The sequence below is a fragment of the Taudactylus pleione genome, unplaced genomic scaffold (assembly GCF_031769625.1).
Source record: "Taudactylus pleione unplaced genomic scaffold, aTauple2 ptg000087l, whole genome shotgun sequence".
NCBI classification, from domain to species: domain Eukaryota; kingdom Metazoa; phylum Chordata; class Amphibia; order Anura; family Myobatrachidae; genus Taudactylus; species Taudactylus pleione.
The window spans coordinates 6,453,943-6,742,300 of record NW_028284489.1 but is presented as its reverse complement, the minus strand read 5'-3'; the positions used below and the strand labels follow the sequence as shown (position 1 = coordinate 6,742,300).

General features: G+C 44.8%; 3 protein-coding genes, 1 non-coding gene and 1 pseudogene across 4 annotated transcripts in view; 1 reads left to right on the top strand and 4 right to left on the bottom strand.

Moving 5' to 3' along the window:
- LOC148529061 (AP-1 complex subunit mu-1) overlaps positions 1-7,754 on the top strand; it is a 43,986-nt gene extending 36,232 nt beyond the window's left edge. The window contains exon 12 of the mRNA XM_088468954.1: positions 6,796-7,754. Within this exon, the coding sequence (XP_088325080.1) occupies positions 6,796-6,818 (23 nt within the window). The 3' untranslated portion in view covers positions 6,819-7,754. The remainder of the gene's footprint in view (positions 1-6,795) is intronic.
- A 70,168-nt stretch (positions 7,755-77,922) lies between these two features.
- Positions 77,923-228,704, bottom strand: UPF1 (UPF1 RNA helicase and ATPase). Its single transcript, XM_088468953.1, has 24 exons — positions 228,332-228,704; positions 196,213-196,355; positions 194,147-194,236; positions 184,092-184,259; positions 165,768-165,948; positions 154,563-154,724; positions 154,202-154,286; positions 127,450-127,548; positions 111,726-111,834; positions 111,451-111,610; positions 106,086-106,204; positions 105,091-105,255; positions 104,086-104,200; positions 103,772-103,915; positions 103,250-103,463; positions 103,011-103,128; positions 98,210-98,366; positions 97,948-98,090; positions 92,178-92,352; positions 86,186-86,267; positions 85,471-85,632; positions 84,829-85,049; positions 80,659-80,781; positions 77,923-80,060 (listed from the first exon to the last, which is right to left on the bottom strand). Exons 1-23 carry the CDS (start codon positions 228,500-228,502, stop codon positions 80,662-80,664), a joined length of 3,303 nt encoding a protein of 1,100 aa, XP_088325079.1. The 5' UTR covers positions 228,503-228,704; the 3' UTR covers positions 77,923-80,060; positions 80,659-80,661.
- On the bottom strand, positions 114,125-114,310 carry LOC148529060 (U2 spliceosomal RNA). The gene has a single exon (XR_015877994.1). It is a non-coding gene; the product is annotated as a U2 spliceosomal RNA (small nuclear RNA).
- Positions 116,847-116,965, bottom strand: LOC148529059 (5S ribosomal RNA; annotated as a pseudogene).
- A 29,192-nt stretch (positions 228,705-257,896) lies between the features above and the next one.
- On the bottom strand, positions 257,897-258,829 carry LOC148529057 (olfactory receptor 13G1-like). The gene has a single exon (XM_088468978.1). It carries the CDS (start codon positions 258,827-258,829, stop codon positions 257,897-257,899), a length of 933 nt encoding a protein of 310 aa, XP_088325104.1.
- Between the last annotated feature and the right edge of the window lie 29,529 nt (positions 258,830-288,358).

Here is a 288,358-nt window from a genome sequence, read left to right as displayed (position 1 = left end):
CATAGAGTTAAGCTTTTCAGCCTCCCAGGATGCACTCGGGTCCCCCTCCTATACCCCGCCCCCGAGCCAAGGCACCTCAGTTTAGTTTGGTGCCCGGCCGGCGTCGGGTGCACCTGTCGGAGTGGGGGGCTAGAAGAGCCCCTGAAGCTTTCTTCAGTGCAGCTGTGGCTGCACATCTGGATGTACAGCATGGACAGTCAGTCCTGATGTCCATGCTGTCTTCCCTACACCCCCGCCGGTACCAGAACGCCGGTACCGATCCGGGGATGCTGGTGAGCATCTGGGGTCATAGCTAGCTGTGATCCCAGATGTTCCGGACCATGGCCGGATCCAAGGGGGACAAAGGTAAGCAGCGGGGTCCCGTGGTGGGTCCCCGATGGTCACATGGTCCTAAGTCCCCAGGCAGGGGGCTCCCTGGGGACAGGCTGCAGCGTGGAGCCAGGCGACCAACCTGCGCTTTCCACTACCCCCTGGGACAGCGGACCGCAGCAGAGCGGTAGCGCTGCGGCGTCCCAGGGGTTAAATGCATGCCAGGGGAGCGCGCCTTCCCTGTCTCACAGCCGGCGCCTCCCCCGCTGCACACAGCCCTCTCTGCATGCTGCCGACTGGTCCTGTGGCAGCGCTCCTCCCCCAGGCCAGCCTCCTCTCTGCTCCTCGGCGGCCATCTTCTCCAGAACGCATGGTGAACGCTGCTGGAAGCGCTGGACGGAAGCATCGTGGTCTGGGTCCCCCCGCATACCTCTCCTCCGCTGTGGCTCAGGTCTGTGTATGCAGCGCTGTGTCCTACCAGGCCCTGTGTCTGTGTAGTTGAGTGATCAGCGCTGTTAGTGCAGGAATTGTTATTTCTCTGCATTGTATGTGACTGTGCTAGCGCTGCCTGTAACTTTTCTTCTACTAAACTGTCAGCTTTATTACTGTTCCTGTTCTTCTGCTAAAGCCCTTGCGGTGCGGTGCGGTGCTGCAGGTTGGTCTCTCGCCTATTTAATACTTAATTGGTGAGAGAGGTCACATACGTGGTGCCATCATGTCTGAAAGTGATTTTCCCCTCCGGCTACAGTGTACCACGTGCAAAGTACCGTTAGCGGAGGGGGAGGGTAGCGCGGAGGGCCTTTGCCGGCAGTGTTTGTCCATGGCGCGGCCTATTACGGTTACAGCACCGGTACAGGAGCCGCCCTGGGCTTGTTTCGCTCAGGCGTTAACAGCTTTAGTGGGCCAGTTAGCTCCGCAGCCCGCGTTTACTCCGATGGGTTTGTCCCAGCAGTCTGTGGTGTCGTCACCCATGCAGGGGTTCCCACGACAATTGGTGGTACCCCACAGTCTCCCTATTTCCCCGCTCCCGGGTTCTCAGGAGCCAGCGTGGGTTAACTCCCTGACGAGTTCTGTACAGCACTTGTCGGATGTGTTGCAAGGGGAGTCTGTGATGCAGCCTCATAAAAGGCCGGTGGCGTCTCTGTCCGCTCCTTATGAGGATGACGAAGGGACGTCTGATGATGGGGAGATTCTGGATCCTTACGATCAGGAACCTCTCCATACTAAGGACGCTGATGCTAAGTCCAAAGTATATATTCCTGGACTTATTCGGGCGGTCCGCACAGCCTTGGTGATTGAGGACGAAGTTCCCCCAGCGGCTAAATCTAAGTATGCCTTTTTCAAAGATGTGAAGGGCGATGCCACAGTCTTTCCTCTTTCGGGTCAGTTGGTGGACCATTTAGAGGAGGCATGGAAACAACCTGGCAAAAGATACCAGCCGCAGAGACGCCTGGCGGTGGCTTATCCGTTCGCGGATAATTATTTTGCTAAGTGGGAATCCCCTCCACAGGTGGATTCTCACGTGACCCGTCTTGTCCGTAGTGCCACATTGCCGATGCCATCCATGTCCTCCCTTAAGAATGCTACGGACCGCAAGGTAGAAATCTGCCTGAAGTCCGCTTATTCCCTTGCAGGGGGGGCAGCACGGCCGGCTATGGCCATTTGCTGGGTTGCCAGAGCGATGGAGCGCTGGGCGGATTCATTAGAGGCTTCTTTTGAAGCCGACTGTCCGGCCGAACAGGCGGAGTTGATTGGCAATCTCTGTGATTCGGCCACCTACATCAACGAGGCGGCTCTAGACATTAGTACTCTGGTGTCTAGAATTTCTTCAGCAGCGGTAGCTGCTCGTCGCACCTTGTGGCTGCGCTCCTGGAAGGCGGACGCAGGTTCCAAGAAAGGTCTGGAAGCGTTGCCGTTTACCGGAGAAGTTCTCTTCGGTCCGGATCTGGATAAGATTGTGGCCACGCTGGCGGCAGCCAAATCTGCTTGTCTCCCGTCGGCCGCTGCTCCTTCTGGTTCGGGACCAGCGTCCTTTCGGTCATCTAGGGCCCAGGGCAGGCCCAAACCACAGTCGTTTCCTCGACAGGCTGGCCCTAAGAAATCGGTCAAGCCCCGGAAGCAGGCATGGAGTACCAGACGTCCGGCCCCCAAGCCAGATGACAAGCCTGCGGCCTGACGGTCCGGGCCTCCCTTTGGGGGATCCCAGGGTGGGAGGCCGCCTGCTACAGTTCGCCCAGTGTTGGTCGACCACTACGACAGACACTTGGGTTCTGGAGGTGGTTTCCCACGGATACGCCCTCTCCTTCCGGCACAGACCCCCGGCTCGCTTCTTCACCACGGGTCTCCCATCAGACCGGAACAAGGCTACGGAGCTGCGGAAGGTATTGCACACTATGCTCCAGGCTGGAGTTATAGTGGCTGTTCCATTCTCCCAGAGGGGCCAGGGTTTCTATTCAAATCTATTTTTGGTACAGAAACCCAATGGGTCATATCGTCCGATTCTCAACCTCAAAGCACTCAACAAGTCTTTGCGGGTCCCGAAGTTTCGGATGGAGACCCTACGGTCCATCATTCTGGCGCTGGAACCTGGGGACTACTTGGTGTCATTGGACATACAGGACGCTTACCTGCATGTCCCTATTCTTTTGCGCCATCAACAGTTCCTCAGGTTTGCAATCCGCAGCGACCACTTCCAGTTTCAGGCGTTACCTTTTGGCCTGGCAACAGCACCACGTGTTTTCACCAAGGTGATGGCGGTCATGGCGGCTTCTCTGCGGCTGCAGGGAGTCCGCATGTTGCCGTATTTGGACGACCTGTTATTGGTGGCAGGATCTCCAGAGCTCCTGTTACGCCACTTGGACCTGACCATTGCACTGCTGCAACGGCACGGCTGGCTAATCAACTGGCAGAAGTCCACTCTAATCCCGTCTCGGAGGATTCTGCATCTTGGAGCCTTATTGGACTCGGGACAGCAAAGGATCTTCGTGACGGAGGACAAGATCTCTGCTTTACAGTCAAGGGTGCGCAGTTGCCTGCACAGCCGCCGGGTGTCCTTACACTCGGCGATGAGGTTACTGGGCTCCATGGTGTCGGTGTTCGACATGGTGGAATACGCCCAGTTTCACTCCAGACCTCTGCAGCACCTGATCCTGTCCAAGTGGAACGGGCTGCCTCAGTCTCTGAAGTCCCAGACGATTGTGCTCACCCAGGAGGTTCGCCTGTCCCTTGCGTGGTGGTTACAGACGACACACCTAAAAAAGGGACGTCCGTTCTGGGTTCCAAATTGGGTCCTGTTGACAACGGACGCCAGTCTTCGGGGCTGGGGAGCAGTTTCGGGTCCACACTTGTTCCAGGGCAGGTGGACGCCGACAGAAGCGGAGCTTCCAATAAATATCTTGGAACTCCGTGCGGTCTTCAATGCTCTCCAGCAGGCACAGCGGTTTCTCCAGGGTCGCCCGGTGCAGGTCCAGTCGGACAACGCTACCACCGTGGCCTACATAAACAGGCAAGGAGGAACTCGCAGTCGGGCGGCTCTCGTAGAGGTCTCTCGGATCCTGGTTTGGGCGGAGCGCAATCTTCCGGCCATATCAGCGGTCTTCATCCCGGGAGTGCTAAATTGGGAGGCGGACTTTCTAAGTCGCCAGGACGTTCATCCGGGGGAATGGTCCCTGCACCCGGACGTTTTTCAACTACTGGTGGACAGGTGGGGTCTTCCAGAAATCGACCTCATGGCGTCCCGGCACAACAACAAGTTGCCGGTGTACGGGTCTCGCACAAGAGACGAAGGGGCGTCTCTGGTGGATGCTCTGTCCGTCCGGTGGACGTTCCGGTTCGCATACCTGTTCCCTCCGGTCTCCCTTCTTCCACGGGTAATCCGGAAATTCAAACAGGAAGGAGGGACGCTCCTGTTGATAGCTCCCGCGTGGCCCAGACGGCACTGGTTCTCAGACCTTCAGGGTCTGTCCGTGGACAGTCCTCTGCGGTTGCCGCTACGACCGGGCCTTCTGTCTCAGGGTCCTTGCCTTCACCCGGACCTGACTCGGCTGTCTTTGACGGCGTGGCTGTTGAGACGGCCATGCTGAGGTCCCGGGGGTTTTCCAGCTCTGTGGTGCGTACCATGTTACGAGCTCGGAAACCGTCTTCCGCGAGGATATACCATCGCGTGTGGCATACGTTCTTCCAGTGGTGTCGACCGAGCGGTTATGCACCGCGGGAGTTTCGTCTGTCTCGGATTCTCGCCTTCCTGCAAGCGGGACTAGATCATGGGCTTCGCCTTGCTTCTTTGAAGGTACAGGTTTCGGCCCTATCTGTCTGGTTTCACCGTAGGATCGCTACAATCCCGGATGTGCGCACCTTTATGCAGGGTGTTCTCCGCATTCAGCCGCCCTTTGTTCCACCTGTGGCGCCTTGGGATTTGGCTGTGGTCCTGAGGGCTCTCCAAGGACCGCCGTTTGAACCACTGGGCTCAGTGGATCTTAAATGGCTAACAGCTAAGACTGTTTTCCTTCTGGCCATTGCTTCGGCCAGACGTGTTTCTGAGTTAGGGGCTCTTTCTTGTAGACCCCCTTTCTTGGTTTTTTATGGGAACAGGGCAGTGCTCCGCACTCGGCCCGAGTTTCTTCCCAAAGTTGTTTCCCAGTTTCATGTTAACGAGGAAATAGTTGTTCCGGCCTTTAACTCACCGGGTCTTTCCGTGGGTGAGGCCTCTTTGGATGTTGTGCGGGCCTTAAGGACTTATGTTGACCGCACTTCTTCGTTTAGGAAGTCGGACGCTTTGTTTGTCCTCTATGGCTTCCGTAAAAAGGGTTGGCCTGCTTCAAAGCAAACTTTGGCAGCCTGGATCCGTATGGCTATTTCTGAAGCTTATCTTCATGAAGGCCTACCGGTCCCTCCTTCTCTGAAGGCTCATTCCACTAGGTCTGTGGGTCCTTCGTGGGCAGCTCGACGTGGTGCCTCGGCAGTTCAGATCTGCAAGGCTGCTACGTGGTCCTCTGTCCATACCTTCGTGAGGTATTACAGGTTTGACACCTTCGCCTCTCAGGATGCTTCCTTCGGGCGGCGGATTCTCCTTTCTGCACAGGAGCGTCCCCACCCTTAAAGGATACTGCTTTGGGACATCCCCAAGGTATCCTGTGGATACCCTATGGACCCTGAAGTAGAAAATATGAGATATGGTAAGAACTTACCCTTGTTATCTCTATTTCTACGAAGTCCATAGGGTTCCACAGGACTCCCGCCCTGTCGCACCTGTGCTGCAGATGGGCTTTGCTCTGGTCACCGGTTTTCCGTCTCCCTCTGGTGAGAATGTGATTCTTGTATGTGTCCAGATCTTTTTTTCTCTCTCTTCCTTCTCCTCCTCCGGCCTATGGCTTGATAACTAACTGAGGTGCCTTGGCTCGGGGGCGGGGTATAGGAGGGGGACCCTAGTGCATCCTGGGAGGCTGAAAAGCTTAACTCTATGGTGCCCAGCGACTGACGTCACACCTATACCCCCCCCCCCAAGGTATCCTGTGGAACCCTATGGACTTCGTAGAAATAGAGATAACAAGGGTAAGTTCTTACCATATCTCATATTATCACCGTATTTAATTAGAAATCAGCTAAAACTGCACCCGGCGAAACGCAAACTTGCGAAAAGTGCTGTCAGATTTGGGGAAATCAGCCTGACGCCCCCCAAAAGATGCACTAACATTGGGGATCACTATAGATACCCCCGAATAGGCCTGCTGAAGTTATTTGGGGTATTTAAATGATCTCAATAGCTGCTAATTGGCATCTTTGCACAAATTATGAAGACTAGCATTTAGCAGTTTTATGGGTGAAAATAACTAGTCCCAGCAAATTTGGGGTACATGAAAATGGGTGCAAGCATGGTTAAAAATCGCAAAAGTGAGGTTTTGAAAAACACACCTTCAGCAAGCACCTGCAATCATTAAAAAAAAAAAAAACTTCCCCCATACTTGCAGACCCCACCCAAAGTCTCTTTCGTTTTTAAGTTTGTACTCCAACTTTGTACTTTTTCACCCCCTTTTTCAAAGTCCATTTTTGGGGTGTTCATTTTTTTCAGGAGGTTTTTAAATGCAGTTTACCTTTGGGGACCTGTCCTAAGGGTGCAGGGTAGCTTCCCCACCTTTGCACCCCAAAACCGCAAATCTGCACTTTTTTTTTTCGACCGCTATTCATAAGCGAAACTTTCCACCGGTTACATCGCATTGCGTTTCTGCACCGGTGAAAAGTCGCCACAATTTCATACGGGGATAAGTTTCCGCTGGCGCAATGTCACCGGCTCAATTTTTTCGCCGAAAACGGCTTTTCGGTGCTAATTGAATACGGCCCCAAGTTGTAATCCTTATTACTGAACTCATGCCAGGTATTTCATAGACTTGCCCTATAGTTTGTAATGTGCATGGTTAAAATCTGCCCACTGAACATGTAAATCTCAATGCACTTAAAGCAATTTATTTTTTCTCCCCATTTCTCTAATAGACTATCAACTACGAACACAGTAAAGAAGCCGCAATCTTTGCTCCACATTTATATTAAGTAGAAACTATAATTACATGGAAGTTTGGTTAGTTACATGCTTTGCGGAACATGGAAGGAATGTGCCGAATATGAAGGTCACAAGGAAAACTGTATAGAAGCTGCTGAGCGATATTTGTATTACAGGGGGGTTAATGGGCCGTTGATGTTACAGTTCCATTTCATACACTATTTGGCTTTGAGAAACCCTGCCGGAAATGCATTGTTTTTCTTGTGTGCATGGTCAGTCTTTCTTTTGTTTGGTGAATACACAAACTTGTAAGAGATTTGTTTAAGATGTATTTTGCAATACACGAGCCAATGATATATTTGCCATGTGCCTGTATCAAAGTGCCATTCTCCTGAATGCAGTTTGTGTGAAGATGGTTCAAGACTTGTGTTGCTTCAAAGGGCAAAACCAGCTAAGTTTTGCAGCTACACGCTACCGTGAGATGACCCCTTTCTAACTTTGGTTTACTGTTACAAAGAAAAGTGTAAAATCATAGCTCAGTACAGGCTGTTCTCCCAGCTTTTATAGAAATGACATCACTTCTGAGTTTGTCAGTTTTATATGCTATTATTTGACTTAAAAAAATGTTTCAGACTTAAGTCATGTTATCTTATACTGTCTCACCTTAATAGGTTAAAATACCTACTTTTTCATGTAATTAATATCTCCTATGGAATAGGGGACCAATGCATTGCGATTCACTCTGTAATATTTTGGGGTCAGAACCTGTACTAAAGAAAATCTGCAAAACTGTAGCATTTTAAATGACAGGTCATTTATATCAAATTTCTGGTGCAGAGTTGTTTGGTTGGCAGGGCTATGTAGTATGTTGTACTAAAATGCTGAATAAATAATATGCTGTTACATTTCAGTTCTTTGTATGTGATTAAAGGTATACACGCTTTCATTTTTATTTACTGCACCCTGGTCAATCTATAGATTTTCTATACTAAAATGACTAACCATCATTTCTTCTGTTAGTGCACAGGTTTTCAAACTCTGGGCCTGATTCAGACCCGGACGCTATTTGCGGACGCTCGTTCTTAAAAAGGGGCCGGATATTTAAATTGAGTGCTCACTCTTTGCGGTGTGTTGACGCCTCTGTCTGAGCGAACGTCCGAAAAATGCACTCGCTATTTTGTAAAGACGCCCATTTGCCGTTCGCATCACACGTCAACTCCGCTATTTATTAGATTAATCGGGAACATCGAAAGGCATCTGAACTGCTCGCAGTGCTTGTGGTAGGATTTACTTCCCGCTATCACTGCGAGCAGTTCAGGCTAAAAGACAACCAAGTGACGTGGTCGATGACACTCCTTTACTAATTATGCACACCCATTAAATGCCGTTTTGACTGTTAGGCACACCTGCGTTCGGCTCTCCACTCCCCCGTTTTCAAGCACCTTCCCCTGTTACCACCCACAAACGGTACATTCTATCAATCAAATTAGCAGCCCCTCGCTGTTTTACGAGCGCACGATTTCTGGCCGCAATGACTGGTTTGCGCATTGCGAACCATACGCATGCGCAGTTGTGCGAACATCGCTCAGAGCAAACGAGCGGCCGCTTATGAGCGGCTCTGAATCACGCCCTCTGTCCTCAGGATGCCAAACAGTGCAAGTTTTCCAAGTCCCCTCACAGAATCACAAGTGAAATAATTAGCTCCACCAGTGGAGCTTTTAAAATGTCAGTGAGTAATGAATACACCTGTGCACCTTCTGGGTGACCAGGAAAATGTGACCTGAGGACAGAGTTTGAGAACCACTGTTTTAGTGTAACCATATAAATGACTAGTGTAGAGGTTTCCAAACCTGGTCCATAAGGCACCCCAGGTTTTAAGGATATCCATGATTGCACACAAATGGTTAAATCAACAGACTGAGGTACTAATTAACGGCATGATTCACTACGGAACACAACTGCGAATGCAATAGTGATTACGCACGCAGTTCAACTGCGATATTATGCTAATATATTGCGATCGCAATGCCATACACAGCACTACATAAGGACGCCCACCTTACCTTGCACATCCGTAATGTTTACCAAGACTGCCAAAACCCTTGGTACAATCGAATACAATGGCAGCATCATGCACACTTGCACAAGCCCTGACCTTACTTAGAAATTGCTAGTGTGCGTGGAAGTTATCAGGCCTCAGGCTGCGTAGGCCATCGCAGTGGATAACTTATGCACGCTCCTGCAATGGCGTTCAAACGCACTGGCATGCCTGCGTTTGCCCAACTACCCCCGCCCACAAATGGCACTTCCTGTTAATCCTTCTGCGATGGGTCTGCTTAGTCACTGCGATCGCAGTCCTGAACGCAATGGCTAGTTTGCATTCACACACTGTGATGCACGCACAGTATGCAACAATAAGCCAATTACGCGCATAATCGTAGTAGAGTACGGTAGTAAATCAGGCCCTAAGGCACCTGTGCCCAAGTATGGTTATTTTTAAAACCTGGACAGAGTTTTAAACTTCTGGACTAACTTTATAATAATGCCTGGTTAAATAGCTGCTGTGAACAGGTGCAGTGTTTGGGTCATCCGAGCATCCATGCTCACAGCCGATTAGCTACACTGATGGTCATGAGGTTGTGTAGTACAAAGAACAGTGAGAGACACTGATAATTAAATTATAGGTGGTGGGGTTCAGCAGGGCACCGTACATGGCAGACTGTTAGCTGAATCTGCCCACAGTTCACACTACTCTGTGCCTGCCACAGTTGGACCATCCATCATAGAAACACCACACAATACAGTACGTTCAGAGTTGGACACAAACATAATCGTAGAATACGTCTTAAGCCTAAAAAATTTGATACTTCTTTAGAGTTAGTTGCATAAGCAATTCAGCACTGCAGCTCCATCATGTACTACGATCAGATGCTTTGGAATACAAATGAAGGTGTAACTTCACAGAGTACTAAAAATAGCCATAGTGCATATAATAAATACTGTAGTGACTTGGAACATTTAAAATACTAAGTGTAGAAGACACAAATGTATATATTTTTTTCTGAACACTAATAAGGGTTTCCGTACTCACAAGTCTGGTCCATCCAAGAAGATTGCGTCTTTTCAGTGGCCATTTTTTTTTTTTTTTACGAAATTGGCCTCAACATGCCCTAACTTTGGCCATATCAACACACCCATTCTAACCCACGTCCCAGCTTCAATGTGGATGTAATTAAGTAAATTATTATTTTTTTAATTATTGATTTTGAAGTTTTAAAATTTTCACCCACCTAAACAATATAATGAGAAGACATAACCAGCACATGTTACTACAAAGATTAACACACATGACACAAACATAGCAAAAATAAAATTAAGTGAACGGAACAACGGTAACAGACCTGGGGCAACTGTACAGCATTATTTCACATAATGCATTTAATCTATATATACTAAAACACTTACAGCAGGATTTCCCAAACTTTGTCATTACAGTCCAGGTTTTAAGGATATCCATGCTTAAGTCCTAGATGGTTAAATCAAATTTACTGAGGTACTAATTGTCACCTGTGCTCAAGCATGGATATTGTTAAAACCTGGACTGTAATAATGGAGTTTGGGAATCTCTGCCTTACAGTATAGTACTGTAGTGAAGCGGGCAGCCGCAGGTGCCATTCAGACCCACTCAACACGACACCAGGAGAATAGTGAGTATCCATGTAATGACTATGAACTAGGATGTGCAGCAACTTGACGTGGCATCGATTCCACAAGTGGATGGAAGACCTCTGGAGAAATGTTGACCCATGCTGTCTGGATAGCTTCCCACAGTGCTCTCATATTTTGTAGGTGCAGGATCTTGGGTGAGAATGGACCTCTTAACCACGTCATATAAATGCTCGATAATATGAGATATGGTAAGAACTTACCCTTGTTATCTCTATTTCTACGAAGTCCATAGGGTTCCACAGGATACCTTGGGGTATAGGTGTGACGTCAGTCGCAGGGCACCAAAGAGTTAAGCTTTCAGCCTCCCAGGATGCACTAGGTCCCCCTCCTATACCCCGCCCCCGGGCCAAGGCACCTCAGTTAGTTACCAAGCCATAGGCCGGAGGAGGAGAAGGAAGAGAGAGAACAAAGATCTGGACACATACAAGAATCACATTCTCACCAGAGGGAGACGGAAAACCGGTGACCAGAGCAAAGCCCATCTGCAGCACAGGTGCGACAGGGCGGGAGTCCTGTGGAACCCTATGGACTTCGTAGAAATAGAGATAACAAGGGTAAGTTCTTACCATATCTCATATTTTCTACTTCAGGGTCCATAGGGTATCCACAGGATACCTTGGGGATGTCCCAAAGCAGTATCCTTTAAGGGTGGGGACGCTCCTGTGCAGAAAGGAGAATCCGCCGCCCGAAGGAAGCATCCTGAGAGGCGAAGGTGTCAAACCTGTAATACCTCACGAAGGTATGGACAGAAGACCACGTAGCAGCCTTGCAGATCTGAACTGCCGAGGCACCACGTCGAGCTGCCCACGAAGGACCCACAGACCTAGTGGAATGAGCCTTCAGAGAAGGAGGGACCGGTAGGCCTTCATGAAGATAAGCTTCAGAAATAGCCATACGGATCCAGGCTGCCAAAGTTTGCTTTGAAGCAGGCCAACCCTTTTTACAGAAGCCATAGAGGACAAACAAAGCGTCCGACTTCCTAAACAAAGAAGTGCGGTCAACATAAGTCCTTAAGGCCCGCACAACATCCAAAGAGGCCTCACCCACGGAAAGACCCGGTGAGTTAAAGGCCGGAACAACTATTTCCTCGTTAACATGAAACTGGGAAACGACTTTGGGAAGAAACTCGGGCCGAGTGCGGAGCACTGCCCTGTTCCCATGAAAAACCAAGAAAGGGGGTCTACAAGAAAGAGCCCCTAACTCAGAAACACGTCTGGCTGAAGCAACGGCCAGAAGGAAAACAGTCTTAGCTGTTAGCCATTTAATATCCACTGAGCCCAGTGGTTCAAACGGCGGTCCTTGGAGAGCCCTCAGGACCACAGCCAAATCCCAAGGCGCCACAGGTGGAACAAAGGGCGGCTGAATACGGAGAACACCTTGCATAAAGGTGCGCACATCCGGGATTGTAGCGATCCTACGGTGAAACCAGACAGATAGGGCCGAAACCTGTACCTTCAAAGAAGCAGGGCGAAGCCCATGATCTAGTCCCGCTTGCAGGAAGGCGAGAATCCGAGACAGACTAAACTCCCGCGGTGCATAACCTCTCGGTCGACACCACTGGAAGAACGTATGCCACACGCGATGGTATATCCTCGCGGAAGACGGTTTCCGAGCTCGTAACATGGTACGCACCACAGAGCTGGCAAACCCCCAGGACCTCAGCATGGCCGTCTCAACAGCCACGCCGCCAAAGACAGCCGAGTCAGGTCCGGGTGAAGGCAAGGACCCTGAGACAGAAGGTCCGGTCGTAGCGGCAACCGCAGAGGACTGTCCACGGACAGACCCTGAAGGTCTGAGAACCAGTGCCGTCTGGGCCACGCGGGAGCTATCAACAGGAGCGTCCCTCCTTCCTGTTTGAATTTCCGGATTACCCGTGGAAGAAGGGAGACCGGAGGGAACAGGTATGCGAACCTGAACGTCCACCGGACGGACAGAGCATCCACCAGAGACGCCCCTTCGTCTCTTGTGCGAGACCCGTACACCGGCCACTTGTTGTGGTGCCGGGACGCCATGAGGTCGATTTCTGGAAGACCCCACCTGTCCACCAGTAGTTGAAAAACGTCCGGGTGCAGGGACCATTCCCCTGGATGAACGTCCTGGCGACTTAGAAAGTCCGCCTCCCAATTTAGCACTCCCGGGATGAAGACCGCTGATATGGCCGGAAGATTGCGCTCCGCCCAAACCAGGATCCGAGAGACCTCTACGAGAGCCGCCCGATTGCGAGTTCCTCCTTGCCTGTTTATGTAGGCCACGGTGGTAGCATTGTCCGACTGGACCTGCACCGGGTGACCCTGGAGAAACCGCTGTGCCTGCAGGAGAGCATTGAAGACCGCACGGAGTTCCAAGATATTTATTGGAAGCTCCGCTTCTGTCGGTGTCCACCTGCCCTGGAACAAGTGTGGACCCGAAACTGCTCCCCAGCCCCGAAGACTGGCGTCCGTTGTCAACAGGACCCAATTTGGAACCCAGGACGGACGTCCCTTGTTGAGGTGGGTCGTCTTTAACCACCACGCAAGGGACAGGCGAACCTCCGGGGTGAGCACAATCGTCTGGAACTTCAGAGACTGAGGCAGCCCGTTCCACTTGGACAGGATCAGGTGCTGCAGAGGTCTAGAGTGAAACTGGGCGTATTCCACCATGTCGAACACCGACACCATGGAGCCCAGTAACCTCATCGCCGAGTGTAAGGACACCCGGCGGCTGTGCAGACAACTGCGCACCCTTGACTGTAAAGCAGAGATCTTGTCCTCCGTCACGAAGATCCTTTGCTGTCCCGAGTCCAATAAGGCTCCAAGATGCAGAATCCTCCGAGACGGGATTAGAGTGGACTTCTGCCAGTTGATTAGCCAGCCGTGCCGTTGCAGCAGTGCAATGGTCAGGTCCAAGTGGTGTAACAGGAGCTCTGGAGATCCTGCCACCAATAACAGGTCGTCCAAGTACGGCAACATGCGGACTCCTTGCAGCCGCAGAGAAGCCGCCATGACCGCCATAGCGTCCTGTATGTCCAATGACACCATGTAGTCCCCAGGTTCCAGCGCCAGAATGATGGACCGTAGGGTCTCCATCCGAAACTTCGGGACCCGCAAAGACTTGTTGAGTGCTTTGAGGTTGAGAATCGGACGATATGACCCATTGGGTTTCTGTACCAAAAATAGATTTGAATAGAAACCCTGGCCCCTCTGGGAGAATGGAACAGGCACTATAACTCCAGCCTGGAGCATAGTGTGCAATACCTTCCGCAGCTCCGTAGCCTTGTTCCGGTCTGATGGTAGACCCGTGGTGAAGAATCGAGCCGGGGGTCTGTGCCGGAAGGAGAGGGCGTACCCGTGAGAGACCACCTCCAGAACCCAAGTGTCTGTCGTAGTGAACGACCAACACCGGGAGAACTGCAGCAGGCGGCCTCCCACCCTGGGATCCCCCAAGGGGAGACCCGGACCGTCCGGCCGCAGGCTTGTCATCTGGCTTGGGGGCCGGACGTCTGGTACTCCATGCCTGTTTCCGGGGCTTGACCGATTTCTTAGGGCCAACCTGTCGAGGAAACGACTGTGGTTTGGGCCTGCCCTGGGCCCTAGATGACCGAAAGGACGATGGTCCAGTACCAGAAGGAGCAGCGGCCGACGGGAGACAAGCAGATTTGGCTGCCGCCAGCGTGGCCACAATCTTATCCAGATCCGGACCGAAGAGAACTTCTCCGGTAAACGGCAACGCTTCCAGACCTTTCTTGGATCTGCGTCCACCTTCCAGGATCGCAGCCACAAGGTGCGACGAGCAGCTACCTCTGCTGAAGAAATTCTAGACACCAGAGTACTAATGTCTAGAGCCGCCTCGTTGATGTAGGTGGCCGAATCACGGAGATTGCCAATCAACTCCGCTTGTTCTGCCGGACAGTCGGATTCAAAAGAAGCCTCTAATGAATCCGCCCAGCGCTCCATCGCTCTGGCAACCCAGCAAATGGCCATAGCCGGCCGTGCTGCCCCCCCTGCAAGGGAATAAGCGGACTTCAGGCAGATTTCTACCTTGCGGTCCGTAGCATCCTTAAGGGAGGACATGGATGGCATCGGCAATGTGGCACTACGGACAAGACGGGTCACGTGAGAATCCACCTGTGGAGGGGATTCCCACTTAGCAAAATAATTATCCGCGAACGGATAAGCCACCGCCAGGCGTCTCTGCGGCTGGTATCTTTTGCCAGGTTGTTTCCACGCCTCCTCTAAATGGTCCACCAACTGACCCGAAAGAGGAAAGACTGTGGCATCGCCCTTCACATCTTTGAAAAAGGCATACTTAGATTTAGCCGCTGGGGGAACTTCGTCCTCAATCACCAAGGCTGTGCGGACCGCCCGAATAAGTCCAGGAATATATACTTTGGACTTAGCATCAGCGTCCTTAGTATGGAAAGGTTCCTGATCGTAAGGATCCAGAATCTCCCCATCATCAGACGTCCCTTCGTCATCCTCATAAGGAGCGGACAGAGACGCCACCGGCCTTTTATGAGGCCGCATCACAGACTCCCCTTGCAACACATCCGACAAGTGCTGTAAAGAACTCGTCAGGGAGTTAACCCACGCTGGCTCCTGAGAACCCGGAAGCGGGGAAATAGGGAGACTGTGGGGTACCATCAATTGTCGTGGGAACCCCTGCATGGGTGACGACACCACAGACTGCTGGGACAAACCCATCGGAGTAAACGCGGGCTGCGGAGCTAACTGGCCCACTAAAGCTGTTAACGCCTGAGCGAAACAAGCCCAGGGCGGCTCCTGTACCGGTGCTGTAACCGTAATAGGCCGCGCCATGGACAAACACTGCCGGCAAAGGCCCTCCGCGCTACCCTCCCCCTCCGCTAACGGTACTTTGCACGTGGTACACTGTAGCCGGAGGGGAAAATTACTTTCAGACATGATGGCACCACGTATGTGACCTCTCTCACCAATTAAGTATTAAATAGGCGAGAGACCACCCTGCAGCACCGCACCGCAAGGGCTTTAGCAGAAAGAACAGGGACAGTAATAAAGCTGACAGTTTAGAGAAGAAAAGTTACAGGCAGCGCTAGCACAGTCACATACAATGCAGAGAAATAACAATTCCTGCACTAACAGCGCTGATCACTCAACTACACAGACACAGGGCCTGGTAGGACACAGCGCTGCATACACAGACCTGAGCCACAGCGGAGGAGAGGTATGCGGGGGGACCCAGACCACGATGCTTCCTTCCAGACTTCCAGCAGCGTTCACCATGCGTTGCAGAGAAGATGGCCGCCGAGGAGCAGAGAGAAGCTGGCCTGGGGGAGGAGCGCTGACACAGGACCAGTCAGCACAGTGCAGAGAGGGCTGTGTGCAGCGGGGGAGGCGCCGGCTGTGAGACAGGGAAGGCGCGCTCCCCTGGCATGCATTTAACCTGGGACGCCGCAGCGCTACCGCTCTGCTGCGGTCCGCTGTCCCAGGGGGTAGTGGAAGCGCAGGTTGGTCGCCTGGCTCCACGCTGCAGCCAGTCCCCAGGGAGCCCCCTGCCTGGGGACTTAGGACCATGTGATCAGCGGGGACCCTGCGACTGACGTCACACCTATACCCCAAGGTATCCTGTGGATACCCTATGGACCCTGAAGTAGAAATGGTTCATGGTGGGCGAACATGGTGGCTACACCATTCATTGGAACTCTCCCAGCATGCTGCTTGAAGCAATTCTGGACAACTTTGAACCGATGACACGGTGCATTATTCTGCTGCCATTGTTGTGGGGGTACATGAAGTCCATGAGAGGCTGCAAATGGTAATCATGCAATGTAGCTTTTACCGGTCAATGACCTATTCAGGTGAATCAATGGATTCAACCCATGCCACATGAACACACCCCACACCATTATGGAACCACCACCAGCCTGCATGGTGCCTTGTTGACAACTTGGGTCTCTGGTGTCTGTGCCACATCCGAACCCTACCATCAGCCTGAAACAACTGGAAGCGTGACTCATCAGAGGACGACACATGTTGCCAGTCCTTCAGGATCTAATTAGTGATGTCATGGTGTTAATAGGGGCACTATGGTGGGTCTTCTACTCCTATATGCCATGGAATCTAAAGAACCCTGTAATGACCTGCTGAATATGCGTCTGGTACCTCCTGCATTGTTTATGGATGTGATTTGAGCCGGTGTCGCTTGTCTGTTACCACCGACAATTCTGGCTAGACTCTGTTGGTCACGATCATTAAGCAGCCGTGGTCGGCCACTGCTCTGTCCATGGTGAGTAATATTGCATTCCTTGAGGTATTCCCGCTATACACGCGACAATGTAGATTGAGGAATGTTGAACGTTCAGTCTGTCAGGCACTCCCTATCATGCCTAGTTCGAACTCCAATAATGCACTTCACCTTGCCACGAACAGCCCAGCTGCTGTTCAAACTGACTCACAAGATGTCAGATTACAACTGATGTAGGAAAGGGCATTTCCAAGATGTCACAGTACGGTGATGCCACCTACCATTATCTTCACATACTGCTATCCCTTGAGTTTTGGTACTTTAGTGTATATGTGTGTATATACATACACACACAATATAAATATATATAGATAAATATATACAAACACACGTACTCTCCCTCTAATACCCTTATTTCGTTCCAAGGTCAATACAAGCAGTACCTCAAAGCGGGACCCCTGTCAGCGGGCACCTAGCAGATATTCTAAAATAGATTGTTGTACCTGAGGGTGCTAAAGTACAGTGAGTTACAAATGATTTGAATAATGTGATAAAAATAAAATAGTAAACTAAAATTTAAAAAACCCTTGTGCTTGTTCCAATCTGAAATGGTTCAAAGCCATCCTGAACAGTAAAGCTGGGCATCCACAATCCAATTTTCTGTCAGATATCTGTCTGGTTGGAATGAAAACCTGGTAATGTATGGGAGCAAATTACAATCGTCCATATGCTCACAAACACTGGAAAATAGCCAAAAATGGTTGTTCAGACAAATTGATTAAGACACACAAATTTAACCAAAATTGTTTTGTCCTCTTTTTTTTTTTTTTTTTTTTTTCAGTGTTTAAAACCATATGATCGACTGTTATTTGCTCCCATACATTACCAGGTTTTCATTCCAATCAGCCAGATTGGACAGGTAATTGTATAGTGGATGCCCAGCGCAAGTCACTTTTTCTTCATAGGAATGAAGGAACTATTACAGTGAGTAGAATTGTCCTGTAAATATACCCTCAAACTGAAGTCACCCCAAAAAATGGCCAAATGGTCTGATATTAGTAACTGACACAATAATTTATTTATTTATTTTTTTAATAAAATAATTTAAACAAAGTTAAAAGGTTCTTACATCAAATAATATGGTTTTAAAATAGCCAACGTCTTAGTTAGGTAGAAGTTAACCACCCCAAAGGTTGTGAGCTCATAGGTGGAAACCTGACGTGGGACAGATGGAATATGGCACCAAACCCTACCAGTTTTGTCCCTTAAATAGGACTTCCTCAGGGGTGCAATCTTAAACAAGTAAAACATAAATGTCAGTAATGACAAGGGTCACAAATATACTGTACAATATAAAAAAATTATATACAAATGATCATAAAAATTCAGAGAATGAGAGTGACATATAGTGCAATTTACACATAATATGATTAACTGTGGGTTCGTAGAAGACTCAAAATACAACTATTTGCAAACTAATGGTCTGTCCAACCTATAGAAACTGCCAAAATCGTGTTAGAAATCGTCCCATGTATGGCCAGCCTTACTTGTAAACACCTAGGAACGTGATCCACAAACAGTCACTGCCTTCTGGCTGTGGTAATGAAAGCTGATTGCTGCTTCCCCATATTTAAGCCCGGCTGCTGATGACATCACTTCCTTCAATTAATCAATTGCACTATCCAATTAACTCCTCCACACAGTAAAACTGTTTATTTGTTCACCTTACTAGATCGGTAGTTAAGCAATACGTCCCCCGAGCTCACTAGAAGCCCATCAGTATCTCCTGCCTGCAGAGTGTGCGAGCACTAGCCGGAGTGCGAGACTGCACTTCCGGCTTGTGTTCCACACAGGCTGGTCACATGTTCCGGCTTGCGTTCCAGCCCGACCAATAGTTTCTGCCTGCTGATAATTATGCAGCAGGTCGGGGCGCGAAACCCCATTTCCGGCTTTGTGTTTCACCAATGCTAATCATGTGTCCCAGCTGGCGTTCCAATCAAACTAATCACGTATTCCAGCTGGCGTTCCAATCAAACTAATCATGTGTTCCAGCATCGTGTCACCTCCCCCATATGTTACAGGGCACCCTGGCGTTTACTAGGCAACTTGTCCACAATAAAGTTCAACAAGCTAGTGCTGTGGGGTAGAATCAAATATCCACCTTAGTTTATATATAAATATGAAACTAAAAATTCTAACCTCCTACATTTAACCAGAACCTTCAGAGACCCCTTAATTAAAAAAATAAAATAAAATTAATAAAAAAAGAAATAAAAATACCATAATAACATAAACATACAGTGTGAAACTAATTTTATGAACTATATTTTTATTTTTTATATTCCCCCTAAACATTAAAGTGACATACCCTTAGTTAAAGTGTCGTGGGATTCCCATAGTAATTCCATAAGTTAATCAAACTAAAAAAAAACTATATATAAAAGAGAAATACCCTAATAGGGTCTTATAGAAAAGAAACAATGTCTATACCTTCATTTAAACCTTTAGGGAAAAGGGTGTCAAGGGTGTAAATTCAGTATGGTTCCCTTTTGGGTAGTAGTAATTCCCTACTCCCCCCTCTAGGGTTAACCTTTACATGCTCTAAGATGGTAAAAGAGAGATCTTTAACCTCAGAGCCAAGAAATTCTGAAAAATGTTGAGGAAAGCTGTGCGTTTTAATACGATTTTTTTATATGACACAAATGTTCTTGAATGCAGATTTTAATAACTTTTTGTTTTTCCTACGTATGACAAACCACAACTACAGGTTATTCTATAGATCACAAAATCCGTATTGCATGTGACTACTTCTCTAATAGTATATTTCTTTTTATCTTGTTGCCAACTAAATGCTTCTGCATATATTTACAGCAAATGCATCGGTTGCACGGGAAACAAACAGTTCGTTTGATTAAAAAGTCTTTGCGTATAGCTCCTTTAGATTCTTTAATTGTCCTCAGTTTACTGGGAGCTAACAATCTTTTAAAATTTCCATGATCTTCTAAAGACTATAGGTGCATACAGTGCATCCGGAAAGTATTCACTACGCTTCACTTTTTCCACATTTTGTTATGTTACAGCCTTATTCCAAAATGGAATAAATTCATTTTTGTCCTCAAAACTCTACACACAATACCCCATAATGACAACGTGTAAAAAGTTTTTTTGAGGTTTTTGCAAATTTAATAAAAAAAGAAACACTAAGAAATCACATGCCATGAAGCTCAAAATTGATCTTAGGCGCATCCTGTTTCCACTGATCATCCTTGAGATGTTTCTACAGCTTAATTGGAGTCCATCTGTGATAAATTCAGTTGATTGGACATGATTTTGAAAGGCATACACCTGTCTATATAAGGTCCCACACTTGACAGTGCATGTCAGAGCACAAACCAAGCATGAAGTCCAAGGAATTGTCTGTAGACCTCTGATATAGGATTGTCTTGAGGCACAAATCTGGGGAATGGTACAGAAAAATATTTGGTGCTTTGAAGGTCCCAATGAGCACAGCGGCCTCCATCATTCGTAAATGGAAGAAGTTCAGAACCACCAGGACTCTTCCTAGTGTTGTCCGGCCATCTAAACTGAACGATTGGGATAGAAGGGCCCTAGTCAGGGAGGTGACCAAGAACCCGATAGTCACTCTGTCAGAGCTACAGCATTCCTCTGTGGGGAGAGGAGAACCTTCCAGAAGGACAACCATCTCTGCAGCAATCCACCAATTAGGCCTTAATGGTAGAGTGGCCAGATGGAAGCCACTCCTTAGTAAAAAGCTCATGGCAGCCCCCCTGGAGTCTGCCAAAATGCACCTGAAGGACTCTCAGACCATGATGAGACAAAGATTGAACTCTTTGACGTGAATGCCAGGCATTATGTTTGGAGGAAACAAGGCACCGCTCATTACCAGGCCAATACCATCCCTACAGTGAAGCATGATGGTGGCAGCATCATGCTGTGGGGATATTTTTCAGCGGCAGGAACTGGGAGACTAGTCAGGATAGAGGAATGAAGATGAATGCAGCAATGTACACAGACATCCTGGATGAAAACCTGCTCAAGAGCATTCTAGACTGGGGTGATGGTTCATCCTTCAGCAGGACAACGACCCTAAGCACACAGCTAAGATAGCAAAGGACAGGCTTCAGGACAACTCTGTGAATGTCCTTGAGTGGCCCAGCTAGAGCCCATACTTGAATACGATTGAACATCTCTGGAGAGATATGAAAATGGATGTGCACTGACGCTTCCCATCCAACCTGATGGAGCTTGAGAGGTGTTGCAAAGAGGAATGGGCAAAACTGCACAAAGATAGGTGTGCCAAGCTTGTGTAATCATATACAAAAATACTTGAGGCTGTAATTGCTGCCAAAGGTGCATCAACAAAGTATTGAGCAAAGGTTGTGAATACTTATGTACATGTGATTTATTTATTTATTTTTTATTAAATTTGCTCAAATTGCAAAAAAAAACTTTTTAACCCGTTGTTATTATGGGGTGTTGTATGTAGAATTTTGAGGACAAAAATTAATTTATTCAATTTTTTAATAAGGCTGTAACATAACAAAATGTGAAAAAAGAAACGTAGTGAATACTTTCTGGATGCACTGTACACACGTAACGATTTAGTTACCAACGATTTTCTGTCAGATTATCTGTAAGTGTAATGAACGATTTTTTGAACTACAAATGATTTTTGTAACTTCCCATAATGAAAATCATTCAGTTGGTCAGTCAGAATGAACTACAAACTGGAACGCGCATGAACGATAATCGTTCATCGTTCTAACACAGAAACTGAACGATCTCTTCAACGATTGAACGATAACAACGTCGTTATAGTTAAATCATTAAAAAAATAATTACGTGTGTATGCACCTTTACTCTGGTATACCAGGAAGGTGTGTTTACATTATTATGCCTTTTGGGGCAATGCTCAATGATTGCACACTGCTTATGATACCAGGTCCCAAAAGAATCACCCAGCAGAGAAAAGTTTAAAGCTTATTTTCTAAAAATTGGAAATTCTGTATTCTGGTATGTACATTTCTACCAAATTCGCATTTATATACATTCGGCGGAATTTCTATGCACTTTTTTGTATAGATCCCTTAGGCACAAGTAATCATATTATGTGTAAATTACACCATATGTCACTCTCATTCTCTGAATTTTTATGATCATTTGTATGTACATTTTTGATATTGTATATTTGTCAACTTATCATTACTGACAATTATGTTTTACTGTATTTTAGTACCCTCAGGTACAACAATCTATTTTGGAATATATATATATATATATATATATATATACACACACACACAGTCAGGTGCATAAATATTGGGACATTGACAGAATTTTCATATTTTTGCCTCTATTCACCACCACAATGGCTTTGAAATGAAACAAACAAGATGTGCTTTAACTGCAGACTTTCAGATTTAATTTGAAGGTAATTACATCCAAATCAGGTGAATGGTGTAGGAATTACAACGGTTTCTATATGTGCCTCCCACTTTTTAATGGGCAAAAAGTAATGGGACAAACTAAACAATCCTAAATCTAACTTTCACTTTTTAATACTTTGTTGCAAATCCCTTGCGGGCAATTACAGCCTGAAGTCTGGAACGCATAGACATCACCAGACGCTGGGTTTCATCCCTGGTGATGCTCTGCCAGGCCTCTACTGCAAATGTCTTCAGTTCCTGCTTGTTCTTGGGGCATTTTCCCTTCAGTTTTGTCTTCATCAAGTGAAATGCATGCTCAATCGGATTCAGGTCAGGGGATTGACTTGGCCATTGCATAACATTCCACTTTTTAGCCTTAAAAAACTCTTTGGTTGCTTTTGCAGTATGCTTCGGGTCATTGTCCATCTGCACTGTGAAGCGCCGTCCAATGAGTTCTGAAGCATTTGACTGAATATGAGCATATAATATTGCCCGAAACACTAGAGAATTCATTCTGCTGCTTTTGTCAGCAGTCACATCATCAATAAATACAAGGGAACCAGTTCCATTGGCAGCCATACATGCCCATGCCATGACACTACCACCACCATGCTTCACTGATGAGGTGTTATGTTTTGGATCATGAGCAGTTCCTTTCCTTCTCCATACTCTTCTCTTCCCATCACTCTGATACAAGTTGATATTTGTCTCATCTGTCCATAGGATGTTGTTCCAGAACTGTAATGGCTTTTTTAGATGTTGTTTGGCAAACTCTAATCTGGTCTTCCTGTTTTTGAGGCTCTCCAATGGTTTACATCTTGTGGTGAACCCTCTATATTCACTCTTGTGAACTATTCTCTTGATTGTTGACTTTGACACATATATACCTACCTCCTGGAGAGTGTTCTTGATTTGGCCGACTGTTGTGAAGGGGTTTTTCTTCACCAGGGAAATAATTCTTCTGTCATACCCCACAGTTGCTTTCCGTGGTCTTCCGGGTCTTTTGGTGTTGCTGAGCTCTCCGATGCATTCTTTCTTTTTAAGAATGTTCAAAACAGTTGATTTGGCCACACCTAATGTTTTTGCTATCTCTCTGATGGGTTTGTTTTGATTTTTCAGCCTAATGATGGCTTGCTTCACTAATAGTGACAGCTCTTTGGATCTCATATTATGAGTCGACAGCAACTGATTCCAAATGCAAATGTCACACCTAGAATCAACTCCTGACCTTTTACCTGCTTAATTGATAATGAAATAATGAGGGAATAGCCCACACCCGTCCATGAAATAGCTTTTGAGTTGATAGTTCCATTACTTTTAGCCCCCTTAAAAAGTGGGAGGCACATATAGAAACCATTGTAATTCCTACACCATTCACCTGATTTGGATGTAATTACCCTCAAATTAAATCTGAAAGTCTGCAGTTAAAGCACATCTTGTTTGTTTCATGTCAAAGCCATTGTGGTGGTGAATAGAGGCCAAAATATGAAAATTATGTCAATGTCCCATTATTTATGCACCTGTGTATATATATATATATATATATATATATATATATATTTATATATATATTAGAATAGAATAAATCCATTTATCCTTGAAAAAGGTTTTCAATAAAACCGAAATGTTGGAGTACAACCTTATGTGCTGAGAACAGGGGTGTAGCTACTGTGGGTGCAGTTGCTTTGGGGCCAGGAGAGCATACAGGGCCTGGCTCCACTGCACCTTGCTCACCTCACTGAGCATGTTGGGTGGCCATCTATAAAGAAGCTGTCACAGCACTGGCTTTACAAACTTACAGCAGTTGATGATGATCACAGATGTCTTGCTCTGAGCTCTGGTGACTTTCTTTCACCACCTGTAAGCACACACAGCCCATCTTCACCACTGGTACACACACACACACTGCCCCCTTTCACCACCTGTATGCACACACACAGCCCCTTCACCACCTGTACGCACACACAGAGCCCCTTCACCACCTGTACACACACAGCCCCTTCACCACCTGTATGCACACACACACAGCCCCTTCACCACCTGTATGCACACACACACAGCCCCTTCACCACCTGTATGCACACACACAGCCCCTTCACCACCTGTACGCACACACACACAGCCCCTTCACCACCTGTACGCACACACACACAGCCCCTTCACCACCTGTACGCACACACACACAGCCCCTTCACCACCTGTACGCACACACACACAGCCCCTTCACCACCTGTACGCACACACACACAGCCCCTTCACCACCTGTACGCACACACACACACAGCCCCTTCACCACCTGTATGCACACACACAGCCCCTTCACCACCTGTACGCACACACAGCCCCTTTACCACCTGTACGCACACACACACACAGCCCCTTTACCACCTGTACGCACACACACACAGCCCCTTCACCACCTGTACGCACACACAGCCCCTTCACCACCTGTACGCACACACACAGCCCCTTTACCACCTGTACGCACGCACAGCCCCTTCACCACCTGTATGCACACACACACAGCCCCTTCACCACCTGTACGCACACACACACAGCCCCTTCTCCACCTGTACGCACACACACACAGCCCCTTCACCACCTGTATGCACACACACAGCCCCTTCACCACCTGTACGCGCGCGCGCACACACACACACACACACACACACAGCCCCTTCGCCACCTGTATGCACACACACAGCCCCTTCACCACCTGTACGCACACACACACAGCCCCTTCACCACCTGTATGCACACACACAGCCCCTTCACCACCTGTACACACACACAGCCCCCCTTCACCATCTTTACAAAGTTACACACACAGCCCCCCTCCAGCACCTGTACACACACACTTACAGCCCCCCTTCACTATCTGTACACAGTAGCCCCCTCATCGGTATGTATACACACATAGGGCTTGATTCAGACCCGGTCGCAAGCGCTGAGCGCTCACAACCGGGTCGATGGTGGCCCAGAGCGCATGCACTCGACGGAGCCGGCTGCATCGTGCACATGTGCGAGACCCCGATAGCGACGGGCAAACCGTCGCTCCGGGTCTCGCACCAAAGGGGGCGTGCTGTCGATGTTGAGTGACAGCACGGCCCCCTTTGGTGGGCGGGCTGGGGGGGGAGGTGGCTGCCCAAACAGAGGCGTTCCCATGTGAACGCCTACCGTTTGGGGCCAGCCCCACTGACATCACAGGTGATGTCAGTGGAGAGATTTCTGGGGCTTGCGGCAACGAGACCCTACCACAAGGGTCTCGTCGCAAGCCCGATGGTCATCTTCCTGGCCGCTCGCTATAGCTGTGGGTGGTCACCCACGGCTATGCGAGCGGCCAGGAGGCCGTTCTAAAAAAAAAAAAAAAAAAAAAAAAAGACCGGCCCTGATTCAGAGCGAGTGCTCTGTCAGAGCGACCGGCTCTGAATCAGGGCCATAGTCCCACCTCTCACCACTCATTCAGCATGACAGCGCGCGGCACGATAGGCAACGCTGCCCTCCCATCCGGGTCCCTGGCAGTATTCTGAATATATGGTGCTGGCCATTGCGGACCGACAGCCAATTAGGGGTGGCTGCCGGTCCGCGAACGGTTATTGGCTCACGCGACCAGTGACAGCAGACACATTTAAAAAAAAAAAAGCTCTGGGAGACTGGGACAGTAATAGATGGTTGTAGCACCAGCTGCCAAAGTGCCCGCACGCAGAGATCACTCACCTCCTGTCACCCGGCTGGTCTGGCTGCAGTCCCTGCTGCTCTGCCTGCCACTGCTGTGGGACACGTGACTCGACTGAACCTCACGAGTCATGCTGGTCCCGTGGCCGGCCGGCCGCCAGCACTGCAGCAGCCACTACGCTGCGTTTCCACCAGTGCCCGGCTTCCATTTAGTCCACCGCTGCCCACCGGAATTGGAGCGCGGGCAGGGATGGCATGTGACATCACACCCACCTAGCCCAGCACTGCCCAATCTTGAAGCACCGTGGGAGTGTCCAAAAGCACCACACGGCTGCTGGGTGGGTGGGCATCCCAGCACACCTAACAGGCAGCACAGCCAGACAGTGACAGGGCCGGTGCTAGGGTGTTCGGCTCCCCACTGCAAATAAAAAAATTGTGCCCTCCCTCTCAGTTTTCTATTAAGGGACACCACGAAAATGGACGTGGTCTCACAAGAAAGTGGCATGGTCACGCAATAGTACCCTAAATTCAAATTATGCCACACAGTGGCACAATCTTATTCACATTCCACAGCACACAGTGTCCCGATGCACAATACACCACATAGTAGTGTCCCTTATTCACGCTACAATGCACAATGGTACTCCTTATACACAACGCCCACAGCAGTGCCCCTTATACAGATAATACCTACAATAGTAGTACCCCTTATGCAATGCCCACAGCAGTAGTGCCCCATACACATTATGCACACAGTAATAGTGCCCCTTACACACAATGCCCACTGTAGTAATTCCTCTTATGCAGTGCCCACAATAGTGCCCCTTATACAATGCTGACAGAAGTAGTGCCCCCTAACAATGCCCACAGTAGTGGCACCCCTTATGTAGTTCCCAAAGTAGTAGTGCCCCTTATACAATGCTGACAGAAGTAGTGTCCCCTAACAATGCCCCCAGTAGTGGTGCCCCTTATGTAGTGCCACTTGTACAATAACCACGTAGTAGATGAGGGAGTAGATCATTGTTCTGGCAGCATCCTGTGACAAGAATGGGTGTATTTCTTACTTACACAAGAAATTAAATGAAGCTCACATGGCTCATGTCATATTCAGTCTCTGGCAGCACCGCAGGACAGCACTCTGTGCAAGCACGCTTTACTGCAGCAGTTTTTTCCCTGATTGGTTGATAATACCAGTCATCCACCAATCAGTGTTAGATACTCTCATAACTGTGATTGGTGGATGGCCAGCACCATCCACCAATCCAACAATTCTAGCTCCCGGCAGTGGACAGGAGTCCGATATAGCTTGCGGCGTCGCTGCCTCTTGGTATTGTGCAGCAGCAGCCCTGTATGCCTATATAGCGGTCGCCCAGCCCGCCTCTGCCAGCAGGTCAGGCTCAGCGCATCGTGGTGGACCGGGAGGAAGGAGGGGACCCGGCCAGAAAGGGGAACCATAGGCAAAACTAGACATTTGGTAATGGGTGGTCCCAGTTACAAACATTCGCGAGTCCTGTTGCTATGGAGGTGGCATGACCAAGCACATTGGTGTTTTAAAACAATGATAGGGTGGGATAACTAGCGCCCCTTAACTGCAGCTCAACTCCATAAGGACACCAAACCTTATCAACATATAGACACAAAAAATGAAGTGGTTCACAAGGGTCCTTTACATAAATCGGATCCTAACAGTGCTTGTGAACCACTTCATTTTTTGTGTCTACAAGCACATTGGTGTGACCATGCCCACTTGGAAATAGATGCACTATGAAGATCTTTCAATGCAGCAGCGACAAGGAGGCAGTTCGTTTGCCTCCATAGCTGGCCTGGGTCCCCCCCAAACAGTAGCCCCCACAATTGACATCATGCCAAATAGTGCTCTTTGGCATAATAAGAACTACCTGTTTCATTATAAAAGACGTCTGTTTGTGTGTATATTTTAATATATCGATAAAAATGTATATTCTGAATTCTTTTATCGTGTTTTGTAGCACACCCCAACAGTATTTTTGTACCTTTTATTCTTATCCATTGTCAATTGGATACATGGGTTGTTTCTCCCAATTTTGTTAATTAATGGTGGATATATTTAATGATTTATCAGACTACTGCTGCAGATTAAAAGATTATTCACTCATTTGTAGATAAATACCTTTAAAGCAATGTTATTCTACAAATAAAGCTTGGAAGGCGAAGTTTATGCCAAAAAGTACTACCAGCATAGGCATTACACGATGGGCACGATTCAATTAAATGCGAAGTGAACAGCGTCGGGAATGAGCTCCCGGAGCTATTCAATTCTTCGCAAAGTTAGGTCAGGGAAGGCTCATTCTCGCCTCTTAAACAGGGTGTTTAGTCATGAGAACGGGCATTCTCCAACTAAACTTCCCGGTGCGATGCTGTTTCCCGGCGCTAAGGGCAGAAACCAGCATCGCGCCTGGACTTTTGTTAGATTTCTGCTCGCATCCCCGGAGGGATGCGTGAAGAAATCCTTAGTCGGGCTTAGCAGTGCAAATGAATTGAATAGCTCCAGGAGCTGATTCCTGGCACTATTCACTTCGCGTTGAATAGAATCGTCTCCAAAGGTAACAGTTTGTCTTTACAATCACATAGATGAATGGGACATAGAGGGGTTTTACAGCACATAAACTGCAGCAAGAAAAGTAAGCATTTATATACCCCATTCATACCTTTCCCTGATACACACAGCAGCAGCAGCACACACCCCGTCACACACAGCGGCAGCACACACCCCATCACACACAGCAGCACACACACCCTGTCACACACAGTGGCAGCACACACCCTGTCACATACAGCAGCACACTCCGTCTCACACACGGCGGCAGCACACACTGTCACACACAGTGCCAGCACACACTGTGTCACACACAGCACACACACAGAAGCAGCACACAGTGTCACACACAGCAGCACACAGCCTGCCACAAACAGCAGTACACACCCTGTCACACACACCAGCACAAACACAGGCTGTCACACACAACAGCACACACCTCTCTATGCTGTGTAGTACAAATAACTACTTCTTGCATCCAAGGAGTTAATCATACACAAGTCATTTTGCTGACCTGAACAGGACTCGGAGCAGTGAAGGGTGAGGAATGCAGGCTGCCATTGTCTCTGCCTCAGTCACAAGGTCACATACTGCACTTTTGAATTTGCCGACTTCAGTTCTCCCTGCAGTGAATTCTCGGACATCCCCTCAGGCACCGCACACACAAATCCAATTACTGTTTACAAAGAGCGGTGCCAGGGCTTTTAATCTGCCAGCGTGCCACCTCAAGCCTCAGAACACCCCTGTACCTTTCTGTCCTCACAGCTGCTGTCATCCTGAACTCCTTTCTGGCTGTATGTAGCATGTGCTGCTGTCACTCCGCCGGGGTTCTCTATTATGCACATTATGGACCACCCCTTTGAATGATGATGCCCAAGCACAGCCAATCAAACAGCGCCTATAGCATCGGAGGTCAAGTGCACCCCTTCCATGCTACACAGGTGCAGTGCATTCCCATAGCGGAGGTGGCTCAAGTGTCAATCAGGGAGTACTCTCCTGCTATCATGTCGGCCATGCTAAACAGAGACACAACGGACAGAGCAGCACTGCTCAAAATGGGAGAGCAGTGGTCCTGTCACCACCTCCCAGCAACATCAACTCAGAAGAATCTGCAGGGAAAGCGCCTCTCCAGCCTTGCGCCTCCCTGCAGTGCAGGATCTGCTGAGTGGGTTGTGCCGGAGGGCAAGGGTGAAATGGCTGCAGAAAATAGGCGCGCCCCCTGTAGGAGGAGCCCTTGTGCGGCCGCTCACCGCTCAGGTGGAACATTCCTAGAGCCGGCCCTGGCTGGAACCATCAGCTCTGCAGACACCCTGACTGACACACTGATATTGTCATAGTGTTCATCTAGTTTAGATGGGGCAGGGCCGAAACTAGGATTTTGTCACCAGGGGCAAGACAGTAATTTGGTGCCCCCTGGTGATTCCCCCATAGTAATGCCACCTGCAGCAGTGCCCCTATAGTAATGCCCCCTGAGGTAATGCCCATATAGCAATGCCCCTGTAGTAGTGCCCCTATAGTAATGCCCCTGTAGTAGTGCCCCTATAGTAATGACCCTATAGTAGTGCCCATATGGTAATGCCCTCATAGCAATGTCCTTGTAGTAGTGCCCATATAGTAATGTCCACAATACAGAAGTCACATATAATAATACAGCATAGCAATTACTTATTTCTACAAAGAGGCCGCCAGCTCCGAGGGGAAGAGCTCCCGCAGGAATCCCTCCAGCAACGTCCGGCTCTCCACCCGATCCCACAGTTCCCCGACCAGCAGGACCCGCTGTGGCCCTCTGAACTGCTCCAGCACCTCCCGGAAGCGGCTCTTCGTGCAATCCCGAGCCATAGCACTCACCGCGGGAACATGCCAGCAGCAGCGCTCCTATATATCTGTCCAGCACAGGCTCACGGAGTCGCACGCATACCCAGCGCCCATATATTGCGGCTGGGGGCAGCAATAAGCAGGAAGCGGCACCAACTACAGAGGCCGGTTCCTGTACTAATCACAGCCCCGGAGTGCTGGCCACCAAATCCCATAGGACATCCAAGAACACACCCATACCTCAGTCACCGTTACACCCCCGGCGTACACACACCCTTCTGTCACCTTCACCCAGGCAGCGCACACACCGCTCCCCGCATATATTGCTATAGCAGGAGCATGGGTCCTCCGTATCCTGATCTCACAGGCAGCTGGAGGACACTGGCGGTGGGTGCAACTGTGCACCCGGTGCACGTGCACCTCCAGCCCCCCCCTAGTTGCGGCCCTGAGATGGGGGTACGGAATTTATTTTCCCCTGGCCCCCTTGCATAGGAGGCTTCTCTTTAGAAACCTCACTCTACTGCTGGACGCGTTCTATTCACTTGTCCCCACCACCAACAACTCTCCTCCTTTATTCTCATGGCTTGCATGATACTATGTATCATAGTATCTTTCTCATGTGTGCCTCACCCCATATCCATCCTGTAGTTTGCCTCTTACCCCACTGACATACTGAGGCATTGACCCAGTTCACCATGTTTACCTCTGTCCTCCATTCCAAACTGTGCATCTGAATCCAGCCCCCCATGTGTTCCTCTGCACCCATTTCCCCATGAGTGGTCTGACCTCCCTTACTCAAGTGTTCCTCTGACCACAGTATGCCTCTGAGGTACCCTCCCCATCTCTTACTGTGCAACTAGTGCCATCTCCATCTGTGCCTTTGTCCCCTCCCCAAGTCTGGTAGCTGCAAATCATAAGTAATGTGGGCAAATGGAGACAAGACAGTGTAAGCACTATTTTTCTTCTATCTACCATTGGGGAGCCCTTCCAAAATTTTGCTTTGGGGGCCACCTCTGGCTCGGATTGGGATTTTCTATCACTGAGAAGTCTTATGAGTGCCACCAGTAGTGGATCTGTATCTAACTGCTTTGCTGGTGTGGAGGCTCCTGAGCAGTTGTACTGTGGATTAAGGAGTGCCGGTCACTGCTAATCTATTTAAAAGGAGATATACAGTAGATTACATATACATGTTTTAAAAACCCCAGGAGTATGGTTGTCATTTAAACAGCTTGCTGATTACTTTTGATCTTTGGTAAAAGCCAGTTAAGGGTTCCTGGGGCTGTGTATGGAGAGTGAGAACATGCTCCATTGATTAGGCCCATTTTGGGTTGATTGGTACTTGCACCTGCGTGAGTATGTGGAAAAGCTGTCAGGCTGGAAGTCCAGTCTCTCTCCTGGGTAAAAGGGACTGCAGAGTCTCGAAAAGCTGCTACTTGGTACAAGTGAGCTCTACTTTCTGAAACTTCCAATATTGTTGTAGTTGGCAGTCAGGAAAGATTTATGCTTAGTGTCGGACAGGCAAGGTTTTTATTTTGGAGGTTATTTTTATTTTTAATTTCTCAATTTAATAAAACTAACTGAGGTCAGTTGTACCTGAAACCTTGGTCTTGTGTGACCTTTTGGCTGCTGTCCACTACCATCTACCTCAGTACCTATCCCCCTAATTCTGTAATAATATGGGTGGGGAATGCTAGCATCTGATCTGCGCAGATTGAGAGGAGGAACAGCAGCAGCCTTGAGAAACCTGCAGGAATCAAGTCTGTGTGTGCTGGAATGAGGCAAGACTACAGAGACAGCCAAAAGTAAAGTTGCAGGAGTGATACGCTGTAAAGACTTTTCTTCTTCAGGGTCCATAGGAAGACTTTGGGGTGTAGGTGGGACCCGGAGGACCGGACACCAACAGCAAAGCTTTTCAATCTCGGGATGCTCCGGTCCTTCCCCCTATACCCAGTCCACAGCCTGAGGGCACTTCAGTTTAGATGGTGTCCGGCAGGAGCTGGACCACCATTATAACAGGAGGCTGCATTAAGCAGCCCAAGCTTTAATTTTATGATTTAATTTACTTTTTCTTTTTACCATGACAGGCAAGCAGCTCCGGACGTCTGTGCTGTCACCCCATCACCCCTCCGCGGCGCCATAACACCAAGCCTGTGCTAGGTACTCCCGGCAGGGCACTGAGACGGACTAGCTAACAGACTCCCCGGACTGCAGTTCAGGATCCAGGGGACAGGTAAGGCGGAACCCCGTTTTCAGGGACCTGCGTCTTGGTGCAGTATTGTCAAAAGACAGACCAGAGGCACTGATGTGGACACTGGTTCGCCCACGACTCCACTAGACCACAAGGCACAAATATACTGGCGCAGAGGCATATTATAACGGCCAGGGGACCCGATGGTTAATGCAGCCCCTCCCCCATCTCAGGGCGCCTTCCACTGCGGTCTTGGTATTCCCTGAGCTGCTTTTCCCTCACCCTCCGCCCCCTCAGAGATGCACGGCAGCCATTTTAGGCAAACAGATCTAAGGAAAACGCTGGGTCCAGTCTCCCTATATAGCTCTCCCACGGGCCAGGTTATACAGCGCTAAATCCTACCAGCCACTGCGGTCTGTGTAGTTAATTTTAGTGCCCATTGCAGACATGTATTTTTTTTTCTGCGTTTGTATCTGACTTGTGCTAATCTCTATTTTCTATACTGTCAGTTTATACATGTCCCTTTTTTCTACTATACCCTGACATACTAAGGTATATGGGGTTTTTTGTACCTCACATCTTCTATATATATATATATAATTGTGTGGGCTATCACATACTATACAGCGCGGTTGCAGACTGCTGTACAGACTGCTGTACATTGTATATTATACATACTGCAGGGTGTTCACTGCACTGTACCATACTGTGTATTCTATTATTCTTGTTGCTATGTCTGGCAGATGAAAGAATAACAAGCAGCCTGATGCTGCTGCCCCTACTCTGTTGTCCTGTAAGTCCTGCTCAACGGGCTAGCCCCAGAGGATCTCATTCAGGATGGTCTTTGTACTAATTATTGCTCAGGCCCCTCAGCCCCGGTGTCTATCTCTCAGGACCCACCCTGGGCGGCCTTTTCACAGATGTTGACAAAACTTGCAGACCACATAGAAGTCCCCGTGGTGGCTCCCCCTGTGGGATGGCCATAGCAGGTACTCCCTGCAAATCCTTTGCCTTTCCCCTGGATAGACGTACTGTCCACCTCAGTACAGAGTTTGGCTACTACCTCTACATTTCTTCAGCAAATGCTGCAAAAGGAAATTCCTTTACCTACTAAATGTACTCTGTTATCTTTGGCTATATCATCTGGGGAGGCAGAAGATGCAGATCTCTCTCACTCTGACTCCGTCTCAGGAGAAGAGTAGCCACCCTCTAAACTAAATATACCTGCTATTGAGAGAGCTGTAAAATCTACTTTACAAATAGAAGAGGATGAACCCGCTCCTAAGAAAAATAATGCATTTTAAATGACAAAAGGTAGTTTTACCAGAATTCCCTCAATCGGACTAGCTATCTGATCACATGAGTGAAGCATGAAATATGCCTGGTAAAAAGTTTCAAATTTTCAGTTACTTTTACCCTCTTCCAGCTACTGGTTTCACTAAATGGGAAGTTCCCCCACCAGTGGATTCTCATGTAACACGACTGGTTAAAAATGCCACCTTACCCATTCTTACTGCAACCTCCTTGAAGGAGACTACATATAGACGTATAGAAGCTTGTCATGAATCCATTTACTCTCTTACAAGAGCTATTACTCATCCTGCTAGGGCTATGGCCTGGGTGGCAAAAGCCATTGAGAGTTGGCCACGGGCCCGAGAAGAGACATTTCCCCCTGATGTTTAAAGGGAACAGCTGTCCTACATATCTCACATTAGGGATGCAGCCTCCTACTTAGGTGAAGCAACTATGGATACGGCTCTCCTGGCCTCCAGGATATTGTTCGGCTCCATTCCTGGAAAGCAGATACAAACTCAAAACAGGCTCTGGAGTCTCTGCCTTATGCGGGAGACATCCTATTTGGTCCAGAATTAGATAAAATTATGATTACATTGGCAGCTTCCAAGACGGCGTTCCTGACTTCTGCATATAATACGAAAACTAGGAAGTCATCCTTTCAGTCCTTTCGCCCTCAAGGCAAAGCCAAGGTTTAGTCATTTCCACAGCAGCATACATCAGCCAAGTCCTCCAAGCTTAGGGCCAAACAAGCCTGGGCTACTAGACGTCCACCTGCCAAGTCTGAGGACAAGCCGCAGCCTGACGGGACGGGCCTCTCCCTGGGTGTGAGGAGTCAGACTTCTTCATTTCGCTCAGGTTTGGCATCAAACCAAGTCAGTTGCCTGGTTAAGAGAAATGGTCTTCAACGGACACACCCTCTCCTTCCTAAGGCGACCCCCCTAAGAGTTATTTTGCACAGGACCTCCATCGAACTGAACCAAGGCCCTGCTGCTCCAAAAATCCATTCAGTCCTTTACTGAATTCAGAAGTATTAATTAATTTGGGTCGCCTCTTCACAACGGGACAAGGGCTATTATTCTACCATGTTCAGAAGCCCAATGGGTCTCATCGGCCTATCCTCAAATCTCTGAAATCTTATCAGGGTGCCCAGGTTTCGTACAGAAACCCTCTGTTCTATTATCCTAGCTATGGAGCCAGGAGATTTTATGGTATCCCTAGACATTCAGGACGCTTACCTACATGTACCTATACCTTCTCATCAACAATATCTCCGGTTTGCTACACTGCAGCACAATTACCAATTTCAGGCTCTGACGTTTGGCCTTACAACGGCCCCTCAGGGCTTCATCAAGATCATGGCAGCTATGGCGGCCTCTCTTCATCATCAAGGGATCAGCCTGCTCCCATACCTGGATGATATCTTGCTGTTGGCAAGCTCCCCAGAGACACTTCAAAGCCATCTACAGGTAACCATTGCCTTTCTACAAATGTATTGTCAAAGCCGGATAATTGGCTGAGACAGGATCGGTTTAAAATTAAATCTGCGCAACGCCATTTTGCGAATGGCAATGAAACGCCATTTTGCAACTGGCCGCCCAGCGCCATTTTAGTGAATCTCGCCCATTATAAGTACATACGGCGATGCTATTATTTAGCGCCATGCGATTCCCACGCAATAGAAAGAAGTTGAAAGTCCTCACCATATAAATACAGTCACTAAAACATACAAATGATTAACCCTGCAAAACACATACCATGGTGTACTCCACAAACACGTAGTCGCACAATGCTAACCAGCGTCTTTTCCCAAAAACCCCAATACTTACACACTGCGCACTTACATAAAAGGTTCCCTAGTATTAAAGTGTAATATTCAAGGTTTATTCAGTATTATTAATGTTGTGAAATAAATGTAATTTTATATCTAAGGTTTAGTACATGGTAAGCAGACCGTGTTTGGTGTTGTACTGATCCACTGTGTCTTTGCAGATTTCCGGTACCATCGGTGAGAAGATCGCAACATGTGTCTGCAAACTAAGGACTATAGAGAGTTAAACATTAAAATGTACTCTGTAATGTAACCAGCTTAGATATAGTATGCAGCGGGAAAAAGGAAACAAAGGGCTGTTGGAGGCTGGTTTGTGTCCATTCGAATTGATCTATGAACTGTACTGCAACAGAATAATCAGGAAGAAGAACCAATAGAATCATGCCAAACTGTTCTATTGTATTGCCTATCCCTGTAAAAGTATATATGTGGGCTCTCTAAACTTGGATGCCAGTCTTCTTGCCTTGCTGTTGACGGGGGTTTCTATATTGATGCCGATATCTGGTTCCAGAGCGCGTGCGTATGTAACAACTGTACCATGGGTCTGTATGATTTATTTGCGCTAATTGTATTTAGATCACAACATGTAACCATCTGTTTTTATATTGAATAATAACTTTTTGTGCTTTGGAACCACACTCAAAGTCTGAAAGCATTTATTTCTTATGCGACTCATTACGCTAAATAGCTACAATTTTAGAAGGTATAGATAGGTAGGAATCCATAGTATGGTTGGCTGTTCAACTGGAAAAAGTCTTCCCTGACACCCTCTCAAAGGATGGTACATTTGGGAGCCTTCCTGGACTCTCGAGTTCAGAGAATCATCCTAAAGGCAGACAAGATTTCAGCACTGGAGCACAGAAAACGCAGACTGCTTCACAGTCGCAGAGTCTCGATTCACTACGCAGTGCAGGCCTTGGGATCAATAGTGTCCACCTTCGACATGGTGTAGTTTGCCCAGTTTCACTCCAGGCTCCTACAACACCTGATCCTCTCCAGGTTGACCAGGCTACCCCATCTGCTCAAATCCCAGATGAAACCCCCAGAGGTTTGCCTGTCCCTAGCCTGGTGGCTACAGACTTCCCATTTGAACCAGGGTCGTCCCTTTTAAATCCCAGATTGGGTTCTCCTCACCATGGATACAAGCCTCTGAGGGTGGGGCGCAAAAACTGGCCAACATTCCTTCCAGGGCCGATGGTCCCCAGTGTTGCTAATCAACATCCTGGAAATTTGAGCCATCTACAGAACTCTCACTCTGGCTCAGAATATTCTGAAAAACAGGCCAGTACAAGTACAGTCTGACAACGCCATGGCTGTGGCCTACCTCAATCACCAAGAGGGCATACAAAGTCAGTCAGCAATGACAGAAGTGTCCCACATTCTCACATGGGCCGTACGCAATCTCCCAGCCATCTCCGTAGTGTTCATCCTGGGGATTCTCAATTGGGAAGTGGATTTCCTCCATTTTTCAGCTTCTGGTAGACAAATGGGGTCTTCCAGAATTGGATCTCATGACCTCAAGACACAACAACAAATTTCCAATTTATGGAGCCAGAACAAAGGACCCCGACACGGCCTTCATAGACGCCTTGTCGGTAAAATGGAAGTTATTGGGCATATCTCTTCCCTCCAATATCCCTGCTTCCTCAAATGCTTCAGAAATTTAGACAGGAGAGGGGGCACAGTCCTGTTGATAGCTCCGGCTTACCCAGACATCATTGGTACTCAGATCTTCTAAGGCTCTCCACAGACGTTCCTCTTCAACTTCCTCTATAGTAGACCTGTTGTCTCAGGGTCCATGTCTACATCCAGACCTAGCCCATCTGTCTTTAACGGCTTGGCTTTTGAGACATCCATACTAACGGCTAACGGTTGCTCCGGCTCTGTGGTCAAGACCATGCTCAGAGCACGTAAACCGGCCTCAGCCAGGATTTACCACAGAATATGGCATATGTATTTCCAGTGATGTATTCCTCGAAACTACGAAACTATGACCCTCAAGTCTTTAAAGTTTCTTGAATTCTTGCTTTTCTTCAGGCTGGACTGGATCTAGGCCTCCGCCTAGCATCTCTCAAAGTGCAGGTTTCTGCTTTGTCTATCTGGTTTCAGTGCAGAATTGCTCTTATACGGATGTTCACACCTTCATGCAAGGTGTTCTATGGATAAAACCTCCCTTTGTCCCTCCTGTGACTCCATGGGATTTGTTAGTGGTGCTCAAAGCACTACGGGAACCTCCATTGGAACACCTGGAATCGGTGGATGTCAAATGGCTCACTGCGAAGACTGTTTCCTCTGGCTATAACGTCTGCCCATAGCGTCTCGAATTTAGGGGCGCTTTCTTGCCACTCCCCCTTTTCGATATTTCATCAGGACAGGGCTGTTCTTCAAACACGCCCAGGCTTCCTTCCCAATGTGGTTTTTTGCTTCCACCTGAATGAGGAAATTGTGGTTCTGGCCTTTAATTCACCAGACCTCTCGGCAAGTGAGACCTCTTTGGATGAGGTCCATGCTCTAAAGATCTAGGTGGACCATACTAGTGCCATCAGAAAATCGGACACGTTCTTCATATTATATGGATTCCATAAGAGGGGATGGCCAGCTAACAAACAGACTCTGGCCAGATGGATTCGCATGACTATCTCACAGACTTACACATAGACTGGCCTATAGTCTCTGCTCATTCTACTTGCTCTGTGGGTCCTATGCAAGGCAGCCACCTGTTCTTCTGTCGACACATTTCTTAGGTTTAATGCCTTTGATACATTTGCCTCTCAGGATGCTTCCTTCGGGCATAGGGTTCTCCTATCAGCTCAGGAGCGTTCCAGCCCATGAACAACAGCTTTGGTACATCCTCAATGTCTCCCTGTGGAGCCCTATGGACCCTGAAGAAGAAAAGGAGAGTTATGGTAAAACTTACCTTCGTTAACTCTCTTTCTTCAAAGTTCATAGGGTCCACAGGACATCTGCCCTGATGCACCTGGCTTCTATGAGTTTCTTCTCATGGTCACTTGTTTCCTTCTCTGTGTGAGAGTGTGATTCCTCAGTGTACCAGTCTTCCTTCTCTCCTATCCTGCTCCTGCCATGGGCTTGTTAACAAAACTGAAGTGCCCTCATGCTGTGGGCAGGGTACAGAGGGAAGGACCGAAGCATCCTGGGATTGAAAAGCTTTGCTGTTGGTGTCTAGTCCTCTAGGTCCCACTTACACCTCAATGACTCCCTGTGGATCCTATGGACTTCGAAGAGAGAGAGTTAACAAAGGTAAATTTTACCAAAATTCTCCTTTTTACAGAGTGACATGGGCTGGGAGTTGCAGAACCACAAAGGCAAGGGTTTTCAGTCTGCATGGGTGTGAAAACTGTAACAGTTAAAAGGGCTAGGCCTTTTTTTTATTTTTATAAACATAGTTGATACATGTCCTGGGTAAAAGTGGCTACAAAGTGGACGGTTAAAAGCTTGATAGTATGGAGTAACTGCTCATGCAGGCCAATATAACCAGACTAAAGCTAATGAAAACTTTCAGGAAACCATCTGGGAACAGCGTGGAACATTGACTGAGGTTGCACAACAGCTAGTAGCGGTGGCTAAAATTGTGTCTTCCAGCTCCAGTTCCACATGAGCTAGTAATTTTCTTCAAAAAATTACTGACTGATGACATGAAGGTGTATCTGACCACCTTTGATAGAACTGCAAAGCGCAAGAGTTGGCTTAAAGAACAGTGGGCTGTCTGTTGGCACCTTTTATTACCAAAGAACCTCAAAAAGTTCACTTAGATTTAAGCCCTGCAGATGCTTAGGACTATGAAAAGCTACAAACTGAAATCCTGATTCGCCTGGGATTTACACTGCTGGTTTGAGCACAAGTGCACTGCTGGTTTACTCCATGGATTAATCTTCCCAGTGCCGGATTAATTCCTGTGGAGGCCCCTAGGCAGTCCAAATCTTAGAGTCCCATTCGCGAATTATATACTGTTCTCAAAGCTTCTACTCGCGAATATTTCACTAAGTTCTGGAGTCGGCGGAAACTTATGACACACTAACTCACAGAAAGCTTTGTTTCTCAAGGTTTCTCGTGCATGTGCTCTAGTGGGATAACATTGAACTAAGTAGTGTGCATATCAGCCGCTAGATGGAGATGACCATCACTACTGTACATTACACGTGCGTAGGTTGCACTGACATTTTTTACAAATTGACAGCTGACAGAAGATGAGCTTTTAATAGTCAAACTGTATTGTAAATCTGATGTCTTTGGTTTATGTACTTTAAGTTGTTAATGAGTAGATTACATTAATACAGTATTTTCTCTGTATAGTCTAATGTAAAGATTTTGTTTCTTTGAGATTCATTTGTTCTATCTTTTTGGAAACAATTTAAGAAAGCTTGATTGCAATTTTCTTTCAACATCAAATGAATATTATTTTGATCCGTGGGCGCGGGGCCCATAGGCCGGTGCCCACTCTGCCTATTTGGTAATTAGACACAGTGGGGAAAATTTACTAAGATTCGAGTTTGGTCGAGATTGCAATCTCGGTGAGTTTAGGCATATTTTTCATCTCGTAAATTTACCAAAGACAAACTCGTGTGAGCTTGGAAGAGAGTTTTAATTTTTCACTGAAAAACACAGATGAGATTGCAAACTCGAATCAACTCACAATCGGCCAAACTCTGAAGTACTTTTCATGAAAAGGATGCAACCGAATTTACCAAGAATCGAGATTAAAAACTCGGGTGAGAATGTAGCAAACTCGCAGAGAAATTGACTATTTATTTTACAGTGGGGTAACAGGTCCTGGCCGCCTGCTGGCACTTGTAGTTCCACAAGTGCCAAAGGGCAAGCATATTGGCACCTGTAGTTCCACTGTAAAATACAATAAAATTCTATGATTTAACACTTTATTACCCCCGTACCCACCGCTCCAGTGGTGTGGGGAAGAGCCCCGGGCTTCAGACCAAGCCTGGGCTTTCGGGAGAGGGGGGACCCCTTTTTTGGAGGGTACCCCATCTCCACTGAGATTCCCGGCTTGTGGTGAGAATGCTTTGGCCATGGAGACCCAGTAATAGGGCCTCCGGGCTGTGGCATTACACCCCGGTCGGTTTGGGTCTGGTGCTGGTTTGAAATATAGAGGGACTCCTACACAATTTTTTCCCCCTATATAAAAAAAAACAGCACTGGCTCTGCAGCCAGGTGCTGGTTCCTAAATTACGGTGGAACCCTACTCGTTTTGTTCCCCATAATTTTTGGAACCAGGACTGGCTAACCAGTCCGTGGCTGGTTATGCTTTTAGGGGGGGGGGGGACCTACATAATTTATAAAATAAACCTTCTTTTACAGGTATAACACAAGCAGCCTTCACATATCTCACTGATATGTGCAGGCTGCTTGCTCAGAAGAGTTTTGCAGAGAGAAAACACTGCAATCTCGGGTGAGTAATCTTATCTAAACTTGTTACTCGGGGGAGAAATCTCGATCTGCTTAACCATCGAAAAACTCACTTTCAGCTAAACTCACTTCTTTGTAAATTTGCAAGATGAAAATTGGGAAATTCACCCGAGATCCAGCGAGGTAAATTGAGATTAAAAGAAAAAAAAAAAAAAACTTGACCAAACTGGAATCTTAGTAAATTTACCCCATTGAGTCTTCCCACTCACAAATGCACGCTCTCATCCACTTGACCAACAAATGGTTACAGCCAGAGACTTTGACCGGTCAACAGATGGTTGAAAGAGTTAGCTGTATATTGGAGCAGACAGGCTATGGTTGTGGCATAAAGCACACTTATTTAGCACAGCATTGCTATTTATCTCTTACAGGACTACACTTGGGTAATCAGTTACAAGACATCCTTCAATTTCCAAGCAAGATACAGCTGCAACACTATAGCAGAAGTTGTCATCTGGAAGACCAGGGTCTGGCTGTTACAGGGACTGATTTGTACCTCATATTACTTTGAGGAATGTGCTGGGGCCTAAGGTCTCAATGCTTAAGGCAATTCCTTTCGTACAAATGAACAACTTTTATTATATTTATTTGGTTTGGGCACAGTTTTAGGACAGTTTTTTTTGTTGAATCAATGGTGAATGTTGTAGCAATGTATGCGTCGCTGAGTAATTATTTGCTGCTGCGCACGCTTGGACCAATTTGTGCTATGGCGTATGAATTTGCATCAGAGTTATTGCCCACCCCCATTAGAAAGTGACTCTGATCCATGGGCTTTTTAGGGTGGAGACTGAGAGGTGAAGTGATTGCAAAGAGAAGGTGGCATGGTGTGTTATGGGAGAGTCATATGCGTGTTTCAGCATACGGTTAGTTCTTTCACAGCACAGCTGCCACAATTACAAGAGAGGCTGTGCACCAGGCAGGGGCTGCTTGGGGAGCAGAAGTTGCGTTGATGGGGAGAGATCGGATCCTTCAGTGCAGTTGAGCAATAGAGAAGGATCGAGCGCTTGTGGTTAATCCGACATCCTGGTAGTTTCTGCTGTCGTAAATAGAGAGATTGTTGCAATGGATGTTACATTCACGGGATCCTTAATATTTGCGGGGACCCCCTGGAAACAGGGAATATTCCACAAATATTGTTTATTAAATATGCACCAATAAAAGCTAATATTTACATAAGTGACCTATTTATCAAAAAATATAAACACTAAACAGTATGTAAAAGCAATAAATGTGCTATAAACACTTTAATATTACGTAATAAATAAATGGCACATACATAAATTCTAATATGTGAAATCCTAAGAAAAATGCAAATTGACATCACTACAGTCCATAATTGCTAGAATTTTCTAAAGTTATGTTCTAATAATTGCAGGGATACAGGGATAGACTATTACATTTTTTTTACTTTAATGCAGTCACAATTCTCAGAGTGGGAAGTGTCTGTGGGCGAAATTCAATTGTTTTCAGCCCCCTTCGCGCCCGACGAAGCTATTCAATTGTTGCTCCCGGTGAGAGCGATCAGCTGCCAGCGCTCCATTTCAGCTCGCAGACCCAGAGGGGTGCGAACTGAGATGGGCAAAAAGTGACCTGTTTGGGCACCCAAACGGCACTTTTCGCGATCGCGCCCAGCACTTTGGTCAGGGGAAGCAGATTTATGTGGCTAAACTCGACTACTTTGGGCACGATCAGTGCGTAAAGCAGTAACAATTGAATAGCGGCCCGCGGTCTCCTGTCACTTTAGACAGGAGATCCGGACCGCGAAAACAATTGAATACCGCCCCGTGTCACACTCCAACATCTACACAGCATAAGTTCCTATAATCAACAATGGACTGTTGAACTGTACTAACCGCATATAATGTTTGCTTTATTCAGTCAAATTTCAAGAAGATCTTCTTCCTCTAAGTGTGCTGAACCCCCCCCCCCCAAATATCTCTTATTTCCAAATTCGACAACTGCAACCATATTTCTGTAGGAATGAATATATAACATTCATTCCAAATAAGAGCAAGAACAACTATCTATAGCCATTTTAGCAACGTAGAACTATTATATTAACATTATAGCGTCAGCATAATCCATGCATCACATTTAACAAATACACTTATATTACATGACTATGGGTTTTCACAGACAACCAAGCAGGTAAGAGCCTTGCTTACAATATGTCAAATACAAAAATATATACTGTATGTAGTTTTGATAATTCTACACCATGAGCCATACATCATGCGGCACATCTGCCGAATAACTAGACATGAATTCAATCTTACTTATCGTATCACTAACAATTATTGACCAGAAGTAATACTCTGGAGCCAGGGCCTGATTCAGAGATGGCCGCTACCGCAATCACAGCTGCAATTTTTCAAAGAACACAGCTGCAAAAATATACAAATTTGTCAAAGCTTACCCGAGCATAGTGATGCCCACTGCTGCCTTCTCCTATCCGTCCGAAGATGTACAACAGCGCAAACATTGGTAACAACAACGGAAATCAGGCAGCCAGAAGTGGCTATGAGGTAATACATTTTGTGAATAAATCACAACCTATGCCAGTGATTCCCAAACTGGTCGCCGTGGCACCCTGAGGTGCCTCAGGACACTTGCAGGGGTGCCTCAGGTTGGTGGTCCAGAACCAAATCAAATTTATGGTCAATGTAATGTAAATATGTAGACAAACAGAAGCTCAAACCTGTCCAACACCACATAACTGACCTGGATGACATTAAGCACAATTTATTACACTTTACTACATTTCTTTCTGAATTTCTTAATAACAAACGCTTGGCCTAGGGGTGCCATGAAAACAATGCTGTTACTCTAGGGCGCCCCGGATTAAAAAAAGTTTGGGAACCTCTGACCTATGCAATATATTTTACAGCTAAAAAACATTATAATTAATTGAACTGATAATTTGAGATATACTTAAGTGATCTCTGATAATGTCATTCATAAGTAGTATAAACATTCATTGTAATAGTTAGGTTCTGTTATGTTGGCTAATTTGTCTTATATGTTGTTTGAGCAGTCCATAGATTAAGCAATTTCTACTTTAAGTGTCTATAAAGACTAATTACTGTAAATGTAACAGATCGGTATCTGGATGGTAGATAGACAGTTAATAAATAGACACCAAAAGGTAGACAGTGACTAGGTCAACAGTGTTAGCCACCGGGGGAGAGTTAGGATTAGGGTTAAAATAAAATAAAAAAAACCTCATGTGTCCACATTGTATGCGTCAACCTTTTTACTGTGTCGACCTTTTGACACTGTTGCCCTAAGCCCATGTCAACCATTTACTGGTCGACCTTTTGTCCCTGTCAACCTATTGCCTGTCTACCTTCTGGTGTATATCTATTGACTGACTATCTTGATACTGTCTATCTATCATTGATGTGGTCATAATACAGACAGATGGGATGCCGGCGCTGGAAATTATCCTGACGCCTGTCAGAAATACGATTTTTACTTACCATAAAATCTCTTTGTTGCAGTCCATCTGGGGGATGCCTTACATTTAGGTTATATATAGTGATGGGTGTAGTCAGACACTAGCTAATTGAAAACTGGCTCCCACCCCCTATATAACTCCTCCCTTTCCACCGTAAGCTCAGTCTAATGTTTAACAAAGCCAGAGGACTGCCACGGAAAGGACTAAGAAACTAGAGACCAACAGGTATCCAGTATGAATAACCAAAATAAGGGAGGGTCCTTGGCATCCCCCAGATGGACTCTAAGGAAGAGATTTTATGGTAAGTAAAAATCGTATTTCCTTTTTCATCCATCTGGGGAATGCCTTACATCTGGGTGAAAGCTAATCAATTAAGGGGGGGGGGCAGTATCGAAACCGACCGCTCTAAGAATTTTCCACCCAACAAATCCCTTGCGTCAAATGTATGGAAATGGTAAAATCTTGTGAAAGTGTGTATGGGTGACCAGGTAGCTGCTTTGCAGAGTTGCTCAACTGAGGCACCATGCCATACAGCCCAAGAGGCTCCAACAGCACACGTCGAGTGAGCCCGAACTGAGGCCGGAACCATTGCATTTGAGGACCCTTTTGAGGCTGGCCAGCCTGTTTTTGGTCAATCAACACCAACAAGGAATTTTTGTGCCTTTAAAGACACAGCACAGTACAAATAAATACGTAACGCATGTACCACATCCAACAATGCTAAGGAAGAAGTTTCACTAGTCACTGAAACCTGGCAGAAAGCCGAAAGGACAATACCTTAGTTAATGTGGAAAGCTGATACCATCTTTGGCAGAAAGGAGGGTTTAGTGTGTAACAATACCCTCTCCTCATGAAAAATAATAAGCAGAGCTTTACAGGAAAGAGCCACTAATTCGGATACCCTTCTGGCCGAGGCAATGGCCAAAAGGAAAACAACCTTCAGAGTTCTATCGCAATTCTACAGACTCCAAAGGCTTAAATGGTGCCTTTTGGAGTGCCTCCAAAACTAAATTCAAATCCCAGATCCCAGTGAGGAACTGGAGGTATATAAGGAGGCTGTATGCGAAGAACCCCTTGTAAGAAGGTTTAAACTTCTGGAATGGTGGCCAATTTCTTTTGAAACTGAATAGACAGGGATGTAATTTGTCCCTTAAGAGAGGACAATCTCAGACCCTTACCCAAACCCTCTTGTAAAAAAAGACAAAAGGCGAGATACTTGAATATTTCAGGCCTGAACTTCTGTTATTCACCACAAGAAATATATATCTTCCATATCAGATGATAAATCTGGGAATTAACTGGACGTATCATGGTTTTCACCACAGACTCTGAAAACCCTTTGGCCCTCAGAGAATTTTGGATTCAAGAACCAAGCTGTCAAAGCCAAGCTATGCAAACTGGGGTGACGGTATGGACCCTGAAGCAACAGATCTGGACGCAGAGGCAAACGATACAGAACGTACCAATGGCGCGGCAAATTTGGAACCACCAGAATAACTGGCCGGCCTACCTGTCAAATCCGCTGAATTACCCTTGGTAACATTACCAGAGGAGGAAATATGTAACCCAGCTCGAACACCCAAGGTGCTGTCATGGCATCCACCAGAGATGTCTGAAGATCCTGGGACCGAGATCCGTACCTTGGAAGTTTCTTGTTCGAGACGCCATTAGATCTATTTCTGGAGATCCCCATCGGGCAACTATTTCTGCAAACACCTTCTGGTATAATTCCCATTCCCCTGGGTGCACACTGTGGCAACTTAAGAAGTATGCCTCCCAGTTGTTCTCACCTGTAATGTAAACGGCTGAAATAGCTGGAATGCAATTTCCTGCCCAATGAAGAATGTGAGAAACCTGCATGTGCCACCCTGCTTGTTTTTGTACACAACTGCTGTGGCATTGTCTGAATGGATTCATACTGGTAAAATCTTTAGATAGCATTGAGAATGAATCAATGTATATCGAATTGCCAGTATATTGATAGGAAGAGCAGTTTCCTGGACAGACCAAACACCCTGTAACTGTCTGTCCAGAACCACCGTCCCCCAGCCTTTTAGGCTGGCATCTGTGGTGACAATGGTCCAGTCTTTTACTGATAATTGACAACCCTTGTTCAGATTTGCATCCTGCAGCCACCACTGGAAAGACCGCCAGGCCTGTGGTGATAATCTGAACATCCAATTGTTTAATCAATGAAGCAACTGGTTTTGTAGAGGTTGGATGTGAAATCTGGCAAAACAAACAGCTTTGAATGAAGCTACCATTTTCCCCATTATCTGCATAGCCCTTAGAACCGAGATCTGAGACATCTGTAAAATGGTCCTTATTCTGGATTGAAGATTCTGAATCTTTGCCTGTGGCAGAAACACTTTGTGACACTGGGTGTCGAAGAGAAGACCCAAAAATACCATCCTCTGAGATGGAATTAAATTTGATTTGGGAAAGTTGATGATCCAGCCGAATCCCTGTAGCATGCCTAAAGTAATCTGAATATGTTGTTTCTCCTGAGTAGGAATATCATGTGTGCCATCACCTTTGTAAATACTCTGGGGGCGGTGACCAAACCAAAAAGCAGAGCCTGAAATTGAAAATGTCGATGCCCCAAATAACCACAAAAGATGCTCATGACCCCTCAATATAGGAATATGAAGGTAGGCAGCCAAGATATGGGATGTAGTTATGAGACCGGCGACCGCATTGCCGCCGGTCTCAATCAGACACTGGAAGCCCAACAAAGGACTTAAGATAGGCATCAAAATAATGATGCCTATCATAATTCTGATGCCGGAATCCAGGAGGATGACAGCCTGAATGAAGGTAAGATGCGGCGCCCTTAGTGTTAGCCGTGGGGGGATTAGCTTTAGGTAGCATAGCGGGGTTAGCATAAGATTTTTTTGGGGGGGTTAGGCACCCCTAGGGGGAGGGTTAGGGTCAGGTACTGAGGGAGGGGGGGGAAACTTAGGTTTAGGCACTAATGGGGAGAGGTAGGGTGCGGGGTGGGGAGGGTTAGGGTTAGACTACAAATATGGAGGATTAGGATGAAAAGGGGGAGCGTAAGTATACTTACCCTGTTGGGATACCAACCATCAGGATGCCACGGTCTGTATTTTGTCAGGATCCCGACAGCCGGCGTTACTTACCAATTCCCTTGATATCTATTGAAGCCAGAAAATCTTATTCCATTGAACAAATGACTGACCTTATTGACTCCATCTTGACTTGAATTTCTCCAAGTGAAGATACACATTTAACCCCCTGAGGTTGAGAATGGGTCGGAATGACCTGTCCGGTTTGTCTACTAAGAAAAGATTGGAGTAGAACCCCAGAATTTTCTGTAGTACTGGAACCGGAATAATTCCTCCGGATTCGGAAAGCGCAGAAATTTGCCTGCATGAGAGCCACCTTTCTGCAACCATCCACAGGGAGAGCAGTGGAAAAGAACCTTCTTGAAACAGGACCCTCCAAATCCAAAATGTAACCCCTGGGGATTATTCAATTTACCCAAAAATTCGAATTGGATTGAATCCAAGTTTCCTGGAATTTGAGTAAGTGACTTCCCACCAGAGGATGGGTCCCAGTCCCCTGACAGTCATGTGGATCTACCTGCTGGCTTAGCTGCAGGTAGACCGGTACCAGGACCACCCCGTCTGCTAAAGGTCCCTCTTCGGAGACCTCTAGGCGCACCTCTGAAAGCATGAAAGCTTCCCCTGCCATCATTCCAAAAGAAACAAAACCTAGGAGATTGTATTTTAGGTGTAATTACAGGAAGGTAAGGACCTTTTCCTCCTGTAACATGTGAAATAATTCATTAATTCTGGACCAAACAAAGATCTTCCTTCAAAAGGTAATGCCTCTAGAGCATGCTTTGATTCTATGTCTGCCTTCCATGTTTTAAGCCAAAGCGAACACCTGGCAGAAACAGCTAAGGCTGAAATATGAGACTATCTGAATAGTCTCTAATAAAGTGTCACCTATATAGGTTAAAGCTTCCGAAATCTAATCAGCTAAAGAATTAGCTTCAGATTCATCCCTGGATTGAAAACCAGTAATCACCTGATTTCATCCATGGACCGATATCCTTAATCACCCAGCGCTGTCCAGAATTGGCCGCAGCAAAACTGCTGAAAAGGTGAATAAAGAGTTTGGAACAGCCTCATTCTTACTATTCATAGGATCTTTCAAAGTTACAGATTGAGTAATGGGAATAATCATATTCCTGACCAACCAAGCAATAGGAGCATCTACCATGGGTGGTATTTCCCATTGGTTGGTATCCTCTTCTGAAAAAGGATAAAGTTCCTTAAATTTTTTTGGAATACGAAATTTTGAATCCGGTTTTAACCAGGCTTCTTTTAATATTTCCTCAAAATGAGAAAATTCTGGGTAAACCAAAACATGTTTCTTCTTATGTTTAAAGAAAGAAACTGCACTAGTCTCTGGCATTACTGCCTCCTGTAACTGCAGAGTTTCCCTGATTGCATCTATCAACATAGAAACTCCTGAATCTGTCTGGGAGTCATCCTCGTGGTTTGAGGTGTCATCCCAGTCATAATCTAATTAATTTCCACTTCTACCAGTTAAGTAGCAGCTAAAGCCTCTTCTCCAGGAAAATCTACAGAGGAATGTGACCGCTTTTGAATGACTGTGGCCCCTACAGACGGTGCCAATTTATTTAGAGACTTCACCACCTTAGCAAGACATCGTCCCATATTTTGGGCCCATCTGGGCCCTATTGAGGGATCATCCAAAGGAGGAGCTTGAGCACAGGATATTATATAATTCTCCTGAAAGTGACATAATTCACCTATGGCATCTGCCATAGACTTAGCCCAATCAGGCATCACCGACTGTTCAGCCGAACATCCTGTTGATGGATTTCCCTGTGAACCACCAGCACAGAGCAAACCTTGGTCAGTACCTTTTGGCAATTTTTTCTCACACTTTATACAAGTATAAACAATGATTTGTTTCTTAGAACCCTTGTCTGGCTTATCCATACTGAGAAAGAAAGACGTCTACTCCAAACAGATAGCTACCTAAATTCCCATGAATGAATAGAAAAGATAGAGGTAAATGTAGACTCCTATTCACCCGTTTGTTTAAATGCAAAAAAAAACCCTGGCCACAAAAGACCAAATTCTTTGCCAATAAACCAAAGGTAAAATAAATTGTCATACACACATACACCACTAGATTTACAAACAAAAAGATAATCGGTTTGAACAGATGCACTCAAGTCCTCAAATTACACTTATATAAAAACAATTGTTATTGGGTATACCTTAAAAAGACCAGTATCTTTTGTTCTAAATATAATAATATGAGTACTACTGTCTTACTCTATTTCCTTTATACAAGAGAATATTTTTTATAATTATATAAGAATTGTATGTCCTTAAATAAGGTCATTAAGCGAAATATAATATAAAATGTATTTTCTTTATCACCCTCTACTTCTAAAATATTTTTTTTTATATGTGAATAAAGAGATATTTAAAACCAAAGCTGTGTGCTGACTTGATTTATGAGTCTCTTATGGTTAAGTCACTGTGTGTGTTTCCAAGATGTATCTATTATTCAAATTTGATACATCTAATGCAGGGTATTTAGAGTTACAAATGTGTCAGAAAAACTGTCAGTCTGCCAGAAATGTAACTATTCAGTCCTGGCTGCGATTATTCAATCCAGGCTGCATGTTCGCACATTATGCTCTATATAAAGCATATAATAAAGGGTTTATAGTGATGATAATTTGTTATTCAATATAGTTTAATTATGTTACTATAAATATTTTTATTACATATTCAATCGTCACAATAATTATCCCTTATGAGTATAGTACATAGTTATAAGCACCTGAAATGAGATGGCCGGTGCCTTGGTCATGCATTATACTCCCATGCCCACCAATGTGCGCCACCCACCTATAAATGCATGACCCAGCCACTGCCCGCCGAAATGAGGTGGCCGGTGCCTGGGTCATGCATTATACTCCCATGCCCACCAATGTGCGCCACCCACCTATAAATCCATGACCCAGCCACCAGCTGCCAAAATGAGGTGGCCGGTGCCTGGGTCTTGCATTATACTCCCATGCTCACCAATGTGCACCAACCACCTACCTACTCACTGCCCACCAATGTCACAGCCCACCTAATACAAGTGCTAGAAATATGAAAACACAGCAAATATATTAAAACGCCATAAACAAATATAGTTCAACAACATAAACAAATAAATTTCAACAACATAAACAAATGTAATATATTTGTTTATGTTGCTGGAAAATATTTGTTTATGATGTTGTAATATAACACCATAACCAAATATATTGCAACAACATAAAGAAATATATTGCAACAACATAAACAAATATATTACATAAGCATAAATATATTAAAATCCTGTAAAAAAAAAAACCAAAACATATGAAAATAGCATTACAAACATATTAAAATCCTGGAAAAAAAACATTTTAAAATATCATTACAAACCTATTAAAAACCTGTAAAAATAAACATATTAAAACATTTATCATTAACAGCATTAAAAATCAGAAAACAATTTACAATTATAGCTAAAAATGTATGTGTCCATATTTTTCTTCCTCCTAGGAATATCTATGGATAGCAAGTGAGAGTTTGTGACTGGATTCCTGGAGATCCTGCAGTCCAAAGAATATCTATGGCAGATAAGTTGTAGACAATACCATAATAAGTCTCAAAAATTGGCAGCTTTGGAGGTGGTGTTGGAGTACACCAAAAAGTTTATTGCGGATGCTACCCTGAAAACAGTGCACCAGAAAATCCAGAACTTGCGTACGGTGTATGTCAAGGAAAAGACACAGGCATAAACGACGTGCCTCCTCCAACGCTGTGGTACTATAACTTGATAAGAGTCATCAGTGATCAGGAGCCACAATGCCAGTCTGTTGTCCTGATGGCCAAGCAGGAGGGAAAAGAGGCGGCAGAAGTGAGTGTACCATCTGAGGAAGTTTTGGTAAGTAGAGACACAGTTCATAAACCAAAACCTTTTCTTTAAAAAAAAAAAAAAACATTTTAGATCAATCCCAAATGTCCACTATAGTCAGTTATCTCACAGACAGTCCTCCTGCCATGGCACCGAACCTGGTCCATTGAAATAGGCCATATACTCCTCCCTCACTTCTATGGCACATGCGGTTGATGTTTTTGGAATTGAAAGTGCAGACACTGATGTAAACTGGATAATGTAGTTGTGACTGGTCCTCATTGTGTAGTTTTTCTTTGCAAAAAGTTACGCAGGACACAGCACGCCATCACGACCCAGTCTATCTTGTCCACATGTAGGTTTATGGTGGTGTGGAAAATGCAGAACTGGTTGCTCGGTATTCCAAACGCATTTTTCACTATGCGGGATAGATAGTAGATGATCTTCTCTCTGGTCAGGCCCCTCTGTGCAAATGGCTTCATCACATGTTCATGTGAAGCTAAAGCCTCACTTGCGCCGAAAACGTAATTTAGGCCATGCTTTGTCTCGTCCAGTGAGGGCAAGTTGAGGGTTTTGTTGGTGAGTCTCTGGTAGAATGCCGTCTGTTTGAAGGACCCACCATCCGAAGCGCGGCCATTCTTGCTAACTTCCACAAACAAAAATTTGTAGTTGGCATTCACCACTGCCATGAGAACGATGCTGAAGAAGCCTTTATAGTTGTAGTAATATGATCCAGTGTTGGCAGGTGAGTTGATGCATATATGTTTTCCATCGATGACTCCTCCGCAGTTAGGGAAATTCCAACGTTGTTCAAACTCTTCAGCGATGCTCTTCCACTCATCTACAGTGTTTGGAAAATAGTAAAAAATGGGTTAAAACATGATATAATATTTTTTTCTCCATTTTTTCCCTATATAGACTCCCACCCAAGAGCCTGATATGTCCTCAACACCGGACATCAGTGTGATCGGGGACAGCGAGGTGGCTACTTCAACCCCATTGCCAATGACCATTCAACCCCCCCCACCCCAACATCATCTTCTGTACCTCCCCAAAGGAAAAAGAAAAGGCAGGGGAAAAAACAGCAGCAGCAGTACACAGAGCAGGGGGACATATTCCTGCAACAAACGGACCGCTTCCTGCAAAAACAGCCAGACGACATTGATGATTTTACAGCTCATATCAATAGCACAATGCTTAAAGTGGATGGCGCAACTAAGAGGAATTTCCAGAGGCTGGTATATGAGCTCTTAATAAGGTCACTAAATTCAAATTTGCATGGGTCAACATAAATAGTAGACCCACTTCTGTATTCACCTGCTCCTGTGAGGCCCCCCAGCCCATTTGGAGGCTACTCCCCCACCCTGTACACCATCCACAAGCCAGACTATCTATACTGCTCTGCTGTAGGCAAATGATGCTTTGTCCCATTATTAGCAATTATAAAGTTATTATTGTTACCTGTACTATCACCAAATTTTATCACTCCCAATAGGTACTGTATGGTATATGGTGGTGATGAAGCCAATTGGACAAGGTCAGTACACACATGGCGCAAGTACAGATTGATGGAAGACGGGGCCACAATCTGTACTTGTGCCATGTGTATATTGGCCTGTTCAAACTGGCATCTGACCCACCGTATAACATACAGCAGCACCTATTGGGATGGGATTGCATGGCCGGCATTTCAAATCCCAACAGCGGAAGCCTGGCAGAGGTGGAGATCCCAACAGCAGCTAAGGTGAGTACAAACTAACCTAACCCACCCTAACCCTCTCTTAGGGGTGCCTAACCCCCCTCTAAGTGCCTAAACCTAACTCCCCCTTCCCCGCTGCCTAAACCTAAGTCTTCCAGGGGGGGTGCCTAACCCTAACTCCTCCTCCTCCTAGCCTAACCTTCCTGGGGGCTGCCTAACCCTAAGTATCAACAGGAAGCCTCTAACATAACCCTCCTTCCCCGTAGGTGTCCGTGCCCGGCTTACCTTCGATTGGGATGCCGGGCTCCCAGCTTAGGTAAAATGACAGGCATCAGGATTTCGATGTCTGTCATTAGACCCTTGCCGGGATGCCAACTGCATACCATTCAGATTGATAAAATTTGGTGATAATGCTGTTTACTACATTTTATATGCATAATTTAAAATTTATATATATATAAAAAAAATCACCAACATTTTTTATTTTACTGCAGTGCAGTGTTGTTGGCACAGTGTTGTTAATGCAGCCTTATTGGCTGACAACACAGTTATATAAAGAGTTAAAAAAAAAGACACAAAAAATTTAACTTTTTCTTTCACAAGAAACAAATGTGTAGTGTGTTTTTTTTTCTTACCTTGCAATACTGGTACTGCAGAACTTTAACGATAGCCTTGCAGGTCTCCGGGATGATGACGCCCAAGGACTGAGGGGAGATGAGGGTCCCAAACTTCCAGTAACCTTCCTGTAGCCAGGTACCTCAGAGTAGCCACCAGCCTCTCTTCAGCATGGATTGCCCTCCGCTGCCTTGTGTCCTGCCTCCGAATGTGGGGGGTCACCATACACAGCAACTCCTGGAAGGTGGCGTCATCCATGCGCAGGTATTTGCGATAGTGGTCTGGGTTGTTCTCTTTGATCTCCATCAGCAGGGACATGTGAGAGCGAGTATCCCTTTGCAGCAGCCACTTCTTGGTTCAGAATGCTCTCCTCCTTCGCTGGGCCCTCTCCTGAATCATCTTAACCCCAGCATGGGCGACCAACAATCTATACCGATAGGGATCCATCAGCACAGAATTCAGGAACAGGAAAGAATGCAGTTAGCACACACTTGCAGGTAGAACAGACTTTGTAAAAGGCAAGCCAAATACAAAGCAGAGAAGAGTAGCAATGTACAGGGTTCAGCAGGTATACACCTAGCCTCACTAGTAGCAGAGCAGAATGTGCACAGGGTTAAAATGGCACCTGCTTTTTATACCCCATAGCTATCCCCACCCATTATTTAAATTTCCAACCAAACATGAAGATCCTTGTGTGTTGTTTGGTAAGCTCACTATTTGGACTTCCGATACATTGCACGATAGATCATGAATCAAATTGACAGCTTTTTGACCTAATCATGCCCACAACTGCCGGGGAGCTCCCGGGGTGAGCTCAGGGGAAGTAGTACACGATGTTGGATCGTGAGCACATCACCAAGTGTGTAGGTACCTTAAGTCCCACAAAATCGTGTGCACATGTCTCCAGAGATAATTCCATTCTGGCTAATACATCGTTATGTTAGTACAAATATTAGGCTATCCCCATAGCCTCAGCGCTGGCTATCTCTGAATTGCAGTGTGCCAGTGTAATGTATCCTGCACGCTCTCACTGCATTATCTATTAAAGATTTGCTCTATATCACGAATGGCATTTCCGCAGAGAAGTGCTGTTTCTACACACACATACATGGACATTTATCAAAATACATATTTAGACAGTGCACAGCCAGACGCCGATGCACATTTCGCTTCAACAAGCTTTCTCAAGGGATTATGCTTTACAGTATATAGAGCATATTGTGCGAACATGCTGCCTGGATTGAAGAGTTACATTTCTGGCAGACAGTTTTTCTGACACATTTGTAACTCTAAATACCCTGCATTAGATGTATCAAATTTGAATAATAGATACATCTTGGAAACACACACAGTGACTTAACCATAAGAGACTCATAAATAAAGACAGCACACAGACTTGGTTTTAAATATCTCTTTATTCACTTAGAAAATGTATTTTCTTTATCACCCTATACTTCTAAAATAATTTTTTTTTATATTATATATTTTTTTACCTTATTTAAAGGACATACAATTCTTATATAATTATAAAAATATTCTCTCATATATAGGAAATAGAGTAGGACAGTAGTACTCGTATTAATATATTTAGAACAAAAGATACTGGTCTTTTTAAGGTATACCCAATAAAAATTGTTTTTTATATAAGTGTAATTGGAGGACTTGAGTGCACCTGTTCAAACTGATAATCTTTTTCTTTGTAAATCTTGGTCTGTATATCTTAATCAGTGGGTAACACCAACAATACATAAAGTAAATCGTTACTGTAAGCATATGTGGTATCCTCATTCTAATATTATTCTCTACTTAATAGCTTGGTGCGGGAGTATCCTTTCTTCCATACAACACATACACCCCTGTAAGTTACTGCCTGACTATCAGTGACAACAGTTCATTAACTATGCTTATATATAATAAGGCCAGAACAGCAGGTTAACTGCTTAGCTTGTCAGGCTTTCATCCCCCAGTGCCTGCTCCGACTTCCACCAGACCTCAGCTGCTGTGGCTTGGAAACAGCCTGTATTTTAATCAAAATAAATCCCTGGGGGAGTGGAGGCATGGCCAGCCGCCGACCCCTGCTAATTCAAGACACCTGTGAACACAGCCTCCGGCGTCCGTGGCTCGGCCTGATGATGCCACCGCAGCGGTTGCTTACTCACTCTTTGACACATAGCCTCTGGTGCTTGCCAATGATGTCACCTGCTGCACGCTCTTTCGCTCCAGCCACCTGTTTAATCTCTGGCTTGGAAACTGCTTGTGGCCTCACCTGATGACATCACCGCTGTGCGTCTGCAGGTGTCAGCGGTGTCCTGGAACCAGCAAAACCCCTCTCTCCTTTAAAGGCATGTTGTCGCTTCTCTAACCCTCAAATCGAATGGTTAGCGCTGAAGAGGCTCTACAGGATCCATGAGTACAACAAGCCCCTGCCAATCTGATCTAAAGCAGTGAGTCAGAAAACCTTTTTGCCTGCGGCCCCCTCAGATGTGTGTCTGGATTGGATAGAAACCCAGAGACATGTTAGTTTGGTGACTCTCTCAGGGGCCGTCTTTTAGAGTGGGATATAGGTTCACACAAACCCTCTAAATCTATATAACTCCCACTCTGTTGGTGCTTGTTGCCTGTCTCCAGGAACTAAGCATCCAAATCCAAAACATAAAACCTAATTAAAAGCTAGGACCTATTTTACTCCAAAGGCACTAAAAACAAGACTGAGCTTACGGTGGAAAGGGAGAGGTTATATAGGGGGTGGGAGCCAGTTTTCAAATAGATAGTGTCCGACTCCACCTATCACTATACATAACACAGATATAAGGCACCCCAGATAAATGAAAAAGGAATCCCAGCACTGGCATCCCGCCAGTAAGTTCTGGGGTTAGGCAATAGGGGGAGGGTTAGAGTTAGGTACTAAGGCAGGAGGGTTAGGTTTAGGCACTAAGGGGGAGGATTAGGTTTAGGCAGCGGGGAGGAAGGTGGAGTGTTAAAATACTGATCGACAGGCATCGGTATCCTAACCCTCTGTCAGGATGACGAGCACCAGCCTCCTGTACCCAACCCAGCTATTCAGTCCATACCCAACAGATCATCATATTAAGAAATACAAATCAAGCATTGGATGTTCTCTCTCTTTCTTGGGTCTATTTAGTAAACAAAATAATTTAGCAATTTTGTGGGAGAAAGCCTTAAATTTAATTTGTCACCATTTAGAAAACAAAGTACAGATAAACCACTGATTTCTCTACCTTTTCTTTAAAAACTGTGCTTTAATGGGGGCTGCAGCAAGGTTTTATATATATGTGCTTACAGGGAGGTAAACCGGACTGTTCTCTTCCTGCTCTCTACCATACTGCATTGTGCCACCCTGGCCCCTTCGGCAAGGAGACGCATTCACACAGAGCACATGCCATCTTCCGCAGAGGCAAAAGATGGCTTTGGGCTCGGTTATCTTTTGGCCGGGACACAGCTTGGTCTGTACCGGCACCCAAAAATATAAACATGGAGATAAAAGGAAAGTGAAAGTGGAGATATTTTAATTCCACGTTTCACTTTCCTTTTAAATGGTGCCCTTTGTCTCAGAATTACAGAATTATAATTACATCATAATGAGGTATCGGACTTTAAAATATGAAGCAGTATAAGTAAGTCGTGACATGGTTAACTATTTCGTTGCACTGGTTAAACAAATTTTAATTACTTACAAGAAGAAACAATGAGCGATTGACTCCCTCTTGCACACATACTAGCATTTAGACATGCAAAATCAGAGCAGCATATGTCCTTGCCCACCCAATCTTTGCCACGATCTGCCCAGTTTTAGGGTTTGATCCAATTAGGTGCAAAGGGGGCGAAACGCAGGCAACAGCATAGTAATTCGGTCCCCTTGCGGCCCGATCTCACCAGACTCGAACATTTGTATACACAGCCCTATGGGGCTGCGAACAGAAATATGCGAGTAGGAAAGTACCTCATACAGCTGCACTTACTCATGGGTGCGAGTATTTTCCACCTAATTGGAACAAGCCCTTTAGATTAAATGCCACACCATTGTAATGTAAGCCCTATCCACCTTTGAGGCTTGCAAATTAGGATTGTCCATCAGAATCAGGACAGTTGCAAGACATGCTCTTGATTGCAATGCTAATTAGTGATCTTCGTGCACAGTTTTGGAGGAGAGCTTGTTCTAGACACGGCCGGCTAGAGGCATGTTCGACCAGTGCGGTCGAACAGGGGTGTCACCCCATAGAGGGCGCACCCCTCCCAAACATTCCCGATTTCAGCGGGACAGTCACGTTTCTCGGGCACTGCCCCACTGTTCTACCCGCGGGGCGAAGTGTCCTGCAGGCGGTCAGGAGGCTGGGCACTGACGTAGTGCTGGGCTCACCCCAGCCAGATGTTACCGGGAGGCATGCCATACGGATACGCCCCAAAATGACATCATTTAGGGGCATGGCCTAAAGGTAATTATACCACATACCCATTTTTAGTCGCAAGTGGCTTCGCCGCGTGCAGGTAACGGGCTCCTAAGTCCTGCACAGGACGTGGCTCCCCCTGGAGCCTGCTCTGGTTTTAGATGTAGCAGAATTACAGGGGATATTAGAAGTCTTTGAAATCTTGGTACATACTTCCTTTGATTTGTGCTTCTCAATAACAAGTCAGATTTCTTTTGCTTGTTCTTAGTTTTTCATGATGAAGCTCTTGTCTGGAAAACTGTGGGGCCTCTCACAGACATAAATCATACACAGAAAGGCACCTTATACCCCTTTCAGATAAACAACTCGGGAAATTTCCTGCTCAGACCTGGGAATTTCTCCTGTGCAAATTCCCGGGTATTTGGTCGAGACCCCCCTTTCACACTACAGTGTCTACCTGGGAAATTCCCAGGTAGACCCCTTTCAGACAAGAGCAGGGTTTTTCTGCTTACCTGCCTCTTCTCTGCCATCTGCTCCTCCTTGCCTATCCCCTCTCTGGCTGATGATGATGATGTCATTGTTCATCAGCCAAAAGTCGGCCAATCGCAATGCAGTTTTTTTTTTTTTTATTATAATTTTTTTAACATTTATTTTAATTCCCTGGTGGTCCAGCGGGAGTGGGGGCGGCCCACTGTGGTACAGCCAGCCGGTGCTGGGGGTGGTGAGCAGCAGCGCTGAGCGTCCTATAGGACGCTCTGCGCTGTCAGCTCAAAGCAGCAGCTTTGAGCGTCCTATAGGACGCTCTGCGCTGTCAGCTCAAAGCAGCAGTGCTGAGCGTCCTATAGGACGCTCTGCACTGTCAGTTCAAAGGAGCGTTGAGCGTCCTATAGGACGCTCTGCACTGTCAGCTCAAAGCAGCAGCGCTGAGCGTCCTATAGGACGCTCTGCACTGTCAGCTCAAAGCAGCAGCGCTGAGCGTCCTATAGGACGCTCTGCGCTGTCAGCTCAAAGCAGCAGCGCTGAGCGTCCTATAGGACGCTCTGCACTGTCAGTTCAAAGGAGCGTTGAGCGTCCTATAGGACGCTCTGCACTGTCAGCTCAAAGCAGCAGCGCTGAGCGTCCTATAGGACGCTCTGCACTGTCAGCTCAAAGCAGCAGCGCTGAGCGTCCTATAGGATGCTCTGCGCTGTCAGCTACATGCAAAAGCTGCTTGGTGCTGCCCGGGAGTAATAAATTCCCGGGTAGCACCATTCAGACAGAAGCAGGGTAATTTCCCGGGACTTAAGTCCCGGGAAAAACCCTGGTCGATTGTAGGAGCGGCTACCCGGGAAAGTGTTCCAGGGTAGGTACATTTCACACAGACATGAGACCCGTGAATTTTGGCCGAGGCAGGACAAAATCCCGGGAATCTCAGTATGTCTGAAAGGGGTATTACTGATTCCATGGAGGTAGAAAACTCAAATCTGGGGCAAATACTTTTCTATAACTCTTGAAGAATCAAAGCACAAGTCAAACAATGAGTACTACTATATACATACATACTTATCATCCTGAACATTTCAAATTAGGGAAAGTAGATAACCCTCCCACATCCTGCCCACTGCTCCACTTCTGCAGTGAAGGCCAGATACATACAGTAGCTAAGTAGGAAGTGAAAATGTTTCAATTCATGACAAAAAAGAAACTTTTTAAATAACACAAAATAGATGCAAGTAAAAATTAAAATACATATGGTCTCATTTGATATAATGATTTTGAATTGTCACATTGGTTACCATGTGCTTATATAGCTTTTAGAAGACAGATTATATAAATAAAATTAAGGACAGTGAATATCTAACCTTACATAGATAAACTGTAACCAATTCAACCCATTATCAGTCAACAGTGGTTCTGATAGGACCTAATGGATAAAGTGCTGTATTGCATGTACATGGCAAACATATAGGGCCTGATTCCGAGTCGGCTAAAGGTGATGGTGCTGACAGATCTTGCAGACTTCAGCATACTGAGAATGCAGCAAAGAAAGAAATCGGTGCCTGCGCAGGTATACGCATAAGGATGGAGTTTGCAATAGCGGATAGATTGATGGAGCACACCTGCCGTAAAATGGACGTTTCCGGGCGCCGACCATGTGAGCGCAATGAACTGTTCTGTCTCATAGGAGTACCATGGGTGTGTGGGGTCATCTTCTGTGCTCTATTTTAGCATGCAGGCAGAAACTGTACACCCGTTTCAGACGAATGCTTTGCAAATCCAGATACTGACAGCTGCGGCTATAGGCAGCATAGGCTCCCTTATGCATGGATTTTTAGTCTGCAGGGGTAAATTCTTCATTAGCATAAGCAGGCAGCTGGTCAGTAAAGAGCAGCAGATGCGTATGACTCAGAATCAGTCCTATAGTGACCTGTAAGTGCAGGCTAAGAAACAGTACTAAGCATACAGTACAGTCCTGACATTTATTCGTGAAGCTTCAGCATACCCCATCACAGTTAATAATTGGCATCTAGGATTTAGACGGCCTGATTCAGTGGTGCACACAGATGCTGCTGCATCTTTATATAAATTCAGTAACTGATGAACTTCCTACTGAGATGCCCACAGGCAGTGGCACTAATACAACTTGTGTGTCTTTAGACATCGAATCTTGCAGGTGCAGTTACTCCATCTGAACATGGCGTCCTGCGTCTTTAGATGCAGTCACTGTCAGAGACACCCCTGTGTCTGGCTAGGCATCCCCATTACCTCCCAAGAATGTCCTAAAGGACCGAGTTTGAGAACCCCTGGCCTATATGATCTCGATTAGCACACAATCTTTGAGGCACATACTATCTGTACTCTGTGAAATCAAGACCCCATTAGAGCTTTATATGTAAGACCATGTGGGGAGAGAAAGCAATACAAGTTTAACATGCGCTACCTTACCAGATTCCGACATTAATCAAATTATATTAGATAATCTTGTTATGCAGACTAACTCAGCCCATTGACCTACACTTACCATATTACTGGATATTATTGTTATGTAAACTCCCATAACCCAGCAAGGATCATTTTCCCCTGGATGGGTGGAATTCAGCATTTAAAAAAACATGACTGATTAGGAGATAAATTAGAGTTATGGTAGACTGACAGATAACTCCTTTTCTTCGAGGTCCATAGGGATACTATGGGGATATTATGGTTGGAGAGACCAGGCACCAAACAGTTAAATTGTCAGCTCCAAGGATGCCTCGGGTTCTCCTCCATATATACCCCGCCCCTAGCCATAGGACTTCAGTTTAAATAAAAAAAAAGGAATTGATCACTTAAAGATGCTGCCTCCTTATAGTTCTAAGAATAGAGTATCACCATACCCAAATAAGTACAATATAAAACCAAAAGTTTAGAACAAAAGCTGGCGCTGGTTAATAACACAATAATACTTAGACTTACAGAATGATCCAAATATAGATGTTTTTGATGAAACAACTTCAAAGTCAGTTCCAGCTCATATAGAAGATAATTCACAACATGAAAAAGATAAAAAACCAATAAAATGGACGATAGTGAAAGAGTCCGTTTTCTTCTATAATCCAAAAGTAGGTTTTTACTTTAGATGTAAAGTGCCATGTATCAGAAGAAGTGGTTTATTTAAGTTAATACATAGAATCTAAAAACATCTGGTTGATACCGTAATAATTACACTGGAAAAGGTGGTTTAAATGCACACTAAAGCTATGTGGTAAATGAATACCGGACTTTCCTAGACTACCATTAGTGAAGTTCCCAGGATAAAAAAATTACAATGTATCAGTCCATACCATAGAAAAGGGTCCCTCCACTATGTATTAACTTAAATAAAACACTCCTTCTGATACAAGACCCATTCCCGCTTTTTGTTATATGATCCATTGCGTATGTGAGGGGATGAGGAATCAATGAAAAGTGGATAAAGTTATTTAAAGAAACCTTTACATGCATATAAAGGCCGGCTGAACTGTAGGTCTAGGTATGCTTTTCTTCAACATTCAAGTTTGAACTACACACTGGGTGAACATTGTATTGGAAAAAGAAACAGTTATAGGTCTTCACACCACCTGCTATATAGTGAGTGGGGTACGCTTTACATCTAAAGTAAAAACAAACTTCGATATTTGTGGATTATAGAAGAAAACAGACTAATAGACTTTCACAATCGTCCATTTTTTTGCGTTTTATCTTTTTCACGTTGTAAATTATCTTCTACATGAGCTGGAACTGACATTGAAGTTGTTTCATCAAAGACTTATGGATCATTCCATAAGTCTAAGTATTATTGTGTTATTAACCAGCGCCAGCTTTTGCTCTAAACTTTGGTTTTATATAGGAGTTTAGTTAACAAGCCTCAAGGCAGGAGAAAAAAAACAGAGAAGGAAGAGCAATCATACACCAAAAAATGAGGGAATCTGTGACCGAACTAAAAAATTACCCATGCAGCAAGGTGCTTCAGGGTGGGGGCCCTGTGGACCTCGAAGAAAAGGAGTTATCTAGGTAAGTCTACCATAACACTGATTTTCTTCTTCGGGGTCCATAGGTCTACCATGGGGATGTCCTAAAGCAGTTCCCCTAGGGTGGGGGACGATCCTGAGCAGAAAGGAGAACTCATCACCCAAAGGAAGCATCCCGAGGGGCAAAAGTATCAAAGGCATAGGACGTAAGAAAAGTGTGGACAGAATACTACGTGACTGCCTTGCACAATTGTTTCGCAGAGGTACCACAACTAAATGCCCACGATGGCCCTACAGAGTAGAATGTGCTGTCACCGTGCTTGGAACAGGGAGATCAGCCTGTGTGTACACCTGAGAGATAGTCATGCGTAGCCATCTCGTAGGAGTCTGCTTATTAGCTGGCCATCGTCATTTGAGAAAACCATATAATACAAAAAGAGCAGCTGATTTTCTAACAGAGTTTGTTCGCTCCACATAGATATGAAGAGCATGAACTACATCCAGGTTGGCTTCACCTACAGAAAGATCTGGAGCCTGAAAAACTGGAACAATTTCTTAATTTACATGAAAACGGGACACTACCTTAGGAAGGTAACCCTTCCTTGTACGAAGAACAGCTTTATTCTGGTGAAAAATCAAAAATGGGGAGCGACAAGATAGCGCTGCCAAATCGAGAGACTGCGTACAGAAAAGATAGCGAGAAGAAAAAAGTGTCTTTGCTGTCAACCACTTCAAATCTACAAAGTCTAAAGGTTCAAATGGAGGAGCTCTTTAAGAACCAAAGACAAAACCCACGGTGCTACCGGTGGAAAAAAAGGAGGCTGAACTCGTAGAACTCTTTGGAAAAAAAATTCTAACATCTGGTAATGAAGCAACCTTCTGGAACCAGACTGACCGTGCAGAAACCTGCACTCTCAACGTGGCCAGGCAGAGACCACTATCTAACCCCACCTGAAGAAAAGCCAGTTCCCTGGAAATCTTGAACACCTTAGGACAGGGGTTCCCAACCATGGTCCTCAATGCACACTAACAGTCCAGGTTTTAGGGATAGCCATACTTGAGCATAGGTGACTTAATTAGTACCACAGTTATTTTTATTTAACCATCTGTGCACAATCATGGATATCACTAAAACCAGGACTGTTAGCGTGCCTTGAGGACCGAGGTTGGGAATCACTGCCTTAGGATCATATTTCCTATGGGAACACCATTGACCAAAAGAATGCCAAACTCTGTAATAGATGCAGGTAGAGGCAGGTTTCCGTGCCCCAAGCATTGTTGAATTACAGAACTTGAAAAACCTTTCGCTCTTAGAATGGAAGATTCAAGAGCCACGAAGTCAAAGCCAGAGGAGGTAAATCCGCATGTCGGCAGGGACCCTGCGTTAACAGATCCTGCCAAAGAGGAAGCGGATACGGACTGTCTATGAACAGATTCTGTATGTCAATGAACCGACGTCACCAGTATTACTGTTCAGTCTTCCTGCTTGAATTTTCTGAGAACTCTTAGGAGGAGCGAAATTGGAGAAAAGAGATATGCCAGCTTGAAGTCCCATCTTACTGTCAATGCGTTCACAAAGGCTGCTGATGGGTCTCTGCTCCTGGACCCATACCTGGGAACCTTGTGGTTGTGGCTTGACGCCATGAGATCTCTCTGGTAGACCCCATTTGCTTGCCAGGAGCTGAAACACTCCTGGATGGAGAGACCACTCTCCGGCTTATATGTCCTGTCGACTTAGGAAGTCTGCTTCCCAACTGAGTACTCCCGGTATGAAAATTGCCGAGATGGCTGGAAGGGGATATTCCCTTCTTTCATGGCTACATAACTTTTCGTGCCTTCCTGATGATTGAGGTAGGCCACTGTAGTCCCGTTGTTGGACTGGACCGGCCTGCCCTGGAGCAGGTCCTGTGCCATGACAAGTTATTTATATACTGCTCGCAGTTCTAGAATGTTTATTAGCAGATGACTTTACTGATTTGTCCATCTTCCCTGAAAGGTGTGATGACCTGTCACTGTCCCCCATCCGAAAGACAGGTGTCCATGGTGAGAAGCACCCAATTTGTAATCCAAAACAGACACCCTTTGTTTAGATGGTCCTTTCTCAGCCACCACAGGAGGGAGTGACGAACCTCTGGAGTGAGAAGGACCCTCTGGGACCTTATTAGATGACGCTGTCCGTTCCACCTTGAGAGAATCAATTTTTACAGAGGCCTGGCATGGAACTGAACGTATACCATCATGTCAAAGGTGGATAAAATTTATCCCAGGACCTGCATCGCTAACAGAATGGATATTCTTCGCTTGCATAGCAGCTTGCGTATTCGCAATGATAGGCCCAAAATTTTGTCCTCTGGCAGAAACACCCTTTGTGCCCGAGAATCCAGAAATACTCCCAGATGTACAATCTGCTGTCTTAAAGAAAGTGATGATTTATTCCAATTGATTATCCAGCCGTGCCTTTGTAGGCAGGCTATATGGTCAGTTGAAGATGGTTTTGTAAAACAACCGAAGTCTGTCAATATCAAAAGACCGTCCAGATATGGCAGAATTCTGACTGCCTGACACCTGAGATAGGCCGTCATAACTGCCATTATTTTGGTAAATACCCGGGGAGCTGTAGATAGGCCAAATGGTAATGTTGAAATTGGTAATGTTGCTGAAGGACAGCAAACCTTAAAAATTGTTGGTGGGATGGTATAATAGGAACAAGCAGATATGAATGTCCAAGGAAACCATGTAATCTCCCGGCTCCTTTGCCAAAATAATTGACCCGAGAGTTTCCATACGAAAAGCCTGTTGAGGGTTTTTAGATTTAGATTTATTTTTGAACCAGAAACAGATTGGAATAACAACCCTTTCCCCGTTGCGACACAGGAACTGGGATTATTACCCTTGCCTGTAGAAGGGAGTAAATGGCTTCCTGAAGGGCCAAGGCCTTGACCGCATCTGATGGAGGATTTCTGCAAAAACTTTTGGGGAGGATGCCTCCTGAAAGTGAGGACATACCTCTGAGAGACCACTTCCCAGACCTAGGCATCTGTTGTTGTTTGATGCCAATATTCCGCAAGCTGAAGAAGTCGGCCTCCCATCCTGGGATCCCCCAGAAAGAGGCCCGCTCCACCACGCCAAGGGTTTGTTGTCCGGTTTAGAACCTGGACGTCTTGCTGGGCCAATCTTCTTAGTTTGTCGCCTTGTTGTTTTGCGAAAACAGTCAGTTTAGAGGAAGACTGCTCCCTTGCTCGTCCCGGAGGACAGAAGGACCAAAAAGAAACTTGATTAGACTTTATAGCCATGGATGGCAGACCTGCTGACTTTGAAGCTGCCAGAGTAGCTATTATCTTATCTAACTCTGCTCCAAAAAGTACCTTTCCATAGAAAGGCAAGACTCCCAGCGCCCTCTTTGATCCAATATCAGCTTTCCAGGATCTTAACCGAAGGGCCCTGTGTGCCAAAATTGAAACTGCTGAGGCTTTAGAAGCTAAAATTCCAGCATCTACTGCAGCTCCGCCCAGATAGGTAGCCGCTTCCCGTATGTGGGAGATATAAATCACCTGTTCTCTTGTAGCATCTGGTAGAGAATCTTCCAATGCCCACATCCATTCTTCAACAATTTTGGCTATCCAGGTTCCAGCCATAGCTGGACGAGTAACAGCTCCAGATGATGATAATATTGCCTTAACACAGTGATTCCCAAACTGTGTGCCGTGGCACCCTGGGGTGCCTTGGGACACTTGCAGGGGTGCCTCAGGTTGGTAGTCCAGCACCAGATCAAATTATTTATGGTCAATGTAATGTAAATATGTGAACAAGCAGAAGTGTAAACCTGTCCACCACTATATAACTGAACCTAAGGATGACAGCTAAGCACAATTTACTTCAGTTTACTATTTTATTAGATTTCTTTCTAAATTTCTCTATAACAAACTTCTGGCTTAGGGGCGCCGTGAAACCAATGCTGATACTCTAGGTTGCCGTGATTCAAAAAAGTTTGGAAACCACTGCCTTCAATCTTTCTATCTATCTGTGAAATCCTTCAGAGAAGATGCAGAGGGAATAGGTAATGTAGCATTTCTGATTAAATGCGTTACATGAGCATCCACAGTAGGAGGCACCTCCCTCTTAGTACATACAGAAGCTGAAAAATTATAAATTGATGTTTATTCTTTTATTCACATAGAATAGTTTGTCTGGGTTACCCCATGCCTTATCCATAAGCTCAGTGAACTGTTCAGATACAAAAGAACTCAGTTTTAGTCATCTTCCGGTGAGGATTAAACATTAGAGCATTCTTACTATGAGCTAGTTCATCATCCTGAATATCTAGGACTGATTTAACTGCCTTCACCAAAGGAGGAACATCCACTGTTGACTGATGATCCTCCTCCTCCGAGCGAGACTCTGGAGAGGGACCCTTCGCATCATCTGATTCCTCTGATGATGCGTCTGAATCCATATGTTGGGCAGACTGATGAAAAGATAACTTGCGCATAGGTGCCTTAGTCACTACCGGTCTAATATCAACATTAAATGGTGCCATACTCTTGACTAGAATGGCCATAAACATCCTTCCAGGAAGGATGCATAGGAGGTGCAAATATAGCATACTGTGGACACCCCTCCCAAGAAGGCATCATAGGTGCAGTCATACGATCCACAACCCGCTTCATTTCCTGGGACAAACAAAAATGGTAGCTGCTTAATTAATATAGCAGTACTAGTCAGGTGCATGAAAGGGAGGGGTCATACCAAGTAGAAAAAGGAGGGGGATTTAACCCCCTATTGTTCCGCAGCACACGGAATAGTACTTGCAACAATATATGAGGACTATATGGTCATAGAAATTCAGAGATATTAGTTGCATGCATTTGCAAATACATGGAAAGCTGCTAGGCCTCGTCACGGCTTCTCTGTCACTAGCAGTCCCTAACATTAGGAGGTTCACGTCTGGGGCGCAGTGCACCCCGAAAAATGTCCAGCCCAGGATCCCCCCAGGGCATCACACGAAAAATGGAAAAAGACTGACAGTGCAGTGTAAAGTATAGATGTGTAAGATTAATTAATGTGTTGAAAAAAGGGGTTAAAATGTATGTGAAATATTACAAGAAAAAAATACAAACATAATATGTGATGTAAAAAGCAACTACCGTATGTGTGTGTATTAAGTGGTGATGCCATAAGGGGGCCCAGCCAGACCAGCCCCTTGGGCCTTATGCCCAAATGCTCACCCCAAATGTAAAATATACCAATTATAAGGCCTCATGATAAAGGAACATATAGTAGTGCTAGTTATATTTTTTCATGTAATATTTCTCATACATTTTAACCCCTTTTTTTCAACTCATTAATTAGTCTTACACATCTATACTTTACACTGCACTGTCAGTCTTTTTCCATTTTTCGTGTGATGCCCTGGGGGGGTCCTGGGCTGGACGTTTTTCGGAATGCACTGCGCCCCAGACGTGAACCTCCTAAATGTTAGGGACTGCTAGTGACAGAGAAGCAGTGACGAGGCCTAGCAGCTTTCCATGTATTTGCAAATGCATGCAACTAATATCTCTGAATTTCTATGACCATATAGTCTTCATATATTGTTGCAAGTACTATTCAGTGTGCTGAGGAACAATAGGGGGTTAAATCCCCCTCCTTTTCTACAAAAGGAGACCCCAGGTGGCTCTTGTCCATAGACAGGTAAATTGGACTGGTGAGGTGGCTCTTTATAACTGACAACACACAAACCATCCTTTATGTCCTGAGGGGACACATAAGCCATACAATATTTACATAAAACTAGCACAGGGGCCTCCACCTCCTGTTTCCCTTTATCTTTTGACATGTTCAAAAAAGGAAATCATTGCAATATTATGTGACAGCCTTCACAAAATCTTAATGAATGTGAAGTACTCAGAGAAAAACTTCCATCCCAAGAGGATGGAGAGAAAAAACAGTGATAGTTATAATTGACAGACAGAAATAAAAGAGTGTCAATACAGCAGCTAGCAAAGAGTCACATACAATGCATATGTAATATAACTACAATTGTTCACTGTTGTTAATAAATCCCCAAAGTTTTATATTGGGATCATTTGCTATTTGAGCTCTCATTTTTGAGTGATTCATAAAAATTGTATTTGAGGAACTACACACATTTGAGAAAATCAACAAAACAATATTTTTTCCAGTTCACTTCATTTGAGAAATGCACGTTCCTCGCCAGGTGTGTTTGGGTGTGAGATTCTACAGACAGCGCCTGCTCCCGATTCTATGCATGCGCTCAAACTAAGTGGAAAGATACTCCATTTGAAAAGACACTTCAATTGTGTCTAATAGGCGTTCCTATTATATTTCCCTGGACCACTACAAGTAAGTCAGGGACAGGTTAAGTTTGGGTGGGTTTTAATTAGTGAAGAAAACACCCTTTGTCACTAATTTAAGCCCACCCAAACCTAACCTGTCCCTGGACCATTTGTGTCACATTTGAAAAAGTGGAGTGTTTAATTACAGTGGAGTATCAGATTGTGAGAATGTATCCTGGGAGCAGGGAGTAACAGCAACTTGGAGGGAGACATAACAGACTGGGAGTAACACTGTACTCACATATATGTGAACTGGTTGGATATGTCAGATATTTTCATGCTGCACGTTCGTGTATAATTGGCTCTACAGTGATGGGTAGAGGACATTGAGTGGTTTATGATATATTTTGGTTTTTGCTTACGCAAAAGCTACATATGTTCAGTAATGGTCATTTAACCTATGACATTCCGGATGTCTGAATCTCCCTATATATACTTCGTATTTGATACGCTTAATTGATGTCATATGTGTTCGTTATGTGCGGATTGTGTGAACAGTAGTTTCATATTAATATAAATCCATGTCACTTCTGTTCTCACTGCACTGACTGTATATATAATGATGGGGCTAATACTACTGGAGTACCTGTTGTAAATTTATGGGTGCTATTCATTTGCAATGTTGAAGTATCAATAAGGATACAAGACTTTCCCTTATAGTGACATGTGATCCTTCTATTTTAACTTTTCTCTTTGTCAACAATAAATCACACTTTATGTGCATGATTATGCAAATGAGATTTCACTTACAGGATTTAAAGTATATATGTATAACTGCAGATATTTCCGCAAATAGAGGGTATGAGTGATATTCTTGCATCACTTGATTAATTCCTCATGTACATTCCCATGTGAGCGAACCTTAGCATACTTGCTGTCTTTTCAGGTGGTACGATACTGACCCTGTAACCCTCCCCGTTACTGTCCAATACCATTTTGCAAGGCGATCATAGGTGGAGATTTGGGCCTATGTAGCGAACCACCTTCTACATTTATGTATAATTTCCATGGGATTACTGTACATGGGAGATCTCTCACTTCTCCTCTGTATATTCACATGAGAAGCAGCAGAGCCTTTGCTTCACAATCTTTATCCGACTTTTTCCTATATTTCTTTAGGGACGACTGTTTTTTTTTATACTAATCTTGTTCCCGGGGACCCACATACCGATCCTATAATCCTCTCATTGGTCATCCAATGCAAACTGCACAATAACCAACAGCAGAGATTGGGTTTGATGTACTGGTTCACTGTTGACTTTTTTCAAGGGATGCTTGCACTAGCAGTTCTCTCATTTTCTCTCCTCTACACTGTATGAGAGAGGACAGTAGAGCCTAGTTGCAGATTTGGATACATCCAACTTACTTTTACTTTTCTTTTTTGACTTTTATTATCCTTCCAATACATGCACATATAATAGTGACGGTGATCTTCGTATGTCCCATTAGAGGACTAATTATTTTACTTTACTGAACCTCATGTTTCTTACATTGTCTATATAGACTTTTACGATACATTTTGCATTCTTGTAATTTAGTCAACAATATTTCACCTTGCATGTACATAATACAACTGAAGTGATTTACTTATACTTCAGTTTCCAGATCTGTATATAATTATACAGTAATTGCGTTGTATGTCTGTGAGTCTTATTATTTCAGGCCTAAATACCCATTAAAGGTTAAGTTTTATATAGGTGAGGTACTGCTCATTTGTGTGCTCTCATTATAGGTGGTTGGCTAGACCTTTCACAACTTTTTCTTTTCAATGATATTTACTCTGAGAAGCACCTCCACAACCGATTATACACCCTGATAGGTATGATGCTTTAGACAGTGGTTATAGCAACGCACCTTCACCTATTACTACCGATTGGTCTACACATAAGGTGCCACTTTTAAACCTGTGCGGCGATACTCCATCTTTCCCCTTCCCTTTTCTCATATAAGATTGTAATGTGCTCCTCCAATCAGAGTCTAGAACATGCTCCCCTCAGCAGAGTCGTATTGGAGATTTTTCCAGTAGTGTGTTGGACCCCACCAACCCTCGCACCACCTGCAGCCCCAACAGTCAAAGCAGCCTTGATGACTGACCTGGCAAGTAGCTGCACTGCACCCTACTCTCTTATTAAGCGACCAGTCGCCATAGTCCCATTGAGGGTATGTAACTGCTGTCCATGACAAATGGTGGCTCGCATTTATTTTGGAGAAAGATAACATTTATGAAGTTTAAGTGACATTCCTCCATCCAGCTGGTCCATCACTATCTTTTTCAAACCCAAAGAAGCCAGATGTTATAGATGTTCTGTGTAAGGTGAATCCGTTAACTCCGGCAGGTGGAATGTACAACACTTTCTGAAATGGAAATTCTAAAAATAAACGAAAGTCTTCAGCTAGTTCCAAACCATCAAGTAGCACCATCCATCCATAGCAGCAGCACTAAATGGTAATGATCTGTAGAAAGCTTTCTTACAATATGTGAGACATAAAATGATCACAAAAGTTTTAAATTTTTTTTGTATTAAAATACTGTGTCATTGTACATAATATACATCAAAAGGATTGTTTAAAGCGATGAATTAAAAGTAATGAATAGGCCTAGATTGATAAAATAATGAAAATGAGAACAAACAGCCCAAAGTGAAAGGTCTTGTAGCAGATGATCCCAAAATAAAACTTTAAGGCGTCATTAACAGTATGAACACTTTTTTTTACATTTAAAAAACTGGCTTTGAGAAAAATGAGAGCTATGGTAAGAAGTTACCTTTTTTTATATCTTTCTTCGAAGGCCATAGGTTGGGAACCAAATCCGGGCACCACACACAGCTTTCAGCTCCCAGGATGCACTGGGTCCACTCTCCCTATAACCCCGCCCCCAAGCCAAAGGCACCTCAGTTTGTATGTAGCCAAAAGCCGGAGGAGGAAAGAGAGGAGACTGGAACACTCAAGAACCACACTCTCAGAGAAAGACAGGAAACTGGTGATCAGTAACAGCCTATATGAAACCAGGTACGTCAGGGCGGGTGCCCTGTGGATCCTATGGACTTCGAAGAAAGAGAACACAAGGTAAGTTCTTACCATCTCTCTCATTTTCTTCTTCAGGGTCCATAGGCTCCACGGGGAGACCTTGGGGATGTCCCAAAGCAGTCCTCCTGTGCTGAGAGAAGAATCCGGCGCCCAAAGAAAGCATCCTGACAGGCAAAGGTATCCAATGCATAGAACCTTAGAAAGGTCTGGATGGAAGACCACGTGGCCGCCTTGCAAGGCTGAACAGCCGAGGCGTCACAGCGAACCGCCCACGGGGGGCTCACAGCCAGAGCAAAAGGCCTTCTTGTGTGTAGGCCCCTGAGATAGTCATATGAAGCCATCTAGCCAATGTTTGTTTATTGGCGGGCCATTCTTTCCTGTGAAATCCATAAAGCACAAATAAGGAGTCTGATTTCCGGAAGGAACTGGTACGGTCCACGTAAATCCTGAGAGCACGGACCACAGCCAATGAGGCCTCACCAGCCGAGAGGACTGGTGACAAATGCTGGTACAATAAGTTCTTGAATAATATGGAACTTAAAAACCACTTTAGGAAGAAACACAGGGAGAGTACGACTCGTCTTGGGGAAATATCCAGGAGAGGGAGCCACAGGAGAACGCTCCCAATTCCGACACTCTCCTGGCAGATGCAAACGCCATAAGAAAGAGAGTCAAAGCTATAAACCACATAAGGGCTACCAAAACTAGTGGTTCAAATGGAGGCCCCTGGAGGGCCCGATGAACTACTACCAAATCCCAAGGAGCCCCTAGGGGGGATAAAGGGAAGTAGAATCCAGAGAACACCCTGAAAGGAAGGTCTGGATACACGGGAGTGGAGCATTTCTACATATGAACCATACTGACAGTGCAGAGACCCGTACTTTCAGGGAGGCCAGGCGGAGGGCTAGACCCAATCCAGCTGGAAGGAATACCAGGACTCTGGAAATCCTAAACACTTATGGTATCGTACCTGTAGCTACAATCCTCAAGAAATATGTATGCCACACTAGTGGTAGATCCCAGCAGAAGCTGGCCTATGCGTTCTAAGCATCCGGATGATGACAGAGCCAGAGAATCCTTTGGACCACAGTAGGGATGCAGTCAAAGACAGACTATCCAGGTTCGGGGAAAGGCAAGGACCCCGAGACAACAGGTCCGGATGTTGAGGCAGCAGGAAGGGAGTGTCGATGGAGAGACTCTGAAAATCCAAGTACCAGTGACGTCTGGGTCAAGCTGGAGCCACCAGCAGGACAGTACCTCAGTCTCGTTTGAAATTCTGAAGAACTCTAGGAAGAATGGAGACCGGAGGGAACAGGTACGCAAATTGGAAGATCCACTTCACTGACAATGAGTCACCGAAGGTTGCTTCGGTATCTCTAGTTCTGGACCCTAACACCGGCAGTGTGTGATAGTGTCAGGAGGCCATGAGGACCATCTCTGGGAGGCCCCATCTGCTCACTAGGAGTTTAAACATCTCTTGGTGAAGAGACCAGTCCCCGGGATGCACGTTGTGACGGCTGAGGAAGTCTGCTTCCCAATGGAGAACTCCCGGAATAAACACTGCAGAGATGGCCAGGAGGTGACCCTTGGCCCATGTAGGAATGTGTGACACTTCTGTCATTGCTGCCCGACTTAAGTCTCTTGACTATACGATGGGCCATAGTGAGGGCCCTTAGACCGTTCGAAGTTCCAATAAGTTTATTGGCAGGGTTGAATCGACCAACGTCCAATGGCCCTGAAAAGGATTGTGGACCGGTCACTGCGACCCAGAGACTGGCGTCCGCTGAAAGGATTACCCAGTCTTGGTTCCAAAAAGGGACGACCCTTGGTTAGATGAGATGGCCATAGCCACCCAGATAGAGACGCACCTCCGGAGAGAGTATCATCATCTGAACATTGATCCGATTGAGAAACCCATTCCACCTGGAGAGGATCAGTTTTTGCAAAGGCCTGGAATGGAACTTAGCATATTCCACCATGTCGAAGGTAGACACCGTGGATTCCAGAACCAGCATTGCTGAGTGTAAGGACACTCGTCGACTGTGGAGACATCTGCGCACTCGTAGTTGAAGAATGGAGATCTTGTCTGACATCAGAAGATTCTCCGATTCTGAGAATCCAGCAGGGCTCCCAGATGTATCATACCTTGTGAGGGATTCAGGGAGGACTTTTTCCCAGTTGATTAACCATTCGTGCTTGTGAAGAAAAGCAATGGTTAACTGGAAATGGCTCTGAAGCACCTTTGGGGATCCTGCTAGGAGCAGGAGGCCGTCCAGATACAGTAACAGTCGGATACCCTGAGCAGGTGGGCTGTCAAAGCCATAAATCTGGTAAACCCTAATTAAGGTGTGGACAGTCCAAAGGGCAGAGCCAGGAAATTAAAAGTGTTGCTCTGGCACAGCAAACTTAAGATAACGCTGATGAGAGGGCGCTATAGGTACCTGTAGGAAGGCGTCCTGAATATCCAACGATACCATAAAGTCACCAGGTTCCACAGCTAGGATGATGGAGCGTAGGGGTTCCACCCTGAACCTAGGCACCTTTAGGAATTGGTTCAGGGATTTGAGATTGAGGATAGGCCAATGAGGCCCATTCGGCCTCTGAACCAGAAAGAAAGTAGAAAAATAACCAGGCCCTTGCTGAGATAGTGGGACTGGCATAATTACCCCTGCATACAGCAAGGACTGTAAAGCTTTCTGGATTTGTAAGGCCTTGTTCGGGCAGAAGGGCCTGTGTAGCAAAACAGGTGGGGAGGCCGTCTGAGCAATGAGAGGGCGTATCCCTGAGACACCCCATTTCTTACCCAAGCATCCGTGGTGGTTTGACACCAGCACTGGGCGAACTGAAGAAGTCGGCCTCTCACTCTGGGATCCTCCAGATGAAGGCCTGTCCCATCAGGCTGAAGTTTTATCCTCAGGTTTAGAAGCAGGCGTCTGGAGTTCCAGGTCTGCTTGGTTCTGGGTATGGCGGCCCTCGTGGAGGCTGACAGCCTAGGAAAAGACTGGCCTTTAGGCTTTCCTTGAGGACAAATGGACTTAACAGATGTAGTCCGAGGCCTTGTAGTGGAAGTAGCTGATGGCAAAAAGGCCGTTTGTGATACTGCCAACATTGCTATAATCTTGTCAAGGTCAGGGCCAAACAAGATCTCCCCATTATAGGGTAATCCTTTAAGGCCTATCTTGGAGTCCACCTCTGCCTTCCATGGCGGTCAGATACAGTCGCAGCCGAAACCCTGGAGGTTAGGAGACTGGCATCCAATGTTGCTACTCCAACATAGGCAACTTCATCTTGAATGTGAGCAGCAAAAGACATCTGATCCCCAGAAGCTTTTGAGGGATAAAGGTCTACAAATGCAGCTCACAATAGCGTTAGCCTCCCATGCGATAGCCATGGTTGGATGGGCAATAGCCCCTGAAAGCGAGTATATTGGTTTCAGGCAAAGCTACCACCTTCCTATGCGTAGAATCCATCAGGGAAGGGATGCGTGGCATAGTAGCGCTCTTTATCATCCGAATAACATGAGTATCCACCGCAGGAGGTGATTCCTATTACTGTAATGACTCTCAGGGAATGGGCAACGAGGCCAAACGCTTTTGTGATACCTCTTATTTGGTGATTGCCAGACCTCCACCATGTGATCCACCCACTGGTCAGAGAAGGGGAAAACAGCCGAAGACACTTTAATGCTTAAACGGAGGGTGATTTGATTTAGGTAGGATATTAATACTTGATTTAGGTTCCCCCTCGTGTGAAAGGAATAGGAGTCAGACACATTATCCATCTCTCCCTTGCCTGACGATCTGTGTTAAGACAGCAGTGCAGACTGGGGAGACACCACAGGGCGTTTATTACGCCTTCTTTGGTTTCTTAGAAAAGATATCCACCCGGGGTGGATGTGGTAATCCCTGCAAGGGAAATTACAGACTGTTGTGGTACCTGAGGGGATTGCATGTACTGCGAAAAACCCTGGGAGCGACGGTCTGTGTCACAGGGGTAAACTGCGAGATACCCTGAGAGGGAAGGATAGCATGTTGCGGTAACCCCAAGTGCGCGACCCACAATGGTCTGAGGAAAAAAACGCCCAAGGGGGGTCCTTTAAGGGGCCCGGCACCTGATGGCACCTTATACATAACCCTTCCTGAGTCAAATCCTCCTTACTCACACCTGCAGCACATGACTTGCAGGATAGCAAAAATGGGTATAGTATCGTTCTCCATTTCCTGGTCAGACATATCTGACTAATAGTCATTGTGGAAATATCAAGCAGCACTATACTGGTCCTGACTGGCGCTAGGATTAGCTGCAGGGACCCACTATCAGTGTATGCAACACACAGTTCCACCTAAAATATGGTAATGGGCAACACGCAACAGTATGTGACCAACCTCACAAATATATATATGTGAGGTCTCAGAACCATCCTAAGTACACCTGTATTAGTGTATATCTATCCCTTTTCTTTACAATATGCCCTGACAGTTGAGAGAAAAAGCAGAGACAGTCAACGCTAGCATAAGTCACATACAATGCAGAAATATATATATACATAAACATTACATATAATATACTGCAAATGGCACTACAATCAACTGCCCAGATTCAGTGTCTGGGGAGCATATAGCGCTGTGTACACTGACCCAAAGGCGAGTTATGTAAGGGGACTGGACCAAACGCCGACCTAGGAGATCTGCGATGCACCACAGAGATAAAATGGCTGCCGGAGAGCTCAGAGGAAGCATGGCCCAAGGAGGGAGCAGATCAGCAAAACCAGACCGTGTACTGCAAAGGCGTGCTGAGCTGAGGAGCCTAATCAACAGGGAAGGCAGTCTCCCCTGGCTGACTATTAACTCCTGGGACGCAGGCTTCCTGCACAGATATTATCCCTGGTGGTCTAGTGGAAGCGCAGGGTATGAGGGGCCTGTGTCCACCTCAGCGCCTCCGGTCTGTCTCCTGGACCGGCGGCAATAACTGCTCATACGCGGGTCACCGCAAGCGGTAACCCGCCTTACCTTGTCCCCGTAGGTCCGGCCGCAGTCAGGGAAGTCTGCGGGGCCAATGGACAGTCTGCTGCTGCGCTCTCAGGAGATAGTGTAAAACTGTCAAAAATCATAAAAATAAAATTAAATCGCTTTAGGGGCTGTTATGCAGCCCCTCTGCGATAACAGTGACCCGACTCCAGCCGGGCACCTACTCAAACTGAGGTGCCTCTGGCGGGGGCAGGGTTATAAGGAGAGAATGGACCCAGTGCATCCTGGGAGCTGAAAGCTTTAACTGTGTGGTGCGTGGATTTGGTTCTCAACCTATACCCCAAGGTCTCCCTGTGGAGCCTATGGACCCTGAAGAAAACAAAATTTTGAAAATGTAACATTTACTTTTTATTGAAACATACTGCTGTGTTATATATCATATCAAAGTCCTTAAAAAGAGGTTTAAAACAAAATCTTCTCCAACTCTCTAGCTCAATTATGTGAGCTGCAAAAGCAGTTTAAAAACTATTAATGGCAAATGTTTCGTTAAAAAAATGCAGCTTTAAGTGTACTCATCGGCCTAAGATTTTGAATTTATCTTCACACCCAAGGCATCAATATACCCAATTTCTTGACAAATCTGAAACAGTCAGGTTGAAACCCTGTGCTGATTTGGTGAGGGAATAACCCGGTTGTTTAAGTGCAGGTAGATCTAAGTGGGGTATCCCAAAGCCACCCTGCTCAACACAATAATGTGGCTTGCCATGGTAGTCACATATGGAAAATGCAGACATCTCTCATTAGCAGTCTGAAGAAACAAATCAAGGAAAAAAGATAATTACCAAGCTGCATCTAGCCTGCCACAGTAATGTTAAAAAATGTTGCCATGGCGGTGTTGCTTTTACCACTTTTCCCAACACATTGTGTGTGAAAAATAAAGAGGGAAAGTATACACATACAAGTGCAAGGGCTGTTTATTAATCATTTTATTCATGACAAATGTTTAAAACAAATCAATGGGAGAGGATAAACAAAGACAAAAGAAAATACATTGTGCTAGCACAAGCATTCCTGGGTACTTAAAACTCGATAATTGCTACAGGAAAACAGAAATAAAGCTAGCAGATGCTTTTAAGTCAGTGAAATAGAAGTGAGATTACTTATTCAGCTTTGTGCAATATATTGGGGTCATATGTAAGAAGAAACTCTAAATACACATCTATTTAATCTACTTAGAAAGCAGAGCAGGGTAAGGGAGAAAAAAAAAAAAAAAAAAAAGGAGCCCTTCGGCAATATTAATAAATAAAAGTCCATACCTTGCAGGAAGGAAGGTGGCCAGAGTCGTGTATAGATCGCACTATGTGATCATAAAACAAAACTGCAGGGACACATCAGTGTGTGCACGGGCCTGGCTATATATGCAAACCTAACACTGCTAAGCAGTATAGAAATTGAAGCCACTTTTTCTTTTTTACATCTGCCTAACTGAATCTAACAGAAGGGAGCAGGTGGAGCAATATGGTTTAAGATAGAATGCTTAAAATACTAAGGGGAACTAGAATAGTAAACAGTGTTACACAGGTTACTGTTGAATTTAGGTACTATGATTTAATTGAGTCTCTTTCTGCATTAAGACCATGAAAGTGGAGCCAATTCATTTAGCTTACTCCATTTTACAAATCTATACGAAACTAAATTCTAAGAGAATATATTAATTTCTCCAACGTCAACTGGAAAATAAAATTGCTTTGCTCTCTTAAAACTCATCTTAAATAGAACTTTATGTGGGCACTTGAGCTGAATCTACATAATTCATTTCTGGCTTACAATGGTCTAAGTACAACCATTCAGTCACTGACCAAAAGCAACAAATGTGCTTCTAGTTATACAGTGACTGTGGGCCACCTTCCACACTGCCTGCATTCCTGTTTGCTTTTCGACTGTTTCAAAATCTATTGCGAAACACTTGACTTTCAAACCTATATAATCCCCAGTTTCCACTACTAGATCCATTTCTGGGAGGGGAATTCATCATAGCAGGCTATCTTGTCATTCCCTGACAGGTGGGCGCCGAAGGGCAGAGGAAACCCGTCCCTTTTTCAAGCATACAATTTGCCTAAACAAAGATTTGTTTGTTTGTGGAGTAGAGTCCAGACAGTAGCCAATCAAAGCATACAGAAAACACTGAAAAACCCCTCTCCTTAAGGGAGTTTGTAAACTCCATTGCTCTGCTACACTGCGTTAGGAAAGAGAGGCTAATCATTAAGTCATTTGCTGCATCTTAAATCTGAAAGTCCCTGTTTGTGGCAGCATTTCTAACTTGCCACAGCATAAACCACAATGTCTTGCAATACTCAGGGGTCCACCACATTTAGCAGATAAAAAAATCCAGCAATTTTTTTTCTCTAGAGCATTTTCTTAAACCACCTAGTACTGTAGGTACAGAACCTCTATCTAGGAAGAGGGTCATGGTGGAGACCATTACATTCCCAATCAGTCAGTCTGAAAATCAAACCAAAGACGACCTCTTCATTTATCATTAATACTGTGGTTGATGTTGAACAGCCTAGAATATATGCTGTCTATAAGGTCTAAAACAGACTCAATCACCGGAGTCCATGTTAAAAAAAAAAAAAAAAAAAACCTCTGAGATAAGGAACTGTTTTCCTCCAGCTTTGATAAAATGGTGCCCAAGGAACACACATGAACTCAAAGTAAAAGCGTTTTTCTCCAGCCCTCGCCCACGTTATGGTGTCAACTAGAGAGGCATAGCTGTCTGTTCAATTTTGTATAACAACTTCTTGATGGCGATGGTTCCTCCCATTAACTACCTATCCCGTTGTGGTGCATGTGGCTCCTCTGATGTACAGCCACTTCTCCTGTCGTTCTCCTCGTCTCAGTGTGCTTGCAGTGGTCTCACTCGCTTTCGCTCTCTCTCTCTCGATATTTTTATATTTTATCCCTCGCTCGTTCCTCTCTCTCCTGTTGCTCACAGTGGTGCTTCAGTTTTAGCAGTGGAAAACAGGTATCCGTTTTATTTTTTTTTTATTACTCAGAATAAAATGTGGATGAACTAAGTTCCACACAGGCTTAGCTCGACTTCAACCTACATGTTTGAGAGAGGGAAAGAAAAAAAAAAAAATATCAAACTGTGAAAATGCATTCCTAGCTGACAAATGACATGTATGGGCCTCATTGTTTTACAAGATCATATTAGAACTGACTTAAAAAAAACAATAAAAGTATTGCAATTCAAAAGTTCACAATGTTAATAAAGTTATTGACTAACAAAATCACACTAAACTCAGCTTGTAGCATATGGAGCCATTCAAGTTCATACAAGCTAGAGAAAAATGTATAACTGTATACTCTGCATCTTGAGGCAGAAAGTGAAATCATAGGCTAAAAGGTTAAGGTCTTAGAATTTAAGATTTGTTTGTTTTCAGCTACTCAGAATATTCAAATCTTTTACAAACTTCTTTTCTAGGAGGTTATTCGAGATATTTAAATGCTGTAGGGTTAACTATTTTTCTAGAAAGTCTGCTTAAAATTACTTGCAAACATTCATATAAACATCCTCCTTCACCTTTACTCAATTTTGCATCCTAGATATGTCATCTACAAAAAGTATCATTTATTAAAACACAAACACTGTAGAATTTCAGATCTATAAACAAAGACCATGTGATTTAGGAAATACTTACACACTAGTACTGTGACAAACCGGTCACACCGCCATGTTGATACGCCCGCTCTCCCTGGTAAGTAGAATCCTGTGATAACGCAACATCAATCTGCGACTTAAATTCATCACCAAGGTAGCTATCCTGAAAAAGTAACAGTGCTACGCTCATTTCTTTATACCAGAAAGGTAAAAAAATTACAGCATTCATATAGGTTCTGTAAAGTTTGTAATTAGTTTGATGTAATAGTATTTCACTCATTTATGGTTAAAACACATGAGTTTGCTCATCCACGTAGTGCAAGCCCTGCTGTTTCACAATATTACATGGAGGAGAGGAGATTTTTTTTAAACTGTGTATATTTATCGAAGAGCTTTTAACACAAAAACAGTCAAATACAATAAAAATAATAGAATAGGAACAAAACAAGCCAATGCATTAGCCCAAAACGAAAATGTCAAAAGTACACATTACATATATTGGCTAAGAAGATAAACAGGACTACAAAATAGTACCCAGTGTAATTAAGAACAAAAGTAATCGTTAAACAAAAAAATAAATAAATAAATAAAAAGAGTGGACTGAGCAAGCGAAGGCAGCCACTGGAAACATATACCCCTAATGCTGGGCATACACGGCCAGATAAAATGTCTGTCAGACATTTTATCTGGCCGGCTGCCAGCCGCAGATGTCCGCGGCATACACTGAGAGAAATCTCACAGTGTATAGCCGGACATCTGCGCTCCGCCCCCGGGGGAGGAGACATTTCCCTGTTCCTTCCGTAGGAAGGAACACAGGAAATGTCTGTCTGTCGGCCGCGCTGGGCATACACTGCCCGATGCGGCCGACAGTTACCAGGTAAATATCGCATCGGACGGGCATGCTGGACAATCCAGCATGCCCGACCGAGCAATATTTAACCCTCGGTCGCCCCCCCCCACGCTACAATTATCACGGCGATCCGCCGATATCGGGCTGATCGTCCCGATAATTGCAGCGTGTATGGCCAGCATTAGGCAGTGGAGGGTTCCTGCTCCAAAGCAAATGATTAGGTCTGCCAAGATGACCAAACCTTATCAAACTTGAATGGACATTTCCTCTTAGTATACACAAAGCATTCATGGGCACTTGTAGAATTAACCATGTCTAGCCACTTTGGAAATTTAGCAGCTTGATAAGCCATCCAGTGCCTAGCTATTCATACACTGGCCAAAACCAATACTGCAATACAGTTGAAGGTATTGATTCAATAAATCCTTAATGCAGAGACCAAATATGTGTGTCCTGGGATCTAGCAGATGGGTACGATTAGTGTACCAACAGATACGAATGCAGCTATCATGGGTTAAGACCACAATAGGTTGCAGATGTCTGCATCTTATGCACCATATTTGATACAGGAGGTAGAAGTTATACAGCCCAACTTAATCAGCCTCAAGGGGGCCCAATATACTCTATGTAAGATATAGAGATGTATTTGCAGATTTCGATTATATGTTGCGCTTTGAGAAGAACTATAAGAGCCCAGTCCTCATCTCATAGAGGAACCAAATCAGCATCTCAGGCGAGTCTTAGGGGTAAATTTACTAAATATCGTGTCTGGTCAAGATGTCATTCACAGGTGTTTGCTTATTTTTTTTACCACTTACAAATTTACTAAAGGTAAACTCGGGTGAGAAATCATGAAAGTCTCTGCAAAACACAGGTGAAAACACAAATCGGAATAAATACACCATTGGCCAAACTCGCAGGTGCTTTCTATAGGCAGGAATAAAACAGAGGAATTAATCAAGAATCGAGATTATAATCACGGGTGTAATTTTAGCAAACTCGGTCCGAAATAGACCACCTAGGGGAAAGGGTCTCCTGGCTGTGGCATTACACTCCAGCTAGTTTGAGCCTGGTGCTGGTTTTAAAAATACGGGGAACCTCACACAATTATTTCACCGGATTTTAAAAACCAGGACCGGCTTACAGAGCTCAGTGCTGGTTCATAAAATACGGGAGACCCCTAAACACTTTGACCTACGTATTTTTAGAACCAGGACTGGCTCACGGAGCCTGGGGCTGATTATGCTTTTTTTTTTTTTTCGGGGGGGAATCCCAAGTAATTTATCTATTTTTCACATTTTTTTTTTTTTAAACAGAATACACACATGCAGCCTGCACGTATATCTTTCTGATGTGTGAAGGCTGCATGTTCGGGTGTGTTTGGCTGTTGTCAGACACAGGGAACACCATCGGAAAACACGATTCAGCAAAACACGATTCTTGGTCAATTTGAGAGTTTCAATTGTCAAAAGTCTCCCTCAACTCAGACCAGACATGATTCAGTCAATTTTCCCCTAAAGAGCCTGTTGAGAAATGCATCTATGAGAAGTGAGGGAGGTCAACAATATACGAACAGAGTATAGGGTTTCAAAAGTAGAATCTAAATACAACTGACATAGTAATATCCTTGTGAGCTATTCACAGGGTCACTTTTCAACACCTCTAATTCCAGTAATCTATTATTACTACACAAGAGATAGCATTGAACAATTCCAGGACCACTCAGTAGCTGTACGAGTCAATAGCCAAACTTTAGAGGCCTGCACTAAAAGAATAACAGACCCAAACCAGTGTTTCAGCTAACAGAAACTGGAGTGGAGTGAAATGTAATCCAGCCCACTCAATCATAGCACAATAGGAGACTCCATAGTCAGTTGCACAAATCCAAATCTCTAAGATGGACATGCTGAGAAGCCAGATAATAGAAAAAGCACATCAGGAAACACCAGCCCACTGCCACTTCGAGTCCTACACAAAGAAGCTAGTGCAGGCACTATCATCACCCCAAACAGAAGATCGAACAAGCAACAAAAGGAGAAAAGGGCAGACAAATCGGGGAGTGCTGAACATACAACGTTAAAATAATAGATCTAGCTGGCGCTAATACACACACTGACACAAACCATATTCAAATAAAAAAATATTTAAATTAACACATTAATAACTCCAGGGACTGTGTTAAAAAAAGGCGGCTTGTCACAAGCAATAACATAAAACTGCAGATATAAAAATACACAATCATTAGACAAGGGCCCTGCCCATAGTAATTCTCAGTCTCAGTTGATATATTCAATATGGAAATAAAATCACCATTGCTGTGCTAGGTGGAAAAGACCTCACTCTGTGCTCCATGGAGAGTGATCTTAATAAACAAGGATTTGAAAAGTCCACTTAAGCGAACCATTGAAGAGACTCTCAGTTCTATTCAGTCAGTCTCAATGCAGCCAACGAATATCCTCGCCAACATGGCAACGTTTTCAAGAAGCAGGTTAGGTTATTAATTTGTTTGGCGCCCTGACTACATTTGTATACAAAAACCGTTGACTGTATTATCATTTTTGCAAGGTTTATCCTGCCCGTAACAGAAAAAGGTAATTTTTTCCGGGCATGTGAATTCAGTTTGAGTAAGGTCAATTAAGGCTGTACATTAAGGGGCGATTCAACAGAGACTTAGCTCCTTTCTAAAGTGGCCGGCCGGAGCTAATTCAGTTGTTTTGGGTGAGCAGCTTCTGAGGCTGCACTTTACCCGGATTTATGCTCGCACCCTTTTGAGTGTGAGCAGGCCTGTTAAGGCAGGTATCCACTAGACGATATGCTCCATGAGCTATATCGTCTAGCGTTTCCCCGGCAGTGATGTGCTCAATGACGTTAATGACTAGGCAAACAATTTGTCCATGGGAGAGCTGTAAGGTGAAAACCACTGCTTACCAAGAGGAACATAAAGGCGTGTCTGAAATTTGCCACAAATAACCAACAATGATAACCCCCAAGTCTTTCAGGCTAATGTTCTGTGGACTGATGAGTGAACATTGGAAGTTTTTGAAAGACATAGGTCCCGTTACATCGGGCATAAAGCTAACTAAGTATTCCACAAAAAGATCATCATGCCAACAGTCAAACATGGCGGTGGTAGTGTGATGGGTTGCTTTGCTGCTTCAGACCTTGGTGACTTGGCATAATTGATGGAATCATGAATTAAGTGACTACATTGCTATCATTAAGTAAAGCAGAAACTTAAAAAGTGGTGGTAGTTTCCTAAGGGGGAGCAATTAGTGGGAAAAGAACCACCTTACAGCAAAGAAAAAACAGTCTCAGAAACATGTTGTACATTATTTTAAAACAAAAATACAGCATATATACCTGTGATAATTCTGGTTGAGAAAGTCCTGGCTGACTCATCTGTGATGGTTGGCTCATGGATATATAACCCTGGGTTAGAGGACCTTGAGAGAATGGCTGGGACACAACATCTTGACTAGCTTGACTGTTTGGCATATTTCCCTGACTCATGCCTTGAAGTCCAATGCCCCTCTGCTTCTGGCGCCCACCACGGGTTGCCTTTCCTTTAGGCATTCCACGCCCTGGAAAAAAAAATAAAAAATGTATGCCAGACCTGTGAAAGTCTCAGAAACTCGGCTCAATAACAGTATGGAAACGTATTACACAATTCAGCAATTTCAAAATGAAATCAATCTGGTAAATCCATTTTTTTCCCTTAATGACTGGACATACCGCAATGAAGATGTTTTTTAAACAAAACATATCCATCAACAACAAATGGTAATAAAAGGTTTTACATTGAACTACATTTGGATATTAAAAGGGTAAGAATATCACACATGAAGTAGATTCCTGCTGGAAAAGATGTGTGCAGCCATATAGCTTTCCAGAATCATGGGAATGTATGTTTCTTGCAAATGTGAAAGCATTTTCACATTTGCTTTACATTATAAACATATTGGAAGTTCAAAACATCCATCCTGAAAGTAAAGTCATGCATACCTGCAGTTGGTCCATTGACCTGTCCAAAATAGCTTGGTGGGGGCATTGGAGGCATAACCAGATTGAATGGTATAGGAATGTTCATTGCAGTTACATGACTCGGTCCAGAGCTGATCATGCCAATCTGATCATGAGTTTGAAAGTACATGTTCGAGGGTCGAGCTTGGGAGAGTAATGAACAAAATATAAGTAGTCTACAGTAAGATGTCTTCTGAAACAATGTATAATCTCCAGGGTTATTTAATGGACCCCAGGAATAAGACACTTAGTGTGTCTTATTACAGTTAATACTTCAGCTTCCTTACAAAAATAGAAAATGCTTTGTATCAACTGCCAAGAACAAGTAGGTGAGAAGAATTTCTATAAATGAATAGAGCTACAGTACCAGTTCTCCATTTTATCAATGCATAATTATAACCCAGACTGAATATTACCGCTGTGCATACATGTCAATGGTGATTTGGCTGTGTCATGCTACACTATAAAACTAAATGTAATGCCATAGAGCAAAAAAATAAAATAAAAAATGCTCTGTAGTGACTGCAGTATGTCCTCCTCTTCTTGCCAACATACTGCAATAGACCTTTAGGGTGATATGGCAGGAGATGACAGCAGTCTGGCAAATGGAAGGCTACACTGCAAAAATCAGAGTTTGACATTTTAGAGTGAAAGGCTGAATGTATGCCCTGAGCACTCATAAGGTCTAAGAATTTACCTTGACTGCTTCGATCATAGACTGACCCAGGAATGATTGCTTCACGGGCATCATACATAGCGGTGGTCATGAAACGAGCTCCCTACAAAGAAAAAAAATACATTATAAAGAACTCTTAACCAAATGTATCCAGAATATTTAAAGTGAAATATTACATAGACATAGATTTGAGTATGTAAACTAGAAGTCTACACAAATTATAGCCACTAACCACCTATGTAATAAAAGGGGGGGGGGGGGGGGGGGGGGGGGAGAGACTACACCAAATTCTTATTTTAAGGATTTGGATGGATACCAAATCCTCTTACAGACATTATGGTAAATAAGGATTTGGAACGCTTCTGAATTTCATCAACCTCACTACTGAAACGGGAGAGAGAGCGCTATTATGATGCCACTTGGATCTTCAGAGGGAAGATCAAAAAGAGCAGATAACTGCACACTGAACACTATTGTATATCTAAAGAAGGAGTTAAACCTACACTGAATGTTGTTTCCGCTGCAATAATTGAGCAAAGGACAGATACACCAAAACTTTAGATGGAAGATCTAAACAAGGCATTTAAACTGTAAGTGATTTAGTTTCCCCCATAATGTTTTTGTTTTTTTGGTGGGAGATTGTGACTAAAATCTAATATGGACGCCGGGAGTAGTTGCTAATTCTTTTCTATTTTAAATCCCTTATTTAACTTTTTGAAGCATTATGAGATTTTGAAAAAAAAAAAAAAAAAAAAGGATCACGCCAAACAGAGAATACAAAGCAAAGGGTTTGAATTATACAAAATTATTGACTCTGTGCACTCAGGCTACTTGCTGTTATATTACTATAGCCAGTGATAGACACCAATCTTTTCTGCAGATAATAGTACCTTGTAAATCAATTCAATGCAAAATGCTTGCTATAAATATAATATGCAAATTAACTGGTGCCAATTGCTGGTGATAACTTGGTGAAATCAGCCTACTCATAGGTTGTTAGTATAGGCTGTTCAATAAGAAAAATGTCTAGCACCAAGTTCTGTCAAACATAACGCTGAATGAAGCCTGAGCAGGAGTATACATTGGAGGCTGTGTCACTAGAATCAAGGTCCGAACTTGAATCTCACAGGATGAAGAATCATGGTATCCTTGGAGAGCACAAATAATCAAAAAGAATGTGCAATTTTAACTCCAGAATGCATTGAGCTAGGGCGGAAAGGAAACTGTGAACAATGAATATAAGAAATACTGACAAAACAGCTGTTAAAAGCAGCAGAAATTAACTGAAAAACCAACTTGTGAAAGAAGGTCGATTTAAATCCATTTCAAATGGTGTTCCTGGGCCTAAATCACACATTTACCAACACTTAAAAATACAAATCAAAAATAGTATGTTAGTAAACGTGGGATTTAGCCCCAGAAATACATCAATTTATATTGATTTGAATTCGATTAAAATTGACCTTTAGTAATACCCCTTTCACACGGGTTATTGCTAGGGATGAGCGGGTTCGGTTCCCTGAGAACCGAACCCACCCGAACTTCGGGGATCCGGGGCGATCCGAGCCCAAGCTCGGATCTCCCTGTCTGCCCCGGATCCCTCTCCCGAGGCAAAACCTCGAGATCTGCTGTCGGATCTCGAGGTTTTGCCTCGAGCGGCCATTTAAAAAAAAATGCCTTTGCCTTTAATGGGCAAAGTGCTGATTGGCTGACAGAGCCGTCTGTCATGGCTCTCAGCCAATCAGCATTATGGTGCTCATTTGCATGTAGCACGGACTCGTGAGATCCGTGCTACATGCATCTGTGTGATTGACAGTGACACAGAGCACAGATGGGTCAGTGAGACCCGTCTGTGCTGCTGTGTATTTCAATGACACAGATGCACGCACGGACCAGGAGATCCGTGCTACTTGCATCTGTGTCATTGACACAGAGCACTAACGGGTCCGTGAGACCCGTCTGTGCTGCTGTGGTAAATAAAAAAAAAAAAACCTGTGTAAAAAGAGAAAAAAATGGCGTCCTCCCCCCCAAAAAAAGAGCAACCAGCCCCGGGCATTAGTGACCCAGTGCTGGGTGTGCTTAAATACAGGGGACAAACGACATAGGGGTCCCCTGTACTTAAACACAACCAGCACCGGGCTAGTCAGAACCAGAGCTGGTTGCCAAAATACGGGGGACAAACGACGTAGGGGTCCCCCGTATTCTGCGCAACCAGCTCTGGGCTCTGATCCGGTCCTGGTTCTGGAAATACAGGGGAAAAAAATGAGTAGGGTTCCCCTGTATGTTCCAGAACCAGCACTGGACTTTTTCTAGCGGGGGGCTGATGCCACAGCCAGGGGAGCCCTTTCACCGGGCCCCCCAGCCGCAGCATCAGCCCTGACCGCTAGTCAGCCCAGGCCGGGGATCCCTGGAGAGCTGGGGACCCCCCCAATAAAGGGGTCACCCTCTCCAGGGCACCCCAGGCCCAGGCTGATAGCCCGGGGCTATCCCCGCCACCCCTGGTGGCGGTGGGTGGCGGGTTGATTGTGTGGTGTGGTGTAAATAAAGAATATCAAACATTGTCTTTACAAGTAGAACTGCAAGTCCCAGCTAGCCTGCCCCGCATGCTGGTACTTGGAGAACCACAAGTACCAGCATGCAGGGCATTAAGGGCCCACTAGTACCTGTAGTTCACCTGTAAAAAAAATGTTTAAAAAAACACAGGACACACACACCGTGACAGTATAAGTTTATTAAACATACATACACACACACACACACACACACACATGTACACATACTCACCTATGTAACCCTGTAGCATCGGTCCACTTGTCCGGTAAAGTATCCATAGGGGACCTGTGAAAAAAAACATACTCACCATCTCCTATGCGAGGTTCTGTCCTCTTCGTTCCAAAGTAGGCATCCCCGGACTTGGCAAAAAAAAAAAAAACGAAAACGCGATCCACGAACTTAGTACCGTTCTATAGAACGGTACTTCCCGAATGAGAGCTTAGCGGCGGGGTATCACCATGGAAACCCCGCTGCTAAGCGTTCATTGGCTGAGAGAGGCCATCTCCCGTCTCTCTCAGCCAATGAACGGCTCCCTCCATTGTAGTCAATGCTGGGAGCCGCAAGGTTATTAAAGTTTACCCTGCGGTTCCCACCATTGACTACAATGGAGGGAGCCGTTCATTGGCTGAGAGACGGGAGATGACCTCTCTCAGCCAATGAACGCTTAGCAGCGGGGTTTCCATGGTGATACCCCGCCGCTAAGCTCTCATTCGGGAAGTACCGTTCTATAGAACGGTACTAAGTTCGTGGATCGCGTTTTCGTTTTTTTTTTTTTGCCAAGTCCGGGGATGCCTACTTTGGAACGAAGAGGACAGAACCTCGCATAGGAGATGGTGAGTATGTTTTTTTTCACAGGTCCCCTATGGATACTTTACCGGACAAGTGGACCGATGCTACAGGGTTACATAGGTGAGTATGTGTACATGTGTGTGTGTGTGTGTGTGTGTATGTATGTTTAATAAACTTATACTGTCACGGTGTGTGTGTCCTGTGTTTTTTTAAACATTTTTTTTACAGGTGAACTACAGGTACTAGTGGGCCCTTAATGCCCTGCATGCTGGTACTTGTGGTTCTCCAAGTACCAGCATGCGGGGCAGGCTAGCTGGGACTTGCAGTTCTACTTGTAAAGACAATGTTTGATATTCTTTATTTACACCACACCACACAATCAACCCGCCACCCACCGCCACCAGGGGTGGCGGGGATAGCCCCGGGCTATCAGCCTGGGCCTGGGGTGCCCTGGAGAGGGTGACCCCTTTATTGGGGGGGTCCCCAGCTCTCCAGGGATCCCCGGCCTGGGCTGACTAGCGGTCAGGGTTGATGCTGCGGCTGGGGGGCCCGGTGAAAGGGCTCCCCTGGCTGTGGCATCAGCCCCCCGCTAGAAAAAGTCCAGTGCTGGTTCTGGAACATACAGGGGAACCCTACTCATTTTTTGTCCCCTATATTTCCAGAACCAGGACCGGATCAGAGCCCAGAGCTGGTTGCGCAGAATACAGGGGACCCCTACGTCGTTTGTCCCCCGTATTTTGGCAACCTGCGCTGGTTCTGACTAGCCCGGTGCTGGTTGTGCTTAAGTACAGGGGACCCCTACGTCGTTTGTCCCCTGTATTTAAGCACACCCAGCACTGGGTTACTAATGCCCGGGGCTGGTTGCTCTTTTTTGGGGGGGTGCACGCCATTTTTTTCTTTTTTTACACAGGTTTTTTTTTTTTTTTTTACCACAGCAGCACAGACGGGTCTCACGGACCTGTCATTGCTCTGTGCCAATCACACAGATGCATGTAGCACGGATCTCCCGGGTTCGTGCTACATGCAAATGGGCACCATAACGCTGATTGGCTTCCTGTCTGCCACTGCAGTGCCACTCCTAGATGGGCCACGTGTTTGTGCCGCCCCCTTGTGTCGCTTAGCATAGTCATCCAGCTTCCTCGGTACAACCTTTTGGCCTAAAAACAATATTGTGAGGTGTGAGGTGTTCAGAATAGAGTGGAAATGAGTGGAAATTAATGTTATTGGGGTTATTAATAGCGTAGGAACAAAAAAAGGCCCATTTATGTGATTTTAGCGGTTTTTTTTTATTTTTTAAGAAAAAATCCAGATCCAAAACACAAAACCCAGAACCCAAAACACGGAAGGGTGGTTTTGGCAAAACCAATCCAGATCCAAAACACGAAGAAAGATCCAGATCCAAAACCAAAACACAAAACACGAAAAGTGTCCGGTGCACACCCCTAGTTATTGCACGTGAAAGCGAAGCAACCTGTGTTACTGTGCAGTGTGAAAGGGCCCAGTTGAAATAACACGGGTCGAGCGACCCCGCATTTCAACCCGGGTAACGAGCAAGGTTGAACACGTGTTTAACCTGGCTCGCGATGTAGTGTGAACGGGTAACCCGGGTCCTGTTCACAGCATAGGAAGAGGCGGCGCTTGGAGATCCTTTCATCTCCAAGCGCTGGCTCAGCACGTGATGGTGGTGACTTTATCGACCTGGCAATAAGCCGGGTCGGGCTGACAGTCTGAAAGGTGTCTCAGCCAAGTCGCACTCGGAATGGACCCATGTACAAAATTCCAAAAAGTGATAAGGTGCCAGCCAGAAAATAGGCAAAAAAGCATTAAAATGGTGGTAAATTTAAACTATATTTTGTTGTGTATCCAGTTTACAATAAAAGAAAATAATAAATTATGAGCCATATCAAAATAGAAGCGATAAAGCGAAAACTTCACGTCTGAAGTTTTCGCATGCTTCGGGGATTTTAGGGCGATTTTTTGCATCTCGTCTATGCGAGCTCCCATTTTTCGCACTATCCTATTATACAAAAGACACGAAAACGCATTCACGTAAAAACGGTTAGTGAAGTAACCTGCGAAAAGTACAGCAAGATTTGGGGAAATCTGTTTGTACCCCATAAATAGGCTAACTGACATAGGAAATCAATTTAGAAGTGTATTAGTGGACCTAATAAAAGTATTTGGGGTTCTTAAATTGTGAAAATGGCTATTATATGCATATTTGTGTAACAGTGTAAAAATTATCAAAAGCATTTATTTTGGCCAAAATTAACATTAAAATGGATGCAAGTATATTTTTGGCTCATAAAAGTGCACTTTTAATAAAAATTAAAAATACACCAGGTGCAGCCCAACATAACCCAAAATAGGCACAACTTTTCACCTGCTCTAAGTTGGTGAAACATTTTCGCCAATTTTTGTCTATGGAGATTTCGCACATGCGAAAACTCCAGCAATAGGATTGCATGTTGGCAAAAAGTTATCAGCGAAAACTTTTTGCAAAAACTTGGCTTTTGGCATCTAATTGGATACAGTCCTATTTATGATTCAAATTACCTCTATTTTAATAATGAGACATTTGAAGAAAATGGAGGTTGACAGCTGAGCACAAGTTATTGAATATTGTCTTAAAACTAATGTAACTTAATTAATACACTATGGAAATACTTACAGGATTAATAGTGTTTACAAGTTTCCGAGGTTTGCTGAACTGCATTAAACTTTCTCGAAGGTTGTTTAGTGGTCCCTCCACAAGAACTTTCTGTTCCTTGTAGTAATTTAATAGGTGATTCCACAGAGGTTGCTTTGAAAGTGCTTTTGGGTTGCCCACAATAATTACTCCATATCTATAAATGATAAATTGTATACAGAGACGCATTCAATAGAACAGGAAAAACTCATTGTTTAAAGTTTTACAAAGAAAAGTGCAATTAAAAAAAGAAAAAAAAGAAAAACAAGTTCGAATTTTTACACTTCGGTTAAATCCTTTTCTCTGTATCCATTGGGGGAACAATGAAGAATTTGGGCAACAGAGGATAAGGCTGGAGATCCAGCAGGTTACATTTTTAAATTAAGGGGGTGATTCAATTTAAAGCAAGCTACCGTAGGAGCCACGCAGCATCTTACAAACATAATATATGGCATTGTGTGCAGAGGGACTTAACACTTGAATCTGTCACAAGTACTTGAAACTCCTTTCCTCTTTATAACCCTCTGCCGACAGTTATTATTTTATTAATTAGAAAAAATACAAGGTCCTACAAGAATAATATTAGAAAATCAAAGGAGAACTAGAGCCTAGACGGGCCAGGCCGTGTCTCGTCGCCCCCTCCCCCCCAATAGACTCAGAAAAAAAGTTTAAAAATTATGATTTTTTTTTTTTTATGTCCAAATTGGACACATCGCACTAAAAGGTGGCCAGCAGAGTAAAATCAATGCAAATACAGGAGAAGAACAAAAGAAAGGTTTTTCTTTTGTGATGCAAAAATATTTAAAACATTAGAATACTAAAATCAATGACATGTGGGATTCAATAAACAAAGTAACAAAATAAAAAAACAACTTTTACTAAAGTAGTAATATAGTGCAAAAAGATTAGTGATTACTATTAACACTTCAATTAGTGTAATACCAGTTCTAGCTCTCTCATTTTTAGGTTTGGAATACTTGAGTGAAATCGGTTTCTATTACAGGTACTCAGAAGTTTTTCAGTCTTCCTATGTTCATTTGTTTCAATTGGTATTTGAATTCAGGCTTTGACGCTATGTAAACAAATTGTTCAATGTATTTAGAACTAGCTCTGACGTTTCACATATTGCTACTTTTGCTTTTATTTGCACAGTTACAGTTTGTTTCCAATGTACAAGTTATTTGCAGAGCCTGTACTTAATTTTTTTTGCATGACTAATTTTCTTGGTAATATATTTGTTAATATGGATTCATATGTTGATTTAAGAATACACTCTATGTATTATTGTACTGGTCTCTTGTGACATTATCGTATATATAGTTTTACCCCCTTCCAGAATCCCTGCCTATTCATATTATCACTCCCTACTGTCCCCCATATTCTTTGTCTTGGTGTCATGCTTGTTTCTGCTCTCGACTTCTCCCCCCACATTCAAGCCATCATCAGTCTTGCTACTTCCACCTCCATAACATCTCATGGATACGGGCTTTCCTCATTCCATATGCTACTAAAACTCATCTAAGTATTCTTCCACTTTGATTACTGTAACCTTGTTCTTTCAGGTCTCCCTCTTTAATCTATGCTTGATGCTGCTGCTTGTCCCATTTTTTCCTCCTGCCAAACAGCATCTGTGTCTTTCTGCAACCTCTTTCACTGGCTAACTGTCCCCTACAGAACCCACTGTAACTCCTCACCCTTTAAATAAAAAGCCCCTTAATCACACCTCCCTTACCAACATTTCCAACTTATCACTGTTCACACGGATTCCTGCTCCTTCTCAGACTGCTGCCTTAACATTACTCTGGACACCTCCTCCATTGCTCACTTCCAAGGTTTCTCCCACAGTGCACACTAGAACACACCCTCCTTTTAAAGACACACCTTTTCACTAAAGCGTACCAGCCCTCCATCTTACTCCCTCCTCATACCCACCTTGTCTAATTCCCAATACACCCTCCTACCCTTTACTTAATCCTCTACCACATGTGCTCCTTGTCTCCAATTTTCTTCTCCCCTTCAGCAACATTGCCCGCCCCTTTGATGGGTACAAGATCACGGAGCTATTGTGCCTTTCCCTGTGACTAACTACAGTGAGTTGCTGTACCCTTTCCCTTGTATTTCTCACTCCTGGTCCATTTCACAAGAAAAAAAAAAAATTTCAATATTCATTTTCTGTGTCCCACAAATTAGGTCATAGATGGAACAACATTAATCAAATATGATGTTGGTATCTACATTATTAAGTAAAGAGAATATTATGTAAAGTTAACAATCTAAAACAGAAAATTTTGATATTGGATGCATTTTAATGTTTGAATATTCCATATGCAAATGGAAGTACCACAATTTATCACTAGGTGTTGTTACTATTAGTAAGTGGTGGTTGACCATATATGTTCACATGCAGGAGCAATCAGTGTCTGAGGCTGAATATTGAAGGTAAACATCAGTATAACTAACTTGAATAAGTTTCCATTAGTTTCGTAAAATGTGTAAATTTTAGATACCATAAGGCATATGAGAATTCTGGACATCTAACCAATACCTCAATGTCCATTGATGACCATTAAATAAAATAGCTTGTCTTATAAATGGTAACTAACGTTACACATTCTCTCTGTAACTATCGTTACTGTCTTCTGTCACATGTTACATGTGTATTTAAGTCAATATCATAGGCTACATAAATGTTATGATCTCCCACTTTGTCCTCTTTTATAACTTACTAGGGGTAAAGCACATTGAGTGTGAAAATACAATGCGCTCTAGAAAACAAGTTAATTTGTTTTTTATTATGAAATTCTGATAATCATTTGAGGGCAAGGGACGGGGACCCCTTTGGATGTTTCTTCTGTGGTTTAATTTTTTTTGTTTGCAATGACAGGGCACGTAATAGACTAAGGACCTCATATATAGAACTTATGCTCTTGTTGCATTTAACAGATATACCCCATGCTGTATGTATAAGGTATTGGTGCTGTGGTGTGAGCTGCCTGCGTTTTCCCATTGATCAGCTCCCAGGATGACACTGCTCTGTAGCAGACTGTGTGCTGGGGTGTACAGCATTGGTGTAAGCTCAGACTAGACTTGTAGACCTATTTCATGAAGGTTGGTTACAGTATGTTCTGTAACTCTAAATATTTTGAAAAATGACAGGAGCTGATTGGTTGGTACCTTCGCTCCATCCACTTTCTCTCTCCAAGGCTTAGTACATAGACCCCTAAGCAGAAAGTCAAACATTCCATTCCCATGTCCTGTTGTGGCCTCCAAAAAAATGGTCAAGTTCAAAATACAACTTCTGATGATTATGCAAATATTGATCAATCTGCTGTTACACCTGTTAATACCCAAAAAGTTGAATCTCAGGTTACAGCTCTACCTATAAATTATTTTAGTGGTGAAGTACCTTACAGTTATAGGGGAACAAACACTAAATTGGAAACATAAGTATTAGTAATGACAACTTTCTTACTGTACAATACTTGAAAAGAAGGGATGCAGTTGAAATCCCAACGGTCAATATGCTGGCGCCGGAATCCTGACACCAGTCAGAATCCCGGCTCCGGCATCCCGATGGTTAGTAGTGGGGTTAGGGGTAAGAGTAAAGCTGGGCATTCACTATACAATTTTCTGTCAGATATCTGTCCAATCTGGCTGGTTGGAATAAAAACCTTGTAATGTATGGGAGCAAATGACAGTTGAACATATGGTTTTAAACACTATTGGAGCTATGCAGTATTGTTCATGTAATGGACAGAAAACATGTAACGTTACTTTGAAATGGGCGTCCTTCATGATTCCACTGTATTGTTTGTGTTTATGCTTTGTACTGAATGCTGTGCATTGTATTTAATAAAGAGAACATGCAGGTTTCTCTCATGGCAAGGGAGTTCATGGTGCCATCCTGATGTTAGAATCACATCACTGCCATAAGCTTTGCTTCACTAGCTTTATGGCACATTCAAGAGCTTGACTCCTCCTAAGATCAAAGACTAACAAACACTCAAGAGTGTCCGCTCACCAGCCCTGCTTTCATCATAGTCGTTCCCAAATGGAGAAGGGGCAACACCTGTTGAGGTATTTCACCATCAACTACTAGAGGAGCTATTTAAGCTCTTTTGGACGATAGAGTGACAGTTCGAAGGGAGTTCGCTATGGTACTCCCTTTACTGAAACCACGCAAACTTCACCACTGTGAATGTCAAGACCATCTTGATTAAGACATTCATGCAAAAATTAACAGACGACTACTTGCAAGCTAAGAGACACTCTACTAGCTCTGGTAAAGAAATAATCTAGCCCCAAAAAAAGATCATCAACTGGGAAGGTGTTAAACTGGATTACTTTTAATTGATAATCCAATCATGACATTCCAAGATATGTGCAATTTCTTGCATATGGGCCTGAATCATGCTCGGAGACCTTGCCTTAGTCAACAGATTGTCCAAATAAGGAATAATATTGTGACTACCACTGAACTCAAAAGAGCAGCTATAACAGCCATAATCTTACAAACAACTGTTATGCGGTGGTCCAAGGAAAGACAATCGGTGAACCAGCGACAGGATCATGGGCGCCCATAGCTCATTGAAGCGTGTGAAAAGCAAAGACTTGCCTGTCTGGTCCTATCCCACAGAAGAGCTACTGTAGCACAAATTGCTGAAAAAGTTGATGCTGGCTATGATAGAAAAGTGTCAGAACAGACAGTCCATCGCAGCTTGATGCTTATAGGGCTGCATATTCACAGACTGGTCAGCATGTCCATACTAACCCTGTCCACTGCTGAAAGCACCTATAATGGGCACGCGAGCATCATAATTGGATCATGGCACAATGGAAGAATGTGGCCAGGTCTAATGAATCACATTATCTTTTACATCATGTGGACAGTCGTGTGTGTCATTTACCTGGGGAAGAGATTGCACCAGGATGCACTATGGGAAGAAGGCAAGCTGGTGGCGGCACTGTATTGCTCTGTTCTGCTGCAAAACCTCGGGTCCTGGCATTCATGTGGATGTTACTTTGACATGTACCACCTTCCTAAACATTGTTGAAGACCAAGTACACCCCTTCATGGCAACGGTATTCCCCGATGGCAGTAGCCTCTCTCAGCAGGATAAAGCACCCTGTCACACTACAAAAATTGTTCGGGAATGATTAGGCCTCCAAATTTCCCAGATCTCAATCTGTGGGATGTGCTGGGGAAAAAAAAAAAAAAAGTCCAAGCCATGGAGGCCCCACCTCTTACAGGACTTAAAAGATCTACTGCTGTCAGATACCACAGGACACCTTAAGAGATCTTGTGAAGTCCATAACTCTACAAGTCAGAGTTGTTTTGGCTTCACAAGCGGAAGCTAAACAATATTAGGAAGGTGGTTTTAATGTTATGGCTTGTGTGTGGTGAATAGAAACTCTTGTTAAAATAGGTTATGAGTGTAGTTTGAGTAAAGTCAGGAAGTGACTTTAGACATCCAAAATCTTAGTGTTCACACAACTGGGTGTTTAGTGGTGAGCAAGAGATAATTGTGAAGCATTTCATTTCTAGACAGATCAGGAAGAGTTTCCATGTCACACATGCTGAGCAACAAACAGATAGGTATAATACTGGGACACACTTCTCCCTCCTAGATCTTGTCTAACAGATTGATGGGAACATTAGTGAGCCTATCTTCCAATATAGAGAAGTTTTCAACCTATGATCTCATAAGCTGCAGACTTTACAGCAAATGTAAACACATCAAGGGACCTTTACCTTGCTCTAGTCAAGGCTACATTCAAACGACGAGGATCATTTAAGAAGCCAATGCCCTGGTGTTCATTAGCTCGTACACAGGAAAGGATAATAAAGTCCTTCTCTCTTCCTTGAAAAGCATCAACACTGGCAATTTCCACTTCCTAGCAGAGGAGAAGAAAACATTTTTTTTTTGAGCTGAACTATTTAAGAAAAAGATGAAGCACATAATACAATGTAGTGCCACACACATACAAACATACATATTTTTAAAGTACTATACCTGGTAGAGTTTGGTGTGCAATGAGCCACTAAACTGCATGTACTGAACTAGGTACGATCTCTGCCCTTCATATGGAGTAATTATGCCAATCTGATCTGGTTTGGCACCTGCCTTCAGAAGTTTGGTAGTGATTTTCTCCACATTCGCAGCTTCTGTCCTAAAGAAAATGCAATAAATTCACAAAATTTAGATTTAGAATCTACGAATGTTTAACACAAGATTATTTTGTTGGAAGTAGCAAGTAAACAGGGTTTTTAACTTACCGTTAAATCACTTGAGGAGGCAGTAGCTATTGTGGGTTAAGTTTCACCCACTGAAGATTGAGGGGGTAGAGGAAAAAAAAAAAGAAAAAAAAAAAAGCTCCCCGTGTCTGCAGCGTAGTGTGAAGATCTGGGTTAGCAAGGTCCTTCCAAGCATGTATTATAGCTTCAAGAGAAGTATTTTAAGAACCGGGGGAGAGAGAACCTGACACAGAAGGTCCGACCAACGGAGAAGAAAAAAAGGTTGATTATCAATGACTAGATCTGTGAACCAGGACTGTATGGACCACAGTGGGGTAATGAATAATGCATGCAGGCTGACATATGGTCGGGATTCAATTAGCCATGAAAATTACCTCGCAATGAAAAGTGCTTGAAGCCTCTGAATTTTACGCCCGAAGCCATTCAATTCTAAGCCCTTTTCCTTGAGCGGTGTTATTCAAGCATAATTTTTGGGCTAAATGCCTGGAGCTATGGGTTAAACGTGTTTGCGGCACCCACGATAAAATAACTTACAGCGTATTTCTATTCAAGCCTCCCCCAGGCTCAAACAGATATCTGCGGCAAGTGTAGCCTGCAGGTTTATTGAAGGCTACACTGCATTAGCCCATGGTTAATTGAACCCAGTCAATAAGTTAACAAATACCTGAAATGCTATTGAACTGTCAAAGCTTCAAAAGAGCTTCTTTCCAGGGTAGCAAACTGCTTTGCTCCTCAGGTTATTTACTCTAGCATTTGGTGGAGTAACATATTGAACCTCCTATTCAGGGTGTAGATTCCTTAGATATGGACATATCTGAACTACAAAAAGGGAAAATTAAATTATTGGATCTTTTCTGCACTGATCAACTCAATAGGTGAAAAAAGCCTGGAAAAAAAACAAAAACAAAGCATCCACTATGTTGAGTTCAAGTATCAAGACCTTCTGGACTGATCTGGCGTCAGGATTGATGGGTATCGAAGATTAAGCCTAAAAAGACCATTCTCAGAGATACTAGGATAGATTTTGAACAAGTGATGATCCAAGCACGGTATACAAAAATCTGCCGTGCCAGCATAAGTGAACCAGAAGGAGCTTTGATCATGAGGTCACTCCTAAGGTCCTCAAATGAGCATGATCTTTGACACTCACCGACAATTGATTTTTCCTCAGGAGAAAGTCTTCTATCTTCAAGACCGCCATGACCTTTGTAAAAACGCGATAGTTGTGGTAATAGAGGCCAAAGGATAATTGGAATAGATGGTCTCGAATTGCAAATTGAAGAGGGCTCTGGTGATCATCCCAAAAGTGAATGAGCAGATAGGCATCCTTGATGTCTATCGACACCGTGAATTCCCCCAGCTTCCTGCTGGAAACACCAAACCTAAAGAACACCACTTTAAAGGTCTCCACCCACAAGTGAACATTAAGTGCCTGATTCTGAGATAGGAGTAAGGTAAAAAAAAATAAAATGGCAAAAGTAACTAGACAAACAATGTTGCAACGCAATGGTTGTAAATACATTTATTTTACTGTATAAAGGGTAAATATTGGGTGGTTTTGAATTTAACCTGCAAACATTGGCCAGCTTTATTTTTACACAGCAATTTAGATTTGAGTTTGGACACACTCCTTTCAAATCGGAATGTCTGAACATTTTAAATCGGCCCCACCTACAGTGCAACATGTTTTTGCAAGGTGCACAGTGACTTGTTCTTTTTTGCTTTACTCCCAACCCAGAATCAGGCCCTGAGAGACTTCAACTGAGAATGAGCCGGTAATATCTGTCTGGACTCTGGACCAGGAAGAGGATTAAATAGAACCCTTTTTTGGTCTGGTTGAACAGGGCCACACCACCCATTAAGAAAGCATAACCTGGGAGAGCCTGGATGTTCATTTGTAGGCAGACCAGTGGCCAAGAACCTACAAGGAGAAAGGGCCAAGAGGTCTATTTTGCAACCTGTTGAGACAATATGCCTCACCAAGCGTCGGAATTGGTCTCATCAGGCGGTCTAGAGTCTGGATAGTGAACCAACCACCACAGTTGACTTAAGAGTGGTGACCCAATGATGTGGCTTGTCTCCTTGGCTTGCCTGGAAGACGAAAGAAGTGAAAAGAAGGTCTATTTGGATTTCCGTGTGGATAAGAGAAGAAAAGAGCTCAAATGCACCGTGACCACTGCTATGGTCTTTTATTCCCACTACTGCTGAAGCAGAGACCTAAGCTCTAACAAGGACAACATCTATGACCAACGACACCGTGCTAACTTCAAACGTGCTTGACTAGAGTCCAAATCGGTCTAAGAATTTCAAGAGTAAAGCCCATCTCCCAGTTGACCTGCCCACCCTTCCACTATTTTAATTACCCAGGCAGAGACTAGGATGAGCCGACTTGGGGACAGGGATGGTCGTTTTCTTGAAAAGACCTGTAACAGGAGAATCCACTACAGGAGGGAATTAGGGATAGGATATGGAGACAAGTGCTCCAGTACAGGGGTGAAACTGAAAATTAAAAAAAAAAATAAAACAGCAAGACATCCAGTGAATGTATGTGATACTTCCTTTCCGACAATTTTCTTAGCAAAGTTTTCACAAATGGAGGAATACAGTAAGGATTAAAAACAAATTCTTGCCCCAGAAATACTCCAATGCTATAATACACCTATGCTACATTCAATTCTGCCCTTCACACACTGACTCCCTTGCCACCTATTTCCCATTCAAGACTGATACTATCCCGCAATAACATCTTACCCCTCCGTCCTCCCCCAACTCTGCCACCTGGTTTTCCTTCTCTCCACCACTGGAGATCAAGTCTATGTTATCCTTTCACCTTCTTACCTTTCCACCTGCCCTTGGGACTCCATTTCCCTCACTTCCATTGCCCTGCTCTCACCTTGTCCATCTCCTGAACCAATCTCTCTCCCTGCATTGTCGCCTCCTCCCTCAAACATGCACTTGTTTCATCCATCCTCAAGAAATCCACACTTAAACCAGAATTCCTCTCAAACCACCACCACATCTCTTTTCTCAAAGTTTCCTCCACGGTTGAGAGGAGTATTAATCTTCGACTCCCCTCATTCCTCTCTTCCCACTCCCTTCTTGACCCTCTCTAATCTGGCTTCTGTCCCATACACGCTACCGAAACAGACGTCACCAAGATCACCAATGGCTTTCTCCCTGGCAAAGACAATGGTCACTTCTCCATTCTCATTCTTCTCTACCTATCTGCGGTTTTGATACTATTGATCACTTGTTTTTCCTTCAAACTCTCCATTCCATTGGTCTCCAATCAGTCCACATTTAATTCTGTTTCGGTCTCTACATCTCCTCCCCCTACCACTAGGTGTTCCTCTCACTGCAAGTCTGATTCAGAGCTGGACGCAGTGTGGATGTCGGACGGAAGCTGCCAATATTTTCAGTCTATGCATTTGTCCCTATGGGTAGGATGCAAACAGGTGAAATTTATGTGGGCATTTCTGGGCAGTAAAAGGGAAGGGGAGGGGTTTAAAGTAGTCAGCTGTCTTGCGGTCAGCAGCTGCAACTTTTTTGAGGACTGGGCAATGTTCGATGGTCCAACTTTTTAAGCAAAGCAGCAAATTCCATCAGCTGCAGCAAAACTTGCAGTTGCAACGGCATTAGCATCCACCTCTGAATGAGGCCCTGTATATCTTCTTCTTGGGAAAAACTCATCAGCTCATTCCGGCTCCAATAGCACCTTTATGCTTCGGATACTGAAATCTTACTTTTCCTCCCCTGACCGCTCTACTCCCTCTGTGCTTGCTCGGGTCTCCTCCTTCCTATCAACTCTCTCATTTTGGATGTCCCAGCATTTTTTCAAACTAAATATGTCCAAAATGGAACTCGTTGTGTTTACTCCTTCAAGAGCCCCACCTACTTCAAGGGCCACATCCTCTTTTTTTTGATGAGATCATATTGTTCCTGGCTGTTCCTCAAGTCCACTTCCTGGGTTTCACTGCTGATCTCTGTTCTTCAGCTTACACATTTAAAAATATATCACACACTTGCCATTTCCACCTCCAAAACATAGCCAAGATCAGGCCCTTCCTCACCCAAGTTTCCACCAAAATATACACCCATTTTCATTAATGTAACCTCATTCCCTCTGGCCTTCACCTTTTTTTACTTTCCCCACTTCAATCTATAATGAGTACTGCTGCCCTTTATCTTACTTTCTAACTGCTCAGCTTCAGCCTCCCCCCTCTGGAACTTGCTTCACTGGCTCCCAATCTCCATTACTTTCTCCTCCCATCCTAAACGCTTCTCCTTAGTTCACACCTCCTCCCAGGCTCATATGGCCAGGGCCTTGCTTCCTCAGGTTTCATCAATAGCACTATCTGTGTTTCCAGGACACTTGGGAGAATAAATATAAACATTTCTCGAGAAGGAACATTGGAGTTATGGAGGAAGGAAACATAACCCATTGTATGTGTCCAGCTATTGCAGACTAACAAATGACGAGATACTTAAAGCAGAATTTCGAAAGTAAACTTCAATTTATAAGTTATGCCACAACCTATCTGGCAAACAGGTCTGCTTACCTGTTCAAGTAGGAGGTGCCTGAACTAGCAATTTCTTCTTGTCCCTGGGTAACGTAAAAAAACATTGGCTTGTCTGGTTGTGGCCACTGGAAGTCGAAACCTTTTTTCACACGATCAGCTTTATCCAAATTATAAGGAAAGAAAAATGTATAAATAAATGTAACTTGTGAACAAATAAATAAAATATAAAGGATAACTGATAAATTGCCACTACAAAAGAGGTTATTAACTTGCAATACCTGCGGTCACACCATTTTGAAGGGAGCCTTCATAGAAAATGTTCGATGGAAAAGCACTCAATGCAGGATGCATTCGGTACTGAACCTGTAGGCGGATAGGTCTAATTCCAAGAACCACAAGCCTCTCAAAGAGAGATTGGGACAGTCCAGCCTTTGCAGCTTTTTTACACATCACAACTGGGCCAAGCTGACAATGGTCTCCCACCAAAATTAGCTACAAAGAAAAATAAACATTTTTTTTTAACCTTACTATGCCTTCCTGATACAAAATGGTTTAAGTTTTATTGCATGAAACTACATTCCTAAAGCCTGCGTTGAACATTCCTAAAATTACACTAGCCGTAAACTGGCCTTAAAATAAATAGATTACTATACCGCATTTTCTTCTCCACAAATCTCCCAATATAATGCAGACATAACATGGTATCCTTGCATACTACAGTTCTACACATACTAAATCCTTATATATAAATAATGCAGAGCATGAACCAATAATAATGCATGTCTGTATGTATTAATTACCTGTTTCGCTCCAAGAACAACTGGTACCATACATTCAGGCTCCGTGGCTTGTGTACTTTCATCGATCAGAATTGAACGAAACTGCATTTTTGCAAGCCTAGGGTCCCCTGCTCCCACACATGTACAGCAAATTACATCAGCATTCTGTAATAAGAGAAAAGACAAAACATTTTTACACATTTTATAATAAAAATGACAACTTGAGGCAAGACAAACATATGGCTGATTAATTTTGAACATATGCAACCAAAAGTTGACTATTACAAAAGGTCATCAATTAATTAATAAACTGCTGATGTTGGAGCGGTCTATACCATAAGCAGCTCCCTTTCGGCTGTTCTTTTAAGAGCCCGATAACGTTTCTCATCAGCAGAAGACAGTTCTCCAGTCTCGTCTTTAAGCTGCTGTAATTTCTGCAGTTCTGGCATGCTGAAAAGAAAATATTTTAAATAAATCAGGCTGCATAATGTTCCAAAACACTGGTGGTCTCCTGATGATTCAGCAATGACATTGATAGCTGAAACAACTATAAAACCATCATTCTAACTTGAATACACCTATGTAATGCTTCTAGCCATCAGTTTAAAAAGATAACTAAGCATTAGCATATGGGCACTCATAGCAATTAGGCAAGAATAGTGGCAGCTTGTTGCTGCTTTATCAACATATGGTATGTATATATAGTGACCATTCTATATAATAAACTAATGACAAGTAAAACTGCCTATTCATTTTGCATAAATGACAAATACACTAGTGTAAGACTTTGGTGGAGAAAGAATCAAACATTCTAAAGAGCGGAACATTTGCCAATTATAGAAGGAGGTTGGTTGCAATGGCCAACTTCTACACTCTTTATAAGGTTTGTAACATTTTCCCATTGATTACACAAGAGGAGAAGGATGTGACACTCCATGGCTCTATTTAAAATCTAGATGGGAGTGGGTAAATTCAATAGCCTCATAAATTGCACTAATCATTGGGGACACAGCTTGTCAACCATAGTGAGGAGCAGTATGTATTTTGACCCTCATTTGCATTAAGCGCTAGCTATTATACACAAATACTGAGTTATACTCTCAAAATAGAGCTATGAATAGATCACTGAATGGCACAAACTTATATTAGTATAGCTGTTAATATTCAGATTTGTGTGTAACAATTACAAGCTAAGACTTGTTATCAAGCTTTGGCGCACAAATAAAAAGCGAAATCTTAAATCAATCTTCATAGTTTAACAATTTTGTTTTAAGTTTCACTGAATTTTAAGCAGAAGATGAAATACCCTCAATTTAAAACTGAACTACGATATAGCATACCTTTCCATGTTGCGGATCTGATTGTGCAATGCCAGGAAGGAAACCGGAGAATCAATAGCTTCACGGCTTTTTGCACACAGACGAACAACTTTGAGACCAGTTTGGTGTATTTTCTCAGTCAGTTGATCCACTGCAATATTGCTTGGAGCACACACCAGCACAGGTCTGATAAAAAAATAATACAATTATATAGGGTATATTTATATATTTTAGTATTACACTATGTGCACTTTTGTCTTTTTACTGGGATACATACACACTCTGAAGTCGCAGGTACTCACCAGACTTCCGTTAAACAGATAAAATAAGGTTTTATTCACCATATAGAGTCAAAGTCTATGATTCGGTCTGCAGAGAACTTATCTCGAGACAATAATTACAACAAAGGGAATACTTTAACACTTACACCACTTATACCCACTTGATCACAGCATTTTTAGATCAAGCTAAGAGAATTAAATAATTTGATGTGTGCCATAAACACTATCTGAAAATTCATAACATCCCTCAATATACACCCATTGCAAATCTAAAAAACAATGTTGGGCCTGATTCAGAGATATACGCATACCCGATAGTTTTTGTACATCTCCAATGACTGGGTACTGAACATGACCTGATCTGCAACGAGTCCTGCGAGCTTGCACGCGGTGTCTCAAAGCTGCAGCATGATTGACATGCTACAGCTGTTTGGGGGCGGCGCTACCGACTTTTCCAGAAAACAGGGACATTGGGACAAGTTTTTTAGGAATGCCGAGGCCAGCGCCTGCATCTTCCAATGCAGATTTGTGTGGCCTCGCAAACAGGCAGGAGGTGGCCATTCTGAGTAAGTTTAACCTTACTTAGATGGCCGATGGTGCAAACATTGCAACTGATTGTCGTAATGTAGTTCCGATCCTACATCTTCAGGTACAGGCATCGGACCTGAGATGCTGGCGAGACCGGCACAGACAGACAGACCGGCACAGACAGTTCTGCACACACACACTACTCACCCATTTCCCTGTCTAGCAAGATGATATACAATTGTAGCAGATGTTACAGTTTTTCCAGTACCAGGTGGCCCCTGAATAAGACTGAGTGGACGTTGTAAAACAGTTTTTACTGCATAAACCTGGAAATTAAACGATACATGAGCAGCAAAACATTAACAACAGTCAAAACTCTCATTATAAAACAATACATTTGAATGACTCATAAGTTATACTTTAAGTAAGCATTTAAGACACAAATATTGAATGGGGAAAATAAAATAAAAAAAACTGGAATCAAGGGGGAGAGAGGTGCAAGCTGGACACTAAGAAAACCTGAAACAAAGTCTGAGCTCCTCCCTTTTTATATCACTTAGCTGTAGAACATCAGTCATTTTCTTACTAGATGACAGGAAAAGGCACAAGAGAAAGGAAGAGTGTCGTCCCATAACTGATAACTTACAACACAAGAATCAGAGGTTAAGGGTGGGCGCCAACAGATTTAGGGAAAAGGACTTAACTTCAGTACAAAAATGACTCTCGCATATTATACTTCTACATACTGGAACCAAGGTGTAGTCCCAAACCAGCCCCTAGAGCAGGTATGGGGAACCTCAGGACCAGGGGCCATATAAGACCCCCGGAATAATTTGGTCTGGCCCCAAGAGCCTTTTTTCCTGCTAGCCTCATTTGGCTAGCAGGGTGCCTAGAATGGCACCCTGCAGCCAGAATCTATGCAGCAGTGCCGCCTGGAGCATCCTTAGGATGCTTCTGACGCTCACACCGCTGCCCTTACAGCTCCCCAGAGCATCCTCAGGAAGCTACGGCATTGCTGTAACCACCGGTGATTGTGGCCCTGTCCCTGAATGACATCACACAGAGGGGCACCTGCACCGGGCCCGCAAATAATATATGCTGTGCGCCAGCATTACCATCCAAAAAAATTCACAGCCCGTTCTGGTAGAATGTTTCCCACATTTTCTTGTACAGACACTTCTTCTCCAATGTAAGCCTGACAAATTACTGAAGTGATTCATCTAATAGTCTACTTGGCTACAATTCAACCTCTTTTTTTGCACCTCATAGGGGGATCAAAAAGTCATCTGCGTTCTGAAACTCTGAAGCCCTACCAGTTTATGTCCTCAGGGAACTAACAACATTAAGGTGGATACGGTGTACTACGTTAGGTTGAATGAAAGACCCATATGTAACATCACCCACCTGTCACGAAAATTTAGATTTTAGATATGGCAATTCCAGGACAGAGCTACTTCTAAAAGCGATTGTCACCATAGAGATTGCTAAAAGAACAGTTGTCATCTACTTAAGGAATTGTATCTACTTCAATGGTTGATACGCTGGCAAAAAAAAGTTTTGCTCAAAGAAACTATATGAAGAATCTATAGAAGTAGCACACGCAACACTTGCTGCACAAAAAGGGGGAATAGCGTGGGGTCCCCCGATTATCCACTAACCAGCACTAAGCTTGACCAGGTAGACATGATGGAACCATATTGTGCAGAATGCAGTGTGGGAGTCCAGATGTGTAACTATTTGAAGGCCCCATAGCTAAAGTTTGTAAGGGCCCCAATGTACCACCCATTGGTGAGAAATGTAACACATGCAAGTTTGACAAGGAAGATGGGTCCCACTCAGCTTTGGGCCACATAGCATCTGCACCCCTTGCATCTATGGTAGTTATGTCCATGTGGGAGTCCCTCCACATAATTCCACTATCCCTAGTCCACTGTGCACTACAGATACACGCCCGGTTGCCAAACATAGCTGCCAGGGCCTGCCGGCACTTGTAGAACCACAAATGCCAGCTTGCCCTGGTACTTGTGGTTCTCAGTTTAATTTAAAAAAACAAACATCTTTAATAAATAAAAACTCCACAGGTTACAGGTGTTAAACCCCCCGCCGCCCAAAAATACTTTTACACTGCTCTCAGCTATCCGAAAATTATTATTCTGAGACCACATGGTACTACTTACTTGCCTATCTCCAGTATAAACAGCTCTCATGATCACTTAAGGCCCAACATGCTGATTACTTACCAAGATTTTGGAGGCTGGTTATGTTGTAGACCACTATACTGCCCCGCACGTGTGGCAGAGTATCGCCATCTGCAACTAGTACCACTCACGTTTAGGCCCTTAGCTCATTTTTAAGCATTAATATGCAGGAAATAGCTTTTGCCTCCTGTGACCTGCCTAATAATCTGATCAGTTCAGGGCCCAACACAACATTAATAGGATACGAAAGGGTTTAAGTCAAACAAATATAACATACCCCAACCGCTGAAGCTGAAACACTGGCCCCTGTATGTCCTGCATCAAGAGCAGCATCCCAGATATTCTGATGTCTCCTCTCACGTGGTCAACCAAGTAGCCCTTCTGAAAGATGTTCCAACCACTTTTTTATGGCTTCAATAATACTAGGTGATGCTACAATAGGCCCAAGCAAGTCTCTATATATTTTAAAATGGTTTTGCATTGCCCTTGTAAACCATATTTGAGGAGTAGCTGCATTAATAGGAATCAACTGACCAGAATTCACGTTTCAGGCAAACTCTCCAACTGTTGTGCAACATACTAAACACTCCTAAATATACCCAGAAACTCATTACACAGATTAAAAGTGCCACTAAATGCTATATTGCCCCATACCGGAAACCTCCGTCACTGTTCTATCTGATCAGGAGAGTTTGACAAGTTTATGGTATGGATTAGTTCTTTAGCAGGAATCGGTATGTAATGCCGGCTGTCGGGATGCCTCCTGTCAAAATACCAATAGCGGCATCCCGACAGGGGTCGGGTAAGTATACTTACCATCCCACCTCCTCCCTCTAACCTTTCCCGTTAGTGCCTAACCCTAACCCTCCCCCCTAGGGGTGCCTGCCTTACCTTAACCCTCCCCCCTAGGGGTGCCTAACCCTAACCCTCCCCCCTAGGGGTGCCTAACCCTAACTCTCCCCCTAAAAAACCTAACGTGGCTAAATGCTAAGGGCAAACCAGACTTACCTCGTTCGGGCTGGCGTTCTTCTGGATTCCGGCGTCAAGATTTAGACCAGGTAGCATTGCTGCCTCCGGTCTCATAACTATATCCCCTTTAGCATTATACTCCATAGAAATTTGTTAACGTATAGTATTCATGAATGGACCATTATTATGAAACTACAAACCCCTCTTCAAGAAAAAAAAAAATAAGAATAAAATATAAGAATCCCTTGTATATAACCTCTCCCGGACAACCTCATTCATTTATGTCCCTTCATCTTCTGTAGCCCTCATTTATTCATTCTAATATGAGAATTTTTTTTCAGATGTACTTCATGCATCACAAACCTATTTTTGTTATGTTCGTGTACATTCCCGTTTGTTATTTATACATCGATTGGTACTTTATACCCTCCCCTGCCTTACTTTGAAAAAATGTCCTTTAAATTACGTCACAAAAGCAATAGATTGAATAAAAAAAGAAAAAAAAGAAAGGTCTTCTACCCCCTTTTTCCTTGTACGAGTCTCAGCCTCTCTACATATCTCAGTAAAGGTCAGAGTCTTATCATTCCCAGGACTGGACCACTGATGGGCTTCATCTACAAAGACGAGAAAAACTTCAAGCCTTCTACCAATGTGCCCAGACTCTGGGCCCAATTTGGCTTTTGATTAAATGTCCTCGTGCCCAAAACTGGTTGGGTACCTTAAACTTTGAGTGGGGAACTGGAAGGAGTAACCGTGTTCTCCCCAGGCTGTTTTTTGCGGGTACACCACCCGGCACTTTGGGAGCCTGAAAGTGGGGACAGTATCTGGGAGCTGTATAAAAAGGGACTAGATCCTACAGACTGTGCAGCTTTTTCATAATCAGATGACTAATAAGAGGAAAATTAATATACAAAATGTTATTTCAAGTTTAAATCATTAGAAGGTCAAGGTTTAAAACATTTTATTATTGCAAAGGCCCCCACCCGGCTACTTCTTGATGCCACCCGGCTGGAAAAATATTCTGGGGACAACACTGAGTAACATCTTCACTTGCACACCTCTAATCTCATCAATAGACTGTGCAATTTATTAACATAATGAAACTGGGAGCGACAGAACTGCATGGCTAGCTTACAATAACAATGGGAGCTCTGATGCGAACAGTTAGTTCTTCCTCTGTGGCCTTGTATGCGAGTAAAACCAATTTCTGTGTGGTTAAAGTTACAGTCTAGCTTTTCTGGTATGACAGACGCAAAATTGAAAGAAAAATATGGTACGCTACTCCTCTCAGATAGTGTCAGTCGCACCAGGTGTCTTGCGTAGTATGGTCTAAAGATGCCCTGTGTATGAGGGCACATCTGTACATGACAGCATAAAAAAAAAAACAAGTCACTGATCTCACCCCAGCAGATCCAGAAATACTTACGTTGTCAAACATGATGAGCAAAGAGGACAGGTGTAGTACACAATCAACAGAAAGTGACACTACAACAGATTCAAGACCCCACAGGTTTACAGGAATAAATTACACCAATATTCACACTAACTAGGCGAAAGTAGTAGAAACATCTATGGGTCATCTGTCTAATAACCGCTTTTTCTGTGAGCTGAAAAACCCCAAGGAAAATGTAAACTGTCAGGAGAAGCCCCTCCTTCTTAGGCACACTATCTAGATTTTTAAGCTGTTCATGGTAAAAACCATCACCATTACTGTTGGTACCTAGTGAGGGTTAATTTTTAGTAGCAAATCCCTCATCTGACTCTATCATGCACCAGAGTTTCAGCAAATGCAAGCCACAGTGCCGGTAAAGAATGCATAGTAAAAATGTCTAGTCGCCTTCAGTGAACACAGAATTTCAGAAAATTATTTCTCAGCCTCTGAAAAGTTCTCTAGTACTGCATCATTAGGGTCATGGTCACTATTAGAGGTGGTAGTGATCGAGTCCCCACTGCAGGAGCTTACAGCCTTTCTGAGAAAGTGAAAACTAAAACTGTAATGAGCAGCACTATAGGGGAAAAATACACCCTAGTCCTTTTGACACTTTTTTTTCCCCAAAGTCCTATAGGCCAGTGGTTCTCAACCTCAAGAATCCCCAATAGATCATGTTTTGTGGATTTTGGTCTGTGGATGCAGGTGAGATAATTACTGACCGAGCAAAGTAGATTAACACCTGTGCATATAGAAATTCACAAAAAATGACTTGTTTGTGGTACTTGAGAACCACAGCTGTTGACTATTGGATACAATACAGAGAGGTATGAGCAGATACTGTGCATACTTTTTTCTTAAAGTGCCCAAACTCCTTTGTGTACATGTTCACACCATCTTTCCAGTGTCCCCCAAATTGATGTACAAGAAAACACAAAAAACATGACAGACTCCAATTCAGATTTTTTTTTTTAACCTGTGAATGGTTGAGATCTGGTAGTCCTTGCGCTGTGAACCTCTTTGGAAGTTGACACTTAATAATTACATCTTCCACTTCATGTCCAAGAAGTTTATGATATATGTATCCAGAAACTGAAGTTTCATCTACTGCAAAGGTTTTCAATGCACTCTGCATTCTAGATAAAAGAAATAAGAGCAGGGAACAAATATATTTAAAATAAAATCAGTTAATCCGTTAAAACAGTTTTGTGAAACGTAATTATTTAGGCATACATGTTTAAGGTGACATACCTGTCAAAGGATGTTGACTTCCACACAAAATCCACTTGGAAATTGTGAGTTACTTCCACTGGTGCACCAACACTGCTTCTCAGCTCTATAGCAATTTCATCACCATAATCTAAAGAACTCCATTAAGTAATACAACACGATAAGAGGAATTAAATTAAACAAATATATTTTTGTGATTACTTTAATCAATATTGTCAAATCATATCAGTATTCAAATGTGTTTACCCAGACTTTCAGCTATATCCAAAATAAACATCTGAGGAAAGAAATATATTGCCACAAAGTAATAGAAAGTCTATGAATCCAAGGGCAATCCCACACAATATGCTAAAACGACCTCTATATCCGGCCATACACGGTGCAATTATAAGTTTGTAAGATGTGTTGTACGATTGCCCTTGAAATTGTTCCCTTGAAATTCTCCATACGATGTGGTCAAATGGTGTAAGATTGTTCCAATCATACGATAAGATGCATACAAGTGTATCACATTGTACACAATAGATCGGAATCTTACGGTTTTGCAGTAAGATCTACAATCCAGCTATACAACTGCGGGGACGAGCATCAGCATCGTAGACAGACAAACACACGATGTGCACGATTGATCGTTACGATTGATCAAAATCATCCACATAGTTTAAAAAAAAAATCGCACCGTGTATGGGCCGCTTTAGACTCCTACGACACTGGTAATATCTCCCTACAATTTAAGGGACATGTCCAATTGAGTGTAAATTTTTAGTTTTTCAATTACGTGCGCAAATTTCAAAGGTAATTTTAGTAGAAAATAACTGCAATTTTTTTTTCTCACATGTCAGGAACAAGTACAAATTTGGGAAAAATCCCTATTTAAAAAAGGTGAGTGTTAATAGGGTTAAATAAGCAAAGTGCAGAATAATGGGTTAAAAGATGTGGGACAGGTATATGGAGATGCTGTATGGATGGGATAGTTGTTTAAAACATTGCAGGTAGGAGTTACAAGTGGTTCTTTTTTTTTTTTGAAGTGTCCTCAAATTACCCCATAATCAACTTATTTTTTTATTCGTTAATACTTAAATGAAAAAAAGCTTGCTTTTTATAATTCCATAGGGGACACTGAAGTGAATATACTGGGGTATAGACGGGAGAGAGTGTAGCCCGGCACTTTAAATTTCTTTAGAAGTGTAGCTGGCTCCTCCCCCTCTATAACCCACCTGACCTCAGTTAAGAAAACAAAAAAGGAGAGACAAGGAGGAACCAACTAAGAAGGTCCAAGACCAGGAACAGTACCAAAATCCTATTTTCTCCTTCATCCACTAAGGGACTCTCGAGTGAATACACTGGGGACGACACAAAGCTGACCCTCCCGGGTGGGAAGGCGCTGAGATCCTGCAGAGCCCAGAGTCCATGTTTGGAGACAGTGGTCACCAGGCAAACAACATCGTAGACTTTAACAAACAGACAGCAAAAAGGATCCAACGCTTCCGGAGTAGGTCGGGTCCAAATCAGGGACCCTTGCTAACAAGGAGAAAGCATACCAAGAAAGACTGTGGACCGAGCAGCCGCACCTCAAAGAGAAAAGCCCCACATCTGGCAACCTGTGAGGACCCCACTGAATGCACCGATAAACAGAGTAAGAATGAAAGGAAAAACCGTCCAGTGATAACAGAACCCGACAATAGCTAGACTGTTATTGGAAAAAGGGCAGAAACGGAAGTAGGGGGGGGGGGGGGGGTAACAACAGATCAGCCCCTTCTGGATACAGGATTAAAGCACAGACCAGGAACTGGTTTGTGCCTGAAAGCAAAAAAAAAAAAAAAAAAAGAAGACTGAAAACCTGAAAGTGCAGAGGACCTTTAGAGACTGTGCAGAAGCATCCTCATCAAAATAAGATCGGGGCCAACATAGGCCAATAGCAGGCAGCACACGAAGCCCCACCCATCAGTAGAGGAAGGGAGATCCACAGGACAGATCACCAACTTTGACACCGATCAAGCCGATATGAAAACCAACAATAGAACAGGTTTTCAGGGCAACGGTGGAGCTCACCAAGACCAGAGTCTCAACACAACCGGAGTGAAAGAAAAGCAAACCAAACCAAGTGTAATATATCGTAGGGCAGAAGGAAGACCCAAGAGACTGCACCGTAAAGTTCCCTGGGAACGTGTAAACGTGGTAGCAGGATCAACATGTGTCAGAAGAAGATAGATAAGGCAGCAACCTGGAGCCTGCGTCAGCCCCAAGTGAAGAACAACAATGTCCCCACTGGAGACAAGAAAAAGATTGTACAGCCGGAAGGAGGTGGGTGACAACTAATACGTTCCTACCAAGCACCAAGAAAAAGACAATTCGAAACTAGAGTGCAGCATTGGATAAAAACCCATCACTTCTTACACTGCAATAAGACACCTTTCATAAGGAGATATTTGCTCCTGCATTGCAAGACAAAAGCAATTATACCCATAAGCATGAATTGTGCGTATGTACCGACCGACTGAATAAGTACAGGGCAAATGAAAGTAGCCTCCCGTAAGGGCGTATCAGATATTAGCTGATAAGAACAGATACTACACTTGATCCAGGCCAAAAGTTCGAGAATCAATACCAAGTAGGTCGTACAGCAGGAACGTAGACAGACATATTTGCGAACAGTCCCTGCGATTGAACCAATAGGCTGCAATCATAGATTTCTGTAGCAATACAGGAATATGCAGAGATCAGTATATATGTACATATACAGGTATATAATATGTACCTAAACTAATATACAATATTTTAAAATAAAATTTGATACAACTGGGATCTGAACCCAGAGATGATTGTATACTATGCAGAAAACATACTGGCTAATATAAAGGAGACACACAACTTAGTGTGCCTATAAGTAGTATACCCTGGTAACTCACTGAAAACCTATAGTGCCTGTGGTGTGGGGAGTCTAGCTGCAGGGGAGCTGGAGAGCTACTTATGCCCCAGAGGCAATGGTAGACCCCCCACCATTAGAGAGGCACCCGAGCGGAGTATGGTAAGCTCCACCCCAGCCTGTAAACCATGCCCTGTAGAGATCTCAAGGATCAGCACTGCAATAGCGGGCAACGCCGCTGCTATGGAAACCGGCGCACCGGGCGGCACTGTAAGACAGCATTCGCTGAGATAGATTTTATATATATATAATCTATGAGAGAGAGAGATATATATCTCGTGATGCCCTGCAGCACCACAATAATAAGAAAAAAAAACCAGAGGCGGCACTGCCAACTGGAAAACAAATCAAAGCGTGTTTAAATAAGAAAATGCATGGGTGCAGACAATATCTAGGGCATCACGATAGGAAAAAATCTGCTGTACATTTATTCATTTAGGAAGGCACCCTGAATTATTTCACCATCTAGAGTGCCGAACTTTTTGGAGGGAGAAATAGAGAATATACATACACACACACACACACATCAATGTGCAAATTATTAATATAAGATGTGAACCGTGCATGTGCAACAATACAAATAAATATTAAATATTATAATCATAACTTATTATAGTGAATTTATAAAAAATAATATCTTTAATAACGAGGAATGCCTCAAACAATAGGGCATCCAACATACAATAATAAATATGCCACTGACAGATGTTAAAAACAGCATAAAAACAAGGTAAAAATACAAATATACAATGGAGGGATAAAAACGGGAATGGCTTATCTGAGTATGGAAGGTGGAGTCAGGAGTTTCCAACGCATTTCATCCAAATTACTGGACTTCAAGGGATATGTTTCTCCGGTGGGGTAGCTGGTATAAATACCCACTTACTAGGACACACTAGACAGGAAGTGACATCACTTCCAGTTTCGCGGAAAAATGTTCGTTTTAGTAATTGAAAAATAAAGTTGTTTATTGTCCAAATGGTGTTAGGATGTTAGAGTGGAACCGCTGTTACTTGGATCTAATCGCGATCCAGCATTAAGTGTTTTTTTACTGGTATAGATTATCATGTAGTAAACCCGAAAGACACGTGATTTCGCTACTTCCGCCAGGTTCAGGCGCTATTGCTATTTAGGGAGTCTAGTGAGTTGCTTCCGCCCTGACTTAGTGGTCAGATGACTTGTGTCGGCCATCTTGGTGCTCCGGATAGAAGCTAAAGTGATTTTTCACAGCCGCAATCGGCGGTGGCCATCTTAGTTTTCATGTGTGTTATCATCGGTGTCCATCTTGGTACTCCTATTCTCAGGGTTTGCGGCGGCCATCTTGGTTCTCATATGTCATTAGTGTTCATCTTGGTGCTCCTATTCTCAGGGTTTGCGGCGGCCATCTTAGTTCTCATATGTCATCATTGTCCATCTTAGTATTCATATTATCAGGGTTTGCGGCGGCCATCTTGGTTCTCATGTGTCATCGGTGTCCATCTTGGTACTCCTAGTCTCAGGGTTTGCAGCGGCCATTATATTATTCCTAGGTATCTAATAACAGACAGCTTCAGATTATGGTGGCCATCTTGGTACTCATTTTATTCAATGCAGCCATCTTAATAAACCCCAATTGGAATATATCATCATAGGATGAGTGATGGATATTTCGATATGCCAAAATAATCTGTTTTTCATAAGGATAACTCCTAAATATAAGTAGAAAATATTAGTATTTATATCTATTTATATATAAAGCAGATTGTAGGTTCCCTTTATTATAAATGTATTACAGACATATGTATAGTGGGAAAAAAATCTGTCAAATTACATTTAAAATATGGGCCAGGTATGCAATTGTTTACCAATAAAGGCAGTTAGAGCAACCAAAGAATGATTAAAATGTGTTCAGGAGTTAATTTTAAGAGTCAGGGGCGGAGTATGTATTCCATATTTCATATAATGTAGTCCAGAGAGGCCGGAGTTCTTATGATGATGTGTTTATGACTTGATCCTGTTTCTTGATTATCTTTTCTGCTCTCAGATAGCTGCAGGCTGATGGTATGGCCTGGGTAATTATTCCATATTTCATATACTGTAGTCCAGGGAGGCCGGGGTTTCTTTTTGTGATGTGTTCATGACTTCATGCCGTTTCTTATAAGCTCAGTCTTGTTTTCTGATCTTTTCTGCTCTCAGATAGCTGCAGGCTGATGGTATAAAAAAGTGAAATTTGCTAAAAACTACAGTTCCTAGTTTTCCCTGGTGATCTTTCACCCAAGTCCTAGCCAGGCCCATCACTGCTTAGCTTCCAAGATCTGACGGGATTGGGCGCTTATAGTGAGGTATGACTGTAGATACAGTACAAGATTCACAAATACCATCAGAAGGTGTTCATAGGAAAGGAGCTATCTCGTAGTTGTCGTTGAATCCTCGCGGTGTCATCGCTTCGAGTTCAAAGATCCAGTACATTTCTCTTTTGGATAGTTTGTTTGCCAGATCTCCGCCCCTTTCTCCAAGTTGTACATATGTTCAATTGTTTTAAAGGTCAAGTCTTCTGGATTGGAGTGATGATGCTGAATAAAATGTTTGAATACCAGATGTCCTTCTACTTTGTTCTTTATATTCCGAATATGTTCTTGTATTCGCAATTTTATTGGACGTTTAGTTTTGCCCATATATTTAGTCCCACATGTACATTCCAGCAAGTATATAACTGATGTAGAGTTGCAATTTAAATGGTTTTTGATTTTGTATTCCTTACTGGTTTGTGGAGTTGTGGAAGATCCTTCTTTCTCTGTGTACATATTTACAGATATTGCATTTACCACATTTGTAGCAGCCTGGGCAATTATGAAAAGCTGTTGGTTTTAAAGTGCCGGCATTTCTTAGCATATTAGGTGCTAGTGTATCTTTAAGGTTTTTGGCCTTCCTGAAGACGATTGTCGCTTTTTTGGGGAGAACCTCTTTCAAAACTGGGTCCATTAGTAAAATGTTCCAATGTTTATTAAAAACATTCTTAATTTTTCTTTCTTGTCAATTAAAAGTGGTGATGAATGGGATGTTATCATATTTTCTGGGTGGATCCTTATACTTTAGTAGTTCACATCTATTTAAAGATTTAGTTTTTTCTGCTGCTTCGATCAGAACTTTTTCTGGGTACTCTTTTTCTAGGAATCTATTGCTATATAGCTGTATTTGTTCTTCACAATAGCGGCCTCACTGCAGTTCCTCTTTATTCTATGGAAAGTTGGGGATGCTAATCTTGTGGTTTCTTTGAAGAAAGATTTTCTCGTGCTTGTTGGATTATGTTCTGGACCCGGGGATAAAAAATGATCAGTATCACTATTAGAATCATATCTTTGTAATGTCGAAAATCTGATTCTTGTTTAATATGTTCTAGAATACATCATCATAAGAACTCCGGCCTCTCTGGACTACATTATATGAAATATGGAATACATACTCCGCCCCTGAACTGGTTTCATGAAAATATATTTAATTCCTGAACATATTTTAATCATTCTTTGGTTGCTCTAACTGCCTTTATTAGTAAACAATTGCATACCTGGCCCATATTTTAAATGTAATTTAACAGATTTATTTCCCACTATACATATGTCAGTAATACATTTATAATAAAGGGAACCTATAATCTGCTTTATATATAAATAGATATAAATACGAATATTAATTTTTACTTATATTTAGGAGTTATCCTTATGAAAAACAGATTATTTTGGCATATCGAAATATCCATCACTCATCCTATGATGATATATTCCAATTGGGGTTTATTAAGATGGCTGCATTGAATAAAATGAGAGTACCAAGATGGCCACCATAATCTGAAGCTGTCTATTATTAGTTACCTAGGAATAATATAATGGCCGCTGCAAACCCTGAGACTAGGAGTATCAAGATGGACACCTATGACATATATGAGAACTAAGATGGCCGCCGCAAACCCTGAGAATAGGAGTACCAAGATGGCCACCGCAGCTGTGAAAAATCACTGTAGCTTCTATCCGGGAGCACCAAGATGGCCAACACAAGTCATCTGAGCACTAAGTCAGGGCGGTGGCAGCTCACTAGACTCCCCAAATATCACCCGAACCGGGCGGAAGTAGCGAAATCACGTGACTTCCGGGTTTACCACATGATAATCTATACCAGTAAAGAAACACTTAATGCTGGATCGCAATTAGATCCAAGTAACAGCAGTTCCACTCTCTAACATCCTAACACCATTTGGACAATAACTATTTTTCAATTAATAAAACGAACATTTTTCCGCGAAACCGGAAGTGATGTCACTTGATGGCTAGTTTGTCCCAGTAAGTGGGTATTTATACCAGGTACTCCACAGGAGAAACATATCCCTTGAAGTCGTCCAGTAATTTGGACGAAACACGTTGGAAACTCCTGACTCCACCTTCCATGAACTTACCTTTCCATATTCAGATAAGCCATTCCCGTTTTTATCCCTCCATTGTAAATTTGTATTTTTACCTTGTTTTTATGCTAACTGTTTTTAACATCTGTCAGTGGCATATTTATTATTGTATGTTGGTCGCCCTATTGCTTGAGGCATTTCTCGTTATTAAAAATATTTTTTATAAATTCACTGTCTAATAAGTTATTATGTTTATAATATTTATTTGTATTGTTGCACATGCACGGTTCACAATATTAATAATTTGCACATTGATATACACACACACACACATATATATATATATATATATATATATATACACACATATAATATGAGATATGGTAAGAACTTACCCTTGTTATCTCTATTTCTACGAAGTCCATAGGGTTCCACAGGATACCTTGGGGTATAGGTGTGACGTCAGTCGCAGGGCACCAAAGAGTTAAGCTTTCAGCCTCTCAGGATGCACTAGGTCCCCCTCCTATACCCCGCCCCCGGGCCAAGGCACCTCAGTTAGTTACCAAGCCATAGGCCGGAGGAGGAGAAGGAAGAGAGAGAACAAAGATCTGGACACATACAAGAATCACATTCTCACCAGAGGGAGACGGAAAACCGGTGACCAGAGCAAAGCCCATCTGCAGCACAGGTGCGACAGGGCGGGAGTCCTGTGGAACCCTATGGACTTCGTAGAAATAGAGATAACAAGGGTAAGTTCTTACCATATCTCATATTTTCTACTTCAGGGTCCATAGGGTATCCACAGGATACCTTGGGGATGTCCCAAAGCAGTATCCTTTAAGGGTGGGGACGCTCCTGTGCAGAAAGGAGAATCCGCCGCCCGAAGGAAGCATCCTGAGAGGCGAAGGTGTCAAACCTGTAATACCTCACGAAGGTATGGACAGAAGACCACGTAGCAGCCTTGCAGATCTGAACTGCCGAGGCACCACGTCGAGCTGCCCACGAAGGACCCACAGACCTAGTGGAATGAGCCTTCAGAGAAGGAGGGACCGGTAGGCCTTCATGAAGATAAGCTTCAGAAATAGCCATACGGATCCAGGCTGCCAAAGTTTGCTTTGAAGCAGGCCAACCCTTTTTACGGAAGCCATAGAGGACAAACAAAGCGTCCGACTTCCTAAACGAAGAAGTGCGGTCAACATAAGTCCTTAAGGCCCGCACAACATCCAAAGAGGCCTCACCCACGGAAAGACCCGGTGAGTTAAAGGCCGGAACAACTATTTCCTCGTTAACATGAAACTGGGAAACAACTTTGGGAAGAAACTCAGGCCGAGTGCGGAGCACTGCCCTGTTCCCATAAAAAACCAAGAAAGGGGGTCTACAAGAAAGAGCCCCTAACTCAGAAACACGTCTGGCCGAAGCAATGGCCAGAAGGAAAACAGTCTTAGCTGTTAGCCATTTAAGATCCACTGAGCCCAGTGGTTCAAACGGCGGTCCTTGGAGAGCCCTCAGGACCACAGCCAAATCCCAAGGCGCCACAGGTGGAACAAAGGGCGGCTGAATGCGGAGAACACCCTGCATAAAGGTGCGCACATCCGGGATTGTAGCAATCCTACGGTGAAACCAGACAGATAGGGCCGAAACCTGTACCTTCAAAGAAGCAAGGCGAAGCCCATGATCTAGTCCCGCTTGCAGGAAGGCGAGAATCCGAGACAGACGAAACTCCCGCGGTGCATAACCTCTCGGTCGACACCACTGTAAGAACGTATGCCACACGCGATGGTATATCCTCGCGGAAGACTGTTTCCGAGCTCGTAACATGGTACGCACCACAGAGCTGGAAAACCCCCGGGACCTCAGCATGGCCGTCTCAACAGCCACGCCGTCAAAGACAGCCGAGTCAGGTCCGGGTGAAGGCAAGGACCCTGAGACAGAAGGTCCGGTCGTAGCGGCAACCGCAGAGGAATGTCCACGGACAGACCCTGAAGGTCTGAGAACCAGTGCCGTCTGGGTCACGCGGGAGCTATCAACAGGAGCGTCCCTCCTTCCTGTTTGAATTTCCGGATTACCCGTGGAAGAAGGGAGACCGGAGGGAACAGGTATGCGAACCGGAACGTCCACTGGACGGACAGAGCATCCACCAGAGACGCCCCTTCGTCTCTTGTGCGAGACCCGTACACCGGCAACTTGTTGTTGTGCCGGGACGCCATGAGGTCGATTTCTGGAAGACCCCACCTGTCCACCAGTAGTTGAAAAACGTCCGGGTGCAGGGACCATTCCCCCGGATGAACGTCCTGGCGACTTAGAAAGTCCGCCTCCCAATTTAGCACTCCCGGGATGAAGACCGCTGATATGGCCGGAAGATTGCGCTCCGCCCAAACCAGGATCCGAGAGACCTCTACGAGAGCCGCCCGACTGAGTGTTCCTCCTTGCCTGTTTATGTAGGCCACGGTGGTAGCGTTGTCCGACTGGACCTGCACCGGGCGACCCTGGAGAAACCGCTGTGCCTGCTGGAGAGCATTGAAGACCGCACGGAGTTCCAAGATATTTATTGGAAGCTCCGCTTCTGTCGGCGTCCACCTGCCCTGGAACAAGTGTGGACCCGAAACTGCTCCCCAGCCCCGAAGACTGGCGTCCGTTGTCAACAGGACCCAATTTGGAACCCAGAACGGACGTCCCTTGTTGAGGTGGGTCGTCTGTAACCACCACGCAAGGGACAGGCGAACCTCCTGGGTGAGCACAATCGTCTGGGACTTCAAAGACTAGGTCAGCCCGTTCCACTTGGACAGGATCAGGTGCTGCAGAGGTCTGGAGTGAAACTGGGCGTATTCCACCATGTCGAACACCGACACCATGGAGCCCAGTAACCTCATCGCCGAGTGTAAGGACACCCGGCGGTTGTGCAGGCAACTGCGCACCCTTGACTGTAAAGCAGAGATCTTGTCCTCCGTCACGAAGATCCTTTGCTGTCCCGAGTCCAATAAGGCTCCAAGATGCAGAATCCTCCGAGACGGGATAAGAGTGGACTTCTGCCAGTTGATTAGCCAGCCGTGCCGTTGCAGCAGTGCAATGGTCAGGTCCAAGTGGCGTAACAGGAGCTCTGGAGATCCTGCCACCAATAACAGGTCGTCCAAATACGGCAACATGCGGACTCCCTGCAGCCGCAGAGAAGCCGCCATGACCGCCATCACCTTGGTGAAAACACGTGGTGCTGTTGCCAGGCCAAAAGGTAACGCCCGAAACTGGAAGTGGTCGCTGCGGATTGCAAACCTGAGGAACTGTTGATGGCGCCAAAGAATAGGGACATGCAGGTAAGCGTCCTGTATGTCCAATGACACCAAGTAGTCCCCAGGTTCCAGCGCCAGAATGATGGACCATAGGGTCTCCATCCGAAACTTCGGGACCCGCAAAGACTTGTTGAGTGCTTTGAGGTTGAGAATCGGACGATATGACCCATTGGGTTTCTGTACCAAAAATAGATTTGAATAGAAACCCTGGCCCCTCTGGGAGAATGGAACCGCCACTATAACTCCAGCCTGGAGCATAGTGTGCAATACCTTCCGCAGCTCCGTAGCCTTGTTCCAGTCTGATGGGAGACCCGTGGTGAAGAAGCGAGCCGGGGGTCTGTGCCGGAAGGAGAGGGCGTATCCGTGGGAAACCACCTCCAGAACCCAAGTGTCTGTCGTAGTGGTCGACCAACACTGGGCGATCCGTAGCAGGCGGCCTCCCACCCTGGGATCCCCCAAAGGGAGGCCCGGACCGTCAGGCCGCAGGCTTGTCATCTGGCTTGGGGGCCGGACGTCTGGTACTCCATGCCTGCTTCCGGGGCTTGACCGATTTCTTAGGGCCAGCCTGTCGAGGAAACGACTGTGGTTTGGGCCTGCCTGCCCTGGGCCCTAGATGACCGAAAGGACGATGGTCCCGAACCAGAAGGAGCAGCGGCCGACGGGAGACAAGCAGATTTGGCTGCCGCCAGCGTGGCCACAATCTTATCCAGATCCGGACCGAAGAGAACTTCTCCGGTAAACGGCAACGCTTCCAGACCTTTCTTGGAATCTGCGTCCGCCTTCCAGGATCGCAGCCACAAGGTGCGACGAGCAGCTACCGCTGCTGAAGAAATTCTAGACACCAGAGTACTAATGTCTAGAGCCGCCTCGTTGATGTAGGTGGCCGAATCACGGAGATTGCCAATCAACTCCGCCTGATCGGCCGGACAGTCGGATTCAAAAGAAGCCTCTAATGAATCCGCCCAGCGCTCCATCGCTCTGGCAACCCAGCAAATGGCCATAGCCGGACGTGCTGCCCCCCCTGCAAGGGAATAAGCGGACTTCAGGCAGATTTCTACCTTGCGGTCCGTAGCATCCTTAAGGGAGGACATGGATGGCATCGGCAATGTGGCACTACGGACAAGACGGGTCACGTGAGAATCCACCTGTGGAGGGGATTCCCACTTAGCAAAATAATTATCCGCGAACGGATAAGCCACCGCCAGGCGTCTCTGCGGCTGGTATCTTTTGCCAGGTTGTTTCCACGCCTCCTCTAAATGGTCCACCAACTGACCCGAAAGAGGAAAGACTGTGGCATCGCCCTTCACATCTTTGAAAAAGGCATACTTAGATTTAGCCGCTGGGGGAACTTCGTCCTCAATCACCAAGGCTGTGCGGACCGCCCGAATAAGTCCAGGAATATATACTTTGGACTTAGCATCAGCGTCCTTAGTATGGAGAGGTTCCTGATCGTAAGGATCAAGAATCTCCCCATCATCAGACGTCCCTTTGTCATCCTCATAAGGAGCGGACAGAGACGCCACCGGCCTTTTATGAGGCCGCATCACAGACTCCCCTTGCAACACATCCGACAAGTGCTGTACAGAACTCGTCAGGGAGTTAACCCACGCTGGCTCCTGAGAACCCGGGAGCGGGGAAATAGGGAGACTGTGGGGTACCACCAATTGTCGTGGGAACCCCTGCATGGGTGACGACACCACAGACTGCTGGGACAAACCCATCGGAGTAAACGCGGGCTGCGGAGCTAACTGGCCCACTAAAGCTGTTAACGCCTGAGCGAAACAAGCCCAGGGCGGCTCCTGTACCGGTGCTGTAACCGTAATAGGCCGCGCCATGGACAAACACTGCCGGCAAAGGCCCTCCGCGCTACCCTCCCCCTCCGCTAACGGTACTTTGCACGTGGTACACTGTAGCCGGAGGGGAAAATCACTTTCAGACATGATGGCACCACGTATGTGACCTCTCTCACCAATTAAGTATTAAATAGGCGAGAGACCACCCTGCAGCACCGCACCGCAAGGGCTTTAGCAGAAGAACAGGGACAGTAATAAAGCTGACAGTTTAGAGAAGAAAAGTTACAGGCAGCAGCGCTAGCACAGTCACATACAATGCAGAGAAATAACAATTCCTGCACTAACAGCGCTGATCACTCAACTACACAGACACAGGGCCTGGTAGGACACAGCGCTGCATACACAGACCTGACCACTGCGGAGGAGAGGTATGCGGGGGGACCCAGACCACGATGCTTCCGTCCAGCGCTTCCAGCAGCGTTCACCATGCGTTCTGGAGAAGATGGCCGCCGAGGAGCAGAGAGGAGGCTGGCCTGGGGGAGGAGCGCTGCCACAGGACCAGTCGGCAGCATGCAGAGAGGGCTGTGTGCAGCGGGGGAGGCGCCGGCTGTGAGACAGGGAAGGCGCGCTCCCCTGGCATGCATTTAACCCCTGGGACGCCGCAGCGCTACCGCTCTGCTGCGGTCCGCTGTCCCAGGGGGTAGTGGAAGCGCAGGTTGGTCGCCTGGCTCCACGCTGCAGCCAGTCCCCAGGGAGCCCCCTGCCTGGGGACTTAGGACCATGTGATCAGCGGGGACCCACCGCGGGACCCCGCTGCTTACCTCTGTCCCCCTTGAATCCGGCCATGGTCCGGAGCATCTGGGGTCACCGCTAGTTGTGACCCCAGACGCCCACCAGCATCCCCGGATCAGTACCGGCGTTCTGGTACCGGCGGGGTGTAGGGAAGACAGCATGGACGTCAGGACTGACTGTCCATGCTGTTCATCCAGATGTGCAGCCACAGCTGCATGAAGAATAAGCTTCAGGGGCTCTTCTAGCCCCCACTCCAACAGGTGCACCCGACTCCGGCCGGGCACCAAACTAAACTGAGGTGCCTTGGCCCGGGGGCGGGGTATAGGAGGGGGACCTAGTGCATCCTGGGAGGCTGAAAGCTTAACTCTTTGGTGCCCTGCGACTGACGTCACACCTATACCCCAAGGTACCTGTGGATACCCTATGGACCCTGAAGTAGAAATATATACACACACACTTATATATACCTCTCTGCAATATTTGCACCCACATAGGAAATCTGATATAAAGCGCGCAATGTGCTATCTACACATTTTCTTTTTAACAAATCACCATTGTTAAATATTTTACTGATAAGGTGACATCCACAATACAGGGGAGTGACGTGTTTTCACACATTACTCGTTTATTGTTTGAAATACCAATTATTTCAAGTACGAGTCACTTTAAACTGTGAAGGGATTCTGATTCTCTTCGGCGCTATAATTTCCTATATAAACACACACACACACATCTATATATTACAGAAATATATGAATACTGGCGCACAAGTTTTCAGTTCCTTCTGTGGATAGTCTTATGACAAATTATAAATAGTTTCTTTATGACACTCGTGAACAAAATGAGAAGGGGGGGGAGAAAACACTCCTAATGACGACAGGTGGCAGCAGTCTTCTAGTGGTCAGTGTGGCAAAGGGAAAAATGGGTGCTGAAAAATAAGAGACGTGCGCCTAATAGTGCAGTATTTAAAGTAAAGCAATCTGTGCTCAAAGTAAGTAATATGCGTACCAAAAATATAATTTAAAAGGCTTATCTGATGTCCAGGTCACACTCCTATGGTCAGGAAGCGTGGTGCCAATAAATTCTGGAGATTGATCCAAGGGAAGGTACCCTCTTGAATGGACCTTAAAAGAGAGGACTTCAAACAAGCACAGACACAATATTGTGTAGTATTTCCTTATGCAAACGTAGTGGATAATAAACGTAAATAATTCTGCGTACCAGATAATGCAATATATAGTGCATATAAGGATATCACTCCTTCCTCTTCCCCATGTTTCAAAGGATCACTCTCAACTTGATAAACCAGGTGTAACAGGCCTGTTTGTAAACCCTTGCTTTCAGTATGCTTGGTCCCTCATATACCTAGGCGTTCCCATTTTGCCCACTCCCTGGATTGTTGAAGTTTAGTTGCAGCGTCCTCCTCTTCAAATAATAGCTGGCCGCTGGGGAGATGTGCCACAGCCGGAGGCAGCTAGCTGTACGGTGTGAACTACAGAGCAGAGGATTTCTCAGAGTGTCTGACCCAACAGTGTTCAGCAGCACACAGGCCACATCACAGCCTCAGTCAGGTTTTTTTATATATATATATATATATATACATATATATCTGTATCTCTCAGCAAAAATGGCGGCACTCAGGGACTTTGAAAGACAGCAAACAAATGAGCACAGTGAGCTGTTGCGGGTCCTCAGAGTCCAGCGGCTTCCCACGTTGTAGGCAGACTGTGGTCATGAATAAATAAAAAGAAAATATATATAAAAAAGGGCTGGGACAAACCTCTCTGCATCCAGCTCCTCTCAGGCACAAATCTAAACAAGGTTGGGCGGGGTATAGAGGGGGAAGGAGTAAGCTACACTTCTAAAGAAATTTAAAGCGCCGGGCTCCACTCTCTCACCAGTCTATATCCCAGTGTATTCACTCCAGTGTTCCCTGAGACCACTCATGTGTGGGGTTGCTCCTCAGCCAAGGGAGTGGGCTCACTCACAATTTTGCCTAAGAATACAGACATGAATAAAGAATGGTACCAAAACATCCAAGAGCAACTTCTCCCAACCATCCAAGAACAGTTTGGTGACGAACAATGCAGTTTCCAGCATGATGGAGCACCTTGCCATAAGGCAAAAGTGATAACTAAATGGCTTTGGGAACAAAACATTGACATTTTGGGTCCATGGCCAGGAAACTCCCCAGATCTTATTCCCATTGAGAACTTGTGGTCAATCCTCATGAGGCGGGTGGACAAACAAAAACCCACAAATTCAGACAAACTCCAAGCATTGATTAGGCAAGAATGGGCGGCCATCAGTTAGTATGTGGCCCAGAGGTTTATTGACAGCATGCCAGGACAAATTGCAGAGGTCTTGAAAAAGAAGGGTCAACACTGCAAATATTGACTCTTTGCATAAACATCTGACAAAAGGTCTAAAAACACTGAATCAGCAAACTTTGTGAAAACAAATACTTGTGTCATTCTCAAAACTTTTGGCCATGGATGGAGAACCGACCTATTAAAATAATCCCAAACTCTAGCACTGCAATAACAATGAAAACAAATGGATGGTACAAAAAGGATACTGTCCGGGACTTTAATTACATGGCCAATACCTTTCCACAATGGTGCAAGGTCACCTTTGTACCTCAAACATATTTCGTCTCCTTGCATTAATCGCATATCTGAAAAAAATAAAAAATAAATAAATTACTGTGCAATATACAAAAAATACAATATCAGCTTTGCTTCTTATTCAAGCTGGGGTATAAAGAACGAATAGTACTATACAATTATTTTGAAAAGGAATATGGCAAATGCGAGGGTGGTTTAACAAATACGTTTATAAGACCTCTCAATGTACATATACAGTATGTATAATTAATACTATGGCCTTGGTACAAATTATTTTCCACATACTTGTCTAAGAATTTTTCCAACGGGACACCAAGGCATCTATATTGGCATAAAATATATCAGTTATTTCACATGAAGTAAGGACATGACGGCTTGCTGAACATCGGTTGCTCATCGCCTTCCACTCAGGTGCTTTTTCAAAGAATATGACTAACTCAAATGCTTCTGTCATCCTGGACCAGACCTTCAATGTGGCACAAATTGTTATCTGTGGTGGACGTGCTTGGCTGGCCAGATCGCTGCTCAACTTGAATGTCTGTATGTTATCAAAGGCAGTGCACCAACCCCAAACCCGTATCTGTGACATGAGGTTATCACCGTACACCTCGACAAGTTGGCGATGAATTTCAGTTGCTGATGTGCCCTTTAGATGCAGACATCTGATCACACTACGCACCTCAACGTTTGACCATGTCTCCGCCAGCCCCCGCCATCTTATAACGAAGGTTGGGACAGGATTACTGATATGAGGCGCAGTCTAATGGCCGGGAGGGGAAACAGTGATCTATCTGCACTGGCCTGGTGGGAAATTAGAACGAAATAGAGAACATTACACATGTGGGAGGTTTTGTTACCTTACTTATTGAACCACATGTATTAAATGTTCAGTTCGTAACAAACTTTATGAAAGCACCAACCATTTAATCCACCTCATCCACCCTAACTAAAGTAGTTTTCACTGAAAGTCTGCAAAAAAGGAAATTTAAAAGACGGGAATCAAAATTAAAATTTCAAAGGGCATGTTGCAGAATATTAAGTGGCTTAAAATACACAATTAATATATAATTTATTTATAAATATAGTTACTAGGTTATTAAAATTAAAAAACCCAAACAAGTACATTCCATTAGTGTTTTTTTTTTTTACATTTGTGCTGTTCACATATGGACTGCTATAAGATAAAAATATGATCAAACATTTCATGCTGTCTCTAAAGGTGGGTAGACAGTGCAAAGATATATCTGCAGATCGAGTGATATGCCAATATATCTGTAGATGATGGTCGTTCATATACACTGAACGACCATCTTCCAGGCAGCCGCGGGTCCCACTGGCAGGAGGTCACGTCGTGGCTGCCGCTGCACGTGTAAGGGCTATCGGCTGATCGCCCGTACACACTTGCCGATGGACTGATATAATCTTTCCATCGGCTGTGCAGCAGAGCCAACGCGATATAATGACGTCGTTCAGACATTTCACCGATACACACTGGCCATCGGGCACCAGATATATTGGCCGATAAATTGATCGGCCAATATATCTGACAGTGTGTACTCAGCTTAATATTTCTGTTATCAGTACATGGTATCTCTAGGGCTTTGACAACTTTCAGTCCACCTACATCACACCCCTCTGTGCACATTGTTACCTCAATAATCCACTCCTCTCTCTTTAACATTCAAGTTTTTTTTCTTATTATACATTGACAGCAATATCCTCAAACTGTCGCAACAAACAACTTTCAAACACTTCCTACAACTATATTCATCACTCACACCTTCTGCTTATATTAGTTGGTGATCTACCATTAAAACTTGACGCCTCCCACATTGAAGAATACATGCTGTGTTTGCAACAAACGAACATCTATCTATGACCTCTATCTCAAACAACCTCAACCTTCTGGCAATAACAGAAACATGGCTCACACTATCAGACACTGCCTCCCCTGCAGCACATTCACACGGTGGTCTCCACTTCACACACACCTCCAGGCCTGGTAGCAGTAAAGAAGATGGGGTTGGAATATTACTGTCCCAACTTTTCACATACATACTGTAGTTCTACCACAGATTCCCACATTTACATATTTAAGTACATTCTTACCCTCACATCTTCATTTGGTCTCTCACAATGGACCTCCTCACCCTCACATGTGAGTGGGCACACACTTGATTTAGTCTTCACTGACCGCTGTAATATTTCTAATTATTCCAACTCCCCATTCCCCCTCACTGATCATCACCTTCTTTCTTTTAAACTCTCTCTCTCTCTCCCTCCTCTCCTCTACCTCCGAAGGCCACCATCACTAAACGTAACATTGAGGCTATCAATGCCGTTTCTTTATCTTCCCTGCTTGACTCGCTTCTCTCCCCTATCCTCTTTCTCTCCTGCCCTGAACAAGCTGCTTCCCTATACAATGCCTCCCTTACTTCTGCTCTGGACTCTGTTGCACCGGCAATCACTACTCACCCTCGCAGATCCACACTACAACCCTGGCATTCCAAATGCACCAGATATCTGCAAAGGTGTTCAAGAAGTGCTGAGCAACAGTGAAGATCACGCTCTAAAGCAGATTTTATCCATTTCACATTTGTGCTCTAATCCTACAGTGTTGCCCTTTCCCTATCTAAACAGTCCTATTTCAAGAACCTAATTTCCTCCCAGTCCTCAAATCCCCAGCGTCTCACCACCTTCAACTCCCTCCTCTGTCCAGCCCCTCCCCGCCTAACCCCCTCACTCACTGCCGTTGACTTTGCTACCTACTTTACATCCAAAATCGATGCCATATGTCAGGACATCACATCCCACCAGTCCCCCTGCTCTACACCTCCTTCTTTCCCTGATCACCCATCTCCATCCATTTCACCGACTCTGACATCTTTCTCCCCTGTATCTGGAGAGGAAGTCATGGCTCTCATCCAGTCCTCCCTCCCCCCTTGACCCTATCCCTTCACGTCTCCTCCGCTACCTCTCTCCTTGTGCCTGTTCCCATCTTGCCCACCTCCTCAATCTCTCCCTCTCATCTGGCACTGTCCCTTCTGCATTCAAACATGCGATAGTCTCCCCCATTCTTAAAAAACCTACCCTTGATCCCAACACTCTCTCCAACTACCGTCCCATCACTCGCCTCCAAGCTCCTTGAGCGTGTTGTTTACAAACGCCTTACCACCTTTCTTTCCTCCCACTCCCTCCTTTTTCCTTTTCAGTCTGGCTTCCGTTCTCTCCACCCCACTGAAACTGCCCTCACAAAAGTCAGCAATGACCTCCTTGCTGCCAAATGCAAGGGCCACTACTCTTTGCTTATTCTCCTTGACCTCTCTGCTGCATTTGACACTGTTGACCACCCTCTCTTGCTGGAAATCCTTAACTCCCTTGGTTTACGTGACACTGCTCTCTCCTGGCTGTCGTCCTACCTCTCAGACCGGTCCTTCTCTGTCTCTTCTCATGACTCCTTTTCCCCACCACAGCCTCTTACAGTAGATAAAGATTCAAGATCAAACGCTTCTAAATAAACTCTAGAAAAGACAGACTTTTGTAAAAAAAAATAAAAATAAAACATGGGCTGCTTGCATGGACTATTATCATCGGGACATTGTTGCTATAATTCCCATCCCTCCAATCAGTCTGAAAAGACTATATACATCATATGCATATGTTTATTCCACGTATACTGTGGTAGAATTAGGTTTTATTTTTTTTACAAAAGTCTGTCTTTTCTAGAGTTTATTTAGAAGCACTTGATCTTGAATCTTTTTTATATTGCATATATTATATCGAGCAGCTTTTCTACACTTATAGGATTTCAAGCGCATAGCACATACATATTTTTTGTTCCGTTCTTGCACCTCTACTATTCTCCCTCTATACGTCCTCTCTAGGTGAACTCATCAGCTCTTTTGACCTCCATTATCACCTCTATGCTGATGATACTCAGATCTACCTTTCCTCCTCTGACCTCTCCCCCCCTCTCCTCAGTCGTATCTCCAACTGTCTCTCTGCTATTTCTTCCTGGATGTCCCAGAGATTTCTTAAACTTAATATGTCTAAGACTGAGCTGATCATTTTTCCACCCTCCAACATAACCTCACTTTCCACTATTTCTTTAACAATTGATGGCACAACTATCTCTTCTAGCCCAAAGGTGCGCTGTCTTGGAGTTATCCTGGACTCGTCCCTCTCCTACAAACCACATATCCAGAGCCTCTCTCAGTCCTGTCGCTTCCATCTCAAAAATATTTCCAAGATTAGACCCTTTCTCACCCAGGATGCCACCAAAACCCTCATACACTCACTGGTCATATCCAGATTGGACTACTGTAACCTTCTCCTATCTGGCCTCCCCAACTCCCATCTCTCTCCTCTCCAGTCTGTCCTCAATGCTGCCGCTCGACTCATCTTCCTCTCCAAACGCTCTACATCTGCCTCCCCTCTCCTACAAGCCCTCCACTGGCTCCCCTTCCCTTTTAGAACAGAATTCAAGGTTCTCACACTTGCTTACAAAGCCCTCACCCATTCCTCTCCCATTTAGATCTCTGACCTCATCTCCCTCCACTCTCCTGGCCGCCCCCTTCGCTCAACCAATGCACGCTGCCTCTCATGCCAACTGATTACTTCCTCCCACTCCCGTCTCCAAGATTTTCCCAGTGCTGCTCCCGACCTTTGGAACTCTCTCCCTCTCCCTAACAGACTCGCCTCCTCTTTACAATCCTTCAAACGGGCTCTCAAGACCCACTACTTCATCAAAGCCTTCCAGCTCCCTTCCTAACTTGCTGCAACATGCTCCTTCCTCTGTTTACCCCATCTGTGTCACACCTGTTTGTCTGCCCCTCCCCTTTAGGATGTAAGCTCTTACGAGCAGGGCCTCTACCCTCTTGTGCTTCTCCTTACTTTACTTTCACCTACTACTTACCCCCCACCATGGCACCTAACACTTGGTTGCTTACGCTCTGTTGCATATCTAGGTGTTATGGTCACTTATGTATGTATATTATCCATGTCCTTGTCCTATTTTTTACTGTAAGTCCGTTGTCAAATTATTTGTTTATGTACTTTGTAAGGCGCTGCGGAACACTTGTGGCGCCATATAAATAAATGATAATAATAATATCATCAGGATTTTCACCCCTTTCTCTGCATGTTGCTGCTATCACCCACCTGGGCCAAACCATTTTTTTTTTTTAACACTTTTCTGCCTGGCTTCCTTACTTCAATATCTCTATTCATTGTATGCAATCTCTTTGTGCCTCCAAACTACTCTTATCCTCTCCCAGTGGACTGACTCGTCTAGTCATAAGGATTGGCAACTGTCTTGATCACGTATTCAAGAGACTATTCTCAGTCTCTGAATTTATTAACACTCCTTTCCCTCTCGCAGATCAAAACCTTATCACCTGCAAAATTTCCTCCATTAATTCAAACTGTCACCGAAGTCTACCAAGCCTCTTCAAACCTGCAGAAATATTAATGCTATTAATCTTCAACAACTTTCCACAACAACTACTCTCACTGATTTTTACATATACTCCCGCGATTGCTGTATCACACCTTAACCAAACTCTAGAAATAGCCCTCGATAAAATGGTTCCAGTTACTCATTACACTCATGAGGGTCATTCCATGTCAGTTCAACCAGGTGTGTCCACCACCCATCTCAGATTTTTACAATATTTTTTTACTTGAGAGGATGTCAAAGAAACCTATTACTGCTAAATATCTTGACTGTCTCACAGTTTGTTTAATAAATTGATAAATAAATATTTCTGAAACTATTTACTAAATCGCAGCTTATTTATTCCAGTTTATTTGAAGTATCACGGGTGTTTATTGAGGAATCACTATGAAATTTGGACCCCTAAGGTAACTTTTCCTCCTGATCCAAACCAAATTAATCTGCCTTACGTTTCGAGTTACAGAAAAAATGCTTTGGAACAGAATTAAAATTGCTAGGTATTCATTAGATAGCCCAATATTTTTAAGGTGCATAACAAAGGTATACAATAATACCACAAACAAATTAGCATGATACTCTGTTTCAACGTGGAGAAAAAAAAAAGTAATGAAGTTGACATTCGATTACTTTGTACCACATACATAATTTACACAAGATACCATGAAATTAAAAACAAACATAGCTGAAGTTGAGTAAATCACCACATTAATTTCCCCTTGTTGAACCCGGTTGTAACTGTCTGTAATTTTCCTTTAAGTGTCAGCAGACAGTGTATATTGCCTTCCAGTACTTCCTTGGAAAGTAGGCACTTCCGTTACACAGAGGACGTGATTAGAAGGCACAAATATATACATACATACATACATACATACACACACACACACACGACAGGCTTAACCCACAGCACTCAACCATCTGGGGTGCCCTTGGCATGTGGCAAGGGCACCCCAGATGGTTGAATGCCGTGGATTAAGCCTGTCGTTTATTTAAATGTCGTGGTCATACTTGCTAGGGCACCCTGTTTTTCAAATTTAAGAAACTTTTTTCTTTTTCCAGGTACTTATTAACTGATAGCCCTGGGTGTGGTCCTGTCTCTTTAAGCCAGGACCCATATCCATGTTTAAAATGTATGCAAGCTTGAGCCAAAGATGGCAGACCAAGATCATTTATTTTCTACCGTATTCAATATAAAATACTTCTACTTACACATAAGACTATCAACCAAACTGCGCCAACATACATATCTTCACTTACCCAACCAGATTTCTCCGCTCTACACAAGATCTGTGTCTATCATCCACACACATTACTTGCTCCCATTAACGGTTACAGGACTGTTTATCGGGCTGCACCCACTCTGTGGAATGCCCTCCCATGCACAATAAGACTTTCCTCTAGTGTCCAAACCTTCAAGCATTCCCTGAAAACTCATCTATACAGACAAGCTTATCAAATTCCAGAACCACCCACTTAACCTTCATATTATATCCTACCCAATTACATTCCCACTATACAGTCCACACATAACTTTGTAAATTTTCTCTTTCTTCACTTTCACATCCTCCAGGCCAATGACTAACATTCCTATGTGACTGGATCATATAGGCCACCAAGAATCTCTGCAATCTGGCTGGACCATATATGTAGCACCTATCCTTGTGTATCAATGCCTATATCTCTATAGACTTTAAGCTTGTGAGCAGGGTCCTCTTACCTCTATGTCTGTTATTACCCACTTGTGTTTTATTACTGTTTGTTCCCAATTGTAAAGCGCAATGGAACATGCTGCGCAATATAAGTGACCGCTAATAAATAAAAAAGGCAATCTGCCATAAAAAGTGGTTGTGCAAAATACTTTGAGATTGGCGTTCAAAATGCTCAATAATAGTATTATAATTTCTAAAATGTATTGTAATGTTTTCAAACATCGGGATTTAGGCATATATTGATGTATATAATGTGAGGATTCAGCAATACCCTTACATAGCAGACATGCACACATGCACAAGAAGCGTTACTTACCACTTGCCAGCATGTTTTGATCTTTAGATTTGGCTTCAATAACCATGCCCTTAAAGCCAGCAGAGGAAGATCTTTGTGCCACAACTGACGTTTCAGACTACAGATGACCTTTGAGGCAGATGCTAACTGGGAATATCTGGCATGCTTAGTATGTTGTAGAACTAAGCTGTTCTTGGACAATATGGAGCTACTAAGATCACCGGAATGTTTTTTTTTTTTTTATTAATTTTTGTATTAACATCCATGGTAGCATTGGAAACCGTGAAAGTCACTGCATCCACTATGTATGTCAGATTTCTTTAGCCGAAACTATATTGTTATATCAAGACGCTATCAAATTTACCTCTGGCCTATACCACTGTTTTACTAGGACAGTGAAAACTTCCAGATGTAGATGTATCAGGAACAATATGCCCAGGAGCAAAGGTTGCACCTTTTCTTAGAAGATTACAGGCTGGATAATAACATGATTCTAGAACAAAGTTGTTTTTAGACTCTTAATCAGCCTCTGAAAGAGACGATGAAGAGTCACTGCAAACCAAACTTGGAGATTTGGTTCAGCAGTTCCGATTATCGAATCATATATGAAACAAGGACGTCCCTTTGGTCGAATGCTCTGTGATCAACCACCACAAAAAAGATTTACAAGGTTCTGGAGACTATCCAACACGATTATTGGATGATCAACTATTTGGAATAGTTCTGTGAATGAAACCTTGCCTAGTGTATCACTTAAGAAAAAGAACCATCTTTTGCATTGGCTTCATACAGAGAAGCACAGTATCTATTTAGCAATGCATAGGGAGTTCTGATTTTGTCGCTTGAAGAAACGTATTCTGGTGCCTGATTTCGAAAATTAATCCTGGAAAAAAAAAAAATCTCCTCTAAATGCAACCCATGCTGTTCTAGGATACCTTTTTCTCCGAAGGAGACTCAACTTCAATAAAGGTAGCAGAACTGACCTACAGAAGGACGTCAAAATCTAGGATGACAATTACTGAACAAGACCAGGTGTAAACCCTGGGATTTCATTCTGGCTGCTGTACTGCCATTGTTTTTGTAAAAACTCCTGGCGCAGGTGCATCACCAAAAGGGAGCTCCATGTATTGAAAATGGTTTTCTTGGAGTGCAAACCTTACTATGGAATGATGACCTTCCTGAATGTGTAAATGTGTTTTGTATGTCCATCAATGATAATTATTAGTTGGCTTATTGATATTAACAACTCCTCGTGAATCCAAAAACACAAAACATGATTTTTGTACTTACCAATAAAACCCATTTCTCTGAAACCATGGAGAACACTGGAGCATTACGCTGGTGTACAAGCTAGTGGTGGAGGAGACTGGCACGTTAAGAATAGAACAATTCTGAAATGGCTCCTTCCCCTCCATACTCCAGCATGTCTAAAGAGCACAGTTATCAGTTAAAGCCCCTAATGAAGCCGGAGAGGAGAAACAAACGGGACATCAGACTGCCCTCAAGAACCAGAGGGCAATAGCCAGAAAAGACAACCAGCGCAGGGAGGGCGTCCAGTGTCCCAAGTATTCGGAGAACTGGCAAGTACAAAAATCCTGTATTCTCCATCATCCACTGGGGTAAATTGGAATCGGTATGAATGACCACTGGAAGACCGGCAGGAGCGAAGTTCCCGACAGGTGATTTAGGTAAGTACAACTAAGCCTGCCTGCCCCCCCCCCCCCCCCCCAAGCCTCCCTTAGGGGTGTCTAACCCTAACCTCACCCTAAGTGCCTAAACCTAACCCCACGTCACCGCAGCCAAAACCTAAGTCTCCCAGGGGAGTGCCTAACCCTAAATATCCCCCCCCCGGGAGCCCCTAATCCTCCCTCCCCCCCATGGCTGTCCGCATCCGCCGCCCGGCTTACCTTTGTTCGATACGCCGGGCTCCCGCCTTTGGGATAATGATAGGAGTCGGGATTTCGACACCTATTATTAGACCCCTGCTGGGATTAGACAGTCGGGAAGCCGGCGGTCGGCATCCCGGAGCATTACGCTGGGGACGTCCCAATGCAGTCCTCAAGGGAGGGGAGCTCTAAGGTAGAAGACCCTTACTAAAATTGCGCACTGAGAAGGGATAGCAGAGACGCTAGCAAACCCAGCATAGCAGTGACCACACTGAAGGCCACCGAGACACATGCATGACAGCAGTCCTCTTTGCTGCACATCGAAGAAATAAAAACCTCAAATCGAAAACTAGGAGAAATAGGGGATGAAAGCAGGGACTGCTGAAATACGGAGTCAAATGGTATCCTACTCACAAACCAAGTACCAGGGCAGAAGCCTGGTAGACCCTGGTAAAACAAAAAAAGGGAAGGGCCGCTCCTAGCTGTCCCCTACTCAGAAAGTCTAAATCTGTCAGACAAAAAAAGAGACATCCCGGAAGGAAGCTGCGCTGTAACCAGCAACTGTACAAAAAGGAGGAAGCGTAGAAGGCAGGAAATTCGGCCATAACCTGAATTTCACCCTCTGACACCACTTCCCCTGCTGCTCTCTCCTCTGGGGGCATCATCTTCTCTCACACCCCTCGGCCTGGGGGTCGCCATGGTGGTGGTGTAGGGGTCCTTCTATCCCCCGGTTACTCCTACCAACTCCTGCCCTCTGAACCATCCCTTACTTTCTCTACATTTGAGGTTCATGCCATACGCCTCTTCCAACCAGTACACCTTAGAGTAGCTGTCATTTACCGTCCCCCTTGCCCTCCTTCCAAATTCATTGACAACTTTGCTTCCTGGCTCCCTCACTTTCTCTCCTCTGACCTTCCCTCTATTATCCTGGGTGACTTCAATATTCCTATTGAATTCCCAACAGAAGCCTCTGCCTCCAAACTCCTTACCCTCACGTCTTCATTTGGTCTCTCCCAATGGACCTCCTCACCTTCCCATGTGAGTGGGCATTCGCTTGACCTGGTCTTCACTCACCATTGTGATATTTCTGATTACTCCAATTCCCCATTCCCCCTCTCTGACCATCACCTTCTCTCTTAACCTATCACTCTCTCCTTCCCTTCCTCTACCTCCTAAGGCCACCATCACTAAGTGTAACATTGAGGCTATCGACACCATTTCTTTTTCTTCCCAGCTTCACTCGCTTCTCTCACCTATCCTCTCTTTCTTGCCCTGAACAAGCCACTTCCCTATACAATACCTCCCTTACTTCTGCTCTGGACTCTGTTGCTCTATTCACCCTCACAGGTTCACACCTCAACCCTGGCATTCCAAATGCACCAGATATCTGCAAAATTTCTCCATTTCAAATTTATGCTCTCATCCTACAGTGATGCCCTTTCCCTCTCTAAAAAGTTATATTTCAAGAACCTCATCTCATCAGTCCTCAAATTCCCAGCGTCTCTTCACCACCTTCAACTCCCTCCTCACCTCCCCTCCTCACTCCCCTTGACTTTGCTGCCTACTTTACATCTAAACTTGACTCCATACGTAAAGACATCATATCCCACCAGTCCCCCAGCTCTCCACCTCCTCCTTTCCCAGATCACCCCTTCCCATCCATTTTACAGACTAACATCCTTCTCCCCTGTATCTGGAGAGGAAGTCATGTGCCTCATCCGGTCCCCCCCCCCCCCTTCTTGACTCTATCCCTTCACGTCTCCTCCGCTACCGCTCTCCTGCTGCCTGCTCCCATCTTGCCCACCTCGTCAATCTCTCCTTATCAGGCACTGTCCCGGCTGCATTCAAACATGCCCTTGTCTCCCTCATTCTTAATAAAACCTACCCTTGATACTAACACTCTCTCCAACTACGTCCCATCTCTCTCCTCCCTTTTGCCTCCAAGCTCCTTGAGCGTGTTCTTTACAACCGCCTTACCTTTCTTTCCTCCCACTCCCTCATTGACCCTTTTCAGTCTGGCTTCCGTTCTCTCCACTGCACTGAAACTGCCCTCACAAAAGTCAGCTGCTGTTAAATTCAAGGGCCACTACACTTCTCATTCTCCTTGATCTCTCTGCTGCTTTCAACACTGTGGACCACCCTCTACTTCTGCAAATCCTTCACTCCCTTGGTCTACGTGACACTGCCCTCTCCTGGCTATCCTGCTACCTCTCTGACCACTCCTTCTGTCTCCTCTCATGACTCCTCTTCTCCCCCACAGCCTCTTACAGTAGGTGTTCCCCAAGGTTCTGTTCTTGGACCTCTCCTTTTCTCACTTTATACGTCCTCACTAGGTGAACTCATCAGCTCTTTTGACCTCCAATATCTCTATGCTGACGATACTCAGATCTACCTTTCCTCCCCTGACCTCTCCCCCTCTCTACTTACTAGCATCTCCAATTGTCTCTCTGCCATCTCTTCCTGGATGTTCCAGCGATTTCTTAAACTTAATGTCTAAGACTGAGCTGATCATTTTGGTGGCACAACTATCTCCTCTAGCCCCAAAATGTGCGCTGTCATGGGAGTTCTCCCTCTCCTCTAAACCACATATCCAGAATCTCTCACAGTCCTGTCGTTTTCATCTTAAAAATATTTCCAAGATTAGACCCTTTCTCACCCAGGATGCCACTAAAACCCTCATACACTCATTGGTCATCTCCAGATTGGACTACTGTAAACCTCCTCCTATCTGGCCTCCCCAACTCCCGTCTCTCCCCGCTCCAGTCTGTCCTCAATGCTGCTGCTCAGCTCATCTTCCACTCAAAACGCTCTGCATCTGCCTCCCCTTTCCTACAAGCTCTCCACTGGCTCCCCTTCCCTTTCAGAACCCAATTTAAGGTTCTCACACTCACTTACAAAGCCCTCACCCATTCACATCTCGGGATCTCATCTCCCTTCACTCTTCGGTCCGCCCTCTGCGTTCAACAAATGCACGCCGCCTCTCATGCCAATTGATTACTTCCTCCCACTCCCGCCGCCAAGATTTTGCCTGCGCTGCTCCACACCTTTGGAACTCTCTCACTCTTCCCATCAGACTCTCCACCTCTCTACAATCCTTCAAATTGGCTTTCAAGACCCACTATTTCATCAAAAACCTTCCATCTCTCATCTTAACTTGCTGCTACATACTCCTTCCTCCCTGCCTACCCCATTTGTGTCACACCTGTTTGTCTGTACCTACCCTTTAGAATGTAAGCTCATATGAGCAGGGCCCTCTACCCTCTTGTGCTTCTCCTAACTCTTTCATCTACTTCTTACTCCCCACTAGGGCACCTAACACTTGGTTGCTTTGCTCTGTTGCTTATCTGGGTGTTATGGTTGCGAATGTAGCAATGTATATTATCCATGTCCTGTATTGTATTGTACTGTAAGTCAACCTATTTGCCTATGTTCTTTGTAAGGTGCTGCAGAACACTTGTGGCACCATATAAACTATAATAATAATAACTCCAAGAAACTAGAACCACTAGCGTCATCTGAGAAACATGTAGTATAAAAAAAGGATGACAACTGTTCCTTGCCTTATGGTTACATTCCACCCTATAAGAACCGAGGTCATCAGAGACAATAATGGAAAAGTTCCAAGTCCAGGAACAGAAGGTATCTAACCTGTGTTCAGTAGACCCCACTGACTAGGTCTGGACCATCCGTTTACTTAACAGAAGATGTGATAAAATGGTCATGGAACAGGAATGGGAAGAACAACTCCACAACTCCCCACGGATAGGGAGAGAATCTCAAACCACACAGTTTAAAAACAAATTTAGAAAGCAAAAACTAGACTTATGGCACTGCAACTCAAAGCAAACAGATCTTACAGAGTTACCAGACTTGTATACAGAAATAAAGATCACAATATTGCGCTCTGAGTGTTCTCAACACAGTTGGAGAATTCTCAAATGTCACCAAACAGCAGGTAATAGTGTTCCCTCTAGCTCCGGCGGGAGGCAGGGCGCCAGAGCTAGAGAGGGCATGCCCGTGCGCGCGACCGAGAAGGGGGCGTGGTCATCGGAAAAGGGGGCGTGTCTATAAGACGCGCCCCCTTTTCGTAACTCTTGGGGGCGTGCCCGGCACTTACGGACACGCCGGGCAGCCCCCAAGCCCTGCAGACAGGGAGAATAGATGCCGGGTGCATGCGCCCGGCGTCTATTCTCCGGCGGTGACAGGGTCACCGCATGTTTCTCCACCAGCGGGACACTGCGTCCCGCGGGTGAGAACGGCTCCCGCAGGCTGTGAGGGCAGGGCGCTTTTTGCCCTCCTCCTGGAGGGCAGGGTGCTTTTGCCCTCCAGAAAGAGGGCAGGGCGCCCCGCCCCGCTAAAACAGCCTAGGGGGAACGCTAGGTATGACTTTTTCCTCCAAATGTCCAGATAATGTATGGCATGAAAAAAACCACACAAAAATTTGTATGAGACAATACATTTATGTGCTAATAGCACCCTTGATGTGAAGAGTTCATAAAGGTGATTCTCTTCATGCAGATCTTATAAGGTATGCAGTCCAAATAGGCCAGACTATTACCTCATATACCTCAGTGTATTATCAAAATAGAATTGTGCTCACTTTGTTCTTACATTCAATAAACATGTGTGGCACATCAAGGTTTCTTTGTCACGTTGAATCGACCTCCGGATCTCATGCAAAAGGTTTCTCTCAATGTCCACAAGTCAAACGAAAAATAGCAGAGAAACAAGCAACGGATTAAATCCCGCTGTTCTACCATATGTATCTATATATATTTTCCAATGTTATTAAGCTGCACAATAATAGGTGCCTACATAAATGCTTAGACAAGTCAAGTGTAGGATGTTCTCATCTAGGTTTCTTTGTCCACCTCAGACATTGTTCCCTAATATAGTCATGTATAAAAATATATACACTACCGTTCAAAAGTTAGGGGTCACTTAGAAATATCCTTATTTTTTAAAGAAAAGCACTGTTTTTTTCAATGAAGATAACATTAATCAGAAATACACTCTATACATTGTTAATGTGGTAAATGACTATACTAGCTGCAAACGTCTGGTTTTTAAAGGAATATCTACATAGATGAATAGAGGCCCATTTCCAGCAATCATCACTCCAGTGTTCTAATAGTACATTGTGTTTGTTAAGCTCGTTAGAAGACTAATGGATGATTAGAAAACCCTTGAAAACCCTTTTGCAATTATGTTAGCACAGCTGAAAACGGGTTTGCTCAGTAGAGAAGCTATAAAACTGGCCTTCCTTCGAGCTAGTTGAGTATCTGGAGCATCGCATTTGTGGGTTCGAGTATACTCGACAGTCTATTCTTGTTCTTAGAAATGAGGGCTATTCCATGCGAGAAATTGCCAAGAAACTGAACATTTCCTACAATGGTGTGTACTACTCCCTTCAGAGAACCTCACAAACAGGCTCTAACCAGAGTAGAAAGAAAAGTGGGAGGCCCCGGTACACAACTGTGCAAGAAGACAAGTACATTAGAGTCTCTAGTTTGAGAAATAGACGCCTCACAAGTCCTCAACTGGCAGCTTAATTAAATGGTTCCCGCAAAACGCCAGTGCCAACGTCTACAGTGAAGAGGCGACTCAGGGATGCTGGCCTGCTAGGCTGATTTGCAAAGAAAAAGCCATATCTGAGACTGGCCAATAAAAGAAAAAGATTAATATGGGCAAAAGGACAGACATTGGACAGAGGAAGACTGGAAAAAAAAGTGTTATGGACAGACGAATTGAAGTTTGAGGTATTTGAATCACATAGAAGAACATTTGTGAGACGCAGAACAAGTGAAAAGATGCAGAAAGAGTGCCTGACGCCACCTGTCACGCATGGTGGAGGTAATGTGATGGTCTGGGGCTGCTTTGGTGCTGCTAAAGTGGGAGATTTGTACAAGGGTAAAAGGGATTTTGAATAAGGAAGGCTATCACTCAATTTTGCAACGCCATGCCATACCCTGTGGACAGCGCTTGATTGTAGCCAATTTCTGTCTCCAACAGGACAATAACCCAAAGCACACCTCCAAGTTATGCAAGAACTATTTAGGGAAGAAGCAGGCAGCTGGTATTCTGTCTGTAATGGAGTGGCCAGCGCAGTCACCAGATCTCAACCCCATTGAACTGTTGTGGGAGCAGCTTGACCAAATGGTATGCAAGAAGTGCCCATCAAGCTAATCCAACTTGTGGGAGGTGCTTCAGGAAGCGTGGGTGAAATTTCTTCAGATTACCTCAACAAATTAACAGCTACAATGCCAAAGGTCTGCAATGCTGTAATTGCTGCAAAAGGAGCATTCTTTGACGAAAGCAAAGTTCGAAGGACAAAATTATTATTTAAAATAAAAATGATTTCTAACCTTGCCAATGCCTTGACTATATGTTCTATTAATTTTGCAACTCATGTCAGGGTGACCCCAAACTTTTGAACGGTAGTGTATATATATAAAACTCAGGGTGTAATTTAAAAATTCTATTTAATAACTAAATGCATTAAAAAAGGAAACAAATGCATCCATACCAGATAAGCAAGTTGGTATGGTATTTCACACGATACATAAAACCCAGGTAGTGCCTATGGATACCAGTTGGCTAAAATGGTCTCAAATGAAAGTCACCCTTTTGTCACTTTAAATCTTATTAAGTGAGAGACAGTATTATGTTTTGTACTGTACTGCCTCTATTACACATAAGAGTCATAGCATAAACAGTTATATGAACACATTGTACATTTAACATGCTTATAGCCTCATTAAGGATTGACATGAATTGTAACTAGATAATACTCATCCCACCAAAAAGAAGGGTAGTGACTTAAGGCCCCCATACATGAGAGATTGCAAATTACACGATTGCTGCAATCAATCGATTGTGTATAAAAATCTTTCCCTATTTCAGTCGATTGCAGAATTGCCACAATCGATTGAAATTGGGAAAGATTTTTATACACAATCGATTGCAAATTGCACGATTGCTGCAATCAATCTCTGATGTATGGGGGCCTTTAGTGATCGATGACTTAGTGATGCTATAGACACCATGTATGTAAGATAGTATTAATATGGAATTTTGATAAAGAAATCATCCCAGAACGGAGGGATAGGCCCTAAACAGTGTTCTACACGCACTGTATTTGAGATAAAAGCCTACCCCACTCCGTAAGGCAGTACTGTATAATACCCAAGCAGTGTTTTTAGAGAGTTGAGAGATTTAAGTTAGTGCCTGTCGCAACAGTAAGGAGGATAGGACGCAAGCCGTGTTCCAGACACAGCTTACACTTGAGAATGCCTATCACACCAGAAGGGAGGGATAGTACTTAATCTGATCGCTTTCTCTCAATATATATATGAACACACAGGATACGTCAGAATACACGTATCACTCCAGAAATTGAAATAGAGGCTGAGCATAGATATGGACCTAAAGAGTACGTTAGATAAGGCCTATTACAAAACCGCTAATTAGGATCGATAGTGCACCAGGGTGATATGGACCCATATCCTAAACCAACAGTGCTTATAAACCCCAAAAAGGAGAGCTATAGAAAAACTTCCCCTTGTTAACTTTCTTTCTTCAAAGTCCATAGGGTCTATGAGGAGACAATGGGGGTGTAGGTGGGACGGAGGACCAGATACCAACAGCAAAGCTTTTCAATCCCAGGATGCTCCAGTCCTTCCCCCTATACCCCGCCCATAGCCTGAGGCCAACTCAGTTTTGTTAACAAGCCCAAGGCAGGAGAGGAGAGAAGAAAGACTGGTACACTGAAGAATCACTCTCTCACACAGAGAAGAAAACAAGTGACCAAGAGAAGAAACCCATAGAAGCCAGGTGCGACAGGGCGGGTGCCCTGTGGACGTCGAAGAAAGTTAACAAGGGTAAGTTTTACCATAACTATCCTTTTCTTCTTCAGGAGCCATAGCGCTCCACAGTGGAAACAATGGGGATGCCCCAAAGCAGTTGCGCCCGCAGACAGCATCCTGAGAGGCAAATGTATTAAAGGCATAAAAACGAAGAAAGGTGTGGACAGAATATCATGTGGCCGCCTTGCATAGCTGTTCAGCTGCCCATGAGGGACCCACAGAGCGAGTAGAATGAGCAGATGCTGTAGCCATCACAGGAAGGCCTGTCTGAGTATAAGCCTGTGAGATAGCCATGCGAAGCCATGTAGCCGGAGTCTGTTTGTTAGCTGACCATCCCATCTTATGTAATCCATATAAGATGGATGGAGTCCGATTTCCTGATGGCACTAGTACGGTCCACGTAGATCTAGAGCACAGACCACATCCAAAAGAAGCCTCCCCTGCGGAGGGGTCTGGTGATTGAAAGGCAGGAACCATAAATTTCCTCATTAAGGTGGAAATGAGAAATCACCTTGGGAAGGAAGCCAGTGCGCGTTCCAAGAACAGCTCTGTCCTGATGAAAGATTAAAAAGGGGGAGTGACATGAAAGTGCCCCTAAATCAGATATCCTACAGGCAGATGCTATAGCCAGAAGAAACAGTCTTCGCAGTGAGCCACTTGACATCCACTGATTCCAGGGGTTCTAATGAAGGTTCTTGACGTGCATGGAGAACCACTAACAAATCCCACCGAGCCACAGGAGGGACAAAGGGAGGTTTGTATACGGAGAACACCTTGCAGGAAGGTGTGAACATCCAGTAAAGGAGCAATTCTGCACTTGAACCAGATGGACAGAGCAGAGACGTGCACTTTCACAGATGCCAGGCGGAGTCAAAGAAGTAATCCAGCCTGAATCCGGGATTCAAAAGGGGCATCCCTTGTCTAAGTGGGATGTCTGTAGCCACCAGGCTAGGAACAGGCGAAGCTCCGGGGAGAGGCCCATCGTCTAGGATGTGAGCAGATGGGGCAGCCCGTTCCACCTGGAGAGGATCAGGTGTTATAGGGGCCTGGAGTGAAACTGAGTGAACTCCACCATGTCAAAGGTGGACACCATGGATGCCAGAGTCTGTATTGTAGATTGAATTGACACTCAGTGATTGTAGTAGTCTGCACACCCGGTGTTGTAATACCGAGATTTTGTCTGCTGTTAGGAAGATTCTCTGAACCTGATCAGTACAGGAGAGCTCCCAGATGTCCCATTCTTTGAGAAGGTCTCAAGGAAGACTTTTTACAGTTGATCGTCTAAGTATGGGAGCAGTCTGACCCTTTGATGATGAAGATAGGCTGCCATAACTGCCATGATCTTGTAAAAGACCCAAAAAGCTGTTGAAAGGCCAAAAGGAAGAGCCTGCAATTGGTAATGTTGCTGTAGTATAGCAAACCGGAGATATTGTTGATGAGAAGCCGCTATAGGTACATGTAGGTAAACGTCCTGAATGTCCAGACACTCCATAAAGTCCCCAGGCTCCATAGCCAGGATAATGGAGCGGGTGGGTTTCCAAATGAAACCTGGGCACTTTGATTCACTTTCAGAGACTTGAGGTTGAGGATAGGCTGATGAGACCCGTTGGGCTTCTGAACTAAGGAAAAAAAAAAAAAAAAAGGAGTAGAATAATAGTCCATCCCTTGCTGTGAGGAGGGGACCGGAATTTTTACTCCTGAGAGCTTCACCCAAACCCAGGTACAAAGAAGGGCAACTAAAATGGTGCATGGCCTACATCACAGAACTTACCCAGAAAGACTAAAAGATCTTAATATGTATAGTTTGCAAACAGAGAAGGGAAAGGGGGGACATGATAGAAACTTTCAAATACATGAAGGGTTTTAACAAGGGACAGGAGGGAAGCATTCTTCAAAGGGAGATGTACAAGAACACGAGGACATGCACTGAAACTGGAGGGAGGTAGGCTCAGAGGAAAAATTACTTCACAGAAAGGGTAGTGGTTAAGTGGAATAGCCTCCCATCAGATGTGGCTGGAGCTAAAACGGTGGAACAATTTAAACACGCTTGGGATAGGCATAAGAATATCCTTAAGAGAGATGTAAGGAGTAATGGGGTTGAAGTTGCCTAAAGGATACATGAAAAGGGGCAGACTATATGGGGGCCAAGTGGTTCTTATCTGCTGTCAAATTCTATGTTTCTAAATAGGAAGCTGCATCTCTAATGTGAGATATATAGGACAGCTGGTACCTGGAAGCATCAGAGGGAAATGTCTGTTCCAAGGCCTCTGCCTAACTCTCAATGGCTTATGCCACCCAGGCCGTAGCCATAGCTCCTGTAAGAGAGTATATACATTTTAAACAAGTATCCACCCTTCTATCAGTAGTCTCCTTCAAGGAGGATGCAGTATGGATAGGTAAGGTAGCATTCTTGACCAGACGTGTCACGTGGGAATCCACTGCTGGGGAACTTCCCATTTAGTGCAATCAGTAGCAGGAAGAGGGTAAAAGGAACTTAAACGTTTAGGCAGCTGAAATTTTTTACTGGGCATATTCCATGCCTCACTCATATGATCAGATAGCTGATCAGAGTTAGGAAAAACTGGTAAAACTACCTTTTGTCGCTTAAATGCTGTCTCTTTTGCCTTAGGAGCGGGTTCTGTCTCTTCTATTTGAAGAATAGATTTTACAGCTCTCAAGTGCAGGTATATTCAATTTAGAAAGGGGTACCTCATCTGCTGAGGGGGGAGTCAGAGTGAGATAGGTCTGCGTCTTCTGCCTCTTCAGATAATAATTCAGAATCTGATAGCTGGGTGGGCTGGGAAGATAGTGCAGCACACTTATTAGGTAAGGGTCTCTTCCTTTTGCAGCATTTCTCGAAAGGCTGTAGAGGTATCTGCCAGACTCTGCACTAAGGTAGAAAGTACGTCTACCCATGGGGAAGGAAAAAGGAGTTGCAGAGTACCTGCTGTGGCCATCCCATTAGGGGAGCTACCACACGGACCGTTAGGTGGTCCGCAATTTTTGCCAGCACCTGTGAAAAAGTAGCTCAGGGTGGGTTAGGAGGAGAGAACACCAGGGCTGATGAGCCCAGAGCAGTACAACAGGATGCACAAAGACCATCCTGAATGAGGTCCTCTGAAGCTAAGCCTGCTGAGCAGGACTTACAATACACCAGAGTGGGAGCAGCAGGTTATTCTTGCCTCTGCCAGAATAGTAACACAATCTGGCACATTGCAGTGAGCAACTTAGATGTAAGTGTAATACGGCACAGTGTAGTGCGCAACAGCAATGTATAGTAGGTGATAGCCTTCACAAATATAGGGAGATGTGATGCACAATGAACCCCCTATACCTTAGTATGCCAGGGTTATAGTATAATAAAGGGAAAGGTATAAGCTGACAGTAATAGGAAAAAAAAGAAAACAACAGCAGCGCTAGCACAAGTCACATATAAATGCAGAATATACAATATAACTACAGTGGGCACTAAAATCAACTACATAGACCGCAGTAGCTGCTAGGATATAACACTGCATAAACCTGGCCCTTGGGAGAAGTTTACAAGGAGACTGGACCAAGCGTTCCCAGAGACCAGAATGCGAAAAATGGCTGCCGTGAGTCTCAGAGGGGGCGGAGGGTGAGGGAAGAGCAGAAAGACCGCAGTGGAATGGCACCTTGAGCTGGGGGAGGGGCTGCAGGGAGAGGGCCTTCTCCCCTATGCTGACATTAACCACCGCATCCCCTGGCTTTAATTGTGCCCTGCGTCAGTGCTAGTAATGCCCTGGTGGTCTAATGGAGTCCTGGACGAACCGGAGTCCACATCAGCGCCTCCGGTCTGTCTCCTGAGACTGGAGGCAAGACTGCGCGTAGACGCCATACCTGTCCCATTGATTCCCGGCTGACGTCTGGGGTCCGGGGAGCCTTGCTAGCTAGGACCCCCTTGGAGTCCTGCCAGGAGTACCTAGCCGAGAGCTTGTGTCATGGCGCTGCGGAGGGGTGATGGAGCAGCAGTGCAGATGTCCAAAGGACTGTCTCACGCTGCTGCTCAGTAGTAAAATAAGTTAAAAGTAAGCTTGGGCTGCAGCCTCACTGTTAAAACGGTGATCCAGCTCCTAACGGAAACCAACGAAACGGAGTTGCCCTCAGGCTGTGGGCGGAGTATAGAGGGAAGGACCGGAGCATCCTGGGATTGAAAAGCTTTGCTGTTGGTGTCCGGTCCTCCAAGTCCCACCTACACCCCGATTGTCTCCCCTGTGGAGCCCTATGGACCCTGAAAAAGAAAGGAAGTACCTACAAAAATCTGAATGCCCAAGGATTGTCTGACCTGGACTATCCTACATGGGGGAATAGAGCACTAACGGTATGAATTAACATATGGTATATCAAATGCTGTTAAGGTCATATAAAAGCAAAGGGCAAAGAATTTATGCTCTTTGAATATACTGAACCTACAGTAGGTAAGCTCTTGATAGAAAGCCAAAACTGCAGTGAGAGAAGCACCATGTAAGGAAGATGTCTGGACTTTACAGTTGCAGTGAGAATACCATCTTAAGTTTGCGCTGCCACTCTGTCGTGAAGCAGAGAGCCTGGACCTGGTACTCTGCCCCGAAGGCTGCACGGACTGCCGATTAGCATGAAATTGCCCAGCTACAATAAATGGAGTCAACACTTATGGTGCCTACTTAGACTTAAAGGAGGAAGATTATTCAGCCCCCTTCAAGATATAAGTAGGCAGAAAACCATATTGACATAAGGTGGCTGTCTTAGTATCTCTTCTAGATTCGGCCTCTCAGTCCTAGAAGTACAGGGAGGGAAAATTGGAAATAAGAACTTCACAACATATGTAGCCAAATAAATTGAGTGCAACCTTGGCATATCATACACCGGGGTGGACCTAGAGCAGCAGACATTCACAAGTAGTACCGTGACATACTAAGGCAGCAGCGGTAAGCTTACCTATAGTCTGAACACTCTTCCAGTATAGAGCAGTACCTCCCTTGCCTGGATACATCATCTGGCTGTAGGGTCTGTGAAAGTGCTGCTGACTATTGCCTGTCTCCAAGAAAACTGAGGAGTTAGATTACTGCCATTGTGTCATTGATACAATAATGCAATATCAGTCATAAGGCCCACAGGAGATTTGAGTGGCTGTGACACATATACAGACCGACTAGCTTCAAAATAAATATATATACCCCTGTAGAGGTAACAAACCTGATCCAGTTGAAGCGAGCAGGCTCTGTCTAGGTGGCTGCCATCTGTAGCTGTACTGCCGGTCCCAGATGAGAAGGACTACCAGCGTGTAATGGCAGTTCCCGTTGAAGCGGGTAGTTTCTGGCGGGATTGTTTTCACACAGAGCGCGCTCAGAGAAAGTGGAGAAGGTAGCCTCCTCCCGCGCTTGTGTTAAGCGGACTGGCAGAGTTATGCAGCCGGCACAGTCCCCACCCCCCGTGATTTGGCACCCACAGGACCCTAGGGAAGGGGTTCTACTCTTCTTGTCCTCCTCAGGGGCAGCATGAGCAGCCTTACTGACTCCACCCCCATCCCTGGCCACAATAACCTAACAGTGGCGGGGCCTGGAGCAACCCCGGATTAGGTAGATGTTGATCCGTCCTCTACCGCGAGAGTACGGATCATGCTTACCGCTATATGGACCTCCGATGCGCAGTGAGGGTAGCAGCTGCGGTCAAACGCTGCGACCAAGGAGCCCCGACACAACACTATCGGAAGTGGCGGGTCCCTCCGGAGTTGTTCCCAAGGGGCAGGCAGACTGCTGTAGCCACAATCTGCCCGCAGGAGCAAAAGAAAAAAAATAAGTAAATAAAACATGCTGCCAGCAGACTGAGGAGAAGCTGCCTGGCTCCCCGGTCACTTAAACCTAAACTGAGCTCTCAGGGCATGCTGGGGTATGGTGGGGGAGGAGCCAGTTGAGACGTTTAATTCTTAAAATGCCAGGCTCCTCCACAACTACCTATACCCCAGTGTAATGCTCCAGTGCCTACCAGTGGATGATGGAGAAAGTTTGTATTACAGAAACAAGAAAAAACATGTCAATTTTAAATCTAAAATCTTTTAAACACCAAAGTGGTGTGAGTAGAAGTATTGATTCTTTTGTTTTTCTTCAGGTACAGGAGATTTAACTTATGAAGACAAAAGTGTTTGTGAGCTAGACCAGAGGTTCCCAAACACGGTCCTCAAGGCTCCTCAACAGTTCAGGTTTTAGAAATATCCATGGTGGAGCATAGATTACTTAATTAGTACCTCAGTCAATTTGAATTAACCACCTGTGCTCAATCTTTGAGATCTCTAAAACTTAAACTATTAGGGAGCCTTGAGCGCTGCATTTGGTTACCTCTGAGCTAGACACACCTTTTTTTTTGTTTGGAAGACCTGTAGAGGATCTAAAAATGTGACGCCTTTCCATAACTCCTGTTACCCACCAGTCCAAAGAGAAGGCTTTCTTTATGTCCTGAAATAAATGAAAGTTGGGCTCTCACCAGAGATCAAGGTAGGTGGTTAAAGCTTTCGTGGCCTGGAGTTTAAGGGATATATTTAATAAAGTTTACTAAAGTGCGGGTTTTTAGAAGTGTAGTTGTTGCCCATAGCAACCAATCATATTCTAGATCTGATCTTCTAGAAGGTGCTAGATAAATGACAAGTAGAATCTGATTGCTTGCTATGGGCAACAACTCCACTTCTAAAAACCCGCACTTAAGTAAATATACACCTAGGTCTCCAGGATTGTCCGTCTTTTCTTGGTACTCATCTTGTAGAAAAGGAAGGCTGAGTTCTTCAATTTCTGATACCTGCAATAAAATGCCACTGTGGACATTTATACCTAAAAATCGCCTATTAAGTTATAATCCTAAAAGAATTTAACATTTATAAAGGCAGTGCCCAAGGAACTTTTGGGCTATAAATATACAGCCAAAGATTTAAGACACAAAACTCAACTAGCAACTACTGCCTAAGGTGACATTTTAGAAACTATCAAAAACTGTATCAATGGCAGACACACTAAGATAATTAGAAGTGGTCTTAATTAACTCAAAGGAAATAAGATCACACTTATGAAGGCCTGACTGTGATCCCTCCAAAGGCTCAGGCCATTCAAAACATGAAGAGTACAGTTTATGCCAAAATGCTCTTCCTGTTGCCACATAGCTTTTAAGATGTGGTCACACTTCTGGTTTGTTATATCTTTTCAAAGAAACAGCATCTGGTATTTGAGACACTTATGTTGATAACAGTCCCATTATCAAAGGATCAACTCAAGGATACATTACTGAAAATGCACTATAAGGTACGTATCACTTCACAGTAAAGATTCTCCTACTGTTTGAAATCATTGAGCTGAAAAAGGAAATATATGACACTTTTCTCAATTTCTTAAAAATATCTGTGGAAGATTGAGAATCAAGTCAGTGATAACGAATGCCTGTTGAACAGGATCCTATTTATCTTTAACACAAGGGTTTTGCCATCGCACAAGGTGTACTCTTCCAGATCAGAGTCACCCTGTCATTCATCCTCCTCTTGGGAAGATAATTCCGAGGAAGGTGCCCTCTCAAAACCCAAAGCAGTTACCTCAAGTGATATTAATAAGGTTGTTCCTTCGCAGGCAACCTCAGAAGAAGCTGACCTACAGTAGCTTGTTTCATTGATCTTGATCAAGTTGAACAGGAAACCTTAGGGATTACACATGGAACCACAATTTGTCAGTTCCATCATAGAATGAACTATAGCTCTTGTCCATGCTTACTTATTTTCAACCACAGCTGAGTCTACACTACAGTCTCTAATCAACAGAAAAAAGGACCTCAATGGAATAGACAAACAGAGCTGAGGAGCATTAGAAAAACCTCCTATTATGGATAACTGTATTAACAACTCAGTCTTGGATTACCAGTCTTCAATTACTTGGAGTATTTTACAACTTTGGTGACAAATACTCTCAGGTCACAGAACATCCTATGTTCATAATGGCGGTGCCTGTGCTGAAGTAAATTTGCAGGCTTCTAGACTTATTTACAGTTATGAAACAGACCATTTATGAGAGATAATCCTTCCCTAATCTACTTCTTTGAGAACTCTTCCACAGAATGTATCTTGCCCTAATGGCCCAAACACGTACAGCAGAGGGTACCATTGGGTTTTAGAGTGACTTGTGACTAAAAAGGATTTTACCTCATTTCAATCTCCCCCTCATTCAAGAGAGAGATTGGTCTGCTCCACAGACTCCGTTCTCCCCATATTCCTTTGAAGTCAGTCATTTCAACTTGGCACTTAGACCACAATTGAGGAAAATCGAAAATACCTGAGGTTGAGCCAAGAACCCTCTAGAAAGTACATCTCCTGCTCACTAACGAGGAGCAGAGAGCTAGTTTACTGCTTGCAAGGAAGGCAACGATCTTTTAAAATTGGTGACATAGGACAGAAATGTTTGCCTTTGCAGTTACCGATTTAGGTATAGATTGCAGTAGACAAACTGCCTTAAGTTCTAAGTTCTGTAGTTGCATGGGTGCTGACTGTATAAACTGCACAGTTCCCCAGGGAGACAAATTTTTAACTATAATAAATAAAAGCCCTATTAAAGCTCCTCCACTCTTGGGAACACAACTGAAATTGAGAGGAGTTTTAGCACTCAAAAAAGAATATACCTATTAAGTACCTATCACACCACTGAACTTGCTTAAAGTTACCATGAAAAGGCTAATAAACTAAAAGATGCCTTGTATAAAAAGGTAACTAAATTTATCTAAGGGTCACAGACAAACCTTAAGGTGCATACACACTAGACGATATTTTGCACAATTTGCCCGATTTCGACGCATCAGAGCGACAAATCGTGTAATATATGTCCAAATCATGTATATGACTCACGATCACGATGCGCGTACCCGTGGATCGTACATCGCATCTTCAAATTTTGCCCACAGCAGGAAAGCTATGCCAATCTCTTACACGACGTCCGGGAAATCGGTAAGATTGCACGATAGATCGTTTATCAGATTTGACACTTTAGCACCATATCGTGTACTGGAATGCCGGGAAGAGTTCAAGGGAAATTGCTCACAATATAGCATCGTGAGCACATCGTCTAGTGTGTACGCGCCTTTAGAGTTTGACATTGTATTTACATTTGAGATGCAGCCAAGTATAACCCATTCATCTGTTACCAACCATGTCAGCAAGAGTCCCACCGTTTTATTTCAGTAGATTTGTACATGACAGCCCGACACCTTTATCTCATTATTTTGGATCTGACAAGTCCCCGAGTGTCTTTTTCCACTAGTGGCTCATTTAAAGAAAAAAAAACAAAAAAAAAACAATACTTTCCATTTCATAAAGTGAGGCTTTACCAGCTGCTAAATATTAGACCACTTACAGACATATCCCAAAATGTAACAAATCTAGATGCTGGAATTGGTCTAAAAACCTTATCAAATTATAATTTTACTGTACATCCCTTTTATAGTTACAAACTAGCAAATAAAGTAAATTAAAGATTACCAGAATCAGTTTTTGGCAAAGTGAAGTAAGCAATCCTCTTCTTGTTGAGGCCAAGGTCCCAGCGCACTGTAATGTTATCTTGTGTCTAAAGAAATTTAAAAAGTTTCATTATTTTCCCACCTATGGTTATGGTAAAGTAATCTTTTATTTGAAAAAAATGCTTAGAAGGACATCATCTCAAACTGATCAAATATATCTAGGTCTGTGTACAGTAGTTAGGGAAACTACTAAAATCCATATAAGTATTCTCTGCAAAAACCAATAACGAACTTAGTAAATTCAATATGAGCTTAAATGTAACAGTAAATTAAATAAAAAATTGACAGCTTTAAATAAAATCCTAAATAAACAGATTACTCACTTGAGATTCCTTCAGCTTTTTGTCATAATCAGCCTCAAGCTTAACAAGCGGTCCAAATATATTTTGGTACTGATAGGCATCCTCATACCGTAGCAAAACATGCTGGGGCTCTTCATCAACACCGGGTTTTTCCAGATCCTCTAATGTTGCAGAGGGGTTTTCCTAAGAGAAGAGTTGCAATATATAAATGTGTCCCATTTGCGCATATAACACAGAACAAAAAGTATTTCAGACTTTGCTATTCAGTCTTAAGATGGCCATACACCAGACCAACTTTCCTCCAACTAGTTGGTTGGAATGAAAATCAAATCTGGTAATGTATGGGAGCAAATGACAAACAGCAATTTGCTCCCAAACACCAGAAAACACAAAAAAAGGTCGTTCAGGCAAGTTGGCTAAATTGGTTTGATTTAAACAAACGGTCTGACCAGCAGCTTTAGTCAGTTCACTGGTGTTTGGAAGCAAACTACTGATTGTACACCTCACCAAGATATCTTTCATTTAGGATCATTTTTTTCATATATATAATATATTAATATATATATATATATATATATAAATATAAAGGCCCGCACTCACATCAAAAAACTTCACTTGCAAATATTGGGGTGCAATCCTCAAACCAAAAAGATGGTCAATTATATATCCAAGTGTATTCCTCAATTTTAGGAAATAACAGAGGGCACTCACCGTGAGTGCCCTCTGTTATTTCCTAAAATTGAGGAATACACTTGGATAGATTATATATATATATATATATATATATATATATATATAGCAATAAGCCCTATATAGGGCAAAAATCCAGCAAACCTCTTGTAAAGAATAACATGAAAAAATATTTAATGTTTAAAAATCACCATCAGGGTATATTAGCAAGCCATAAAGCTGTAAAATATAAGGTAATACTCAGCACATCTTTAGAAATGTATTGCCTCCATAGGGCCCGGGGAGACACGCTCTGAACCCAGATGGCTCCAACAGCTGTTTCGGGTTACTAATGCTGGACATACACGGTGTTTTAACTAATGCTGGACATACACGGTCAGATAAAATGCCTGTCAGACCGACAGACATTTTATCTGGCAGGTTGACACCCTGCAGATATCGCGAACATACACAGATATCTCACAGTGTATTGGCCCCGATAACTGTGCTCCTCCCCTGGGGAGGAGACATTTCCCCGTTCCTATCCTGTGAATGAATACGAGAAATGTCCGGGTGGTCGGCTGCAACTGGGCATACACTGCCTGATGCAGCAGACATTTAACTTACAAAATATTGCATCGGAAGGGCATGCTGGACAATCCGACCGATCGATTTTTTAGCATTGGTCAGCCACACACACACTACAATTATCGGGGTGATCCACCGATATTGGGCAGATCGGTCCAATAATTCTATATAGTGTATGCCCAGCATAACAAAGCCCTAAACAGAAACATTGTATAAACTAGGGAGAGAAGAACCAGTGTACAACAGAAGAGGCAGTAACTAACAAAGACCCTGAAGTCTAGGGACAGATGTTAGGGAAAAAACTCTTGCCCTACCTGTAGCCAAGGATATTTTCTTTTGATCAGCTCCGTGCCAATCAAAACTTCTATGGCAAAAGAAGAGACTCTAGAATCCTATTGAACTCTGTTGGCCTACTAAACCAGAGCCCACAGTGACTGCTGAGACAGAGAACTGCTCCCCAATTACACCCGTGTCAATGGCTGCTTGACCAGGTAGACCAAGTCTGCCACATGTACTTAACCAAAGTCACCAGTCCTGATCTGAGAAAATGGACTTGAGGACACTTCTCTGGAGATCGGAATACTTCTCCAACTTCTTTGTTACACAGACTGAGGCCAGGGTAGCACAGCTGAAGATAGAAATGGTCGTAGCCTTGGACAGGAGAGCAATGGGGGTATTTACCTTGGAAGGAGATTCCCATTTCCCCCTGCCCATGCTAGGAAGCAGGTAAAAAGGACAATCTTAAGATCTAGAGACACTCCAACTGGGAAGGAGGAAAAAGCAAATTGTTTCTTTGTCCTCTTAAACAGCAAATTGCATTTAATAACTGCCCCAACCTGTAACCCACAACCTCCCTACAATACAACAGAAGAAAAAGGAAGTCTAGAAAGTGGTGAATCAACAGCCAAGAAAGATGAAAAGTCACCGACCTAAGCTGTACCCCTGCACCTTCCCTAATGCCTATTGAGGCAGATTATGTCCCAGTGGTTCCCAAGGATGAAGGGTATGAGTATTTCAGCTGAATGAATCATGTAAAATCACTTCAGCCAGGCCTCAGTTACAATTTAAGATAGTTGGCGCGATTAATACATAGTAATAGACAAAAGAAAACCACACAATTAATAAACTGTTTTAGGTAACGCTGGCTATATAGCAGCCAATTCACCAACCAATACAGACAGACAAGTATAGCCAAATCTGAAAGATTCAGAAGTTTAGATGCCCAGGCAAATGTCTGGATTTGAAAGCAAGCTGTAAGATGCGTTCTTTGTTTGACCACATTTAGGGGGAAATTCAATTAGCCGCCAAAATGCAATAACTTAACTGGTGTTGGGTTATTGCACAGTTCACACTTTTTTGTGCAATATTTTCACGTCTTTAGATTATGCGTGCTCCTGTTTTTCGCATAATCCTATAGCAAAAGTTGCAAAGTGGCTTTTGCGCGATAAGTATAGGTAAAAATAGAAAGTCTGCCTGTACCCCAAACACAAACTGATATAGGACAACATTGTAAAAGTATCGGTGGCCATAATAAAAGTATGTTTCTAAAACACTGAAATAATGATTGAAAGCAAGTGTTTTTTCACCAAATAAATGTCCTACTTAAATTGGAGGTGCATAAAAATGCCTAAAAGTTTGTGTGTGTATATTTTTTTTATTATATATATATATATATATATATATATATATATATATATCATAAAAAAAATATACACACACAAACTCTCTATCTATCTATCTCTTTAAAGACACCAATAAAAACCAAAAAAAAAAACCCCCTTCCAAATATGCCTCTGACAACCACCTGCAATATAAAAGAAAGAAAAACCTCATGTCCCTTATATACAGCCCCCTAATATACCCGTACCACTTACTTCCAGCATTTTATTTCTTATCCCATAAATTACACGTCATTATTGGCCAAAATAAGCCAATTAAAAAATAGTTTTTGCCTAATTAGTCATTAAGGGGGTGTCCCAGTGGTTCCGAACAGTCCTGCCATTTTTAAGAAAAAATAGGGGTTTTTCACAACTCATCACCTGCTCAGGAGGTGGTGATAACTTATCGTGACTTTATGCTAAGCAGAATTCACACCCGCGAAAAATCGCGGCAAATAGGATTGTGCGATAAGTTAGCACCGGTGAAAACTTGTAAAAATGCGGCTTATTGCGGATAATTGAATTCCTCTTAGATTCTATCCCATCTGGCCTTATGCTGGGCATACACGGCAAGATAAAATGTCTGTCAGACCGACAGACATTTTATCTGGCCGGCTGCCAGCCGCAGATGTCGCCGACATACACTGAGAAATCTCACAGTGTATAGCCCGACATCTGCGCTCCGCCCCCGGGGGAGGAGACATTTCCCTGTTCCTTCCGTAGGAAGGAACACAGGAAATGTCTGTCTGTCGGCCGCGCTGGGCATACACTGCCCGATGCGGCCGACAGTTACCGGGTAAATATCGCATCGGACGGGCATGCTGGACAATCCAGCATGTCCGACCGAGCAATATTTAACCCTCGGTCGCGTCCCCCCACGCTACAATTATCGCGGCGATCCGCCGATATCGGGCGGATCGTCCCGATAATTGCAGCGTGTATGGCCAGCATTAGTTGTAGATAAGGATTTGCTGTCGTTTTGTGTTTATGCATGCAACATTTGTAGCCAATAAGGTATACAAGATAAATTAAAAATAAAGCCTGGCACTTAAGTGTATAGGTTTCCAACCTAAATATAATTTATCCAATATACGGTATATTAAATACTGCACTTTTACTTCTTTCGCTAAACCTCTAAATTCGGGGTGCTGAACCTCAAAAAGCAAAAACTCTAAAACAAGGGGAGAGAATGCTGAAGCAAAGTACAAATAATATTGTAATAGCAACCAGTATTGACACAGATTCAAAATAAAAAAAATAAGGAATATAAAATCAACAACAATGCAACACTAAGGCAAGGGTTAAGATATGATCTAAAAAGATCTGTGTGCACACACAAACCTGAATGTATAAGTTGTCAAAAACACTGTCTAGGTCAGTGTATCCTAACCTCAGACCTCAAGGCACACTAACAGTCCAGGTTTTAGTGGTATCCATGCTTCAGCACAGATGGTTAAATCAAAATAACTGAAGTACTAATTAAGACATTTGTGCTCAAGTATGACTATCCTTAAAATATGGACTGTTAGCGTGCCTTGAAGACCGTGGTTGGGAACCCCTGGTCTAGGTATTGTTCTGCTGTTCGGATGCGGAGAGTCATAAATCAATCACAGCTTCCCCTAATGGGGCCTGTTGTAGTAAAGGTGGACATCTAGAGTGCAGGGTCCGAGCCAACAAAAACTAAAGGGAGTAAATTTCAATATGGCTTTTTCAAGGATAGCCAGGATAAGATCCCCCGATCTAATGGGGTAACCCACTCCTTTAACTGAGTCAGCTGAGCAGCTAGGTAATAAAGGTGCATTTCAGGCAATGCCAGACCACCCTACCCCTGGAGGCCAACATAGTGTTTTACAAGCTATACGCGGTCTCTTATTCCCTCCAAATAAAGCTAGTAATTGCTTTAAACTGAGATAAAGAGATGTACACAGGGGATGAGATTTAATCTTTAAATACTGAATTTGGAGGGTAAGATTTAAACAAATAGTCATCTGGAAAGTGTGAAATCTGTATGCCAAGATACTTAAATTGGGTACTAAGAGAGAAATCATATGCAAGTGGCTGAGGAGTATCAGAAAGAAGAGGAAAAACAGATTTGTCCCAATTTATGCAAATGCACAAATATAAACCATAACTTTCCACTAACCATGATATTGAAACCAGTTATCGATGAGGAGGCTCTAATAGCACAGGATAAAAGCTCTAAAGCAAGGGCAAATAAGGGAGACAACGGAAAGCCCCATCTAGTCACCCTCTCTAGTCCAAAAGTCTCCATAACAAAGCCATTTACACTAACTCTTTGACAGCCGGGCATGAGTAGAAAAGTTTAATCCATGCCAGAAATTTGGGTCCCACTCCGAATCTACAAAGTACCTCCCATAGATGGGCCATTGCACGTGTTGCGTCCAAAGATACGACTACCGCATCATCCTTCTCCCCATCAGCCACCTGTAGATAGGTAAATATCCTTCTAAGATTAATGGCCGTAGATCTTCCTAGCATAAAACCTACTTGGTCAATATGAACATTATCAAGAACTACTTGATTAAGGCGGGAAGCAAGAATTTGCGCCAAACTTTTTATATCAATTGACAGCAGCGAGATAGGGCGATATGAATCAGGTAAAGTGGATCCTTACTGGGTTTCGCAATCAGTACAATTATGGAGTATGCCATAGAGAATTTCAAATATCTTAAGCAACTGTGGAACAAAAATTCATGTTGGTCTAGTTCATTGGGAAGACCATCTACCCCAGGGGCTTTGTTGTTAGGAAAGGATTTAATAGCATCCTCCACCTCTTCTGGTGTAATAGGAGAGTCTAAAAACGGTTATTGCGAATCAGACAAAATAAGCAGAACATTTTTATCTAAATAAGAGGATAACTCAGAATAAGGGTAATGAGCTCTAGATCTATAAACCTTGGCATAGTGGGTGCTAAATATAGCAGCAATAGAGGTGGTATCGTTATGAACCACTCCAGTAACAGCTTGTAATTTGTGCACAATAGTAGGAGAAATCTCAGCTCTAGCTAAGTATGCGAAGAATCGCGCCAGTGAGATCCCCTTGAATATAATAGCCATGAGAGGCAACAGCAGGCTTTGTTTAGATTTGTCCACTAAAAAAAAAAAAAAAATCAGTCCACTGTTTATGTATAATAGCCTCTGTCAGCAGGAAGACCACTCAAAAGATATACTGCCTCCAGGGCCCTACTCTTATTCTCCAGTTCTTCCTCACGCTTCTGATAAAGGCTTAATGCTGTGCTATTCTAGATAGCAAGGAACCTCTCAAGAATGTTTTAAAAGCATCCCAGACTAGGGGGGGTGGAATCCGTAATCGGATTTCAAAGAATTCACACCATGCCGACAGGAGTTCAGTGGCCTCCCCCATCTACTTTAACCAAAAGGGATTAAGGGGAATATTCAATTAGGTGCAAAGAGTCAGTTTCTGCGGAAAAGTTTCGCCGGCGATGTCATTTCGCCAGGTGAAAACTTATCTCCGTATTCCATTCCAAAGACTTTTCGCCGGTGCGGAAAGTCAATGCATTGGAATAGGCGAAAGAGATTCGCCTATGAAAGTTGTCGAAAAAGTGCAGAATTGGGGTATTGGGGTGCAAACTTGCGGGAATCACCCTGTACCCTTGGGACAGCCCCCCAAAGGTAAACTGTCAAAAAAAGTTTAAAATCTACTTACCCCAAAAAACTACACTGAAAAAGGGGGCGAAAGTGTACATAGGTGGGGGCCAAACTTAAAAACTATCAAAATAGACTGCAGCCCCCCCCCCCCCCCCCCAAGTATGCCCCAGGTGTTTTTAAGTTTGCAGGTAGTAGCGACAGGTAGATTTTTTAAGATTTTTAAAACTTCACTTCAGCAACTTTAAAATATGCTACCACCCATTTTCATGTACCCTAAATTTACTGGGACTACTTACTTTCTGCAAAAAACACTGCTAAATACTATTCTTCACCACTTTTGCAAAAGACGCTAATTAGCAGCTATTGAGATTACCCCAAATACCTTCAGCAGGCCTATTCGGGTGTATCTATAGTAATCCCCAATGTCAGTGCATCTTTTTGAGGGGTGTCAGGCTGATTTCCCCAAATCTGACAGCAATTTTTGTCTGGTCAGAATTCGCCGATTTCTAATTGAATACAGGGATAAGTGCGATACTTTTCTGCATGGAAAACCAGCGATGTTGGCGAAAAGTCCGGCATGCGAAAAGTACAGGACTTTTCGCACCTAATTGAAAATGCCCAAGTCTCCAAAAGGAAGCTCCCATAGGAAATCCCAGGTTAAGGGACAACAGCAGAGGCGAGTGGTACGAGTCGCCTCTCAACAAATATTCTATCCTAACAATAGAAGGGAGCGAGACAAGAGCCATATATCTATACGTGAGAAAACATTATGGGATCCAGAAAAACATTAGTAACAACAAGCTAAAGGGAAATGCTGGCGGCAAGCATCCACCAGACCCATTTCCGTAATTAGTTGTGAAAAAGGGGTCTGACTCCCTCCCAATGACTGAGAATTCTCCCTCCGTCTATCAAGAAAATCATCCAGTACACTGGTAAAATCACCAAATACAAAGAACAGGTGTATTGGAAAATTCCAAAAGAAAATCACAAGCCTCAGTGAGAGCAACTGAACTAAAAGGGGGTGGTATATACACTGCTAACAAAACAAATGAAGAGGTGTGAAGAGTACCAGCGATAAAAACATACTGGCCTAGGGGGGTCTACTTGTACCTTATTATAAATTAAACACATGGATTTGTGTATTCAAATTAAAACCCCCCTGTAGTGCAAAGTAAAAGAGGAGTGAAAAGACCATCCCACCCACGTTTTTTTAAGCAAAAGAATACGACTACCTATCAAATGGGTTTCTAATAAACAGACTATTCCCAGGGATTGAGCTTTAATTTGACGTAAAACCAAACAACGTTTAATCTGATCATTCAGACCCCTTACATTCCACAAAAGGATATTTAGCATAATAGTAAGGGACACCATATAGCAGGAGAAAGTATGCCAGAGACCTAGCACAGCCAAATACAAACATATTTTTGAAAAAAACACATCCAGCCAGACTGCATAATACACAAAAAAATTTAATTAAAAAACTCCCCAAACCAACCACCTCCTCCATGAATACCTACCCCAACACAGGTATACCTAGATGCTGAACTAAACCTCTAACCTATAAGATTTTAAGAAAGAAAAAGGGTAAGGGCAACTAAACCCGTAACCTAAAGGACATGTCCCCAGTTTGGAAGGATCTACCCACTAGAAAAACTTCCAGAAGAGAGTAAGGCAAATACACATGTGCCATAGAAACTACATATAGTTTAAACATATTAATGTAGAATATATGAATTAACAGTTAAACCACTGAGATGACGTTTTAATTATTCAAGTAAAAAATGCAGTATTAGAAAAAGAAATAACATTTAAAGCATTTGAAGTATACTTCAAGTATAAAAGTCCCTCAAGGTGGAACAGCACGACTCTGTGCCTCTAGATCAATCCAGGTCGAGGCCTCACTTGGAGAGTCAAAGAAGTGGGTACAGTTACCAACCACTACCCATAGCCTAGCAGGAAGAATAGAGTAGGGTAGCTGGAGATCACGTAATTGGCGTTTTACCTGGAGAAATTGTGTAGGACTTTTGGACCTCCGCAGAAAAGTCATGGTATACCGCAATTTTATGACTTATTTTCCGACTGGCCCTTGGTTCAGGCAAGACGAAAAATAGTATCACAGTTCTTGTAATGAAGGACTTTGGCAATGAAAGTCTGTGGTTGTGCCCAAGGCGGAAGAGGGCGGATAGGGATACGATGGGCTCGTTCAATTGCAAACTGTGAGGTGAAGGAGTCCTTGCCAAAGATATTAACAGCCAGGATTCTATAAATTGCACCGGATTTGCACACTCCGTTTCTCAGGAAAGCAGACAAACCGGATGTTATTCCTTCCTTCGGAGGTCCTCAATATCAATTATATTCTGTTGACATACCACCATTTGAGACTACAAAGTAGACAATTTCCCGGGAATTGGAGCACCAGTGTCCTCCAAAGTAGAAATGCGATTCTGTTTCCCCAATACCATCTAATTTTTTGCATATCTTGCCGGATAACAGATATCAATATGAACCTCTGTGACTATCGGACAATCTTTTCACAGTGACTTCAATTGACGCAGTCATACCGGTGGATGATAGAACAGAGCCAGAAACAGATACTAATTGGGCAGATGAGGAAGGGCCTGGAGTGTCACAGGCAAATTTAGCTGGAGTGAGACTTCCACACCATCAGGTAAGCAGCACAAACGAACAGGTACAGAGACAGTAAGTTGCAGCATGGACCCAGGTAAGTAGCAGTTGATCCCACAGCAGAGGGTAATAGAAAGAAGCCACAAAGGGTTAAAGTGCAACTATTTCTTATTTGCAGGCGAAAGCACAGGTTTATATTATATTATATATTTTATTTAACATTAAATTGTAGTAGGCAATTGCATAGGATGTGTACTGTACAAAAGTTAACCTTCCAGTATCACCAGGCAGTGGAGAGAAGAAAATAAATACAGGAGACCAGAGGCAGCAACTGATATAAGACTGCCAAATCCAAAATGGCCACACAGATGCCCAGGGACACCAGAATGGAGGATACTGTGGCCGCTGGGGAGGACAAAGAACACCTTCAGGGGGGCCAGAGAGGAGCACCGCTGTATTACCGCAGTCCCCTGAGCATCAAAGGAAATCACAGCACCTCAGACACCGGAGCCAAAATGGCGCCGTGGCGTTGTATAAAGCCTAGCGTCCGGAACAGCAAGCGGCCAGGAGGAGAGGCACAAGATGTCCAGGCAGCCGCAGAGACCCTCTCCAGGGCAGGAGGGTATGTTAGGTAACAGGAGGGGGATAAATTGAAGTCTTTAGTGGCAGCAGAATAGTGAAAAGGATCATTAAACTGGAGAACAAAGGGACCTGCATCTTACTCCATACCTAGTTAAGCCATGCCCCCCCAGACATTAATCACACTTGAACTGCTAACAAGCTGGCAGATAATAGTTGACTTGCAGCATCCTACCAACAGATCGATAGATATATATATATATTTTTTTGTTTTAATACCTAGACTTAACTATTATACAGTATCAGAATTGTCTCTCTTAGGTCATGTCTTAACCATTGCCTGTTTCATGGTTATTGATTTTATATGACTTATTTTGATTTATTCTTTCTGCATCAATACTGGTTGCTATTAAAATATTATATTTGTACTTTGCTCCAGTGCTCTCTTCCCTTGTTTTTAGGAGTGTAACAGGGATTGCACTTATGTGCTACAGCCCAAAAAATATGCACTACAGCAGAGGTTCCCAACAGTTCAGGTTTTAAAGATATCCATGGTTGAGCTTAGGTGACTTAATTAGAACCTTAGTCAATATGATTTAACTACCTTTGCTCAACCATGGATATCTCCAAAACCGGAACTGTTAGTGAGCCTCTGCACTACAGGTAATGAAGGGCTCAGTTCTGAAAAAAATGAGCAGGTCCCACAGCACGTACTGTAATCTGGCTGTGAGCCCCGTAGCTAACAGTAATCCTGCAATGTCTCCCCCATTCAATCGCTGCCCTATCGGTTTGCCGTGTGTTTGCAATCCCTGGGAGTGTGGAGCATGCGCATTGTCACCTCCCCACACACACAGGTGGGCACAGTAGAGAGGAGAAGCCGGAACACATTGGTGAGTGCCCAGGTGTGAGTAGCCGCATCTCCGGCACAGCCTCTATGTATAATAGGGAGCTCGGAACAGGCTGCTGAAGAGACACGGAGCGAAGAGCCTGATCCCGCTACCACTGCTACGGACTGGCTGTAAAGTTTATTGGATCCTGGGCACAAAGAGCCGACGCCTGGGTATGGATCCCCTGCCACCCCCGGCGTCTCCAATCCTGCCCGGGTAACATGTGAGAGACCACCTGGGAATGGGCAGATTGTATGCATATATTTCTGTGTGTGTTTTACAGAGGTGTCCCACTTATGACCTGGTTGCCAAGAAGTGCGCTCCCGGTATCTATATTTTGCTAGTCAGATATGCAGGTATGAAGCATAAAAACAAATTTGTATTGAGGTCTAGTTTACAGGATTGCGGACTATGTGCTAATGATGTTACAGTATTCAGATGTGCTGCTAGATAGACATGCCCTATAATAGAACTTGTGCAAAAGAATACAGCATTTAGAAATGCAAGTGGCAAATGTAATTTACTTTGATTCACAAGAGCTTGTTGTATGCAGTAAGAAAATCTAAAAAAGTAAAAAATAGATGTTACCTTCCACAGCTCCTCTAGTTTGTTTATTTGCTGGGCTGTAATTTGGCGAGCTCTCAGCTGCTCTTGTTCAGAAGGGATCTTCACCAACCAAGAAAGGAAGCAACGGTCCTGAATAAGAGGTTGCCACTGGGAGCTGTCCCAGTTGATATCCTTCAAGCTGCTCTGACTGGCACATGGTTGTCTAAATAAAGAGAAGAAAAACAATAAATAAGACACGCAACAACATACCAATTATGAAAAGTAACTATCAGAATTAGTAAACATACGAGAGGCACTTAAGGGGGGTATCCACTAGACGATAAAATCGTTCGATAATCGTCCAAACATCGATTGAAAATTTGGTCTTTTAGACATCTATCATCGTGCAAACGTGCTGGTCAACCTGACGATATAGTCAGGCTCAGCATGTTTCCAGATGATGGATGACCCTGGACTGAACGTCTGCTCGTTCAGTGCAGGCACATCACACGACTGACAAACGACTGCACGATTACAATGTCGTAATCGTGCAGTCGTTTTCAGATCTCGTAGTGGATGCCCCCCATAAGTAATAACCTACCAATCAAGAATAAGTTAGAAAGTATATTGCCTTCTCTTGAATATACCAAGAGCACTTTATTTCAAATTTCCCAAATTATGGTATTTTATAACAACGGTTTATGATTTCTGAAGTGGATTTTTGATCAACTCCCTCAGAATTTAAAGACACAAAGCCATATTTTTCTCAGCTAAAATATTCTGAATTGTAGAACCCACTATGTGATAATTTTTTTCATTACCTATTTTTTCCTCAGGTAGACCTTAGATATTTACTGTTTCCATTTCCATCTCACCACTCCACTAACACAATAATCATTCACCTCTATAATAATGCATCCCCTCCCTCACTGCTATAGTAAGACATTACCATCCCTCACCTGTATACTAACACATTTCCCTCCCTCTCCCGTGTTGTAACACATTCCCCTCCCCCACCTTTGTAGAAATACAATCCCTCCCTCACACCTGTAGTAACCTATTCCCGTCCTTCAGCTATGGAGTAACACATTACCCCCATGCTCATCCCTATAGTAACACATTCCACTCCCTCGTTCGTGTTTTAACACATTCCCTTTCCTCATCCCGTAGAAACCCATTTGATATTACAAACAAAAAGATGGCAGCTGCTCAACCAATCTGGTAGTACTTTTCAGATGCATGAAAGGGGTCATACCAAGTAGAAAAGGGAGGGGTTTTAACCCCCTATTGTTCCTCAGCACACTGAATTATGCTTGCAACAATATATGAACACTATATGGTAATAGAATTTCAGAGATATTGGTTGCATGCATTTGCAAATACATGGGAAGTTGCTAGGCCACATCACGGCTTCTCTGTCACTAGCAGTCCCTACCACTAAGGGGGTTCACGTCCGGGGCGCAGAGCACCCCAAAAAACGTCCAGCTTGGGACCCCTCCAGGGCATAACACGAAAATGGAAAAAGAGTGACAGTGCAGTGTAAAGTATAGATGTGTGCGAGTAGTTAATAAGTGTTGAAAAAGAGGTTAAAATGTGTGTGAAAAAATTACATGAATAAAAAACATAAAAGGTGATGTGAAAAGTAACTGTGTATTAAGTGGTGATGCCCTGAGGAGGCCCAGCCAGAGTAGCCTCGGGGGCCCCACGCCCAAACGATCACCCCAAATGTCACATCACCTTTTACCCCCCTGGGGGGGTCCTGGCCTGGACGTTTTTTGGGGTGCTTTGTATGCCATATTCGGTGATCAATTCTGGCCGGGGCCAGTTTACGTACTCTGAGCATGGTCTGGACCACAGAGCTAGAAAATCCCTTAGCCCGTAGGGATGAGCCAAGCCCTTAAAGACAGGCGCGCCAGGTCTGGATGTAGACAGGGGGACCCTGAGACCCTGCGGGATGTGAGCAGAAGGGGCAGCCCGTTCCACCTGGAGATGATCAGGTGTTGTAGGAGCCTGGAGTGAAACTGAGCGAACTCCACCATGTCGAAGGTGGACACCATGGATCCCAAGGTCTGCATTGCAGAGTGGATTGACACTCGTGACTGTATAGTAGTCTGCGCACATGATAATACCGAGATTGTGTCTGCTGTTAGGAAGATGACAGTCCAGGAGATATTGCTGATGAGAAGGTGCTATAGGTACATGTAGGTAAGCGTCCTGAATGTCCAGAGACACCATAAAGTCCCCATGCTCCATAGCCAGGATATAAGAGCGGAGGGATTCCATACTAAACCTGGGCACCCTGATAAACCTGTTCAGAGACTTGAGGTTGAGGATAGGCCAATAAGACCCGTTGGGCTTCTGAAGAAAGAAAAGGGTAGAATAGCAGCCCTTTCCTCGCTGTGAGGAGGGGACTGGAATTATTACTCCTGAGAGCAGTAAAGACTGAATGGCCTTTTGGAACAGCATGGCCTTGCTTGGGTCCGATGGAGGTCCTGTGCAAAAGAACTGCTGGGGGGGGTGTCGCCTTAGGAAGGAGAGGGCATATATACGTGGGAGACCACTTCTCTTACCCAGGGGTCTGATGTTGTCTGAGGCCAGTACTGGGCGAAATGAAGAAGTTGGCCTCCCACCCTGAGAGTGGCCCGCCCTGTCAGGCTGAAGGCTTGTCCTCAGATTTGGTAGGTGGATGTCTAGTGGGCCCAGGTCTGTTTGGTCATAGGCTTGGAGGCCTTAGTTGATGCCTGATGCCTTGGAAAGGACTGACCATTAGCTTTTCCTTGAAGGATCACATCCGAGGCTTCATATTTTATGCAAAGGGCAGGAACGCAGTCTTGGAAGCTACCAAGGTAGTCACAATTTTGTCTAATTCTCTAATTACAAGAGTGAGTAAGGAACACAGTTCTGTGTGTTATGCAACTGTTATACACACTATACTAGTCCACAAAATGGTCACTTGAATGGATACAGTAAAATGGAGGCCCCCTCACTGCTCTGCACAGCTCCCCTGGGGTTCCACCCTCCAGTAATAACAGACCACATTTCACATAAAACAATGGTGCTAGAAAGTACAACAAAACCCACCTCCCCTCATTGTCACACCACTATCCCTCTGAAGCCGCTCTGCAATCCCTGGCCACGCATACTACCGGAGAGCTCTATGCAGCCAGAGATTGAAGACAGTAGACAGCCGGGGGGACGTACAGGAGGATCAGTGTAGAGTGTAGACTGGGACAGACAGCAGGGATCAGAGCAGGCCAGGATGGAGAGGAGTCGCCAGTGCAGGCTGGGACGGAAACAGGCACAGCAGTCACCGCAGGCCGCACTCAGCATATGCACTCCTGTACATGATATGAACACTGCAATACTATAGGCACAAATCTCCGCCAGAGCTGATGAGGATTTGATTCCTCCCTCACTGCAAAATCTGGTAGCCATGGCGACCTGGCCCCTTGGATTTGTCGAGCCCTGCCATAGGGGGAGCTAACACAGGGACAGTTAGGTGGTCCGCAATTGTGAAAAAGTAGCTCAGGGTGGGTCCGGAGGAGAGGACACCGGGGCTGATGAGCCCAGGGCAATACAACAAGATGCACAAAGACCATCCTGAATAAGGTGCTCTGTCTTGTAAGTCCTGCTTAGCAGGCTTAGCTTCAGAGAGGGAGCAGCAGGTTGCTTGTTATTCTTGCCTCTGCCAGACATAGCTGCATGAATAATGTAACACATAATCTGACAGTGCAGTGAGCAACTCAGATGTATGTGTAATATGGTTCAGTGTAGTGCGCAACAGCAATGTATAGTATGTGATATCCCTCACAAATAAAGAGATGTGAGGTACAATGAACTCCCTACACCTTAGTATGCCAGGGATATAGTAGAATAAAGGGAAAGGTATAAGCCGACAGTAATAGGAAAAAAAAAAAGAACATACAGCAGCGCTAGCACAAGTCACATACAAATGCAGAATATACAATATAACTACAGTGGGCACTAAAATCAAACTACACAGACCGCAGTGGCTGGTAGGATATAACGCTGTAAAAACCTGGCCCTTAGGAGAGGTTTACAAGGAGACTGGACCCAGTGTTCCTGGAGACCTGAATGCAAAAAATGGCTGCCGTGAGTCTCACAGGGGGCAGAGTGTGAGGGAGGAGCAGCAAGACCACAGTGGAATGGCGCCCTGAGCTGGGGGAGGGGCTGCAGGGAGAGCACCTTCTCCCCTATACTGACATTAACCACCGGGTCCCCTGGCTTTAATTGTGCCCTGCACCAGTAATGCCCTGGTGGCCTAGTGGAGTCCTGGATGTACTGGTGTCCACATCAGCGCCTCCAGTGTGTCTCCTGAGACCGGAGGCAAAACTGCGCGTAGACACCTTACCTGTCCCCTTGAGTGCCCGGCTGCAGTCTGGGGTCCAGGAAGCCTTGCCGGGAGTACTTAGCCAAGGACTGTCTCACGCTGCTGCTCAGTTAGTAAAAGAAATTAAATAAAAGTAAATTATAAAAATAAGCTTGGGCTGCTTAATAGTAGCCCCACTGTTAAAACAGTGAACCAGCTACTGTTGGACACCAACGAAAATGGAGTTGCCCTCAGGCTGGGGACGGTGTATAGGGGGAAGGACCAGAGCATCCTGGGATTGAAATGCTTTGCTGTTGGTGTCCGGTCCTCCAAGTCCCACTTACACCCCATTGTCTCCCATGTGGAGCCCTAAGGACCCTAAAGAAGAAATACAAGTAACTAAAAATAGAGAGCGTACCCAGGGGTGGGGGAGGGACTAAGAGGAAGAGCCTGTCTCCACCTATAGTGTGGACCCCAGGGACCTGGTCATTACCGCTAGTAAACTGTGTCCTTTTCCCCCGTACACTGGTGGTCTACACCCGGACCTACAGTACTTTACCAACACCGCCGGTAGTCTCCTCACCGGCAGTGAACAGCCACAAGCATGCAGCTCCCTACCTTATCCCCCATAGCTTCTGGCTGCAGGCTCCGGAAGCACAGTGTGCTGAGGCCCGAAGAACCCCGGCGGAAGTCACCGACCCAATCGCCAGTGCTGCCACTTGGAGGGGTGGTGACGGCGTCTTATTGGACGCCCTTAACAGCCTGCTCATGTTAAAAATAAAATAAAGTAACCGTGGATAAATTTAAAGCAGCCCCACAAACAGGTGCCTATGAATGCTGGAAAGAAATCAGTAACTATTTGGTGCCCAGATTCTCACTCTACAAGCTATACCCAGAGTGATCCCTGTGCCCCCTAGTGGTGGAAGAAGACAAAAACTGAGGTCCGGTCGAGGTGGGATGGGGCCAGAGCTAGTTTTCTTAACCTTTTAGAATCTACTCCTGTGCCAGCCTCTCTAACCCAGATTGGATGGAAAAGTTGGAGATAAAGACTGAATACAATATAGAGCTCGGACTCTAGTCAAATTCATTAACAAACAAAAAAAACGATGCAGTGCAAACCGTTTGACCATAGTGATAACACAAGCTGGAAGTGCTGAAACTGTGAAACTGGGTACACACTGGAGCAATGGCCATTCAATCTGATATCGAAACTAATGCCCTTTAACGGGGATTGCCTGTACACACTGGAATAAGTTAATGAACAACAGAAGGATCACTGTTCCGTCCTTCATTAACTTACTACAGGTCGCTAGCGATATCGCTAGGTTTGATGTGCAGCACATCCAACGTAGCGACCGTCGCTAGTGACTGCGTGAGCGTGCAATTGGCGGTATAAACTGAGCAATGTAGGCGATTTATCGCTACGAAATGGCAATTCGCCTGACATTGCTCCAGTGTGTACCCAGGTTATCACTGTGGGACATCTCCATTATATTTTTTCAGAGTAAATTACACCCTTCTGGTCATTTATTCCAGGGACCTGTCAGATCTACACTGTTAAGGAGGAGTGGACCCTTGTTTGAAAAAGGGGAGTACCTTCTTTCAAACCATAAGCCCTCTTAGTAGTTATTTACCAGACAGTAAGACCTCATGCTATAGAAAGTATTAAGAAATCCTTACACTGTTTCTACTGCCCAGATATAATGCATCCTGGAATTAATAAACACAGTTTATGCAGTAGGTTGTCTATTTTTCTAAATGTATGCCTTATGCTACCATATTATTCCTACATATATTATGCAATTCATTCAAATAGGTTGAGAGAAAAACATAACACCTGAAGAGAGTAAAGCCTGAATAACTACCTTTCTTATCTACAAGCAGACCAGTGGTAAAGAACAGTTTTGGGGGAGACAGACATGCACTGTGTGTCCTGTCTATCACGCTGAAAAAATACCTATAAAAGGAGCATACTCTCTAGACGATATGCTCCCTGAGCGATATAGTCTAGTGTGTCCCCGGCAGGGTGTGCTCAATGTCGTTCATGACATTGAGCACACCCGCTGAACGATATCATTAACGATATCGTTCAGTGCCGGGCTCTCTCCCCCATTCCCCAACATGCAGCAACCTGATGACGTAGGCAGGTTGGCATGCATGTTTACTTGATGAACGATAATAACGAACGACCCGAGGGAACGATAACGTTCAGTCGTCCACTTTAATCGCCCAGTGTGTACGCACCTTAAGGGATCTTTCAGTGTGATCCAAAGATATGTGCCACCCATAATAAAGGTGTGTGTACACTGTTAAGTGCTAGCTGTGATATGTATTGGGACCAAAGGTGATGGGATTTTGCGGTCTAGGAATTGTAAAGGAATCTGAGGCACAGCCTTAGGGAAGGTACTTCTACAGAGATCATTAATGAAAGTTAATGCACCTACACTCAAGGTACTGTATAATAAAATGTTATAACAAAATTTGTTTGCTGAATAAGGATCGTTATTAAGGATATTTCTAACATTGCATAAAATGAGAGCTATGGTAAAACTTACTTTGCTAACTCTCCACAGTGAGACCTTGGGGTGTAGGTGGTGGTTAAGGACCGGGCACCACGCAGTTTAAGCTTTCCCCAGGATGCATCAGACCATCCTCTTATACCCCGCCCCAGAGCAATCTCAGTTCGTGACAAGCCAAACGCCGGAGAAGAAAGAAGGAAGACTGGTATACACAAGAATCACACACTCACATAGAAGGAGACGAGAAACCAGTGACGAGAAACAGAGCCCATGAGCAGCCAGGTGCGTTAGAGCGAGTGGCCTATGGACTTCGAAGAAAGTTAAAAGTTAAGTTTTACCATAAGTTTAATTTTCTTCTTCAGGGTCCATAGGGCGACCTTGGGAATGTCCCAAAGCAGTTATTCAATGGTGGGGACGCTCCTGCTCTGAGAGGAGAAACCAGCATCCAAATGAAGCATCCTGAGAGGCAAATGTATTGAAGGTATAGAACGTCAGAAAAGGTATGGACAGAGGACCACGTGGCCGCCTTACAAAGCTGTTCAGCTGAGGCGTCACGGCAAGCTCCCCACGTGGAACCAACAGAGCGAGTAGAATGAGCAGTAACCGTAGCCGGTACAGGTAGGCCTGCCTGCGTGTAAGGCTGCGAGATAGTCATGCGAAGCCATCTAGCCAATGTTTGCTTGTTGGCTGGCCATCCCCTTCTTGTGAAATCCATAAAGCACAAATAAGGAGTCTGATTTCCATAGAGAACTGGTACGGTCCATGTAGACCCTGAGGGCACGGACCACATCCAAGGACGCCTGACCTGCCGATAGGTCTGGTGATTGAAAGTCCGGGACTACAATTTCCTCATTACTGTGGAAATTAATAATTTGTGGAAGGAAACCACGGCGAGTCCGAAGCACAGCCCTGTCCTGATGGAATGTAAGAAATGGGGAGCAACAGGAGAGAGCCCCTAAATCTGGCACCCTTCTGGCAGGCGCCATAGCCAGAAGAAAAAATGTTCGCTGTGAGCCACTTGAGTTCCACAGATTCCAGAGGCTCAAACGGAGGACACTGAGAACTACTGACAAACCCCATGGAGCCACAGTAGGGACAAAAGGAGGTTGTATACGGAGGACACCCAGGAGGAAGATGTGGACATCCGGTAGTGGAGCAAGTCTACGCTGGAACCAAATGGATAGAGCAGAGACATGCACTTTCAGCGAGGCAAGGCAGAGCCCAAGGTCCAATCCAGCTTGAAGGAAGCCAGGACTCTGGAAATCCTAAATACTAGAGGGTTTGTAGCTTCTGGTACGACACCATTGGAAATATGTATGCAACACTCTGTGGTAGATCCAAGCAGAGGCTGGCTTATGCGCGCTCTGAGCATAGTCTGGACCACAGAACTAGAGAATCTCTTTAGCCTCAGGAGGAATGTCTCAAGAGCCATGCCATCAAAGACAGACGACCTAGGTCCGGGTAAAGGCAAGGACCCTGAGACAACAGATTTGGTCGTTGAGGCAGCAGGAACGGAGTGTCGATGGAGAGACTCCGAAGAGAAGTACCAAAGACGTCTGGGCCGAGCTGGAGCCACCAGCAGGACAGTGCCTCAGTCTTGTTTGAACTTCTGAAGAACTCGAGGAAGAAGGGAGACTGGAGGGAATAAGCACGAATACTGAAAGGTCCACTTCACTAACAATGCGTCATGAGGCCCAGCTCTGGTATATCCAGCTGTTCACTAGGAGTTGAAAAACCCTCGGAATGCACGTCGTGACGGCTGAGGAAGTCTGCTTCCCAATTGAGAACTTCCGGAATGAACACCGCAGAGATGGTCAGGAGGTGACCCTCGGCCCATGCCAGATTGCATGACACTTATGTCATTGCTGTCAGACTTCAAGTGCCTCCTTGACGGTTGATGTAAGCCACTATTGTGGCATTGTCGGACTGTACCTGTAAGATTTTCCTTGAAGTATGACCTGGGCCAGTATGAGGGCCCTGTATACAGCTTGAAGTTCCAATATGTTGATCGGAAGGGTTGATTCAACCGATGTCCAACAGCCCTGGAAGGAGTGTTGACCGGTCACAGTGCCCCAGCCCCGGAGACTGGCGTCCGTTGTTAGGAGTGCCCAGACCGGGATCCAAAAGGGGCACCCTTGGTTAGATGAGATGTCTGTAGCCACCAACATAGGGACAGACGAACCGCTGGAGAGAGCTCTGATCCAATGTGGTCAACCTGTTCCACCTGGAGAGAACTAGCCTTTGCAGAGGCCTGGAGTGGAACTGAGCATACTCCCACATGTCAAAGGTGGATACCATGGATTCAAGAACCTGTATTGCAGAGTGGACTGACACTCAGCGACTGTGGAGGAATCTGCACACTCATAGTTGAAGTGTGGAGCTCTTGTCTGATGTCAGAAAAATTCTCTGATTCTGAGAATCTAGCAGGGCTCCCAGATGAACCATTCTTTGTGAAGGATACAGGGAGGACTTTTTCCAGTTGATTAACCATCCGTGCCTTTGAAAGAAAGCGATGGTTAGCTGCAGATGGCGTTGAAACACCTCCAGGGATCCTGCTAAGAGCAGGAAGTTGTCCAGATATGGTAGCAGTCAGATACCCTGACAACAAAGGTGGGGTGCCATTATAACCATAATTTTGGTAAATACCCATTGAGCTGTGGATAGTCCAAAGGGCAGAGCCTGAAATTGGAAGTGTTGCTGTAGTGTAGCAAACCGGAGATCTCTCTGATGAGAGAGCGCTATAGGTACATGTAGGTAAACGACCTGAATATCCAGAGATACCATAAAGTCCCCAGGCTCCATAGCTAGGATGACAGACCATAGGGTTTCCATCCTGAACCTGGGTACCCTGAGGAATTTGTTCAGGGATTTGAGGTTGAGGATAGGCCGATGAGATCCATTCAGCTTCTGAAGCAGAAAAAATATGAGATATGGTAAGAACTTACCCTTGTTATCTCTATTTCTACGAAGTCCATAGGGTTCCACAGGATACCTTGGGGGTATAGGTGTGACGTCAGTCGCAGGGCACCAAAGAGTTAAGCTTTCAGCCTCCCAGGATGCACTAGGTCCCCCTCCTATACCCCGCCCCCGGGCCAAGGCACCTCAGTTAGTTACCAAGCCATAGGCCGGAGGAGGAGAAGGAAGAGAGAGAACAAAGATCTGGACACATACAAGAATCACATTCTCACCAGAGGGAGACGGAAAACCGGTGACCAGAGCAAAGCCCATCTGCAGCACAGGTGCGACAGGGCGGGAGTCCTGTGGAACCCTATGGACTTCGTAGAAATAGAGATAACAAGGGTAAGTTCTTACCATATCTCATATTTTCTACTTCAGGGTCCATAGGGTATCCACAGGATACCTTGGGGATGTCCCAAAGCAGTATCCTTTAAGGGTGGGGACGCTCCTGTGCAGAAAGGAGAATCCGCCGCCCGAAGGAAGCATCCTGAGAGGCGAAGGTGTCAAACCTGTAATACCTCACGAAGGTATGGACAGAAGACCACGTAGCAGCCTTGCAGATCTGAACTGCCGAGGCACCACGTCGAGCTGCCCACGAAGGACCCACAGACCTAGTGGAATGAGCCTTCAGAGAAGGAGGGACCGGTAGGCCTTCATGAAGATAAGCTTCAGAAATAGCCATACGGATCCAGGCTGCCAAAGTTTGCTTTGAAGCAGGCCAACCCTTTTTATGGAAGCCAAAGAGGACAAACAAAGCGTCCGACTTCCTAAACGAAGAAGTGCGGTCAACATAAGTCCTTAAGGCCCGCACAACATCCAAAGAGGCCTCACCCACGGAAAGACCCGGTGAGTTAAAGGCCGGAACAACTATTTCCTCGTTAATATGAAACTGGGAAATAACTTTGGGAAGAAACTCGGGCCGAGTGCGGAGCACTGCCCTGTTCCCATAAAAAACCAAGAAAGGGGGTCTACAAGAAAGAGCCCCTAACTCAGAAACACGTCTGGCCGAAGCAATGGCCAGAAGGAAAACAGTCTTAGCTGTTAGCCATTTAAGATCCACTGAGCCCAGTGGTTCAAACGGCGGTCCTTGGAGAGCCCTCAGGACCACAGCCAAATCCCAAGGCGCCACAGGTGGAACAAAGGGCGGCTGAATGCGGAGAACACCCTGCATAAAGGTGCGCACATCCGGGATTGTAGCAATCCTACGGTGAAACCAGACAGATAGGGCCGAAACCTGTACCTTCAAAGAAGCAAGGCGAAGCCCATGATCTAGTCCCGCTTGCAGGAAGGCGAGAATCCGAGACAGACGAAACTCCCGCGGTGCATAACCTCTCGGTCGACACCACTGGAAGAACGTATGCCACACGCGATGGTATATCCTCGCGGAAGACGGTTTCCGAGCTCGTAACATGGTACGCACCACAGAGCTGGAAAACCCCCGGGACCTCAGCATGGCCGTCTCAACAGCCACGCCGTCAAAGACAGCCGAGTCAGGTCCGGGTGAAGGCAAGGACCCTGAGACAGAAGGTCCGGTCGTAGCGGCAACCGCAGAGGAATGTCCACGGACAGACCCTGAAGGTCTGAGAACCAGTGCCGTCTGGGCCACGCGGGAGCTATCAACAGGAGCGTCCCTCCTTCCTGTTTGAATTTCCGGATTACCCGTGGAAGAAGGGAGACCGGAGGGAACAGGTATGCGAACCGGAACGTCCACCGGACGGACAGAGCATCCACCAGAGACGCCCCTTCGTCTCTTGTGCGAGACCCGTACACCGGCAACTTGTTGTTGTGCCGGGACGCCATGAGGTCGATTTCTGGAAGACCCCACCTGTCCACCAGTAGTTGAAAAACGTCCGGGTGCAGGGACCATTCCCCCGGATGAACGTCCTGGCGACTTAGAAAGTCCGCCTCCCAATTGAGCACTCCCGGGATGAAGACCGCTGATATGGCCGGAAGATTGCGCTCCGCCCAAACCAGGATCCGAGAGACCTCTACGAGAGCCGCCCGACTGCGAGTTCCTCCTTGCCTGTTTATGTAGGCCACGGTGGTAGCGTTGTCCGACTGGACCTGCACCGGGCGACCCTGGAGAAACCGCTGTGCCTGCTGGAGAGCATTGAAGACCGCACGGAGTTCCAAGATATTTATTGGAAGCTCCGCTTCTGTCGGCGTCCACCTGCCCTGGAACAAGTGTGGACCCGAAACTGCTCCCCAGCCCCGAAGACTGGCGTCCGTTGTCAACAGGACCCAATTTGGAACCCAGAACGGACGTCCCTTGTTGAGGTGGGTCGTCTGTAACCACCACGTAAGGGACAGGCGAACCTCCTGGGTGAGCACAATCGTCTGGGACTTCAGAGACTGAGTCAGCCCGTTCCACTTGGACAGGATCAGGTGCTGCAGAGGTCTGGAGTGAAACTGGGCGTATTCCACCATGTCGAACACCGACACCATGGAGCCCAGTAACCTCATCGCCGAGTGTAAGGACACCCGGCGGCTGTGCAGACAACTGCGCACCCTTGACTGTAAAGCAGAGATCTTGTCCTCCGTCACGAAGATCCTTTGCTGTCCCGAGTCCAATAAGGCTCCAAGATGCAGAATCCTCCGAGACGGGATTAGAGTGGACTTCTGCCAGTTGATTAGCCAGCCGTGCCGTTGCAGCAGTGCAATGGTCAGGTCCAAGTGGCGTAACAGGAGCTCTGGAGATCCTGCCACCAATAACAGGTCGTCCAAATACGGCAACATGCGGACTCCCTGCAGCCGCAGAGAAGCCGCCATGACCGCCATCACCTTGGTGAAAACACGTGGTGCTGTTGCCAGGCCAAAAGGTAACGCCCGAAACTGGAAGTGGTCGCTGCGGATTGCAAACCTGAGGAACTGTTGATGGCGCCAAAGAATAGGGACATGCAGGTAAGCGTCCTGTATGTCCAATGACACCAAGTAGTCCCCAGGTTCCAGCGCCAGAATGATGGACCGTAGGGTCTCCATCCGAAACTTCGGGACCCGCAAAGACTTGTTGAGTGCTTTGAGGTTGAGAATCGGACGATATGACCCATTGGGTTTCTGTACCAAAAATAGATTTGAATAGAAACCCTGGCCCCTCTGGGAGAATGGAACCGCCACTATAACTCCAGCCTGGAGCATAGTGTGCAATACCTTCCGCAGCTCCGTAGCCTTGTTCCGGTCTGATGGGAGACCCGTGGTGAAGAAGCGAGCCGGGGGTCTGTGCCGGAAGGAGAGGGCGTATCCGTGGGAAACCACCTCCAGAACCCAAGTGTCTGTCGTAGTGGTCGACCAACACTGGGCGAACTGTAGCAGGCGGCCTCCCACCCTGGGATCCCCCAAAGGGAGGCCCGGACCGTCAGGCCGCAGGCTTGCCATCTGGCTTGGGGGCCGGACGTCTTGTACTCCATGCCTGCTTCCGGGGCTTGACCGATTTCTTAGGGCCAGCCTGTCGAGGAAACGACTGTGGTTTGGGCCTGCCCTGGGCCCTAGATGACCGAAAGGACGATGGTCCCGAACCAGAAGGAGCAGCGGCCGACGGGAGACAGGCAGATTTGGCTGCCGCCAGCGTGGCCACAATCTTATCCAGATCCGGACCGAAGAGAACTTCTCCGGTAAACGGCAACGCTTCCAGACCTTTCTTGGAATCTGCGTCCGCCTTCCAGGATCGCAGCCACAAGGTGCGACGAGCAGCTACCGCTGCTGAAGAAATTCTAGACACCAGAGTACTAATGTCTAGAGCCGCCTCGTTGATGTAGGTGGCCGAATCACGGAGATTGCCAATCAACTCCGCCTGATCGGCCGGACAGTCGGATTCAAAAGAAGCCTCTAATGAATCCGCCCAGCGCTCCATCGCTCTGGCAACCCAGCAAATGGCCATAGCCGGCCGTGCTGCCCCCCCAGCAAGGGAATAAGCGGACTTCAGGCAGATTTCTACCTTGCGGTCCGTAGCATCCTTAAGGGAGGACATGGATGGCATCGGCAATGTGGCACTACGGACAAGACGGGTCACGTGAGAATCCACCTGTGGAGGGGATTCCCACTTCGCAAAATAATTATCCGCGAACGGATAAGCCACCGCCAGGCGTCTCTGCGGCTGGTATCTTTTGCCAGGTTGTTTCCACGCCTCCTCTAAATGGTCCACCAACTGACCCGAAAGAGGAAAGACTGTGGCATCGCCCTTCACATCTTTGAAAAAGGCATACTTAGATTTAGCCGCTGGGGGAACTTCGTCCTCAATCACCAAGGCTGTGCGGACCGCCCGAATAAGTCCAGGAATATATACTTTGGACTTAGCATCAGCGTCCTTAGTATGGAGAGGTTCCTGATCGTAAGGATCTAGAATCTCCCCATCATCAGACGTCCCTTCGTCATCCTCATAAGGAGCGGACAGAGACGCCACCGGCCTTTTATGAGACCGCATCACAGACTCCCCTTGCAACACATCCGACAAGTGCTGTACAGAACTCGTCAGGGAGTTAACCCACGCTGGCTCCTGAGAACCCGGGAGCGGGGAAATAGGGAGACTGTGGGGTACCACCAATTGTCGTGGGAACCCCTGCATGGGTGACGACACCACAGACTGCTGGGACAAACCCATCGGAGTAAACGCGGGCTGCGGAGCTAACTGGCCCACTAAAGCTGTTAACGCCTGAGCGAAACAAGCCCAGGGCGGCTCCTGTACCGGTGCTGTAACCGTAATAGGCCGCGCCATGGACAAACACTGCCGGCAAAGGCCCTCCGCGCTACCCTCCCCCTCCGCTAACGGTACTTTGCACGTGGTACACTGTAGCCGGAGGGGAAAATCACTTTCAGACATGATGGCACCACGTATGTGACCTCTCTCACCAATTAAGTATTAAATAGGCGAGAGACCACCCTGCAGCACCGCACCGCAAGGGCTTTAGCAGAAAGAACAGGGACAGTAATAAAGCTGACAGTTTAGAGAAGAAAAGATTACAGGCAGCAGCGCTAGCACAGTCACATACAATGCAGAAAAATAACAATTCCTGCACTAACAGCGCTGATCACTCAACTACACAGACACAGGGCCTGGTAGGACACAGCGCTGCATACACAGACCTGACCACAGCGGAGGAGAGGTATGCGGGGGGACCCAGACCACGATGCTTCCGTCCAGCGCTTCCAGCAGCGTTCACCATGCTTTCTGGAGAAGATGGCCGCCGAGGAGCAGAGAGGAGGCTGGCCTGGGGGAGGAGCGCTGCCACAGGACCAGTCGGCAGCATGCAGAGAGGGCTGTGTGCAGCGGGGGAGGCGCCGGCTGTGAGACAGGGAAGGCGCGCTCCCCTGGCATGCATTTAACCCCTGGGACGCCGCAGCGCTACCGCTCTGCTGCGGTCCGCTGTCCCAGGGGGTAGTGGAAGCGCAGGTTGGTCGCCTGGCTCCACGCTGCAGCCAGTCCCCAGGGAGCCCCCTGCCTGGGGACTTAGGACCATGTGATCAGCGGGGACCCACCGCGGGACCCCGCTGCTTACCTCTGTCCCCCTTGAATCCGGCCATGGTCCGGAGCATCTGGGGTCACCGCTAGCTGTGACCCCAGACGCCCACCAGCATCCCCGGATCAGTACCGGCGTTCTGGTACCGGCGGGGTGTAGGGAAGACAGCATGGACGTCAGGACTGACTGTCCATGCTGTTCATCCAGATGTGCAGCCACAGCTGCATGAAGAATAAGCTTCAGGGGCTCTTCTAGCCCCCACTCCAACAGGTGCACCCGACTCCGGCCGGGCACCAAACTAAACTGAGGTGCCTTGGCCCGGGGGCGGGGTATAGGAGGGGGACCTAGTGCATCCTGGGAGGCTGAAAGCTTAACTCTTTGGTGCCCTGCGACTGACGTCACACCTATACCCCCAAGGTATCCTGTGGATACCCTATGGACCCTGAAGTAGAAAGTGGAACAACCACCGGTCCCTCGCTGATATAGTGGGACTGGCACAATTACCCCTGCTTGCAGCAAGGACTGTATGGCTTTCTGGATTTGCAAGGCCTTGTTTGGGTTTGAAAGAAGGCCCGTGCAGAAAAATTGGTGGGGTGGCAGTCTTAGAAATGAGAGGGCGTACCGGTGAGAGACCACTTCTCTTACAAAGCATCCGTGGAGGTTTGACACTAACACTGGGCAAACTGAAAAAGTCAGCCTCCTACTGTGGGGTCCCCCAGGGGGAGGCCCGTCACGTCAGGCTGAGGGCTTGTCCTCGCATTTTGAAGCAGGGCGTCTGGTGGTCCAGTGCTACTTGGTCGTGGGTTTGGCAGCCCTAGTGGAAGCAGACTGCCTAGGAAAGGACAGACCTTTAGGCTTTCCTTGCGAACAAAAGGACCTAAAAGATGTAGAGACTGAGGCTTTGTAGTAGTATATGCTGAAGGCAGAAATGCAGTTTTTAATGCCGCCAATGTGGTTACAATCTGGTCATGTCTGGGCCAAACAAGATTTCCCCGTTGTAGGGAAATACTTCTAAGCCCTTCTTAGAATCTGCATCGGCCTTCCATGAGCGTAGCCAAAGGGTACACTGGCAGACACCGCTGTGGCTGAGACACTAGAAGTTAGGAGACTGGCATCCAATGTCGCTTCTCCAATATAGGAAGCTGCATCATGTATGTGAGCTATGAAAAGCATCTGATCCCTAGATGCATCTGAGGGAAAAGAGTCTTCAAGTGCATCAGCCCAGCTCTATTGCTTTAACCACCCATGCAATAGCCATGGCCGGACGAGCAACAGCCCCCTGAAAGAGTACATCGATTTAAGGCAAGATTCAACCTTTCTATTCGTAGGGTCCTTCAGAGAGGATACTGTAGGGACAGGTAATGTAGTGCTCTTAATTAATCCTGTAACATGGGAATCCACTGCAGGGGGAGTCTCCCATTTTGAACAATGAGCCGCAGGAAATGGGTAACAGGAGGTCAGACGTTTTTGGGGCTGAAACCTCTTACCAGGCGTCTGCCAGGCTAGTTGACCCGATAGAGGGAATTCTGCTGAAGCCACTTTGTTGTTTGAACAGTGGATGCTTTGATTTAGGGGCTAGTTCATCATCTTCTATTGGTAAGATGGATCTAACAGCTCACCAAAGCAGGAATATTGACTTTTAGCTGACTCTCTTCCTCCCCCAGAGGGGAGTCAGTGTTACAGAGATCAGCATATTCTGCCTCCTCAGATGACACCTCAGAATCTGAGAGCTGCGTGGGCTGTGAGGATAAAACAGGACACTTAGATGTTTTACTGGGTAGGGGCTTCTCATCTTGCAACATAGTTTGAAAAGGTGTAAGAGGTAGCCACCATATTCTGTACTGAGCTAGAAAATACGTCTACCCATGGAGGGGGAACAGGAGTCACCTGTATAGTCTGAACCTGTTATGGCAACGCCAGAGGGGGAATTACAGCCTGTTGTGGCAACCCCATAGGGGGGGGAGATTACAGCCGAGACCACTAAGCGGTCCACAATAGTAGCCAGCACCTGAGAAAAGGAAGCCATGGGGGGGCTCTTGTGCAGGAGCTGGGGGGTTGATTGGGCCTGGTGGGGTGTAACACTTTGCACATAACCCATCTTGTATCAAATCCTCCTCACTTAAGCCTGCAGCACATAATTTGCATGATAGCAGTATGGGTGCAGATGCTTGCTTGCTATTCTTGCCCTTGCTAGACATAGCTGCAGAGTAGTACAGCAAACAATATGGGACTGCGTATAATGCAACCACTAGAAATGTAGAATACAAGTAGGAATACAATATATTGATCCTGTCTTATGCTTGGGCAAGCTGCAGGAGTGCACAGCACAAATATGGCACAGAGCAGTAACCAACTGTATGTGACAACCCTCACAAATACAAGAGATGTGAGGCACAGGAAAACACTGAAGTCACCTGTATGTTATGGCCAAGTAAGGAGAAAAAGGAAAAGGTATATGCTGACAGTATAGGGAAATATACAGACAGACAGCGCTAGCGTAAGTCACAAACAATGCAGAAATACAATAGACCGGCACTACAAGCAACTACCCAAATTCAGTCTGCTGCTACCCACTCAGCAGGAAAACTACAAAAAATAAATAAAATCATAAAAATAAAGCTATCTGGGCTGCCTAAGCAGGGCGCTGATGAAACTGAGGTGCCTCTGGCTTGGGGGCAGGGTATAGGGGGATGGACCAATGCATCCTGGGAGCTGAAAGCTTTAACTGCGTGGTGCCCGGTCCTCAACCACCACCTACACCCCAAGGTCTCCCTGTGGAGCCCTATGGATCCTGAAGAAGAAAATTTAAATATACTATTGTATTATGCATTGTGAGTATTATAGCACCTTGATACAGTAACTAAACTGGGAAGTTTAAAGAAAAGTGTTTGGGTAATTAATCTAGGAACAGCATAAGGAAAGAAAACAAATAACTTATTTAATACATCCTATATTTTTTATAAATAGATCTAAAGCTAAATACCAAACTGTTGGGCATGATTTAATAAGTAAAGTGTAGAAAAAAATACACAGTACGAATGTTAGATCGTAAAGCAGAGTACACACTTTTGAAATCCAAAGCAGCAGAGATAGTCACACATTTACTCACCTGCATAGTAGCACAACCACAGAATCTGCCTTAGCAGGAATAAATCCCAGGAGAAACACATTTCGGCACCCGCAATTGTAGCATTCCAACACAGTCTCTCCAAGTGGTCCATCCTTATGCAAAGTAACTTCTTTACATTTAGCTCTAACTAAATGATTTACAATGTGGCTAAAAAGAAAATGTAAAAATAAAGTGTAGGGCACATTGTTTTTTCAGATGTACAAAATGCTGATTCTGAAGGCTAGATATTTACAGTTCTGCATTAATATGTTAAACCTGGCAAGTATCGAAGTTTATAACTTATAGGTTGTAACGATACAGTCAATCTTAAAGAAATAACATTCTGATGCTAGGCAATGCTATCAGTAATAAGAGTACTGGACTTGCTACTACAGATTTTAACATTTCAATGTATTTCCACACCACCACAGATAACACTTTCACCGTTTTTAAAATGTTAAACCTATTTAATAAAATGCATGACTGTAAACTGAAGACCATTCTATCCAGAAAACAATTGTGCTTCTCTTATTATTAAAAAAAATAATAATAATAATAATATGCAATTTAATTCCATTTTACTACTAACTCTGCATCATCCCCATAATCTGCAGCAGGAGGCGGTGGAGGGATTGGGTTAAAAGTGGAAAAAAAACAGACTAACCAGATACATTATGAAATCATGAATAAAACTGAGAATGCATATAGAAAGAAAAAGTGAAATTTGTCCTTACATTAGGACAAATGGGAGCGGGCACAAACAATGGTGTATAGAGGTACATTGGTGTATGGGGAAAACTGGAACAATGTGGGGAGTGGTCACTCCAAAATAGCATTTTGCCAAACAATTTTTTCGAGAGGCATATTTGGATGCAAAAATATTGAACCTAAAGAAGTTGTTGAATGTATAAACTGATGCCCAGGTAGCAGTCTGGCACAGCTGTACGATGCCACACTACTCAGGAGACACGCGCACTGACCTGCAGAAATGCACAGGCATATAAAAAAAATAGAAAAGAAAAATGATCAGAAGAAAATTACCTTCTTTGATTAAATTGACTGTCGAAAAATTTTTGGTTAAAAAGTAAGGTTCGTATGAATGACAGCCCTGCCTTCATGAAAAACAATATTAAGAAATGAAATTTCTACAAAGTATAAGGGTTTAAATGCTGTTAAAACTAGAGAGGAGCGGGTTCGAATCTCAGAGATCCGAACCCACCCGAATTTCGGGGATCCGGGGAGATCCGAGCGATCTCCCTGCCTGCCCCGGATCCCTCACCCGAGGCAAAACCTTGCGACCCAGCTGTCGGGTCGTGAGGTTTTGAATTGAGCGGGTTTAACGCTGACTGGCTGAGAGCCGTGACAGACGGCTCTCTCAGCCAATCAGCGTTAAGCCCATTGAAAATGAACACTGAAGATAGCGCCCGCAATCCCCCGCCGCCTCACTTCCGCCCCCCCCCGCTGCCGACACCCCCGCACTGCTGCCCCACATACTGAGAACACAGTCAGCGACCCCCACTGCCGACCTTCCCACACTGAGGACACCACCAGAACCCCTGCACTGCCGACACGGTCAGCACACATGCACTGAGGACACCGCACCCCCGCTCTGCCGACACCCTGCGTTGCAAACACCCCTGCACTGTCGACACAGTCGGCAAACCTGCACAGGACAGCGCTGGCACCCTCGCTCTGCCGACAACGCCGGTACCCTTCTCCGAGAACACTGCCAGCACCGCAACACTGCCATTCCATGTACTGAGGATACCGCCAGCAACCCCTGCACTGCCGACACAGCCAGCAAATCTGCACTAAAGACACTGCTGGTACCCCCGCACTGCCGACACAGCCAGCAAACCTGCACTAAAGACACCGCTGGTACCCCCGCACTGCCGGCAAACCTGCACTAAAGACACCGCTGGCACCCCCACACTGCCGACACAGCCAGCAAACCTGCACTAAAGACACTGCCATTCCATGTACTGAGGTCATTGTCAGCAACCCCGCTCTGCCGACACTGCTGTCACAGTAAGTGCACAATTGGTGTATCCAACCCACACCGTATAACACAATGTATCAGTGTTGGAAATTAGAAGCTGAACTGCCACATGTTAGTGCCGCCGACTGTGTCACTTAGCTTAAGGCCCCCATACACATCAGAGATTGATTGCACCAATCGTGCAATTTGCAATACATTGTGTATAAAAATCTTTCCCTTTTTCAATCGATTGCAGACTTGCCACAATCGATTGAAAAAGGGAAAGATTTTTATGTCTGTGCCCCTTCTGCTCTCATGTGTACTCTGCACTCCCAACCTGTTCACCGCGATCACTGATCCTGTGTTACCATGCAGTCAAAATGGCCAAACCTAGAAGGTGTCTTTGGGACACTGGCAGGAAGGAACTTTTAGCTCCTGTGACCAGACCGATATTTTAAAATGAAGTTCAGAACCAAAAAGTGAAAGGAATGGACTTCAGAGATTGCGAACACTCCAGATAAGAGGGTTTTGCAGGACTCCCAGTAGGGAGGCAGAAATCAGACTTGTATCTAAAAAATACATCAGCCAATAAATATTGCTCTGAGTAAATAGCTTCAGAAAGCTGCTCTGTCCATGTCAGAAATGCTTTATTGAACCAAGGTGTAGCAAGAATGGGTTGAGAGATGTTCCCACAGCCACAAAAATAGATGGCTTCACAATTACTGTACGAAACATCCTTGAATGAGGCAGCAATTTCTGCATAGCCTAGCTACAGAAGCACAAACCTTAGTGGAGGAAATGTAACACTTTTAGACATGCCAGGATTTGTATTCCCCAATAAATCATAATAGGTTAGAAAATAAATAATTATTTATAATATTAATATATATATTTCTCTCTTTTTAACAGAGGAACGTCAGGAAACAGTGGTATATGCGTGACTGAAAATTTAAGAGTGACATACAGCTCTGACTAATTCAATTATTTGACTTAGATTAGTAAATACTGTATAAAAAAAACATACATATACACATATACACATATACACACACACACAAAAAGGTAGAAAGGGTGTTCCAAAGTATTATTTTGAGGTAGGTTAAAATTATTTATTTATGGGTCACATTGTTGGTTGTGAGTGAGCATTCACCATAAGGTTGAAAGGGAGAATATCAGATCTAAGCTGACTTCTTAGGTCTTAAGATATTTATATGTATAAATAAATATTTTTTAAATTCTATTAATGATGGCCTCTGGGCCATTTTTGTCTTGGTGATTTTTTGGTGTGAGGTTGTATTTTAGTACAAACCAAAAGAAGGATTAGTCCCTTAGAGAACTGTCCTACTGGTATTCTTCTTCATATTGAGGAGTCTTGGCGGATATTGCAGAAAAGTAACTTCAAAGAAGGAAATGCAATCTATCGGACGACCATCTGAATCTGATTTACTTAAGGAGGACTTAGACTAAAAAAGACTCAGTATTATTCCTTGTTGCCCATTTGGTTGTTTGTGGCATTGTCCACTTTAACCTACCTCAAAATAATATTTTGGAGTGCCCTTTCTACCTTTGTTTTTATACTATTTTTTGGACATCATACTAACGGGGTGTCAATTGGGAGGTGCTGCTTTTATGTAATTTTATGTTATTTCTGGTTTAAAATAATTATAACTTCATATCTAGCGCAATTTAAGAGCACTTTGTATACACGCAATAATAAATATATATATATATATATACACACACACACACACACATACACACTTCTGCCCTTTTGTCAGTGCAAATTAATTACAATAAATTGTAAGAAGCAGTACAGCATAAACTTGCCATATTAGTCAATATACTGTACTGTCACATGCTTTTACTCGCCACTATTGAAAAAAATAATATGAGATATGGTAAGAACTTACCCTTGTTATCTCTATTTCTACGAAGTCCATAGGGTTCCACAGGATACCTTGGGGTATAGGTGTGACGTCAGTCGCAGGGCACCAAAGAGTTAAGCTTTCAGCCTCCCAGGATGCACTAGGTCCCCCTCCTATACCCCGCCCCCGGGCCAAGGCACCTCAGTTAGTTACCAAGCCATAGGCCGGAGGAGGAGAAGGAAGAGAGAGAACAAAGATCTGGACACATACAAGAATCACATTCTCACCAGAGGGAGACGGAAAACCGGTGACCAGAGCAAAGCCCATCTGCAGCACAGGTGCGACAGGGCGGGAGTCCTGTGGAACCCTATGGACTTCGTAGAAATAGAGATAACAAGGGTAAGTTCTTACCATATCTCATTTTCTACTTCAGGGTCCATAGGGTATCCACAGGATACCTTGGGGATGTCCCAAAGCAGTATCCTTTAAGGGTGGGGACGCTCCTGTGCAGAAAGGAGAATCCGCCGCCCGAAGGAAGCATCCTGAGAGGCGAAGGTGTCAAACCTGTAATACCTCACGAAGGTATGGACAGAAGACCACGTAGCAGCCTTGCAGATCTGAACTGCCGAGGCACGTCGAGCTGCCCACGAAGGACCCACAGACCTAGTGGAATGAGCCTTCAGAGAAGGAGGGACCGGTAGGCCTTCATGAAGATAAGCTTCAGAAATAGCCATACGGATCCAGGCTGCCAAAGTTTGCTTTGAAGCAGGCCAACCCTTTTTACAGAAGCCATAGAGGACAACAAAGCGTCCGACTTCCTAAACGAAGAAGTGCGGTCAACATAAGTCCTTAAGGCCCGCACAACATCCAAAGAGGCCTCACCCACGGAAAGACCCGGTGAGTTAAAGGCCGGAACAACTATTTCCTCGTTAACATGAAACTGGGAAACAACTTTGGGAAGAAACTCGGGCCGAGTGCGGAGCACTGCCCTGTTCCCATGAAAAACCAAGAAAGGGGGTCTACAAGAAAGAGCCCCTAACTCAGAAACACGTCTGGCCGAAGCAACGGCCAGAAGGAAAACAGTCTTAGCTGTTAGCCATTTAATATCCACTGAGCCCAGTGGTTCAAACGGCGGTCCTTGGAGAGCCCTCAGGACCACAGCCAAATCCCAAGACGCCACAGGTGGAACAAAGGGCGGCTGAATACGGAGAACACCTTGCATAAAGGTGCGCACATCCGGGATTGTAGCAATCCTACGGTGAAACCAGACAGATAGGGCCGAAACCTGTACCTTCAAAGAAGCAAGGCGAAGCCCATGATCTAGTCCCGCTTGCAGGAAGGCGAAAATCCGAGACAGACGAAACTCCCGCGGTGCATAACCTCTCGGTCGACACCACTGGAAGAACGTATGCCACACGCGATGGTATATCCTCGCGGAAGACGTTTTCCGAGCTCGTAACATGGTACGCACCACAGAGCTGGAAAACCACCGGGACCTCAGCATGGCCGTCTCAACAGCCACGCCGCCAGACAGCCGAGTCAGGTCCGGGTGAAGACAAGGACCCTGAGACAGAATGTCCGGTCGTAGCGGCAACCGCAGAGGACTGTCCACGGACAGACCCTGAAGGTCTGAGAACCAGTGCCGTCTGGGCCACGCGGGAGCTATCAACAGGAGCGTCCCTCCTTCCTGTTTGAATTTCCGGATTACCCGTGGAAGAAGGGAGACCGGAGGGAACAGGTATGCGAACCGGAACGTCCACCGGACGGACAGAGCATCCACCAGAGACGCCCCTTCGTCTCTTGTGCGAGACCCGTACACCGGCAACTTGTTGTTGTGCCGGGACGCCATGAGGTCGATTTCTGGAAGACCCCACCTGTCCACCAGTAGTTGAAAAACGTCCGGGTGCAGGGACCATTCCCCTGGATGAACGTCCTGGCGACTTAGAAAGTCCGCCTCCCAATTTAGCACTCCCGGGATGAAGACCGCTGATATGGCCGGAAGATTGCGCTCCGCCCAAACCAGGATCCGAGAGACCTCTACGAGAGCCGCCCGACTGAGAGTTCCTCCTTGCCTGTTTATGTAGGCCACGGTGGTAGCATTGTCCGACTGGACCTGCACCGGGTGACCCTGGAGAAACCGCTGTGCCTGCAGGAGAGCATTGAAGACCGCACGGAGTTCCAAGATATTTATTGGAAGCTCCGCTTCTGTCGGCGTCCACCTGCCCTGGAACAAGTGTGGACCCGAAACTGCTCCCCAGCCCCGAAGACTGGCGTCCGTTGTCAACAGGACCCAATTTGGAACCCAGAACGGACGTCCCTTGTTGAGGTGGGTCGTCTTTAACCACCACGCAAGGGACAGGCGAACCTCCGGGGTGAGCACAATCGTCTGGAACTTCAGAGACTGAGGCAGCCCGTTCCACTTGGACAGGATCAGGTGCTGCAGAGGTCTGGAGTGAAACAGGGCGTATTCCACCATGTCGAACACCGACACCATGGAGCCCAGTAATCTCATCGCCGAGTGTAAGGACACCCGGCGGCTGTGCAGACAACTGCGCACCCTTGACTGTAAAGCAGAGATCTTGTCCTCCGTCACGACGATCCTTTGCTGTCCCGAGTCCAATAAGGCTCCAAGATGCAGAATCCTCCGAGACGGGATTAGAGTGGACTTCTGCCAGTTGATTAGCCAGCCGTGCCGTTGCAGCAGTGCAATGGTCAGGTCCAAGTGGTGTAACAGGAGCTCTGGAGATCCTGCCACCAATAACAGGTCGTCCAAGTACGGAAACATGCGGACTCCTTGCAGCCGCAGAGAAGCCGCCATGACCGCCATCACCTTGGTGAAAACACGTGGTGCTGTCGCCAGGCCAAAAGGTAACGCCCGAAACTGGAAGTGGTCGCTGCGGATTGCAAACCGAAGGAACTCTTGATGGCGCAAAAGAATAGGGACATGCAGGTAAGCGTCCTGTATGTCCAATGACACCATGTAGTCCCCAGGTTCCAGCGCCAGAATGATGGACCGTAGGGTCTCCATCCGAAACTTCGGGACCCGCAAAGACTTGTTGAGTGCTTTGAGGTTGAGAATCGGACGATATGACCCATTGGGTTTCTGTACCAAAAATAGATTTGAATAGAAACCCTGGCCCCTCTGGGAGAATGGAACAGGCACTATAACTCCAGCCTGGAGCATAGTGTGCAATACCTTCCGCAGCTCCGTAGCCTTGTTCCGGTCTGATGGTAGACCCGTGGTGAAGAATCGAGCCGGGGGTCTGTGCCGGAAGGAGAGGGCGTACCCGTGGGAGACCACCTCCAGAACCCAAGTGTCTGTCGTAGTGAACGACCAACACCGGGAGAACTGCAGCAGGCGGCCTCCCACCCTGGGATCCCCCAAGGGGAGACCCGGACCGTCAGGCCGCAGGCTTGTCATCTGGCTTGGGGGCCGGACGTCTGGTACTCCATGCCTGTTTCCGGGGCTTGACCGATTTCTTAGGGCCAGCCTGTCGAGGAAACGACTGTGGTTTGGGCCTGCCCTGGGCCCTAGATGACCGAAAGGACGATGGTCCCGAACCAGAAGGAGCAGCGGCCGACGGGAGACAAGCAGATTTGGCTGCCGCCAGCGTGGCCACAATCTTATCCAGATCCGGACCGAAGAGAACTTCTCCGGTAAACGGCAACGCTTCCAGACCTTTCTTGGAATCTGCGTCCGCCTTCCAGGATCGCAGCCACAAGGTGCGACGAGCAGCTACCGCTGCTTAAGAAATTCTAGACACCAGAGTACTAATGTCTAGAGCCGCCTCGTTGATGTAGGTGGCCGAATCACGGAGATTGCCAATCAACTCCGCCTGTTCGGCCGGACAGTCGGATTCAAAAGAAGCCTCTAATGAATCCGCCCAGCGCTCCATCGCTCTGGCAACCCAGCAAATGGCCATAGCCGGCCGTGCTGCCCCCCCTGCAAGGGAATAAGCGGACTTCAGGCAGATTTCTACCTTGCGGTCCGTAGCATCCTTAAGGGAGGACATGGATGGCATCGGCAATGTGGCACTACGGACAAGACGGGTCACGTGAGAATCCACCTGTGGAGGGGATTCCCACTTAGCAAAATAATTATCCGCGAACGGATAAGCCACCGCCAGGCGTCTCTGCGGCTGGTATCTTTTGCCAGGTTGTTTCCACGCCTCCTCTAAATGGTCCACCAACTGACCCGAAAGAGGAAAGACTGTGGCATCGCCCTTCACATCTTTGAAAAAGGCATACTTAGATTTAGCCGCTGGGGAACTTCGTCCTCAATCACCAAGGCTGTGCGGACCGCCCGAATAAGTCCAGGAATATATACTTTGGACTTAGCATCAGCGTCCTTAGTATGGAGAGGTTCCTGATCGTAAGGATCCAGAATCTCCCCATCATCAGACGTCCCTTCGTCATCCTCATAAGGAGCGGACAGAGACGCCACCGGCCTTTTATGAGGCCGCATCACAGACTCCCCTTGCAACACATCCGACAAGTGCTTTACAGAACTCGTCAGGGAGTTAACCCACGCTGGCTCCTGAGAACCCGGGAGCGGGGAAATAGGGAGACTGTGGGGTACCACCAATTGTCGTGGGAACCCCTGCATGGGTGACGACACCACAGACTGCTGGGACAAACCCATCGGAGTAAACGCGGGCTGCGGAGCTAACTGGCCCACTAAAGCTGTTAACGCCTGAGCGAAACAAGCCCAGGGCGGCTCCTGTACCGGTGCTGTAACCGTAATAGGCCGCGCCATGGACAAACACTGCCGGCAAAGGCCCTCCGCGCTACCCTCCCCCTCCGCTAACGGTACTTTGCACGTGGTACACTGTAGCCGGAGGGGAAAATCACTTTCAGACATGATGGCACCACGTATGTGACCTCTCTCACCAATTAAGTATTAAATAGGTGAGAGACCACCCTGCAGCACCGCACCGCAAGGGCTTTAGCAGAAAGAACAGGGACAGTAATAAAGCTGACAGTTTAGAGAAGAAAAGTTACAGGCAGCGCTAGCACAGTCACATACAATGCAGAGAAATAACAATTCCTGCACTAACAGCGCTGATCACTCAACTACACAGACACAGGGCCTGGTAGGACACAGCGCTGCATACACAGACCTGAGCCACAGCGGAGGAGAGGTATGCGGGGGGACCCAGACCACGATGCTTCCTTCCAGACTTCCAGCAGCGTTCACCATGCGTTGCAGAGAAGATGGCCGCCGAGGAGCAGAGAGAAGCTGGCCTGGGGGAGGAGCGCTGACACAGGACCAGTCAGCACAGTGCAGAGAGGGCTGTGTGCAGCGGGGGAGGCGCCGGCTGTGAGACAGGGAAGGCGCGCTCCCCTGGCATGCATTTAACCCCTGGGACGCCGCAGTGCTACCGCTCTGCTGCGGTCCGCTGTCCCAGGGGGTAGTGGAAGCGCAGGTTGGTCGCCTGGCTCCACGCTGCAGCCAGTCCCCAGGGAGCCCCCTGCCTGGGGACTTAGGACCATGTGATCAGCGGGGACCCACCGCGGGACCCCGCTGCTTACCTCTGTCCCCCTTGAATCCGGCCATGGTCCGGAGCATCTGGGGTCACCGCTAGCTGTGACCCCAGACGCCCACCAGCATCCCCGGATCAGTACCGGCGTTCTGGTACCGGCGGGGTGTAGGGAAGACAGCATGGACGTCAGGACTGACTGTCCATGCTGTTCATCCAGATGTGCAGCCACAGCTGCATGAAGAAAAAGCTTCAGGGGCTCTTCTAGCCCCCACTCCAACAGGTGCACCCGACTCCGGCCGGGCACCAAACTAAACTGAGGTGCCTTGGCCCGGGGGCGGGGTATAGGAGGGGGACCTAGTGCATCCTGGGAGGCTGAAAGCTTAACTCTTTGGTGCCCTGCGACTGACGTCACACCTATACCCCAAGGTATCCTGTGGATACCCTATGGACCCTGAAGTAGAAAAAATAAAATTATATATATATATATATATATATATATATATATATATATATATATATATATACACATATATATATATATATATATATATACATATACATATATATATATATACACATACATATATGTATACATATACATATATACACATACACACACATATATACACACACACACTAATATACACACACACACACACACACACATATATACACATACACACACACATATATACACATACACACAAATATATATACACAAAGAATTACCTGCCAGAAGTGTTTCCACGTCCATTGCAGAACCATTTTTTACTTGTATTGCAGTAGACCACACAAGCTGGATCATGAATGCCACAATAGCTACACGAAAAACAAACAGATGAGAGACATCCTTAAGTATCCACATCGGAAACAATATTTCTGCACAGTGCAGGAACACAAGACAATGTGATAGCCAGGGCTTTCAAAAAACAGGTTTCCTTATTACCAATACAGCTGAAAATACATCACAACTCACTTGTTTGGATGCTGTGAATACATTAACAGTTTTTCAGTTATTAAGAGGGCCTCGTTACTTCGTTATGGACCGAATTCAATTAGCCCTGTTAATTTAATGGGGGGGTTCATTAACTATTCTGGTCATGATTAAGGCCTAATAATGCTTAAGAATATACTATAGATGTGTCGGTAACCCCCCTCTTTTAAAACAGGGTTCCCCATATGTGTGCGGGCCAGTATTGGGGAGATTAGGCACAATGTGCCCTTAACCAATCTATGGAAAACTTTTTCCCTTAGCACTGGGCGATATTGTCTGGTGATCACCATAAAATAACTTCTAAAGGGCCATATAATTTGAAAGAGGGGATGACTCCTCCATATGCAAGAGACACCACATTAAAAATGAGCGTGATAGGACACGTAGTATATATGTAAAATAACTATATTATGTAGCACAGGATAATAGACAATAGCTACTAGAGGACCACAAAATTTTAAAGAAAAGACTCCCATGGTGCCCACAAAGTTGCTGGTGTCATTATGGGGGTGAGAGAGCACATAGTGCCCTACCCCCATATATGGAAAATATAAATTTTCCATAGTGCAAGCTAACATTGTCCTGGTGATCCAGATAATTACAAAGGAGACCCATCTGTTGAAAGAGTAACTTCTGCTTCAAACAAGGGTGGCCTCAGAGTTGGGGAGATAAAGTCACTCCCCATTATCTAGAAACATTTTTTTCTTTTTAACTTTATACCGATGTAGGCACACATGAATTTTCAACGTCACTGCCCTGGAATTGGTCCCACAGCTACTCTGGACTCCCTACCAGTAATTAGCGCCGGTGGGGAGAAGAAAATTTGCATTAGGGCACTTTGCTGTGGACGATGAGTGGAACTTGTCATTTGAAGTTTTAATGTACATACATATGACGAGCCCCAATAGACCTCCGCAGCAAAGAAGTTAAGGAAATATAGCAAATTGTATACTTCCACCTCATCTCTGCCACTTGTTTATTTCTGGAACAGTTTTTTTGGGGACCACAGGAGCATGAACTGACTTGTATTTTATGTACACTGAATAGGATCTATATCTTTATGTATATACCTAATTAGGCAAAAAGGTATGAGACTAGATTGTGTTTATTTTGCTTTTATTTTAGGAAAGCCGGTTTGGCATTGTGATTTTCCGTGTCAATTTTAATTCAATAAGCCCTGATTTTTATTTGTCATATTAAACTCAATTTAAAAATATGCTTTTAGAATTCTTAGGGGGCGCTTCAATTGTTGACAAAATTAGCTACTGTCTAAAGTGGGCTTAAGCTAATTAAATAGTTTGCACGACAAGCCCTGCACTGGTTGCGGGAATGCATAGGATAAGCCACTCAAAGCAGCTCAGTGCAAAGCGCGCTGTAACTGCCCGGCCATCACGCCCAGCCCCAAACCCCTACTTTATGTGGATTTCTACTCTTACCTAAGGAGGGTGCGAGCAGAAATTTGCGATAAGTGCAGCCTCAGGGCTGGTCGCACAAAGCAATTGAATTAGCTCCCGGCCACTTCATGGGAGCAGATTCTGTCAAACAATTGAATCACACCCTTAGAGCGGAATTGCTGCAATTATGGTAGCCCTGGCATCACAAGTTGTCCGGTACATCTCTATGGGATGCAAGGCATAACTTTACATTGCAGATAGAGGTAATTTGGGTCTGGTCGTAAGAATTCTCTATGAACATTCGATTTTATATGCTGCTATTTTCCATTTAAATCACACTTCAGTTTCACTAGTGAAAAGGAGGTGGATTATTTAAAAAAATAAAAAAAGGTGTTTAAAAAACCCACCTGCAGGCATGTACAGGAAGGTCCTTTGTATAGTATGTATCCTCTTCATCTTCTTCAAAGTTCAGCTCACCCAACAACTGGCTTGTTTTTCCTACACCATCATCTACTGTGCCATTCTGTAGCATGCCATCTGGGCCATTGACCTATAACCAGATGAATGGATGCTTAGAATAAATGGCTATTCAGAACATGCTTTTGGTGTAGTTGTAATACCACATAAAATATATGAAACAATTGCAAGAACACACACACAAGTCTAAAATTTACTTAAAGTGGGAGAACAGATATGCATAAAAGGATTAATACTGAGGCATCTCCAAAATAACAAGTATATTATACCAAGATGGTACGGACGTTATATATAAAGATGCAAATATTTGTCTATTGACTAACAGTTTATTTTTCATTTTTACAGTGTTCATGCTAGGGTCATTTAGTAGGGCACTGCACCTACCCATGTTTTAAATGTAAAAACGGGGATTGTCCTGCCCTTACTAGCAGCACACTATTACATGTCCTCCTGCTCTTACTACCCTCTTACTAGTAAGCACTGCAGGATGGGAATACAGAAGACTGAGCATGTCAGCACAGCACAGGACATGTTACAATTTTGTTGACTATTCTCCATCTTGACACAGTCACTCAACTTGAGATGCTGCCCTGACCAAACCCTAGAGGGACTAGAGATGCCTCGTCATCCCTTTAATAAGGGGGACACGTGAATTACACAGGATCTGTGGATTATCCTATAGATTGTAAGCTTGCGAGCAGGGCCTTCCTACCTATATATCTGTCTGTTATTACCCAGTTTTGTTCTATTAATGTTTGCAATTGTAAAGCGCAACGGAATATGCTGCGCTATTTAAGAAACTGTTAATAAATAAATAAAATAATTACAAAAACCAGGTGAAATGGATACTTATAGACAACCAGCCACAGAATCTGCATAATTCATGTGTCCCTTATTAAAGGGATGAGGTGGCAACCCTAGGAGGGACCGTAAATCACACCATTGCTGCAGCTTTCTGTAGCCCTCAGTGGCAGAGTGAAATTATGGGGTAAGAAGCAAGCATATACTGCTTATTTTCCCAGTATAACATACTTTTGCACTGATCTTAGCACAGTAGTTTCCCCTCCCATGAGAAAAGGAGAAATACTGATTTAATTTAACCCTCTGTTGAACTTTTCTATTTTGAAATTTCTAAGGATATCAGCTTCTGCAATCAAGGCGACTAATTATTATTAGGACAACGGGTGTTATATAGGTGTCCTATATATACACAGTATGTGAGGGCATATAATAGACTAGGAGGTACATGTGTATAATAACTACATGGCGGACAAATGAATTGTTTTTTAAGGTGCGCTAATTAATGGGCGCCCAATATTGCAATTCAATTGATTTTGGGCGACCATTCATTATTGCGCTTGTCGCACGCAATTGGACAGGGTTTAGCCATGTAAAAAAGCTAAACACATCTAAAGTAGTTTGGGTACCAATAACAAGGATTTGTTAAGCTGAGTAGACACAGAACTATATGGTCTATGAGCGATATTGTTTAGTGTTGTCCCCCCACCTGTTGGGCTCAATGTCATCCCCGACATTGAGCATACACACTGAACAATATCGTTCAGTGATGTCACCGGCCACAGTCCCAAACATTCAGGGCCTGACAATATTGTCAGGTAGGCCTGCATGTTCGGGCGATGAAAGATATCGTTAAACTGCGGGAGCGTGCATCGTTAATGATGTCTTGCATACACACGGAACACTATTTAATGGTATGAACGATAACGTTCCGTGTGTACGCACCTTTACATTTCTGCTCGGCTACTCAACGTTGCTAGCAAAAATGCTGACTCCTGCTTGCGTTCAAACACAGCAACAAAGGAATTGTTCAGTTGGGTATCATTTAGTCAGAGCAGCCAGCGAAAACAATTGAATTTCCCCCATGGGGTGAATATATGTACTATGCATAGTGCGCTTAGTCTGTGTAGATTTAGCAAAATGTTATGTCAAAGATTTGCCCTTCAAAATTATAATGTACCCTCCACAGTGATCGCCCTAAAAAAAACACCACTATTAAATACATTAGAACCCTCACATTAAAAAATTGGGGTCCTACTCCACAGTTTCAGGGTCCTATCACAATTTGTGTTTCATGGTCTGTAGAGCGTAGAAATGCGCTATAGTACATATTTTGCACTGGGTGTGACATGGGTAGACTGGAACAGGGGGCACAGGGGTGAGTACACAGGAGAGGAGAAGGGGTAGACATGGAAAGAGGGGGCACAGGAGAGCAGAAGGGGTGAGGGGAACAGGGGGCACAGGGGTGGGAGAGGAGACTACACAGTAGAGCAGAAGGGTTACAATAGTTTGCTACACTATTATTATAATAGGACACAAGTCAGTCTCCCCATATAATCATAACAAGGCACTAGTGGGTGCTGCAGCTGTATTATGACAGGGCACTAGAGAATGCTCCCCTGTATAACAATAACATTAGAACACCAGTCTCTGCTCCTCCTGTGCTATAAATACCATTTACCTGCAGTCACAAGGAAGAGGTCAACCTTGCCCCACCCTCTGCCGTTTGCTTCTAGAATCAACCAAGATGTCACCAAAAGGGGACTTTGGGTAAGTTAGAATGAAGCACAATCCGGCATCCATACACCTGGTGGAACACACAGTTGGTGGCGTTTGGCTGCTGCGGTCGCTGTGTAAGCGCTGTAGCAGCCAGTCACAGCCGGCAGCATCTCCCCAACCAATCACCACTGGTGGTGGTTGGCTGATCTGCAGCGAGCACACGGCGTGTGCTATGGGACCCGGTCATTTTTAAAAACAGTCTCACACTTCTTCTATCATGTTGTCAAAACGCGCTATGAAGTGTATTTTGTGATCACTTGTCAGTAGGACGTAAAATAAAGGGCTAATAAAAATATAAGGTTCCGTCTAGGCTGTTTTTGTGGGGTGTAAAATGCATCCTGCCCTTATGGAGGTGCTTCAGCGCCCTGCAGATCATCACACGCTGACGCCGGTGGGTCTACAGCGCCCCGCCTCCCGTTGTGCTACTGCACCCCTCTCTGTCCCACATGGACACTTACCAGAGTGAATAAATGCCATGCGCATGGCATCTGTTCACTGGTGGGGACAGCCCAGCGTCATCCATGAGTGCTGGGCAGAGTGACTGAAAAGAGGGGACTGGGGACGGGAGGAGTGCACAATGCCTTTTCAGACACCCATTTGGTGCACGCAGATGTGCCATCTATAATGATCAGCACCCTGCCATATAATGACCCTAGTGACCACGAAAATATATTACTTCATGATCAAAAAGTGAATGTCAAGAGTAGCATCACACAAATTCACTTATTTGCGCTTTACCAACAACTCATTAAAAGCAGCGAGCAGAAATGTGCATTAAGTCGGTACTTTAAGCACATAAAGAAGTACTCGTGCGGCTACATCCTGTACTTCTGGGCATGCACTCGCGCCCTATGGTGGGGAACAATTGAATTGTTCCGAGGGGCGCCCAATTGAAACAAAACAATCGAATACCCCCCAATCTAAAGATTCCCCAATCCACCAACAATCTAGATTTTTTTTTAAAATGATCTGCAAATCACTGAAAAATGACAGTCCGTCAATCTTGAAAGGCTCATCATTTTACTAGTAATCCGCTTATCATTATCATACACTAGCAATCTACAGTCCCGATTGGTCTGTGAAATCCAACACATTGGACACCTGATTTACAGATTCCGATAATTTTTTGTCCAGAATCGGCAATTGGTGTACATTGCAGATTTTTGCCCAATCATCTGCAAAATGGGGAATTTCCCCAATCCATCATTTGGAATCACTTAAGTGCAGGGGTTCTCCACTCCAGTCAAGTACCTTTAACAGGTCATGTTTTTCATTTCATCAACAATGCACAGGTGAGAATCTATAGTGCTGGGTCAGTAATTATCCCACCTGCTTCCAGGCAGAAATCATCAATACATAACCTGTTACTCAAGGACTGGAGTTGACGACTACCGTAATAGATCATCATATCACTCTGAAAGCGGGACTCTGTTGATAGTGAACCTTTTGTTTTTTAATTCCCCAACATGCGAGTGCAACCTCTTCTCATATAGGAGTAGCAAAAATTGTATCTTTCCCGATCACCACAGACTCACCGGCAATAGACCGCCAAAATGTATTAACATAACTTTGCCAGGACAGCTCCTCCAGTAAATTGCTGTGCTGGTTATTTCTTTCATTCCGGGTTTCACACCCAGTAGATGTAAATGTATGCGCAGCCTTTGAGCAGCACATACAAAAGATGGCATTAGCTATTTGGAGTCAAACTCTAAAAAGCTAAGCTTATTAAAGCTTGATATATTCAACCAAACAAAAATATAGAGGGGCTTCAAACCGGATATCTGCCGTGGATCCCAGCTCTTACATAGGGCGTATTAAATTAGGTAGGAGAATAGGAAAAATCTCACACCTGCAGGGTTTTTCCTGCAGCTGCGGGACTTTTGCTATTCAATTCGGTGCAGGATTTTTAATTTTTTGAGCGGCATATAGTTTTTTGGGGGGTTTTTTCGCACCACCTCCACAGCATGACTAATTTTTCCTAAAATCCATATTTTTAAGAAAAACTGTTGGGAATTGCTCTGGGACCCCTGCGGCAGCCCCCTTATGACTAATTAAGCAATTGGAAGTTTTCAATTAGCTTAGTTAGTAATTACCTTCTGAGGCAGTGTCTTCTCCCTCCAGGCTGTCAGCTCTTCTGCAGCAGCGTGTGCATATGTGTGAGAGTGTGTCTGCGTAACGTGTGTGTGTGTGTGGGGTTGGGTATGGAATGCCAGCAGTCGGGATCCCTGTAGTTAGAATCCCGACAGGATTAACATACAGACACTTGTTGGTCGGTATGCTAACCCTCCCCCTTTTTGTTGCCTAACCCTAACCCCGCCCTCCCTGCTCACCCTAAACTTAACCCCCACCCCTTAGTGCCTAACCTCCGATACTTTCCTGTGGGATGTCAGCGGTCGGAATTCCGACGTTGATATTTCGACCGTCAGCATCAACCATGCCGGGATGCCAAATACATCCAATGTGCAAGAGCCCCCAGCAGGGAGAACTACATCTCCTAGCAGCCCCCTCCCCAGCGCAAAAACTGGAGGGGAGATGCGCTTGTTTGTCTTGTCTTGTCCCGTTCCTCCGACCCCCCAATTGAATACTGTGGGTATCGGGAGCACGCATAGGTCTGCATGATTTTTGCGGTGAAAACCTTGCTCCCAATTGAATATGCCACATAGTGGGGGGGATCCTTAACTAATGCAGAAATCCTCAGCAATATTCTGAAGGTTTACTGCAATTCTGATTTGATAAATCTCCCCAATAAACTTATGGTTTTAAGACATATAGCGCATGTTTTTTTCATTTATTTTATTTCACTTGTAAGAATAAAGAATGTAATCAGATTTACTAGAAAAGCGGGTACTTCTGTATCTTTGCAGCCCTCGCTACGTAACTTACTTAGCCACTACGTAAGGTGCTGTACTACTTACACTGACTCTTGCTAATGTATTTCGGCGCCGATATATCTGTTCTGTAAAGCAATAATAATACAAGTCAGACTTACCTTTCTTTACCCGCCGCATATGACTAGCCGAACACACTCGCCCCCACATATTATAGCGTTCCCGCTAGGCTGTTTTAGCGGGGCGCGGCGCCCTGCCCTCCTTATGGAGGGCAAAAAGCACCCTACCCTCCTTCTGGAGGGCAAAAAGTGCCCTGCCCTCACAGCCTGCGGGTGCCATTCTCACCCGCAGGACGCAGTGTCCTGCGGGTGGAGAAACATGCGGTGTCCCGATCACCGCCGGAGAATAGACGCCGGGCGCATGCACCCGGCATCTATTCTCCCTTTCTGCAGCGCTTGGGGGCTGCCCGGCATGTCCGTAAGCGCCGGGCACGCCCCCAAGTATGACGAAAAGGGGACGCGTCTTATAGACACGCCCCCTTTTCATAACCACGCCCCCTTTTCGGGGGCGCGCATATGGTTGCCCTCGCTAGCTCCGGCGCCCTGCCTGCCGCCGGAGCTAGAGTGAACACTATTATGTATCTATCTTCGCTAGTCAGTGAAGATACGTAAGTAGCGTAGCCAGAAGGGGGCCACAAAAATACGGAGGTACCAAAAAGCATTTATGAGTTTCAGACATATAAATGGGCAATTCCACATAAGGGTATACAAAATTGCACATGAAAAATTTTATTGAATATAGAAAGTGTTGTATACTTTTGGAAAGACAATTTATTCTAGTTTCCTAAACTAGTCTAATTTTCCTCATATTAATTTCATGAACGTTATAAACATTTTAATAATGTCATGCGCTTGGACCGTTTCAATATAATAAATATCATGAATATCAAACATTCATATTTCACTTATAAGATACATACGCATAATACTTTGCAATTTCAAAGGCTGCCAATGTAAAGAAGGCTAAGATGTTGTTTTATGACTTTTGGAGATGAAATAGGGGGATGCAGACAGGAAGCAGACGGTCGAAATGCCGACTACCAGCTTCTCGACTGTCAAATCCCGGTAGGGGACCAATGACAGGCGTCAGGGTCAGGCTAGGGGAAGGGGGGGGGGTTGTTAGGGCTAGGCACTTATGGGGGGAGGTTAGGGTTAAGCACCCCTAAGGGAGGGTTATGTTTAGTGTTACTTACCTTAAACCCGTGTCAGGATCTTCACTGCTGCCGGTCCGGCGGTATTTCATACCGATCCCGAAATAGGTTTGCATACTTTTTATGCCAACTGTGCCAACAGTTAGTCCGCGACCATGTTAAAAAATAAATATATATATATATATTTTTTTTTTTTTTTCATTTTTAAAATTGATGTTGCGGACTAACACATGGTCGTGGTCCGACAGATGGTTGTGGACTAACAAGTATTATTACACACCTTTATTAATTTTATGGTAGGTTTTATGAATTCAGCACAACCTATAATAAGATTTCATGTTTATGAAGATTTAAAGGATTGGAAATTATGTATGTGTTGGTGTTGATATTGCAGAGTTATGTAGGCACACACCAGTGGATGACAAACTATCAACAGCCCAGTTACTTAACCAGTGGTTTTGGTTTATTGAAGTATAGTAGGTACAGTCGTACTCACTGTAACATGTACACTGGTAATGTAGCGGAGCAGGGTTCTATACAGCTCAACAGCCAGTGAGTGTATCCTTCCAATGGGTAGCGGTACAGGGATTTGAACAGCGTTATATGCAGGTATTAACCTAGTCTCTCATAGGAGCTACTGTAAGTAGGAGACTTCTATCTCCCACCATGTACAGACAAGATGGCCCCTGTAAATGCACAGTAGTGATGACGGTGGCCATCTTGGGAGAGGGCATGAAGCTGCAACACAACTTATTTTTATGTAGTGACAGGCTAGATAAAATACTTCAGACAGTATATAATGCATCTCTTCCTCTTTCCCTGTCTTTGGTATATAGAGATCAGTCTGTATTTTTTCTTTGTATGGGGTCCTGGTGACTGGCACAAGCAGCACTTCACAGATTCAGTGGCAGGGGTTAAAGCGATGTGCCATGTCACTTCTCTTATTTGGTCTCTACACGGCTGCCTGTCCTTACTCTGTGAGGTTGCCTTGGTTCAGGTGGCTAGCCTACCAGCAGTTTGCCGCCAGTGTCTGCTCATGTGCCCAGAGATCCAGCCATGAACTTGCATGCATGCAGCTCCTGCTCTGCTAGCAAGAACCTGGATTCATGCCATTTTGTACACTGTGTATAGGTAAAGGAGAATACTACAGTCATGGAGCATTCACAGAGGCAGCACAGTAGAGCACTCCATATTTCAACAATAATTTTCATAATCTCATGCAGAAAGTTGCTTACAATGCTAAATCTACTCAAGTGTAGTGTTCACGCTAGGCTGTTTTAGCAGGCACCTTGTCCTGCCCGATTTTTAAAGGGCATAATGCATTCTGCCCCTTATAGCAGTGCCCTAAAACAGCCTGGCCGCTGCGTGAATAGATGCCGTGCGCATGTGCAGTGATGTCAACTGGGCCGCGTGCTAGTGCCCCCGGCGCCCTAACAACTGATCCTAGCGGTAACACGAGTGTACATACTTATTTTCCTTTGAGAGAGTGGTTCACTCAAGATTGTAATCGCCGTGTCAGCAGATTATTTTATTTCCTTTTCAATCCTCCATGGCAGCCATTACAATGTTAAAATGCTGTTCCAATATACTTTGAAATGGATTTTCATTTGTTAGTCCGCGACCATACTTTTTTGTCAAATAAGTAAACAATTTTATTAAAAACACATGTTGACATGACTTCTAACATGTACTGTGTATCATAGAATTAAAATTGCTTCAAATGTAATACTTAGGTCACAGACTTGATTAAGCTGCGTCACTATAAATGTTGATGTCTTGTGTGTTATTCCGCCACCAAATCTTTAATGGTCGTGAATATACACTATATTAATTTGGAACCAATGCACTGCGTTTCTTCCTACACTACATCTTTTGGAGTACCAACTCATGTCACTTTCAGTTTTGCCCCTGATATTTTAAGATTAGATTTTTAAGATCATGGTTCAAAATGTGTGCTCTGAATGTTAGTCTGCAACCAGGGAATTGCCCAAATGTAACCGGTTTTATTTATACGGTGTTTGGTCACAGTGGAACTGAGAGGGTTAATCCCTCAAACAGCCAGTTCCCGGTACCCCCGGCGCTGAAAGGAGACAACATGCTGCACCACAACTTGAAAGAGTCCAGCGGCGATTCATTAGGTTAACCCGAAGTCCAGAGCTGCACGGAGAGCCCAAACGCCTAGGTACAGGCGAGTAGCTCCTGGTAACCCCAGCACTGGCAGTTTTCTTTTCCTATTCAATTAGCGGTGAGAATTTTAGCTGCTGTAATTTCTTAGGAATTAACACAGTTTTTTCTCACAGCTTCAGAGAAGGTGCAATGTTGAGAAAAATCATTATTTTAAAAAAGGTAAAAATGTCAGAACTTGGTTCAGAACCCCTGGGGCAACCCCCCCAGTGATCAATTAGACGTGATCAATTTGGAGAACTTCACCCCAATAATGGCTTAATTCGGCCAATAATTATGTCAAGTGCAGAATAATGGGTTAGAAGTTGTGGGATAGGTATATTGGAATGTTGTATGGACAGGTGTTCTAAAAATTGCAGGTGTTTTTATTAATTAAAGTGACACCAAATACAAAAATCCCAACTTGCACACATTTTTATGCATCCAAAATGTAACTACAGCATTTGCTTAAATACAAATATGCTATAATTTTTTCACTGCTATTAAAAATGCACATAGATGAAACCATTTAAAAAGCAGTAAATATTCTTGGTGACAGTAATAGACATCTATAGGTTATACAATATTTTTATTTATATTTTTTTAGGGTATAGGCCGTTCATTTTTATTTATTTTTTTTCACCGAAAAAATTATTGTGCCTAATTTTTTTCAATTGGATAGCGTGTCTAAGGGGAACTGGAGCCCCAGGGGCTGCTGGAGCCAATAGTCTCCATCTCAGACAACTGGAATGTCTTCCCCTGCAGCCTCCTGAGTCTGAGTAACTTTAGGAGCTGCAGGGAGAGCTGGCCATCACAGCCAGCTAATTGTTTCATCAGAGCCATGAAAGGCTCTAGCTCACAGGTTCTCAAACTCGGTCCTCAGGACCCCAAACAGTGCATGTTTTCCAGGTCTCCTCACAGAATCATAAGTGAAATAATTATCTCCACCTGTGGATCTTTCAAAAAGTGTCAGTGAATAATGAATACACTTGTGCACCTGCTGGGTGACCTGGAAAACGTGAACTGTGAGGGGTCCTGAGGACAGAGTTTGAGAACTACTGTTTTAGCTCATTAGCGAAGAGATTGCTCCCTGTGGATCTGGTCACTTCTTCTTGAGTCGAAATTCAGCCAGGAAAGGATCAGGTCCCCCAGCAGAATCCTGGAAGTATTGGAGGGAAATACTTTCCCAGAATTCCAGGCACTGGGGGAGTGGCCAACTCATCAGGTGCTCTCACACAGAGAAGCAATTACTCAACATTGTCCATTAGGGACAATGTGAAATTTCCAAACTAAAGTTCCCCAAACATCTGTGACAAATAGCCGCAATTCTGCGTTCCTGCAATAAGAGTTGGAGTATCGGTAAAATTCAACATGTTGGATTTTACAGATTTGCTGATCACGATCAAAATATGATCGAGATTTGGAAATCTGTGAAATTTAACATGTATAATTTCACCGATCCTCCGACGGATCGGAGAACATTGGTGGCATTTCTGACTGGCGGATGGGCATTTCCGATCCCATTGCAAGATTGCGAGACCTGTTGGTAGATGTATGGCGATCCTCAAGGCCAGGTACTCATCTAAACAATGGTCAATCTTGCCAATGGTTGGGACAAATTTCCTTTGCCCCGGACCATCCAAGATAGCCCGTTGACACTACGCGAATTAATGAACAACTGAACGATACCTCGTTATGTCTCCTCAAACTTGCACAGGCCCCCATACGATATCATCTGACTGAGCGTGAAGCACGGTAAACCAGAAGTTCTTAAATGCGACCCTTGGTAGCATGCAATTGTGGGCATATATTAAATGATCTTCTCGATTTGTCTGTCCAATATGACAAATCGTGAAGATATTCTATTGTGTACCCAGTCTAAGTGAATTTGAACAGGTATTGCACAGAGCTTGATTGGTTAAAGAGACCAGGGAGGGCTTACCCCCTGCAATACTGTGTGTTGGAACTGAATAAAAAGGGGCCGTGCAAGTTCTGAAATTGTACATATCATCTGACTATTTTAAAGAAGTGTATTTTTGCATGCTGTAAAGTAACTGTCTAGGTAAAGACCTATCTACTTGCATCCTCTAACCACCATAATTGTGCAAAATGCCATTTCATTTTAGCTGTTTTGGGTTGAGCTCAGTGTTTCCAAGCCTAAGCCCTCTGCCACCTACCAAGCACAGATGTGCTCCATATTTATGGACCAGTGAAAATTAGCATACACCAACCAGGTGGTGTTGCAGCAGCATGATCAAACATACCGAGGTACTGGTGGTAGAGGCCTAGGAGAAACAGTTCCAGGTGCTGGTGTAAAACCATGGTGATGGCAGCGAGTTACTCACCCATGACACAGCGGGAGGAGTCAATAACAGGTGGTTAATGACGGTGAGAGGGTAGCCCTAGAAGTGGTTAAGCATGACTACTCAGATTGCTCAAGTAACCTGTACGTACAACAAAATCTGACTTCCTAGCGCAGTGAGTTCATCCGATCACAATACTAAACTCCTTTTTATCATCTCATTAACTACTTGAACACAATGTAATACACACATATCTATCTACCTATAGATCCCAACTGAAATACAGAGAATGGGTGGGTCCAGGTGGATAAACTCACAACAGAGGATTATTGGCAAGGGTAAGGTTTCATATGTATAATTATATTTAAAAGGCGAAAAACCAGTTTAAATGGATTCGAAGAAGCAGATGTCAGTTTAAGTGGTTAAACCAGCAATTTAACTGCTCACCTTAATTAGGTATTTTATTAAAATAAAAATGTTCATTAAGTCATCCTGCTGACATTCCAAAGATTCACATTAGTGTCTCAGGGGAAACATTTTGTAATAGAGTCACTTATAAAAGCAGACGAAATTGGGATGTAATGCCTGCGGCTCGACATCCCGACTGCAGCAAGTAAGTACCCTAACCCTCTCCTTTTCCTACCCTAACCCTCCCTTAGTGGTGCCTCAACCTAACCCCCCTCCCCGCACCCTACACCTAACTCTCCCAGGGGGGTGCCTAACCATAACCCCCCTGGTGGTGCCTAAATCCCCTTCTCTCTACCCCTCCTGGGAGGGGGGGGGGGGGATGGGGGCTAACCCCAAGACATGCCAAGACACCCGGCATACCTTCATTCGGTATGCCAGGTGTCGGGATTTTGTAGTGGGGCTAATGATAGTCGTCGGGATTTCGACGCCTATCTTTAGTCCCATGTCGGGATGTCCGTGTCAGGATATCGTCGGGCCTGACAGCGCCTGCCGGTATCCTGATTGATACTGCAGATTGGATCAGGAATGTCTACTTTGGATGCAGATGTTGAAGGATGCCTGCAACCAATTTCTTTGTAGTCACCCCCAAAACACTTGCTAAGTGTTTCATGAACCACTGTTCACTTCATCTGATGTAGTGAATATAGTTCAAGAAATGCGTAACAAGTGGAGATTATTGATCGCAGATTACTACCTAAAAAACATCTGCTGACATCCCTCAGTATACTAAGTAGAAAAAGGAGGGGGATTTAACCCCCTATTGTACCTCAACACACTGAATAATACCTGCAACAATATATGAAGACTATATGGTCATAGAAATTCAGAGATATTAGATGCATGCATTTGCAAATACATGGGAGGCTGCTGGGCCACGTCACGGCTTCTCTGTTACCAGCAGTCCCTAACACTAAGGGGTTCACGTCCGGGCGCACAATTTCTATGACCATATAGTCTTCATATATTGTTGCAGGTATTATTCAGTGTGCTGAGGTACAATAGGGGGTTAAATCCCCCTCCTTTTTCTACTTAGTATGACCCCTCCCTTTCATGCACCTGATTAGTACTGCTAGATTGATTGAGCAGCTGCCATTTTTGTTTATCCCTCAGTATACTATAGATTGGATCAGGACTGTCAGCTTTTATACACCAATTGTTTCTATTAAACTTGTGAGCACACAATTGGCTTTAAGTGTTGTTACAATATTATACAAATTTCTTATTAGACAGAAAGGGCGATATTCAAATGCATCACCCCCCCTCCCCCCCCGACAGGAGCTATTCAATTGTTGCTTCTGACGGGCGCGATCAGCTGTCGGCCCACCATTTCAGCTCGCAGCCCCAGGGGGGGGGTGCGAGTAGAAAAGGGCAAGTAGTTACCTGTTTGGGCACCTAGACGACACTTTTCGCGATCACGCATAGCACGTTTTACGCGGCTAAACCCGACCACTATGGACGCGATCAGCGCGAAAATCTGCAAAAATTGAATAGTGCCCCGCGATCTCTCGTCACTTAGATCGGGCGCGCTTTAACAATAATCACCCAATAAAAGAATTGTACCATTTTTAGATGGAATCGAAACTTGTTTACAGAGACATATTACTGTGAAACTCTGAAATGTCTGCAAGATGATTTTATGTGTATAAAATACCTAATTAGGTAATCTAAATGTGTGCATCTGGATGTTAGTACATTAATCCTTGATCTTTATCAGTATGAGCAGATGAGTTGTCTGCTTGATTTCCATTTAAAAATGGAACCTGTCACCTACAGTACTGCTAAATGCCATTTACAGGTAGTGCCTTGTTTGCAAGTGTGGGTAAAAACGAAAACCAGAAACCCACAGCACAAGAGAATAGCAGTGATTTTTGCTGCCTCAATTTGTACTTTAGAACATTAAGGGGAATTACATTTTTTGCAAGGCCGCAGCTCCCATCTTAAGTGACCAGGAGCAATTTTTTTTTTGGGGACCCATCACATCTCTAATTTCTGCTGGCACACTCATAAGGTATGAGCAGAAATCCTTCTAAAGTAGGGAGCTTTAACTGCTGTTTGGGCGCCTTAACTGCATGCGCCCAGCAGTAGTTTGCATAAGAAAAGCCACTTTATGAGAATGTGACACTCACGACCAGCATGGGTTAGGCGCTCGAACAATTGAATAGTTCCAGTCTAAAGTGAGAACAATTAAATTCCCCCCATTGCATCAGTATAGGGGTAAAAAAAAAAAAAAACTTCCTTTACATCCAGTATATCTCCAGGGTTAATTAACCAACTTTAGGCTTAATGCAGAGGTGTTAGTGTTCACGCTAGGCTGTTTCAGCGGGATGCTGCACTCTGCCCAAATTGAAGTTGCTGAAATGAACCCTGCCCTTATGGTGGCGCCCCACTGAAACATCAGTCCCCACCCTCAGACCGCAGAGTCCCACGGGAGAGAAAGTTCTGGTGAAGCCATGACCGGCGAGTGAAGTTTCTTTGTAAATGCACTGTTACTTGTGTTTGCATGATTAAAAAGCATCCTGGAGGTCTACAGAAAGCCATCACTAGTAATATTAGTGTTCACTCTAGGTCCGGCAGCAGGCAGGGCATCAAACGTAGAGATAGGGCACTTCTGCGCGCGCCGATAGCGTGCGTCCGAAAAGGCGGCGTGCCCAAAGAAAAGAGGAGTGTCTTTATGACGCATCCCCTTTTCGTCACACCTGGGAGCGTGCCTGGCACTTACGGACATGCCGGGCAGCCCCCAAGTGCTGAGGTCACTGAGTGGACCGGCGAGCCGGCGTTTGTTGCGGGGGGGTAGGGGTTCGGTTAGGTTTAGGGCTCCCGGGGGGGACTTAGGGTTAGGCCAAATGGTCATCAAGCAATGCAATGTAGCGGTTACCTAGTGATCCCTCCAGCCTAGGTGCATGGCGCTCTCTGAAAAGGGGGCATGGTCGACCAGGGAGGGGGCCTTGTGGCACGCCTCCAATTCATCACATTTGGGGGCATGCCAGAGGTGCTGGGCTTTCCCAAGCTCTCCCCTCACTGTGAATAGATGCCGTGCGTATGCTCACGGCATCTATTCACTCGGCTGCAATCAGTAACTGCAACATGCGGCCCGCGGGTGGGGATGGCACAGAGCAGGCTAAAGAAGCCTCCAATCGCTTCAGAGGCCAGTGTTCCCAGTGATGCACTGCGGGTGACATCATGACGTCACCCGCGACGTGAGGAGCCTGCCCTGCACGCCTGTTTGATCTAGTTCGATCCAGTCAGCGCAAGGCAGCGGGAGCGGCCAGCAAGTAAAGGTAAGTGTTGGGCTGGGGCCAGGACCAGTCTGGGAGCACTATTTAAGTCTGGGGGCACTGCATAAGGGACACTACTAAACCTGGGGGCAACGTATAAGGGGCCAGCCTGGGGAGACTGCATAAGGGACACTATTAAACCTGGGGGCACTGCGTAAGGGGCCAGCCTGGGGGCACTACTTCAGCCAGGGGGCAATGCATAAGGGCAAAGAAACTACAGGGGGCAATGCATAAAGGGGAAAACTACAGGGGGCACTGTATAAAGGGCACAATTACAGGGGGCACTGTATAATGGGAACTTTTGACTGAGAGCCAGTGGGGGAGCAGCCCGAGACCTGTCGGGCTGGATTGGTAAGGGAGATACCCCTTTTCTCGGTGCACGCATAATTGCGAAGGTCGCCACCCGTCTACTTTTGGATGCCACCTGGCTGGAAAAAAATTCTGGGGAGAACACTGTACATGAATACACCCCACACCATTATGGAACCACCACCAGCCTGTACGGAGCCTTATTTACAACTGGGGTCCATGGCCTCATAAGGTCTGCGCCACACCCGAACCCTGCCATCAGCCTGTAACAACAACTGGTCCACGTCACATGTTGCCAGTCCTCCAGGGTCCATTTAGCGACATCACAAGCCCAGGTGAGGTTCGGTGTCGTAGTATTAACAGGTGCACTCTGGTTGGTTTTATGCTCCCATATCCCATGGAAGCAAAAGAACGCTGCACTGATCTCCGAGATATGCGTTTGGTACCTCCTGCATTGAATGTGGATGTGATTTGAGCCAGTGTCGCTTGACTTGCCACGGACAATTCTGGCCACGATCATTAAGCACCCATGGTTGACCACTGCACTGTCCCTGGTACATACATGACATCGTAGATCGAGGCATGTAGAATGTCCGCACAACTTTAGAAATGGAATGTCCCATCAGTCGGGCACCCACTATCATGTCCCATTCGAAGTCCGATAATTCACATCGCCTTGCCAAAAGCAGCCTAGCTGGTGTTCAAACTGACTCACGAGATGTCAGATTACAACTGATGCAGGTATGGGCATTTCTAAGACGTTACAGTACCATTACCTTTAGTGTTCAGTATAAGTCCGGCGCTGGACCTAGAGAGAGCACATCTGTGCGCACAGAAAGGTGGTGTGGCCAAGGAAAGGGGGCGTGTCTTTAAGACGTGTCTCCTTTTCGTCAATCTTGGGGGCGTGCCTGGCACTTACGAACATACCGGGCTGCCCCCAAGTGCTGCTGTCCGTGTGAATGGATGCTGGGCACATGCACCTGGCATTCATTCACCGGCGGTGACCGCTACACCGCACTTTTCCCCACCCGCGGGACACTGACAGCACCCGCAGGCTGTTTCAGCGAGGTGCCGTGCAGGAGGGCAGGGTGCTTTTTGTCTTTTAGAAATAGGGCAGGGCTCGGCGCCCCGCTAAAACAGCCTAGCGGGAACACTAACCTTTACATACTGCTATCCCAATTACTTTCAGCACTTCAGTATATTAATTTAGCCACAAAGATCCTAGCGAAACTAGTTTGACGACTGCTACGGTTTTGTACTCTACATATAAGTTGTGGTGAGCTACAGCTTTACAAGCAGAGGAAAAAAAAAAAAAAACACATTCATCAAGCATTGTGACTGTGGTAAATCAACTTGTGCAGAATGAGTTAAAATTGGTATAATTTCCTATCAATACATAGATTAGTAGTTAAAATGGGATTTTGGTACCTACCGGTAAATCCTTTTCTCTAATTCCACAGGGGACACTGGAGGTGCTTACGCTGGGGGTATAGAGGCGTGGATAGCTGGAGCCGGCACTTTAAATAATTTAGAAGTGTGAAGCTCCTCCCCCTCTATGCCCCATCAGCCCTCAGTTTAGAAAATGAAGACAGAGGAGATGGAGAACAAGCGGAGTAAAAAGGAGAGAAGAACACACAATAACTGAATCATACAACATACGGAACAAGCCCAACAGGCAGGCTAAGAGCGCTGAGGTGGGCGTCCAGTGTCCCCTGTGGAATCAGAGAAAAGGATTTGCCGGTAGGTACCAAAATCCCATTTTCTCTTTCATCCACTAGAGGACACGGGTGGAGCTTACGCTGGGGACGTCCCAAATTTTTCCCCACGGGCGGGAGCGCTCTGTAGCGCCTGCAGAACAACGCAGACAAAACGGGATGCCGAAGTAGCAAACGTATCAAATTTGTAAAATCTGACAAACGTGTGAACTGAAAACCAAGTGGCCACACGGCACAATTGTGACATGGAGGCTCCTCTACCGGCCGCCCATGACGCACCCACAGAACGTGTGGAATGAGCCGAAATGGACGAAAGAGGCAGACGGTCAGCACGAAAATAAGCCTGATGAATAGTCAGCCGGATCCAACCTGCCAAAGTCTGCTTAGACGCTGGCCATCCCCTCCGAACAGCATCATTGAGGACAAAAGGCAACCCAGACTTACGGATGGACGCTGTCCTGGCAATATAGATGCGGAGAGCCCAAACCACATGCAAGGTAGAAGAACCTAGAAGATTGTGTCAGAGTCCTCCACCAACGATGGTACCACAATAGGCTGATGGATATGGAAAGCCGACACATCTTTGTGAAGGAAAGCGGCTACCGTACAGAGTTCCGCCCTATCAGCATGAAACACAAGGTAAGGTGGCTTATAGGACAGAGCACCCAATTCCGAAACTCTACAAGCCGAAGCGAGAGGCAGGAGGACGACCGTCTTCCCAGACAGGTACTTAAGATCAACCTCCTCCAAAAAGGTTCAAACATGGGCGACTGAAAAAACAGAAGCACTAAGTTTAGGTCCCAGGAAGCTATTGGAGGTACAAAAGGAGACTGCACGCGCAAGACCCCTTGAAGAAACGTCTGCACCTCAGGAATGAGGGCCAATTCCTTTGAAAGAAAATGGAAAGGGCAGAAAACCTGCACCTTTAAGGTTCCCAGACGAAGGCCAGAATCCAGACCCGTCTGAAGGAAAAACCGAAACCGGGACAATCGAAAAGTCCTAGACTAAAGACCCCGACTGGAACACCATGAGATATAAACACGCCAGATGCGATGATAATTCACAGCCGAAATCGGCTTCCTGGTGCATAGCATGGTGGGAATAACCGTGTCTGGGATTCCATTGCGTTTTAGGATATGTTTCAAGAGCCACCCCGTTAAACGCAGCTGCGCTAAGTTGGGGTGTATGAAAGGGCCCTGCTGTACAAGCTCCGGGCGCATTGAAAGGGGCCACGGATCATCTGACAATAGGAACCGAAGGTCCGAGAACCAACTTCTCCGAGGCCAGTTCAGAGCCACGAGAATTACAGAGGCTGACTCTTGTTTCATCCTTTTTAGAAGACGAGGAAGAAGCGGAATTGGAGGAAGAAAGGTAATCAAAGTCGTAGACCCACGGACTTGTCAGAGCATCTACTGCTTCTGCCTGCGGATCTTGAGTTCTTGACACGTATACTGGAAGCTGATGATTCAATCGTGACGCCATGAGGTCCACCTGAGGACATCCTGGTCAACGTATCAGCGTGTTGAACACGTCTGGATGAAGCTTCCATTCCCCGGGATGGATATCCTGTCGATTTAAGTAATCTGCTTCCCAGTTGTCCACACCAGGGATGAATAACACAGACAGGATTATTGGTTCTCGGCCCACCGGAGGATCAGAGTTACTTCTCGCATAGCCATGCGACTCAGAGTCCCTCCTTGGCGATTGATGTAAGCGAAGGCCGTTGTGTTGTCGGACTGAACTCTTACCGGACGAGCCTTTAGAAACTCTGTTGCCTTTATCAGAGCATTGTAAATCGCTCTGAGGTCCAACACCATTATGGGCCACTTCTGTTTTAGAAGGGACCATCGACCCTGAAAATGATAATCGAGGACTACTGCTCCCCATCCTCGAAGGCTGGCATCAGATGATCCAGTCCCACACTCCGAATCTTCTGCCCGCTAACAGATTGTGTCCACCAAAGAAGGGCCACTCTGGCAACCGGGCTCAGACGGATCTGTCGATGTAGAAGCAGATGGGACCCTGACCCCTGTGCTAACAGGTCCAACTGAAACACCCTGGAGTGGAACCGGCCGAACTGTAGTGCCTCGAAAGCAGCTACCATCATCCCCAAGAGACGCAGACAAAGAAGCATTGATACCTTCTTTGGTCTGAGGACCAGCTGAACTAACAACCGGATATCCCTGGCCTTGTCTGTTAGAAGAAAAATCCTCTGTGATTCTGTATCCAATATCATGCCCAGAAACAGAAGTTTCTGGAACGTATTGAGATTCGGCTTCTTGAAGTTGATTATCCAACCGTTTTGGATTAGAGTGTGATATGTCAGTAAGGCGTGATGTAAGAGAAGAGATACCGATGGAGCCTTGAGTAACAGGTCGTCCAAATAAGGAGTTATGTTCACTCCTGATGACCGAAGGAGGACGATCATGACTGACATGAGTCTGGTGAAGATGCAGGGAGCCGAGGATAACCCGAACGGCAATACCAGAAACTGATAATGATCTTTCAATATGACGAAGCGCAGAAAGGCCTGGTGTGGTTCCCAAATGGGAACAGGGAGATAGGCATCCTTGATATCCAGGATAGTAGGAACTCCCCTGGTTCCAAGCTCGCTATGACTAACTGCAGTCTCTCCATTTTTGAAACAACACATCTTCAGATACAGAATCAAGGACTTGAGGTTTAAGATGTGCCTGACCGAACCATCCGGTTGGGCACTACAAACAGGTTTGAGTAAAATCCCATACCTCGTTGATGCTCCAGACCTAACACATATGATACTATTAGAGACTGGATTACCTCCTGTAGAACCCTCTTGTCTGCAGGTACTGGCAGACTCATAGTGAAGAACTGAGGCGGAGGGGGGACCTCGAAGTCTATTTGGTACTCCAGGGAAATTAGTTTCCACGGTTCTAAAGAGGTCTGGTTCCGAACTTGTTGAAATTTCTGCAAGCGGGCTCCCACCGCAGGGGACCCCAGGTGGGACGGAAGACAGTCATGCCACCTGTTTCTCAGCTGGTTTAGGCTCCTTTCGACAAGCAACAGTGTGTGGTCGACCTCTACCTCTTCTTGCTTGCGTGGGAGCAGCTCTGGCTCTACCACAAGAGAAATGTGGCGCACGAATGAAATGAAGGTCCAGTGTAAGATCTTCTGGGAGCTGAAGCAGTAGACGGGAGGAAAGAAAAAGTACCCCCCCCCCCCATCCCCCCCGGGGTCAAATTTCTGGGCCAAAAAGCAAGTCACCAATGAATGGTGAACACTCCACCGCACGCTTGGATTCTGCATCTGCGCGCAACCAGAGGGCTCGGCGGGCTGTCCCTAGAGGCTTCTCCCAGGCAAACTGCAGACTCACGTATGTGTGCTAGTAGACGTAATTCTGCTCTGGAAGGACTTGGGTCCAAACCTGTATCAACTAGTCAGCCCGGCAAACCACAGCCCTGTTAACCCAGGCGGTAACAAGGGTAAGTCTATGTTGAGCTTCCACTGCAGTATAGTCTTTTAGTACAGTAGCTCCTGTACTAGAAGTGCTGTTTTCTTAGAGACGGGAGATTGACGCATCTACATGAAGAGACGTTTCCCACTTTTCCAACATGGACGATGGAAAATGATAGCTAGCCGGAAACAGACGTGGAATTTTGAACCGCTTATTCGGCTGTTTTTAGGTCACAGAAAGCTGCTGTGACAACGGAAAAACAGCCGGGTACATGAACTAATTCATACTCTGGGACGCAGGAATTATATCGTTAGGTAAATTGAGGATATAACTGACTGCCGAAATTAGAGATTCCACCCCGGGAGAGGTGGACTAACTCCCGTTAATGGTGTGAATTGGAGGGTACAGACACCACTGTACCCATAACCTGTACCACGGTGTCTAGAGATCTGTTTAACCCAGACACCCAGGGAGGAAATAGTAGATGCAGATATGCGTGTACTGATACCAATATTGAGACCTGCGTGCCTCAGCTAACTGTGACGTTAAGTCCGTCATAACTCCTACCATGTCAGCGGCCCATGGAGGTGAGTTAGTAACAGCCATAGATGGCTCCATTGTTATACAAGCGTCACATAATGTGGACCCAGCGGCATACGTGTTACACTTAGAACAGACAAACAACTTTTGAGAAGCCTTTGTTCTGCTTGACATTGATACACACAGTCACTCAGAAGGACACACTGAAAACATAAGGCTGGTCTGGGACACAGAGGAGGAGATACACCCCACTCCCCTCCCACAGATTAGACTCCCTGCACTTTCTCACAGCCTTCTGTACCAGGGATGTAGGGCTAATGGTTGTGCAGGAGTCCAGCCTTCTGTAGCCATGCAGCTGCACTCTGCCTTCAGGAGGGAGAGAATGCAGTCATTAAGTTTTGCAAAATATGGCAGGCACGCTGTTTGTAACAGCTCTGTGCCTGAGCAGTGTGATAGAGACTGCGCTGGGTAGCTCCGCCCCCCGTCCTTATAAAGTCTGTCTGCAGTCTAAAATGGCTGCCCCCGTCTAACGGAGGAGCTCATTGTGCAGGACAGACTCAGCGGAGTCTGGAGTGTTCAGCCCCGCAATGCACGCCCCCTCCGTTCCTCTGCAGCCCTTAGCGGCGAGCAGGGACTGATTTCAGCTTATCCGGCTGTCTCTTGTATGCCCCCGCCTGAAGCAGCGCAGCAGCGCTATGTACACACTGGGTGGCGAGCGGCAGGCGACGTGCGCCGGGGGTGCAGGTCGGAGTTCAGCACCGCAATGCACGCCCCTCCGTTCCTCTGCAGCCCTGAGCGGCGAGCAGGGACTGATTTCAGCTTATCCGACTGTCTCTTGTATGCCCCCGCCTGAAGCAGCGCTATGTACACACTGGGCGGCAGGCGGGCGGCAGGCGACGTGCGCCAGGGGGGTGCAGGTTGGAGCGGGGAATGCGCAGCAATACTCACTGCGCTCCCCGGAGGCTCTCAGCATGCAGCACACTTCTTCCTATTAGAGCTGTGGCGATAAGGAGCTGTCAGTGCTTTTGTAATAAGCGATGTGCACTCCTTCCTGTTCTACTAAGAACAGGGCGCCAGGTACCCGGACCCCACCTTTAGAGAGGTGGTGAAGGGTACCTAATAAAGTGTAAAAGATGTACAAAATAAATAAACCTCAATAAAAGAAAATAATAAACATATATGTGCTGCTGGATCACAGCAGATTGTGACCAGCTCCATGGGCACATTTTCTAAACTGAGGGATGATGGGGCATAGAGGGGGGAGGAGCTTCACACTTCTAAATTATTTAAAGTGCCGGCTCCAGCTATCCACGCCTCTATACCCTCAGCGTAAGCACCTCCAGTGTCCCCTAGTGGATGAAAGAGAAATACCAATAATTTAACAGGAGCACTAAATAATTGAACAGTGTCCTCCAAAAATATTGAGACTCTAGACCAGTTTTCTAATTGTATTCAAGTCAAAATTTATTTTTGTTTTTTACATGACACTGATTTGTTCCAATAACATCTTAAAAAATAAAATCTACTCTTTGCATGAGTATCTAATCCCCACCTTAATATTTTCTTGAGCTACCATTTGCAGCAGAAACTCATTTGGGGTAAATATATACTAGTTTTACCCTCTAATTTAGATCTATTCTTCCATGCAAATTTGTTCATACTAGCCAGATGATACATGTGCACCACCGCCATAATATGAGTGTTAGCGCTGAACATTGGCCAATAAACTGCTACATATACAATTTTTTTTTTTTTTACAAACTATCAATGTTCTTTTACATGACTCATCTACATAAAAAGCGAGAAAGTGTGTGTGTTTGTCCTTTATACACAACCGGTTTTGTACCTAGCTCCACCAAATTTTCCATTGTAGTGTAGTTTGACCAGGATTAGGTTTTTGCCTAGGTTTAAAAATTCATCAGGGCCACACATGGTCACACAATCCCATAAAACCGGGACACAAATTACACAGGTTCTGGGGCTGGCTACATACACACACTGTTACACTCATCTCTTCCAAAGTGATGTGTTATATCACTTTTCCAACAGCCGCATACATGAAATACGGAGTTAGTCAGGCCTCTGTGTTTGCATGATAAACTTTGACATTAAACAAAGTGTGCATTATTAGCATTTCACTGTTTCATCTTACAGCAGCCTTCCTAGGGGGTCTTAGCAGAGTGCCTGGCAGGCTTATGAGCACTCAGTACATTCAAACAGCATAATCAATCCACAATCTTTGATCCCGGCAAAGCTTACCATACAAAATTACAAACAGCAGGGGAAACTGATCACAGCCACAGAGTGCCGCTGCGGGCGGGCTCTCTCCTGTCCGGGAAAGGGACCTCAGTCGCAGCTGTGGACAATGTAAAATACTGAAGGCTGCAGATGTACTTCAGGGTCCAGCCTTCAAGACTGTCAACGCCTGGTATCCCAGCTAGTTCTGAATAATGGTTTCTTTTCTGACTCCCTCCCATAAAGGCAAGTGTTATGCTGAGAACTTCATATGGTTGACAGGTGCACCAATAACCTAAACCACCATATAATGAATCTATATACATTATGAATACCAGCAAAGGGTGTTATTATAGATATTTCTTTTCAGCTTAATATGCCAAAGACCTGTGCAAACTCCAGATTATGTTGGATCCGGGCCGGTCCAAAAAGGTCGGGACAGAGTAAATCCTTCCCCTCTCGGCGCCCCTGCTTATTGGGCATTTATTTTCAGCTTAGCAGGTTTCCGAAAAAAAATACCCGATAACTGTGTGTTTTCGGGCAGGCGCCAGCGCTAACACATAGAGCACGATTCAATCCAATGCAAATTGAATAGCGCCAGGAAGGTGCTTCTGGAGCTATTTATTTCAGCGCGCTATGACGGAGAATGCTCATTCTCACACCTTAAACAGGGCGTTTAGTCGCGAGAACGGGCATTCTCCGACTTAACTGCCTGGCGCGATGCAGTTTCCGCTGCGCTAAGTGCAGAAAACAACATCGCGGCAGGAGTTGTCTGACTTTTGCTCGGACCCCAGGACGGGTGCGAGAAGAAATCCTTAGTCGGGCTTAACAGCATGCTCATTCTCGGCGCTAATCAATTAGTGTTAAATTTAATCGAGCCCGAAGGATCTCTGAACTTCACGGATCCTATGTGTATTCGCCCAAAAACATTTTTTCGCGCGAATAAGACGGGATCCAATTGAATTGCTCAAAGGCATTTCAAGCATTAAAATTCAGTTTTATTCACAAAAGAAAAATATTGAGTTTAATATATATATATACCCCTTAAGGGTATATTTACTAAAGTGAGGGTTTTTAGAAAAGGAGATGTTGCCCATAGCAACCAGTCAGATTCTAGCCATTATCCTCTAAAAGGTGTTAATTAGGATATGATTAGTGGTTACAGGCAACATCACTTCAAAAAACCTGCACTTCAGTAAATATACCCCTAAGGATCACAAAGTTATGTTCTATTGATGGTCAATAGACGGCCCGGTGAGCCATTACCTGCAACCCAGAGCTTTTTGTCTCCACTTGGATGTATTCTTTGCTCTATGTCATTGGCTACTGAATTTCATATTTTGTACGCCCCTGATTTACACAAGGTTTTTGGTGTATGTGCCCACCTTAAAGCATTATAGGATTGGATGAAGAAACAAAAATCCAAGAGAATCACAGTTATGGCTTTAGTAAAATAACTCCCTTTAAAAACACAGCCCTCTTCTCAATTTCCATTTGATAATTAAGGTAATTGTTTCTTCTATTTTGCAATTTTAGACACAGCTTTAAAGAGTAACAGCACTACTGGACAATAGCATATAGACGACATTTATATCCTCCCACACTACAAAACTGTTTGGGGGGAATTCAAATAGCCACGGGACTTACCACAGAGTTTTAGTTCCCGAGGTAAAGTGCCCATACCTATTAAATTACTGACCACCTAAATGAATGCACTGTGTTAAGTTATGCTACACAAATATTAAATGAGATTTGATTGAGAAAAACACAGATGCTAAAGGTATTTACAAATACTACAGTGATATGTATATGTATCCCTAACTATATTATTAGCTGGACTCCTTACATCAATTACCAATGAACCAGTAGGTATCCCTTTGTGCCCATCTCAACCCATTTTTTGCCAGAACTTCAACACACTTCTGATGTTCTGGCAACAAAACGCGTAATAGGATGACGCGTCTCTGACACAAGATACATTGGGCTGTATTCAATTAGTTTCGCACCAGCAATACTTTTTCGCATGCCAGATTTTGCCTACACCGCGTATTTTAGCTGCAAAAACTTATCGTGCGCGCCCCCGCTATTTGCCGCATTCAATTCCAAAACATGCGAAAACGCAACCCAGGGAATGCAAACCAGGCGAAAAGTACTGTCAGAATTGGGGAAATCAGCCTAATAGCCCCTAAAGATGAACTAACATTGGGGATCAATGTACATGCCCCCGGAATAGCCCTAATAAAGCAATTTGGGGTACTTAAGGCGTGTCAATTTCTTCTAATTCGCATCTTTGTTCTAGTGGTGAAGAATAGCATGAAGCAAATTAAATAGTCCTGTCAAATTTGGGGTACTTGAAAATGGGTGCAAGCATGGTTTAAAGTCGCTAAAGTTTAAAAAAAAAATAAAAAAAAATGCACCTGCAGCAAGCAGCTGCAATCCAAAAAACACCTCACCCATACTTGCAGACCCCCTAAAAGTCTATTGCTAGTTTTTAAGTTTTTACCCTCACTTTGCCCTTTCTCGTCCCCTTTTTCTAAGTCTTTTATTGGGGTGTTCCTCTATTTTTTAAAGGGTGTTTTTGACACAGTTATCCTTTGGGGGGGTGTTGTCCCAAGGGTGCAGAGTGGTTTCCCCACCTTTGCAACCCAAAATAGCATTTTTGCACTTTTTTCGACACCTATTCATAGGCGAATCTTTTTCGCCTTTTTTGCATACGCAAAGTTTGCAATTGAATACGGAGATAAGTTTCCGCCTGGCGAAAGGTTGCAATCGGCAATACTTTTTCGCGGATTACGAATTTTCGTTGCTAAATGAATACGGCCCTTTGTTGGGATTCTATTAGAAGGTGATATATCTCCCGACATGAGTACCCAGAGCTAACAAATGTCTGCGCTGTAATTCCGAGATTAGCGTATTTATGCTCGTACCCTCCTGAGGTGTGAGCAGAAATCTGCGCTAATTAGTGCCTTGGAGCAAGCCGTGGTGTTACCACATGTGGTAACATTGCGTCCAGCACTTAAGTCAAAAAATGCAGTTTACTGAAAATAAATCTGGACTAGGTCCTCAAGAAAAACATATGAAACTCAAACTATGGGGTGGGGAGGGATTCAATTCAGCGCGAGTTTGCTAAGGTCCCGGGATGACTGTGCAAAGCTATTTAATTGGCGTGCTGTAGCTTCACAATTAGCAGATTTATGCTAGCACCCTCCTAAGGTGCGATGAGAAATCAGTGCTAACTAGTGCCTCAGGGCAGCATTGCATGAGATAACAGAATTGCGTCAGGTACTCATCCCAGGATCTTAAACTTGCACTGAATTTAACCTCCTATTATTGTTCAACACACGCATTTTTTTTTTTTTCATTAACAAATTAAAGTTTTCACACAAACGTCTTTCAGGATTGCATTTAACAAAGGCTATTTATTACTAGTGTTCCCGCTAGGCTGTTTCGGTGGGGTGCCTGAAACAGCCTGCCTCAGTTGTCACCAACCCACAGACCGAGGTATCCTGCGAGTGGGAAAAGTTGCAACTTAGCGCTCACAGCTGGTGAATAGATGTCGTGTGCATGCGCACAGCACCTACAGTGCCTTGCAAAAGTATTTACACACCCTTGGCTTTTACCTTTTTTTTTGGTACATTACAACCTGCAATTATTTTTTTTTTTTCTATATCTGAATTTTCTGTGATGATCTGCACAAAATAGGTAGATAGATATATATATATTCTTTATAAATAAAATTCTGAAAATTGTCATGTGCATATGTAATCGCCCCCTTTGCTATGAAGCCCCTCAAAAGTTCTGGTGCAACCAATTACCTTCAGAAGTCACATAATTAGTGAAATGAAGTCCACCTGTGTGAAATCTAAGTGTCACATGATCTGTCAGTATAAACACACCTTTTCTGAAAGGCCCCAGAGGCTGCAACACCACTAAACAAGAGGCATCACACCATGAAGACCAAGGAGCTCTCCAAACAAGTCAGGGACAAAAAGTTGTTGAGAAGTACAATTCTGGGTTGGGTTATGAAAAAAATATCCAAATCTTTGATGATCCCTTGGAGCACCATCAAATGGAAAGAACATGGTACCACAACAAACCTGCCAAGAGAGGGCCGCCCACCAAAACTCACAGACCAGGCAAGGAAGACATTAATCAGAGAGGCAGCACAGAGACCAAAGGTAACCCTGAAGTAGCTGCAGAGTTCCACAGCAGAGACTGGTGTATCTGTGCATGTGACCACAATAAGCCATACACTCCATAGAGCTGGGGTTTATGGAAGAGTGGCCAGAAAAAAGACATTACTTATGCTGTTCATACACTCTACAATTATCTGTCTGGTGGGAAGGAAAATCTTGTCCGTTTTCTAGTGTTTGGGAGCAAATTTCTATTGTTATTTGCTACCATACATTACCAGATTTTCAGTCCAACCAGCCAGATTGGACAGATAACTGCATAGCATATGCCCAGCATTAGTGATAAAAATAAGAAGACACGATTTGAGTGTGCCAAAAGGCATGTGGGAGACTCCCCAAATGTATGGAGGAAGGTGCTCTGGTCAGATGAGATTAAAATTGAACTTTGCGGCCACCAAGGAAAACGCTATGTCTGGCGCAAACCCAACACATCCCATCACCCCAAGAAGACCATCCCCACAGTGAAACATGGTGGTGGCAGCATCATGCTGTGGGGATGTTTTTCAGCAGCAGGGACTGGGAAACTGATTCGAGTCAAGGGAAAGATGGATGGTGCTAAAGACAGGGATATTCTTGAGCAAAACCTGTTTCAGCCTGTGATTTGAGACTGGGACGGAGGTTCACCTTCCAGCAGGACAATGACCAAAAGCATACTGCTAAAGCAACACTCGAGTGGTTTAAGGGGAAACATTTAAAATGTGTTGGAATGGCCTAGTCAAAGCCCAGATCTCAATCCAATTGAGAATCTGTGGTCCGACTTGAGGATTGCTGTTCACAAGCGGAAACCATCCAACATGAAGGAGCTGGAGCAGTTTTGCCTTGAGGAATGGGCAAAAATCCCAGGGGCAAGATATGGCAAGCTCATAGAGACTCATCCAAAGCGACTTGCAGCTGTAATTGCCGCAAACGGTGGCTCGACAAAGTACTGAAGCTAGGGGGGTGAATAGTTATGCACGCTTAAATTTTCTGCTATGCTGTCCTAATATAAAAAAAAAAAAAAAAAAACAACTTCACAGTTGTAGGCACGTTCTGTGAATGAAATGATGCACACCTTCAAACAATCCATTTTAAGTCCAGGTTGTGAGGCAACAAAACATGAAATATGCAAAGGGGCGTGAATACTTTTGCAAGGCATTGTATTTAGAATGAGGGGAGAGCTTGGGGGTCTCCGTAAAACCTCAGTACTGTGAGATAGTAACGCTAACTTTTACACTATCCGTGCTGCCACAGTCCTCTTTAGGGGGTTATTCAATTGTTTGGCTTGGTACTAATGAGCCACAAACTACAGGCAGCCCAGCTCCAGCAATATCGTCGGGCTCCTGTGTAATCCAGCACTAAGTGTCCACTGGGGTCTTTTGTAAACACCTTGTGTTATCCTGAGCGCTCGCTGCTCTTAATTAAGTCCGTATTCGGCACAACACTCCAGTGTCTTTAGCGGAGATCCAAAAGTGCTGTAAACAGGGGGCCCTCTGACCGGTTTCGCCCCAACATATAGGGCTTTATCAAAGCTTTATTAAGGAAGCACAGCGAGCGCTCAGGATAACACAACGTGTTTACAAAAGACCCCGGTGGACACAGTGCTGGATCAGAGCTGGATTACACAGGAGCCCAACGATATTGCTGGAGCAGGGCTGCTTGAGACAGGCTCTCTCTCAGAGCAACCCCGTGGTTCAGGTACACCAAGTGTGGCTATAGCTTGCGACATCAAGAGCTTTATACAACAAATACTTACGTCTTTTGCATAATTGGAACTGTTTATGCATGTGTGATTTCCACAGAACTTTCTGCAAGGGATATTTTCCACATATAAATATGCAAGTGGAGCACCACTTAATTATCAGCAATATCTAAATGTTCCATCAGCTGTTTTTTTTTTTTTCCCGGGACTGTTTTTATTCAATAAAAGTACAGATATCGTTGTATCCATATTGTGATCTTAGTAATATAAATACTTCTAAAGATATTTAAGTGTATTGTGATATATGTATATTTTAACTTGTAATTTGTGATTAAATTAATGTTATTGGGAAACCTGACTGCTATCTTAATTTTCTGCCATCTCACAACTGGGCTCTATAAACAAGCGCAGTCCCATCTGCAGTTTGTGGTTTATCTTCTTTTGGGTGTACACACATCCTGATATTGTGGACTAGCAGCTGGTATGTTAATTACAGAATTTATTCTGTGGATATAGCTAAATAATAGAACAAATATAGAATTTAATAAAACTAGATTAGCGCAGAAGTCAATTGTTTTCTGTATTTAGGTGCTACTAATGAACGCCTGATGGAGCAATTCAATTGTTGCTGCGTTCATGCGCAAATGCTGCCAATGCACAGATTTCGGTTTGCACTCTTCTGAGGTGGTTAGCAGAAATCTGCGAAAAAGGTCCTTGTTTTGGGCACTCAAACTGCTGCTGGACAGGACTTTAAATGGGTTTAGCTGCCTAAAACCGCTAAACCCGGTGTATATATATGAACAAAAAGGCATGATCACCCAAAACAAATGAATATTGCACCACAATACCCCTCATTTTAGATAGGAGACTGGTGCGAAAAAAACATTTGATTCACCCCTTATGAATAATCATTTAATAAGTACAACCTATAAATGTCAAGAAGTGACATTTTATAGCTACACATAGTAGTGACAAGGTGCAAAAAAAACAACACCTACTGTATCTAAAATTGCAATTTTTTTAATCTTATGGAGCATACACACGGTCAGATTTGTCAGATGAACGATTGAACGATTAAACGATTTGAACGATTTTTGACTGCATTAAAATGAATGGAATCGTCCAAGTCTGACTGCAAACACATCAGATGTCAGAAATCGTTATCTGACCATCGGGAACGCGCATCGTTGATCGACCATCGTTCAGGCATGTCAGATATGAACGATTTTCCTTCAGATATGAACGACTGAACGATTTTTAAATCGTTATCGTTCATATCTGAAGGAAAAATCTGATCGTGTGTATGCACCATTACAGTAGAGGCACAAGTTCAAAAAATAACTATATCTCTAATAAAATTCACAGCAATAATTTGTGCATTGCAGGTTTATCACACCAGCCCCAAAATTGTATAATTTAGATTTAAGTAATATAACATACAGTGTGTCAAGGAAAACACACTACATAAACACCATTAAAAACACGAAGGCATGTTTGACCTAATATAATTATAAATCACTGCCAATGTTTATGTAGTGCTAGCTTAAACCATTGAGGTTTAAGAACCTTCACATTTTTATAGGGCATACAAATTGTAACAAAAACTACAATAATTAACCATGTCCCTATACTTTAATCCCTTATTCCCAGATACTGGCATATCTAACCAATGTACACACTACACGATATGCTCCCTGAGCAATATCGTGTAGTGTTGTCCCCGGCAGGCTGTGCTCAATGTCGTTCATGACATTGAGCACAGCCGCTGAACGATATCATTAACGATATCGTTCAGCGCCGGGCTCTCTCCCCCATTCCCTGACATGCAGCAACCTGACGAGATCGTCAGGTTGGCCTGCATGTCAGCCCGATTAACGATAATGACGAACGACCCGCGGGAACGCGCGTCGTCGTTATCGTTCATCTTTTTGGGGTTAAAAATGGACGATAAAGTGGACTGCACGATACCGATATCGTTATCGTTCAGTCGTCCACTTTATCGCTCAGTGTGTACGCACCTTTACTTCAAGACTTATAATGAATACAAGGATTTCGTTATAACAGGCCTCCACCATAAGACAGGTACACACTAGACGACTTGCAAGCGATGTGATGTCGTCAACGATTTCCCCTGAACTCATGGGCAAACGATCTAGTGCGCCACACACTGAGCAATCAAAAGGTGGGTACACACTATACAGATATATCTGCAGATGATGGTTGTTCGTAAACACTGAACAACCATCATCTGTGCCTGCCTGCAGGTCCTTGCGACCAGGGGGCGTGTGCCACCGCCATCCTCGTGGCTGCCGCTGTGTGTGTACGACCTGCCGATGGACAGATATGTCTGCAGACATATCTGTCCATCGGCTGTGCAGTGCAGCCAATGAGATACGTCCGCGAACGCCGACGTTCACCGACATATCGTGGGTACACTGCTGACAGGCAGCAGATACATTGGCTGATCAATTGACCTGCCAAAGTATCTGTCAGTGTGTACCCAGCTTTACAAAAAAAAATATGCCTTGCATCATTTGGTGGTTACATCATTAATGTATCCGTATCACCTGTTCGTTCGGTAGTGCATACATACTGCACAATCTGGGGGGAATCATTAACGAGATTGACAAATCTTCTTGCATGTACAAAAGTTCTGAAGATGCGATGAATGATGCAGCGTACACACACTTGACTTGAACGATTTGTCACTCCAATGCGTCAGAATCAGCCAAATCACTCATAATATTGTCTAGAGTGTACAGGGACTTTAGTGTTACTGAGCAATATGAAAACTAATGAAAAAGTACACAGAGTGGACAATGCAGCAGTATGTACAGAGGGATCTATGTAGGGCAAACACTGAGAAACATCAGACATGGAAGGAAGCAGCTGCTCAGAAGTTTCCAATAAAATGCTACTTTCTGTGGCAGAGCTAGACGGGTGACAGGGTGAGACATGAGCCGCGGGGTATCACTGCACGCCGGGAGTATGGGGGGGGCAGCTGGCGGTAACACTGCGCCCCATGTAAGAGCCCCCTCCTCCCCCTCCTCACATGGGCGCGCAGGTGACACACGCCAGGGCCGCTCTCCCTCCCGGACACATCCCGGAAGCATGGGGCCTACCTGTCCGTCAAGCTGGCTCTGGGTCTGCCCCTGAGTCTGGGTCTGGCTGGGCAGAGTGAAGTCGGTGAACTCGAACTCCGAGCCCTGAGTGTCAGCTCCGAGCAGCTCGGCCTCCTCCGTGTCCAGGAAGGTGAGGGTCTGCGAGCTGGGCCCGTACGCCTCCACACTCATGATGCTCCGGCTGAGGGGCTGCTGCGCTGATACCGAGATCTTCCTAGTGACGGGACGAGAGGGAGAAGTCTCCGCTGCGGCCGCTCACACTCAACAGTCACCAACCGCGGGTAGAACGATCAACCGCTTCAGCACTCGGGCTCCCACCGTCGCAAATGACGTCACACGCTGCCGCGCAGGACCGAAGCACGCTTGCGCGGAAATGTGATGTAATCACGCAGGGTTCCTTAACCCGTTGCGCTGTGTACAGCCCAACAACACCGCGTTGCTACGGACGATGGGGTCCGCCTGCTGCAGCTGGGCAGCTGTCACGAAATACTGCCCCGGAAATGCGGAGACCCGAACTCGTCTATGTAGCGGTTAAAAATACCAGGCTGGCTGGATTCCTACAATGGCAGTCTTTGAGGTGGAGAGGTGACTGCTGGGGGCGATAGGACAGAGGTGACGTCAGTGACACGCCGGCGCCTAGCATGCTAGGCTGACCACTGAGTGAAGGCACGGTTACAGAGGAGGGACGTAGTGTGGCTGAGCGGAGGAGAGCGCTGCCTGTGTGTCATCGTCGTCACCCTCATCACTGACAGCAGCGGCAACTACACCGCCACACCCCCCTTGGCGGGCTTGGAGCGTTGGATACTATAGTCATTTGGTTGTTGCTAGACCCATTTGCTTAGTTTGCCTATGTCTAGGGCCGGCACTGACTTTTACACCATCCTGTGTATCACCCACTCCCCCTTGTCCACAGGGGTCCCTCATTTACAAGGTGTCCGCTAATGTGTTTGAAAATTGGTGGAAGATGTTATTTCTAGCTACTGCCTGTGTTTTTCTGATTGTTTGACTGCATAAGTACTTTCACAACATTTTGACTAAAGCTTGGTACACACTGGAGCAATGTCGTTCCGTTTGGCCAAATCAGAACGACAAATCCTGCATGTACAGTATGCACGGTTGCTTGCAATGTTGTCAGGTGTGATGGTGCTACACGTGAAACCTGACAATATCACATGCAGCGTAAAGAAGGACGGAACGATGTTATCGTTCTGTCATTCATTACATCGTTCTGATGTGTACCCAGGTTTCCATTATGTTTGGCCAATATATCAGCTGGGTATATATCGCCCAGTGTGTACCCAGCATTAGACAAATTGTACTCCCTGTTCTTGGTTACCTCTGGTATTCTGGCACTGCAACGGGAATGGGTAGAGTACTTTCCCTTAAGAAGATTGTAGCATCAATCTAAACTAAATTGCTGTGAAATTATATGTTAATGTAACATTGAAGGCTAGATCCAGTTGCCAAAAGGCTAGCATTAAAAAAGCCTGATTAGCAGGGCTGCCATCAGATAGTGTGGTGCACAGTAAAATAAAACAGGCACAGCCCCTTGACAACCTGGCCATGTACGCACAGGTGTAATGGTGCCCACACACATAGCGATATTTTACGCGATCTGGCCGATTACGACACATTGGAACGACAGATCTTGTAAAATATGGCCAAATTGTGAGTCTCCACTGGTCGCACATCGCATCGTCAGATCTGCCGTGCAGTAGGGCAGATCTGACAATCTAGGATGTGATGCACTGTGAAAGTCTGGATGCAGGAGAGTTCGTATGAAGATTGGACACCAAATTGTGTGCAGAGCTGCCGGGGAGAGTTTCAAGGGAAATCGTACACAAAGGCTGATCGTGTGCAGATCGCTATGTGTATGGGCACCTTAACAAGGAACCCTTTTGCACTGAGCAGGCACATGCAATAATTCCCACCCAACATGCACTACATGCCACTTGGGGCCTAATTCAGCAAGGAATGCACAGATACGTACATACGTTCGCTGCGATAATATGCTAATCAATGCATACGCACGGGGACCGCAGCACAAGATGCAGACGCTCAGACACATATTTAGCCGCCCATCTCCCTTTGCTCAACCTGATCAGTATACAAGATAGCTTAAACATCGAGAACCATCGGACCCATACGTACAATAGTGGTTGACCTGACCTGCTGCAGGATTTTGGCCGCTACCTGTGTACAGCTTACGATATGGCTGCGTATGCCGATGCACTGCCTTAATTATGCACGCCCCTATAACAGCGTTATAACGCCTGCATTCGCCTGACCACCCCCCCGTCACCACCCACAAACTGCACTTCCTGTCAGTCAATATCGGAAGGGTCTGTGTACACACTGCGTTAAGTCTGCGTACCATAACCCGATCGCACTGGCTACTTGGCGGAGGCGTAGTGCGATGCATGCGCAGAGCAAAACCATCAGCCAAGTGCGTGCGTTCTCTCCTTTGCGTTCCTTGCTGAATCAGGTCCTCAGAACCTTCGACATGAAAAACATGTTTATGTATATTCCAGATGCAGTGATCGTGCTGAGCAAAAAAATTTGTGGGTCCCAGGAACCCCTCACTTTAAAAAATTGGGGTCCTACTCCACTCTTTCTTGGTCCCATCACATATTACGGGGGGTGAGGGTAGGCAGCAGTTGGGCAGTGCTGGGGGGAGGTAGCAAATGGGGCAGAAGGGGATAAGGGCAAGCAGAAGTTGGGCTAGAGCTGGGGGTAAAGGCAGGGAGAAGTTTGGGTAGAGGGGAGTGCTGAGGGCAGTGAGAGTAAGGGCAAATAGTTGCAACAGTGCTGGGGGTAAGGAGGGGGCTAGGGGCAGGCACTGATGGGGTAGGTAGGTGGCAAAGGTAGATAGCTGGCACAGTACTGGGGGTCAATGAGGGGGTAATGGGCTTTCATTGGCATTGCACAAAAGAGTCCCACACTGTCAGCACCCTGGGTCAATTAAGACAGGGATCAGTCGCCACTCATTCGGCTTTCCCCATGTTAGTACGGCCTTCACACGTTAGCCATCCCACCCCCACTTGTAAACTATGTGACAGCAGGGGTCCCCAGGAGACAGAGGTGAGCAGGAGGGCAATGGCAGTGAGGCAGATAAATATTTATATATACATACACACACATATATACACATATATTTTAACATCAGAGAAAATGGCCTATTAGCAAGACAACAGAGGGGTGACAGGGGTTAACACTCCCCTCCTCACAATGGTGCACACTGGTCCCTTGCTCCTCACTGGGCCCTTCACTCACAGCACACATATGGCAACACGTTCCATACCTTCCAATCTGCCTTTTTAACCTCCACCTCGCCAGACAGCTACGGTCAGGACCGGGGAGCACATGCTCCGTCTTCTGCCTCTCTGGGTCGGCTCCAGGCTCCTTATACACAGTCCTCCGCTCCCCTTCTGGCGGTTGCTGTGTGCTGTACAATCAAAGGACGGCTCTGCTCGTGTCCTCCAATAGCTAGTGGGTGGTGAGCCGCTGACGGGGTGGCGTCCTCATTGGATGAAGAGATGCTTCCACCCAAAGCTGAATGGTTTGGGTAGATGCTGGGCCATTTGCTGCGGCAGGATGGAGTGGGCATCCTCATTGGACGAAGAGAGGCAGCCGCCCGAAGCCGATTGGTTTTGGAAGATACTGGGCGGCGGCTGCTGCAGTGAGTCCCTCATTGCCCATATCGCGTAAATACGCGCTATAGCGCATATTTTGCAATCACTGAGATGTCCCTGATGCTGCCTGGGTTTTTATTTCACTTTCCGCCTATCTCTCTTCGGCTCTTGCCCCACTCTTATTCTCATCCTTTTACTCCATCTCTCTCTTACCCATCATCTGTCTATTTCTCTAATTTTTCACTTGATTATATTCTATAGATTATCCTTAGCATTACTTTATCTTTTTTTGTACTTTATGGAACGTCCTCACCTTTTCTCTTCTACATAGTGTTTTTTTTTCTTTTTGTATGTGACCTGTGCACTCCTGTGTACCTTTTTCCTTTCTTCTATACTGTTATACATTTTTGGTTGTGGGTAATGTTGCAGTGTTGCTTTTAGTTGATTTTCAGTTGTGTTTTCATCATAAGGTGAAATGTTAGAAATATGTATCGGTAATAGCAGGAGTGTTTGGTGACTGCAGGTGTTTGTTATGCTGGGTCTCTTCAAATTAAATCACTGGTGGGAGGGGTTAGAGTTCATGCCAACTGTTATTAACCGCCAACATAGTTTTTGTTATCAGTGGATTTTATAGTATAAATATATATGCAAGATTAAAAAAGTTAAATAAATAAAATGGATGAAGAATGTATTTTAAAAAAGAAATGAAAACCTTTAAAGATTAGAAAAGTGCTTTGTTCCAAAAAAAGTTTAAGTGGTATTTGGGTATTGTGGTGTACAATTACTGGCATGATTCTTGTTAAATAATGCTTCCTCATATAAAAGTGCCTTACTGGTAGTGATGGCTATCAATGGCTTTCAACAATTAGGTGAACACTCTAGTTAATTGTTCATGCACAGAATGAAACATTGGGCCGCCACCCGATGTTTTCCCAACATTGGATTGCATCTGCGGCCTGCCATCGACGGCTAAAGCACTTGACATTGGCTATAGACCATCAATGATCGCAAAACCGTTGATGGCCATCGTTTCTTATACATCACATGAGTGGTGCCCCTGATGTCTTGAGGGTATTATGCCCTAATGCATTATTGCTCAGAAATTTGTATAATTCCAACTTTGGGGCTGGCCAGTGTAAATTTTTTTTTCCTCTTTATTCCATTCACAACCCTATCGAGATGAGAATTTAAGAGAATATCTCCTTTCCCTGAGTCAGTGTAGTCCCTGTCACTATTACGGCATGAATACCCCAATATCGCTAAACAGAAATAATTGCTTTCCAGACTTATATTGTGGTTCCAAAGCACAAAAGTTCTTATTGCGATAAAAAGAAAGTTACACACTTTGATCTAACACAATTAGCGCAAAAGACAAATACAAAGGTACAGCCAATACATACGCAAGCGCTCTGAATCCAGATTCCCGGCATCAAGCGTGAAGCCTCCGTCATAAGAAAGAAGATGACTGACTACAGGACTGAAAGCGCTTGAATATATACCCTACAGAGAGTAGACAATACAATAGGAATGAGCTGGCATAATTCCATTGGTTCTTGTTCTTGTCATTCTGGTACGATGCAGGTCATAGGACAGCTCATATGGTGACAACAGGGATATGGTCCATCCCTCCAGATGAGATAAAACTGGATAAGACACTGCATACAAAGTACATATTCTAACCAATAATTCCCTATAATCCATAACCACCGAAAGCAAGATGTGACTCCTTCGCCGATAGATTTGGATATCTGGAATTAAACGGTGTCAGTATTATACCAAACATGACATGTCTACTAAGTTCTATACCTTACATATCATATATGTACATTTTACACCATAATGAGTAGCTAACAAAACCTCTAATATTACTCTCAATGCTAGGGAACCTTTTATATATATGCTTGCATAAATGAATGTGAAATATTTACAGGAATTCATCAGTGCGTTGTACGTCTGAACGCAGCGCAAACGTGCGCTGCGTGTATGTGTCGTGTATCATGCAAATAGGTGCTGTATGTGAGTTTATATTATAATCGTTAATGTGCGTCTGTATCATGGATTAATATATAACTGGTAATTTTGATATATCCGTCTGCATCTAATTACAAAAGGTCATGTAAAATGAAGTTTGTCCTGCTCACAGGTGGGGCAAGCCTTGGCCATAGTCAAGAAGTCTGATAACTTTAACAAAGGCTTTCTTATGCTATTTAGAATACAATTGTCAGTACTTCTTAACCACATCAGCATTGGACACAAGGCATACAATTGCTAATGATAATCAAACTTTTGACGGTTGTTTCTAACTCTACATTCAGAACACCCCCCCTCTGAGCATATCAGTGTCTTGTGTTACACTTCAATTGCCACAGACATACTGTATCTGTATGCAGAGCTTCTCAAAATATATTCAAACACTCACAGTATCTTTGTGTATTTTTAATTACTTGTCACAGACATACTCCTGCTTCTCACACACTTGACTAAACCTTGACTGACATATATATATACGAATTTGTGCGCATAGGCTTGCTTCCGATGCAGAGAAGCGTCCAATTTACTCTTTATCAGCCCATAAATGACTAGATTGTAAGATAAATTAAACAATCATAACCAATTATTTGACTTCAACAGTCCACCCTTTGATAGCAAACAATACGCTATCACACTCCGATCTTAACCTTTTGTAGTCATGATTAATAATGTATTATTCAAGGTTATAAATGGTGTGACACAAGTAGGTCACTGAACCATTAATGGGTTTCAAGAGGGTAGAACAACCCTTATACACCATCTGCGGTTCTATAGGGATCATTGGTGGGATGTGGGATCTCATCGAACATATAAAGGAAGTTTCTGGGGGATTGAAACTACATTATCTAGGATGTTTGAAAATAACATTAATAATACATCTATGCATGACCACACAACTTTATGTTTCATCATCTGATGGTGCACTCTAATTTAGGGTTGTAATACAGTTCTTCCTTGACCTTGGTATCCATAATATCATTGCTTACCACCATCATAATCCTCTGTTTCTCTGTTTGCTCTTGTACATTTTCCACACTTCAAGACATTAGGAACACAGCTGACACATAAGCCAATTACTAGGATGATAATAAGTATGAGGATCAGGAGCTTACCCACAATAGCAACCAGTTCCTGGACCCACTCCTAGACCGGAGAACCATTTCACAGGTCCAAATTGGGTGGCTAGAGTCACACAGTATCCACCAGTAACAGCTGTTAAAATATTTAACACTAGCCTATGTTGCACAAGTTCTTTCTTATAAGCCTGTAACTCCTTACCTGTATACCTGAACGTGTCATCATACATCTCGGTAATATCTATTAATTTAGCAAGGTCTTGGATGTATCTAAAATTTAAAGTACCCCCACCGATCCTGGTGGGATCTAGTGCTACCAAAATTTGGAAACCAGTTTCACTAATCAACTGTGTAGCTGTATGTATTTCACCAGGTATCATGTTTCTTTTGCCACGGTGTTCATAATGCATATGGAGACATGGGGATGGCGTGTCTTTATGGATACCAAGCATTTCACCATGTGTAAGGGTCATAACCTCTGGGAGTACCCTTCCCAGGTAACATAAACCTTCAGGACTCGGAGAGAGCCACCTATACGCTTTCCTTCCACATATAAAACACATCGTCTGGGAGTACATAAGGAATAGAATGCATCATTATCATCGGGCACAATTCTCTGACAAATAATCCTACCCCAGATTTTCCCATTTGACTGATACACGTTTTAGATTGTACAATAACTGCACAGTACCCTTCTGGTACTTTGCCAACCATTACCTTGGTAGAACTAAGTGTATACTTATACCGGAAGTATCTTCCACTGGTAATGTTATGTATAAGTCCACCATCTACTGGCGCATTTTCAGCTCTGTGTGAAAAGGTCATTGTCTGATTGTTCCCGGACACCTCCCAATTTACTGGTTTATTGGATTTGGTGATGTTTAAACATCACAGGGATCTATCCACCTGGTACTGGTGGAGCTTAACATTTTGAGGCTTGGACATAATAAATTTCCCATCCAGCGTCTTCCTCTTATGTAATCCAAGGACCTCAGAGACATTTAATGGGAGTGGTACTAGTCCTACATTATGTTGTCCCTGAGGAATGTGAGAGCATACCCAACATTCAGTCTGATTTAAAACTTTGCCTACCAAGGCATAATAATCCTCTAAAGGATGCCCAACCCAATACTGGCTATACTTGGGCTGGCACCGTTAGAGACATCTCTCATTGATTAGGGACCCACAATACTCAAATACAGTTTTCCTCAGACAATAACCCCTCACAGTATCTCCGAGTTTCTGGGATAACAGCTCTCTTAGAAATTACTGTACTGAGTTTGGTCAGATACCGCCCTTGTGAATGTATTGCTCCTTCTCCCGACTCCTCTCCATTGATATCACCATCAACCTCTCCCGCCATCATCTGACCTCCGTTACAGAAACAGAACATCCCCAAACAAACAAGGATGATGAGAATTCTGGAATGAACCAGAAACGCAACCCCAGCCCACCACTCCATTGCTGGAATAGTGGACTGCAAATTTCCCTAGCTCAGGTATCTCACTGTAGTCTTTAACTCTCCCGGAACAAGCTCGCAATCGACAGGTCTACGTTATCTGCCTCGACTCTGGCTTGTATCTCCTCCGGTTGATTGACTTTTCTGCAGTGAGTGGAATGGACTCAGGTATCTCTGCCACTTTCAAGGATGTTGTACTGGTTAGCAACACTTGATACGGACCTTCCCACCGATCTGTCAGACAACCTGATCGTAAGAAATTTCTGATCATAACAAATTGTCCAGGTTCAACATCATGACAGTTTGTTTCTGGCATATCAGGTGACAAAAATTTCTTCTGCTGCTGTTTCAACTGTTTACTCATTGTTATAAGATACTTTACAGTAACCCCGTTGTTACTCTTCAAGTCTTCCTGTGGACTTACAATCAGATGAGGTTGTCTCCCAAACAGTATCTCAAAGTGGGACAAATTAAGAGGGGTTCTAGGAGTTGTCCTGATGCTATGAAGGACTATAGGTAAGGCTTCTGGCCAACCCAGTCCAGTTTCAGCCATGATCTTACTCAGTTTGTTCTTAATAGTAATGTTTACCTTCTCCACCTTGGCACTGGCTTGTGGTCGACAGGGGGTGTGAAGTCTACTATTAATACCCATCAACTTACACATGTTCTGGAAGACATCACCAGCGAAATGAGTACCCATATCACTTTCTATGATTCTTGGGATACCATACCTGCATACAAATTCCTGAACAATCTTTTTAGCAGTAAACGCAGCAGTATCAGTAGCAGCTGGATATGCCTCTACCCAATTAGAAAACACATCGGTACAAACTAATACATACTTGAGATTCCTGCAGGGTGGTAATTGGATGAAATCAATTTGTATTACCTGAAAAGGTCCGTCTGGTGGAGGGATGTGGGATAGATCAGTTGGTATTGTTTTTCCAACGTTTTTCCTCAAGCAAGTCAAGCAGCTTGGGAAGAGAAGCCCGCTGCACACCAATACGCTCTGACCAACTTGCACATACCTTGTTTTCCCAGGTGAGTCAGACCATGCGCTGCTTCAGCCAAGCTTGGGTAGTATGCCTTGGGTGCCACCAGCTTACCTTGTCCATCTCTCCAGAGGACTCCTGTCCACATCCCTTTGATCTCCAGACTGCCTTTTACTGAATGGAACAAAAATTTTACATCCCAATTAATTTCTGCGTATCAATTGTCTGAAAAACCATCATTTTATTAACTGGCATGTTAATTCTTAACCCTGCTGCCCATTTGGCAGCTTCATCTGCCCTGCTATTGCCCAGTGATATCAGGTCTTCTTCACATGTATGGGCTTTACATTTGATGACAGCCACTGCCTTTTGTAACTTAGCATACATAAGTTTTATCACTGCAGGATTTATTAAACAGAAAAAAATGGAACAGAATAAAAATGGAATGTTATACCATGAATGTATGTGTGTGAGGTGTACATGCGTGTGTGTGTGTGTATGGGGGGAATATATGATATACTGTATGTTTATTTGAAGGGAATTTTTTTTTTAATTATTCACCTGCACTTCTGGCTCGACTACTCGTCTATAGATAAATTGTGGAAAACAATCTATCAGAGGGATCTCATGGTAATGTAGCCATGACGGTATAAAGAGATTGTTCTTCATCATTTACAACATAATTGTGTGCATATTCTCCTGTGTCAGTTTGTCTATGACAACTCCCATCTGTGTAAAACCATCAAATCTGCATTTTCTACTGATGTATCACATGTCAGGTCTTGCAGTAAAGGTCTGATTCAAATGCTCCATACAATCTTGTGTATCAGTATACCTGCAAAACTCGCCTTCAACCAGCGACTCACCTCTCTCCACCCTTTGTGTGCATCATGAGGCACACATGGCAAGCACGTCACTGGATTAAATGTATTGCACCATTTACCTGGCTGAAGAGACGTGTCTGGCTTGGGCAGAATTCAGCAAAGCAGACACAGCATGTGGTGTATAAACAATCATGTCATGACCTAATACTACATTCTCACTCTTGTTTACCAGAAGAACGGTTGTTGCTACACTTCTTAAACACGTTGGGTGTGATCTTGCCACAGTGTCCAATTGTGCACTGTAGTATGCTACAGGTCTGCTAGCATCACCATGTTTTTGTGTGAGGACACCTGCTGTGCAGCCATCAGCTTCCATATAATATACCTCAAAAGGTTTTTCGTAATCTGGCATTGCCAGGGCAGGTGCTCTTGTCTGACTATCCTTAAGGTTAAGGAAAGCCTGCTCTGTTTCCCCAGTATGTGTGATGAGGTTGGGTTTTGAGGATGACATCAATTCCTGCAATGGTAATGCCAAAATAGACAAATAACCTGGGATCCATGATCTGCAGTATCCACACATGCCCAAGAAGGTACGTAATTGCTGCTGGTTTTGCAGCTGTGTGATGGTCTGCATGGCCTGTATTCTGTCAGTGGTCATGTGTCGTAGCTCCTGGGTTAGACAGTGTCTCAAGTATTTAACCTTAGTCTGACATAGCTGTAATTTGTCCTTTGCAACCTTGTGTCCTGTTTGTGAGAGATGAAGCAACAATAGTTTAGTATCATTCAAACATGACATAAATGAATTAGAGTACAACACATATTCAGCAAACCCTCAAATCATAAACTGCAATATTATATGTGGTTTACATGCGATCTAATACACAGATAATACAGTATAATACACCACATGTTACCTTACTAAGAAGTGAATTCCTTGACTGCTGTATTGCAAGGATTTTTTTTTCAGAAGTACATACACATGTGCACATACAAAACTCGAGACAGAAAATTCTCATATGCAGCATGTACAAACTTATACATAGAGAACCTTCATATTTGGGTTTGATGTGATTAATTATGAATGCATAAATTTCACTGCAGATTGCCTAGACTTTCAAGGAGATCAAGGAAGGATTAAAACATATAGTAGTTATTCTGGCCTCAGGGCCTGATTCAGACCTGCTCTTGAGCGTTATGCGCTCACAAGCGGGTCAATGGCCCAGTGCGCATGCGCGAGACCCAGATAGCAAATGGCAAACCGTCGCTCCGGGTCTCCTACCAAAGGGGCGTGCTGTCAATGTTGAGTGACAGCACGCACCCTTTGGTGGGTGGGCCAGGGGAGTGGCTGCCCAAACCGAGGTGTTCCCATGTGAACGCCTCCGTTTTGGGCGGCCCCACTGACATCACGAGTGTTGTCAGTGGGAGAGATTTCGGCTCTGTGAGAGCCGAAATCTCTCTGGGGCTTGCGGCAACGAGACCCTACCACAAGGGTGTCGTCGCAAGCCCGATGGTCACGATGGTCTTGACCATCAAGACCATCTTCCTGGCCGCTCGCTATAGCTGTGGGTGGTCACCCACAGCTATGCGAGCGGCCAGGAGGCCGCTCTAAAAAAACAGAAGGCCGGCCCTGATTCAGAGTGAGCGCTCTGTCAGAGCGTCCAGCTCTGAATCAGGGCCTCAGTTCTCAATCTCAATATTTACAGTAAACAAAGACACCTGATCTTTTCCTAGATGACTAAGGCTTGTACACACTTAAAATTCCTAGCGGTGATTTAAAACACTTTTTTTTTTTCAGTTACATTTTTCTTTATAGTTACTTGTTACGATTTTTATAATTTTTGACATTGGCTGCACCATCACCTGCAGCCGCATAGGGCGGCGGAGGCGAGCATGCGCTAATAGCAATACCTTGAGCAATGCTACCTTGCGGTGTGTGCACGTTCCCTGGTCGCCAGTTAGCGTCGGGTGCGCGCTCCCTGGTGGTGCCTGCGCAACGCTGTTTTGCATTGCATGCACGCTCTCTTGCATCGTGCTCGCGATGCTACTTAGCAGCACGAGCACGCCACTCAACCACGTGTTCCCCTCATGCTGCCACAATTTTAAATAATCATTATACTTTACTCGTTTCTTTAGAGATTTTACCATACAGATGCCATCCCTAACATTATTCAACGCCTCCACATCAAAACTGCCAATTTTTGGAAAAGGTTTCACACATCTCTCGGTCATCTTAACCCATATATTACAGTATGCAGTTGCCTACGCCCCATACTTTGTATACATTATATGCCTTGCCGATCCTTACGGCCCTTCCAAAAGCAGCACATCGTCAACCATTCCCAGCGTCAACCTGGCATCCATCTGGGAAAACGCTAAGCACTTTTCACTAGTGAATGTGGACCAGTGAACGATTCCAATAGAGCTACGTTCACGCACTCCTATCCCATTGTGCACAACCGGCCCACTAACCGTTATGGACAGCTTGCACAACGAGGTACAGAATAACGTCTTATATGATTAAACTGTCTTTCCGGACACCTTTCAGCCCTTGTCCAGTAGCTTACCCTTTACTCTCCAATAACACCCTTTCCATTGATTTCCTCCACTATCCCCCAAGCCACAATCATGGTCTGCCCAACTGTGTGGTCCGGTCACAGTGCCCAGAGAACCTAACTGATCAATGGGCTCTGTGACTACAGTTGGGGGCCGATTTCGAAAAACCCCTTGTTTTCTTCAATGTACAAAATCCTTGTCCTTGCTGTAATACACCTGCTATGTGTACATACTCAGTAGCTTTCTGCCTCGTCAGACACCTACTGAGTCTTTTGACTCTATCAGAGCCAAAAGCACTCTCACTGACATCACTTGTGATGTCAGTGGGGCCGGCCCCAGACAGTAGGCATTCCCATGGGAACGCCTCCGTCTGAGCAGTCACGCCCCCGGCACGCCCACCAAAGGGGGCGTGCTGTCACTCACCGTCGACAGCACACCCCATTTGGTGCGAGACCCATAGCGACGGCTTGGCCGTCGCTACTCGGGTCTCGCACATGCGAACAACGGAACTCCCTTTGTCGTGCGCATGCACACTAGAGCACCATCAACCCGCTTGCGATCGCTCGCGAGCAGGTCTGAATCAGGCCCACAGTGCGTTCTTTCCTGCATATGGTGCCTTATTCCACCCTTTGTTGCCAATACATATGCAAGCACTCTGAATCCAGATTCCAGGCATCAAACATGAAACCTCTGTCATAAGAAAGAAAGAAGATGACTGACTACAGGACTGAAAGCGCTTGCATATATATACCCTACAGAGAGTGGACAACACAATAGGAACGAGCTGGCATAATTCCATTGGTTCTTGTTCTTGTCATTCTGGTACGATGCAGGTCATAGGACAGTTCATATGGTGACAACAGGGATATGGTCCATCCCACCAGATGAGATAAAACTGGATAAGACACTGCATACAAAGTACATATTCTAACCAATAATTCCCTATAATCCATAACCACCGAAAGCAAGATGTGACTCCTTCGCCGATAGATTTGGATATCTGGAATTAAACAGGGTGTCAGTATTATACCAAACATGACATGTCTACTAAGTTCTATACCTTACATATCATATACAGTCAGGTGCATAAATATTGGGACATTGACAGAATTTTCATATTTTGGCCTCTGTTCACCACCACAATGGCTTTGAAATTAAACAAACAAGATGTGATTTAACTGCAGACTTTCAGATTTAAATTGAGGGTAATTACATGCAAATCAGGTGAACGGTGTAGGAATTACAACGGTTTCTATATGTGCCTCCCACTTCTTAAGGGGCCAAAAGTAATGGGACAAACTAAACAATCCTAAATCTAACTTTCACTTTTTAATACTTTGTTGCAAATCCATTGCAGGCAATTACAGCCTGAAGTCTGGAACGCATAGACATCACCAGACGCTGGGTTTCGCCCCTGGTGATGCTCTGCCAGGCCTCTACTTCAAATGTCTTCAGTTCCTGCTTGTTCTTGGGCCATTTTCCCTTCAGTTTTGTCTTCATCAAGTGAAATGCATGCTCAATCAGATTCAGGTCAGGGGATTGACTTGGCCATTGCATAACATTCCAGTTTTTAGCCTTAAAATACACTTTGGTTGCTTTTGCAGTATGCTTCGGGTCATTGTCCATCTGCACTGTGAAGTGCCGTCCAATGAGTTCTGTAGCATTTGACTGAATATGAGCATATAATATTGCATGAAACACTTCAGAATTCATTCTGCTGCTTTTGTAAGCAGTCACATCATCAATAAATACAAGGGAACCAGTTCCATTGGCAGCCATACATGCCCACGCCATGACACTACCACCACCATGCTTCACTGATGAGGTGATATGTTTTGTATCATGAGCAGTTCCTTTCCTTCTCCATACTCTTCTCTTCCCATCACTCTGGTACAAGTTGATCTTTGTCTCATCTGTCCATAGGATGTTGTTCCAGAACTGTAATGGCTTTTTTAGATGTTGTTTGACAAACTCTAATCTGGTCTTCCTGTTTTTGTGGCTCACCAATGGTTTACATCTTGTGGTGAACCCTCTATATTCACTCTTGTGAAGTCTTCTCTTGATTGTTGACTTTGACACATATACACCTACCTCCTGGAGAGTGTTCTTGATTTGGCCAACTGTTGTGAAGGGGTTTTTCTTCACCAGGAAAATAATTCTTCTGTCATCCACCACAGTTGTTTTTCATGGTCTTCCGGGTCTTTTGGTGTTGCTGAGCTCTCCAATGCATTCTTTCTTTTTAAGAATGTTCCAAACAGTTGATTTGGCCACACCTAATGTTTTTGCTATCTCTCTGATGGGTTTGTTTTGATTTTTCAGCCTAATGATGGCTTGCTTCACTGATAGTGACAGCTCTTTGGATCTGATATTGAAAGCCGACAGCAACTGATTCCAAATGCAAATGTCACACCTAGAATCAATTCCAGACCTTTTACCTGCTTAATTGATAATGAAATAATGAGGGAGTAGCCCACACCTGTCCATGAAATAGCTTTTGAGTTGATAGTCCCATTACTTTTGGACCCCTTATAATGTGGGAGGCACATATAGAAACCGTTGTAATTCCTACACCGTTCACCTGATTTGGATGTAATTACCCTCAAATTAAATCTGAAAGTCCGCAGTTAAAGCACATCATGTTTGTTTCATTTCAAAGCCATTGTGGTGGTGAATAGAGGCCAAAATATGAAAATTCGGTCAATGTCCCAATATTTATGCACCTGACTGTATGTACATTTTACACCATAATGATTAGCTAACAAAACCTCTAATATTACTCTCAATGCTAGGGAACCTTTTATATATATGCTTGCATAAATGAATGTGAAATATTTACAGGAATTCATCAGTGTGCGTTGTACGTCTGAACGCAGCGCAAACGTGCGCTGCGTGTATGTGTAGTGTATCATGCAAATAGGTGCTGTATGTGAGTTTATATTATAATCACTAATGTGCGTCTGTATCATGGATTAATATATAACTGGTATTATATCCGTCTGAATCTAATTACAAAAGGTCATGTAAATGAAGTTTGTACTGCTCACAGGTGGGGCAAGCCTTGGCCATAGTCAAGAAGTCTGATAACTTTAACAAAAGGCTTTCTTATGCTTATTTAGAATACAATTGTCAGTACTTCTTAACCACATCAACATTGGACACAAGGCATACAATTGCCAATGGTAATCAAACTTCTGACAATTGTTTCTAACTCTACATACAGAACACCCCCTCTGAGCATATCAGTGTCTGTGTTACACTTCAATTGCCACAGACATACTGTATCTGTATGCGGAGCTTCTCAATATATATTCAAACACTCACAGTATCTTTGTGTATTTTTAATTACTTTTTAATTACTTGTCACAGACATACTCCTGCTTCTCACACACTTGACTAAACCTTGACTGACATATACGAATTTGTGCTTCCGATGCAGAATAGCGTCCGATTTACTCTTTATCAGCCCATAAACGACTAGATTGTCAGATAATAATTATAAACAATCATAACCAATTATTTGACTTCGACAATGGTGAACCAGGTACAAAACTTTTTTTTGGGTCTTGAATGCCCATTTCTCTTCCCCTCTTCTCAGCGGAGAGCCTGGAATCTATAAAACTTCTCTGGTGTGCAGGGGGAATACTGAGTAAAGTGACAAGAAGCTTCAAGAACATCTGACTCAAGTATAACAGACAGCATGCACTTCATAGGGACTCGCAAGATTTTGTGTGGGACAGTAAGGGTTGATCAATTATTTAGCTTTTTAGTTTGCTGTACCTTCTTTTATTCTTAATAATTTCTGTTTGAGAAAAAAGAGATCTATAAGATTCCATCCTGGAGAAAGCTCACATTCTGCATCATTGTCTGCTTGAGATCCTTATTGGCAGCAACAAAATCTCCCTCATTGTAGAAATGGTACCTTCTCTCATGTTTCTGACGGACTCCTTCAGTGTACAGTGATCTATCACGTGAGTGTGTCACGACAGCTCAACAGCTAAACTCTTCATCCTGAAGGTGTATTTCAATCATCATTGTGACTTTCAGGAACAATCTGAAGAATTTATTAACTATGTACTAATACCCTGGCAACCAGGTACTCATCTTAATTACATATGTGGCTAAGAACAAGGTCATATTGAGAGTGCATTTTCTAACAACAGGAACAAATATACACCAACAAAGAGGGAGGGGAATGAGGGAAGAACACCAAGAAGGAGGGGGTAGCAAGAGTGGTAAAATTCCAGCTCAAAGGCCACATACTGTATTGGACAGTGCAATAGATCAAAACCAAACCATCCAACTTCTACAGACAAGCCCTATTCTCAAAAGCTTCTTTGTATTCTAACCAGGCTAATCATGTAGCAATGAACTCATGGTATCCATATATGTATAAATTATTTTAAACCATACAGGTAGAGGGTGAGGGACCTTCTGATAAATGGATTACAGATTTTTCTGCACTGATAAAATGTTTGAGTAGGTAGGTCTATTAGATTAAGCAGCCAGGGTCAGATGGTGTCTCCTTTCCATCTACAGCCTTGGTGATCTGGATAATCACATCTAAGAACTCACAAATCTTGGAGCAATCACACCATATATGGAGGGGGGACTATGGCGTACCCCCACAACGCCAACATGAATAAGGTATGTCTGAGAACCTTGTTTCTCGTTGACAATCAGAGATGGTGAGTCCAAGTTCTTGTTGCCAGAGTGTGGTGAAAGTGGGGAGAAGAGCAAAACTGTCCTTCAGCCAGCAGTTTATATCCTTTGGCCACTTTTAGTAAGTACTAACCTCTGCATACTGGGAACATTCACAAGACCTGCTGTTTTGGAGATGCTCTGACCCAATCGTCTAGCCATCACAATTTGACCCTTGTCTAAGTCGCATTGATATTGCATTGATATGATATTAGATTGATAAATTTCAAGAACTGACTGATCACTTGCTGCCTAATATATCGCAACTCCTTGATAGGTGCCATCGTAACGAGATAATCAATGTTATTCACTTCACCAGTCTATGGTTTTAATGTTTTGGCTGATAGGTGTATATATTTCAGAGAGAGAGAGTGCATCTAAGCACTGCAGAAGAGGTGCATAGTGATTCAAAAGGAGTGAGGGCCCAGGAGATAAAAGTCTCGCGGAGATGTTTTTGCAAAAAAAAAGTTTCACCTGTATATAATGCCCAAGTTCTCCATCGCCATGGTCCATTTCTCTTAAAGGGTGGGAAGACATTGTGTTGTTTTACACCAGCTGACCAAGACAGAGCACACTCATTATGCACCAGTATGGGAATGAGTGAGGGTGCAGACCTGGCGGAAAGTCACAAGAGAGAGGTAAGTGGGGTAGGTCACTAAGATATGTACTTGAGAGTCCAGTGCTTTTTCTAGCAACAGTGTGGGAAAGATCATCAGGTGGGTCATAGTGAGGAGAGTTGATATGTAGGGAGCTATTTTGCTAGGGATATGTAGAAAACTTTTTTCAATATTGACTCTACTCTAGTCCGCTTTATTATGCAACTGAGTAGGCTGGTATGGTGGTAGGTCCAAAAGCTAGGGAGCTGAAGACCACCTTGGTGTTTACACCTCTAAAGGTTACAGTGTATGGATCTTGGTCTTTTGTTACCCCATACAAAATCTTGAACTAGCTTATGGAGAGCTTTAAAAACGAAGGTGGAATATATATGGATAGTGCCTGTGATAAAGTATCCTAGGAATAAGGTTGATATTGATTATTTTAATGTACTCCAGCAATAACATTATCATAGGAACCCAGAGCTGTAGGGCCGATCTAATTTTCCTAAGGAGCAGTTCAAAATTTAATGTAACCAAATTACCATTACAGTATTCAAATGTTAGAATACAGCAAATATTTAATGCGCTAGGGGTGCCATACAAAGGAAAAGCTTGTGTCAACCTGGTTACTATGGGCGGAGGAGTGTTGACATGTAGTGCTATTGATTTTGAATTATTTTAAAATTAGAAAACAATGCAAATTTATGAAATTGTGCATAGAGTCGGGAGAGATACAGTGGGACTAGTGATCAGAGCCAGGTGGTCATTAGCATAGAGTGCAAGCTTATGTACACTGGTACTTATACCACTAATGTCTGGATTCATCCGAATCACTTAACAAAGGTCACTCTCCATGCATAATCTAAACACCAGAGGAGACAGGATGCAACCCTGTCTTGTTCCATTCACTGATTTTATCATTAGGATGCTGATTGAGGTATAACATTTTACAGAAGCATATAGGGCCAGGTCCAATTGTAACACTTTAAACATGAACTGACAGTTCTCCTGGTCAAATGCTTTCTCTGCGTCTGTACAAATGCATTGCAGGGGTGTTGGCCTGGAATCGGCCGCTACTCACCTCTGCTCCGGTGTCCTTGAGATTAGGTGTTCAGTCGCAGGGAGTGGAGGTGAGTGGTGAGTGTTCTCCCAGAGGTCTGCTAGGGCTTCCTTGCGTGTGTCCTGGTTCCCGTAGTGGCGGGCATGGGCACAGCCATGTTGGTCCGGGTCACCTGACTAGTCTCTCCCAATGGTAGTCCTGCGGTCACTCAGATGATCTTATCCAATGACCAACTACCTAAGGGTATTTAGTCTGACTCCAGGAAGCTGCTGTTCAACTTCGCTTTTCCAGTGACTGTGTTTATTAGCTGTTGCAGCTTTCCAAGTTCCACGTTCTTCTCTACCTAGTTTCTGGATTCGCTCCTAGTTTTATAATGTTTATTTCCAGTGATTCTTTTCAGTGTTTCCCAGGATCAGACTCCTCCAGTGATTTCTTCAATACTTGTCTCTGTGCTGAATCTCCAGCACTAATCAGAGTCTAGTTCTCCTGTGTATATGTCAGCACCTGTCTCTGTGTTGAAACACCAGTTTAACTTTTTAAGCACTAATCAGCATCTAATTCTACTGTGTATATGTCAGTGCCTGGCTCTATGCTGAAACTCCAGTTAACAATTTCTACACCAGTTCTGTGTCTGGATCTCCATCTGGCGTACCCAGCACAGCAGTTGTGTACTGATTCCAAGTATCATTCTCCTGTGCCTGTGTTTGAATCACCAATGTGTATACTCAGTACAGCATCTGTGTACTGACTCCCAGTATCATTCTCCTATGTCTGTGCTTGCGTCTGCATCTCTGGTATTTCCCAGTGCACCTCTGTCTACATTCCCATTTTTCCCAGAGCAAACCAGCGTCTGAATCATTTTCAGTATTTCCAGTGCCAATCCATTTTCCACGGTTTTCCAGTGTTATCCAATTCTGGTATTATATCTCTGTCTTCTGCCACTCCCAGGTACCTGTCCAGAGGGCCGCAACCTGCTCACTTGGTGCGGCGAAACCCAAATCCCAATAGGTGGGGGTCACTGGTGAAGATCAGCAAGTGGGTTAGACTCCGCGCCTCTGGGCAGGTCTAGCCAAACCTGGGTTTGGCCGAAATACGAAGACCTTATCTCTGTCACCCCCGTCTGCTGCTGCTCTAAAACCCTAACCCCCCGGTTCTTGACCTCTACAGAGGTATCCCTAATACCCGGTCGTGACAAGGGGTGTAACTAGGTATTCAAGGCCCCATAGCAAAAGTTTGTAAGGGCCCCTATGTACCGCCCCAAATGGTAAAACATGTATTTAACACATGTAACTTTGACAAGGAAGATGGGCCCCTAAGCTCTGGCCCCCATAGCTGCACCTATGGTAGTTATGCCCATGCTAGGGGGTGAAGAACTGGGGCAAGGTTAATAAGGGTATTAACCCTTGCCTCATGTGTCAGGTGCCCTATGGCAGGTATATCTATTTTACACTGCACTTTTATTACTATGGTGGTGCTCTGGGGCGGCTTAGCTGGGCTAGTTTGGGGGTGTCCTGCGCTCTGGATTTGAACCCTAGTATGTTAGGTACCTACTCTAAAGAAGTTACCTGGATATGGTGGGTAGGCCCATAACCTTGGCCATGATTATGCTAAAAACCTCTATTGATTGCAAAATTTAATTGCATTTATATATTATCAGTAATTTGGAGTTGTGCACCTGAGATTTGTCTGTTTCTGTGCCTGCAATTAGTCTCATCAGGTAGCACCTCCCATTATATATATTCAGGGTGTGCAGTCCAGGAATCTTTCCTATATACTCCATTTAATGTGCTTTATTGCACATCTGAGGGAAAGGAGATGCCTACAGTCTGGACTAGCACCCTGTCAGGGTTCAGCCTAGGATCGGCTATCTCTTACCTCTGTGCCAGCTTCCCCTGACTTCCTTGTGGTCAGACGCCTGGTGCAGTGAGGGGTGAGATGCTGAGTATTCTACCTTAGGTGTTTTTGCGGACTTCCATGGTCGGCTGTGTGTTTTGGGGATCGGAGTTCCCATCATGGGCGCCGCCATGACAGTTCCTCTCATGTGACAGTCCTCCTAACCAATGGTAGCTTGATCTCAGTCAGCTGACGCTGTGCTCCAATAATCTGCTACACCTGGGTATAAATCCGCCCCCAGAACTTCAGGAAGATGCTGTTCAACTTCGTTATTCCTAGTGCCTGTGTTACGCCCACTGGTGCTCTGTGCTAAATCCTTCAGCGTGTTGCTTCAGCCTGCTCACAGTTTCCCAGTTTCCTGTATTAGCTTCCATGCTAACCCTTACTCTGAGACTTTAGCTTTCTCACAGTACTTCAGTGTTTCATGTCCCTTCCCTGTGTGTCTTTGTATATGTGCTGCTAATTATACTGCAGCTTTCCTGTGGCTATTACCCTGTGTCACTGAGGTGTCAGATTACCTGCTAGTACTAATTAGCTCACAGCTGGACCTCCTGCACTCTCCTAGTTATTGCCTTTGTCCAGTACCAGCATTACTAGCTTCCCCAGTTTATTCCTGCCTTCCCTCTGTGTTTTACTGTGTTTATCAGCTCCAGAATCTGATGCAGTTCCTGTACATTTTCCTGTGTTTCCAAGCTAGCCTGTGACTGGGATTACTACATGTGCCTGTGTCCACTTCTCTCTGTGTCTTGTCTGTGCAAATCAGCTCTAAACATATCTAGCAATTCCCAATATATGCCTCTGTTTTTCTGTGCAATCAGCACTTGGATTTCTTAGTGATTCTCAGTACACTTTCCAGTATTCCTATGCTAGCCTGTGATTAGGATCTCTAAACAGCGTTTCAATATCTAAGCATTCAGTTTATCTCCTGTGCTCTAACATTTGCTTCGTTAAATATAGTTTCCGGTCTTCTGCCATTCCCAGATACATGTCCAGAGGGCCGCGACCTGCTCACGGTGCAGCGGAAAACCAAATCCCAATTGGAGGGGTCACTGGAGAAAACCACCAAGTGAGTTAGACTCTGCACCTCTGGGCAGGTCTAGCCAAACCTGTGTTCGGCTGCAATTAGGAGACCTAGTCCAGTCACTTCCCAGGTCACCCGAACCCCCCGGCTTACCGTCCTCCACAGAGGAACATTTGCATCAGATCGTGACACACCCCTTCCTTATTGGTTTAAAAGCATGGAGTCTGGTAATGTACATGCACACTGGTATTTGGCACAATTCTAGGTAAGTCCTACAAATTATATACTGTAGTGCAACTTTGGTTCATTTTTGGGGCGTGGGTCTCCCTGGATTGCTTTGGTTGATCTGTTTCAGGGCACCGCATTATAACACATTTTTCTTTTATAACACATTTTAACCCTTCACTGTTTGTTTATGATACATGTACCTCACTTTTTATTTTCATTCTTTATATGCAGCTGTGGCTGCTCTTAACTATCTCTTTTACACTGCACTTTTCTTACTATGGTGGTGCCCTGGGGCATACTTGACGACATTCAGCTCCCTCCTTTCCGGGAGGGAGCTAAATACCTGCATTCTGCGGGGGGCGTGGCTGGGCTATGATGTCGTTTTTGGGGTGGGGTCAGGGGCGTGACAGCACGATCGTGGCCCCGCCCCCTCTTCACAATGCCTAAAAAAAGGCATTGTGAAGCAGGGGCCCGCTGCAGGGTTTTTTACTAGTAGTCCGGGGGGTAGGCGGCGGCCGGGAGGCTTGCCTGCCTTTCCAGGGGGTCGGGAGCGGCACCCCATATTCGGGAGGCTCACGACCAAATCGGGAGGGTAGGCAAGCCTGCCCTGGGACGGCTTAGCTGAGCTAGTTTGGGGATGTCCTGCGCTCTGGATTTGAACCCTAGTATGTTAGGGACCTACCTTACAGAGGTTACCTGGATATGGTGGGTAGGTCCATAACCTTGGCCATGATTATTCTAAAAACCTCTATTGATTGCAAAATTGTATTGTATTTATATATTATCAGTAATTTGGAGTTGTGCACCTGAGATTTGTCTGTTTCTGTGTCCTATGGCAGGTGCAGTTTCTCCATATGACTATGGCATCCTGGGTGAGCAGCAGTCTTTGGATGCAGCCACTTACAGTGATACATCCACGTCAACTTACAGATGTGTCCTCCGTCATTGTTGCTGCAGTCGTGTTAAACAGCCCTAGTAGCTCCTAGTTCCGTGCGAGTTAACTCAGACCGAGCGTCTTTTCATGGATCTTTTTTGCCGCAAATGCTTCTTATTCTCAATGCTTTGCAAATAAAACAAACAAGCAGACTTTGCTGACTAGTATGATATGTGGCATGTGTACTGTGTGTGACTGCAGCTGTATCTGTATACGAAATGCTACATTACAGTGTCAGCAGCTGGTTTCCACACCACGTTCCACTGTGATGAGTTAAAGACTTGGCCATACACAGAACATACTGCCACATATATTTTTAATCAGTGAAGTCTGCCTGTGCATCTTAAAATCGCATTGTGAATAAGATTCATTTGCGCTGATAGACACATTTGCGGCAATAATGACGCACGACCATGTTGGGTGGGAGTCAACGGCTCTTACGCGCCCTGTGCAATGCGACTCATAATGCAGGGAGGATAGATGAGAAAGGACATCTGTAGCAACCCCTACGTTACCTCCCAGGAATGCCTACTAAAGTGCACTGACTCTGGGCCTGATTCAGAGCCGTTCGTAAGTGGCCGCTCGTTCGCTCTGAGCGATGTTCGCACAACTGCGCATGCGTATGGGTCGTAATGCGCATGCGCAAACCAGTCATTGCAGTTGGAAATCGTGCGCTCGCAAAACAGCGAGGGGCTGCTAATTGGATTGACAGAACGTACCGTTTGTGGGTGGTAACAGGGGAAGATGCTTGAAAACGGGGGAGTGGAGATCCAAACGCAGGCATGCCTAACGGTCAAAAGGGCATTTAATGGGAGTGCATAATTAGTAAAGGAGCGTCATCGACCACGTCACTTGGTTGTCTTTTAGCCTGAACTGCTCGCAGTGATTGCGGTAGGAAAAACCTACTACAAGCACTGCGAGCAGTTCTGATGCCTTTCGATGTTCCCGATTGATCTAATAAATACCGGAGATGACGTGTGATGCGAACAGCAAAGGAGCGTCTTTACAAAATAGCGAGCGCATTTTTCGTTTGCTCGCTCAGACATAGAGGCATCAACAAACCGCAAAGAGCGAGCGCTCAATTTAAATAGCCGCCCGTCTTCTTTGTTTATTGTAATAAGTTTTATAGTGAACACTAACCAGCTTTGTGGTGCTCCCTATTACAGCAGGGAGACGAGAGATGAGGCAACAACAGTTCTGCCTTGCTTCTGTGTAGTCAGACACTGCTTACAGAGCTGGGGGCGGAGCCACACGGGCAGTAAGCTGCATAGAATGAGATCTCACAGGCATGCCTCTGAGTATGGGGGTGTTCCTTGAGCACTGATGGACACCTTGGATGTGTCATGTGACCAAGAAGTGCACTGCAGTGTTTAGAGATTGGAGCTCAGTCAGCAGCAGCAAGAGAAGAGACAGTAATGCAGGTAGGAGAATCAATGAACACTGAAGCCTAGCCTAGTGAAGCCTAGGGGAGAGTAGGGGGTAAGACAGGCTCCCAGCACTCAGACCCATCTCCATGTGTGCCTCCCCAGCCATTGACCTCACTGCACGTCACTGTTGAGAAAAGGCTCAACCAAATAGAACATTGTTTTTCAGAAAAAAAAACCATAATATCAGTAGATTTCATATCTTAAGAAGGTAATGTATTAGTTTGTTATGTGTCATTTGACTTTGAGTGGCAATTCAGTTTGGAACAATATTGGGTTACAATGTGATAGTCCAACATTGCTCATTTTACCGTGCACCCCTATGAGAGTATAATGTAAAATGAGCAATGTTGCGTTTGGAATGTGCTGCCATTACAAGCCTTCCCATGTCATTTCCATGGAACAAGGCTCCAAATGAAATTGCCTCCTACGTAAATTGCAGAAAAGGTAAGCTTCAAAGTTATATTCATGTAAATTACCAGATTGGACATTAATGCCATTACTCGGGTGATGTGGGAGAATCACATGTGTGACCAGTTTTAGTGTAGCATGTTATTAACTGATTTTATTAAGATCAAATTGGTTTTACGCAAAAATATATCACAAGCATCTGTAGACATCTTGTATTGATTTTAGAACAAAGTATTACATTAAGTGGTACATAAACCAAATGAAACAAACAAACAAAAAAAAAACTTAATGGTACTCATGCTTAATCAGGCTTGTTTTGCGAGTATTACAATTTCTCTCTTTAAAGCCACACTCAAAGCCACCAAGAATGAGTGGATTTAAAGAACTAATCTTTAGTAAATACAGTATATCACTGGTTTTACATTTAATATTATTGCAATTAGTCGGCAGGTTTGAAAAGTCGCTGCTTAATAAATATACCCTTAAGACTCAGCAGCTGTGTTTGGTGGCTCCAAAACTTCCAAAAAAGCAGATAATTTAGAAATATTTGGGACAGTACTTAAGAATAAATTTAAATAATTGAAAATGGGGAAATTAAATCTCTATAGAAATATAAATGTAGACTTTTTTGTATAGAAGAAAGAACCACTATAAATGTGAATCAATAATATTAAAACCAATCAATTCACTAGAACATTAATAATAAACAATGTATAGTGCAGCTCTAAAACCTTTAGGTCTTCTCATATTGCAGTCCGTGACCACTCTGAGCTAAGCACATAGGGCCTGATTCAGAGCCGCTCGTAAGCGGCCGCTCATTCACTCCGAGCGATGTTCGCACATCTGCGCATGCGTATGGGTCGTAATGCGCATGCGCCAACCAGTCAGTGCGGTCGGAAAACGTGTGTTCGCAAAATTGCGAGTGCCTGCTAATTTGAGTGACAGGATGAGGCGTTTGTGGGTGGTAACAGGGGAAGGTGCTTGAAAACGGGGAGTGGAGATCCGAACGCAGGCGTGCCAAATGGTCAAAACGGGCGTTTTAAAGGTGTGCATACTTAACAAAGCAGCGTCATCGACCACGTCACTTGGTTGTCTCTTAGCCTGAACTGTTCGCATGATTGCGGTAGGAAAATCCAACCACAAGCACTGCGAGCAGTTCAGACGCCTTTCGATGTACTTGATTAATCTAATAAATAGCGGGGGCGTCTTTTCAAAATAGCAAGTGCATGTTTCGTTCGCTCGCTCAGACATAGAGGCGTCAACAGACCGCAAAGAGCGAGCGCTCAATTTAAATAGCCGGCCCCTTTTTCTGAACGAGCGAGCGCAAATAGCGTCCGGCTCTGAATCAGGCCCAGAGTGAGAAAAACTCCCGGTCTCATAACAATCATTGTTTTCCAGCAAAACTAATAAAATCCATCCCTAAAAAAATGAGGCAGTCTCTCTTTAGATCATTCCAGGTGTCACTGTTATATAATAACACAGTCCATCATCCACTCTTATTTCTAAGGCGCCACTAAATTACACAGCGCTGGGCAATCAAAGATACAAAATATGCAAAATATCAGTCCCACATTAAACCAGAACAAGTACGTACAAATCTGGTGCAGACTTGATAGAAAGGGTAGAGAGTGCTCAAACTGGCAGAAGATCCACTCGGAATCGGTATGAAATACCGCTGGCCGCATACCGCCGGTGGTTCGATTCCCGGCAGAGCCTGGCAGCGGAATCCCGACAGCGCTGGAAATCCTGATCGTCCCTAAGGTAAGTACTTACTAACCTAACCAACTCCCCTAACCCTAACCCTCCTTAGGGGTGCCTAACCCTAACCACTCCCCCAAGTGCCTAACCCAAATCTCCCACCCTTCCCCACTGCCTAACCCTAAGTCCCCCCCGAGGGTGCCTAACCCTCACTCCCCCTAGCCTAACCTTAACCCTCCCGGGGGAGTGCCTAACCCTAAGTCCCCCCCCGGGTGCCCTAAACCTAACCCTCCCCCCCGGGGCTGTCTGCTCACGGCACCTGGCATCCCTTCGATCGGGATGCAGGCGCCTGTCTCCCAGCGTCAGGAAAATGTCAGGGGTCTACATCTAGACGCCCGGCATTTCACCCTTGCCTGGATATGACAGTCGGGAAGCTGGCTGCCGGTATTAAGGCATCCGGTTTCCCGATTGTATACCGATCCACTCATAAGGAAAGTTCTTGCACTATAATTGTATCTCCAGCAGCGGAGGCGGCTCCTACCCTCTTTGGTTAAGGGGGCTGTCGACGCTGAAAAGGACTGGGTTACTCACCGGCTCCTCCCTGGGTCCCGGGATCCGAAAATCAGTTGTCTGTCCGAATGTTTTCACTACTCCTTTGGGAGAAGTAAAACTTAGCACTGCCGTGTCTGACTCGGCAGTGCTAGTGCGCCTGCGTGAACTAGAGTTCATGCAGGTACACAAAGCCCTGGCATCTGGCGGAACGAGCCGGTCAGAGGTGGATGTATCCAAAAGTATCCCTCTGTGCAACGTGGGAACTCCTTCCCACGGGGAAGAAGCAGGTGAGTGGTAGCAAACTATCGGAAGATGGCGAATGCTCCCATAGTCAAGCTCCAAAAATATTGTATTTTCTGAGCTTGATGAATTTAGGTCCCCATACTAGTGTATGGGGACAGCGGGCCCCATAACTTAATTTGTCCAAAAGTAGGTGAGAATGTTCAATTTAATCTGTTGTCATAGAAATTAAGTGATAATGAATAGACCCCTTAATGCAGATGTCCACCACGTTTCCAATATTTAGGCTGTAGTCACCCACTAGTACAATCGGTATACAGGGTTCATCTATTAGTGTAGTGTCCTTGGACCCTGTGGGTCCTTTGAATCTATAATTTTCAACTACTGAAGGAGATAACGATTCTGGATAGTGATATAGTAAAACAGTGACACACTTGGATGAGCTTAAGAGATACTCTTTAAATTTATTTTGGCATACATTTCTAAATTTTATGACTAGCTGGAAACAATGGTCATTGTGAGATACTCTAAATATTGCATACACTGCAATATTTGATTATGCAAAAGCTTTAAAGGACACCCTATATATTTTATAATTTTTTTTATTATTAACATTTAAACATTCTTTAGAAAGGATGGGATGTATTAGACAGCAAGTGAACGTTCAGTTCTTGAAGGCAATAGATTGGAAGCAGACAAAATGAAACAGCGTAAGAATCTGAACGACTTTGATAAGGGCCAAATTGTGATGGCTAGATGATTGGGTCAGAGCATCTCCAAAATGGCAGGTCATGTAGGGTGTTCCCAGTATGCAGTTGTTAGTATCTACCAAAGTGTTCCATGGAAAGACAACTGGTGAACTGACGTATCATGGGCACCCAAGGATCATTGAGCGTGTGAGGTGCGAAGGCTAGCCGATCTGGTCTAAATTTCACAGGAAAGTTACTGTGGCACAAATTATTAGAATAGTTAATGCTGGATATGATAAAAAGGTGACAGAACATACAATGCAACACAGCTTGCTGTGTATGTGGCTGTGAAGCTGCAAACCATTCAGAGTGTCCATGCTGACCCCTGTCCACTGCAAAAAGTGACTACAATGGGCAGATGAGTGTCAGAACTGGAAGAAGGTGGTCTGGTCTGATGACACACGTTTCCTTTTACATCATTAGGATGGTAGGGAATGTGTGTGTCATTTACCTGTGAAAGATATGGCACCAGGATGCACTATAGGAAGAAGGCAAGCCTGCAGAGGCAGTGTGATGTTCTGAGCACTGTTCTGGAAAACTTTGGATCCTGACATTCATTTGGTTGTTACTTTGACATGTACCACCTTCCTAAAATGGTTTGAGGAACATGACAAAGAGTTAAAAGTGTGGACTTGACCTTCAAATTCCCCAGAACGAGCATCTGTGGGATGTGTTGGAAAAATAAGTCCAAGCCATGGAGGCCCCACTTACAGGACTTAAAGGATCTGCTGTTTACGTTTTGGTGTCAGATACCACAGGGCACAATTAGATGTCTTGTGGAGTCCAAGCCTCAACGTGTTTTTTTGGCTGCAAGAGGGGGACCCACACAATGGGTAATTCAATGTTATGCCTGATTGGTGTATATATACTGTATTTTCTACAGATGCCTAATTTACCAGTTTTAATCTATGCTTCTCAAGTGCTGTCCAAATTTTTCTCTAAATTTATACATAAATCAAATGTTGCTTTGTTTTGAATGAGGAGTACATAAAAAAAAAAAAAAAAATCCACCAATTACATATATTATGACATTAAGAAGCCTATTCATCATTGGGGTCAGTGTGGCCCCTGGTAATTAAGTATCCAACTTGACATGAGTTGCGGAGGTGGATACTTAACTACCAGAGATGATCAGTATTGCTCTGATGCAGGAACAGCTGTTCCGAAAAGCTGCGATCCCTAACACTGCTACAGAAGTAGCAGTGATACTTACCTCTGTCTGTCTATCTGGCTGACTGCACATGTGTGACCGGAGTGTACACATGCACAGGGCACAAAGTGCAGTGGCAGCAGCGGGGCTCTGGTAACCAATGACATCTGAAGATGCTATTGGTTCCTGCAAGTAAACTACAAAAACCTTCAGTTTTCTGAGTTTTTTAAATACTGAGCCCCTCATAATGAATAGGTTCATTACCAAGAACATGTGAAGTCTAACATTTCCACAAATGTAATGGGCCCATAACGAATAATGAATAGGCCCCTTAAGGAGGTGACTCATTTTTGCAACAATTTTTTTCTTAGAAATGTCTTATTAATGGCATTAATAACCTCCTTGTTTCTGAGGCTGTATATAACAGGATTTAATACTGGAGATGCAATGGCATATAGTGCAGATACAACTTTATCAGCTTCCAAGTGTTTGCTAAAGGCAGGCCTTACATAGGTGTAGATGACACCACCATAGAAGAGAGTCACTACGGTGAGGTGAGACGCACAGGTGGAGAAAGCCTTCTTCTTCTTCGCAGCAGAACGTATTTTCATGATGGTTGAAATGATGTATGTATATGAAATAACAGTCAGCATGAAACAAATCATTCCCAGAAGCACATCAGATGCCACGATGACAACATCATTGATGTATGTGTCAGAATTAGCCAGCTTTAATACTGGAGGAATCTCGCAGAAAAAATGGTCAATGATGTTTTGTTCCCTAAAGGAGAGTTTTAGTATAAGGCATGTGTGTGTCATTGAGTTCACTGAACCCAAAATCCAAGCAGCTCCAGCCAAACATACACAAGCTGTCCGGCTCATTATTGTCTTGTAATGTAAAGGGAAACAGATTGCAATGTATCTGTCATACGCCATCACTGTCAGAAGAATCAGTTCCGTACTCAAGGCAGCAGTGAAGAGATACAATTGGGAAATGCAGCCAGTGTATGAGATTGTCTTCTGATCCATAACAAGTATCTGGAGCATTTTAGGAATAGCAGCAGTTGTGCAGCAAATATCCAATATGGAAAGATTAATGAGAAAAAAATACATTGGTGTGTGAAGACAAGAATCCGTACTAATAACAACAGATATTAGTATATTTCCAGCGAATGCCATCAGGTAGATCAATAGGAAAATGATAAAGAATAGAGGCTGGAGACTTGGGTAGTGGGAGAGTCCTACAAGGAGGAATTGCATAGATGAAGTCTGATTCATTTTGGATGCCATCTAATGAGAAGAGAATTCCTGCAAAACATTATGAAGGGTATTGTGTAAAAAAATGTTCCGTGAACTTTACTAAGAAGCAAATACTATTTTGTTGTGGTGTAGATATTTTTAAAATGTGAAGAAAATAATAATTGCTGACATGTAACTAGCAGATAAGAAATGTTCAGCCTGTTGAATGCTTGTGGATGTAGTAGCTTAAGCTGATTGCAGCGCTGTGTTCATTTTTGGCAGATTACAGTGGCCTGATTCAGAGATGTAAACTAATGCTGCTGCAACTGCAAATGTGTATTCATCCATCGGCTGTACGAAAATATGCAAATGCCACAGCCATCAGGATTTGTTTTGAGGCTTTGTAATATCAAGCAACCTCATACAAAGACGCAGCATCGGTTGATATAATCGACCTTCTGATTAAGCCATTGGTCACGCAGAATAGATGTAGGAATCGAGACGCCAGAGCCATTTTTACTGTGTACAGGATCACAGGCACAGACAGAGACGCGCTCCGGAAAGGGTTGCATCACGCATGCGTTTTAGTGTCATCCCCCGTTGCCACCCACAAAAAGCCCCTGCGCCTGTCAATTACTGTGTGTATAATTCCTTACTGCAAGCGACATCGCTAATGAAACGTGACACATGCACTCAGATGTATGTGCAGACCACCAATAGTCGCTCAAATGTGTAAACATCAGTATTGCTTCCATCTTTGAAATGGGCCTACAGTTATAAATAGTAGTGCTCCAACTTTTTATTGTCTGTATTTATATATTGTACCTACATAGTACAAATGCAAAGAGAATATAGAGGCAAGGGGGTATATTTACTAAAGGTCGATTTTAATCGATCAGCATTGATGTGTTTCTGAGGCTAAATCACACATTTACTAGTATTAGTAAATGTGTGATTTAGCCTCAGAAACACATTGATTTTTTTTTTCGATTTTAATTCGATTAAAATTGACCTTTAGTAAAATGTTAAATAATGCAATGTATCTAAGCTAGTGATTGGCAACAACCAGACATAGGGCTATCTGCAGCTCTCTGAGCCTCCACATGTGGCCTCCTGCACCTTCCTGCTTTACACCATTTCTGTAATTTTCACTTTTTTATGCCCCATCAGTAGCAGGAGCTTGGGCAGCAGACTGGGGTGAGACGCAGGGCTGGCGCAATGCACTGCAGGTAGGCACCAGGCTAGAGAGGCACCACCGCTGCCTACTCCAATTTCCAGGCGCCTACTGAGATTTTGTTACCAGCGGGCGCCCGGCTCCTCCCCTACAGCGGCAGCTGGAGGCTGGAGCTCACTCCTGAGCTCTGCCTTCCGGCTCCCTCAGTGGTCACAATGTCTCTCCCATAGTTAGGAGCAGTCGGATGGCAGTGGATGCAGGAGCGGGGCTTAAGGTAACTATTGTGTGTTTCTTTTTGTGTAAGGGGCACTTCTACCGGGGGCACTACCAATGGGGACATTACTACTGGAAGCACTCCTAATGGGGGCATTGCATAGGGAGGCACTGCATAAGGGGCACCACTACTGGGGGCACTGCATAAGGGGCAACTCTACTGGGGGCTCTGCATAAGGGACACTACCACTGGGGGCACTACTAATTGGGGCACCTCTACAGTGGGCATTGCATAAGGGGCACCACTACAGTGGGCATTGCATAAGGGGTACTACTACTGTGGGCATTGTGTAAAAGGGGCACTAATGTGCCATAACATGATTAAGGGACACTACTGTGTGGTGTAATGTGAATCTGGGGCACTATGTGCAGTGTAATGTGAATAAGATTGTGCTACTGTGTGGTATAATTTGAATTGATACTATTGTGTGACCACGCCCCTTACTTTTGAGACCACACCCCTTTTTGTGATGTGTGACGTCCCTTTATTGAAAAAAGGTAGGGACGGCGCATATTTATAGTCTGCAGGGGGGCCCCGAACACCTTAGCACCAGCCCTGAACAGGGGGCTGTGGTAACATGACGTAGGTTGTTATTTAATGCAGGCAAGAAAATTAGCTTCTGTGTGAATCAGGGGCGAGTCTCTAGTTAGTTATAGAAACAAGTTAAGGAAGTTTTAGGCAGACCTGTTATGCAACTTGTGCTGCAGTATTGTCTATTATGGTTCCACTTACACATGAGTATGGACATTATTTTCTTATGTGCACAATTCAAGGTCAAAGGACCATACATACAAATGCCTATAATGTACAGTATACAATTATGGGATCTATTATGTGGATTGCTTGGCACATAGGACCTCATTCAGAGTCGGTCGCAAGCGCTAAGCGCTCGCAACCGGCTCAATGTTTTGATCCTGCGCAGCAGCCGCACTGCATGTGCGCAAGCCCCGGAGTGAGAGAGAAACTCTCTCGCTCCGGAGCTAACTATCGATGTTGATCGACAGCTTGCCCCGGGGCGGTGGGGGGGGTGGTGGTTACACAAACGGAGGCGGTCCTGATGGAACGCTTGCCATTTTGTGGGCGGCCACACTGACATCAGCAGTGATGTCAGTGGGGAGTTTCCTACTCGATCAGAGCAGGAAGCTCCCTGGGGCTTGCGCTTGCCCCAACCTTAGGGCCTCCTCGCAAGCCCCGATGGTCGTGAAGGTGTTTACCATCGCGACCATGAACCCGGTTGGTCGCTAAGCTGTGGGTGGTAACCCACAGCTTAGCTAGTGACAGCAGGCCGCACAAAAAAAAAGCGCCCGCCCTCATTCAGAGAGAGCGATAGCTTCTTGCGACCGCCTCTGAATGAGGGCCTTAGGGCCTGATTCAGCAGCGACCGCAACTGAAATTATGAACGCAAACGGCTGATTGTTGCATTCTGCGCATGCATCGCAGTTCGCGTGTGCAGAGACTGCACTGTGATTGGGACGATGATCGCAGTGACTACGCAGACCCATCGCAGAGTGATTGACAGGAAGTGCCGTTTGTGGGTGGTGATGGGGGTGGTCAGTGAAACGCAGGCATGCCAGTGCATTTTAACGCCATTGCAGGAGCGTGCATAAATTAGCCACTGTGATGCCATATGCAGCTTGGGCTTCCACTGCGTGCAATGAGATTAGCAATTCCTGAGTAAGGTCAGACCTTGTGCAGGTGTTCATGAAGCTGCGATTGTACTCGATGTTAACAATGGTTTCGCAGTCTTGCTAAGTGTTACGGCTGTGTGTAAGATAAATTGAACGTTCTTATGTTAGGCTGCGTATGGCATTGCGATTGCAATCATTAGCATATCTTTGCAGTGAGACTGTGTGCGTAATCGCTACTGCGATCGCAGTTGCAATCCGTACTGACTCAGGGCCTGATTCGGACTCGCTCGTGAGCGCTATGTGCTCGCAAGCGGGTCGATGGTGGCCCAATGCGCATGCGTACGACGGAGCCGACTCCGTCGTGCGCATGCGCGAGACCCGGATAGCGACAGGCAAACCGTCGCTCCGGGTCTCGTACCAAAGTGCTCGTGCTGTCGATGGTGAGCGACAGCATGCCCCCTTTGGTGGGCGGGCTGGGGGCGCGTGGCTGCCCAGACGGAGGCGTTCCCATGGGAACGCCTACCGTCTGGGGCCGGCCCCACTGACATCACGAGTGATGTCAGTGGGAGAGATTTCAGCTGTTAGAGCCGAAATCTCTCTGGGGCTTGCGGCAACGAGATCCTACCACAAGGGTCTCGTTGCAAGCACGATGGTCGCGATGGTCTTGACCATCGCGACCATCTTCCTGGCCGCTCGCTATAGCTGTGGGTGGTCACCCACAGCTGAGCGCTTGCAAGCGGGTCGATGTTGGCCCAGTGCACATGCGCACGACGGACCCGGCTCCATCGTGCGTATGCGCGAGACCCGGATAGCGACGGGCAAACCGCCGCTATGGGTCTCGCTACAAAGGGGGCGCTCCCAAGCGGGTCTGAATGAGACCCTCATTCCCTTAGTGATACCTTGATAAGGTTTTTTTCTATAACTTGTAGAACCATGTCTAAAATATAATATCCCTATATCACACTGGGCCTGATTCAGAGCTGGATACAGTTCATGTGTGACTGTGACTTCTCACGAATTTGCAAGTGTGAAAATCTGCAAATGTTAGTTTAAGCATTCCTGTACTCTCCATATCTGAGCAATCTTCATCTGCGCTGGTGGAACAGATCTCTTCATCATCGAAGCACCATCAGTTGCAACATCGACTTCTCGAGCAGCCCCTGTCTGGTGAATTGTCTCCCTTGTAATGTTCTTAAAATATGGCTAATGTGGCTGCAGTGCTGCAAAAGAGAATGGAGCCTCATGCAGAAACATGCTCATGGCACTCCCATAACAAGTCCATAAAATCTCTTTTTGGGATCACTTTAGGTCACCTCCAAGTCTCCACCGATAAACTACCAGGGAACGCAACTGCGAAAGCTATCACACCTTGGTTCATGCAAGCGCAGTAAGGCATACTTGCCTACCTTTTAATATCTCTTCCCGGCAGAAGCAGGAGGGTGGCGGCGGGGGCAGGGCCAGACGAGTCGCATCATTAAGCCCCGCCCCTTGCGGTAAAATTGCCACTATTGGCTAGAATTTACATAGGGGGCCAAATTACGTGATTCATGTAGAATCACGTCTTAAGGCCCGCCCCCTACACGAAGACCCGCGATCACCGCTGGAATTCTCATTCTGCCCACTTCACTAGGAACTGGGCAGAATGCAGGAGATATGCCTTCTCTTCTGGGGGTGCGGGGGGTTACTCGAAAAATTGTAAGCCTCCCGCAAAAACCGGGAGGGTAGGCATGAATGCAGTAAGGGTTTCTGAGACTTTGCACATTTGCATTAGCAAAACAACGCTCAACTGCTCAAACATCGGCACTGCGTCCACCTCTGAATCAGGCGCACTGTCTTTGGTTGAAAGTCTCCTATTTAGCAGTGTACCACACATTGGCCCTTATGCTAAGGTTGATCACATTTAGGCCCAAATTTGCAGAAATAAAATGTGTTCACTAAAAAAAAAATGCTATTACGTGCAGTGGCGTTTTAAGAGAAGAGGGGGCCCATGTGCAGCCTCCGTTTGGGCCCCCTCCTCTCTGCGGCACTGAGCGCTGTAGATTGTGACTTCATGCGCCCGCGCCTACTTTCCCGGGGACATCTTTTCTGCGCATGCGCAGATCACTTGGAAAATGGCCACCGCCATTTTCCTAGTGAGTGTTTGCTGCTCTACAGCGCTGGTACGGCGCTGCGGAACAGCACTTCGGGAATCGGCGGACAGGCAAGTATAATTACCTATGGGTGCAGGGTGTGCGGTGTGGGCCCCCCTGGATCCGGGGGCCCGTGTGCCCCGCACACCCTGCACCCATTATAGATACGCTCCTGATTACATGCATATGCAATGTTGCTAAATTCACAATATGCATGCAGGTCTTCTCTAGTAGCATATGCTAGGTTTAAATCAGGCACACATAAACACACTTAAACTTCCTCAAATCATATACAGTAATATGTCAATCAGCTATCTAGTGCTGACAACCTTCAGCACCAGCCATCAGACACCCGCAAATGATATTGCTTTGACAGGTGTACAGGCAGCTCTCTGCGACACTGCATTAAGCAATTATATAAACATGCCTGCAGTAGGTCGAACCTGGGTGTGGTATGACTGATTGACAGTCATCATGTTGACATTCATCAGGTGTACATGAGAATGTTGACATGGTTAAACTGTCAACATGCTTAGCATGTCAATATTGATCATGTTGACCATCATGTATACATGAATTATATGTCAACATGATTAATTGTCGACAAACTGTCCCTGGTGGTCTTCTTACCTTCTCCTGGTGGTAGCAGTGGCTCCAGTGTCTTCATCTGGGTCCTGGCAGTCATGTGAAAAGCACTTCTGGCTTCCGACATCTCAGCAGCAACATTCCAATGTGTATTCTACCTGTTATCCTTAACCCTAACCTTCCCCCTAATGCCTAACCCCCCCCTCACAACTAACCCTAACTTCCCCCCACAGCCTAACTCTAACCATCGGCATCCTCAGAATATTGACTTGATGACTGTGACATGTTGAACCATGTTGACTCTAATGTCAGCATTGTGGTGTCGACATGATTACTGTCAACCATTTGACTGGCTACCCCAAACCTTCCCTCCCCATCTTTCCTCTCAAGTCACAAGCAGACACAAGTGTCAGTTTCTACCAAATCTGCGGGTGAGTTCAGCCTATTTTATGGGCATGCTGTAAGTCAAGCTCAGCATATACCCCATCATTGTATGTATGAGGAAATGTTTGGTAACGACATCTGTGTGTATTGTGACAAATACACTGGAAAGATTGTTAAGGGGAGATATATATGCCCCCTGGTTTTTAGCTTCTGTCTGGTAGACAGAAGCTGATTAGCAGCCTTGATTGCCACAACACCTGTGAGAGGGGGATAAAGGGTGTGTCAGTCTCTGTAGTCAGTCTCTTACTGCCTGGGGAACAGGTCAGAGGCCTTTTGATAGACACTGTGTTGACTGAATTTAACTGCTGTGCTAAATACAGTTTTGTGATGGGGGCATTTGGTCCTCCCAGTCTGAGAGAAGGAATCATTTGTTAAGTAAGAGCCGGACAGGCAAGAATTAACTTTTATTTATTTTTGTGCTGCTTATAAAACTAGTTGCTACTTGTCTTCCTCTTGTGGTGTGGCATGGAAGAACAGTTTGCCAACATGATAGACCAAGTGAATAGATCAGATGCTGCTATAAAATTTACTTATGAAGTGAGTCCATCTAATGTTCATTTTTTAGATGTACAGTAGCTGTTTCTCTGGACACGCGAGGACATATCTCTACTTCCCCATACACAAAAAGCAGAGACCGCAACACCTTGCTCCAGTATATGCTACAAGTTACCATCTGCCAGCAACCAAACGGGGTTTGCCATATTCACAATTTGTATGTACAGTATCTTATGGATCTGCAGTGACAGGGATGACGCAATACAGAAGATTAATGCATGAGAGATATATTCTTATGAGAGTTTATCATTACAAAGCACTTTAGAAAGACAAAGAAAAAACGTTACTTATGACTAGAGAGGAGGCTCTGAGTTCCGGAACGACTACAGATATTGAACAAGTGGTGTGGAAACTAGAGATGAGCGGTTCGGATTCTGTGGAATCCGAACCGCTCCGAACATTGGGGATCCGAGTCCACCCGAACCCTGTTCGGGTGTTCACCGCCTGACTCGGATCCCCGTTCGGGGCCGAACGGCGGCCGCCTGATGTCGGATTCTCACTAGAGAATCCGACATCAGGTCTCCTCGCGTGTAGGGCAGAGCGCAGTGATAGCGCTCTGCCCTACACAGACACAGACACACAGCCGCCAGCGGCAGCTGTGTGTTTGTTACAGCAGCCAATGAGAGTCACACAGACTCTCATTGGCTGCTGTGTGTTTGTTACAGCAGCCAATGAGAGTCACACAGACTCTCATTGGCTGCTGCACGGAGGGAGCCGGCTGGAGCTCACACATGAGCTCCGTCTTCCGGCTCCCTCCTCAGCGTGTGACAGAGCGGACGGCGCGGGAGCGGGGAATCAGGTAAGTTTTATTTTTTTTATTTTTTTACTTGTCAAAGGTCCGGGGGCGCTACTGGGGGGGGTCTGCACTACTGGGGGGGTCTGCTACTGGGGGGGGCTATACTACTGGGGGGGCCATACTACAGAGGGGCCTGCTACTGGGGGGGGCTATACTACTGGGGGGGGTCTGCACTACTGGGGGGGTCTGCTACTGGGGGGGGGCAATACTACTGGGGGGCCATACTACAGAGGGGCCTGCTACTGGGGGGGGGGCTATACTACTGGGGGGGGTCTGCTACTGGGGGGGCCATACTACTGGGGGGGATCTGCACTATTGGGGGGCCATACTACAGAGGGGCCTGCTACTGGGGGGGGCTATACTACTGGGGGGGTCTGCACTACTGGGGGGGGTCTGCTACTGGGCGAGGCTATACTACTGGGGGGGCCATACTACAGAGGGGCCTGCTACTGGGGGGGGGTCTGCTACTGGGGGGGGCCATACTACTGAGGGGCCTGCTACTGGGGGGGCTTACTACTACTGGGGGGGGGCTGCTACTGGGGCAGCCTACTACAGGGGGGGCCATACTACAGGGGGGGCCCATACTACAGGGGGGGCTACTACTGGGGCAGCCTACTACTGGGGGGGCCTGCTACTGGGGCAGCCTACTACTGGGGGAGCCATACTACTGGGGGGGCATACTACTGGGTGGCATGCTAATGGGGGGCATACTTCTGGGGGGGCCTGCTAATGGGGGGCATACTACTGGGGGGGGCCTGCTAATGGGGGGCATACTACTGGGGGGCATTCTACTGGGGGCACTGCATAGTGGACCCTACTACTAAGGGGACTGCATAGGGGGCACCACTGCTGGTGGACATTGTGTAAGGGACACCGCTACTGTGGGCATTGTGTAAAAGGGTCACTACTGTGGGCATTGTGTAAAAGGGGCACTACTGTGTGTCGTAACATAAATAAGAGACACTACTTTATGGTGTAATGTGAATCAGGCCCTATGTGCGGTGTAATGCTAATAAGATTGTGCACTGTGACTCCTAGGGCCGTAGCCCACTATGTAAACAAGTACTGTGACTCTGCTGGCCGTACCCCACTGGGTGGGTGCACTACTTTTCATTTCTGCCACTGCTGTGTGGCAATGTGTCATAGATGTGCTTTATACTGTGGTGTCTGTGTCGTTGTGCCGCTGCTTTGTCGCTTAGTAACCAGTCAGCTCACTGCAACCTTTGGCCAATAATGTTGAAAACAATATTATAAGCTGTGATATGGTCTAAATTGACTGGAAATTAATGTTATTGAGGTTAATAATACTCTAGGAAGAAAAAAAAGACCAATTTATGTGATTTTAGCTTTTTTTGTCAATTTTTGTAAAAAAATCCAAATCCAAATCCAAAGCCAGTCACCGCAGTTTGGCAAATCCAAATCCAAATCCAAAGCCGGACGACGAATTAGAACCAAATCCAAATCCGGCAAAAATGGTCCGGCGCACATCCCTAGTGGAAACAAAACTATTCGGCTGTCAGTAATGATGTCGAATAGAAGGCCAGACAATTTGGTCCATAATTACTATCGATCCACATCTATCAGCTTTGGAGGGACATTCCATTCTACCTTCGTATAGAAGGGGTAAAAATATTAAAGACTCAGTGGTAAACAATGACATATCTACATTGAAGGGACCACAAAAAAGCGATTTCCTGACTAGGAAGGCGGGTAATTATAAATGCATTGGCTGCATTACCTACAGCTATCTGGAAACAGGATGATACGTTCTCCCATCCCTATATGGGTAAAATATTCAAGATTAGGTACCCGCTAACCTGTTCAAGCAAATACTTGGTATACTATATTAGATGCCCTTTATATAGGTAAGACCTCTTGCCAACTGAAGGTAACAATGGCCATGCATACTGTTGATCGAGTATTAGGGCTGCTTTAGACAACAAGACAACAGATCATCCAGTTGCTGGACACTTTCTTAATTTTAAACTAGGGGTGTGCACCGGCCACTTTTCGTGTTTTGTGTTTTGGTTTTGGATCTGGATCTTTCTTCGTGTTTTGGATCTGGATTGGTTTTGCCAAAACCACCCTTCCGTGTTTTGGGTTCTGGGTTTTGTGTTTTGGATCTGTATTTTTTTTAAAAAAGCATAAAAACAGCTAAAATCACAGAATTTGTAGGTTTTTCTGCTCCTATGCTATTATTAACCTCAATAACCTTAATTTCCACTCATTTCCAGTCTATTCTGAATACCTCACACCTCACAATAGTGTTTTTATGTCCAAAAGGTTGCACCGAGGTAGCTGGATGACTATGCTAAGCGACACGAGTGGGCGGCACAAACACGTGACCCATCTAGGCATGAAACTGCAGTGGCAGACAGGATGGCATTGAAAAACTAGGCCCCAAACTGTACATAATGCAAAGAAAAAAAAGAGGTGCAAGATGGAATTGTCCTTGGGCCCTCCCACCCACCCTTATGTTGTATAAACAGGACATGCACACTTTAACAAACCAATCATTTCAGCGCCAGGGTCTGCCACACAACTGTGGCTGAAATGATTGGTTCGTTTGGGCCCCCACAAAACAAGCTGGCAATTTATCTGTCCCTGCACAAACTGGCTCTACGGAGGCAAGATGTCATCCTCATCCTCCACATCCACCGATTCCTCACCCTCTTCAGTGTGTACATCCTCATCCTCACAGAGTATTAATTCGTCCCTGCAGGAACCACAGGTCCCTCTGTACGTTCTGGAGGCTGGTCTCCCTGGAAGAGTTGATAATTCATTTTATGAACATCATCTTCTCCACATTTTGTGGAAGCAACCTCCTACGCCTTTCGCTGACAAGGTTCCAGGCTGCACTAAACACTCTTTCGGAGTACACACTGGAGGGGGGGCAACTCAGGTAAAATAGAGCCAGTTTGTACAGGGACCTCCAAATTGCTTCTTTTTCCTGCCAGTACAGGTACGGACTGTCTGACATGCCTACTTGGATTCTGTCACTGATGTAATCCTTTAACAGACAGACGCACGCTTGTCGCTGCTGCTTTGAGGATTCAAGTGCGGCTACAGCCCACACAATTCACAAAGACAGAAAAAAAAAAAGAATATTTTTATTGTTTGTGGAGCACACTTTGAGGGTTACACCACCCTTTAACAGTCAGACGCACGCTTGTCGCTGCTGCTTTGAGGATGCAAGTGCGGCTACAGCCCACACAATTCACAAAGACAGAAAAAAGAAGAAGAATATTTGAATTGTTTGTGTAGCACACTTTGAGGGTGTCACCACCCTTTAACAGACAGACGCACGCTTGTCACTGCTGCTTTAAGGATGCAGGTGCGGCTACAGCCCACACAATTCACAAAGACAGAAAAAAGAAGAATATTTTTATTGTTTGTGTAGCACACTTTGAGGGTGTCACCACCCTTTAACAGACAGACGCACGCTTGTCGCTGCTGCTTTGAGGATGCAAGTGCGGCTACATCGCACACAAGTCACAAACACATTAAAAAAATAGTTTTTTATTTTTTGGAGCACTTTGAGAGTTACACCACCCTTTAACAGACAGGCGCACGCTTGTCGCTGCTGCTTTAAGGATGCAGGTGCGGCTACAGCCCACACATTTCACAAAGACCGAAAAAAAAAGAACAATATTTTAATTGTTTCTGTAGAACACTTTGAGGTGTCACCACCCTTTAACAGACAGACGCACGCTTGTCGCTGCTGCTTTAAGGATGCAGGTGCGGCTACAGCCCACACAATTCACAAAGACAGAAAAAAAAAGAAGAATATTTTTATTGTTTGTGTAGCACACTTTGAGGGTGTCACCACCCTTTAACAGACAGACGCACGCTTGTCGCTGCTGCTTTGAGGATGCAAGTGCGGCTACATCGCACACAAGTCACAAACACATTAAAAAAATTGTTTTTTATTTTTTGGAGCACTTTGAGAGTTACACCACCCTTTAACAGACAGACGCACGCTTGTCGCTGCTGCTTTAAGGATGCAGGTGCGGCTACAGCCCACACATTTCACAAAGACCGAAAAAAAAAGAACAATATTTTAATTGTTTCTGTAGAACACTTTGAGGTGTCTGCTACTGGGGGGGCTTACTACTACTGGGGGGGGCTGCTACTGGGGCAGCCTACTACAGGGGGGGCCATACTACAGGGGGGCCCATACTACAGGGGGGGCTACTACTGGGGCAGACAGACGCACGCTTGTCGCTGCTGCTTTAAGGATGCAGGTGCGGCTACAGCCCACACATTTCACAAAGACCGAAAAAAAAAGAACAATATTTTAATTGTTTGTGTAGCACACTGTGAGGGTGTCACCACCCTTTAACAGACAGACGCACGCTTGTCGCTGCTGCTTTAAGGATGCAGGTGCGGCTACAGCCCACACAATTCACAAAGACAGAAAAAAAAAGAACAATATTTTAATTGTTTGTGTAGCACACTTTGAGGGTGTCACCACCCTTTAACAGACAGACGCACGCTTGTCGCTGCTGCTTTGAGGATGCAGGTGGAATCTAGACGGGATTTGGAACCGAGGACACACTACCTCCATCAATTGTCTAAATCCCACTGCACTAATGTCGGATACCGGACGCACGTCTAACACCAACATAGCAGTCAAGGCCTCAGTTATACGTTTTGCTTCAGGATGACTGCTGTCGTACTTCATCCTCATCGCTAGGGACTGTTGGAGGGTCAATTGTTTAGTAAAAGTAGTGATGTTCCTACTTCCTCTCTGGGATGATGAACAACTCCCAGCAGCAGCAACAGCACTAGGAGGAAGTGGTTCTTGATCTTTCCCTATTTTATTTTTATCGGAGAAAGTTTGGTCCTCCATTTATGTTATATTGATATATATACGTGCGGCTAAAGCGCACACAAACACAGAAAATATTTTTTTATTTTTGCTGGAGAGTAGTGCACTTTGTGGGTTACACCACGCTTTAAGAAATGAGCCAGCCGGCTCTTTACTTATGGGACACAGGCGCACGCTTGGCGCTGCTCCTTTGTTGATGCACGTGCAGCCACAGTGCACACAAGTCACAAACACAGAAAATATATATTTTTTTGGTTTGGAGTGTACTTTGGGGGTTACAGAACCCTTTAACGGTCAAGCCAGCCGGCCCTTTACTTATGACACAGGCGCACGCTTGGCACTACTTTGTTGATGCACGTGCGGCTACTGCGCACACAATTCACAAACACAGAAAATAATTTTTTTTTTGGTTTGGACTGGAGTGTACTTTCGGGGGATACAGCACCCTTTAATGGTCTAGCCAGCCGGCCCTTTACTTATGACACAGGCGCACGCTTGGCACTACTTTGTTGATGCACGTGCGGCTACTGCGCACACAATTCACAAACACAGAAAATAATTTTTTTTTTAGGTTTGGACTGGAGTGTACTTTCGGGGGTTACAGCACCCTTAACGGTCAAGCCAGCCGGCCCTTTACTTATGACACAGGCGCACGCTTGGCACTACTTTGTTGATGCACGTGCGGCTACTGCGCACACAATTCACAAACACAGAAAATAATTTTTTTTTTGGTTTGGACTGGAGTGTACTTTCGGGGGATACAGCACCCTTTAATGGTCTAGCCAGCCGGCCCTTTACTTATGACACAGGCGCACGCTTGGCACTACTTTGTTGATGCACGTGCGGCTACTGCGCACACAATTCACAAACACAGAAAATAATTTTTTTTTTGGTTTGGACTGGAGTGTACTTTCGGGGGTTACAGCACCCTTAACGGTCAAGCCAGCCGGCCCTTTACTTATGACACAGGCGCACGCTTGGCACTACTTTGTTGATGCACGTGCGGCTACTGCGCACACAATTCACAAACACAGAAAATAATTTTTTTTTTGGTTTGGACTGGAGTGTACTTTCGGGGGTTACAGCACCCTTAATGGTCAAGCCAGCCAGCCCTTTACTTATGACACAGGCGCACGCTTGGCACTACTTTGTTGATGCACATGCGGCTACTGCGCACACAATTCACAAACACAGAAAATAATTTTTTTTTTGGTTTGGACTGGAGTGTACTTTCGGGGGTTACAGCACCCTTAACGGTCAAGCCAGCCGGCCCTTTACTTATGACACAGGCGCACGCTTGGCACTACTTTGTTGATGAACGTGCGGCTACTGCGCACACAATTCACAAACACAGAAAATAATTTTTTTTTTGGTTTGGACTGGAGTGTACTTTCGGGGGTTACAGCACCCTTAACGGTCAAGCCAGCCGGCCCTTTACTTATGACACAGGCGCACGCTTGGCACTACTTTGTTGATGCACGTGCGGCTACTGCGCACACAATTCACAAACACAGAAAATAATTTTTTTTTTGGTTTGGACTGGAGTGTACTTTCGGGGGTTACAGCACCCTTAACGGTCAAGCCAGCCGGCCCTTTACTTATGACACAGGCGCACGCTTGGCACTACTTTGTTGATGCACGTGCGGCTACTGCGCACACAATTCACAAACACAGAAAATATATTATTTTTTTAGCACTTGGGGGGAGCACCCCTGATGGACAGAGCACCCCCTGGACAACACTTCAGCACCCCTTTAGGACTGGGACACTGCACAGGACTTTGGAGTGGACACAGCCCCTATGGAGAACTGACTGCACAACACAGTCCAGCCAGCCCCTATGGACTTTGAAGTAGTGGACACAGCCCCTATTAACAACAGCAGCACAGCACAACACAGCCAGCCCCTATGGACTTTGAAGTAGTGGACAACAGCAGCACTACACTACACTACACTACACAGCCCTAACTCCCACCCTCCCTCTTCACTGTCCACAGCCGAGTGAGAAAATGGCGCCGACGTGTGTACCTTATATAGGATCCAAAACCCGCGAGACTCGGAAGGCGGGAAGATGACGTTTTGCCTCGATTTCAGATCCGAGTCAGGCGGGAAAAGTCGAGCCTGACTCGGATCGGACTCGGATCGGGGGGGCTCGGGGGGGTTCGGATTTCAGAAATCCGAACCCGCTCACCCCTATTTTAAACATAGTTTGTCGAATATCAGGTACAAAATTATTGATTATATTCCCCTAAGTGTTAGACGAGGGGACAGGGATCGAGTTCTGTTACAAAAAGAAGCACTTTGGATTCACTCCCTCAGAACGGTTAAACCAGAGAGTTTAAATGACATCTTGTCCCTGATGTGTTTTTTATAGAATTGATTCAGTGGGCTATTTTCTGATTAGTTTGATACTCTGATAGTGGTGAGAATTTACTGTAATTGTCCAGTTCTGATTTTCTCCTTTATTTAAGTTGCTTTCGTTCTCTGCAAATAGTATGAAGCGGTTGCTATTAGTTGCATACTGAATGTTGTGATCTAGTATAATATAATGCAATTAAGATGTGAAGTAGATCTTGTTTCTATGGTGTTTACTAACAATACTACAGACTGTGAGCGACAGAATGACTTAGAGTAGCACTGTTCCCAGTTGCCTATAATACTGTGTTTCAAGTACTGTATTGTAATGCACTTTAAATTTACGCTTGGTTATAATGCTTTACATTATCCATTGAATCTGTTTATTTAGGTGCAGCAGCTTTCTTATATCTTTTAGTGATTTTTTTTTAAACCGTGTTTATTTCTGTCACTTGAGTGGAGTCTCCGGGCTGTCTGCTCCCCGGCACGTTAACGCATTGGGATCTCCAGCATGTGCCGTGGAGTGGTGAGGGGGAACACTTCTTTATTTAAGGTATGTATTTGTGATGTAAAGCTTTCTTGATAAAGAGGTCTGCGCCCTAAAACTTTGAAATCTTACCTCAATGTCAGCTTGAGCTTATTTACCTCGTAATAGGGTCCCAGAGTACCGGACATTCTACAGACTTATAGATGGCAAGCTGTGCTTATAGGAGCTGAGTGGCGGTACAATGATGTGTGTGTATGTATGTATATATATATATATATATATATATATATATAGACAAAGATCAGCAAATCCTGCACACTCTTACTATTTTATGAAAAGATCATAGGGTGCCAGATCATAAATATTAATAGTCTCAAAAGTCCAGAACACCAGACGACCGGCACACATTTTTCATATGCAAAAAATAGTTTTAATCCATAAAAACCATCAAACGGTACATAGCCCAATAGCTAACAACGTCCGTTCATGTAAACCAAAAAAATGCGACATGCAGTCAAGTAATGTAATTCCAGCATGATACTCATTGTTAGTTGAACCATTGTTGTAGCAATAAACTGTTTTGGTACCCTCCGGTACCTTCTTCCAAGGGCACTGCCACATACACTAAGGCCTCATGTCTTATAGCACCCTGACAACCTGCACTTGAAAACAAACGGCGTCAATCAACAGCACTCACCTGTACATGATCTTCTCACCTGGAACCTCCAGAAAGTGGAACCACGTGTCCTACGAGAAACCGGAAGTGACGCGTGCGTTTCACCGGAGCTACTACTAGCGTAGTAATAATATCAAGGACATTGTAACAAGATCTGATGTTGGGATCAAAAAGCAAAATACTTGGCTTACTTTGAAAAATGGCGTGTTTAGATGCTCAGGATGCATCAACTGTAGATTTATGACAACTGGTGATATTTTCAAAGATCCACATACCAACAAAGAATATAAGATACAACATCGATTGAATTGCGAAAGCAAATATGTTGTGTATGTGATAAAATGTCCTTGTAACCTGCTATATGTAGGTAAAACTGTACGTATGCTGAAGGAGCGAATAGCTTTACACAGATCTTCAATACGCAAAGCGTTTGTTGGAATAGACAGTAATACTCCACCAGTTGCTAAACACTTTATTGAAAACGGTCATAACCTGCTGGACTTTAAAGTAATGCCCATTGGCCATGTACCACCTTTGATAAGAGGGGGCGATCGTAACAAACTTTTACTACAAAAAGAGTGTTGCTGGATATATGATCTCCATACAGTCTCACCTGGTGGACTAAATGAAGAGCTTAATTTGAACTGCTTTCTATAACTAATTTTCATATATTCTGACATGCCTTTTTCCTATGCATCTTCCGGATTTGCTTGTATGTTTTTTGTTGTTATTGTCTAATTTGTGTGTGTTTGTCCTTGTAGCACCTTTATAGCCAGGCCTGAACTCATTGGCATCAATACAATGCACTAATGGTAATTTAATACTGATATTATGTATTTATATATAGCACAGAACAAACGGAACATCATTTCTGGTTGCTTGAACGCAAGCTCAGGTGGAACGCCGCGTCACTTCCGGTTTCTCGTTGGACACGTGGTTCCACTTTCCGGAGGTTCCAGGTGAGAAGATCATGTACAGGTGAGTGCTTTTGATTGATGCCGTTTGTTTTCAGGTGCAGGTTGTCAGGGTGCTATAAGACATGAGGCCTTAGTGTGTGTGGCAGTGAACGATGGTTCAACTAACGATCATGCTGGAATTACATTACTTGACTGCATGTCGCATTTTTTTGGTTTACATGAATGGACGTTGTTAGCTATTGGGCTATGTACCTTTTGATGGTTTTTATGGATTAAAACTATTTTTTGCATATGAAAAAGGTGTGCCGGTCGTCTGGTGTTCTGGACTTTTCAGACGATATATATGTATGTACATATATATATATATATATATAGTGAAAATATATATATATATATATATATATATATACTGTGTGTGTGTGTGTGTGTGTGTGTATGTATATATATATATATATATATACAGTATATATATATATATATATATATATATATATATTAATGACTTGGGCTAATTAACTTGGTAGATGGGTGTCAGTGGTACTTGAATCAGGTTCCACACACAGCTTTTCAGGTTATAAATAAAAGAAAATTGCTTTACTGTCAGCATAGAAAGAAAATCACAAACGCCTAGGCCCCATTTAGGCACTGATTCACTTCTTCGCTCCTGACTAACCTTGGTAGCTAGTCTGCGTCACAAAGTCTCTGCTTTTCTCCAGGTCTATCACCAGCTTTGGCTGCCACAGCTACACAAAGCACAGCTCAGTCTTGGTAGTCTTCCCTGTCTCCTACAGGTATAGGCTCTGGCTTCCTCAGCCTGCAGCTTAGGTGCTTCAATGTCACATATACAATCTGGGTTTATTGGTCCTCCCTTCCTCCTATAGGCCTTGACTCAGGCCCACAATGGCCTCCAGGCACACTGTGGTCTGTAGCTGCCAGTCCCCCATGGACTGATTCCACATGCAGCCTGACTGTAGGCCTGCCTCGTTAGCCCTCACCTGAGCTCTCTCCACAAGGCAGCAATTAGGTGAACTAACATCTGGTTTATCTTACCTGTGTAGGCGGATCCATCCAGCCCCACACAGAGGCCCTGATTCAGAGGCTCTGAATCAGGGCGAGCCATTTTTTTTTTCTTGCCGGCCTCCAGGCCCCTCGCTAAGCTGTGGGTGGCCACCCACAGCTTTAGCAGGTGGCCTGGCGATGGTCGCGACCATCGGGCTTGCGACGAGACCCTTCCGGTAGAGCAGGAAGTTCACTACTGACATCACGTATGATGTCAGTAGGATCGCCCCCAAACTGCAGGCGTTCCTTCGGGAACGCCTCCATTTGGCCAGCTACCCCCCCGACCCACCTACAAAACGGGTCGAGCTGTCGATCAACATCGACAGCCACCCCATTTTGCTGCGAGCCCGGAGGGAGTGAAGTTCTCACTCGCTTCGGGGTACGCGCAGAGGCGTGCACACTGCCCGGCCATCGACCCGCTCGCGAGCAGGTCTGAATCAGGCCCAGAATCTGCTGCTCATCAGCACCATCTCTGGTGATCCTGTCACAATATATATATCTATATATTTGTCACTCAGAACAAAAGACAGAAAATACATAGTGTAATGCAGTTACTGCAAAACATATGCAAGTAAAATATATTATGTGTACATTAAAAAGAAACAAATCGACGCTTACAGTATATGACTAAAACAGAAGAATTCACCCAAACAGCCCAGGTCCATTCCCAATATGTTTTGACATGGTGCTATGTGTGGAATCATCAAGATTTCCTTGGGGGGTGCAAGAAAAAAAAATTATATATATATATATATATATTTATATGCCTTGATGATTCTACACAAAGCTCAGCCCCCCTTACACATTATGCCACACAGTACAATGCCCAGCCCCCCCTTACACATTATGCCACACAGTACAATGCCCAGTACTCCCTCCCCCCCCCCCCCAGTTTCTCAGCACTTACCTGTATAGCTCCTGATCATGTTGCTGTGGGAGCTGGGGTGAGCCACAGTCTCCGTCCTCCCTTGTGTTGCCTCCTCTCTGCACAAATGCTGAAGGAATGGCTCCTTGGTGCAGGGCACTCTGGGACTGGGCTGGGAGAAACGTCATGACAACTCTCCCAGCCTCGGAAGACGGTACAGCAGACGGGGTGGGAGCCAATCACACAAGGCAGGTAGCTGCAGCGCTGCCCACTGTAGTGTGTATAAGTAGCGGTGAGAAGGAGCTAGGCACATCTCTACTATCATACATTGCAGCAGGCGACCGCAGTAGATGAGAGGGGGCGATCACGGGTGGAGGAGGCCGGCTCTGCCAACAGGACATGTGTTGCTACCCTAGTTATGGCCTTCATATATGTGTGCATATATATATATATATATATATATATATATGTGCATCCCCAAGGAAGTCTTGAGTAAACACTTGTGTAGAATACCTGCTAAGGAGTTCTGTGCACATCACTGGTGGTTGGGGATAAAATATGCACACTATTATTAACCGATAAGTGAGAACACGCTCACTTATTAATTGAAGCAGGGGTGAGTCGATATTATTATGAAGAGAAAACAAAACCTTAATTATATTGGTATATTATTTTAAATTATTATTCAGGGAGATTAAACATACTGAACTAATTATGGTCACTAAAATTTCAATATTTAAAAGAAGTGAACAGTTAAATAAAATTAAAAATGTGAATTATTAAAAACAAGGCTATGTTGCTACCTGTATGCCACTATTTGTGTCTTTGTTGTGAAAAAATCTTGAGTCAATAGACTTTATAAACAAATTTGTTTATTGTCTCGAGATTTTTTTTCTCAACAAAGACACAATTCATGACATATTAGTGCAACATAGTCTTGTTTTTAATAATTATAATATAGAGAGCATCAGTGACCAATTGCTATATAATACAGAATGCATCAGCGACTACCATATACAGGTTGAGACTCCCATATCCAAATACTCCGAAATATGGAATATTTTTAGCATGACTGAGAAAGTGAAACCTTTGCTGTCTGATGGTTCAATGTGCACAAACTTTGTTTAAAGCACAAATTATTAAAAATATAGTATAAAACAACCTCCAGGCTGTGTGTATAAGGTATATATGAAACATAAATGATTTTCATGTATGTACACAAACTTTTTTTGATGCACAAAATTATTAAAAATATAGTATAAAATGACCTGCAGGCTGTGTGTATAAGGTGTATATAGAACATAAATGCATTCTGTGCTTAGATTTGGGTCCCATTCCCAAGGTATTTAATTATTTTATGCAAAAATTCCAAAATACGGAATATTCCGATATCCAAAATACCCATGGTCCCAAGCATTTTGGATATGGGAGACCCAACCTGTAATACAAAAAGCATCAGTGACTGCCATACAAAACAAATGGGTTAGATGTACTAAGCCTTCGATAGAGAAAGTACACACCAATCAGCTCCAATTACTTAACAGGATGTGCTTGAAAACTGGTGCTAATTGGTTGATACTTTATCTCTCTCCATTTTATCTCTTTCCATGGCTTAGAACGTCTCCACCAAAGTATTTTTGATTGTCTTATAATATCAATCCCTCATCAATAATTAACCTTTCCTCAAAACTATTAACTATTTCACCATCATCGTAACAACCCCATTCACTGTAATTATTATAACTTACTCTTTTACAATAATTAACTACGTAATACCCATTATTAGCTGCAACATGATCAAACAATTGAAAAAGTGAGTAGATAAAGGTGTTATGTAACAATTTTCTGAAAAATGACCTTTTAATAGATGAAGGTGTTATGACCTAGACATCATAGTAACAATGTTATTTTAAATGTTGCTATTCTATTTACTGATATATACCTGTATTGTCGATAAAAGTGCTATATCCAATTCATGTCAAATGTATCTTAAACTGTAAATAACGCCTCCATCCACTCGCCTCTTCAATTCTATTTTTGTACATTAATTATTACTTACCTCTGGGCGATATTCATCATCACTTAAATTCTTTTGTAGAAATTAAGTTTTGAGGTCATTCATTATAAATCACTAATATTTCCTGCATACCTTTCACTCCCGATGTGGCCCGCTGTACCCATACACTAGTATGGAGACTTAAATTCATCAAGCTCCGAAAATATAATTTTTGCAGAGCTTGACTGCGGGAGCATTCACCATCTTCAGTTGGCATTTGCTCCTCCACCCCCGCTCCTTCTCTATGGGAAGGAGTCATGGCTGCCCGCCTGCCCAGCTCCATCTGACGGACGCCGTGGCTTTGCGTGCCTGCATAAACCCTAGTTCACACAGGTGCACTAGCACTGTCAAATTAAACTCGGCAGTGTTAATTTCACTGCTACAAAAGTTGCAATGAAAATATGTGTGGAAACAGATGTTTTTTTTGGGATTCGGATTTTCATCATTGCTCCGGCACTCGCTGCAAGTTAGTATGTTAATTAACATAATGGATACAGCCCTCAGTCTCATAAAAAGCATTCATCTTAATTAACCCAATTAAAGCATTAACCCCTTACCCCTTACTATCACCTACTATAATCTATACCTCCCTATACCCCTATTTACCTGTTGGAGATCTCTTCTATTCCTCTCCTGTTGCAGTCACTGGGTTCAGGAAGCATCAAGCAGCTGCCTGAGTAGCAGGTCCCGCTGTTGTCAGCAACGAGGAGGAGCCACGCAATGACTGGGAGAGACAGGGGCTGAGCAGCCTAATACTGCAGAGTTTGTCCCGGGGGAGGGGATAACTATATGCTGACAGAAATAATCATCAAATGTACACACAATGGGCAGGATGTATGACACATCGCATTCAGGATGCGATGCATCCCGACACCCTTCGCATGCCTGCTGGCGTTAGCAACGGCGGTATGCATGAAGAACAATGCGCGGTAAGAGCAGTCCTTTGCAACTGAGGGACTTTTGGGTCTATGACCCAGAAGCCACTCTGGCGTCCTTCTGCGCTTGCACAGAAGGAAACACGCACTGCAGGGGGTGCTGGGAGGCATCCGATTGGATCCCTCACACCGAACTCTCCCGATAGAAGCACATAGGCTTCTATAGGGTAATGCCATCAAGCCTAGGGTAAGCAACCAAGCCTGGTGCATATGAGAAATGCGGTCAAACCTGCATTTTTGGTGTTTGACCGCATTTCTCCCTTTGCTGCATCCCACCCAATATCTGTATTTTTTGTTTGTTTTTTTAATGAAAATTATGGTTCAATATATTATGACTACATTCATAATGTTGACATGAGAATGTGGCATGTTCATTATGTTGACATTCAGCATGTCGACACTGATGTAATGTCGACATGACTATATTGTCAGCACTGTCTATTTAATGTGTGCTTATCCCTAACAGTAACCGTAAACTTAAGCCTTTTGCAAATATCAAAATTTTGAAAATGTTGAAATTTTCCAGGTGTTGACATTTATGATGTCAACAGTTTACCTATGTCGACAATCCCAATCAATGTTCCTACAAAACACGGATTTTAGGAAAATTGGACGAGCTCTGGGGCTGCGAGAGAAAACAACCTTATGCTGCTCAAAACTGGAAAAACCCTGCACCTAATTGAATGGTAGGTGTGGGATTTTTGCTATTCTCCCACCTAACTGAATATGCCCCCTAGATGTATATTACCAAACAGTGCAAAGAAAAGTCATTCACAAAGTTTATGCAGCCAAACACTTCTTCAGAAGATTTGCTTTCACATACAATATCTTTTTTAATTATGTGAATGGCAGAAAAAAATAACCATGTGTATCAGCGCTCAACAATCTTGCATCTTTAGAGAATCAGTTACACTAGTATTTGAAATAAAAATTCCCTGCAGCTTGTTCACAGTTACAAAGTCACCAATGACTTCCTTGCTTTTCAGATAATTCTGTTTGTTGGTTAGTTAGGAATGTTCAATTATATAAAATTGCTTCATAATTATCAAAGCTTCTATACTCCTTTTCCATATCTATCACAAAGGCTCTTCTAAGCAAGCAGAGTTTCCATAGGTGCTACAGTAGTGAAACTGAGGAGGAAAAGTCTGCCAAGTTAAACAGTTCAATAAGAAAACACGTTGCGCATCTCCCTCAGTTAATCTTATTATTTAGGCTCATTCACACAGCAATAAATTGGAACCTGGTCCATCATACACTCCATTCAAAGCATCAGTCAGCAGCAGCACCTAAGATCGTCACTGAGCCACAATTTACCTTGCTCACATTGTGAAAGTGATCAAGTGTCCTTCTAAACACAAATGTGTAGCTTGTAAACATGGAAATCGTAATATCATATAGATTGCTTCTCTTTATGCTTCAAAAATAAACAGTGAGTCAGCAAGCATCCTTAGTTCCTTGGTCATTGTTTCACAGATGATATCTCTCACAGTGTATCTTATTTTCAAAGATATACTATGGCATGTTAACACATAACATTAAAAAATAATAATGAAAAAACAGCAACATATGAATGTGATTCTTGTCCACATAAAAAGATCACATAGAACAAAATTTATTTGTTATAATGGTGTATTATGTTGAATGATTTCATTGTGTTTAAGTAGCTAAGAGAAGTACTTTGTAAACGGTAATTTTTAATGTTAGTTTATTTTTTTTTTATATTTACCCAACTGGCATTGAAAATAAAATTCTGCCCACCCCAAAAACATATGCATTATGAATGCAAAAATGAAAAAGTTATTCCAGGCAAATTGAAAGAGAGAACTACGAGCAAATTAGTCAATACATTATAAAGCAAAAGGGCTAAGGCCTATGGTTATTTTTTTTAACTTTAAATGTTAAATATTTAACAGTATTGTTATTTTATGTTTAGTCTTACACTTACTAATGTAGGTTTGTTTCTTTTTATTTTATGGTAACTCCCAACACACAGAATATTCACTTCAAATCTTAATACTTTCTATATCAGAGTATTATCTTTTTTTGGTCAACACAAATGTTTCATGTGAGTCAGGTTTCTGATCCATACTTCATTGTTTGATTACTGTTGCCTACAAATTAAGTGTATTTGTGTTAAAGTATGATTTGTAGAACATATGGAATTTGTACAAATTATACTTAAAACACGATGACTCATAAATGGCTTGTCAAGTTGTGTTTTGGATCCTTGTCTATAGGTTAAGAACTTCTGAGTTATACCGTTGTAGAATTGTTGTTAGTGTGCATTATGAAAATATATTGAAACATATCTGGATTCAATAATAATAATATTGCCAAGAGACTCTGCGTCTTGTAGTAAATAAAAATACATTATTTGTGCACATTGAAATATACAGATGATTCTTTCTGAATGCACTAGTTAAGGTATTCTTTTCTAGATATATTCGTAAATTAAAATTAATCCTTAATTATTGTTAAGGAAATTATTGTATAAGAGGCTATATGAAGGCATTATGGAGAGAAGGTATCTTGTTTGTCATGTTCAATAGCAAATGAATAAACAATTAAGTAAATTGAAAAAAAAAATATTTGCATTGTTTTTGAGGGATAGTGTAGAATTATATAGATATGTTCATAAAAATTAAGTGTTATTTAATCTTAAAATTTGTATGATTTGTGGGTGGATAATAAAACCATAAAATAAGCATTATGCTAAAAGTTGAAAGTATTCCATGGGATTTTAAGAAATCACATTTACCATTATGTTTCTCTCTATTACAGAGATTTTTTTTTCTTTTATACTGTAATTTATTAATTTAGCAAAGAGCCAAATATTGTTATTGGGATAATATTGCTCAATACAATTTTTTAACATTGGTGTAGAACTTTTTCATAATGTGACAGATACCTATTGGGAAGCATTAAATCTATATGAAATTTATTAACATAAATCTTTTGCGTAACTTGTTAAACCTATCCTTGCTATAAATAAATAAAGGTGAAGTATGTGGAACATGTACTTACCCCTATGTTCTGTAGACTTGAGCTTTTGTAATGAAGGGAGATGCTAACATTTGGACAATTTATAGTAGTATAACATTGAATATAATTCCCCAGTGGTTCATCTGTGCCATTCTGAGTGTATTGGAAGAAAAACAAACACATTTTTATAATAATAATTGGTCAATATTATTCTCATACATAATTAAAGTTACGTAAGAAAGGGAATTGCATTATGTCCGTTAGTGCTTGGGGGACAACATATTTTCCTGGGTGTCAAGTACACAATGTAAAATGACTAGAGAGATATATTTAAGTGTTAGGTAAACAAATATACAAGATGAAGAAATGTACCAGCACTAGTCTCTTTCTGAGACTAAATGAAATAGAATAACTTTAATTTATATATACATAATACAAATAAACAATTTTAATAAAAAATTAATATATAATAAAAAAAATATTTAAAATTACTTATACGGTAGCACACACAAACTGTTATGATGAAAAACGTACATATCATAAAACCATGAGCAATAGATACATAAATCCGCCCCACCTCAAAATTAATCTCACATTGAGTATGAACCTGTGGATTATTAGGTGGAGTGTAATGAAATTGATTGAGAACTAAAGGTTGAAGCAAGGAAATATGAAACGTTTTAGATACAGTACCCTCAGCTGGGAAGGTAATTCCAATTTGTATGCCACTGGGTTCACTACCTTTAAGATACGATAAGGACCAGTGAACTCTCAATCTCAAATTCTTGGTGGAAAGCCAGATCCTATCTCCAGGTCGTAGAAGAGGAACAGCCAAACGTTTGCGATCAGCAAATGTCTTGTAGTTACTAGATGCTTTCTTTAATGAAAATGTATTTTCTACCAGATATCGGAGAAAGATTCAAGAAGACCGGAGACAGCAGGTACTTTTACCGGTGGTAAATCTTGAAATTCTGGGGCACGAGGATGCTTTCCAAAAACAGCGAAGAAAGGAGTGGAATTCATGGATGTGTGATAATGATAATTATGAGCAAATTATGCCTACAGAAGCAGATCAAACCAATCATCTTGAGAAGAAGATACAAATAGTCTGATGAAAGTCTCCAGTTCTTGATTAATTCTTTCTGTCTGCCCATTAGTCTGCGGATGATAGGCAGAGGAAAACTTCAATTTTATCACACTGGAAAAACACAAGGCTCACCAGAATCTAGCCACAAATTGTACACCATGGTCAAACACAATTTCTTAGGTGGCCATGCAGACAAAATATTTCACAAAGAAAGACTTTGGTTAAATGTGATGCTGAAGGGAGACCATACCAGAGGTATGAAGTGAGTCATTCTAGAAAATATGTGCACCACTATTCAAATCGTGTTGTGACCCTTAGAGGAAAGTAACTCAGAAATGAAGTTCAAGGATAAATGAGTCCATGGACTCGACGGAATCAGTAAGGGTCGTAGAGGACCCTACTGCTTCTTTGAACAGATTTGTGCTGAACGCACTTTGCACAGGAGACAAAATTACTGACATCCTGTTAGGATCTGTGGTTAGCAGATCATCTTGGTTGCAGTTCCCAGTCTTAGCTGCTACTAGAACTTTGAATTTAATCCTGTCTGTGTGCTGATCACATGTGTTTAGTAATTAACTGACTGCCTGTGTGCAGTATCAGCTGCACACTAGTTATTTATCTTGTCAGTGTGCACAGGCCAGTTGCACACTGGTCTGCCATTAGGGAGGCTTGCAGGGCTTCTTCTGATCTGACCCTCTATCTGTTAAATTACAGCCAGCCCTTCACTCCATGCCGGTGCTAGAGTATTCATGTTTCCGGTTCTGGCTTAGTTTCCTGTCACCCAGTCGAGCTCCAGTTCTCCTGTCTTTTGTATTGTGTTATTCTGCCATTTGTGTCATCCAGGCGGCACGGTTTGCTTATCATCTACCTGCCGTTAGTGTCATCTTGGCGGCAGGGTTCGCGTACCTGTCCTCTGCCGTTCGTGTCATCCAGGCGGCATGGACAGTACTCTGTGTCCACAATGCACAGCCCAGCGTGCACTGCTTGTGTCAACCTAGCAGCACAGGCCGCATTACAGCGTCAGCTGCTTGTGTCAACATGGTGGCACAGGCTGCACTACAGCGTCAGCTGCTTGTATCAACCCAGCGGCACAGGCCACACTCCAGCGTGTTCAGTGCACCATCCGGCTTACCAATGCCATGGCCTTATTATTGCACAGATCTTCATCTGCCATATCTTGCCAAGCCTATTCTGCTCTCAAGGCTGCTGCATGGCCCAAAGGCCGCACCCTATCCCATGGCCCAAAGGCCGCTACTGGCCAAGTTTACTAGCCCTCAAGGCTACTGCACAGCCCAGAGGCTACTACCCAGCCTACAGGTTGCTACGCGGCCCAATGGCCGCAACCTGCCAAGTTACTCCAGCCCTCAAGGCTGCTGCACAGCCCAAAAGCCGCTTCATCACCTACAGCCTTCAGGCCCACCTAGCCAAGTTGTCTGCCAGCTCTCTAAGCTGTTGGTCGGCCGCATCTAGCCAAGAATTCCAGCCCTCAAGGCTGTTGCAGGACTAATACTCATAAGAGTCACGTACATGCCTAACACATCCTCTTTCATGGATGGCAACCAGTAGGAACATTAAAGGAGTTTAAAGTATTTTTTTACAAACATTGGGAGCCACAAAGACTTTGCCAGGAGGAGGAACAGGACTAACTTGAGCATGTGCAAACACTAGAGGTCTGAGAATAGAATGTTTTTTATGTTGAGTTTCCTTTTCTCCAGAGGCAAAAAGGATCAAGAGGGTGTGTCAGCTTTCTGATTCTGTACTCCTGGACAAAATAGGACCTTGAAATTAAACCTGGAAAAGAAGAGAGCCCAGCAGGCTTGCCTAGGGTTAAGACGTTGAGCCATCTTCAAATATACTGTAGCAGATTCTTGTGATCTATAAAAATAGTTACTGGGAACTTGGCTCCATCCAAAAGATGTCTCCATTCCTTGAGTGCAAGTTTCATGGCCAATAATTCCTGGTCAGCAATAGCATAGTTATTTCTGCTGAGAAAACTTGTGGGAGAAATATCCACATTCCACAGGGATGATTCAGCTCTCACGCCGACTGAGGAGGCATCTACTTCAACTGTAAATGGCTTATTCAAATTCAGTTGACATAGGATAGGAGCAGAAATGAAAGCCTGTTTGAGAGTCTGGAAGGCGGCTACAGCGGATGGTGACCAACGAGAAGGATTAGTCCCTTTCTTAGTGAGTGCTGTAATAGGGGCCACTATGCTGGAAAAGTTGTGGATAAACCTTTGGTAGTTGTTTGAAAAACCGAGGAATTGTTAAACCGTTTTCAAAGAATTAGGTTGTGGCCAATCCTGAATGGCATTTAGCTTTTGTGGATCCATCTGTAAGGATTCCCCTGAAATTATATGACCAAGAAATGGAACAGAAAGCTTTTCAAAAAAACACTTAGAAAGTTTTCCAGAAAGGTGATGGGCTCAAAGATGGGAGAGGACCTCTTTTACATGAAGATGGTGAAACTGGATGTCCCTTGAAAAAAAATCAAAATATTGTACAGATAGATAAACTATCGTCCAGTTAGATAAAGAATATCCCTAAAAATCTCATTCACATAACCCTGGAAGACTGCTGGGGCATTGCTAAGGCAAAAAGGCATCACTACTTACTCGAAGGAGCCGTCATGAGTATTGAACGTAGTCTTCCATTCATCACCTTCCTTTATCCGAATCAGGTTGTAGGCCCCTCGAAGATCTAGTTTGGTAAAGATGGTGACACCATGCACCTTATCGAAGAGTTCAGAAATGAGAGGAAGAGGATATCAATTCTTCACAGTGATCTCATTTAATCCACAGTAGTCGATACAAGGCCTAAGGACCCTATCCTTTTTTTTCACTAAGAAAAAACCTGCTCCATGGCTAAGTTTTCTCTGATATAATCAGACATGGTCGCAGTTTTTGGGACTGAGAGTAGATAGACACGACCATGTGGTGGAACATTTCCAGGCACCAATTCAATGACACAATCCCAAGGCCACTGAGGAGGTAGTTTATCAGTGGCTTGTTCACAAAAAACATCACAAAATTCTTGGTAGGGCTTAGGCAGTTGAGGGCTTTCTTTAGAGCTTTTACCCACAAAAACGAGCTGGGTGAGAAGAGGAGATCTCAGGAGTAGTTTGATGAATCCTTAAAGGAACTATTCTAAAAGACATTTCTTTGGAAATTGGGTCCCCCATGCCAGAATATGCATGGTAGACCATTCAATAATAGGACTATGCATCTGGAACCAAGGTAATCTAAGAACTAGAACATGAGTACACTTAGGTAGCACTAGAAGCTCAATTTCATCCTCATGCAAAGCACCAACACTGAGTGAAACGGGTTGAGAAATTGATGTTATGGTACCTCCCAGGATAGTACTGCCATCGACAGCGAGACGGCCAACATCCATGGAAGCAGTTTAACCAGAATCTTAAGTGCACATGCCACAGTTTCTGAAATAAAGTTAGCCACTGCTCCAGAGTCAATTAAAGCATTAATTTTCTTAGTGCGGGACCCAGCACAGACTTTGACAGGCAATAAAGAATCAGCTAAGTGAGAGGAGTTAGATAGAACCCCCCAACTGGATGCTCATAGAACCGGTCAGGGTTTTCCATTTCACGAGAGCTGAGGACAAGCGCCAATGACATGTCACGGAGTGGCACAGTAAATGCAAAGCTTATCACAGATACGGCGAGTCTGCTCTGCTGTTGTCAAACGAGAACAGTTTATCTGCATAAATTCATCC

Excerpts from the sequence above, each read along its gene's own strand:
- UPF1 (XM_088468953.1), bottom strand. The coding sequence starts at position 228,502 with ATGAGTGTGGAGGCGTACGGGCCCAGCTCGCAGACCCTCACCTTCCTG. Across the intron at positions 106,205-111,450 it reads CAGATCTCAACCATTCACAG|GTTTATGCAGTAAAAACTGT; the intron begins GTTAAAAAAAAA and ends TTTAATTTCCAG. Across the intron at positions 103,129-103,249 it reads TCAAAATGGTGTGACCGCAG|CTGATCGTGTGAAAAAAGGT; the intron begins GTATTGCAAGTT and ends ATTTGGATAAAG.
- LOC148529057 (XM_088468978.1), bottom strand. The coding sequence starts at position 258,829 with ATGAATCAGACTTCATCTATGCAATTCCTCCTTGTAGGACTCTCCCAC.